At 47.8% G+C, this 221,782-nt stretch overlaps 6 protein-coding genes and 1 long non-coding RNA gene across 17 annotated transcripts; 3 read left to right on the top strand and 4 right to left on the bottom strand.

Moving 5' to 3' along the window:
- The first annotated feature begins 5,768 nt into the window (after positions 1–5,768).
- On the top strand, positions 5,769–12,341 carry OGFOD2 (2-oxoglutarate and iron dependent oxygenase domain containing 2). The gene is made up of 7 exons (XM_067306814.1): positions 5,769–6,025; positions 6,199–6,255; positions 7,633–7,743; positions 8,721–8,820; positions 9,926–10,050; positions 10,558–10,815; positions 11,655–12,341. Exons 1-7 carry the CDS (start codon positions 5,903–5,905, stop codon positions 11,928–11,930), a joined length of 1,050 nt encoding a protein of 349 aa, XP_067162915.1. The 5' UTR covers positions 5,769–5,902; the 3' UTR covers positions 11,931–12,341.
- Positions 12,342–14,134: 1,793 nt separating this feature from the next.
- ARL6IP4 (ADP ribosylation factor like GTPase 6 interacting protein 4) lies at positions 14,135–19,531 on the top strand. 2 transcript variants are annotated; one of them, XM_067306815.1, is made up of 6 exons: positions 14,135–14,259; positions 15,313–15,517; positions 15,763–16,098; positions 16,561–16,678; positions 18,529–18,598; positions 18,781–19,531. In XM_067306815.1, the coding sequence occupies exons 2-6, from the start codon at positions 15,328–15,330 to the stop codon at positions 18,835–18,837; spliced, it is 771 nt and encodes a 256-aa protein (XP_067162916.1). In that variant the 5' UTR covers positions 14,135–14,259; positions 15,313–15,327; the 3' UTR covers positions 18,838–19,531. The 2 variants fall into 2 exon arrangements, with proteins under 2 accessions (XP_067162916.1, XP_067162917.1); XM_067306816.1 differs by lacking the exon at positions 14,135–14,259 and adding an exon at positions 14,464–14,616.
- Positions 19,532–20,409: 878 nt separating this feature from the next.
- PITPNM2 (phosphatidylinositol transfer protein membrane associated 2) lies at positions 20,410–156,873 on the bottom strand. Of its 4 annotated transcripts, XM_013958662.2 has the most exons (28): positions 156,831–156,873; positions 141,911–142,010; positions 88,904–89,076; positions 70,873–71,087; positions 69,054–69,175; positions 67,087–67,320; positions 59,953–60,276; positions 57,157–57,252; positions 53,679–53,783; positions 52,709–52,779; positions 49,364–49,608; positions 48,701–48,890; positions 47,534–47,653; positions 46,810–47,021; positions 41,856–42,031; positions 41,266–41,436; positions 38,471–38,620; positions 34,112–34,276; positions 32,058–32,267; positions 30,359–30,507; positions 28,270–28,386; positions 27,403–27,519; positions 26,871–27,019; positions 25,975–26,124; positions 25,708–25,891; positions 24,228–24,356; positions 23,524–23,957; positions 20,410–20,973 (listed from the first exon to the last, which is right to left on the bottom strand). In XM_013958662.2, exons 3-27 carry the CDS (start codon positions 88,979–88,981, stop codon positions 23,613–23,615), a joined length of 4,224 nt encoding a protein of 1,407 aa, XP_013814116.2. In that variant the 5' UTR covers positions 88,982–89,076; positions 141,911–142,010; positions 156,831–156,873; the 3' UTR covers positions 20,410–20,973; positions 23,524–23,612. The 4 variants fall into 4 exon arrangements, with proteins under 4 accessions (XP_013814116.2, XP_067162911.1, XP_067162912.1 ...); XM_067306810.1 differs by lacking the exon at positions 32,058–32,267; XM_067306812.1 differs by lacking the exons at positions 20,410–20,973; positions 23,524–23,957; positions 25,708–25,891; positions 25,975–26,124 and having other exon boundaries at positions 24,286–24,356.
- On the bottom strand, positions 95,622–96,886 carry LOC136993572 (uncharacterized). Its single transcript, XR_010885955.1, has 3 exons — positions 96,505–96,886; positions 96,018–96,112; positions 95,622–95,927 (listed from the first exon to the last, which is right to left on the bottom strand). It is a non-coding gene; the product is annotated as an uncharacterized lncRNA (long non-coding RNA).
- Positions 156,874–162,266: 5,393 nt separating the features above from the next.
- On the bottom strand, positions 162,267–195,212 carry MPHOSPH9 (M-phase phosphoprotein 9). Of its 5 annotated transcripts, none has more exons than XM_067307104.1 (25): positions 195,156–195,212; positions 192,128–192,260; positions 191,060–191,213; positions 189,609–189,698; positions 187,923–187,997; positions 186,017–186,537; positions 183,996–184,119; positions 181,646–181,736; positions 180,357–180,463; positions 179,811–179,936; positions 178,539–178,975; positions 177,451–177,609; positions 175,720–175,807; positions 174,604–174,819; positions 173,425–173,472; positions 172,811–172,875; positions 170,965–171,066; positions 169,322–169,459; positions 168,406–168,590; positions 167,468–167,632; positions 167,022–167,142; positions 166,049–166,152; positions 164,944–165,143; positions 164,299–164,367; positions 162,267–162,979 (listed from the first exon to the last, which is right to left on the bottom strand). In XM_067307104.1, the coding sequence occupies exons 2-25, from the start codon at positions 192,232–192,234 to the stop codon at positions 162,878–162,880; spliced, it is 3,594 nt and encodes a 1,197-aa protein (XP_067163205.1). In that variant the 5' UTR covers positions 192,235–192,260; positions 195,156–195,212; the 3' UTR covers positions 162,267–162,877. The 5 variants fall into 5 exon arrangements, 4 of the variants coding, with proteins under 4 accessions (XP_067163205.1, XP_067163208.1, XP_067163207.1 ...); XR_010885936.1 differs by having other exon boundaries at positions 162,954–162,979; positions 165,017–165,143; XM_067307107.1 differs by lacking the exon at positions 187,923–187,997 and having other exon boundaries at positions 191,060–191,210.
- A 90-nt stretch (positions 195,213–195,302) lies between these two features.
- MTRFR (mitochondrial translation release factor in rescue) lies at positions 195,303–200,668 on the top strand. Of its 3 annotated transcripts, none has more exons than XM_067307111.1 (4): positions 195,303–195,386; positions 197,668–198,183; positions 199,110–199,352; positions 200,447–200,668. In XM_067307111.1, exons 2-3 carry the CDS (start codon positions 197,908–197,910, stop codon positions 199,320–199,322), a joined length of 489 nt encoding a protein of 162 aa, XP_067163212.1. In that variant the 5' UTR covers positions 195,303–195,386; positions 197,668–197,907; the 3' UTR covers positions 199,323–199,352; positions 200,447–200,668. The 3 variants fall into 3 exon arrangements, with proteins under 3 accessions (XP_067163212.1, XP_067163211.1, XP_067163209.1); XM_067307110.1 differs by lacking the exon at positions 200,447–200,668 and having other exon boundaries at positions 197,668–197,730; positions 197,876–198,183; positions 199,110–199,500; XM_067307108.1 differs by lacking the exons at positions 195,303–195,386; positions 200,447–200,668 and adding an exon at positions 196,040–196,197 and having other exon boundaries at positions 199,110–199,500.
- Positions 200,669–200,756: 88 nt separating this feature from the next.
- Positions 200,757–216,335, bottom strand: CDK2AP1 (cyclin dependent kinase 2 associated protein 1). The gene is made up of 4 exons (XM_013958669.2): positions 215,998–216,335; positions 205,634–205,740; positions 204,391–204,517; positions 200,757–201,565 (listed from the first exon to the last, which is right to left on the bottom strand). The coding sequence occupies exons 1-4, from the start codon at positions 216,203–216,205 to the stop codon at positions 201,498–201,500; spliced, it is 510 nt and encodes a 169-aa protein (XP_013814123.1). The 5' UTR covers positions 216,206–216,335; the 3' UTR covers positions 200,757–201,497.
- Positions 216,336–221,782: the final 5,447 nt, after the last annotated feature.

Genomic DNA, 221,782 nt, shown 5'->3' with positions numbered 1-221,782 from the left:
CTGCTTCACTGGCTTCCGCCTCGCTCTTTCCCAGCCAGGTGTGCACCTCAGGCATTCGCAGTGCGGGGCCTCCCTGCCACCCTCCACTTCCACACAGCGGGTTGTGCCCATCAGCCGCCTTCCACGTCCGACGGCAGGGGAGACACCTGCAAGATGGCCCCACTCTGTCTGGACAGATGGAGCCAAGGGCCGTCTCTATGTGTGTGAGCAGGCATGTGCTTTCACATGATACCTGTATGGTCAAATCCCTCCTGGGTGGCTCTTAGACAGCCTGCTGCAAGGGACATTGTGGGAAGCTCAGAGGCCTGCAGAATGATTTCAAAGCACTGCAAGACTTACAATTTCTTTCACCGCGTTCTGCTGCTCCTGAACTGCGGCTGTGAACGGTGGGAGGATGTCTGCTTTACCGGAGCCAGCCCCCTGCTCTTTAGAGTCCTTGACAAAATCCACCTGCAAGGTAAAGGTACAGATATCTGGGTGTTACTTAGTAACTCTGCCAGGGACAAACCTCCTACACAACTCTCCTTTATCAAGAGGTTACCTCAGATGATAGGCACACGTATCGGTTGAACATGAGGAAGAAGGGGGTGTACTTCGTGACAGAGTTGACTGAGGTGCGGAAGTCGAAGAGCACGGGATCAAGGTGGGCATCCCATTCACTGGGCTTCTCGTTCACCACATTGCAGATGGAGGATTTGAGCACCTCGGCGCTGCGGTCATCCAGGCCCGCGCAGTCTGCAGGGTCTGCAGGGGTGAGGATCTGTGAGATGTTCCAGCGCTCGCATAAATGCCGGCTGACCTGCAAAGGCAGGGGGTTATGCCCACCGAAGAACAAGGTGGGTTCGCACCACAGCGGCAGTCAGCTAACAGCCTCCACAGCACGAGAGCGGCACTGCCCAGGCCCAGGAGACGCTGCTCAGCAGTGAGCTGCACTGGCAGCCTGGCTACCATGGAGAGCAGCAGGTATGGAACAGGTTTGGGAGCCCATCTTCTATGTACTTCTAAGTGCCTTAAAACAACAGGCTCTGGCACTGACACATCAGGGGCAGCTAGAAACACCAGGTCAGAACTGAAACCCTTGTGCCTTCCTACTACAGATCCCTGAATGATGTTAAGTAGGCAGGTAGTCAGTGGGATGTGGTTAAGTCACCTTTAAGTCACATGGTTACAGCGAGGGGACTCTATACTACTTCTAATGAAACACACTGAGCAGAAATCCTCCTGAAGGCCTGAGAATGGAGTGGGAGGAAGGTCTGGGAGTACGCCAAGCTCCCCAGCAATGTCAGAGCCCCACAAAAGGTTTTGCAACAACTATCTCTGTGTTTGAGGCTTTCCACAGCGCTGGGAAACTGGGCTAATCACAGGGTAGGGCAGGAAGCTCACAGACATCATCTCACAGGACCCTTTCTTGCAGAGCAGAGAGGCTGCTCTGGAGGTGTGGCTGGAGGACTTGCACAACAGAACCACAGCTCCCAAATCCCTAACGCAGTGAAAGCGCTGGCAAGTCATCCCCTGCTTGCGACAGGGCTGGGGCAGGGAGAAAGTGGCATCAGCCCCTAGCACCCTGCACACGGCGTGCTGCGGCTCTGCCTTTGGGACTCCCTGCCCAAAAGAAAATGCTCAAGATCTGCGGCTTTTCCCTGGACCCTCCAGCACCTGACTCACCTCCTCACAGAAGTCCCAGCTCTGACTGGTGTAAATGTTCTTGGACGCTCCAAACCTGAACAAAAAGACGAGGACACACAACCAGCTTTCCATCAGTCTCAGGGTAGAGTTCATGCCTCATGGAAAAGGGGATGAAAAAGGGCAGGGGCCCTCCAAGGGAGTTCAGTGCGAAAGCAGCAGGCATGATCTCAGCTCCCCCAGAGCAGAGAGGGGTCTGCTGGCTCCACCTGTTCCAAAATAGCCAAGCCTGTTTGCTTTTGAATGATAAGGCAGCAGGAAACAAGCGGTGTCTTGCTCTGAATGCAAATCTCCACTGACCACATGCATTTTCCACAGTGTTCAGTGGTGACGTGCACCATGTGAGTGCAAAATAAAAACTTTCTGGGAGGGATCAGGGAATGGTTTAAAGCTTCTGCATAGAACTGGGGCATCAACTCTCTTGGCCTTGAAGCTACTCAGAGAACTACTTCTGTGTCTTTCTCCCCACCCCTAAAAACAAGAGGGTAAGAGGTTCTTTCCAGATACTTTGTGAACTGAGAGGCATTGCATAGGCTTGCCTGTAGAAGGGAGAGTTCCTGCTCTTGCAGGGAACCATCTTGTGGACATGGAGTATTTCTGCAACACATGTCCCAAGCTCCCTGTCTCTCTGCAGAGGTACAATGCAACCAGCAACAAAAGAGCCCACCTGTAAAAAATTGTAGCCAGGGCTTTAGCCGCTGATAAGGGATCTTTCTTTTGCAGAGGAACAGCTTCAATCCACTTAGTGAAGTAGTCGGTCACAGTGAGGACATGTGTATTGCTCTGGCTCGTCTCAGGAAAAGGTCCTGCATAAACAATCATCAAGAAAAATCAATACAACGCCATAATAACACCCAAATGAGGAAGGTAATAACCCAGCCCAGCAAAATGATCACTGTGAAAACAACCACAATCCTGCTCTGCAATGTCATTTGGCCAGTACATTTCCGTGACATTTGTCAGCAAAAATACACCCATCACGGTCCCAGTTCTGGGCAGCAACGCACGTCCACAACTCCCCTTATGCGCAGGGAGGAAGCAGAGCCAATCGCGTGGATCAGGTTGCACCTCGGTAGGCTGCTGAGGCCTCCTTGGCACTTCCTCATCATAGACGCAGGCAGCTTTCACTCACAGGCTGCCTGAAGCCTGCCACGCTTCCTGACGGCTGGCGTGGAAGCCTTGAAGAGCCCGTTTGTCAGCTGCAAGCACTCACCGTGAATGTCTAATCCCAGCACTTCCCAGGGTGATTCCACTTTGACAGGCCTCGCTTTCCGCGATACATTCTTGTTGTGCTCTGCATTTTGGCATGTTTCGCACATTTTGATCTGGAAAGGTGTGGGGGGGAATCACATTAAAAGACTTTAAAATATGCTGACAAATTCTGTCAGATTCAGCCTGGACCATTATGAATGGATGAGTGGGGCAGGACACCTGAGCCCCTTCCCTGTGCCCAGTAAGAACAGGGGGAAATGAGAAAAATGAGACAGAACGCAACAGGCTGACACAGCTCACCTTTGACAAAACTCACCAGACAGCTTTCTCTGACACAATAACCAATTTTTTCAGTGTGGCCTACAGCTAAGACACTTCTCATCCTGCTTTTTGCAAACATTTAGGGTATTTTAACACTCAGGCTGGAGCTAATGGGAATTAGTAAGGGAACTCTGGGAAAGGCTAAATTATCTAAAGGAAAAGGAACAAGTCACAGGAGGAGAAATATCAAGAAAGAGATTAAGAGGTTAAAGAGCAGTCATTACTAGACCCTGGAGGCTAAGCTCTGGGGCTGAATTTACTGATTGTCTTAATAACCTTAACACAAAAAGAAGAAGTACAAAGGTAAAGTTTATTGATGACAAAAATTGGGAAGTGTGATCACACAATGCAGGTTAGAACATGACAAAGAACAGTTTTACGAAGTGTAAAGTGACACACGTGTGAGGAACAAACATCACACTGCTGTTACTAGCTAGAAAATCATCAGCCCTGGGATGCTGGAGGGGCGAGGGCTGCTCGGACCATGCAATGTAACCACCCTCCTTCAAACCCCGCTGTGTCACAGAGCCCTGCTGCAGGGGACCTTTGGCAATACAACAGGAGAGGCAGAAGCAGCCAAAGAGAGCTGGTGGAAACACCGAGCTCCTCCTCCCACTACAACAGTCTAGGAAAGTGAGAAGCTCTGGCAGGAATCCAGTGTGTCCAAAGCTAGACCCAACCACGCTCGTCTGAAACAATCCCACGCTCCCATGCTGGCCAAGCCTGCCCTGCGTGAGGAGGCCTACCTGTGCAGGTTTCCTGACGCTCAGGAGAAAGACATCCAATCTATCCAGCTGCCTCAGGCCGTTCCAACAGTTTCACCTGCAGAGTTACTTAGTGCGTGGCTTCAAAGCAACAGGCACTAGAAACGACATCATCCCTGCATTAGGGCTCTTTTAGCTGCTCATTTGGGACTCCTGCCTGAACATCCCGGGAGATACTTCTGACATTGACACTGTCAATGCTCTAAACTTACCCAGTCCACAACATCCTTCACAATCCCCAGCCAGTAGTACCGGCTCTGAATCCTGTGCACGGTCTTCTTCTGGCCCAGGTGGTTCCCGATTTCAGTGAAATGGCTTTCCAGAAAGACTTGCCGCCGCCGTTCAGGATCCACAATCACCTCGCGCTTTTCTTCCTTCTTGGGTCCCACATAGTAGAGGCAGCCACCTGCAGAGGTGAGCGGGTTGTCAACTGAGCCATCGCTCCACAGCGCACCGCCGGGCTCAAGCCACTCTGGAGAAGTTTATCTAAAACAACATGCTCTCACAGGCATTTCAGCTACTCAGTCCCAGGTAAGGGGCCATGTTCACAGTGGGAAAAAACGGTGAGAGACAACGAAGTGGGACTGTTGCCTTGGGAGCTTCTGCAATACTTTTGGAGAAGCAGCTAAATGCGAATTATCCCCAGATAAACCCAAGGACCTCTTTCCTGCACGCAGGGCTGAGCAAAACCCTCTGGTACAACAGGGTCACCCTGGTCTCCAGAGGCCAGTCACGGCCTACCCTGCTGGGCCCTGGTGTTGCTCCAGCTCACGGCGACCAAGGCCACGCGCCAAAGGCACGAACACGGAATGAGGGAGGCAGCTGGTCGCAGCAAAGGTACCTCCCAGGGCCCCCCCTCCGCGGAGAGCTGCGTGTGGCGGGGAGCGGGGGAAGGTCCCCGTGCCCACGGACACCTGCTGTCACCTCAGGGGTGCGGGCGGGCGGCCCTGTCCCCACGCACCTCCGCCCCGCGCCCCCCCGCCCCCGTGCCCGCTCCGCCCACGGGGCCCCCTCCGCCGCCACACGCGGGCCCCCACCGTCGATGACGAATTTCTGGGCATAGCGCTTGAGGTTCTTCCTCTTGATGGAGCAGAAGCTGGGCGGGAAGCAGCCCTCGGCCAGCAGGCGGTAGATGTCCTCGAACTTGCTGCTGGGGCCGCACGACTCGGCCGCCACCACCTCCTCCTCGGCCACTTGCAGCGCCGAGTCCATGGCCAGCATGGGCCGCGCGCCCCCGGGGCCGGGGCCGGGGCCGGGGCTGCACCCGCCGCGCGCGTCCCCGCCCCCTGCCCGCGCGCGCCCAACCGCCACCGGCGCGCGCCCAACGGCCGCTTGACGGCGCGCGCCCAACCGCCGCCCGCCCGCGCGCGCCCGCGCCCACGCCCAGACGCGGCGGGCGGGGGAAGGGGCGGTGCCGCGGCGCCGGCTGACGCGCGGCAGGGGGGCGGGGCCGAGGCGCTCAGGGATCGTCTGCGAATATCCCCGCGCGGCTCTCCCGCGGCGCCGCCGTGCTCGCCCTGTGGTAAGCCCAAGCCCCGGCCACTCCCCGTCCTCTTCGGTGCCGAGTCAGCGCCGCGGGGCCGGCAGCGACCGGAGAGGCCCGGGCTTCCTTTGCCTCGCCGCGCATCGGGGCGTGTGGGCGCTGCGGGGCAGCGATTTTTCTCCTGCCCTGCAGAGAGCGGGCTGCGATCGCTGCACACTCTGGCTTGGCGACGCCTTCGAAGTCACCAAAAATGCATAGAAACGGGAGAAAAGGGACAAGTTTCAAGCCCCCTCGTTTGTTCACCCAGTTAGGAATTTGCCGACGCCCCCTTGCTGGCGTCGGCACGGCCGGAAGCGGCGCGCAGCGCTCCCCGGCGGAGCCGTTTCGCGGCCGGACCGGCGCCGCGCGCGCCCGTGGCCGCTGGCGTCCGGCGGGAAACATGTCCGCGGCCCGCCCGTTCCTGGCCTGCGCCTGCTTCTTCTCGGACAACGTGTTCGTGGGGCGCTACGGGCTGCACGTCCGGTACCGGGACGAGCGGCAGCTCCGCCGCGACCACGGGCGGGTAACGGCGGCGGGGCGGCGCGGGGCGGGGGGAGGCGCGCGGGCCGCCGCCCGGTACCTCAGAGCCGGGCCGGGGCCGCAGAACCCAGGCTGGAAACTTCCTTAAATCCTGTAGTTTATACGGGCGCATTCGTGAGGCGGGAAACGGTTTGTGACAGCGCGTGTTCGTTACAGGCGCTACGGGAGCGCGGCTGCAGGAGCGACGAGGACTTCGGAGCAGTGCTGAGAGAGGTAAAGGCAGTTCTGCCCGTGCGTCCCTGCAAAGCGGGCCGGGCCCTCGGTTTTCATGTGCGTTTTACCTCAGCGAATCGCAGTTTACCAGCTCTGAGGGGGGGGAGAGGATCTGCCGGCTGCCTGGGAGCGGAAAAGTGAGCGGCTCATCCAGGTTTCCTTCTGAGCAGATCCTTCGGTTTATATGGAGCATTTACAGGTCACTGGTGGACTGGACTCGACAGTGTTTGGGGCTGGTAGTTTACTGACTGCTGAAGAGAGCCAAGGTGACTCGCTGAAGCCAGAGGCAGGCACTAGGCCAGGCAGAACTGACACACGCTTCCCTGGTTTGTCTCCCAGTGCCTCCCCCTGCTTCTTCCTCACACAAATTGTGTGTTGGAGAGAGACCACAGACAAAAATTCCATGCTGGCGCCCAAATCCAGGGCTGGATGTTGTCAGGAAGCCATTTGCTGACAACATGCTGAAAGTAAACGCTATAATTCAGCACATCATGATAATGGACTCCCGCACTACTCCCTAATCAGTTTTAGTCACTTGGCTCCCAGCTGTTTTCTGGTTCTTCTCCCATCCCCTCTTTTGTGAGCTGCTTTTAAAGAGTGCCTTGAGATGGCAGCTTTCACCCAGGGATCCTGTGGAGTTCAGGTAGGGTCTGCCAAGGAAGGCAGCACTGCCTCACCTCAGGCATGCAGCAGGAACTCTCCCCAGAGCACTCGGACAGGAGGGGAGGGAGGGGGCTGGGGCTACTCAACTGCCTGGCTTTGCAGGCCTGGGACAGAGATCTGACACAGAACTGGCTCCAATTTCACTTTTTTTTTTTTTTTTTTTTTTGGCTAGGGAATGTTAAAACTAATCTCACAAGAGTTTATTAAATAGGAAGAACTGCATGAATCAGCTGTTATTACAGCTGTTTCCTTTGAAATGACAGATTGGCCTGTCCCCACAACACTTAGTAGTAATCCCTTCATGACAAGTTCTGTCTCCCTTCTAGTAAGTGTCTTCATTTTGGACAATGATTATATTGCCAGAACATAAGTCAGACTCTTAAAGCGTAAGCTGGCAATTCACGGGGTGTCAGAATGCTTGAAAGGGTCAAAACCTCACAGCTCCGCTTGACACATTCATGGAAAGACTTTAGAGTCTTTTTTTTTTAAGATATCCTTGGTGGGAACATGTCTTAAATCCCTCTTAGGCACTTGACTTTTCAGAGCTTTATTATCCTTGTCTTGACTACAGAAAAGCAAAGGCACACAAGCTCTGTCTCCTGGAGGTGCCCTGAACAAAAATAGCTGGCTTAAATCACTGAGCAAGTTTCTGGAATTGTGTTAGATGCAGCCAGGCTTTGCTTGTCTAACAAGATGCCCTGTTGTTTATTCCAGGTTGAGGCAGAAGTGCAGAGAAGAAAACAGTTAATTCATCAGTCAGTGGAACGAAGAGCCATCATTTCACAGTGTTACAAACCAAAGCACCCAGAAGTGTACGTTCTGCAGGTAGACAGTATGTATGGAATCTATTTTGCACCCAAGGAATTGCTAGAAAGTTTGTTTTTGCAATAGGAAGCCCTCTTCTCAGGATCCTTCACAGTTCTGGAGCTGGACTGATTTAAAAGCAAAATGACTGTCACAGCCTAGCATATTCTCCAGGCAAGATTCTGCCTGGTTTACAGCCAGATAAGAGTAATTATTTATTAAAGCTGCCCCAGCACCCGGTACTGGGCTCAGAATAGCACTGGTAATTTAGGCCTAAAGCCTCACCACAGCAAACAGGGTGAGCAGAGTCTCAGGAACAGCCAACAGAAATCAGCATTTAGGGGCTTAACGTAGACAAGTTCCTGGGTATCAGCTGAGGGGCGGCAGCAGGCTGCTTGCCCGTACACACCCCAGACGAATGCAAGCTAGCCCTCTTTGTTGTGGGCTGCTCTGGTTTGAATTTCGTTATGTCTGCAAGACCAAAGACTTCCCAGCCGGGTAGTTACCACAGATCAGCAGTGGCATGCAGACAAGTTCTCACAGACTTCCTGCTCCGTGATGCTCTAGTAGCAAGTTCTGCTGTTGTCTGTCACAGTCTTGTGGGGAAGCATTCACAGCAGAGCCTGCTCGCTCTGTTGTGCCTAGGCCATGGCAAAATGCTAACTCTGTTAGGAATGACTTTGCGCTTACCTGCTATGTGTCCATAATGCGAGTCAGGCTTTTTTCCCATCGTGCCAAGGATAAATCTGGCCAGTTATACTTAGAAACACCTATGAATGTAAGCAAGCAGCAGCTTACCTAAACCACCAAAAAACCCACAAGTAACATTCTGCATTTGCTGTCGTATAAATAACCCAAGTGTGGCCATCAGCCTTGGTCCCTGGACTCTACATAGTTTCCCATGGCTGTCTGAAAGTCTGTTTCCTTGTTGGGCTGTAAAAGCCTGCATGAGCTAATTGTTTTTCTGTGTATTTTTATCATCCTCCTCTTGACGCAAGGATTCATTCCTGGCCCCAGAGTTTCTAGAAATCGTGAGATACTGCACATCACCAGATGCTCATCTCGACGGCCTCCTGCAGTACACTGAGTCCTTCTCAGGTAAAGGAAACAACCCATCAGCAGCAATGAACTCCCAGTGTGACACTGCAACTTCAGTGATGACAGCTATTTTCAAGCCCTGTCTTCAATATCTGAGTTCCAATACACAACCAAAACAAGCAGGATGTTATTTTCTGCCTGATGAGAGTCTCTGGAGAGGCAGTAGCGTGCAGCAGCTACACTCTAGATGAGATCCTGTTTTCTGGTTTTCCAGCCCCGGTCTGCTGATGTCTCACTAGAGACATCTACCTGCAGCAGGGCCGGTTTTTTGGTTGTACCATGAGCTCCCAAGGAAGCCTGTTGAAGGAACCTTATTAGCCTGGGGGCTTGGTTTTCCCCTCCCCAAGTGCTTTACTGTTTCAGACAATTCCCTTTGGTTAGTCAGAGCTGGAGTATTTTCAGTCTAGATTTCAGTCTTTTTAAAAGAGATCTCAGTTTACTGTTTCCCTGGTGGCATCCATGAAGCTCTTTCCCTACAAGAAACACTATAAAAATGTAGAGGGGAAGCTGCTGCAAAGTTGCCCCCTTTTCTCAAGGCAACAAGGGAGTGGGAAGGGACAAGTGTGTATTTTCAGGGCTCCCAGTGGTTATTTGTCCAAGGCATGGTTCCCAGGCATACAGCCTTCTCATGCGGTCTTTATCTAAGCTATATCCTTAATACTGAGCCCTCTCTCCCCCATACAGACCTTTGGGGCCCTCCCAGAAGGCTGGCACCAGGCAAGTGAATCCCCCCATCCCCTAAATGACCTTGACTCCCATTCATCCACGAGGCTGTATTTGCACTGTTGATGCAGTATCCTCCCTCCAGAGCTTGTGGACCTTCTTGAGGCATTTCCTTGGCACCTACAGCAGGCATTTAAATCAGTGCCAGGTCTTCTGACTGAATGGGAAAGCCAGGAAGCAAAGGGCCGGTATGGACAACAGATACATCCCAGAACCTGTCCCAGGAATGGTGCCAGCCCCTTGAGCAGCCCGAGCACAAGGTGAAGCGTGTGGGTGCTGCTTTCTCTCTGATGTCAACACCATCTACACAGACAGTGTGACAGCCAGGTACTTTTTTTCCTGTTGTTCTCCCCACCGAGCGGTATCTTCCTTCTCCTGGCAGATAAGAGGATCTATCGACTCCCGGTGTTCACAGAGGAGTTCTGCCAAGCCTTTGTCGATGAGCTGGAGAACTTTGAGCAGTCAGACATGCCTAAAGGCAGGCCCAACACAATGAATAACTATGGGGTAGGACTCACTGGCTCTTGTTCTTCTTTAGGGGGAGCATTCATGAGCAGACTGTTTACTTCCTTGCTTCACATGCCTTTCCCCTCAAAAATATACATAATCTGAGTACAGCCTACTTTGAGTATAGCCTCCTTCCAAGTGAAAGGGCTGAGGGAACGTGTATTCCTTGTCCAGAGACAAAAGGACAGGACAAAGCAGGGGAAGGGGATGGGAGCTGATGTCTTGGAGCAAAGAGCACCTTTTACTTAAGCAATACCCTTTTAAAATCAAGGACTCTATTTTTAAATGAACACTCAATTTTTGATTGTACTCACTGTCTGTTCACCATCACTTTCCACCTTTACCCTCATTCCTTTGTGTGTAGCTGGAGCCTTTGCTCTTCAGTTTTTTATCTGAGCAAGTAGCAGGGCTGGAGAATAAGACACAGCTCTGCAGCAGCTCTGGTGAAGCAGCAGATGCGACCTAGTTGCTGGTCAGCTGTTCCCATCTCCTCTCTCTTTGGGACAGGTTTTGCTAAATGAGCTTGGGATGGACGAAACTTTCATCACACCGCTGCGTGAAAAATACCTGCAGCCCATAACGGCACTGCTTTATCCTGACTTGGGGGGTGCTTGTCTGGACAGCCACAAAGCGTTTGTGGTCAAGTACTCACTGCATGAAGATCTGGATTTGAGCTCTCACTATGACAATGCAGAAGTCACCTTAAATATTTCGCTGGGAAAAGACTTCACAGAAGGCAACTTGTACTTTGGGGACTTCCGCCAGGTACTGAGCATTTTCCTAATTTGCACCCTGATCCTATTCCCTGCCACCCTCCCCAATTTCAAACCTGTAACTGTGTTTCAGGAAGCTGCGAGTAGCTGTGTAAAAAGGGGCGTTATTAATTAGAACTCTTAGAAAAAAAATTCTAATTGTTCTAATTCTTCAACTGTAGTTTAGATTTCTGGCTAGAGAAGCCTATAAATAGAATGAATAGGGAGTTGCCAGTAAGAAAAGTTAGTCAACTTCTGGCTAATCTAAAACAAACAACAAAAATATTATTCACTCCTGACAGTCAAAACCACTCTGCCCTCTCCCCTCCTTTTTTAAATGCAGAGATTATACATGAGCTTTTTCTGCTACAGAAAAAGTTCTCAATAGTTAAGCTAATTGCAGCCAATTCAAAGAGATGATATAGACCACTATCACAGCAGAAACTGGAGTGAAAGAAACCAACCCATCTTTCCACAGCTAAAATAATGAGCAGGAAGGTGCGGAGAGAGAAACGGAAGGCATTTAAATCTATGGCCCCTATTACCAGGGGAATCCTGGCAAGGGAGGGGTAATAACACTGATACACCAATAAACCAGCTTTTTTGACTGAAACTCTGTGTTTAAATTCCCTCTGGATCCAGTACTGGCTATGTCTTACTTGCAAACAGTTGTACTGAACTGCTGCCAAGTCACCGCAGAGTGACTGCATTTCAGAGCTGCAGCGAGTCTTCTCCATTTCATTTGCTGAGTGCTGTGGGTGAGAAGGTGGCAAGTGAAAGCTGCAACTGCTTGAGCATTGTCCTGCCAATGACCTTCTGGTGTAACGCGGTATCTGCCTCCCTTTGTTCCAGGATCCCACCCCTGTGCCAAAGTACATAGAGATCGAACACGTGGGAACCCAAGGGCTGTTACACCGAGGAGGGCACATCCATGGGGCACTTCCCATTGCCTCCGGGGAACGCTGGAACCTCATTATTTGGATGAGGTCATCTGCCGTCCGCAACCAGCTTTGCCCCATGTGCAACAAGAAACCCGACCTGGTGGAAGCAGAGGGGTTTGGAGATGGGTTCACAGAGACCCTTGAAGATGATATGCCTGAGACTGTGAATCTCTGTTCTTTGTGGTAGCAGATGGCACAGTATGGTTTCTCCAGGCTGAGCTGGCTAAAGTTGCTTTCTGACCTCCCAGACCATGTGAATGGACTCTTTGATGGATGCATCAGTCATGTAACAAGTAGCTGTCACCTGGGGAAACAACACAAAACCAGTCCTGCTGGGGTTAGGGAAGCCAGCTGCTTGGCAGCTGAAGAGCTGGTACTTGAGCTAGCCTGGGCTTGCGCTCGGCCTTGGGCACTGGAGAATGTCTGGAAGATGTAAAAGGCCTTAACACTTTGATTCACTGCAGAGGTTGTGTAAGTATTTTCAGGTACACAAGAGAGACCAAAGCTGCTTGGCCTTTGTGAAGACCTCTGTGCCAACAGCAGCATTGTGGGTCCCTCTGTAAATGGAAAAGAATCATACAATAAAGTCCTACAATTACTGCTCCTCTCCTATTTGCAGGGACTCGTGTCCTCTTCCAGATGAAAGGGAAGAGCCTTTTGTTGCTAGACAGCAATGAGGTTGCTGGAGCTTTACCTAGTCCAGGCTCAGAAACATTTGTCAAGAGTAATGTAGGGAGAGCTGATCCCATAGGGTGGTGGAGAGCATCTCTCGGGGACTCTACCAGCTCTTTTTGAGCAGACATTTCACTTCCAAAGATACTGTGAACCTCAACTGAACAAGCAGAAATCAGCTTTAGAAGAGGCAGCTCCCAGAGCTTTGTCTATGTAACATAGCAAAACTTTCCAGAGGAAAAGAGCATGCAGTCTTAGCCTAAATGGTTAATTCCCTTCCTTTAGGTACATGAACAGGTGGCAATATAAATTAACCATCTCAGCCTGGGCACAGCAGGCAGGCAGGCCTGTGACTCCTTAATTTGGCACTGAGATCCCTTGGTGACTAATGCATTAAGAGGATCGTGTGTTCTCTCTGTCCCACTGCTAGCTAGTTGAGGGCATGAAATCAGAGCTTCAGAGAGAAGACTCATCTACAAAACAAATTAAAGATGCCAGATATCTTTTGATTTGGCTTCTGCATTTGGCTCTGTAGAAAATTAATCGCATAGATTTGATATACACGTACACCACTACATTTCTAGGAGGCTCTTTTCATTCGTTTATTCAACTCCAATAATTACAGTGTATGGACTTAGCATAATCAATGATTTTGAAAGGCTACGTGAGCAGTGCCAGTATAATTACCTCAAAGAGTGCTGATCTTAAGCCTTCCCAGCAGATCTGCTGTAATTTTGGCTGGAGATGCTGTTAGCATACAGTGCTGATTAGCTTTTCACTTGCAAAACTCATTAAAATTGGAAGGGAAGTGTCCATTATATTTGTGCACTGAACCCCACAGTCAGCACCAAAGGGCTTTTTTTTTTTTTTTTTCCTTTCTGCTTTCTCTATCAGGAAAACCAATCATGAAGTCTTAATTTCTTCCAGCAGGAAATGTTAACATTTCCTATTTGCATCTGAATGAGGTCAAGAAAATTAAGTTAGTGAAAGAGAAATACCATCCCAAGCCTTCTTTTGTCTAGCACCTGGATGCAGCAAAGGCCAGCTACAAATGGCTCTGCAGGCCAAGCCCTGGGATGGACCAGTATCTCCGTCTTCTCATTTAAAAGCGGAGCCAGGAGGTCACGGCACTGGCTCGTGTTCCCATCCCTTGCTCACTTACTACATCACTTCATAACTCACGCTTCAGTTTCCCTCTTTGTAAAACTGGGATAACCCTCAACACGCCCTTAGCCAGAGTCGGTCTCAGGCTAAACCCATCAGCGAGGGATGGCGACCGAGACGCGGGCCCAGCCGAGCTTCCCCGCCGCTCTGGAGAAGCCACTCGCGCTTGCACGGGGAAGCGAGAGACAGAGGCCGGGCAGGTTTATCCGGACACTGACGCCTCCTGCCTGCAACGGCGGCAAGGACCCGCCTGAGCAGGACCCGCCTTTCAGAGCGGGGGAGCCGCCTTCCCACTGAGGCCCTTCCCGGGAGTCAGGTGCCCCCGTCCCACCGCGGGCCACGGACACCAGGCCGCCGAGCGAAGCCCCCCCGCCCGCAGGCCGCTCCCAGGCAGGGCCGCGAGGCGCAGGCGGCGCTTCCGCGCGCCAGGGAAACGGCGGAGGCGGCGCGCGACGCCCAGCCGGTGCCTCGGCGCCTCAGTCCCGCCCCGCCCCGCCCGGGCCGCGGGGAGCCCCGGAACCAACGCGCGCGGCCGCTGCTGCCCGCCCGGCGCCGCGCACCGCGGCCGGAAGCGGGGAGGCCAGCGCGGGGCCGGCGGCGGGTCCCCCCGAGCCGGAGCCGGTGCCGGTGCCGGAGCCGGTGCCGGTGCCGGTGCCGGAGCCGGGCGGGGCGGGTCCGCGGTGAGTCCCTTACCTGCGGCGGGGCCGGGGCCCGGCCGCCCCCGCCGGGAGACCGGGCGGGAGCGGGGCCGGCGGCGCGAGGGGGGCGGGGCGGGGCGCGCATGCGCGCTGTGGCGACACCCCGGGGCGGGCCCGGAGGCGGCGGGGGCGGGGCTCTTAAAGGGCCGGCGCACGGCACTTTAGGCTCTTAAAGGGCCAGCGCACTCTAAACCGCGTTCTCAAAGGGCGGCTGCTTGCTGGGCCGGGCTCTTAAAGGGCCAGCACACCGCTCGTGGGCTCTTAAAGGGCCAGTGCATGCTGCCCGGTTCTTAAAGGGCCAGCACACACTGAGCCGGGTTCTTAAGGGGCCAGTGCACGGTGGGCGCTCCCAGCAGCGGGGTGGGGAGGGGGCCAGCGCTGGGCTGCGGGGGGCTCTCACCGCAGTGGGGGAGAGTGTCAGCGGTGGTGGCCGCGGGCTCGGGCCGGGCCGGGAGCGGGGCTGCGGCACCGGGGCACGGGGAGACGCCGCCGGCCTCACCTGGAAGCGGGCTGCTGCCGGGAGCGCGGAGCCCCCGCTCACCCACCGCCAACGCCGCCTCCCCAGAAACCTCTCTGCACCTCCCCGACCGTCATTTATTTATTTATTTATTTATCTATTTATTGTGATCGAAGTTTCCACCTTGGAAGCGAATCAGCCCTCGGGCTCCGCGCAGCGCGTGGCCCTGCGTGGGAGCGTCTAGGTGGCGAACACGCGGGTGATGAAACGCCGTCGCTGGCAGGCGGCCGTGGGCGAGCGCTGCCCCCGCGCCCCTGCGCCCCCGCCACCACCGCCGCCGCCGCGCACCTCTTTTTATTGATTAATTAATTAATTTAATGGGCGCGCGCCTCTCGCCGCCTTCGGCCTGCGGCTTGCTGGCGGCCCGCTGGCCGGCGGTGCCGGTTCAACGCGTAACCTGCTTTCTAAAAGCAAATTGGAGTGTTAAAAGTCCATTTCCCCTTTCGGGCCTGCTCTCAGCATTTCGAGCAAGGGGGGGAGCGGGCGGCTGACGGGAGACGCGTACCCTGTGCCCGCAGGGGGCCCCAGGCGCCATGGCTCACAGCCGGGCCCGGAAGCGATCCCGGAGCAGGAGCCGAAGCAGCTCGCGGAGCAGACGGCAGAGGAAGGAGAAGAAAAGGAGGAGAAGCAGCAGGGACTCGCCGCGGGGCAGCCGCTCTCCTGCGAGGACGCGGAGCTCCGGGTCTCGCCGGCGCGGGTCCGGCTCGGCGTCGGCTCGGGAAGGTAGGGGCCGGCGAGCCCCCCCCGTTCCCCGCGTCGCCCGGGGGCAGATGCCCAGCGAGGGCCCCGGGGGAGGGAGGAGAGAGGATCCCTGCTTTCAGCTGGATTGGTGCCGTCTCAACACTGGGGGCTTCGCCAGGCATTTAGGGGCTTCGTCGCTCAAGCAAGAGGGGCACCGGGCTGGGAGAGCGGGGCGGCATGAAACGTGGAGGGTGGGCAGCATCTCTGCCTCTTCTCGTGTATTGCAGAAAGGAAGAAAGAAGGCAAGGCCAAAAAGAAGAGGAAGGCGAGTACGTCGTCTTCTGGGACAGCATCCTCCTCCTCCAGCTCCTCCTCGTCTTCGACATCCTCCAGCTCCTCTTCTGACGACTCCAGCGACAGCGATGCCAAACCAAAGAAGAGGCGGCACAGCAAAAAGAAGCAAGTGAAACAGAAGGACAAGAAGAGGAAGAAGAAAAGGATAAAAAAGAAACTGAAAAAGAAGTCGAAGGAGAGGGCTAAGGAGGAGAGCGCCAAGGAGGAAGCGGTGCCCGGCCCCTCGCTGGAGCAGTGGCAGAAGGAGGCGCTGGTGGACTCCGGGCCAGGTGATGCCACGTTTCCCTCCCGCTTACGCTAGGGCAGAAAAGCGTCGCCCGCGTCGCCGTTTACGGGATCCACGTGAGGTGCCCGGGGGGTAGCAGGGCTGCCCATGGAGAGGAACCCCCTATTCCCTCCCTCCTACGTACCTTGGCCTCTTCAAGCCGCGCTGAGTAAACATAAGGAGCCACATTCACTGATTAATTTTTAAAGTGTTTCGATCTAGTTTATAAATGTGGGCTGGGAACAAAGAGGCCAAATGAAAGGACGTGGTCGGCAGTAACAAGCTGGCAAAGCTGGTGCCACCTCTGAGGACACGGCGCTGACGTTGCTCTGCCTGGTTTATCGTGGCTCCTCGGGCGCCGCCGGGGTCGGGGCCGTGTCCGTGGCTGTTCGCCGCAGACGCGCCTGCGCCCCTCGGGCGGGCGCTGGCCCCACGAGCTCGGTTCTTACTAACTGACTCATTCCAGTTTTGACAGACGAGCAAAAATCCCGAATCCAGGCCATGAAGCCCATGACGAAGGAAGAATGGGACGCGAGGCAGAGTGTCATCAGGAGAGTCGTGGATCCCGAAACGGGCAGAACCAGGTACGGTCCCCTGGAGCGGAGACCATCGCCTGCTCGGAGGCAGCTTGTCCGTCCCCGTCCGCAGCAGGGCGGGGGGGGGGGGGGGGGGGGGAGCCCAGAGGGTGCAGGTCAGCAGCACCCAGCACCACGCACGGAGCCAGGGCCCCCGCAGCAGCGAGGGCCTGAGCCGGTCCCTCGCGGGTCCCATCCTGTCAGACCTAGCGTAACCTACGGGGAAGTGACACGTTTGGCACCGAATCGCCAAACTGTGCTGGGGCGCCGTGCGGGGAGCTCCGTGCCGGCTGGCCTCTCCCCGGGGGCTTACCGCCCCGAAGAGCTCTGCGCTCCGGATAAAACCAGGCAAACTAGTGACACCAGGAACCAGCTGCGTTTGCCGGTGGCTTGTGGGCAGGCTGGTGGGCAGGGGAGCGTGGCAGAAGGCAGGCTGGCTTTGCAGGGAGATGGGCGATCCGCAGGCACCCGGTGCCCGGCCAGCTCCCCTGGGAGCCGTCACCCTCAGTAGGAGCGCTGGGCCGCCTGCCCTTGGCTCTCGTTGCCGGTCGGGCTGTTGGTGTGAAGGAGAAATGCAGAGCCCCACCAGGCCAGCGTGGCCCAGAAAGTCCAGAGCTGGCATAAAAAGATCTCTGTGGCTTTGCTTGGGAGAGCTGCTGCGGGGTGAGACGGGCTGAGCTTTATAGGCAGGGCGAAGCTGCTGCCCTATGTCCGGCAGTGGCCAGATCCTGCCAGGTGCTGAGGACCTTCGGTGCAGCACCAAGTGCGCATGGTGCACATTAGAGCCGCCGGGCGTCCGGACAGCTGGGGCCTCTGTCGGCAGCCGGGGGCAAAGCGGAGACGCGCCGGACACCTCCTTGCCCTGCTGCGCCACGCGCTTGGCTTTCAGACCCGAAACGCGCCGGTGCCGGCCGCCCGCACCCTCGGCCCCGGGGACCCCCCCGCGTGCGAGTGGGCCGGGGGCAAACGCTTCCCTTGGGGTTACAGACAGTCAAACGGAAGTTCGTTTAGCTGCCAAATAGAAATGACCCAGTTTATTAAAAACTGCATCTTCCCAGCGAGGGGGAAAACATCATGCTGAAGAGAATTGGGTATGACAAGTCCAGCCTTAAAATAGCAGGCAGCCTGCGGGGCCGGGGAGGCGGGCGGCGAAGGTCACTTCACCGGGAGGCACGTCACGCGGGCAATTAAATCCGCGGCCGGCTCGGAGGCGGGAGCCACCTCCGGCACAGCTGGGCATCTGCTGGGGCAAGGTGCTCCCCAGGCCGGCTGCCTTTCAGGCCGAAACCGGCTCCCGTTTCCGAGTAGCTCCGCAGTTTCCTGGGCAGCCAGGAGCAGACCCAAACTTGGTTAAAAAGGTTTTTTTGTTTTTTTGGTAGGGTTTGGTGAGCTGCCCTTGCCAGCAAAGCCCCTGCAGCATGGCGGGAGACCCTTTTACCGGGGGTGTTTGCTCCACAGCCGCACTGGCATTAATCCCAGCAGGAGACTAATGGAAAAGCCTAGGGTGCCAGTTAAGCTTCATTTGGCCAAAAACTGAGACACCTAGTAGAGCTTTCGGGAGCGGGCAGTCAGTGAGCTTGCACGGCGTCACCTCGGCGCGCCAGCCCGGGAGAGCCGCTAGCGCGTCCGCAGCGCCGCAGCCGTGGGCAGCACCTGCGTGCTCACGTGCCCAGCGGTGCCGGAGCGGCTCGGGAGCAAGTTGGCCTGTTGGATTTTTGTTTTCCGGCCCCGTATCGGCACGGTGCCTGAGCTGGGGCGGGAGCAGCAGCCGGGAAAGCGGGGGGAGCAGCACCTCCCGCGGCGGGGAAACGGCGGCCGCCGCTGGCACGAGCCCTCAGGGCCCCGCGTGTCTCTTCCAGGCTTATTAAGGGCGACGGAGAAGTGCTGGAAGAAATCGTCAGCAAGGAGCGACACAAGGAGATCAACAAGGTAGTGGGGCAGGGCGGCTGCGGGGGTAAAGCCGAGGGGCTGCAGCGCCCCGGGGCCTGGTCCTGCCTCCCGGGGGACCCCGCGGCGGCTCTGCCGGAGGAGCCGAGCCGAGCCCCGGCGGGTGCCCGCGGGCCTTCGGCAGCGCCGGCCGCGTGCGAGCGCGTCCCCCTGTCCCTTCGCAGCAGGCCACCCGTGGGGACGGGCTGGCCTTTCAGGTGCGCACGGGGATGCTGCAGTGACGGCGCCAGCCCCGTCCTGCCCGCGGGACGCCGCCGGTTCCCTCCGCGCCGATGAGCTGGACCCACGCAGGCAGCGGCGCGCCGGGACGCCATCCTGCGGGCAGCCTCCATCCGCTCCGTAAGTTATCCACAGGGAGGAGAGACTTCAATGGCTCCCCTCCCTCTTGCTCCGTGCGGGGCCTCGGGAGCCCACCCCGCGGGCAGGATGCGTGCCGGGGACGGGGCAAAACGCGGAGCTGGCCGCCGTGTCTGCCCTCCCGGACCTGCTGACGGCCGCTGCCCGGCTGGATCTGCCCCTGCCCCGGGCTCCCCCGGCTGCTTTTGGGGTTTGTCGGCTGACGGACCCGCGCGCGTTCGCCCCTGCCGTTCGGAGGGGAGCCGCCGTGCCGCTGCGCCCAGGACTGGGGGCCCAAACCGACGCGGCCACCCTGCCTCGCTCCACCTGCCCGCACGCGCCGGCGCCCCTTCCCTGCCGCCTTCTCGGGGGCGCGGGGCCGCGGCAGCTCTGCGGCAAATGGCTGCTGTCTTCTCCCCATTGCAAAATCCTAAGTCTAGAAAATGTTATAAAGGGGGGGAAAAAAAGGAAAAAAGGTGGTGGCTAAAGGACAAGTGTGTCCTGCAGGACTGATCCGCATGGGGGGGGCTCCAGGGTCTGTTCGTTGCTTTAACTCCATTAAAGTGGCTCCTGCTCACGTCTGGGCTTTTGTGACTTCCTGGCGTCTCCCAAAAAAAGCAGACAGCGAGCAGCCTTCCCCCGTCTTTAATGGGTGTCACGCACGACGACGCCGTACACAAAGCACACGCAGGCGCGGGGACGAGGCACTGGCAGCAAGGAGGAGCAGGAGGGCGCACGGAAGGTCCGTCACGCGCGAGCGCGGCGGCTGCACGGCACGGGCTGCGCGCCGGTGCCCAGCGCCCTCCGGCATGCCTGCCGGCGGCTCCCTCCACCCCTCTGGTACCCCTAAAGCAATCTTTTATAAATAAAAGCTAACTAACATCGCTGAATATAAAATTGCCCGTCGAGGCTATCGAGAGGCAGAGGGTGCTGAGGGCAGAGAGGGACCGTAAGGCTTCTCGCGCCACGAGCAGCTGCAGCAAACGGCGGCGATACCTGAAGAAGGAGCTGCTGCAGCAAGCGCGGCGGCCGGCGGCAGGGCGGTAACGACCCTCTCGGCTCGCGCGTCGGACACTGTAAACATTTTCGGTATTTGAATTTTGCCTCATCTGACTGAGTGAGCGAGCAAAACCAGGAAAACAGGATGGGAATGCACGGGGTCCTTTTTCCTTTTTGAAAAGGCTTTAAAGGGACAGGGTCAGGTAAGACGTCTAGCCCAATGCTTCAATATAAAAAGCAGCTTTTTATATTAAAAAATAAATAAATAAATCTGAGCTCCACAGAAGAATTTGATTCCCATGGAAACAACTGGAAAAAAAAAAAAAAAAAAAAAACAGAACCCCCGACAGAGCCAGCGCGGTGCGGTGCGGTGCAGTGTGTGCGGTGCCGCGGGCTGCGCAGAACCAGCGCCGCCGGCAGCAGTCGCCGTGCTGGCTACCCACACAACAGCCACAGGGAGCAGTACAAGAAACTTTTAATAAGTCTTTCAGGTCAAAGCAAACAAGTTATTTGTAACAAAGATAAATTAGGTCTTTAACCTGACAGTGCCCCTTTAGCAAGGATGGAGTGTACATTCATCTTGCCCTCACGGAATTCAACCGAATCCTCTTGCGCACGCTTGGAAAGGCATCGGCTCACATGCATTGCTCTCCCAAACACGTCAGAACAAACAGGTTATAAACACAAGGAGTTAAACTATTGCTATTGTTCCTGGAGTGAGTAGTACGTTGATCTTTGCTTCAGATAGATGAGTGCCAGATGGGGGTGGCTGAAGATAGACTGATGCAGACTGTGATGGACCAAGTAGGTGGAGAAAACTCACGGGCATTTTTCCTGGTGACTACACCCACGTCATCTGGTATTATTGCAGCAATAAAGTCCTGCTCCACAGTTGCTTCTCCGTGTTGAATTCGTACAATGGCAACAGACGGGGGGCAAAGAAGGGACCTGGGGAAGCTTCAAGGAGCTCAACAGAGGATGAAGACGGAGGTGCTATGATTGTCAGGCTGACTGGTTAGTATCTGCTGAAACATGGAGTGATGGAGAGGTGAGAGTAATATTGCACTTCTGCATTCATTGACAGTTACATTAAACTTGGTCCATAAAATAATTGCTTTGTACATAATGCCTGAAACAAAAAAAGCTACATTTTTAAATATTAATAAACCCTGAAGGTTCCAGTCCCTCCAGACATTTTTTCCTCTACATAAATAAATAACTTTCAATTTTATATATCCACTTTTTATGTTGAACATTTACATTCGCCTCTGTTTTACACTATCTACACATAAGAAAATGTGAACATCCATCTCATCAGCACTGGAAAATGTACAGATCATGCCTTGGTTGTGGACTCTTCTTTCAGAGGAAAGTTGAATTTTGCAAAGGCCGTATCCAAATTTGCAGGAATTACTTAGTGACGTGGTTTGGTGACTTCATGGGATGGATTGTGGCTTGGCTTCCTACTCAGATGGCAACTGCTCGATACAGCATTCGACTAGCAGAAAGCTGGGACAATTCACATTGGTTTTGAACCCAGAAAGCTCTGGCTGTACATTCGAAGAGAGCTAAGCTGAGCTGGCAGAAAGGGAAGTCGGTTTTCAGTAACGAAAATCCTCAGGTACGTTCTGTAAGTGAACAATTATCAAAGAAGTGGCTAAGCATCTTGCAGTCGGGCTGCTGGACCTGGGAGACGCACTGCGCGTGCCGCCGGGCCGGGCTCGCCGCCGGGAGCTCAGCGCCGGCCCTGTGCCGCCAGCGCACGGCCCGTGCCCGCTCGCACCCTCGAGCGCTCCGGACGCACCAAACCTGTCTGCGGTGTCCGAGGAGCTTGGATTTGCCCACTGCGGCCCGGAGCCGGGGAGCAGAGCGGTGTTCACAGTGCTGCGTGTCTCAGTGCGGCCGTCCTGCACTTCATATCGAAACGGTTAACAAAATGAAGCAGCCAGTCTAAAAAATCTTTGTTATAAATAAGATCCTCGTAAGTAGAAAGTGATATAAAGACAGGATACCGTGGTGGAGGAAAGCACTAAGCCAGGGACCTCTGTAGGACTATAAAACCTTCATGTGAAGAGGCCGACTGGAGTCTGAACGGGCCCCCAGGCCGCCTGGGTGGACGTCGCCCTGCCCCGTGCCCGGCGTGTGCCAGAGGGGGAGCTGGCCCTTTGCCAGGACCGAGGGGCTCTCTGGCAACCCCCGGCTCCCGCAGGGACATGCTCCCCTTCCCGTGCTGCACCAGCGTCGCCGGCGGGTGCTGGAAAGCAGCGAGCGCCTTCCCGGCCCGCCGCAGCACGCCAACCGCCGCCTCGGGCACAGCCGCTGCGCACCGGGAAAAGTAAGATACGGCCTTTTCTTAAGCTTGCCCGACTTGGCTGGCACCCTTCCTTACCGTCTCCTTACTGCTGGAAAAACTTCTGCACAGAAAATTTATATATATATATATGTGTATATATATGTACTACATATATATTCGCGTGTGTGTATATATATGTATACATATACACACCCTGGCTTGGCAATATTTCATTGTCATGCACTACAAACAGGTAGGTGTAGCTACATGAGATGGTAACAGGTTTCCATTCTAAAAATTATCAGTGCAAAAAACAATGAGGTTTTACAGTTCAGTAACTACTACAGGTCAGAGAAGCGAGTCTAATTCCCATGAAAGCTGCTACTGAACTTGGAGACAACCTGGGAAGAAGAAAACATTTCAGAGGAGGGTGTTGAGAGAGTCAGACCCTGCACTTGGATGAGAACTGTAACGCAATCTAGCTGCTGAGTGCCTTCAGCTGCTTGCAAATATATGGTGGTTACTTTTGGAAATAATATAGAGCAATAATATTTGGAAACTTTAACAGACAGTAAATTAAATGTCTGAGGTTTGTAACAGCTCAAACGAAATCGCTCGTATTCTTCTTATAATAGGTCAATGCATTAAATTCCATCGGCTTCTAAAACGTCTCTTTAAAAAAATAACAGTAATAACAATAACGACCCCACTTTCTTGGGCGTGAATCTGCTGACATTCTGCCCCTACCAACAGCATCGATCTCTCTTTACGCTTTGCCACCGCACATACTCCTCGAGAAAGTGGCTGAACTTGAAGCTCTTTGTACAGGTAAAGCTCTTGGTCGCTCTGCCTGGCCCAGCCCGCGACAGATCCCTCGCTTGGGGCTGCCTGTGCCGGGAACCGCATGCGTATCGAACCCCAAAGCCACCCGCGCCGGCAGAGCACCTCAGTCCGACTCCTGCGACAACCAAGAGCAAGTTCCCCCAGCCTCGTCCCCTGTTCCTGCGGCTCTGAGGACGGCACTCGGTCACGCGTGTCGGAGCGATGGCTAACAAGGTGAGGAGGCACGTATTTACAGTCACTAAACCTGGATAAAAGAAGGAGGCAGGAGAGAGCGTGATCTTGACCTGGAGACTTTTCCCCCCTAATTTCCAGCTGTTCCTTGGGCTCCTGCTGCACACACCCGACGCTCCCGCTGCAAGGCCTGCACGTTCTGCGTGGGAAACATCCCATCTCCTCCTGGAATACCACGATGTTATTAGAGTAGCACCATATTTACCCTTCCAGCCCATAACGCCGGCCTCGTCCCGCTTCCCTTTCGTTTTCTCCTCTGGTTGCTACAGCCGACAGTCGCTGGCTCTGGCCTGGCTATTTCTGCCCCAAGAGGCCAGATTCCAGCCGGGACGCTGCGCTCCGGCCCCAGCACCCCGTGGCGATGCTCATGCTTCTTTGGCTGCGTTCCCTGTCCCTCTCCCTGTCGCTGTCGGACTGGCTCTGGGTGCGCTCGGGGCGGTGGCCGGCGCCGCCGCCGGCGCCCAGCGGCTGGGAGGAGATGGTCCGCAGCAGGTGATTCCTCTTGCGCAGGAACTCGGTCTGGCTGGGCAGCCCGAAGCTGCCTTTCCGCAGCGCCATGCGCGTGGTGTTCTTGGCGGGGCGGGAGCGGTGGTTGTACTCCAGCTGCGCCAGGTGGGCCGCGTACCCCTCCGTGATGAACTGCAAGACACGGGGGGCGAGGGCAGGCGTTAGAGGGACCGCACGCGCTTCCCTGATAGACACTGGCAGCCGAACACTTCAGCTTGTACGTGGTGATGAGCAAGTCATGGAGCTGGTGCATCCTGGTACATGGGACAGTCCCTGTCCTCTTTGCAAACACAAGGTCTGTCGCCAGTACCAAGGTGGCCAGGACAAACTCCCACTGCCCTCCCACGGGAGGCCCGGGGCTTTTCTGACCGTGCAGGAGGGCTCAGAGAAGCTGGTTCCTACCTGACACTGGCTCTGCAGCTTCTTGGTGGGTCGGCCAACGATGTAGATGTGCGTGGGCGGGAGGCTGATGGAGCTGTACACAGAGATGTCCTTAGTCGAGCCATATGCCGCGTGGATCTTCATGTGGAGCTGCGGGGAGAAAGCAACATGTGGTCAGAACATATGGGTGCTCCGCGCAGCTCAGCAGGCGGGGCTTTTTTTTTCTTTTCTTTTTTTTTTTTCCCCTCTCTTTCTTTTTATTATAGCGTTCGCGGGAATCTCAGGTCAATAACTTATGTAAGTTCCCAGCTGGATAACGCACCGCTGAGCAAAGCACTAATTAACAGAGCCAGGGACGTTCACAGGGCAGAACCAGACAAGCAACAGCAACATGAACGCAGCTCTCCGCTGGCTGAACAAGGCCTTTCCGGGAGGTCTGCGGGGTGCAGGGATGGCACATGCTCCACTGCCTCCTTGTCCCTGGGGGAGAGGAGCGTTTTGCAGCCCCCCACGCCGCAGTCGTTAGCGTGGAGCCTTCCCCTTCCCGGCCAAGCTGCAGCCTGCGATACCGCTGCCGAACTCTGCGGGGCAGAGGCAGAGGGGACAGGCAGCAAAACACACGGCCTTCCAGGGACTCGCCGGCCGCCCCTCTGAGCGGGGAGCGAAGGCAGCTCCCGGCCAAACACGTCATTAGCGGAACGAAGCAGGGGCTGGCAGGGCACGTGCTGTCACCGGTACCGCCACGCACCAGCCCGTTTTGGCCCCGAGCTGCAGGCGGGCCAAGAAGATGACAAGGAAATTCTGGCCCTGGTTGCAAACGCGTCCTTCCGGAGCGCAAGGGAGAGCGGCCAGCCCCGCAACCAGGGACAGCGGCCGCCCCCTCTGCGACTTGGGCCAAAACGACAGAGTCCAGGAGCGTCAACGAGGGGCTTCGCTGCCGCTCGGGGCAGGCCACAGTGCTCCGGACATTGGCACTGATTTCACTAGCCAGACAGATAGAAGTTCAACCCCGGGAAGGTCTTAATGTCACTCAGCCAGAGCCTCAGCAAAGCTCCAGATAAAACAAGGCCTCCCTGGGGCTGAAGGCTGGGGAAGGTGCTCTGGGGAGCCTCCCGTCAAGGCTGGGGGGTGCGAGGCCCTTCCCCTCGACAGCCCCATGTCCCCCTATGGCATCTCAGACCTGCTGGGGCAGCCCAAAATCCACCCAGCAGGTGTTAAAAAGTGCCTGCGCGGGGCGGGAGAGGCACTGCTCCCTCCGTTTTATTACGCATTTGGTGTTGGAAGGACCAGTGATGAAATGGGACAGCGCAGAGCGGAGATGACACAATTTAAGAGTGTAGACACTTCTACAGAGCAATAAAAGGATGAAAGTAAAATGAACAGAGATTAATCTTCCACTGCGGGTCGCATCGCTGCCAAGAGACTGGTGCTGACAGGGGCAATCAGACGAGCAGCAATCTGAGCCCACGCTACGATCGTATTTCAGTAGAGCCAGGCTTACGTCTGTGATGAGGGATTTCAGGAAGTTGGCCTTGTGCCGCAGCGGGTCGTGAACGAGCCCGTCGCAGAACGAGACGATCCCGTGGGGGAAGTTGTGCTGTGCTAACCACGCTACCACCCTCTGCTTCTGCATGTCGGGGCGGCCCGTGACGTAGATAATGAGGTAGCCGAGGTCTTGCCAGTGCCTAAAAGAAAAGCCACAACCTCCTGGATTACGGACCTACAGCAACACCGGGGTCAAAACGAACCGACCGCCCCAGCCCCTGACCTTACAACGTCGACCGCTCCGGCGCGGACTTTGGGGTCGCTGCCCATGATGGACACGCTGGCTGCAAAGGAGCCGTCGATGCTGAACACCACGAACTCCGTCCCCTTTGGCAGAACCGTGATGTAGCTGTCTGCGTATGTGTGGTCACCCCTGAAAGGGACACGGGTATTTAAAGGCTTCAAGACATGGAGGCTCTTTTGAAAGGTATTGCAAGCCCAGTGTAGGACCCCAAATCCGGCCTCAGGCCTCTGCTGGTTACACCACCCTCAGCTACAGCAGCGATAGGCGCTGCAGAAACGCCTGCGAGTTAAAGCAGGGCTGGGAATAGTCCTCTGGAGCCCTGGCTTCAGGGCATTTCAGTGATTCAAAAAAATACCCTCAAGAAGAGATTGCTAGGTTTGCCACTGAAAAGACACCCCTCTTCTCCCCCTTCCAGGGCTGAATGGCAGCAATCGGAGCTAGGCTGGAGCCCTGGGCTGTGATTTACCATGAGAACAAAGTTCTGTCCCTCAAGGACAAGTTTACGGTCTTTAAAATATGCCTAGCTGTGCAGTTTTGCAGATGACAGCAAGGCCAGACGTCTGGGGTGCAGAAGGCCTGCCCTGCAGCAGGAAATCAATTACCACGCTGGTGGTGAGGCAGGAGTCAAACGCAGCTTCTCCTCTTACAGCTGTAAATACAGCTTTGTCCCGTTGCTGGCAAATCAGACTCCGAACACACCTGAGGGTCTGAGCTCCCACATAAGGAGGGACCATATTCTGCAAACAGTCACTTTCCCAGTCAAATGCCCCTTTCCTTCACTGGCAACAGCTGTGTGGTTTTGCATCATGCAATCACACGGCCCGTTTCAAGCACTTCGTGTCTTCCTGCAGACCCCGCCACGCAAGCTACCTCACCTGACCACCATCTTGACGGGGTACACGCCAATGCCCAAGCGCCTGCTCTCGGGGATGACGTAAGAAATCCTGCCACTGCTGTTGCTGATCTCGGTGTCAAAGTAAACCCACTCTCCGGATGGCGGCTGGGTCATGATGTGAATGTCCACCTGGGAAGACAGCAAGGCTGAGTCAACAACAGCATCAAAGGTGACACAGCCAACTAGAATAGGTCAAGTGTTGGGACCTTCCACCCAAGTCCCTTTGGCCAGCAGCAGGGCTGGGTCCTACTTCCACCTGCACTTTGCAGATCTAGCTGAGAAGCGCCCCAACATCCCGCTGCTGGGATGAAACCTGGCCTCAGCTCTGAAAACCTTCCTGATCACAGCTGGTCCTGGGAGGAGGCACCACCCGCGTGTGAGCAGGGAAGCCTGGCAAGGACGCAAGGGTGCCAGACCCAGGCAGGCACCAAGGGAGCATCACCTAACACTGTCCCTGTCCCCCAGGACTGTTTTCCCCACACGGTGCATATCCCCCCGTGCAGCCACAGTACCTTTTCCCCCGTGAGCGTGACCATATCTAATGGACCGTACATAAACCTTCCAGTTAAGGTCTGGGGCCCGTCTTCATTAGCGATGGTGTCATTTATCCTGTGGTTGGCTGTGACGTTCTGCACAAGTCAAAGATGGAAAAAAAGAAAAAGGCAAGAACAAATGAGTCGGTCCCACGAGTCCGCAGCGATGGACAGCCTCACAGCGCAACGCCAAACACCACTGGACAAACGGAGCGTGGGTTCCTCTGGGCCATTCCCTCCCTCTGTGTCACCCATGGTCACACAGCTTTAGAAAAGAAAGAAGTTTTGACCTGTAACAGCGGTGAGCATCTGTGCCCCACAGCAATGGGGGATTTGACCATGCATACCCGAAGAGCCAATTTAAACAGCAGTTTGTATGAGTAATTCTGATACTATCGTTGACATATACTTTGGATTTAGGAGGCAACACAAACAGTTGCCAGCAGAAATCTGCTGACATTGTTTTAGCTCTAGCACAGAATTGCCCCTTTCGGGAATCAGAGATACTTCCTGGGAGCGAAGGGCATTTACTCAACGGGGAACTTGTGCTTTTGGACTTTGAAAGAAGCTTGCTCACTTTCCCTGACCAACAGCCAATGCTTTCTGTGTTTCACAGACACTCAACACCAAGAGGAGACCTTGCTGGCACAGATCCTTCAGGTGTCTCTCTCACAGTTATACAAGTGGGATATAAACACTAATATGCACCAGCTGCCTGATACAACCCTCCGCCTCGGCACGACTGTCCCGCCGTCCCACGCCAGCTGCCTTCGCCGCCATCCCTCTCGCAGCCCAAACCCGACAGCCCTCCCTCCTGCCATGGAGGTGGCCCCCGAGCACCCTCACCCGCAGCTTCACGTGCGTCCTCTTGCGGAGCCACTTCTCCCGGGGCTTGGAGGGGGTGAAGACGGACACCTCCTTCCCGTCCAGCTCCAGGACGCTGTTGTTCTCGTGCCTCATCACCTGCAGGACGACAGACCCCTCATCATGTCAGCGACGGGCACGGGACCCCTCCTTCTGCCCGTGCCACCCCAGCCCTTCAAAAAGCTACGGAGGCTCTTACACGTGGGCTATTTTACAAGTGCTTGAGCGTATTCTGTGTGATCCGCGGCAGTCCCACCACCCTGGACCGAAGCGAGCTGAGCCAGGCCAGCTCGGCAGCGCTGAAGCTGCTCCTCTGCCAGCAAAATGGCAGGAGGATCCCGGGAGGCTGCGTTTGCTGGGAGGGATTTCGGGGAAACCCGAGGGCAACAAAACAACACATCTTACTGAAAATGATCTAAATTGAGAAACTATTTTGAGGCCTACTTAGGTTTGCTTTAACAAGATTTGTTCTTTGGAGGCTAAAACTATTCAACAGCTTGCTTTTATGCTTTTGTCCAGAGATGGCTTCCAAAGGAGGTTCAAAGCAAGTCCTTATTAGGGGAAGAAGTGGCACGATGCTCTGGAAGGGCAGCAAAAGGAAAGGAATGAGAAAAATCACGGTCTCAAGGCAGAGAGGAGTAGGGACACGTGCCGGGCGAGGGGGGCTGCCACGCTACAGAGGCGGCCGCCGGCAGCCGTGAGCGGCCAGGAGGCATCTCGAGCCGCAAGCGCCACGCTGTGCTACGCAGCCAGGTTTGTGCCGAATCCCAGATAATCGGTTGTGCTATTCCTTGAGTACAGTGTTTTGCATATTAGCTGCTGTGCCATCCCCAATCCCTCTCAGATGCGCTGCCTGGGTCCCTTTCCCTCATTTCGACCCCCTTAGGTGAAGTTCAATGCAGGCTGTGGTCTCCCAGCAGCAAGCGCAGGGCCACCTCGCCGCCAGGGAAGAAAGGGTCACGCTGGATTATCACCATGGCTCTGCTGCCCCCAGCATGGACATCTCCGTTGTTTACATTCCCAAACAATCTGGAACCAGCGCCAAGAGAAAGTTTGCCAGCAGGGTCATAAATAATTGCGAGCTGCGGTTGAGCAGGCTGGGAGAGAGTGGCGATGGCTCAACAGCGGAGCTAATGCAGCGCAAAGCCAGCGCCGTGCTGAGCGTTGCGGTGCTGAGCACTGCTCGGGCTTTGTCTTCGCCACTGTCATTCAGCCCAGGTGGGCAACGCCGGCCCCAAGGAGAGCTGCTTTCGGGTTCGCTCTTCCACTGCTGGGCTCTACGCACTGTTCCTTGGGGGTTTGCACACTTCGCAACGCGAATGACTCCCCCTCGTCCCCAAGGAACTGGGACAAAAAAAACACATTTATTTAGGAAAAAGAGGTTTCAAACAGCAAATTTAAATCTCAGGCCAAACTGGGTTGATAGAGCCCGACGTGCCGGGCGCCGGCAATGCGCGCTGACCGAGCCCCAGGGGAGCGAGGCGCTGAAGCTCGACGCAGCACGCGGGCCCGAGCTCCTCGAGGAGACCTCGGCATTCCTAAGCAGCACGTGGAAGGCCAAAATGCAGCAAACGCTATCTACCAGCTCACGTCAAATTCATACAAGGCTTCTCCTTCGGTTTTGTTATATTTGGTGCTATTTATATTTTTACACTAAGAAGTTTTCTTCAAGTTTCAGGCTCGAGATCCAAACACACACATAGGGAACAGCTCGCTTCCACGAACCCAGGGTGCCGGGTTTCGCCGGCAGGAGACAGCCCTGGGTTCGCTCCAAGGCTCCTTGCTGAGACCATCTCAAGCCTGTTCTGGTGGCAAAACCCAGAGCCGAGCTAACCGGGCGCGACACGCACACCGGTGAATATTGCGTGGGCACAACTCTGTTAAAAACACAGGTGAGAAGGGAAAAGAAAGGAAAGAAAATGGATCTGCTGCAGCAAAGGGGATTTTCTCATCTCTAAGCGTCAAAAAGAGTTACAGAAGGTGCAGCAGAGGGGAAAAGCAAAGAGCCCAAAGTGATTTTCAGCAGAAACATGGCCCAAGGGATACTGGGGGCGGGAGGGGACGGCTGTACCTGTCTCAGCAGGAAGGAGACGACATCGGTGGATTCCCAGTAGCTCGCATGGAAGAGGTGCGGCAGGGCGACCGTCGGAAAAGCCGTCAGGGCGTCGGGACAGTAAAGAGCGTAGTCGATCCTTTTGGTTCCCCACCATTTGGCAGCAACTGGAAGAAAAAGACTTGTTCAAAGAGGGCTCGCCTGCACGTGCGGTCTCGGTCACGAGCAGCACGCCAAGGCACTGGCTCCTCGCTCCAGGCGCGCTGGGAAGCTGCTCCCCGGCTGGTCTTACTGGGGAGACAGGACAGAGCCGAGCCAGGGCTCAGCGCTGGCTCGGACCCGGCGAGGATCACGCAGCGGCACCAGCACCAGCACCTTTATTTAAGCAGATAGGAAGGCGCTAGAGGGCAGGTATTAACTGGCCAGCACGCGCCCAGACCGCCTCCAGCCCCACGTCCGCCTCCTTTGGCTTTCATCGAGGAATAAAAACTCTTTGGCAGCCAGGTAGTGGCTGCCCTACGCGGGATCTGGATCCTGGGAGCCCGCCAGCGAGGTTCGGAGGCACCCGAGCCACCAGGCAGGGCGCTCCGGGGCGCGCTGCTGGGGCCGGTGCTCCCAGCCGTCCCTGAGATGCCGGCTCGGCCTCGCCTGGAGCGCGGCCTCCGGAGCGGCCGGCAAGAAAAGCATCCGGGGCTCCAGCGCTCTGCAGCCTGGGATTCGGGGAGCAAAGTTAAAGCCAGTAGAGAAAAGCTTCTCCCCCAGGCAGGTGGCAACAGCTCTCACATGCCACACGCACCCTCCGCTCCCACGTGGGACACCGCCAGGCGTCCGCCCCGACCCTGCCCGCGCACACGCTCTCCGGTCCGCGCCTCAGCCCAAAGCCTCCAAGCCCGACGCCGCGGGCTGCGTTCCCAGCTGCGAGGAGCCCTCAACTCCCGCGCGCTCCGGCCTGGAGAAGAGCCACGGAAAGAGGAGAGGAGCCAAGTCAAGAGAGCAGGAGGAGGAGCTGCGGGCGCATGCAGGCTGCAAGCTGGGGCTTTGACGAGGCCTTTCTCGAGCTTGGTATTTTCTGACAATTTTCCCTTTCTACGGGCTTCCAGGAGAGCTGCCCGGTGTAAGGCACAATCCAACGAAACCCTCTTGGGAGGGGAAATCTGGCTGGTGCCAAGCGCAGCCGATGCGCTGGAGACGCAGACCCGCCTGCTCCTTCCGGAGACCCGCGCAAAGCTCCCCCGGCACAACCGTGGCACAGGCTCCCACATCCTAACGGCCCTCGCGTTCCCGGCGAGCCCCGGGCAGGCGGAGGAGGGCACTGCTGCATCAACACGGCTTTTCCGGAGCGCTCAGACCCCTGCGCTCCAAACTGCCGGTTCCTGGTCGTGTCCCAACCTTTCACTTTCCACGCAAGTCCCCAGCTTGGGCACTTTCAGAACGAAGCAGCCAGGATTTTCTCTTCCATGCTCAAAGGACAGTATGAGAGCGGGGGCGGCAGACACGTTGCGCCCACAGCGCTGCCGGGAAGAAATCCCATTCTTGCCCGCTGTTAGCAGTGTTAAGGCTGATCTTTGGAGCAAAGTGACGGAAATACTTGTTAAAAAAGTGCAATGGGAAATTGCAAGTGCCTCAGTGAAAGGAGAAAGCGTGCAGATCTGTTGTGAAGTTTGGTGACCATCGAACGAGAGAGGAGGGTGCAGCGGAGCGCCTCTCTCCAGAATACCTTTCTTGATGTCCAGGTCGGGTATCCGAAGAGCACAGCCCGGATCCCAGCTCGACGGCCCTTTGAGCTTTCTTCCTAAGTGACTCAGAGGGATTTCAGGCTTACGCTGCCTACGTCTCTTGGACGAGGTCTGGGTAGGGGATTTGTGAGGGAGGGCAAGTTGGGCCAGAAGGCTAAACCCTCTGCAATGATTAAGGTGGCATTTGGTTTCTAAAAATAAAAATAAAATACAGAAAACAAAGCAGAAATCACACGTTATTATGGCGCACGTGTGCTGAAGGTAACATCAGTTTCATCCTCCAGAAATCCACAGGGCAAGAAAGACGCGCACTAGGGAGAACTCCGAAGAGGAGACCGCCGCTCCGCAGTGCCCTTCTGGGTTTCCTCCTGCTCTTCCGATGGGATAAATGCTGGCCGCATCCAGCCCTCAGCTCCGTGGCTTTCCGATGCCACTGCCTGAATAAAGCTGAGCCTGACAGCCGCCAAGACAGAGCCGGGGCTTGGAGGATGGGGCAGCACTTGGGACGCAAAGGAAGGGGCCGTGACCACCCTCGCGGCTGGGAGGAAGGAGTTAAGCCGAAGGCACAGCTCGCCCTCATCCGTGGCTGCATCCCACGGCCTCATCCCGCACCCGACGGGGCCTCCGACGGCCGAGCAGCTCCGCAGGGCGCAAGGGCGGCCACCGAGGGCCCGTCTCCTCCTCTCGCATCGGAAACGGGTTTCGACTGCCGTGACGCACGCGCAGGAGCAAGTAACGCAAAGCGAAGTCAAAGCGGTCAGAGGGAGCGCGGGGAAAGCGGTAGCAGCCGAGACGGCTGCGCGCGAGGAAGGGGAGGCCTGAGCGGACCTTCCTCCCCGGCCGGCTGCGCGTAGCAGCTCTCCGCAGGCGTGAAACCAGCCCAAAATGAACGCCTCCTCTCGCAGGAGCCTTCCTCCCACGGCAGAGTAATGCTTAGCAAGCAGCCGGCAAGGTACCTCATCCGGAGAGAGGGGAGGAGGTGCCGGGACCCGCGCGGGGAAGGAAAACCTCCTTGGTCCCAGCACGGGAGGTTTAGTCCTGCTGCACCATCGCCTCAAACGGGACCAGGCGCTACGGCACGCCGCCGCCGACCTGCGCCACGGCCTCCCATCCGCCCAGGGAGCGTGATTAACCTCAGGAATTAATTACGAGCTGAGCGGTTCACGGCCCTGTAACCTCATGTGCTGCAGTATCTCTAAATTTTCACCACCTTCCAGGAGAAAGTTTGGGCTGAAGGTTTTTTGGTTTTTAAATCTGTTTTTCAGCCTCTTTCTGTCCAAGCTGTCTGAGCTCCCCAAGGACAGGCCCTGCTAATCTCGCACCTCGGCTGGAACGAGGAACGTGCTGAGCCGCTAACGAAGGCTGCTGTTCCCCGCCGTATGAGCTGGGGAGGTTACACAGGTCTCGACAAACAACAAAATCCCTTTTACTCGTCGCTCAGCTCTGGCACAGGGGTCAGAACTCGGCCGACTCTCTGAGCTGCTCTGCAGGCTACAGAGAGGCTGAATTTCTAATATAATAACCCAAAGCTCTGTTTTTCCTTTTCAGTATCACGGAAGGGCTTGCTCACCCCCACTTTTTGTGGGTCATCTCAATGTGACCCACATCAAGCCACATACCACATCCTGCATTACTAATCTAGCAGGGCAGATCCCTACTAGTCCCGAGACTCCTACCAAACATCCCTCTGGATTAACCTTAACCATGCACAGCAGCCAAACGGTGCTCAGCATGATCAGTTTGTTTTTTTTTCCCCCAATATTTGATCAATTTACACCCATAAGCACCAGCAGAATCCAACACGCACAGCAGCGTGACGGCCCCCGCCTTATAACCAAAGGCATCCGTTCCTCTGAAGGATACGATAACACCGGCTAGGAGAAAACCGGGCTAAGGCGGAACAGTTCCGACTTCTTGCTCTCCACGGAGAACGTAACCCCAGACAGACAGACGGACAGACAGAAGCTGGGCGGACGTGTCCCAGGGCGGGACGGCGTGGTGCGTGGCGGCAGCGTCGGAGGGGGGAAGCACTTACTGTTGGCTATGTTGGAAGCAGTGTAACTGTCTGCCATTCCTGAGACCTGGCTGGCAATGCTGATCTCACTGGCTCGCCGGAAGCCCCTGAACTGAGGGGCGGACATGGGGGTGGACAGGGACGCGCTTTCCATGAAGACGGCACCATGAGACTGAACAACATCTGCTACAAAGTTGAAACAGGGAAATCAAAATATTAGACCGACAGACAGAGGCTGGGCAAGATGAACTCGAGAGGAGGAAGAGGAGGCAAACAAGGCTTTTAGAGGCAAAAAAAAACCCCTTTCGAAAGTGATTGGAATGAAACACATTTCATTGGAGCTCTGCTTTGAAAAGACAGCAAACACCACGGCAGGCAGAGAGACAAGTGGCTGCAAGAGCGGTCTTTGATTGAGAAAAGCAAAATAATTAGCTCAAAAAACACATCCAAAACCCCAAACAAAAATCAAAGCAGGCTTATTCAAGCAGCAATAGCAGAAGCATGTGTCATACGTACAAATGTGAATATATACAGCTTTATACATTCACATTGAGACAAAATAATCAAAAGAAGGGGAACAACATAACCCTAAAAAGGGGATATGTTTTCTTGAAACATTTAGACTTCTTAAATCAACATCTCCAAGGGGGAAAGTGTTAACGCAAAAATATCAAGAAAACATTTTCATGCCTGGCAGGGACTAAATTTAAACTTGTATTTTATTGCTAATGGATACAACCAACACTCGTTAAACTAAAATAAGGGCTGCTGAAAGAAAGGAGCCTGGTGCTGAGCATGCTCACATGGATCTGCTATGTGTATTAGAGGGAAATGGACCTAAAATGTTCAGGACTGGCAAACCAAGAGGTGCAGGAAGTCAAGATAAGAGCTCTATACCTCAGTTTTCTCCCTGCAGCAGGTGGAAAGAGCATCTACCTGCCCGTGGCTGCTGCAAGGCCGAACTAAATGTTTCCGGCATCTCGCAAGCTCCTGCGCCACCAAGGATTTAATACAAGGACCCCCAGCAGGCAGCACGGTGGGACAGTACCACGCACGAGCAAAGCTAGTTACTGTCATCGCATGTTGCCCATCTCTGCCGTTCCCGGGTGGCAGCACCTGAACTTTTTTCAAGTTTCAGACAGGGCAAAGGTCTGTGCCCACACGGGCAGCAAAGGCCACGGGGAACGCGAGCACCAACGCCCGCCACCTATTCCAGCCAGTTGTCCTTGGATTTGATCCTGGTATGCGGTTGACACAGGGAGTTGTTTTGGCAGCCGGTTTATTTTAACATTGATCTTTTTGCTTGGGGCTCCCGATTCGCTTCCTCTGATCTCTGAGCTCACAGCAGCAGCGTCTGTGCCCACACGACCACGCTGCATCGCGGGGAAAGCGAGCGCACGGAGCAGAAAGCCCGGAGATAAGTGCTGGTAAGGGAGATCGGTTCTCTGCAGGGAAAATAAGGCCACAAGCTGCTCCGCGTAGAAGCTACGGGGGCTGCGAGATCCGAGGCCTAGCAGGAGCCTGACCTGGTGATGAGCTTCACGTACTGCCCACGTTGGGCCTGCAAGGCCATTACCAGCATCACTTTCTCAGCACTTTCCTCCTTTTTCGCCTTGCACGGAGCGGCTGGCTGTCAGGGCTGCTGCCAGTGGCCACAGCCCAGCCGACCTCACCGAGCCAGCACCGCTTTCTTACCGCGGAAAGCACCGGCGTGAGCAAGAGGAGGACGTTCAAGCCGAGGTGGTGCTCCGTCAGCTGCCCCTGCATTCGGTCAGGCGCAGCGAAAGGTCTGGCTTTGTCCGTGCTAGGAAAAATGCTGAGCTCTGTTCAGGGTTAGCTAACCATCTAAGCCCGAACTCCTTCCTCCCCCTTAAAAATAAAACAGCTGTAGCCTGAAATAGGAAGCAGCTGGAAGGCATGCTAAAAAAAGCATTACGGCAATGCTGCACAAGAGAGAAAGCTGGGCCAAACGCGGGGCTGCCTGCACCGATCACGGCCCTGGCTCCGTTAGCAGAGCTTCACTTGGCTCTGCCCGAGTTTAACCTCCCTTCCTGAGAGCACAGAAACTGAGAGGTAAAAAAAAGGGGAAAATAGTGGTGTTTTGGGCTTGCTCTTTTCAGTCAGTCTCCCTTTTCCCGGTGTGACGCTGGATTTTTGGATACGATGGGTTTAAAGCACAAAGTGCAGCAGCCCTTCGAATGCCCTCCTAGCTAGTGTCACCCCAGGAGTAATTAATTTTCACCCACATAAGCCCTAATCCGTCCCGGTGTTGCTCAACCGTTCAGCTTGGTATCGCCCGCGTTGGTGGCAGGAGTCTGCTGTGCCAGCGCTGGGGCGCAGGCTGACAGCAGCGCTCCCACACGCCGGCCCACTCGCGCTGCTTTCGCATTTCCAGACACACTGGCATCTCTCTCTCTTTTCCCTCCTATGCAGCCCCTGTCCTCAAAACAGGCCAGCTTTTAAGAGCAGTAATGGCCAGGAAGAGACAGGGTGGGGAGGGAGGACGGACAGCCTCTCCTGTGCGCTGCTCCCACTGCAGTCGAGCTTCCCAGACCCGCAAAGCTGCAGCAACAGCGGCTTACGGATCAACCCTAGGACCCGATTCCCTTGTGGAAAAAACCTGGCACAGCCATTCCTCCTAAACTCCACGTACGCTTTGCGCCCAACCCCGCGTGCAGCACCATCCTCGCCGTTTAGACGCTGCCACGCCAGCACGGCTTGACCTGAGCACCCGCGAGAGCTGCTGCTCCAGCGTGGCCACATCTCCTGCATTTCGAGGGTACCTTTTTGAGGGCAAACTTATGAGAACAAAGACACTTCAGACAGGGGACACCTGGCTAGCACAGCACCCTGGTCACCCCTTCCCCCAGCACGCACCGCTCAGGGCCATGCGGTGAGCTGAGGCTTTACTGCGCTTCCAGAAAAGGTGGCACAAGGAGCAAAATCGCTCTTTTTTGCCTAGCTACGGCTCGTTAATACCCAGTTCAATGCTGTGCCTTTTCATTTACGGACTCGTTTGTCAGTGTTCTTACTAATTGTTTCCCACTAAGTGAATGGCTCAGGGCCACTCTCCTAATGCGCTGCTGGCACCGAGTTAAGTCCTTGGGGTATCTGAACGGCAGATTCCAATACGCGCTGTTTGCAGGCTGAGCTGCGGCACCAAAGCAGGGAGCACTGAAAGCAGTCAAAAATACGTGCCGTTCAATAAAAAATAATAAAAAGTAAAATAAAATAAAACAGCCAGCCAGGTGCTCAGCACGGGCCAGACCCTGCTTGCACTGGAGTCCCTGGCCAGCACTGAGCACCCTGGAGTTGCTACCCTGAGCTCAAGAGCAACATAGCTTTCAACTGTCCGGAAGTTTTTATGCTTGTGGGAATCTCCCTCAGCACAACGGCTGGACTGGGATTCAGCACTTGCTGCAGTCGAACCCAGCACTGCTTGGCCACGCTGTGCTCTTGAAACACAGGGCAGAGAGCAGAGAAGCTTCTGAAAGCACCGTCCTGGCAGCAGGATGTGGCAGCTGACAGCTCAATGGCATTTCATCAGCGACCTCCAAAGTGATTAGTTAATAGTGCCGGATCCTTTCCCTCCGCTTCCTTACAGAACATCATAGCACAGGCAAGGTGGCAACGGCATACCTAAAAATCAGCTAACATCTTCAAAAGACAGAAGGAGAGACTATCTGGTGTCATCAGCAACGTTGCCATTTTGTATGACCACGTAACACACTGGACTGCTCAGAAACAGCAAGGGTCAGCTTGTCAAAAAAATTAAGAAGCAGCAGAAACAAGCTCTCAATGCAAAATACTGGAAAAGGGCAAGAATGGACAGGTAAGACAGCGAGAAGAAAAAACTAAAAGTCAAAGTCTCATTAAAATTGCAGATGTAGCACCAGCCACAACCAGAATAAGGCCATGCAGCATTTATGACGGAAAATAAAGTAAACCAAATACATCAAACTTCGCTTTGAAGGCAGAAATTGAGAAATTAATTTTTAAAAGCCACCTTAGGGGCTGAAAGCCTCATTCACTGTACTCAGCAGAGCCACCAGAAGCGTCCCAACAGGAAATATTGAAACAGGCAAACTCTGCTCTCCGACACAGGCCACAGGCACTGTTCCAGCAGCACGGCCACCCCAGAAGGGCAAATATAAGCCCGTGGCTCCAGGCTCCCCTTCAGCATAGCGCCGGGAAGGGTCACAGCTTGCGACTGCCGCTTGTTGTCTTTCGTGGCAGCCGCGCAGACCCGGGCAGTCATTTCATGTGGCACAGCCTGAGACACAGCGTGAAGCTTTCAGCTCCAGGAGGCAACAGAGCCATCTCCAAAAAGCACCCCAAGTACCCAACACCACAGACGATACAAAAGTGTAGATTACACACACTCAGCAAAACCAGCACTTTTATTGGAAACATCTTGCCAATTCAGAACGGGAACAGGGATACTTGTTTCCATGAAGCTGTCCTGGTGCTGGAGAGCACCCAAAGGGCTGCTTTCCATGAGCAGGATGGGATTGTTCTGGATTGTCTCAACTAGAAGCAGATGGGAAGAAAACAGAAGGACAAGGAACAACAAACATGTGGCCACAAAGTGTTAACATACAAACAGTACAACCGAGCACTTCGACTACGGATCATGGTCTTCTATGAAAGGACAACCTTCAAATAGAGGAGAAGAAACAAACCTGGGTGACTTTCCAAATAGACCCACACAAGCAAGATTTTAACTGGTAGCAGAGAAAAGCACAAGGATGGCATTTCAACAGCAAAAGAGGAGGAACTCCTCTTAACCAGCTTCTCCAAATGAGCCAGCTCCATAAATACCCAGCAGATCCAGGGAAATCTTTTTACTATGAGGACAGAAGTGTACTCTGAGGGGAGACTTACTTGAATCAGACTCACAGCCTACACACTGCAAAGCCCAGGAGTAAGCAGGGACGTGAATTTGATTTCACTCCGCAAGTTGGCTGTAATGAAACGGGGACTCAACACTTAGTACAGATGGGAAAATGAGAAAAAAAAAGGTCTAAGAGGTCTTCTGAACTATGGACTTGAAAAGCAAGCTATCTGCAAGAGGAAACATGTGGCACAAGCCATGCCACAGAAGGTTTTGTACAGAACTAATTATAATTGAGCACCAAATCCCATACCTTAACTATAGGAGCAGTTAACTTTCCTGGAGTGTCCTGCAGTGCACACTCTAGCGTCAGGACTGGATTTGCAAATCATGGTCTGAACAGTCCCTCTGGGTAACGTGTACATCACAACACTGAAATTTTGATTCTAATGGAAAAGAACAGCCTGCTACTTTATGCTAAGCAAATGAAGAGGCTTTGTCTTACACGAGAAGAGAATTTAAAGCTGCTTTTTTGTCACTTTTATTCATCACGGCAGAGCAGCATCTCCTCTAATAACAAACCTGGAGAGGGTTTTGGAATCACTCTACGCATCTTGTACTTAATTGCTGTTTAAATCCTCTGCATTTTATCGCCAAGTGTCTCTCCAAACTTAGACACAGCCAACGTAACAAAGGTCCAGGGAGGCACGGTAAACTAGTAAGTTCCCCGCTATTGCACAGAATGATAACCAGAATAGAGGTTTCTCAATGTCAATGGGGTTTTTGCCTCAGGCTTCAATGGGAACAGGGGATTTTAAATGGATTTAAGAGGAAGAAAATAAGATATTTAGGATTTTTCTAAGAAGCCACTTACAGCTGATACTTAAAATGCACCCAAAAAGCAAACTGCTGTTCAAGTTGCTATAGATTCCCTGAGCTTTTCTAAGCCTAACTGGACTTGGTACAAATGTAGTTGTGGGTGGATCCATTTTTAAAAAGTGTTGTGGCAAAATCTTTGTGAAATCTGAAGAGTGAGTGGGAAAAGTGCAGAAAGTATTCTATTTGCTTTGTTAAACATGGGTTTTAGTTCATGCCCATTTAACACATCAGACCTCCAGATTCAGCAATCAAAATACAGTATTTAAAGATACAGAAACATCAGGAGACCACTGCTTTGCATTTTCAATCTTAAAGTGATGAACAGCACCAGAATTATTCATCTCTAGATATACATTCCTCTTCATTTAGTCCTGCATGATTCAAATATTAAACAAATGGAAAGTTACCAGAGCTTTGAAAAAACAGCCTTGGTAGCTGGTGCCTTTGATATTCTACTCTGGTTTGCCACCTTGATTTCTTGTGTGCTGTAAACCTAGTTTTACAGCAGTGACTCCTAGCCTTTGACCGGCAACCTCTAACACAGAAAAAATTACGGTGCAATTGTTCTTCCTGCCCCAAAGCCTTGACCCTGCAGGGAACCAAAGCTTCAGGTGAAGCAGAAAGGTCAAATTTAGTTTAATTCTGCACAGTGGCGAGCTTCCCTGAAAGCTCCTTGCAATGAGAGCCTGCGCTGGAACGGCAACAGACCATGAGAGTCTAGGCACAGAAGTGAGGTGAAGATGGTAGGAAATATAATTTATTTTATTAGATCAACTGCCAGAGCATTGATGTCATGGGAGCTGAGGCAGGACATGGTCAGGACACAGTTGTTTCAATGCAACCCAGTAAGACAAAAGGGCATGCACAGAGCCGTTTTAGACTTTGCTACTACTGCAATTGGGCTAGAGCAAGTGAAGAGGCCACTGATGGCAGAGAAATGTTTCCTAGGAAAACAGAGCATCTCCTCGGCAAGCTGGTAAGGGCAAGGCACTGTCAGCAGCCCAGCAAGCTGCAGCAGCCAGTCCTTTGCCTGGTTCCACCAAAAAGCACATGGTGCAACCAAGTAAATCATCTCATGACCTCACTGTTGACTCTGCTCCTTCCAGTCTTCACTGGCCCCCAAAACATCAAGCTCCCAAAACTCAGCCAAGTTGATCATGTTTCGTTACTACAGAATAGTCCCAACCACAAGCGCTGGCTGGGGTGCAAAACAGGGACCTTCGGAGAGAGGTCGCTGCACGGTAACTCTCAGCGGCTGATGGCCTTTGTGTGACAAACGAGGGGCATCTGGGCCACAAGGCACCGGTTTTGTTGGAAGAAAACTACTTGTCTGATAAATCGGGAACAAAGCTAGTGTTACAGGGCCAGTTCCCTCTCTTGTCATTCCCAATTGCTTTGGCAGTTTCACGTAAAGGGCGACTATAACCCTTTCAGCAGCTAATACGGACGCCAAGGGACTTACCCAGAACGGCAGAATTGCCGTCACCCAGCGGGAACCTCTGGTAGCGGGGAACGTTAAAGGGGGGCAACAGGTAGAACTTCCTCTCCAACAGAGGCTCGAGGCGGGAAGCAGACGGGTCTGCGGGGTGGAACAGGTTATAGACTTGCTGACAAGCTGGTCTCAGCTGAAAGACTAAAGAGGTGGGGAGAAAAAAAATTAGAGATTTTCAAGTATCACAGGGTTATGTGGTAAATTTTCAGAAACATTTCTGTGAAATAGACAACTGCAGGGTTAAAAAAAAAAAAAGCACTGAAGATTAATTACCTTCCTCATATTCCAGTTTAGTCAACTGAAACAGTTTTTTTTAATCGGTACAATATTTACTGAGCAGTTTTTTGAATCTTTATTTTTAATGTTTGGAAGTAAATCACAAATAGATCGTCTAATCAGCACTGGCTGCAGCAGCCAGTGCTCTGCTTCCTTATGGTTCAATACCTATTACATATACATACTTGGTTTTACCTGCAGTTACAGTTTGTCTCATCAAATTACTGGACTTGTAGCAGGAGGTGCTTAAACCAGGGAGCACAGCAGTTTACATCAGGACTTACTGTCTAGAGCTGGGATGACAGTTTTTCGCAGCGCAAGAACCAGCCCCAGGGGAGAACCAAAGAGGAAGAAGTCCGTGATCTCAAATTCAAACTTTCCAATATTTCCTCCATCCAACATCGTGGAGCTACTAGATCGCCTGGATCCCGGGTCGTTTCTCAGAACACTAGAATGTAAACTGGGACAAAAGCAGAGCAGAAAGTCAAAACTTTGCTCGGTATGTTTTTTCTTAATTGAAGGCTGGGTAAGAGATTGACAGTGAGGAGAATTTCTAACACTTCAGCGAAGGCACTGTGCCAATCAATCCACCAGGCCTCTGCACTGCAGTTTCACTAGCCAGCAAACTGTCCTTCCACTTCATTGGCATAATTTAGACCACAAAAATTTAAGCTCCAAGTGGGTTCATTTACACACTCCTCCCATCTCCTCAAAGTGTTTTTCTGAGGAATCGAAATGTGGGTTGCTGGTAGTATAACAGCCATTTGCAAGCTAAAAAAATCCCCCCAGCAAACCAAAATTACTACAATACCAGGGGAAAGAAAGCAGATTTGCAGTGATTCATTTCATTACACATATTACTGCTATGCTCTCTGGTTGTTAACATTTGAGTTCCTGTCATCACCTTATTCTCAAATGTTACAGAAAGCTGTGCTTACCCATTTCTTCCTCATGGAAGTAGTTGGACAAATGTTACAGGATTAAAAAAGAAAAGAAAAAAAGAAAATGGGAAGGGAAAGAGAAAAAGAAAGATCAAAATCTGCAAGAGAGTTTCTGATATCCTTGCGCACCAAGTTTACACTGCAGTTTCCATGCATGTATACCGCACAGGAAGGCAATGAACCCGGGGACCACATGGTAAATTGTCTTTATCATGCACCCAGGACGCTCCCACCTCTTTTTTTGCCCACGAGGCCACATGTGCCAAGCTATTACCCTTCTAACTACCTCCCAACCAGCCCAGCATATGCAGGTAGCTGTAATTTAAAAGTAATAATAATACAGAATGTCTCTAGCTTTTTTCCTCCCCTTTCAGGTATCAAATCTCCTGGAAAAATTCAACCTGCGTGCAGTGCAGGTTGGGTGATACACAGGTTTAAAGCACAGATTTAAAGTCAAATCTCCCTCAGACATTGTGGAAGGAGAAAGAGGAGCTCTTGGAGGAGACGGCCGGGAAGGCAGCAGCCCCCGGTCCCGCTGGGAAGCGGAGCTGCTTTGCGGTCTGGATCTGGGGTCGGACGGGGAGATGACCCACGTGTTAACACTGCAGTAACCTGACTCAGAAAGAAGTTGTCTGAGATTCCTCTAGTTACTACCCAGAAGCAATGAGATGCAATATCTCTTGCTCTCCAGATCCTACAGATTTAGGCTGCAGCCTTGCTGGGTTACCTTCGTTACAATTACAACTGGAGAGTTTCAGATAAAGTACCAGTAGTGACTAATGGGGTGTTTTAAAGGACTCTAAAAAGCATCTGAATGGGTTCTGTAAAACGTGAGATACATGGATTTCGCGACAGTTTGGGTGGATGAAAGTTCTTCTGGCCTGGAGTCAGGGATGATGCAAATGCAAGAGTCTCCCCCACCTCTGCAGCCCCAAGACCAAGTCCGAGGCGGTCACCAGCGCTTGCCACAGCTCCCCACGCCATAGCCCTTGCTCAGCGAGGCCGCTCCAAAAGCAGCGTCCTGGCTGCCGGGCGGGCTGCGCCATCCCAGCGCTGCTGCCTGCGCGGATGTAGGGCTATTGCTCTCCGCCACCGGCAGTGCTGGAGCAGTCGTGCTTGCACACGCTCTGCCTCCGGGATGGCTGTTCAGAAAACGAATGGCTGCAAATGCTCACGTAATTGGGAAGAAGATAAATGGGTTTCACTCCGAGTTAATATTCCTGTTTTGGCAAACAACGCATTACCCTAGAGACAGCACCTCTGCTGCTGCCGCTCCCAACGGATGCTAATAAAACCTTCTCACCATGCTGCGCTATCATATATTCTCCCAAGAGGTATACACGTACATGCACGTATTATTCTCTTTGGCTACCCACCACAAAGAAATAACAAGCTTCCTTATGCCAGACATACATACCACAAAGTCAAAACAGCGAAGTCAGAAGTGAGGGGAATGGGAGGCAACAGCAAGTGGCAGCTAAATGAGTATGCTCCCCTCTGCGTGACGGGAACGAGTCTCCCTGAGATCAGCCTGCCCAGACACGCAATGCTGGAGCACATTTAAAAACAAGCCACCTTCAACGAAACTAGAAGGGTTTTAGCTGTCAAGACTGCAACACATGAAGTTTGCTGTGTGCAAGGAATGCAAAGTTATTTAGGAACAAGCTCAGTTTTGCAGAAAGCAGTCAGTGCAACAGCAGTTCGATTCCAATGAACACAAGCTGACAGACCCTCCTGAGAGCAGATGGGTTATGGCAGGATGATCGCATGGATTTTGTACACTCCGGCCTTCTTCCCGTGGCATTCCTCGGCAGGGAGCAGGAGAGAATGAGAACGCTTCTCCTGCTAAGCCATTTGGACAGCTTCTCTCATTTTACTGGGTACTTGATAGTCTTTTTAGCAATCAAAAGAAATGAGAGCCAAGGGGAACTCTGAATCCGTCATGCTCCAAGCAACCTACAGTGCTCTGTTCTCCCTTTAAAAAGCAGCAGATGTACTGTGTGCATTAATTAAACAAGAGCTTATGGATTTCAGAAGCAAATCAACTCATTTACAATAATACAAGTACAGCACAGCCAGAAATAATGTAGTTGTGCAGAAGGACTGAATTTAAAAATAAATGTGTGATTGTAATCTCCAGATGCTGCTCTGGCTTGCTGGGCATTATCCCAGGGAAGCGGGTAGGTCTGATACATGAATAAATATGAGCGTCTTTGGCACAAGCTGCAATAGGCATGGACAGAAAGGCCTCTGTGTGCCAAGCTGCCAGTCTGCTGTGCCCGTTAGCGAAACCTGCCTCCGTTCTGCCAATCTCCTGCGTGAAGTCGTGTCACATCAGGGCTTGGTTTTCAAATGGGAAGATGATGATTGCTTTGGGACACGGAGACCGATGGGGCACGCTGCTGATGACTGCGCAGCCTTAGCAGCGACTGCTGCAAGCAAGAGGTGCAGGGACCGGTCCAGATGCGACATTCTGCTGACCCCCCGGAGGGGACAGCTGAACCCCTGCACCGGAGTCTCCCCTGCGCCGGGAGCGAGGGGGACAGACGCCAGGAGCGCTCCTGCAGCCCGAAGCCTGTCCCTTCCCTGAGAGGATCTTGTTCTCGAGCCATGGGCAAAGACTCACTTCTGACCCAAGGTCTAAAGGTAGATTTAAAAAAAAGATATAAAACCCCCAAAAGAGTAAAGGTAAACCGATCCATTGATGCACTGAACACGGACAGCCCTCGCCTGGCTCCCCGCAAGCGCTTCGTGTTGGGAGCAGGGATGTTCCTCAGGACATGGAGCAGGAGGCACTGAGACAAAGCTCTTTGAAAAGAGGGACCGTGCTGCGAGATCCCCTAGCTATGTCAGGCCATTGCTTATCCTAAGCTACATGTAAAACCGCAGTCAGATGCCGGTTCGCTTCCCTTAGCTCAGTCTGTGCCCCTGAGTCCAAGAACAAGGAGGAGAAAGCACACTCGTGTGACAAGTATTTTCTCCTGTAATACAGGAGGCTGTTTTGATAAGGGATGAACACGAGACTGATTGCGTTTTAGTCACCTGCTGGAAATAGCCGAGCAGCTTATTGTGTTTTTTGTAAATGCAGCTGTCTTTCTGAATATAGCATCTCTGCGCACCAACAACATCTGCTTTGATACTTTCTCTCTCCTGTGAGTCTTTCACAAAAGGGCCCTGATGAGGGAGGGCAGCACGAGTCCCCGCGCTGCGGCAATGACTGCAGGCAGCGAAGGAGGGGGAGAGGTGCACGTAGGTCAGGCCTTCGCTCAGCCCGGGGCAAAAGGAACAGCCTTGGACACAGCTGTAATGCAGATAACGGGGTTTGCCGGGTGGGACATTGCTCCCTAGTACCTGGGAGTTGGGGGGGAAAGGTGTTAAGATGCTGCAATTCTTCTGGGCAAATAGGAGAAAAACGTATGGACTGGCCAGTTCCCCAGGCTGAGGAAAAGGATGCAGTCAGGAAAAGCCTCCGGGCTTACGGAAGTTATCCCTGAACAATCCGCAACGGAAAGACTGCTATGAAAACGTCATCAGTTATGTTAACAGATACGTTTTCTGAAAGTCCATTTGAAGCAGCTTAGCAATGTGACACTGAGAACTTCAATACTGAATAACAAATTTGAAACATGATCTCGATGTGAGGGAGCAGCCCTGGCAGGGGGCAGGATGCAATCCCCGGACCCTGCTTCATACAGGGAACTCGGGTTTCTTTGCCAGAGTCACATAAAACACCACAGATGCAGCAATCCTCATCTGTAGCTGAAGGCTGCTCCCCGAATCAACCAACTAGGGTTGAGGATGCCTCATCCAGAGCGCCCCATTACCCTGGCAGCAGGGTCCTACTCACGTGACACGGAAAAGGGCACCGCGATCCAATCTCACACTTGAACTACGCCAAAATTAAAGGATCAGGGGCACCTTTCTCGATTCTGCTTCTCTGCCTTCACCCACACTGTTTATGTATTTGCTCTATGTCCTCCACCCTGCAAGAGCAGCACAGCAAAAAAGCAGCCACCCGAGTGCCTCGTCTGTCACGCAACAGGATGAAGGGTCCTGTCCTGTCCACTGCAACACACGTGCTGTAGAGCAGCCGGTTTCTCTCACTGCCACTGAGCAAGGCTGCTGTTAATTTTTTTGCATGTACGCAACACACACACCGAAATCTATACCCCTCGAATCTAACTTAAGGCTTTACTCCATCTTGCTTGTCATAGGATGAGAAAGTAACATTTGAGATTCGAAGTTACATCCCTCTTATCCCCAGAATATTGGTGGTTCTGTTCCCTTGAAATCGTACCTTGAAAGAAAGGCCTGATGCTGCTTTATTGTGTCCAGTTCATAGGTTGATGAATCACTCCTTTTGCGTGGCAGCTGCTTCTTTGGATCTTCTCCGTTGCTACGAGGAATATCAATGTTGCTCCTGCTGAGGTGTCTGCTGCCTTCCAGATTAGAGCCACTGGAACAATAGCTATTGTTCACTGTTATTCCAGGAGACAGGAGATCGGTATCCTAGGGTTTGAAATATATGATTTATCCCTCTCACAGCTGAATCAGGAATACAGCCACCTTACGGCCTCCTCCTTCCAACAACTGGTTTTCGCGTTTGCCCCAAGATCCAGCTGAGAGCTATGTAGTACCTCAGACTAGACACTTCCGAATGGTGTGCACACACACCCTTCATGTGATCTGCCAGACTCATCTCACAGATGAGCCACAGAGCATAAAAGACACCTCAACAATTCAAACCCCTTCCCTTACCAACCCTTCCTTGAGGCTGCCCAAGGACGGGCAGTGAATGCCCAAAGATGGGCAGAGATGTCGGGCAGTGAAGCACCCCAGTTCAGAGCAAAGCCCACCCAAGCCCTGAGACACACGTGCACTAAGACACGCGTGCTGGCCTCAATAAGAGAGATGGTCTTTGCTCTTTCATGCAAAGATCCTTACTAAAACCAGGGGCTAGGGAGGTGCTGCGGCTGGCCGACCTATTGCAAGCAGACACCAGCAGCGTCTTTACTCATTACCTGGACGCTCACGACGCTTCCTCGCCGGCTGCTGTTCTGGCTCTCGGACACAGTTTGATTGCTGTAGCATAAGGCATCAAATCCCAGAATGCCTCCGACACAGTCCCCTACCAAGCAAACCTGAAAGAGGCAACAGAAGCAGGGGAGGAGAAAAAACAGCCCCCCTGATTTCAGTTCAGAGATGGCAATCAAAAGAGCACTGGATCATACCTAGGAAAGGTGGGGCACCAGGATGCCTGTTTTTAATCAGCAGAACTGTTGTGTCAGTGAACATGCGCTCATACCCTGCAGACTCTCGCTAGCGAACCCAGCTAACGTGTTCTGGCTGTCCCCACCAGCCAAACGGAGAGAAGTAACAGCAACACAGAGCACTGACTATGGCCCTAACCCAGGTCCCAAAACATAAGCTCGATTCCCTCCTTGCCAACCTTCCATATGACTTAAGGAAATCTTCCCTGCTTCCCACTGCTTCCGTTCCCTATTTCTACAGGGAGAAGATAACGCTGTCCTGCCTCCAAGGGTATTCAGCAGATAGGCACAATAAAGCACTGAGACCCCTGAGTACTAAAAGGCTGTTTAAGGAGTCTGGGACCCTGGGCGCAGTGCTGGCTGGGAACAAACCCCAGATGGGTAAATCACACTGCAGCAGCGCACATGCCCAGCTAGTCCAAGAGCTCAAGTCTTGCTGGGCTAGAGAGTCACTCTGCTCGCAGAGGTGTTGTGTTTTGGGAGCCCAGAAGCTGTGTTGTCTCAAAAAGCAGCCCACTTCTGTGACAACTCCAGTGCTAGCTGCTAGAGGTCCTTCAAAGATGGGAATGTTTAAACAGCCTTGGTTTGCCATGGGAATAGAGATCACATTTAGTAACAGAGGTAGTGCTCCTAATTTGGAAAGGTGTGTCATGCTGAAAATTGATTAGCTTCACAGCTTTGTAGCTCCATTTCCGAACACAAGCTCAGGCTTTGCTTTGACTCCCAAAGGTTCAAGAGAGAGCAGAAGCAATAGTCTCTCTCCCTCTCAGAAAGAAGGGAAGCACGACACTTCCTTATTGCAGCCCAACACTGTCGTGTTTCCATCCCTTCCGAGAGATTAATGAAAGAAGAGCTTCAGAAGGAAATTGCTTCACTTGCTCTTCCTTTCATTGTGGCTAAAAGCGGCCGCCGGCTCACCTGGCCGTTGAATGACGTGCCCTCCTGGGATCGGATGAACTCGCTGTAGGCCTGGTTGGCTCTGACGATCACTGCGGCCACCGCTTCCTGGTACTGCGGGGACGACGTTGCTAGCAGAGGGAGCGCGGCGAGCGGGATGTGGTCCTGGCTGTTGGACAGGCAGCCTTCATCATAGCTGTACGGGCTGAGGCTGCACAGGGCACGAGAGATTGGAAAGACTGAGCCTAATGTGCAGGGTGGCGAAAATCATTCGCAGACAGTACAGTCAAGTATTGTGGATCGTTAAAAAAAGCCTCAAGATAGAAAGGCCATTTATTCCATTGTGAATGGGTGAGAGCTTAATAAATCTTTCCCTCCCATCAAACATAAATCTTCAAGAACAACATACTTACATTGATAGAACAACCCTTAGACAAGAAATTAAAGCCTTAGTATTTATTGGCTTAATTAGAATAAATCAATCACAGAAGTCTTGCTGCATGATTACTGTATTCACTACAACTAAGTATGAAATTGAGATTGAATGCCTCACTAGTTTATTAATAAAAGTGCATTCGCAAAGCATAGTCATAGCTCTCAATACGACATGCAGAACATCTCATGGATGGGAAAAACGGCAACATTTTATACATGCCTCTCTGGGGCAAGGTGGCGGCAACTTACCTGGACACCAGTGAAAAGGCTTCAGAGCAGATGGCTGGGCAAGGGACTAGCTTGATGGCAATGTGTCCAAGAGCAGCTGGGTAATGTACTCTCATCACTGTGTCAAACACTGTGGCGATGGTGTTGACATCCCCTTGTTTAGAGCTCTGATCACCACTTCCCGAGTCCAGGATGTTGCCTCCATGGAGGACCAAGAGGAGGACGTGGATTTTACTTGGCTGCATTAATGGCTGCACTGATTCATCCTAGGTGGGAATGAAACATAGCATAATAGAAATGCTTATTTCGCTAAGAAAAGACATTATACCTGTCCCAAGTGCATTTTGCACAAATTTATCACCCTTTTAACCTGTCAAGCAAAGTATTTCCAGCAGAGGCATAGACACAGTATTAACCATGAAACAAGGCCCTGGCAAGCCTCATCTAGAGGGCTGCGTTCAGGTTGGGCCATCCACATGCAGCAAAGATGACTCCAGTGTGAGCAGGTCCACAGAAGAGCAGGGAGCATGGAGATTTTTGAGAGAGAGACTGAAACAGTTCAGCTTGATCTGCTTAGCAAAGCTGCAGGAGGACAAAACACCAGCTCTCTAGCATGGTGGGATAAGAAAAGAAAGCTAAGGAAGGAAGAGGGACACTTAAGCCGAAGAACAGTGCAGGCACAAGCACAAAAGAACCTAAACTGATCCTGAATAAGTGCAGGCTGAAAATGAGGTTTCTAAGCACAGGAGGTATGACGTTTTGGAATAACCTCTCCAGGCCTGTGGGCAAGAAACCAAACTGCCTTGAAGCTGGCGCTGGCTTAATTTATGGCAGTTGTTGTTAGATTCCCCTGGATGCAACAGCAGAGAACCTGACTCCATCTTCTGGACCCTGCGTCCTACCCACGTGCACGCCCACACGCGCAAGCACACACACGCGCAACTCCAACGGTTGTGACTGCCCTGGAAGAGAGCTAACGAGCAGCTTAAAACTCAGGAAGAGTCTTCCTGCGCAAAAGTTAAGCCTTGATGTAACTGAGTGTCCTAAGCAAAAGGAATGCTGAAAGGCAGAAAAAATTCATACCCAGGTAAAACATGTCAGTGGTAAAGACATTACTTGTGCGTGTTAGGCTGGAAAATGAAGAAATGAAAATTGGGCATTGCTTTCTGTTGGGCTTCTGTGCTCAGCTGCAGCAGCTGACAGTAAACCTGGTATATTTAGCAAAACTAGGGCAGATAGGTCAGCAAGTAGCAAGTTACTGGGAAAAAAGTTGTAGGAGGACATCAGTCACTGCATCTGTTTGACTAAGTGAGAAGTTATAAATAAGTTTAAGGCTTCAGATTTGCTTAAAGAGTTGTAAAAGAGGAACTGAAAGAGAAAAACCTTAAAGTCCCATCACCCAAGAAGCAGCCAACATCTGGCTGGGGGACTGCTGAAAGAACAGGGTAACAGTTTTTATCTTGGCTGCCCGATCCTTTGCTTATTCTGTTAAATAAATTCTTTGCTTTAACAGACATTTGGGGGAAGGGAGGGACTTGTACCTGAACTCCGAGGCAGGTACTGATCTCTTCTGTTCCTGTGGGCTAACGGAGACATTTGAGAGCAGTCGGGCTCCTTCCCAAAGGCAGGCAGTCCCCGGGATGGAGGCACTGCCATAGCCTGCTGGGAGTGTACGTAGGTGGGGGGCAACTGAATTTTCCTTCTGGAAATTCTCATTTTAGCGTCTCGAGTCACCTGCTGTCTTTGGAGCAGCAGTTGAGCCCCGACAAACGGGCTGGCAGGAGGGAAGCATGCCCAGGCGCACGTTAGCCACCTAACAGCTAACGTTATTACCAGAAAATGTCGAAGTGCGTGCTGATACACAGCCCAGCAGAGGTATTAGAATTCACACCCAACTCTCCGTCATAAAGATTTCCCAGACCTCCTGCATAAGAATGGCTTTAATTACTTAGTACTGTGACACCGTATTAGTACCTGCTCTTCAAACCTTCTCTGGTTTGAAGTTTACAGTGCCTGCAAGGAGTTTACAGTGCCTGCAAGGCGGACTTTGCCTGGCAGCACATGGCTGGAGGCAAGGGAGGAGCCCTCTCAGCATCTCCCTACTGCTTTTACTTCCAGGCAAATGTTTTATGTGCTCATTTGGAGAATAACATGAGTCACCACGCTCAGGTCATGGGGCTGTTTATCAGCAGTCATTTGGCGGCTCCTTTCCCTTCCAGTTCACTAACGTCTCCTCCTAAAGGAAGCGGGGGACCAGGCGAGCGACTGCTGAGTAGTCCAGGGTGGAGGTGCTTGTTTAGAGCAATTCCTGTAAGGTTTGGCGTCACCAACAACACCTGTTTCTGGAACTACCTTTCCCTGTTGGAGGCTTTTAACCTGAAAAACCCTGCATAGTTGCTCAGGAGTTTCATCCTACTGTAGCAGCCTTTATCTGTGAACAGCTACAAGGGACAGGCTCTTTCATCTCACCTTCGTCAGTTCTCTTTCTAAAGCGAAGCGAGACGAGGGAGGGAGCCGAGTTTGTAGGGCCTCTGAAGAGGGCGACAAGTTCTCTGCACCACTTCAGGCTCCATGTGAAGCCTCACGGCTCGGCCTTGCAGCTGGCTTACACGTGCCGTGCAGACGGCTCGCAGATGGCTAGAGCGGGTCCCATCGCCGGCCACCCACTGTCCCCACCGCCCTCGAGTTCACTGTCCGCACAGCAAAAGCCAAAGCAGCCTCATCTCATAGCCTGGCGCGTTAAATAACACCAAAGCGAGGCTCATGATCTTTGATACGCCACGACATAACTTAGGCAGTTCAGCAGGCACTTTGCAAGCAGGGAAGTCATCCAGGCAGCAGGGACGGGCGGAGGCCTACGGGCTGGACGACTGCAGCCACCCCGAGACGCCTTGTCTCACCAGGACACCGAACTGCAAAGCCTGTACATTCAAAGCCTGGAGAGCCAGGGCTTTGCGTGCCGGGCGCCCGCTCCGTTCCAGTGCAGGCTGTGCGAAAGCTGGTTTCCGAACAGGGCCCCGAGCAGCTCTGCGAGTGGGCCGCCGCGGAGCCGGGCCCTTTGGGCCACCCCAGCCTGTGCGCTGGCGCTGCAGCAATGCAGCTCTGCAGCCCGCGGCTCCATCCAGGCCGCTCCGCACGGCAGCCGCTATCCCCGCAGGAGCAGGGGTTTCCAGCGGAGCCCCGACAAGGGCTGCAAACTGCACAGCACGGTTTCTACACAGCGTTCGAAAGACAGGTGAAATAACCCCTTCAGTCTAGCCGTGAAACACCTTGCACGCCTCCGAAGGACAGACACGGGTGTTAAACCACCGTGCCCCGTGGCGAGCGCGTCCCGGCAAGCAGGCGCCCCGGCGCCGGAGCGCTTACCTCGATGATGCTGAGCCGCTCCACGCTGGAGGCGACGTGGTACTCTGCCGACGTCTCGTGATACAAGTCGCCTGGAAGCACAGAGGGTTAAAACGTCAGCGGCGCGAGCCGCCGGTGGGCAAAGACCATCTTTCCTGACGGCACTGCTTGTGCCAATGCCTCTCAGCCCCAGATCTCCTTAATTATTTCCATAAAAACACCCTCTGCTCCCCGCTCCCCTCCCACTTCGGAAGCCCGGGCAATGCAGGGTCGCTTCTGCCCAGCAGTGTCTCCTAACCGCAGTAAGACGAGGGCGTTAGCAAGCTCGTCTCTCATTGCAGTGACCCAGTATCCTCGCTTTTTTAAACATGGCAACAATGGGATATTCGGGCCCAGCGGTCAGAAATCCTCAGTTTGTGGGAAAATCAAAGGCGCTGCGCGAGCTCTGCTGCGGGAGCAGAGGTCTGACGCGTTCGTGTGCCTGTGCTGATGCAGATCTACTCTGTTCCCGAAAGCTTAAGTGTCATCTTGTGCCGCGCAGCTACGTGAACATGAATCGCGCTCTGGCCGAGTCGTCGGCTTCCTTTCGTAACCTCACAGAGGCGAGCAGAAAATCAAACCGGGGCAGATAGAGGTGAGAACAAAGGAAGGAGCAAGAGGAAAGAAGAGTCGGGAGAAATTCAAGTAATTCAACACGGAGCTGGAATATTTCATCGTTACAGCGGAGAATCCTGTTTGTCACACAAAGGAGCCCAACCAAAGCGGAAAATAAAGAGAAATCGAGAGCTTCCTCTTCCCAGCTCCCACCGGGCAGCTGCCTTTCTGCAGCGCTGGACAGTTATTTTTATGCTCTGTCTCAGCTTTTCCTTTTGTGAGATGAAGATAACAAGTTTTACCTTTTTCAGAATGCGGCTGTAACAATTACACGGAAAGACTGTAAAGTGCCACATGCAGTTTTTACTTAAAAAAAAAAAAAAAAAAAAAAATTTACCCTGGACATCATCGCATTCAGGGGTTTCAATTTTATCCATCAGATCATTGGAACTCCATTTGGTTATTTCTTTCGGGAACATTTCCTCATTGTCAGACAAGTCCTCTTTAAAAAACAGATTTTTTTTTCTTTTTTAGAGTCACACACATACAAATATGTATACAGACAAGAGCACAGAGCAGAATTAGGAATAAAAGTAAGGCCTCATAATTCTCTGTAATCTTATTATGACTTAAGCCAGCCAAGTGTTTATAAAGCATGATACTGCAGCTTTTGCCATACGGATATCAAAGTGCATTTAAGAAAGTAAATCAACATGTTGTTAACAAACAAAATCCTAGGACGTGGGGGGGGGGGGGGGGAGGAACCACCACGGGTTTTTACGCTACCATTTTGAGTAGCGAGTCCGGCGTTTTTCTCGCCAGGCAGAATTCCTGCCCGCCGCTGCCTTGCTTGCAGCCCTGCTCCGAGATGCTGGAGCACCAGCGGGCGCAGGGGAGGGGGCAGAAGGCAGCGTTTGCCCCCGGCGCCCTCCCAGACGCCTGCAGGCTGCGCCAGGTCTCCGGGGAAGCGGCGATAAGGATCGCTGCCGTTAACAGGACCACCACCTAGAAAAGCACCAGTAACGGAGGAAACGCGAGCCCCCCCCCCCCCCCCGGGCTATCTTTAGCCTGGTTTCCTTCGGGGATGAGCGCGGCTCGCTCGGAGGGCGGCTCTTTTCCTGCCTGCCCCGACGTCGTCTGGACCCGCTGGCTACCATCGGCTGCGTTTCACAGAGAACAAGGGGCCCCGAAACGTTATTAACATATTATTAATGAGAAGATGAACGAAAAGGAACAGGCCACGACAGACTGGAGCTCCCCATCGAACCCGCAGGAAACCAAATCACGGCAATTCAAGCCTTGGAAGAGCGCCTTCCGTTTGGGGGGCTGGGTTTTTCAGGTTTTAATTTGAGGATGCATCTTTTGTGTTAGGGAGGTTAATTGGTTTCTAATCAAGTTATTGCTCTATGCCTAGTATTTCTTTCCTGAAAATGTAGCATTTTGTAAATTTAATAAAGAGTTATAAACATCATAATAACAGCAATTTCAGATGTCTCGGAGATCTAAAAGCTGTAATCTTCAGAGTCATGGACCAGGATTCCCTCTTTCTTGTTGCTGTACAGTTACTAATAAAATAATTAGTTGGAAGAATCCCCGGATCAGTGACAAAAAGATTTTGAAATGTGTTATTCTTCTTAGCAAATCTGAGCAATAGCTCAAAAACCTGTACGTACAGGGGACTGTACAGAGCCAAGCCAAGACTGTTTATTTTTAGGAGTTTCTATTAACAGTTTGACCACAGAAGACAGCAACCTGGAGAGTGCTGTGTCAATACGCTGTTTCATTTTTCAACTACGGAAAAAATGTGAGCAAATTCCCATTTCCCTGCACAAGGGAGCGCAGAACTACGTGTTCAGAGTAAGGCAAAAGCACGCGCGTGCAACATGCCGGCGGAGAATTAAGAGGGAGGTTGCATGCAAAGCTCCTCCAGCAACTTAATCTAAATATTAAACTTATTTCCTTGAGAGGTTTAATTATAGCCTTTATTGCTGCACAAGTGATCACTGAATGGGATATTGCTCCTCTTATTAGTATTTATTACAGGATGGCTATTACTGTATTTGTCACCGTCTTTCCCAGAGCGTGCCAGGGGAGGAGGAGGGGTGCGAAGCCAAAGGCAAGAGATTTTTCGGGGCTCCGGCTACGCCCGCTGCGCTGCGAGGAGCCGCGCGGGTCCGCGGGAAGCACCTGAGCTCTGCCCAGCACCAACGCGCAGCCGGGGCTGCACTGGCCCCAGCACCGGCCCCGTGAGCCTCCCCGGCGCGAGGGGCTGCCGCGGCGCCCGGCCCCCACTCGCAACCCCCGAGCGCCCGCGCCCCGTCTGCGAGCACGGGGCAACGCGGGGCCCTTCCCGAGGGCTGCCCCTGCCGAACAGCTTCAGTTCCCAAGCCCAGATCCCCTCACATGAGGCAGATTTTCCGAACTCGACTGCGTGGATTGCAGAGCACAATCTGTGCATAAACGGAGACACGTTCTGTACTAGCAGAAGCGGAGCTGCCTTTTTTTTTTTAGTATTATTTTATTAGCAAGCTTCTCGGAGCATTGCAACAGAGGTGCAGACACCAACTGTGGCACAAGGCTCATTTTTGTTACCTCTCCTTCTGCGAGGAGCACTTCGGGGATTCCCCAGGGGCCTGGATCCCAATGGGAAATGTCTCTATCGCTATTTTTATTACCGAGCAGTTAAAAAGGCAGGAGAGAGGATGGACAGCCACGAAGCCATTTCAATGACTCATTCCTCTTTTCTTGTACGTATATTGCTACAATAAATCCCTTATGTACAGTTTTTGCAGATGCTACATAAGTTGATAAACAGAGACACTTAAAGCAAGTTGGTCCTTCTCTTTCTGGGCAAGAGACACATTTATCACCTTGACTTGCACACACAGCAAGAGCCACTTACTCTGCTGTCGTGCAAGTCACCACTCCACAGCAGGATGCCACTGGCGTGCTCTCACTCCCTGGGAATTTGGGATGCACGCCTGCATACTTGGCACGAGAACTCTCCCGGAACGCAAAACTACCAGTTTCTTGAGACTGAACTGCAGTTCAGCTGAACATCAGTGAAATTCTGCTTTACAGAACTGGGGCATGCTCTTCTAACAACTTCATTTAACAGAAAGGTCACCAACTTCATCCGTACACGTTGGGCAACTAGGCTAGATTAGCATTACAAGCGGAGAGAAGAGCCCATCTGTCGTCAGCGGAGATGAAGCCTTCCAGGCTTAAACACACATCAAGCACAATATACAAAATGAGTGCAGCCGAACAAAGCATCTTCACACACACATGCACAGAAATAATAGCAGAGCTTTTGCCTAGTATGAACAGTCAAATTACTTTGGGAATTCTGCAATCCATGATGCATTTTGATGAATTTTGGCACCTGAAGTACCTCACTGCATTCACTATCATATTTCTTGCAACAGGAGAATAAGGAGTTAATAAAGGCAAACTTGGGTCTCTTCAGGCCCAGACAGGACAATTCATCATGCCTTTTATCGATCTTTTTAAAAAAACAAAATTTCAGTCATACTGAATCAGAAAGATTCAGACACACCCACAGTTCAGTTAGCCCCGATGAATTTTACCCACGCTCATTTGCACCAAATAAAATACAGCTCCAAACATTAAGATTGTTCAAGATCACTTCAAACAGATTGCACTGAGCCCCAAATGTTGCTGCATTACATCTAATAGCCTGCTGGGTGATGCTGGGAACGCCTGAAGAAGCTGCACTGATGCTGCACATATCTTGGTTAGAAAGGAGCCGATTTCAGACAAAGCAAGAAGTCTTCCCCACCCCGCCCCATGCTTTCCTTTCTCTTTCCCCACCGTTTCAGAAAGCAAACATTGGTGGTTCAGGTTCCACATACCATGTGCATCGAAGAATTCATCGTCTGAGCTGTCATCCGAGTCCCTGGCAATGCTCTGCATCCTCCACTCAGAGATGCTATGGCGTGAGGGACTTGCTGGAAAAAACAGAAAAGCCTTATGCGATACGCTAAATCGACAAGACAGAGAGTTCCCAACATGATCTTTGCTGGAGGAAGAGTCGTGTGTTCGCTATGAAAAATCCACTGCTGCAATATTAAAACACAAAACCCCGATGATGCTGGTGTGATGTCAGTGTACCGCTTTAGAGATCCTGTTTGTTTACTGTTGTTATAACCTGCCAGCAAGATGCTACATTAAAGCAAGCTGTTTGTATCACTCTTATGCTATTTTGAATGGCAGCTATTTATAATTGTTAGTAGGACGTGCAAAGTCAGCTGGGTTTTAAAGTTTGCAATTAGAAAGGAAGCAGGCTGATTGGAAGCTTTCTCCGTGCCTCTCATCAGCACGCAAACCATGCCTCGGCTTCACCAACTTTCGGGCGGGTAACTAAGCAGAGCAGCCTGGACAGAAATAATCTGTTTTCTGGAAGGAAATTGCTTCTACACAAATTGGATTAGAGATCTATTTAAACTTTAAACTTGAATGATTTAAACAACATGCTCCCTCCTGCTTCGCAGGGAGCCGTGAGAGCAGCTGTCCTGCCGGAGCGAGCCCCTGGGTTCCCGCTTGCCTCCTCATCGCAGCCCTCCCCGCTGCCTTTCATTTCCCACTCCGCAGTTCCCTGTGCCGTGCAAGTGCTTTATGGCATTGGTTTTTCCAGATATAACTCAGCAGCGATCCAGCCTCAACTCTTCTCGGCTGAACTTGTCACAGGCAAAGAGCCTGCCGAAGCGAGCGCTGCCCCGCGAGCGGCAAGAGAGACGGCCTCTCCCCTCTTTGGGATCGCTGTCGTGCGTCACAGGCAGGAGCACGCACGAAACGCTCACCGCAGCCACCCGACACAACAAGACCCCGGGGAGCCTGACAAATTCTCATTTAGCATATATAAAGACACCGAAAGGCTCCGGTTACTACGATGGCTGTACAAGCTGCTGCATCCTAGTGCTGTAACAGCGTTAAGCATGCAAGTCAAACGCTTCCAGTTCTAATTTGGTCTTGGCACGCGGAAAGACTACGGTGACCCTGCGCGGAGGCACCTAACTGCAGCTTCGCGTTGGCTCGGCAGCCCCCAGCTGCCCCACCGCCCGCCGCGGGGACGGCGAGCGAGGAGGCTGGCGGAGCCGAGCCGAGCTCCTTCGCGCGGCAGTGACGTCAAGGCACTCGCATAATAGTTGCTAAAAATAGAGCATATAATAGCATATGGGATGGTGACAAGGGTCCTGCTAGCACCAGAGGTCTCGCCCAGATGGCACAGAAAAGACTGAGCTTTTTTGCAGACGCGGCTGCTTTTCGCAACCGGCGGCAGCGGTAAGTCCAGGCAGCCCTCCTTGCCTCCATATGCTAACGCGCTGCCATTTCTTAAAGGCAGCACGAAGAAGGATTAAAATATCTGCGTGACGTACTTCCCAGCACATCACAATTCATTGCTTTCATCAGTTTTTTTTCCCCTCTAAAAGCTGAGGCAATCTGCAGTTTAAAAGAAACTCCGGCTTTGCTACCAGAGAAAACCTCCAGGTAAAATCCTGAAAGGTCGGAAAACCACAGCCTCCGAAGAGCGCCTCAGCGCTGCAAGAGGGGTTCACGGCCGCGAGCGCAACGAAGGACGGGCCCATCACTACAAAATCCCAGTGCAAGCAAGAAAGTCAGTGCTTTTATATTCATATAATGATTTCTAAAGCGACTACTAGGCTCTTCCCTGGGGCTCACGCCACTGAATCATCGCATAGCAAAACCACTGTTCATATCTCGGTCACCCCGGGATGAAATCAGTGATGGAGTGGTAAATAAAAAACTGCGAGTCAAATCGCAATCTTTTGTATGCATGAGAGATGGCTAAGCTTCACTCACCCACATCTCCCTTCCACGGCCGCTGGAGGAAAGGCTGTCCCTGGGGGGGCCCAGAAAAATCAAGATTTTGCCCTCTTGCTGTGAGGGCTATCAGCTGTGCTTGACAAAAAGGTGGAGCTGCTGAGGGTTCAAGCCCTCTTTCTGCAGCTCTCTGAGAATTCAAACCCTTTTGTACAGAACAGCCCAAGGAAATGAAGAGTTTAACACAGCAAAAAAGGTGACCGACTAGGGAGAGGTGAGTGACAAAATTCAGGACTCAAAGCCAAGTCCTCCCAGGGCACCCAAAGGGGCTTTAACAGCCAATCGTACCCTGCAAACTTGCTGAGCAGCATCTAGAAGGGAACGCAAATGCCACCTACGGTCCCACCAAGCCTCGGGCTGCAAGGCGTGGTGCCTGCAGAGCTACAGCGCATCGCCACCAGCGAAGGGCAGCAGCCCCCAGCCACGTCCCTCTTCGGAGCGTGGCGACCTCCCTTCGTCCCCCAGGAGCTGATGGTGGTGCTGAGCTGCACAAGCTGCATTGCAGCACCCGGGCAGCCTAACACCAACTTTTGGGATGAACAGCATGTAGGAACATTTCCGCCCAGCCAAAGAGCATGCATCACTGACAGTCACACCTACGGGACAACTAGAAACATTCCCAAACCTCCAACAGGTTATCTGCAATACCACCAGAGAAGGCCTCTTTTATGAGCGTTAAAAGGGACTCGCTGGGGCGATATGCATTGTCCCAAAGGGGTCAGCCATTAGGAGACATGCTCATACCTCCCAAAAGCACAACCGCCACACAGTTCACAGTAGAGCAAGTCATCAGCGCCCCATCTTACCTCCTCTTTTTGAAGATCGTGAGGACTTGGAAGAGGTGGACCACTGCTTGGTGAGTGACCTCCCAGATGCCGTTTCACTGTTACTAGCAACATCCTCTGTGTCAACAGGCGAAACGGTGTCAGCTTCAACATCCTTCTCGCCAGGAGTGTCCTTGGCTCCATGCTGCTCGGTATCATTTTCACTGCAGAACTGGGCCATCTTCCGAGCCAGCATCAACTGCGCCTCCTTCTCCAGCTGCCGGATATCCTCAATGGTGAGCCCGTACCACTCATCCTGCCAGCACCAGGCCTGCCGATGGGCACGGACCATGACCTTCCGCAAGCCTGCAAAGCCAGAATGCCCCCGTCACCAACGCTACAAGACTTTGCAAAGATATGTGTTCCCATCCCCTAAACCTCAAGACATTGTGGCATTGAGTACAGTGGAGTTAATGACACCATGGTGTAACCTGCAATAAAGGACCTTCACGCAGCAACCACTGGGAGGGCAAATTGGTCGTTTCATGTAATCGCATCCCCTCAATTCTTGCTAACCAACCATGCACCAAAATTAGTATTCTGCAACTGCTTTCAAATGCAGGAGCGACTTCCTAATTTCAAATCCAGGATTTTGTTCTGGGACTGCCTGCTCCACCAAGAAGGAAGGAGCCAGGTGCAGAGCCCAAATGTCCCAACCCCCTTGAAGTTGTGAGAAGTTGTGACATTTGGATCCAGCCTTCAAAGTGAAGTACATTACCAGCAAAACAAACAAGAAAACAAACAAAAAAGACCCTGAAACCCAATCTTCTTTCATCCAGGAGAGTTTCAAGTGGTTCCTTCATGAACACTGCACAGCCACCACAGGGCGGTCACGGGGCAGGAGCACATCCTCACACTGGCAGTGCTAACAAGACTAAAACCTCTCCCGTCCCTGGAAATCTGCACCAGTTTCTATTTATCAGCAAAATGGTCTCACAAATACAAGCTTCTGAGATAATGGGATGGGAAGCAAAGGAAGGGAGGGAAGAAAGACACTTTATTTTACAGACACAGTCCCTTTCTGCTGCTGCACGAGAAAAATGAAGCGGGTAAAGCCAATTTAAAATACAATTTTAAAATGTCACATCCCTGAAAGGAAGAACCATCTGAATATCAACACGTACAATGGTTGTGACCAGGCAACAGAAACTTTCTTCCAAGAGTTAAAAGTGTTGGCTACCATCGTCATAGCACTAAGACTTCAAAACAAGATAATCACTCAGGATTTTCAAACAATATTACTGCTGAAAAGCTCACGGCTGGCCAAGGCTTCAAACAGCTATTTATTACTGATAGGAGCACAGAGCAGTAATGGTGCTTTTAAGAGCTTCTGCAAATATTGACAAGCTAATCCTCAGGAGCCCTTAGGAAAAATCAGTGACTATTGCTCCCCCTGTAATTATGGGGAAACTGAGGCAGGGATGGGTTGAAGGACTTGCCAAAAGCAGCAGTGGGAATTGGTGTCATTGGGATTACAGAGCCACAACTCTCTGCTTCTAAGCTCGGAGCATAAACATCCTGCACCTCAAAGCTGGCAGGCGGGATACTGTATGTATGTATATGTATATTTATTTTTTTCCTTCCAGGCCTGGCCATTTGTCTGCTGCTCTGCACTTCGGTTAGTCCCTAATGCCGCGATACATGCACCGGCCACCACAAAACAGGAAGAAACAAGCACTGAGATCAGCAGCCAACACGATGGATCAGCTCAACCTGAACTTCATTTGCACAGTAAGATTAAATCTATCAATTTTTTATGCATTTCTCTGCCTGACTTTCAAAGAGGAGCTCCACATAACACACGCACGTTTGAGCCAGCAGGCTACGACCTCTGGGGGCAGAACGAGGATCCTCGGCAACTTCATTCCGTTCAGCCTTAGCAGAGATTCAGAGTTATTTCCCCCGCCTGATTACTTTCTGCAGAACCGCAGGAGAATGTTTTAGCCTCTTCACCTCCTGTTATGACTGACATTCAGCAGAGCTTAAAAATGAGGACTGAACTCCCGTCACATCCAGCTCGGAAGCCAAAAAAGCGTTTCCCTTGCCGTAACTCCGTCCCCACCACCACAGCGATCCTTCAAACTCCGTCATGTCCACAATGTCCACTTCTACTTTGCTTGAAAGCAGACTGTGAGCAGACGCAGCGATGGGGACGGAGGCCCCCAGCTTCTTCCGCCACGCCAGCCCCGGGCTGCGGCAGCCTGGAGAGCACCATGGCCTCTGCACCCAGCCCTGGGACACCAACGCACCAGCTCCTCCGCCCCACCAAAATCCTCTCTGCAAGGGCCTAGATGCCACCCATCGCACGTATCTTTGTTTTAAGGAACCAACATCATAAGGAACGAAGAAAACCACTCGCGGAAAACAAGACGGCCTCCAAAGTTCCCCTTTGCCTTCTTGCACTTCTTCCCCCGGCTCACAGAAATTGCCTGTGTCTCTTCGCTCGAGCCAGTGGAGCCCGTCGCTCTGGTCAGCACCGTGCCGAGTGCAGCGGCCGCACCAGAGACCCCAAATCCCCCTTCCTTACAGCCTCGCTCATCTGAAGATAAGATGCCCTTACAGGGCTTTGTGATTGCTGTGCCTCTCTCCTTCCAGCTCAGTTTTGAAGTCAAAAAGACAGAAATCATTTTCCCAGCCTCCGGCCTTCACCTGGGATGCATCAGCTGTGCTGCAGCTCTCGCAAGCATGGGGAGAAAACCTGGAAGAGAACGAGGCTGTCCAGGTGCAAAAGGAGTGAAAAAATAGAAGTTATGGCCTGCAGAAAGAATCACAGAACCACAGAATCGCTGAGGTTGGAAGGGACCTCTGGAGATCATCTAGTCCAACCCCCCTGCTCAAGCAGGGTCACCTAGAGCACATTGCACAGGATTGGAATCTCCACTGCTAGTTATGGAGAAGAGCCCCAGTTGGTGCATACACCACCGAATACCTCCCTACAGTGCAGCAGCCTTGCGGCGGGGGCCGGAGGGCCTGCCCAGGGCCCCCGTGCCGCTACGCAAATCCAAGGTCCAGCCGGGAATGAGCACGGCCTCACCAGTCCAGAGACGGCTTCCTCCAGCGCCAGGCAAGGATTCAAGTCCTAGAACGTTTTTCTCCAAACGTCAGAGAGAAAGCAAGCTTTTTACTTGAAAAGCGAGAAGGAGGGGATGGAGCAGACCTGGGAATCGGAGAGCAGCTGGGAAAATTTCTCTTTTTAACCACTCTGGGCTTTCAAGCAGTGCCTAAGGGCCACCTCCAGCCCTGGGGCATGCTGCTGGGGAATGGGAGCTGGCCGGGAAGGCCGGGCTGCAGATGGCATCGCGCTGGCCACACTGCTCCAGGCCGGAGCCAACGCGACAAGCCTGGCGGAGGCTGCGGGCAACGCAGCGCTCCTCCGTCCCGTCCCGCTGCGGGCTGCACTCCCCTCTGCCTCCGCAGGGCAAACACCACTGGCAACAGGAACAGACCGCCGGGTAGCGGAGGGTCTCCCAGGGAGGTCTTCGTGCTGGGAAGAGAGAACTGACGGCACAGGAGAGTCGGGCAGATTGTGCAGAGTTTGTTTTCCCTCCGCCCAGCTCGTGCCATGAACCTTCTTCTCCGGACTCGGGGAGCAACACCGTGGTCTGAGCAGGCAAATCATGCACTGAAGTCAGCAAAAATAACAGGAACAGGATTTTTATAAGGAGGCAGGTACCAGCTGATTTCAGTAATATTAGTAGTTAAGAAGATTTTATTATTTCTCTAGCAAGCGCACTGCTCTGGTTTAAAAAACAAAAAAACCCACACATGCACATATGCACACGTGCAGACTGAGCTCAGAAGTACTCATCATTTTTGCATTGATTTAATTACAACATTTCCCACTGCGCTCTGCGGAACGATCATCTGCGAAGAGTCTAGCAGGGTGCAAACATTTAAATCACTCGCCTTTCAAGTCACCATCTCAACAGCTCTGCCGCAGAGACGGGTTCAGTCCTCCAAGCGCCAACTTTTGCGAGCGATTTGCCTGCAGACTGTGGTGTTGTACTCGGCGCTCACAAAAGGAAGCGTAAACGAGCACGAGACAAGCCAGGACTGGGCAGACTTTCTAGTTGAATTTGAAAAGCTTTTGTCTGCCGTTCTGGGTTTGTCTTTGGATTTGAAATAAGAATAGTAACTCTGACAGGAACTCAACGCAAAAAAAGAACCAAGCCCCAAACCTCACCCAACTATCCACATAATCTATGGGTAGCCAAAAAGACAGTTTATATACCCAGTGGCAACACGCCAAAGCATTTTATAACACACAATTGCCTGGCAGCAGACAAAGGACGTCTGATTTTCCTTGTGTGACACTATTGCCTCGACAGTCGCAGCAGATCCCACAACCTCGTCAGTACAGTCCTCGTTGTCTGAAGGCATCTAATCATACATAGCCTGCAGGGACGTCTGCTTGCTCCCCTCCTTTCCCTTGCTCAGACCACTCAGGAAGCCAAGCGCGTGGTCGCAGCCACATCGCGCTCGCTGCAGTCTGCCCAGGCTGGGGAAGACAAAGCTGTACGTGCGGGCCCCGAGGGACAGTGCCTACGGGATGAGCTTTCTCATTAAGGTACTTAAGTGAAGCAAAAGCTGGGCAAAAGAGCTTTCTAAAACGATTCCACTTCAACGCTGTGCGACAATTTGGGCATACGTACCCTAAGACGCATTGGCTTAGGCAAAGCTCTGGTTATCGGGACGGCAACACACTTTGCCACAGCATATAATCAATAACCCATGCGCAGTCAACACATTTGTTTAACAACAAAAGTGTCGTAGCCCACGTGCACGATTAGGAAGTGAGTGGGAGCAGAACATTATGCAGTGCCAGTCCAATTAAACTTAAATTCTATGGAAAAGGAGTAAAAAAGCATACAAATATTACAGCCAAGTAGACTAATAGCCCACAATTTCAGTCTGTGTCTCAGGCTGTCAAAGCACTGAGTAACTGTCCAATTAGTCATCAGAAAAAATGGCTGTTATGCTCAGTAAGAGACGGAGAACATTTCAACACCATCCCCCAGAGTTACTCCCTCCGCACTCAGTAGCCCTTCCACATATTACAATCCATCCATCACTTAACTCGCAAGTTTTCTTCTTTCAAGCCAGTCTCCAGTTTTAGTGTGCCCCAGTAAAGGGCTGCTCCCACCTAGGGCAGAGTTTGGATCCTCCTCTTGGATCGTGCCTCGGCTTTCTTGCTGGCTTGAGGACCCTGCACACAGAGCCGATTCCCCAAGAAACAGCTTTGCCGGGGCTGGGCACAGAGGAACAAGGACAGAAACACCCGGGAGGGGTTGGCAGACAAGAACATCTGTGGCACCTGGGCCCACCATCTCATTTTACAATGCACAGACAAAACGGAGAGCAGCCTACAAGCCCGGTCAGCCACATCGTAGCACACTTCTAACTTAAACAGCCTCATACCCAACCGTCTTTCGTGCCTGGGCTCCGATGCTTTTCCACCCACTGGTAGCTTGCCCATGGCTATCCCGTTGCAAGGCAAAGCTACTCATCTTCTGTAGATACCTGCAGTTTTTGCTTCCGCTCTTCAATCACTCAACTTTGTCTCTCCTTAAAGACTTTTCTGATTTTATGCATCTTAACCACATTGAAAGACATCATTTGCCACCATTACAACAGAGTGGAAAGGCTTTTGAAAGGCAGACAATGAACCGGCTCGGCTCTCTGCAAAGCCTCAATCGAGAGGAAAACGGCAGGCAATTTTTATGAAATACAAAAGAAGCATTTCTAAGGGACCACAGCTTAATCTATGCCAAACACCTCTGAACAACTGGAAGAGTCACATGTTTCCTTTTTAATTTAACAGATACAATGGAGTTGTTATTCTGCCCCCATGTTTTGCAGTTTACACTAAATTAACCCATGTCACCGAAACGCCGAGGGAGTTCACTGCAGACAGCCACTTGTAACAGAGTCTGTAACAGGTAAAAAACCTCCATCTGTAGGCAAAGGAAAACCAAAGGAGCTCTAAGAGAGCAACCCGCAACTCTTCCGAGAACAGTTTATGCCTTGCTCCACTGCTCTATCAGTGTTTTCCACATTAGCTCTCAGGAGCACAGTACGACTGAAGAGAGCTATAAAACCATTTACTTACTCTAGCATCATGCACTTCAAAGCAGCTTTGCGTATAGAAAGGGACAGCTGTAGATGTCATGCAGGGGAATTTACTTTGTACAGAAACTAGCCAGCATCTTTCACATGTATGACAAGTTGGCCCCTTCTTCATCGCGTCTGTGTCCAAGGACAGCCATAGATATCTACATTTTTTGAGATGGGAATGATTTAAAGAAACATTCCTTAAGTTTTCCACCTGGCCACAGATCCCGTCTCCTGTGGCAAGGCTCAGGAACCATAGCAGCTGTGTTATAGATTTTCTGCAAAGAACAAATTACTGCCAGTGCTGCTGCCGCTGTTCCGACTTGCACAGTCTCCACGTAGTTACTCCTGGGACACAAACAACAGCCACCTCCTTAGCAGCACTGACCTAAGAGCGACGCATCAGTCAAAGCGGCACGTTTACTCACGACTGAGAACTGCCCCTGACCCACGGCGGGTTAGGAGCACGGTGGGGTGGGGAGCCCCGGACACTGCACCCGGGAGGGCAGAGATGCGTGCCCATGCGAGCACCCACCCACCCGTCCTGCCGCAGGGCAGCAGAGACCGGCGACTCTCCAGAGAGCCCCTTCCTGAACGCCGTACAAGGGGGACTGTAGGTGTAGCTCGTTTCTTTGAGCAGCCCTTGAGGATTCTGTCCAAAGCAAAGAGAAGTGGCAGATTTTGAAAAATAACTGGCTAAATTTTCAACAGACAAATCCTTGTCTAAAAAAAAGAAATGCAAGATCTTGCCTACACAGGACCTGTAACCATTTCAGTGGCTACACATGATCTGGATTCACACATACTGGGATCACAAATGATAAAACAACTTGATTTTTCTGAACTGACCCATAGCTCTGCGCGTGACAGGGCGGTCCGGTCCAAAAATCTCCTTATAGACACGTCTTGTGATATGTTACATCGCACATACCTCATCTGTGTGTTTCAATTCAGAAACAACATTAAGGAGTTGACAGTGAACCTTGCAAGACTACAAATGCTCACCAACATCATGGATAAACCGCTCGATTTTGGACTGCATCCCCCAGTATCTGAACTCGACTTTACAAAGTTTATATGCACACATGATTGGGTATTTCCCAGGGTTGTTCTTGTATTCTTCAATCCAGTCTTCTGAGAGGGGGCCTCTTTTAGTCTTCACTGATTTATACAGCTTTGGATCCTCCTCAGCTTTGTATTCGTGTGGAGGGATAGGATCTTTAACAATATCAATAGGATCTATAAAAAGAGAACAGAAACAGTTAAATTCTTCCTTTACTTGAACAAAGGAAGAAAATACCATTTTTCAGAAGTTGTTTCTATTTTAGTAAGTACCAGAACCATTACAGCTATTTAGTTTCTTTTTACTTACACTTAAACAACTGATATTTAAATTGTTTATATATTGCTCCTGGGCAGTGATCAGCTCTGCCAAGGGAACTTGCACACACAGCTCCAGAAAAAAGATTCTTTGCTCCAAACAGATATTTTTGCCCACAGTGACTGCAGGTCCACAGCACCCAGGCAGATCCACGCGCTCCACCTTTCCAGCTCCACAAAGATCTTTTGTACATCCCATCTTTCAGCTTTTCTACTATCACTCACAGCGCTACAGCTCTGCCTAATCTGAGAGTTAAAACACATTTGCCTTTTTTTTTTTTTTTTTAGTACTGTAATGGAAAAGATGTACTCCAAAGATAAGGTGTTCAGTGGGTAGCATCAAGGGAGGTTACTGGTAACTCATCACACGCTACTGTTGCACTTGACATGTTAAATTTTCTACCCTCTGTAGTATAAATCCAAAATTGTCCTAATTAACAACAACTGGCAACGGAGAAGTGCAAAACGCGATGGGAGCAGAATGAATGAACGCATTTTAAAGACCTGCAACCCCCCACAGACCTCAGCAGAAACATCTAGCATTTGGACTGAAGGACAGTATCTCCCTGCCCAACAGCTGCTTTTTCGATGGAGGCAGCCTGACTCAAGCCTAGTTAAGGGTGAGTTGGTTCAGTATGGAAAGCCTGATCAGACGGATACAGCAATGAGGACAGTCAACTGAAGTTCAAAATAAAGAAGTTTAAGTGAAGTAACGCTCAAGTAAAACTGCATCGGGTGTCCCTTGTTATGCAGCACGCCAACAGAGCTGAAGGAGCTGAAGCAGACGCTAGGTGTCCTTCTCCAGAGCTCCCGGGCACGGCGAGCTCTCGTTTCTGCGCCTACGAGGAGTCAGGCTGAGCTCAAATAATAGTCGAGTCCCAGCAGTTCCATGAGCAAGTGATGTTTTAATTCTGTGCGATGATAATTGCCGGCACTCCCGGCCCCCCAGGGGGGTCTCCTGCAAATGCCACCGGCACGGGCCACGAGGGACAGCAAGACACAGGAGCTGCCGTGACACTGGCCATTTTCTGCCTTTTTACAAGATGTTCCCTTTTGCCTGTCCCCTGTTAAATCCTTAAGTGTATAAGGCTCATTAACCCGATCTCCCGAAGAAGGCTGCAAAGCTGAAGTGTTAACCTGCACGACGGTGATACTAGAAGGGTGGGAAGCAAAAATGAAATACACCCTCGTGTTTCAGTCGTGCAGACAGGAATAATATTTTCATATACACAAAGCAGCTATACAGTTATAAAGCAGCATAAAATAGCAAGTGTTTTCCTCTTCAATATTTATTTCTATTTATTACTCCCAAAAGCATTAGATGTCTTACTCCTCACAGCACCGCATGAAGGAGACAGGAAAACAGCTCCATTTTACAGATGGGGGATTGAAACGATTTCTCTAGAAATGCCGTGTGGTTTACATTGAGCCTAGAAGAGAAGTCAGATTTCCTCACCCTACGTGTTGCACCTCACCCAGCAGCCTGTCCACTAATGTTGGGGGGGAGATATGGGACACACCGCGAAAAAAACCTTACATAGCAAACAAAAAGCAAAATAAAGGAAAACAAGCTAAAGGAAAGGGCTATTCACCGAGAATGGTCTGTCTTTTCTCCGCAGGAGAAAGGCTGAACACGTTGACATGCTCTCCTGGGTCAGTTTTGTAGTATGTCTCAATATCAATAGAGAACTTCTCCACAAAAGGACACGTGTACCTGAAAGAGAGAACAGTGCACCCTGGAGTAAATCCTGCTACGTTCCGCAAGCAGGGAAAACACTTCCTAGGATGTATAAAATCAGTCCCAAATCCAAGCCAGCCTTTACTCGTATTTTACTTCAGAGAGATTGAAAATGCCACCTGTACAGATTACAAAAAAAAAAGAGATTGAGATTTCTTTAATAACTTCTTAAGGCAGGAGTTTGCCTTGGACACGTGGCTTCAGTGGAATGGCTCTGTGTCAGTAAAACACCAAGCACCCAGCAATGAAGGAGCCTGCTCCCCACTGGGTGCTACACGGATCACGGGAGAGCTGGAGCCAACACGCCCCATGCAGTTACTGGAGATCAGGCACCCACGCAAGCCCAGAAACAACTTCTCAGCCAGCAGCAGCAAGCACTGGCAGGAGAAAGCCCGAGGGGAAAAGCAAATAGTCTCAATTTGCAGAGACACTGACAAAAAACCTGCAACTCGGTTTGACATCATCTCCTCCAGGAGACGACTACCAGGACAGACTGCTTTAGGAGGAGCAGTTTTCAGCAAGGAGCTAGCATTTGGGTCTGCTGTATTAACAAGTTACGTTATCCTTACAGACATGACACAGGTACTAACACAGGGATGCTCTGGAAATGCACCTCAGCCAGGAGAAAAGCTGAGCTCTTGCCAAGAATCTGCAGGAGAATAAAATACAGCCTGATTCTGCGCAGGGCCGGATTTCCTGCCTAGCTTACTGGCTCGTGGGCATTTCAAGAGGATCGAAAAAACAGACAGAAAGTGAGCTTTGATCACATGAAAATCAGACAGCTCCGTTATTTACAGTCATGAGCAACTGCTCGCACACAGTCACGCACTTCCCGCCCTTCCCCAAACTAATGTCATTAGCAGAGACCAGCAAAAATAAAACTATGAAACTTTTCTAGATTTCTGATGAAACCAACACATTCATTACAGCCTTTTTGTTATGAAAGATGACAGCAACATCAGCCTTGTAAGCTTGGAATACGGCAAATGTTCTAAACCAAAGTAATGGGCATATAGGAAGATCCCAGACTGTTTATTCCAGGGTATCTGAAGCATTCCCAGATGAAATCAGCTGAAACAAGGAGGTCCCAGAGGGCTCCAGGGAGCCTCTGGCTCTCTTCCCTTCTCATGGTAAAGGCCATAGGGTGTAGGTTTGTTATTTTCCAGCTAAATGCTAGTAAGAAAGTCCCCAGAACAGAAGCACCAGAAAACTTTCCATGTTTTATATTCTTTTAGGATTTTTCTCTCCCCACACTTTTCCACCTAGAACAAATGAATCCTGTTTTACTTGACAGTGTTCAACATGACAACCTTCTCATCACCATGCACATTTAAATCTAGCTTCACTGAGCTAGTAGATACCTGCAACAATAAGTAGATCATACAGCGCAGGATACAAGACTAAATAAAAATCTGTTCAAGATTTCCCACGCTCTGATCAGCAAAACAGCTCACATCTTAGAGCAACCAGCTACAAGTTCTGAAGTACTTACACAGGCAGCTCAGGCAACACTTGCACTCCTGAGATTTAAGCACTGGTAAGAATTTTAGGACTTGACCCCACAATTGCTCTAAAGGATATTACTGAAGATGTAAGAGACGTCACTGTCACACAAAGTGACACCAAATCCTCTGAAGTAGAGAAACACTTCTGGACGTTGTGACAAGCGTTACCTTGTCCTCGTATAAGGATACGCATTCCACGATTCCTCTTCGACTCGCAGCGCTGCCTTGGGCAATATGGACCGAAACCAGCTGGGTATGTGCATACCAATGTGGTACACTTTGTGAGTATACTGCCCGTTGCCTCCCGGGCCGTCCCTGTAGGGCCTGTTCTCCAGGATCTCCACTCCGCTGCCTTCCCCACATGTCTCCTCTCTGCTCTTTTTCTGAAAGGGAAGACATAACACCACAGTTAATCCTTCCAGTACACGGTAAATACCTAGATCTCGAAGCACATGAACACTGGAGATGGTTTCTAGGACTTCTGTTGAGTATAATTTTACACAACCATCAGCGCTGTGCAGAACTGTAGCAGCACCCTGGCACCAAGATTACCAAACCCAGAGATTAGAACTGGGAGAGACTTAGCAGCTCATCTGGCCAACATGGGAACACAGATCTGACTTATTAGAGATCTGCCAAAGTAAAGCTCTGCAGCTGGACACCTCTAGAACTAAGAGACGGTTTAAACGGAGATCTAACAACGCCTCAATTCCCGCTCCCACAACAGGCTACGCATGGCTCTGAACAACCCAACGGCACAAAAAGCTTTCACCACAGCGGCTGGCATGGCGAAGGGGAGTTTATCACACTTGGCACATTCTTGTGGTATAATATCAGCACGAAGAATCATATGCATACTCAGTCCAATGTCGCAGTCCTAAAGATTGTATTCTACAACCTAAAAATCACAGTATTTGGGGGTTCGTTGCTTGCGGTCTGGCAGGGCAGCAACTCTCCAAGAACAGCTTGAAGACTATGCTCTGCTAATTAAGATATTTAGAAGAAATAACCCAAGTTTGCCAGAATGCACACAGCACCCTCTGGCAGCCTTTCTATTTTGGCTTATTTGTAGTATCGTCCCTCATTGAGAAACCTGGCAAAAATTCCTTCCAAAAAAAAAAAAAAAATCCCCCAAAATTCTGTGCTTCTAAGAGCTAGAGGAAAACCAAATATTTGGTCATTTCTAACACGTTTCAGCAGATACAATGATGTATAACATTCACTGCTTCCAAACAATAGATTCATATTGTTAGTATTTTGAGTTTATTATGTGTGTTTGAGAGGACAATAGTTTGGCAATTAAGAAGAAATTGGAAACTACTGCAAGAATCAACTGCAAAAAGTAACGCAGTAACAACTTTTTCTTTTTTGCATACAAACAACGCCAAAGAAAATGTAGTTTAACAGAAAGTGATAAGACGCAAGAGATGGGCTTTTCTTTGGAAGGCAGGATGATAAGCAACACAACTATTTAAAAAGCGGGATATTTACTTCTAAATAACTCTCAAGTGATTTTAAGTTTAAACAGCTGTAACTGACAAATCTAAACAACTGACAAATCTAAATATTCAGTTTTTTCTCCCACTCCACAAATTACAGTACTAGAGTAAAAGAGAAGCACTTTTTCTAAAGTTTATATCAAACATTCAGCTGGCAGTTCATTAAAACACACAGCCTCTTAAAAAAAATTACTGTCTTTCAGTTCTTGTATAAGCACTGGCCAAGTCCTCTACAAATATTTATGACAATAACATTAAATAATCTTGATGACCCAAAAATCTCGTTAATTCAGAGGTCTCAGAAAAGGCAGTAACCCAGCAGGCAGAACGAATGTGTCTCACAGAATAACAGCACGGCATCTGGGCTGAACAGTCGATACAAATTACAGAGATCTAGAGTTTTATTATACGGCAGAAGCACAGGGAAATCATAAGCAAAGGAAATACGGATTCTCTTTGTGCCGAGTTACCACGTGTAGACTCATACATCAGCTGGATTTAAAACTACCGTTCTAGATCGCATGATTACCAGTAACTCCAGATCTAAAAGCCCTTGTTTTGAACCAAACATATTTAGGAATCTTTCAGCTTCAAAAGAAATCCCTAGCACTGAGCGGTCTCAGCATCTTCTAGGACCATGCCAAGCCTGGCCTGCACAGACAGCGTCCACAGATTTACAAACATTTGTATCGCATCAGGAGACCAAAATGCTGAAGATTTAACCTGCTTTTATAGCCATGGTTGACATGAAACTGGAGGAAAAAAAACCTTTAGGCTTTCGTCTTGGTAACAGCATGCAGCTTCTTATACTTCCTTTCACAGCTACAACTGAGCTACGTCCGAACAGCATCTTCTGTCTTGCCTCCCCTGATGGCTCTCCGGGAGGCAGGAGTTTTATCCCCAATTGGATCCATTTGAGAAGCTGAAAGGCCAGCACTCGAAGCAAGCTCACGCAGGCTCTGCTGGTCTCTGTGCTATAACTTCTCCCCGAGCGGAAGATTGGAGCTGGGGCAAACCGGCCGCGCACGCTTGCCAAGTCCCTCCGTCCCCAGAGCGGACCTGTTACGATCCATGCCCTCGTAATGCTGCCTGTCTCTGGGGATGAAGCATCTTGGTCTCTGCATAGGCTTTAATTCATTAACTGATGATTTTCCAACACAGGAAGAAATAGTTTACACTTGAAGTGGTTCAGGAAAAAAAACAAATTTCACTTCTTTTATGCACTACGGGGCCAGACCTGGGCTGAGGAGAACCTCGGTGAGAGATGAGCTAGCTCAGAAGTTGTCTGACCTGCTTTGGGGAGCAGCCGTCCTTTTTGGCCATTCAGAGGCCGCTAACTAAAGCCGCTTGCCCAGAAGGGACGTCCTGCGGAGAAAACCCTCCCTGGTCTGAAGGCCAGCAGCAGCACACCCCAGGCACACAGCAAACACCAACATCCCCCGCTCTTCCTTCCTCATTAAGTCAGCTTTGACAGAAATCTCTCTGCACGAAAGCAGGTTGCCTGGTTCTCATCATAGGGCTAGAAGGCTGCTGAACCTGCAATATCGGCCAATTTTTGCTTTACGCGAATACTTCCATAAGCAGCTTTTCCACACGCCCTGATAACGCTAGCACTGAATTAGCTTTTCAGATAGAGCCGTCTGATTGCCGGAGCTGCGACGGGTGCTACAACATTAGCATCCCAACGCTCGGAGGGGGAAGGAAGAAGGGAAAGACACGAGTTAACTGAAGCTCTTTGGGGAAGTCAGTCCACATCCCAGGGCAGAGTTCTGGTTATTTTATTGACTTCTCTGCAACTGCACCAGACCGCAAAGCCCATCCGGGCGCAGCGCACGCTTCCTCCTTCAGGCTTTCCAGATGACCAGCCCCGGCACACAGCCTCTTTCACCCAGCTGCAAACCTTGAGCAAGTTTGGGCCCTATAGGTTCTTCCTGCTCGTCACTTATTTGCATAAGATACAATAAAGTATAGCAAGACCATTTTCTTAGATTATTGTGAAATAAGAGCTGCACCTTTGCATGACAAAAATCTGAACTGTAGAATTTGTATCTCAAACAAACTTTCCAGCTGTTTTGAGTCAGGCCAATTTGCACTCAAAGCAACACATGGCTTGTTGCTGGGAAGGACAGTACAATCAAAGAAAAACTCCACATGAGAAATGCACGTAAAGCCCCTTCACAGCCCTGAACGCTCTCACACTTACCCACTGGCCTGCAGAGAAGGCTACACAGCCACAGGAAGGTCAGGAAGGACTCAGCAGGTCAGGTTAGAGGGCGAACCGCACAATTACTAACCAGTCATAAAAACAAAAAGTAAATACATTTCTCAGACAAAAAAAATGAAGACCTCAGCAACACACGCTTGACGGACCAGGATGACACTCTGCACGTAAGTGGTGCTGTGAAAGTACACCACTTATGCTAGTGAAGAGCAATTTGCTTTTCAACCATATAGCCTCTTCACGTCTATTGTGACTCAGCTAGAGCATGGAGAGGGCTTGTTACAGGGAAGCGGTCTGTAAACAACAATTAAAAATTAACTGTTGATTAGGAAAACATTTGGCTTGAAAAGTGTCCAGCAAGCCCTCTCCAAAAGATGTCTGATAGCTGGGAGTGGCAGATGTGCAAGCATTTTAGGGTCAGACTTTAAGCTTTCAGCTTCATAGAACCATGCCCCTACAAAAGGGGAACTTTTCTTTAGCACGTTACCTGTGCTATTACGACCCAGAACTAGCTGATAACAATATCTTCTCCATCGACAAATATCTGAGGAATGGTCCTCAACAAAATCAAAGAGTAGCTAACAGCCTTTATATGCAAGTTATCTAAGCTGTAATCACAGTAAACTGTCTTATATTGTATTACAACAGGAAATCCAGTCATCCCTTTAGAACTCCCTCTCCCCCACCGACGACACTCGATGTTCTGCACAGCCCCATCAATAGCTTTCCAGGACAGATGGTGACACAGATCCCTTCTAGCTAAAGTAATAGCATTAAATTACTCATAACAGGGAACCCAGAGAAGCAGATGCACCATGATTAGCAAGAATGCCAGTTACTTAAAGGCTTCTATTAAAATAAATCTCTTGGCACAGTGGCATAGCATGGGACACAACACATGACCTCACCATAACAATCACAGAATGAATAATTCCCTTGAATGTCACTTAAACATGGGGTTAGCCTAACCCCATTTATCATCTGCCCTTCACAACAGGAGACAAACGGCTGTAAACAAAGCCTTCCGCTAACAGACAGGTGGATCAGCTCTCGGGTTTTCCATCCCCTTTCCCAGTGAGAAAGGCACTTTGCTACCAGCACAGACCTCACCTTGTAAAGCCCAAGCTCAGCAAATCATCCTGGCAGAGCTGAGGGGGACCAGGTGATTAAATTAAGCTCTTAGGTTTTTCTAGTGGTGTACAGCTCAGAAAAGGAATTATCACTGCTGGCAACAGAAACCCCCACAATTTGAGGAGGCTCAGTTCAGCTGCAGGAACTGTGCATTTACAGCAGCTTCTTAGAGAACAAGAACACGTAATGCTGGATAAGCAGGACAGCCAGGATATGCCCTATTGCATCTGTGGGAGAAACACAGAAGCCAACTGGCTTTGGAAATTAAACTCACCTTTACACTTTTGGTTTAGCTTTTTTGCCTCTAGACTTCAGTAGTCAGGATGCTCATTGCCAGACCCGACAATTCTGGATCTTTATTTTTAAAGTGATTTCTTTTCACAGCTCTGCCGTTAATTTGGCTGAGTGATGTACACCAGTCACACAAGCCTCAAAGAGCCACTGTGTCGCTCCTTTGGCCCCACACCAGGCCAGCAATCCAGGTAGTGCTCTGCTTGCTTGCTTAAGAGACGGAGCATCAGATAACGGGCAGCAAACTGCACCAACTGGTGGTTTCTTTATTAGAAAAACTTGGATTGCAGCAGCTGCTAGAGCACTGTTCACCTCCTCAGGCTGTAGCTATCCAGCATCTCCATGAGGAGAGGGTTCATGTTCTTCTCTTTCCAAACAACAGGGTGACAGTGTTGAACCCTGCACACATCCCATCTTTCCCATTCTGCTCCGATCAGGGCAAAGGTGGACTTCGGCAAGGAAGACTAGCTGCATTTCCATCCTAGTCTGATGGGACAGTTTCTCAGCATCAGGAACTCCTGTAAATGTAGTCTTTTTGGTGAACTAAAAGAAACACTAATCACACTTCTCCCAGTCACTGAAAGCTCTTCACCAAGCTTCAGTTATTCTGGGTTTACAAAGTGATTTAGATCCAATAAGTTTCTGCAGGCCACACCTGAACCTGTCCAAGCTGTATCTGCACTCGTAGGTTCAACGTTCAATAGGTAACATGCAATAACGGACAGCCGCGCTGAAGTTTGCAACTACAGAAGAAAATGGTTTAAAACTTGTGGTCCACAGACCACTGGGCATCCACCAGTCAACTCCTAAGAGATGCATGAAAGGGGAAGAAGGAGAAAGAAGGCTATTGCCAATCAGGTCTAAATTTGCACAAGGCCAAATGCTTGAACTTATCCTCATCTCTGAACATCTGGCTGAAAACAACCATGCAGTTCCCCGGTTGTTGCACAGCAAGGGCACGTGCCAGGGCATGAGGATGTACAGCCTACAGGGTGCGTCTGTGCCAATCCTTTCCACCTACTCCCTTTAAAGCGCTGCAAGGCATAGCTAGATCTAGAAAGGCACCATCATCCTCCATTAATAGGAGCTGAATTGAGATAGCTTCTGTGGCGTGCCATCAGCTGAGTACGACCCCAACAGAAGGCCTTTTTTGGCAATCAGCAAACATAATATTATTGTATTTTCCAGTCATTTTGCAATATGACTCAGAAGAACACTGAGAAGACTGTTATCCTACGCCAGCACTACCCTCCTCCTTGTATTTCATTCCCAGAGTAAAGCCCACACTGCACATGGACTCCAGTCCAGACACACAGAAGGTCTGCAAAGTCCACAGTGGAGCTGCAAATGGTTCAATGGTTTTGTTTCCATTTAAGTTTTTTGTATGATCATCTATTACTTCGAGCAAAGCAATTGTACTGCTGAGAATGGTAAAAACAGGGTAGGCTGCATGGTGATAACAGACGATGCAGGCATTGTTCTAGCTTTCTAAAATAGATTATAGCTATAGTCTCATCTTGTTTACCACTGATTACGGCTTACAGTTCAACCCCTCAATCTAAATATATTAGAGAGTGATTACAAGGGGCTGACATGCTTTAGTTTCACAGTGAAGTTTCTTGGTGCATCATTGCAACATATTTATGCAGTAACAGTGGCCTACTTCAATGCCACATGAGAGTAATGACTTGAGACTGTTTAAATTACAAAGATTGACAGCACTGTACTTGGTAGACCCATTGTCTGTAAATAATGAGGACAAAAATCATTGTCTGAGAACAATAAGCAGAAGATTTCTTTTTCTCCACTTTGCTCCAGCTCCCATTTGGCAGTGGGATAGTTTGCTAGTCCAGACAAATTCTTGTGGGAGAATCCATTAAAATAACACTTAAGTCTTGGAGTTTTTTAATCCCATTTAGAAGCAGATACGGATATTAAAAATTTACAGCTGGTAGATGGCTTCAATTGACAACCATACCAAAGAGAGGCATCTATGTATCTGCTGAACAAGAACATGACAGCACATTTCCCCAGAGGATCCTGCTAACATACTTGCTCACACTGTTGTGGCAAGGGAGGCTGAGAAAACATATTCTAGGACCAATTATGTCTTTTTTATTGTTTTGGATGCTATGGCTACCACATGGGCCAATTAAGACCCCAGAAACAAACCTGTCCTTTGGGAACCACAGAAAGCCCAAACTGCCTCGTGCTGCCCACCAGACAACAAAATACCTGAAGTTACTTAGGATGGATGATTCTTGCCATTTTTGGATAGCTTCTAAGACCTGGTTTCACTAGTCAGACCTGCTTTCTCTTCTGTTCGGCTTTAGAAAGGAAGTACAAAGACTCCTAAAGTGCAAAGAGCTGAGGAACAAAATTTAGGGATTTAGGGTGAGGGAGGAATAAGTTACTTGGGTTCAGCTTCATCAGTGCATGAGGGGAGAAATACTCCCAACCACCTCTGGGAGGGCACCATGTAGGCTGACGGCCATTTCAATCTTCTAACCAATTTTGCAAAGCATTGCCCTCTCCCATCCCCAGCTGCCTCCCAGCTGGGCTTTGGGCAGCTGCCCACCAGCCGTCACCATCTCCTCCCCGCAGGGTGCCGGGCAAGAGCAGAAGCGGGACATGCTGACAAGCGCCAGTTAGTCCACAGCTGGTGCGAGATTTGTACCTCTCAAACCATCTGGAACACTGCACATGTGTAATGTGAAGCATATCTATTTTACAGCATTCTTCTCCCCCCTTGCCCCCAGGAGAAACTACAGAAAAAATCCCGACCCTCACAGTTTTGTGGGTTTTTTTCCTCCATTATTCTGCAGTTAAGTTGCACAAGCCAAATGTTAAGTTTTGTTAGGAAATTAAATCCTCTCCTCCTGTCCCAACTTCTATGCTTAAAAATTGTCTCTTTTCTCCTCACTGATAGATAGGCATTCAATAATCTTTTACAGAAATGCTGGGAGAGGTTATAAGCAGCGCAGCCTGTCAGCCTCAGCCATGCATCTCGGCTTATTGTGGCTATACTAGCATTTAAGCACCACAAATAAAACAGCACAGCAACAGATGCACAGTTTCAGCCAGAGTTGCTGCAAGCCAGAATTAAACAGCACCTAAAACCAGAAGGCCAATGACAGAGATACTGGAAAATACCTAAAGGTCCCAAAACTAATGGCACGGTTTATTTTTAACACATTTTTCCAGCATAGGATTTTTGTACATAGATAACACGTACAGTGACTGTGTGCGTGCACATGGGTGTATCCTTTCCATCTTCAGCTGTCTCTTGCTGTGGTATGACTCAGCTCTGTGTTTTGTTAACTACTCCTTTTTGATCATTTGAACTGACATCTAATTCATTACGAGCAATCTGCTTTCACCACCACCAACCTTCTGTCTGCTGATACAGATTAGCTGATAGACCAGGCACCATGGCCAGCGTTTACTGCAGGTACTCAAAAATCGGGTCTTTGACTATGAAAACAAAATGTCATTTTACCCTAAAAGTACAGTTGTGTCATGCATCTCAAACCTGGTTTTTCTTCCAAGTGTGTGTGTCATCAAGGACCTGAAACTTCCAATTAAAATTTTATCAATGTAATTAGGCTGATATCTGAGGAGAGAGCTTTAGTGTGAGGAAGGAAAGGAGCGGGGGAGATGGTACCTATTCCACTCCTACAGAAGCCAAGAAGCAGAACTTCTGATCAGATCTAAACTGACATAATTTGATCAGCACCTAATGCGCTCTAAGAGCAAACAGGAAGTTACAGGAATTAAATTAAAAAACACACACCCGTATTGTTATTAATGCATTAGATTGCCAAAGTAGGAAAGCGCACACAACTTCCTGCTGTCAGTCAAAGGGCTTTTGTTCTGAGCACCTCTCAACGCATCAGAGACCCGGCCTCAGCAAGGAAGCACTGCTTTAGAGAGGGGGAAAGAAACCTGAAGACATGGAGCTGCTGGTGGGGCTAGGTTTGAACCCTGATCCTTCAAGCCCCATTTCAGCATCTTACCGGTGAGGCAACCTTCTTCTTCAGGCTTCAGTAGAGTTTTCATCAAAAGACAACAAAACAGCCCATAGACACCTAGCAGCCCCCAAACAAGGAAGGCACCTGAGCTTCCCAATTTTTGTGTCACGGAAGTTGAGCGTAAGCTTAATGGTTATATCAGAAAGACAATCTTAATGTAGGCAGGAGCTAGGAGCCCGGCTCCCCTAAAGGGATGGGTTTGAATCGTACTTTTGAGCCTGTGCTGTGTAAAGCACAGATCAAAAACAATCCACATCAAATGGGACTGACAGTCCTTCAACACCACCACTGCTGGAGGACAGCTAAGCACTTGAGCTTTGTTCTTACTACTCAAATTCAAAGCCTACGATACCTCATCACGCACATTTAAGTTGGCACTACCTAAATGGTAAACCAAGTTTAACTGCAATGGCATTCCCCGTTGTCTCCAGTAAGCCTATTTGTGTCCCATTAGAAGTTGTGGACACCGTAAGACCATGTTTTTGCTCATGCCATGTGCATTAGGGATGCAGGCAACTTTAAGCTGCAACATCTGTTTCCATGGCAACGTGACTGCATCAGCAATCCACTGGGTTTAGTTCAGGCCATCTTCAGACGGGCTTCAGCGCCGCACACAAATCATTATTGCTAATAGCAAAGCAAGTGATGTCACTAGTAACCATGGCGCCCGCAGCCGAGGTTTCTGGGTGCCCTTTGCACTCTAACATGCATCCTTCACGCATGATGCAAAATTATTTTAATCCAATTAGAGCTGCTAAAAAAAGGTAATAACACACCAAGGGCTAGTGTCAATACTTATTTAGCAAAGGAAGGCTAGTTTGAGTGAGGCAGGCGGTGATCGGACTACGAGGCTCCGCAACTGCCCTTAGCCTTCTGCCCCATCGCACCGTACGCTCAGGAACAACCCAAAATGCTGCAGAGGGCAAAGAAATCTGTTGCTCGTGAACGCCTTCATTAACAAAGGCAAAGAGCAGCCGTTTTAAAAACCCTCTCTGCAGGTTTGATGACTGGCGGGGCAACAGGCAGGTCATCCTTCCCCCGGCACTGTCCCTTCCCCGGGCACCGGCGCTGCCCAGAATGAGCTCGGCCAGCAACGGCCATCACCTTATAACCCCCCCCCCCCACCTGCGCCAGGGACCCGAGGGGCTCTTCCCCCAAGTCCACCAAGACACTGCGACTATGGCACAGGAGTTACCGGCCTTTTGCCCCGTGCTTCAATCGCTGCTCTGCTGCATAACGCTTACACTGACGGCAGGTCTGTCCGTCTCGAGGGGCCTCCGGTCCTGCTCCTCCACCCCTCCGCGCTCCCGCCAGCTGTTTGGAGGTGGTGGACGCAGCCCTCGCCTCGCTGCGCCGGGCCACCCGGCGAAAGCACCCGCTGTGCCGACAGCGCCGGCCGCTCCGGCAGCCTCTCGCTCCGGGGGCAGGCGGCATTGCCTCCGAGAAACTACTCGGAAATTCAGCACACACAAAATAGCAACCGTCCGTCCAGCCCCTACAGCCACTTCAGGAGGAGAGTTTAGGCCTCCAAAACCTTGCGTTATTCCCCAAATCCTAGCTCTGGCCTGGCATTTGGCTTCGGTGATTTAAGTTTCTTAATGCCAAGACAGTATCTAAGGACTGGTACATGGAAGCACCACAGGAGTCTGCTGCCGCCCCAGGTTGTATCTGTGTACTGGGGAGCAGGACTGGTGGAGACTGTGGCAGACGTTAACTGGGGAGAAAACGGAGAATGCATGAGCTCAGACATTAATTCTTAGTTAACATGCTAGGAAAAACCACCCACACCCAGGAGAGTTGCTGCTTCAGACACCAGCCTCTTCAGATGCAAATTTTATAGAGGCTGAAAAGCACAAGACCAAAGAACCAGGACAGCACCTGGCTTGGTGGAACGTGTGAAACCGCACACAAGAACCTCCTTTCTCCAGGTTTCCAGCCCCAAATCCTGCAGCACTCCCAGGCAGGAGGAGCAGCACAAAGCTGGCGGCACAGGAGGTGCTGCCCTGCCGCAGGGACGGCTCTCACCCTCGCCACCCCCGCGCGGTGCGGGTTACCTGCCCCTTGTCCGCAGCGCCATCACTCTTAGCTGCTTTGGCTGTTAATGTAAAATGCATTCTAAAAAAATAAGATAAAATAAAAATATTTAAGGCAGGACAGGCTGTCAGCAGCAGACTCCCCTCCCACAAGACAGAGTAGAGAGATGTGCAGCCTCAATTTGTACAAATATCGTATGTGCTGCATTAGAATTAGGCCTAGATATTAATGAAGTTGTTTGTACAATACCAGGTTATTTGGGGGACAATCAATTGCGCGGGACTATAAATAATTTACAGCATCAAGAGGACCATTCCGATGGCCGCTCATTAATCACTTCGCCTCACGAAGACGCCCAGCCACACTCCGGGGGCGCTGCGGCTGCGTGTGCCAGAGGCACAGGAATTAGGAATCACTTTATTATGGAGATACCTCAAACTTGTTTACGCCGCATGCTCCATCTTTCAAAATGTCTGCTACGCTTCCAGCTCAGTATTTCATCCTACTTTAATAAGAGTATTTCCTTCCCTCTCTGCCTTTAAATGGATTTTTCTCATATTAACTATTCCACAGACAATGGCCAGGAGAATTACCGCCCTAACGCACAGGGAGGTAAAGCGAGTCGCCTGGTATTATACTGTGAGTCAGGGATGATATTTCAGCTCAGGGTATTTTGGATCAAGTCTGATCCTGACTACACCCCTTACATTTTAGGAACCAACTGCAACCGTTCATTCACAACAGGCTATACACTAAAATACCGGAGGACTGGCCTATGGAACCCCCCCAGTTCTCCTAATATCTCGAGCCAATTCATTATTTCCCTTCAAGCCTATGAACCCTGAGGACCAAATCCAGGTCAAGTCAAGATTTTGTCCACAGCTACACAGGTCAGACATTTTCATTCATAAGAATTTAAAAAAGAAGGGGGGGGGGGAAGATTTTTTTGACAGGCGCAAGCGCAGCAGGATTGCCAGTGCTGCATCCTGTGTTAAAACCAGTGCAAATCTGAAGTTTAAAAACATATTTGTATTGTAACCTTACCTTAGTTTCATTCAGTTTTGTTTTAATATGAGAGAGAGAGAGAGAGAGAGAGAGAGATCTCAAAACAACATAGCTCATTACTATATAATTAATCCTTTTTTGCCAGGTAAGGATTAAGAGCCAATCCAAGAACTGTTCTAAAATAAGGACTACAAAACTAGAAACAAAAAAAAGTAAATGCAAAAAAAGTGCTTGCTATTTCTGTAAGGTTTTCCAAAATGCTAACCCCTATGGATGTCCCTGTCAAATCCTGCTAACTTGACTGCAAGGCTGGTAACACTGAACGTTACCTCCCTCGCTCCCAAAGCTAAGCGACTGTGAGAATCACAGTCTCCTCTTCCAGAAGGATGCTAGCGCTTGTGACCACAAAGAAAAGGTTATAAAAACCAGAGGAGCAAGAGAGAACCTAGAAGTCACAGGTTTTGAGTGCTGCAGCACAGAAACAGCCTGAAAACCCTCAGACCAGGATTTTGCTCATAGGAGACTTGTGCATCTTCCAGGGTCTCCAGAGCAGTCGGCAGTGTGTCACCTGCTTTGAAAATTAAAGCACACGTGTCTATCTGTCCAGATTGCCAAGGCATTTGCAAATGAAACAAAAATAATCAGCCATCCAGTTCTTCAGGATCTAGAGATGAAGGGTTAGTTTGTTTTCCCCCACTCAATCAATCTTCCACCATCTGCTGAGCCTGCTGGCAAGCACGAAGTGTAGCTAACAGTTTAAGGGACACGACTCTTGCACCGAGATATCAGGACACAGCATCCAGAGTTACCACCACAAAGCACATTTCGGAAGTCTATTCTCAAGTCTCTACCTGAGGGCTACACAAGAGGAAAAAATAGGCTAGAGCAGGGGTCTGAGGGCCAAGAAAGATGACTGAGAAATCGTGCTCCTGGGGCAGGGAGGGAAACAACTGCAGTACTCCGTCAGCAGTCATGCCAGGGGAGCACAGTGCACTACAGGTGCTTGGAAACGCACTCTGATTTTTCAGAAAAGGCAATCAATGGAAAGCCCTGAGAGACTGTAGAAGACAGGCTCATGTTAAAAGATGAGAAGAGCCCTCAGTTTCCAGGATTCTGTCCGCGTTCAGCATACGGTGCTTAGCAGATGACGGGTCATCTTTAGCAGATTGCCACAAATAGAGGCCAGAGTCCTTCCAAGCGTGGACCCTCAAAGCGCTGAATGACAAAGTATTACTGTTATTAGCTTACAAGGATGATGTAGCATCTTAAAATAACCCTCATCCTCAAAAGGCAATCCCTATGTCCAGAAGAATATTTTTAAAGCACTGTCTTCTGAGGAAGGTCACAAGTACTCAGAGAAAACTGCTTGGAGCAAGGGAGGACCAAAGTTATTTACAACAGAGAAAGTAAGCTATGCACACTGATTTAAAAATAAGATTTAAAAACAGGAGGAATTCTCTTGTCTTATTTAAGGGTCGGAAGGGCAACGGTCCCTCTGAATCCCACGGCATACTGGACTGCAGTAATGAGCGGTATTGCGATGATGAATGGACTGACCTCTGTCTAATAACATACTGATCTTTCTGACGAATGCATTCCAGTCTTGGCATACAAGCTTGTATGAGCCAAAGAGACTTAATATTAAAACGCGTGCTGTTTTGGAGAGTAAGGGAGAAGCATATCAGTAAAGGTTAAGTTTGCTAAACGCACAAGAGAAGAAGAAGTGTTATAGGAAAGGAGAGCTGCTGAGATACAAATATGCAAGACACCTGAAGAGGAAGAATTAAGAGACCATTTAATAACTTCTATTTTAAGTATCACAGAGGAAAACCAGAATGGTCCTATCCTTTGTGCCTGACAGGCTTCAAAGGCCTTGCAGAGCCAGAAAAATTGCACACGGTTTTGAGGTGATGAACAAAGTCAGAGAAGACATCCATGACACAGTCCGCAGGTCAGTATTTCTGCACTAGGAAAAAAAATGATGCTTAGAACTGTCCCCTCGGAAAGTGGTTTGTGCCTCAGGAAACTCATTTCAGGTCTCCACTGCCAGTGCTTTCCTCTGGGTGAGAGCCTCTCTTACCCCTGGAAGCAGGACAGGCTTTTAAGTGTGTGTGTGTGTGTGTGTGTGTGTGTGTGTGTGTGTGTGTGTGGTGTGTGAGTGTGAGTGTGTACATGGATTTTAAGGGGGAAAAAAAAGTAGAAAAGTGTCAGCAGCATGCAATACAAATGTCTCTGTTGCTGGCTACTACCATCACCAGTTATTTATAGCGAACAAACTAATCCTTGCTGCAATTGTGCTGAAATGAAGGTGGCTCATTTCAAAGAGCGAATATGAGTGAAGAGGTGAACTGAAATCAAATGAATGTGTGAAACCAATACACAAGTTACCTTACAAAACTATTGCCTAGAAAAGAAATACTGAGAAGGATTTCTCTCTTGAAATATTTTGCCTGATTCCATCTGCCTGATACCAGAACAAAAGAAGATCACAACAGAAAGGAAGATCACCGATTCTGAGTCCAGATATAAAAATTAGTATGCTTTAATTTGGGTAGTGAAAGAGAGAAAAATGCAGCAACGATGCAAAAACCCCTCGTGCATATGGAAGAGCTAAGACCAAACTGCTCTGTGGCTAATGCAGCAAGGACTCCCGATCCAAACACGTTGACAACACTGCGTGAGAGGTTTCCCCATGGAAATACTGATATAGATAGTCTAAAATTTAATAGAGAAAAACAATTCCGTTCAGATCTGCTAGGCTGCAAGCAAGTCAAAGGTACATTAAGCCCTTTGCTGTAATGTAAAATTAACTTATTTATGGGAGAATCTAAGTGCTGCTTAAAGCACTGAAACCACTGTCCCTGTGGATAATATTTCAGAAGCTAGCAGAAAGCAACACTGCAGAGACTTGCTATTCTCCCCTCCCCATTGCCCTCACCACAGGAAAAGTAGCAGTCCATTCACCTTAGTTTTCAGAGCTCTGGACACCAGTGAGGACCCAGCCTAGGGAACTCTAAGCATCAGAAGAATCAGAGCAACACGGGCGCGCATGCAATGATGTATTGCCTGTCTTGCCTGCCTAGTGGCACAGAGAATTAAGAAGAGAGGTGCTGGATCATACACTGCACATTTTTTATTCTCCCATCGAGGAAACATGGTAAATATGAGTGCAGCCTGGCTTGGCTCAGAGGAAGGATCCTTTGCTACTTGGACATGATGTTGCTTAACAAAAATTTCCATCAGATTTGATACAAGTCTTAAACAAGAAGAGGGGCTGTTCTCTCATGGTGAGAGGAGGACCTTCCATTACAAAGACAGAAACCCCAATGGAAATGTGTTTGAAAAAGAGATCACTAATACTATGGCTCCAGTCTGAAAATCCACACTCAAATGCCTTTGTGGCACCACTTCTGCAAAAAATGTCCCTAAAGCAACTGCATAGGGCAGTCACTTCCCTCCCCAAGTGAGAAGGTTCTTTTGGAGAACTTTAGTTTGGAGGACCCGCAAATCTGGGACAACGATTTGTTTGCTCTTGAAGGGCAGCTTTACACCAACTGGCTCGGAGTTGAACAGGAGCTTTATTCATGAGCTTGAAGTTAAACAAGTGCTCAATCAACTTCAGGTACGTGCCTTGGACTCTCTGAACCCCTTGCGGAGCACATGCCACATCTCCTTTTACCCTGCTGGAAAACTGCCTCTTACAGGACTGGGCTGATTAGCATCTCTAGCAATAATCACACCATACTGTACACAACAACTGTCTCTGAAATGGACCTTTTGCTCTCAAGAATAGCTCTCCCCAGGAGCTACTTTGGCTGAAACAGGTAGAACAGAATGATTTAAAGATTTCTAAGAAATGTCTCTACATTGCCATTTTATACAGAGAGCTTGCTTCTCCCATGGCCTCCCTACACATTCAAGAGGAAAAATAATTAAGAGAGACACGAAGCATCTTCCCATTCTTTGAAAAGAACAGAAGTCATGCTCCCGACTGCTTCTGCTCCAGCTTCTGCCTCAGAGACAAAGCCTGTACTTTCAAATCAAACTGAAGAAAAAGGACTTTTGGTAACATGGTCTAGGAAAAACTCCCATTGAAGTCAGCAGGAATCTTCCTGCCAATTTCAGCAGGAGTTGAAGCAGATCCCTATCAAACATAACAAACAGAATATAAACACTGTATTTTATCCTAAGTTGTTTGTTTAAATGCCTTTGAGCAAAGACAAGTATTTTCAAGCTAAAGCACACCTAGTTTTTTCTCCTTGGACTACTCAGACACATATGGGAATAAAGTCCCTGAGCTGGCCATACACTTCCCTAGACTACCTGGACCTTGGGGAAATCCAGCGTTGCCAGTTTACTCCCAGGTAATCAGAGAAGCATCAGAGACCGGACTCGGCTCCCCCTTCCAGCACACCCAGCCTGGAGGAAGCCGTACTCTGCTGCAGATCAGTGCACCAGAAAATTAGGGCAGACATGAAGCAGGGCTGAAGCGACTCGGAGGGGTAGTTTCTCCTCAGTAGTTTGCTGGGCCAGTAAATCTCCCCTTGCATTATACCCTAAGGGCTTGTCTAGTCCTTTATGTTAAGATACAGCTAAAATCACTGCCGAGTGAATAAAATGGAATCCAGTGCTCTGCATTAATTAGATAAAAATAGGTATTTGAACATCTGGAAGTGAACAGCAAACGCAGCCCACAGACCAAGTCCTCCACAGTCAAACGTTACGCCTGGCAGCAGAGCTCACGCAGATGCTCCCCAATTAGCAACCCGTCCCCCGTTAAAGCAGGCGGGCGCTCCCTTCTCAACCGCATCGTTCTCCTGGACGCTCTGCTGCTCACCGACGAGGTCTGCGGAGCTCATACGCTGCCTCCGGCAGCCAGCTCTTTATTTAAAGCAGCTAAGCCAAATTTGGAAGAAAAAGTTGTGACAAAATAATTACAATAATATTCAAAACAGCTACAGCTTCAGGAAAAGCTACACAGAAATGAAGCCTCCTGAGAAAAGTGTTTACTAATTTATGCTAGCGTTTAGGTTAAACACGCAAAGATGATGCATATTTTATATTTGTGCCAGAAAAAGGAATTCCATTGTTATTCCTGGAAAACACACACCATACACTGTTTCAATAGTCAAGTCCAAGCATACAAATCTTTAAAAGGAACACAGCTGGAACGTGGGGAAGGGGGGGGGTGGGTATTGTGGCTTTTTTTTTCCTCCTTAGTTTTATTTATAATTCGTTTCAGACCTTAAACCAAAGGTGACTTTGCTAGCATTGCTTTGCCTCACCAAAGGAAATGGAGTTCTACTACAGACTCAATATTAGACTTGTGTTTTGCTGGATTAGGGTCATTTTAAATTTCCTTTAGAGTGTGGGACAATGAAATAACACTTCAGATTCATTTCCTTTTAAAAAAAGCTTTTGTTTGGATTTCAAACACTGGGAAAAGATGGGCATGGAGAATTTGAGTTACAAAAACCAACATTTTAATTAACGCTTTATTGAAAACAGGGAATTAAAAAAAAAATCCCCTCAGTGCTCAGAAGCCTATTAAAAATGATCTAACTTCTATGCCTAAACTGATCAGCATCTGTTTCATAGCACTACATAAGCAAAGCATTATATCTAAATTTTTCTATTTTTGAATTCAAGTTACGCCTTTGGTTTACCTTCTCAAATTTATACTAGACTGTTTCTTCCCAGCAGAAGAGGAAGAGCATTTGCTTTGCAGCTGGGGCTGGTGTGAGGAGTTATCAGAGCCCAACTGGGAAGCAGTGGCCCTACATCCCGGTTAGGTGCCCACACGCTTGGGCTCAGTGCTTCCCTTCACAGGGATGGCCTGTCCATGAGGTGTTGCTTCCCAGATAAGCTTTCTCAGAAAACCTCAAACTTAAAATACCTGGTTCTTCAGCAATACTTCATTCTTCCACCTGAAGCCCTACGTGAGCCTGCACCCATCCATCCACACGATGGGCTGAAATGTTACTGACCTGTATCATGTACAGCTGGGCAATGCGATACTCTTCCACGCTCATCGGAAGAGGAATACGATATTCCTTTATGAGCATTTTGAACACAAAATCTTTTGTCCGCTCAGAAACACAATCCAAAAGCTTCTAGTAAAGGCTCCTTAAATAATGGTAAGGAAATGCATTGAGGATCCCTGGAAGAGAGCAAGAGAAAGGGAGAGAGAAAAGCAGTTATTTTCCATTCTTCTTGGAGATCATCTTATCAAGAAAACATTAATTTTTTGTAATAACAATAAGCTTAATAGGAGAGAGAAGAATCCCCAGAGTGTTACTGGACACTTGGTATCAAATTGAACAGAATCTTTCAGAAGAGTTGCGATGTGCTTCAGGGGACACCGTCAAAGCTATTACCCTCCTGACCTTTGCCGCCATATCAACCAGGCTTTCGTATGCAACAGCATCTCCGTGGGAGAGATGCGACAAAAGCTCAAAATGAATAAGCAGAGCTTTTGTTGCTCGACAGTAGCGTCCCTCTCCAATGTCAGCAACACGCCAGAGATGCATCCACTCAAAGGTATCAGATTTTATCCTCTCACATTTGTTCAGCTGGGAGAAAAGACAGTAATTAGACTTCCTCAGCTCTCGGTAAGACCACGATGAAGAGCATCAATTGGATTCTAACAATGAGGTCTGCGGAAATGTATTTTTCTTCCCTGCTTTACTCTGAATTACTGTCTTGTTGGGATCTGCTCTCTTTCACCTCCAAAGAAGTCTACAGATAAATTCGTCTTGTCATTGATGTTAATGCCAGACTCATTTTTACACTCCCATTGCATAAAAACACAGCCGAAGATCAAACTGCAACAGAAAATGTCCCATCATAGCCAGCCTCAAGGCAATTTAAGAAAATCGTTACATAACCCCCCCTCCCCCCCAGCATCTACTACACCCAGGCTTAAAACAGTAGCTTTTCAAATATCCTTAAGACTCCCCGTAGGCTGTGAATAAAGTTGTCAAAATAATAAAGAAGGGAAAAATAAGAATGGTGAAGAAGAAAGGACACAAGAAGTGAAGCCGTCTGCTGTCAGGGAAACCAGCCCCAGTACAGCATCGTCATTTGATGGCCGCTCTCCGAGCACGTAAAGCACGAGTCTGGCCCCTTTGCATCCCCCAACCTCTCCTTTCCGCTGTCCCTGCTTATTGGCACTCTTCAGATGCAGCTACTGAAGCCAATACAGACAAAAAGCCCACACTTTGGGGAAAAATAAAAAAAAAAACCAACACATTGCAGAATAAAACCAACCAGCTGGTCTAGTGGATTATGCTGGTGTCTGGGAACCAGGAAACTCCACCACCACCATCAGCAGGCCCCAACGCCACTTCTCATCGGCACGGCACCTCACTAGCTTTCTGCAAGGTTGAGAGAGGTCAGGAAATAAATAAATAAAATCCACGGTCACAAAGTAACCAGGGACAAAACTCAGCCTGATAACCCAGGTCTACTGCCTTCTCATCTGCCTAGCGCTCAAAGCGGCCTGCTTCCCGGGCAGCGCAACACCCCTGCGCGTGCCAGGCTCGCCCCATCCTGCCAAGGCAGAGTGCCTTCCCGTGGGGGCACGGGCCACCCTGCGGCACCCTGGCCTCGCGGTGCTCCCGCTCGCTGCTCATCTCCCTGGCGGGGGCTCTGCTAGCTCGCTGCCCGCACCTCCAACTGGGCTGCAGAGCTGCTCCACCTGGACTGACTCTCCTGGAAGAGCTAGTTGCCCAATGTTGCATCATCTAAACAATTTATTTTCAAATTCATTTTATTGCTGTCAGAGCCACCTGTAGGGGGGAAGAAAAAAAGAAAGAAAAACCAAAAAAAAACCAAAAAACCCCAACAAAAACATAACTTTGACTTGGCCAACCCCAGAGAGAAGTGTTTTGGGACACCTGCCCTTCCCAGCACTGCAAAGGGCACGTACACACACACATGGGATTTCTTCCATCAAACTAATCCTCCAGAACAGGTGGGGATAATCTCATTAGATGGTTTTTAATTAGCACCATGGCAAAGAACAACAACAACAACAAGTGCCATAGGATGGATCCCAAATGCAGGCCGCAGAGCAGGGCTGCGCGGCGCCGGGATCCCACCTCTCGGGGCTGGTGGCAGTGGGAGACTCAGCGGCAGGTCTCGAGCAGTTTGTTATACTTCAGCGATCTTTGAAAATTAGATTTAAAAGCTTCCCCCCTCCCCTTCCCCCTGAAATGATCTAAAGCAGAATCACTCCCACCACGGGGACGTCAGCCACGTCTGCCTTGGCTGCTTGCTAAAAACAGGATATTTCAATCGATTGTGAGAGATGAGTCAAACAAAAATAGAAGCTTAAAGGCAATAAAATGGCAGGAAACCAGTACCAAGATGAAATAAACGTGTTTATAATGAAGTGCCACACAGGTAATAATTCAGACAGCCAAGAGAGTTTATTTTATTACAGACTAAAACACCCCCACCAGCACCAGCACCATTTTGGCCGGAGCAGCCGCTGCCGCAGCGGCTCCCCCCGAAGCGCCGGCTCGAGGCGCACGGCGGCTCGTCTCCCCTCCTGCTTGGCTTTTACAAGGCTTGAGGGTCCTCAGCCAAGCTCCCCTTCAGCTTTCTGCTTCTCTGTGGCCAACGTTTAAACCCAGGGTTTCGGTTCAGCCTGCCAGGCCCCACGTAGCCCCGACGACGTGCCCATGGGCCGGGCTGCGCTCCCCAAAGCCCCCGGCCGCTCCTGCAAACCGGGCACGGAGCGGCCCTGGGAGCACCCCGGGCAAGGGCCAGCAGCACGTTCCAACCTCAGGCGGAGGGGCCAGCCGGACCAGGCACCCGGGATCAGCCGCCAGACCCCGAGGGAGGCAACAACGGGGAGTTCACACAACCCTGTCGGATTTGTTCCCCCCACACACACACTTTTTTTTTCTGTTTTAAAGCTAACCTGATTTTAAAAAGTCATCTTGCTAAGTTTGCAGCCTGGGCTCCTCTGACCGAACACAACGTGCCCCAGCCCTTGTCAGGGCAGCGGAGCCCAGGTTAATGGCAAACCAGGAGAGAGAAGCACGGGCGCTACCTGGATTCGGGGCCTGGGGAACACCGTGTCAACGGGGACAGAGCGCACCGAGTCGCACCTTCAAACACCTTGCTCCAAGGACAGTGACTCCCTCGCAAGTCCCGGGACTTTACAGAGAATCAAAGCGCACCCAGATTGCTTGCTGTATTGCCAAAACAAAACACCCAAGAGAGCAAACACTGCAGATATGATGCCAGCTACAGAGAGAAGAGAAAAGCCCTCCTGGAAGCAAGAGAGCCACAAGGCAGCTTTGGAGAAAGTGTGTCAAGACACCGGTTGGGTCCCTGGCGCTTACCCTCATCCAGCCCATTGCAGGGTCTCTGCTGCTGTAAACAGCCAAGGGTGTTTGAGCAGGGATGCAGAAGGTGCCGGGGTTGCAAGGGGCCAGCGTTTTGACGGCAGGCTGGATTTTGGCTGCCCAGCCTCGGAGCACCAAGCTGGACCTTCTGCAGGTTTGCCAAACCCCGGCAGTTGCTGCAGCACAGCCAGGACTGTGAAAACCCACAGCAGCTCGCACACCTGGACGTGCTTCTCTCTGGCCGTGAGAAGCGGAGAGCAATAGTGACGCAAGACATTTTCAGACTTGCTGCTATTTCTGCTATAGCCAAGTGGCACATTTGTACAGACCGTTATTGAATTTATACGTAGAGCTGTAGTAACTGTGAAAGCCAGGAGCATAATTTTATACCTCAATTATTTCAAAATCAGGTTCTCAAAGCATCGTAATTAGGCTCCAGGGTCAATATCCTGCCGAGATGAGTCAGGTCCACCTCTGAGCTACTGTTTCGGGCTGTCTGAAGGCTAATGCACAGTTTGCTGCATTTTGTTCCGATCTTAACAGTTTCCTTCACAACAACGATAAACTTCTTCAACACGTGCCCTTTTTTAAAGGAGGGAGGCTATCAGGATCCGCGGAGGTGAACAGATGGAGAGACCCAGCAAAATACCACACTCAGCTCATGAACGTGGTGCTTGGGGCAGGCACCTTGGGAGCACCAGGGTCAGCATCCCCGTTAGTAATGAGGTGGCAAAGGACTGACGACAACCGACATAATGTAATTAGGTAATTAATGCATCAAGGGTGTTTGAACTGTGTTACTGGAGTGCCGGAGGCTATACCCTGGCCGGCCTTGACAGGCTGCCCTGAAGGGAACGGGAGTCGACCATTGCAGCAAAAATCCTGGCTCCTCTGCGTGTCAGCTGGGTCCAGGGCGAGAAAACCAATCGCAGCAGTAGAGTCAGGCTATAAAAGCCCCGTTATTGCTCTGCTCCCAGCTGTGCCGTTACAACTCTCCCAGCCATCACCTCAACAACTAGTTTTTGATCAGCTCACATTCTCCGTGCGCAGGCTGCTGAGCACAGATGCTTTTTAGGACTAAAATGAGCTAAACCGCTGAAGCAATGACGCACCCCGTGTCAGGGCCACTATTTCACAAATTCAATAGGGGAGAAATAAAGCCGTAGAAGCAGACGGCAACTGTAATTAGCTTTTTCTAGCCTCATGAAGGAGGTTCATTTTACACTATTAGAAAGTAAAAAGACTTGCCCCAGGAAAGAGAAACCAGTCCCGAGCAGTCACGCAGCGGCCAACAGCGGAGGCAGGCACCAGCCGCGGGACTGCGCTCCCGATGCTCGTCAGCCGCTGCCTCCTCGGGGCTCTGCTGCTTTCTCGAGTTGAGGAAAGTCTCCCCTATGAAAGATCACACTAATGAGCTGAAAATCTATACCCATCGCATGCCTACTGAACAAATTTCCTTGGAATATCTCCACATAGCTGAGAAATGAAAGATAGTTAACAAAAACAACTAGGAAATCCAAGCCAAGCATGTAACAGTAAAAGGACTAGCAAAGGCGTTACCTAGAGACCCTACCTACAGGCTTCCTTTAGGTTCTTTACATCTCCTTTACCCCCCAACAGATGCCTCCTTGGAGAAAGAGGTGTTTAAGAGCTGGCAGCACCGGTCCCAACTGTCCGGAACACTCGGGCCTCGGGGAAGCAATGGCCGGGCTCAACGGCCCAGCCACCGCCCCTGCCCTGCCGAGCTCCTCGGAGGGAGCAGAGTGGCCTCCCAAGGCTGCTCGGGCTGCATACATATTGCACTCTGATTTATTTGTGCCATTGGAAGAGGCAGCATAAACGTAAAATAGATTCCTAGGAGCCAGAGTCAGCACTTTTTCACAGGCAACTTCGATGCTCACATCTTGATTAATGCGGCATCCTCCTTCCTGGCCCAAACGCAGTCTCGCTCTGCCTTATCCACCCATAGCATCACTGCTGCAAAGACTGCTGCCCTGATCTGTCACTCGGATCGTGTCACCCCTCTTCTTGCTACCTCTTTGCCAGCAGCTCCTCCTTTACCACGTCAAACAGCTCTTCACGCTCCCCCTCAGCCCCTTCACAGCCTGCCCCGCTGTGGCTGCCAGCTCTCTTGTCCAACACCAAATGGTCAACCCTGGCTCCAAACAAGCCTGGGCTGCCAGCCGGCATCCCCCTAAAGCTTCAGCTCCCAAAGAAGTTGCCGTTTGTTTTTGTCCACGGCGTCCCGACCTCTCGGGAGAAGTTCTCCACCAGCACACGCCACTCAGCGCGGTATCGGCTGGAGCAACACCATCTCCTCCGATCACATGAACGACTACATGAAGCTCAAGGGAAGAGCACAATTCATGAGGGTTTTCCAAGCAGATGAACACTGAGTGCTTGTATTTGACCATTCCCTTCCCCCCCCGCCCAGAAGTGATTTCTCCTGCACAAGCAGTGGGACATTTTCCAGCCAATGTTCAAATTAAATTTCTATTTAGTAACTTTGTGGCTACAATTACTCACCAAAACACCCAATGTTAGTAAAACTGAAAACTCCCAATTTTAAGCAGCATGTCATTCTATCTTCTCCGTTATTTAGTGCACATGTGAGAAAGAGTTTGAGTGTAGTATCAGTCGTACCTGCTGACTGATAGCTAAGCAGATAAAAACACCACTGATCAGGCCTTGAAAAGTCAAGAGAAAGACTTAAAGCATCTTAAAAATGTACAGTTCGCCCCCTTACTGTTTAAAGGGTACTGTGTCAGTAAGTGGCGTTCTCTGTAATGCTGCATCTTAATCATACTTCGAATCTGCCACGTCTTTTCAAAATTCAAGGTTTTATGCAGATGCTTACACAGCCCAGTTTCAAGACTGGGTTTAGATCAATCTGACTGTGAATCGGAAACTAGTGAGCGTTTGCTCACGTTGCAACACCGCTGCGGGCGGCTCCAGGCGCCCGGGTCTCTCGGCCGAATTTGCCAGCTGAGCTGGGGGAGCTCCCCGGCCGCCCGCCTCTGCCGTGCCGGCTACAGCCCACACCGCCGGCAATGACAGAGGAGGAGAGGGGGGCAAAGAGGAGGAAGAAAACGCAAGCACGCATGGAAAATGCTTTTCCTCCGGTGCAAGCCTCAGGGCAAACTCAGAGATATCGCAAATGCAGACAGCGGCGCAACGGGCTGAGGACTAAACACCGCTTGAGAAGGAAGGCACAGGGAGCGAGCAAGTCGGGTTTACAGTACTTAATCTTTTTTCCATTATTAGATACAATTTGACGTCACTTATAGAATTTAAGAGCTCATTGTAAAGCAGACATTTATTACAACAGAAGGATGGAACCCGTCCAAATGCAATATAGCTACACTGCAGCTATTAAATCTTGTTATAGTTCACTGGGCAGCCAAATGCTGGCTTGAAAAAAATAAAATAAAATAAAATAAAAACCACATGACACACACAACATTTTTTCTTAAGTATTCCAGAATATTGCACTGTTTCTTCATACTTTCCATTCTCATTAACATTTGGGGAGAGGAAAACTTCACTCCCTTTCGTCTGCTTTATAAATGATGCTACAGTGCAAAGCAGAGAGCCCCCTATTTGACACGCTAACTTGGAGGGGAACAGGTGAAGTCCATCAACCGAACTTTGCCTGGAAAATAAATGTTTCAAGTCATGCCATGCCTGGAGGTAATACAATAATGAACTAATAAAGAGAGCCATTAAAAGAGCTAATACGCACAGTGAAATCACAGCCGAGTTCAGAGGGAAAGACGAACCAGGCTCTAATCCTTCTGCTGATGCTGAGGATAAAGCTGGATATTAAAAAGAATCCATCTGAAATTAAAGGTTAAAAGTTTCCAAGTAGTCGCTTTGTTCTGCACAAACCGAGCAGTCGCAAAACCCAGCCGAGAGCCGTGTGGCCTGGCCGCAGAGCCCGGCTGCCCTGCTCAGGCTGAGCAAAAGAAACCTGTGCAGCCCCCCCTTCTAACAGCTTGCTCCTAGCCCAAGTCTCTCAGTGCTACATGCTGAAAACAAGGAGAAATTACATATATATGTGCGTGCATACAACAGTCCCTCTCTCCCCCTTAGTTGCACAGGGAACTACATTCAAACTATCCCACACCCTATATTTTTTCCCTTTTTAAAATCAACGACAAGAGCAGGAAGTCATAAGAGCTCCTACTCCTTAATCCTACCGGTTACTAAGGATGCAAACAGCAGATTACCTTTTCCCCGGCAGGATTTTCCCTCGAGTCAGCCGCCGGAGCCGCCAGGCTGCGGGTGCCAGAGCTCCGCGAGCAGCTGGCGGCTGAGTCAGCCCGCAGGTCCCCAGGCCACAGCTGAGAGCAAAGCCAGCCCAGACCCACCAGCTCACGCTTGCTTTGAAAACAGACGGTCTTCCGGTTCAACGCTGCTTAGGAAACAGGACTATTTCTCTCTTTTTTAAGTTTGGGAATAAAGAGATATGCTCAAAGCTGCAAAAACAAGGAATCTCGCAGCCTCCAGACTGTTTACAGAGGTAGAAGGCTCTTGCCGTCTAACCTAGATTACTCTCGCTACGATTTAAGCTTATTTCTTCTTGTCCTTATCTCAGGAGAGGCAGCGAAAGCTTCGTTAACAACTCTTCTGCAATACCATTTTTTCACATTCGAAGATGTACACAGTCTCTCTCTCTCTCTCCTTGTTTTCTCTTCTGGATTAAACAACCCTAATTCTTTCAATCTCTCTTCAACAGTCATGTTTTCCAGCCCTCTGTTAACCCTTACTGCTCCTTCACCCTTTCTCCCACTGATCCACATCTCTAAGAGCAGTGCTGAGCCACAGCAGGCCAGAAGAGAGAGAAGGATAACTTTACATGAAAAAAGCTTTATATGAAGAGTGCCATATGAAAAACAAGTGCCCCCGTACAACGTTTGCCAACAGGATAAGGCCAGTGTTTGACACTCGGTCAGAAAACCTATTGCAGCCTTTACCGCATCTCCATCACCCCAACCATTCCCCACTTTATAGTTTATTCATGAGTCCTCGCGCTCCTCTCTACCAAATTACAGCCCATTTCAGACTATTTCCTCAAGGTGATTTTGAATTTTTATTCTGTCCTCCGAACACCTGCAGCTCCACTAAACCTGTTTTTGAGGCACAGAATGTGCATGTCCTGCTTTGGCATTCGAGTCAGCCCCGGACAGACTCCGCACGGCTTCCTCGGGAGCTCCCTGTCCAACTGAGACATCAACAGCTACTCCTGAAACCAGTAGCTACAGCCTCGATGGAAATAACATTTTACTACCTCGCTTATGCAAATATCATGTGAAAAAGGGAAAGAACATTCATAGCTGGTTTAAAAAGGCTATTTCATAAAGGGAAACACCGTATGATGGCAGAGTCAGTGTTACAGCACCATAATATTTCACACTGGTTTCATTAGGCTGAGATTTGCCTTGCCTAAAGGCAAAATATGGATAGAGAAAATAAGTCCTACTCCATCAGGGGAAACTTGTAATGGCACCTAAAAATCACGCATAGGAGGCAAAAGACCTAAGACGGAAACGCAGCAGTGACGGTTGATGAATAATGTTGCAACAGAGATTGAAAGTAAGAGGCCATTTTGCACAAGAGTGGTAAATGTTTAATATCTCTATTGCTTCTTTCATCCATAACACGAACAGATTAACAAGGTTTCTGTGGCTGCATAATTTCTTTGCAGTTTTGATCTTGGAAATAATGACACTAAATATTTCATAAGTGCCTTTGAAAGTGATTTTTTTTTTTTTTTTTTTTTTTTTTTTTTTAAAGAAAAGAGTTGCCCGCTGCCCTTAGATTGCAGCAGGATAACGAAGGTGCATGGATAATGGATAATCAATAACCACTTTCAGTTCATTATTCAGCACATTTTGGGGCTGGCGTTCTTTCTTTCCCTCCGCAGCTCTGCATCCCGCGGAGCGTTTCTAAACCAGCAGGTCTCGCCACTTTGGCGAAGCCTTCCCAACGCCAGCCGCGACGTGGAAGGCAGCCCCTGGGCCGCCGGCGCGCTCTGTAGCATCCCGGGATACTTGCTGCTGAGCGGACTGCGTGCCGAGCGGGGGGAGGCCGAAGGGCAGCGCACGGCAGGGTGGTGGAGTTTCTCCTTTGCTCTGCGCAAGGAACAGCCGCATTTCCGCAGCTGCCCCCACGTGCCCCAACGCAGAAGCGCCTACCAACCACTCCTGCAGCTTGCGGGAGATTCCCCCCCCCCCCCCCCGAGCTGGGCAGCTCCTGTTGCTCATCCATCGACTTGCAGACGACTGAACGGGGGCAAAGCTTGTGTTCTCGCAGAGCTGCTCTTTAACCCACCTCAGCAGTCCCCTGGTTCACGGGCCCCAGCCCAGCCTGCTCCTGGCGAGGGGACGGGTGGCTCCCGGCAGCTCGGGGCCCTTCGCTTTGCCCCCGCCAGGCCTGGCCTCCCCCAGGTCCAGTGTCTGCACTGGGAGCACAGCTCCCCCCCCCAAACCTCTAGGCCTTTGGAGGTTTCTCCAGGGCTTGCAGCTGCGTCTCCCAGGAAGAGAAGCCCCGTCGCGCGCTAGTGGCAGCAGCTCGACGGAGCGGCAGCTCGTCCAGCGCGGCAGCCAGCAGCTGCGACCCAACACAGCAACGTTTTTGCCTGCTACGGGACGAGATGCATCTCGGCCACACGAGGGTTAGGAGGGAGCTTCTGGGAGCAGAGGAAAGGCCCCTTGAAGGAGGCCAACATCTGCATCGACCTTCATCTCAGAGAAAGCGCGTTTGCAAAACCACTGCAGCTGGAGCAGTTTTAAAGTGCTAGGAGAGGGCAGCTTGTCTTAAGAACTATGCAAAAAACTGTCAATCCAACCATTAAGGCCCAAGCCCAGCCTAAGCAGCTTTTCTTGCTAACCCCAAGGCTAAAACAGTTATTTTCCATTACGCATCCAGGAGCGCTGAACATCCAGGCACACTTCCCACAGAGCTCGCATAATGACAGAGAACAAATACTGGTGCTAACGCTGCCTCTAACAGTGCGGTGACTCACTCCGGAGCCGCGCTGGCCGGCGGGGCGGCATGCCGGGGCTGTGCCCAGTCCCGCAGCGCTGCCGTCACCCGGCCCACAGCCCCTGCGCAGTGCTAAAGGCCAAGAGCCCACGGTGCCGCCCCGGGAAAACCCTGCGGACCCCCCTCGGCTGGTTGCTCGCAACCTCCGTCTCCCCAGGACGGACGGGATTTTAGCTCCGGGAAGAGAGTGTCCGCTCACCTCGTGCCAGCCCTAATCCCTTGCACCGGTGCCGTAACGCCGAGGGTCAAAGTGCGTTAAAGTGCACGTGCTAATTGTATTTCACACCCTCTGCAGAGACAGGCTGCATGAAATTAGGAAACAGAAGCAGGAAAAAAACAACACACAGGGCATACTACGATCACTTAAAATATAGCCAGAGCTGGAAACTGAATCCAGGACTCGGGAGAGGGAAAGGCACCGGGATGAACCCACCAGCCCACGTTCACCTCCTAAAGCATGAAGAGGGGGAGGCGAAGGTGCGACGCAGACACTATTCCCCCCTCCAGACAATCCAAACCTCATGTTTTTATAGGGTGGAGTTAAACTAGAATCTGCCTGAGACCTCAGCATTGCCAGCACAATCCCCAAACTCCCATAAAATCTCAGTGCATTAGTTTAGCCAGAAGCTTGGAAAAACCGCTATTGATTGGTGCCATTTTTGTGAAAACAACCATGGTTTCATGGTAAAGAAACAGAGGTTTTATAGGCGCAGTGCAGGAGGCAAACTGAGCATGTACTTTGCAGTTAGACACAAACTGGAGAAACAAAAAACATAGGATGCACTGCCACAGGGTATTGGAAGGCAAAGTAAGAGTCAAATTATATCTATACCTTTGATGCAAGCAGACCCTAGAGATGGGATTTAAAAAGCCTCCACAACAAATACCTGCAAAGCATTTATAGCACTCATTAAAAAACAAAAACATGAATGTAATTCGCTTGTACCTCCTTGCTAGTTAGTTCCTTTTTTTTTAAATCGCCTCTTCAATTCCATTTCTGAAGGTACCAACCACTTTCTCGGCCGCCCTGGTATCTCTTCGCTGCCACAGCCATCCATCTTCCCATCTCCCACAACCCAGAGACCTTCACGAAGCTCAAGGCAGAGGACACCTGCAGTCAAGTCAATCATAATAAAACACCCAGGTGCGCAGACAGATTTGGACGCGAGGCGGCTGATTACACTGTCGCGCCCAGGCGGGAAGCCAGCTGCACCGCCGGGTTCAAAAAGGCTCGTACAGAAGTTAAATACACAGACTACAGCGTGTTTCCGCACAATACTTGCGGACCCTTCTCTAGATTAAACTCGGGGCCTGCTCTACAGCCTCGCATTCGGTTCATTTTCTTGCCACGCAATTCAATTATTTGCATCGTTTTGCAAGCAATCAAAGTAGCTGTAAAACAAAATGCGATACAAGCAGAAAAGAGCAGAGCACTCTCTAAAGAGACATTGGCACCGCCGGCCAGGCCGGACACCTTCAGACCGAACCTGCCTCGGGTCACGTCACGGCGGCCGGGCACCCCAGGCCAGCGCCTGGCTGCTGCACTGCCGAGCCGCCAGCAGGCTCTCCTCGAGTACTCCAAAGGGGAAGGACGGGGGAAAGGGAAAACTAGGGATTCACCTTGAGCCAGGGACACGGAGCACCGCCGGAGAAGAAGGCAGGTCCCAAGGGAGGTTCTGGCAAGAAGAGAGGAAATAACGCCGTTCGACCGAGTCGCCCAAGGCCAGGACGCGCGCGCGGAGCAGAGTGGCTGCTCTGAACGTCCAACATCAATAAGACTCGGCTGGTGCCGAGTGCTCCCGCAAGGACCTCGCTGCGCTCGATGCCTGCATAAAGCTTTGCCATGGCCTCCGGAGCTGGGGCAGGTATCATTAGCCCTCATTTGTGGGGAAAACTGAGGTACAGAGAGAAAAGCGATCTGGGCCAACACCCAGAACAGAGCTAACAACGGCGCTGGCTCAGGACCTTCTGCCTCCCTTCTTCAGCTTTGGCCACGAGACCATTTTTTAAACAGAGCGAGTGGGGAAGCTCCGGGAAATCAAGTTGCACTGATAACTGGAATAATTAACACAGCAGTGCCCATATATCACTTACCAATAATGCAGAAATACAGGCAGCTGTGGGCTAAAAACGCAAAAGAAATTTCATTGCCTCTTACCTACTGCCTTTGTATCCAGCAGTGATTTCTGTGGAAAATAAAGTAATTCCTGAAAGTACCACAGTTAATTGTGATACCCCAGCTCTCCCCGCAGGCATGGCCACCAGCTCCAGCAAAGCTCCTGAAAGCTTCAAGAGCTTCTCTTTGAAAATCTCCTACAGAAAAGCACAATCCCTGAGCTCATACCATGATAATATCAGGTGGAATTAAGTTGTGTTCAGAGCACAACGCTGGCGTTATTATCTTGGGAATCAAAGAACGGTCTAACTTCCAGCTGTCAAATCCACAGGACAAAACTCGGGAGCAATTTCTACCTCATGCTTTAGCCTTTTATTCTGATTATTTAGCTCTTGAATTCCTTTCCACAGCATCTCCCCATTCCCATTTGTTTCCAAAATCCAAGCTCTAACTTTATTAAGACTAGAGGAAAAAAAGCCTCGTTGCAGCCTGACCCTGCCGAGGAGGCAAAGCGCAGAGCAGCCGGTGTCAAGTCGGACCAGTCCAGCTTTTGGAGACTCCGCAGGCCTCGAGCATGGCACAACAGCACCGCGCACGTCCGCCCTGCCCGTAGAAGCGGCGAGAGCCCTTCCCCGCCAACGCCGTCCCCCGCGGGGCAGGCGCGCTCGTGGGGCTGCCTTATCCGACTTCCGCAGCTTCCTGTCCTCACCTGCTTTACGACTCTCTCCCGGGTCTCGCCCGTCGTTTTATGCCTTGGGAATGTCTCTGTTCTTGCTATCGCGGCTCCGTGTGTCAGCGCATCAGACAGCGGGAGCGTGGCATGACCTCTGCGAGAGCCACACGCCCTTCATCAAAGGGCGGTGCAGCTGTATTTATATCCGACATAAATCTGCTTTGTAAACAGGGACCTGGTTCAGGATCGGGACTTTCTTAGACTGCAGCATTAAGATTGCACGTGTATGCTGGCCCCAACGGGCAGATGGTCCTAGAGCCACCTGGCCACCAGCGGAGACGCCGCTTACGTGCAGAAGTGATCTGTCTACTGCAGCTCTTCCAGCTCCCTTCCATCATTGCTCACCCTCCTCACCACTGCCAGCTCACGGGATCTGAAAACCTCTAAAAGACACATGGAAGTTCAAAATCACCAGAAGTTGGAAGTTTTGGCACATCCAAAAGCTTTAACAGCACCTCCCAGGTAGAGGAGCCGAAGATCTTGGACATCTCAACTTTGATCACAACATGGCACAAAGAGAGGAGGAAAGACATGAGAGGACAAGTATTCCCAGGGATAAGAGTTATCTACATTTTACAGACAGGTAACACAAGTGTCTGAGGGACGCAAGTTCTCTGTGTATTTTGGACAAAGCTATCCAAACGCTTGCACACAGTCGCATCGGAAATCAGTAGCAGAACTGAAAGCAATACACAAGTTCTTGCTCCAGGCACCAGACCCAGTTTTCTCATTTCTATTTTTCTATTTGCTGCCAATTGAGAACACCATGACAAACAAAGTCAGCCCATTAAACCTGTTCTTAGAAGTCTTAAGCTCTTATATATGAAGTTGGTATTATCAACAGGCTCCATAAATCACAGCTAAAGTACATAAAGGAAGCAATCAAGACATAACTCCAATTAAATCTGAATCAAGTCACTACAGTCACAGAAGTGTTTTCCAAAATGGTAATTAATTTTTAAGAGAATGGATTAAAGGGGTTCTCAATTAATAGAATACTTTTAGGAGACAAACTAGAGAGGATTGTCCACTTTATTAATACAGTAATTTAACAGCTATTCAGCAACTAATAACTCCTCATTAAAAGTCAACCCTCCTCCCTTTTCAGCAGACTAGATACACATTTGTCAAGCACAATACAGCTTCATTAGCCTAAAAGTTCAATTTCTGTTTTCCCTCAGACTTGCTCTTATTTTTGCTATATCAGTAAGCTAAAATCTTGAATTTCAGCAAAGTCAAAACTTCAGAAATCAGTAACGCAAACACTGAGTTGGCCTTTTAAGAGTTCTGGATGGTATTTTGAATATCTCATCCCCAGTAACAGTCAACTGGTGCAAGAGTCAGTGGGAAACCCCCGGGTCTGCCCACACTACACTGCCCAAACGCATCAGGCAAAGGTTCCTCCACAAACTGGGCGTCATCTGGAAGAGCACACCAGTGCTGCCTTTTCCTGACACCCTTTCCACCAAAGGACTACCCCATAGCTCCCCGTAGCCCAAGCTGCCTGGAACTGGAGGTACAGTTGAGAAGCGGACATACAGCGATTTCTACACTCACCATAGGGTTCAGCTCCCACTACAACCTTGCCTTTTCAGATTAAATATGGTCTTCACACATATAACACACTGAGAAGCATTGCTCCGAGTGGTGGTCTTAGACAGCAAAGACACATTCAACCTGTCCCAGTGGTGCACAAGCCTCAGAGCGGGCCCTGCTGCCTGTGAGATAAGTGCCATGTGCCAGAGCTAAAGCAGGACAGCAGTGACAGGTCCATGGGTCGGGCACCACACGGACAGCAGAGCACTGGCAACACCATCCTCAATGCTTTTAAAGAGATGTATACCCAGCTGTGTCATGAAAACCGACAGCAGATACATTAGGAGAGAAAAGCTCCTGTCAGGGCAACCCCCTAAAAATCATGAAAGCAAGAAAGCTTCAGTATATATATTTTTTTCTTGTAGCGAATTCCACCCAGGAGCCCTTGACAAGCTCCCTCTGCAAGGCCCGGTGGGTGCTCCCAGGCACAGCCACGGGGCTCACAGCACAGGAGAGGAGATTTTCCCTCGGCAATGCCGAGCTAGACCCAGCTCTTTGGGGTCACAGCTAGATGTACCCACAAGACACTCTGACTTTCTGCTTTGCAGGGATAACCGCCATCAAGAAGAAGCTACTGGAATTTAAGCACAGGGACAGCAAAGCGTTCCCAGGCCTTCTATGGCTGTGTCACACTGCTGGGCTCAGCATCACCGGGTGCTTTGAGAAACTGTGATTGGTTTGGTTTTGTTTTTTTTTCCCCTCCATATCCCATGTAGAAAAGAAAACACTGTGGTGTCATCAAGCACTTAATGCCCCAGGCCAGCGTTCACTGCAGGGATGCTGCCTCTCTAAGGAGGCTGCGTGCGTGGACCTAACCACTGGGTTCAGCAGCTACAGCAGCAGCCACCAACCCTCCAGTGAGAGGACAACCCCACACGAGCACAAGCCAGCAGCACACCCGAGCATGGTGTCCGCCCTCTCTAATGAGACCCAAGACCTCGACTCTGTAAGGAAACCATGCAGACCATGAAGGAATCCATCTGCATGGACTGTGCTGCAGGATCAGAGCTCTAGGAAGCCTGTTTAAAGGATAACAGAAACTGAAAGAGGTTACAACTAAGGCTAATACCACCCGAAAGCTAAAGCAAACAAAAACATTCCAGGCAGTCGGCCTTATCGGCAAAGACTGTCCAAGTGTGGTTAAGCACACAACAGCCACATGCGCAGGCTTTAATAGAGGGGACACCTTTAGCCCAGATCCTGGTGTTGCAATTTTAAGGAACAAAACCAGACATCAGCAGAAGGGAAAGTTCAGGATATATATGGCATCGGTTTCCAAGAGAATATTTCTCATGTCACTTGAGACCAAGTTTTTAGCCAAGTTGGCAGAAAACAGACATGCTGCAAAGCTGCCCTAAAAATACCAGTCTTGCTAATTACAAGAAAGAAAAGCAAAGCGTAAGCAACGGCAGCACGAACAATGCATGCTTTTAGTGACACCCCATTAATGTTTTTTAAACATACACCATTTCTAAAATAGTCGCAGTTGCTCAGCTGTGCCATAGATGTTTTTAATTTTGCCATGCAATCAAGATGCAAGCCAAGCTCATCCCAGACTGATGACTTATGGCTTCATCTGCGGGATTTACTAATGTTTGTCCTCCTCCAGCTCTCTTCAGCATGGCACTATGAAGTTTTCAAATTCTGGAAGTCAACTGCTTGTAACACCAACATTTCTTACAGGCACATTCATAATCCACCCAGCTGCAAGCAGGGCACCAAGCCAGGGTGGGATGAAAAAGAAATACTAGCGGGAGATTAGGAAAAAAGAGAGAGAAAAAAAAAATTGTCATTGCGCATCAGCCCCAGGGTCCATCTCCTGCGGCTCTGTCTGACCGCAGCTAGTGCCAGATGCTCCAAAGGATGCCCCAGACTCACCCAAACGGGTAGTTACATCCTATCTGCCCATTCAGGGAGCTTCTCCCAAAGCCCAGGCAGCTAAGGGCAGGCTTACGTCTCAACATAATATGTGATAAAAAGCTCTGTACCCTACCAGGAAGAGGAACGCTGGCTGAGGGATAACAAGGCATATGAGAGCTAGAAGGGAAGGGAATTAGAGCATCGTTATCCACATAAGCGCAGGACTGCAGACCCGAGGCCAGACCTTCGCCTCGCACAGACCGGCAGCTCTGCTGGAACCCACGCCGGGCATGAAGTTGGCTGCCGTCCCGACCTCTGCTGGAGGCAATTCCTTGCAAAACCAAAGCAGAGAGGAAAAGGTGGCCAGGAAGGGCAGAGAAGGGTAATTTGAAATTATGCTTTCTGGAAAGCATGAGGTCAACATAAAATAAGCGGTCCTGACCACGTCGCCGGCTGGTTTGCCACAGAAGACAAGCACTCCGTACTACAGCCTGGCTGCACGGCTGCCGTCTGCCATTCACTCGCCTTCCCTTTTTAGTGTAATTATAGAGGCAAAGGCCAGAGGAGAGAAGCCATCAGGAAGAATTCAACTGGCATCAAGGATTACGCAGTCCAAGACCTCATCCTCTTGCCTCTCCCACCAAAATACAAGCTGTTGCCAAGAACCACCTACCCTCCTTTCTCAGTCCAGCTCCATTCAACTTTAGTATTTTTAATAAAGTTGATAACGATCAAAAACCTCCAAAAGCTAGTAAAAAGCTTAACAGCTTAGCCCTGGGCTAGCGGGGGAGGACAGAGGACTGGGTACAGCTGCCCACGAGGGGAGGCCGTGCCAGCGGCGCAGCACGGGGCAGCAGGAGCCGCGCCAGACGCCAGCGCAGACCCACCACCGGTAACCGCAGGGCTCGCACGAGTCAACAGCAGTAAAAAAAAATATATATAGTGTTGCCACTAAAATCAGTCAGGGTGACTCACAACAGCCTCGCTGGGGAGCTTCATTGTTACCCAGTCACTTTTCACCCAGAACATTCAAAAATACTTTGACTGACAACACTGACAGTGGAGCATAAGAGTCATAATTAACTACAGCACGAGAAAATTTCCAAGCTCCAAACTAACCAGAATTGCTACTCCAAAAATGAATGAGAACTAAGTTACGCAGTTGATCCCAACCGGTCACTGAAATCGGGAGAGAAAACCAGAGCTAAGGGGAGTGCCACCGCTTTCTGCAAATTCACCAGCAAGACCCGGGTAGCCCAGCCGGCAGGGAGAGCGGGAGCAAGCCTTGCTCAGAGGGCTGCTTTGGTGATGTTTGCTGCTAAATACAACGTTGCAAGTCCTGCTATTTACAAAATAAATAAATTAACCGTATCCAAACCTAATCACTGCTTTCTCAAACACAGGTTAAGGCATTTTTTTCTAGCAGGGCTGAAAAGGGAAAAGGACGATGGCAAGCTTTGGAAGTGACTTGCCAGCCTACCAACGGCTTACGCTTTGGAAAGTTTTCTGCCTTCCATTTTACACAACTGAAAATAGCTGCTTTAAAACTAAACCCTCTTACAGGGAGCGAAAGCACCACTAAGAAGCTGATGTGAAACCCGCTTCACTGACTTTCGCTCTTGGATGACAGAGAAAGGCAGAAAGCAAGAGCATGCAAAAAGGGACCAGCACATGGGATTTTCTTTAATCCAGTCTGTCGTTCACATTAGGTTCACAGTGCGAGAGGTGACAGCGAAGGGCAAAGCGCCTTGGTGGCAGAGACAAGCTGACAACAGGCAGCTGTGGCCAGCAGCACAGAAGGGCCGATACCCAAAGCCCATCCTAAAATACCTTTTCTGAGCAACCTTTGCTAGCTGGAGTTCGCAAGTCCGCCACCCTCCTCTCCCCCCCTTTTTGGCTCTATTTCACCAATTTCCTTTGAAGCACCTGGTAAGCATCTCTGGACCTCCCTGGACCACCCTGCTGGACCTCTGGCCGCCCGGCCCGGCCGTGTTCAGTTTGTCCCAGAGGCTCTGGGCAAAGGTGAGCACTACCCGACAGACTGGCACAGTCCCGCTCACAGGTTTGGCTCGCAGTAGTAGCAACGGTCAGCGGTTTGCATTAAAAGGGCAGCATAGAAGAGCAAGACTTGTTAAGCTAATAGTCAAATTTAGGACGAGCACTACTGCTTCTCAAAGCACCAAAGTTGGCTACGGTCTTTATTTAGGACCAAAGGCCAGTAGCTTCCCCCTGAACAAAGGACAACATGGAAACTATTCTCCTTGTGGAGTTTATTTTGAGCTGAAAGTATTTTCCAGTTTCAGGCTGACAGACAGGATAACTACATTGTGTTACGGGATAAGGATTGAATTTTCAAGGCCTGACACAGGAACATAGAGAAAGCTAGACTTTCCTCTCCATATTATTTGCTCCCACAACAATTTTTAGATTTCAACACAAGGTCATGTGCTCCATTAGCACAAAAGGACCCAAGTAAACAGGCCACAGCTTCTATCCTATCTACCATCCCAGGCATAACGGAGATGATCAGATTAACCAAGCAGTTATGATTTGACTGTACCTGAAGGAGAAGGAAGGAATTTTCTGCTGCTCCTCTCCCTGGCAATCAGGCCCGAGGTATTCCAGAGAACAGAACAGTACCAGCCTCCCAAACACTTCCCAGCGCTGAACTCCTCTGGGACTCAAGGCCAAATTCCTTCAGCCTCTCTGAAGCCCTGATTTAGACCGTCACATTTACTGCAGAAAATGTCTTGCTAAAATGACATGGTAAAGCGTGCATTAATACCTCTGGTTTTACCCGCTTCTCCTGTGATATGTATTCTTGCAAACAGCTACAGAAACCCTCCTGGGAGAGATTCTTCCACTCTCTTCACCCAGACCAACATGCTCTGATACAGCATAAGGTCAGATCATAAGGGCAGAAAGAAGGATGATTTTCTGTATTCCTCTAGCACCTTCCACCCCAAGAGGCCCAACACCTCATGTTTCAGAAATGCTGCCAGACCAAGGGCAACAGGAGCATCCAGGAAGACGACTAATGAGCGCAAGGAGCAGATTAGAGTTAGTTTCAAGGGTCTCGCCCTGAAGAACACAGTAAGCCACAAAGCACAGTATTTGCACAAAGGGAAATCCCACCCGGGCCTCCTGTTTATGGTTTGAGGTGCCCTAGGACCAATGCTTAATTTAACGCTTAAAGTTGCACTGAAAGTGAAAGGGGTTGATTAACTAAATGCCTATATACTCTTAAAGTCCTTACGCTTAAGTACACTATTACAGTATCTGCTGCCTGCAGTCAGCAGCTCTTTGCAAGCAGCTCTCTAAGGCAGTAGGTCAGACGAGCACGCACAAAGCCGTGGCAGCAGCAAGGGCAGCCCACTTACAGCTCTTCAGCTGTTAAGGTGATTGACAGTACTTCCAGATTAAAAGCCCTGTTCAACACCCAAAACAATCAGCCAGAGGATACCAAGCACTTTTTTTTTGAGAATGGCAAGTTGATGGTTGGCAGGAACGCCAGGTGATATGTTTTTCCCCTGTACGATTTGTTGACATCACCAATCCTACATGCAGCACTAAAATCTCTCTGCTGCCCAGTCTGGCATTTTCAATGTCAAGAAATGCTGCAGAAGAGAGCACTTTGTCTTGAACTAAGGAGAGCTGAATGAAGCGTCAGCAGTTTTTATTTTAAACGCATTTAGCTTTGTGCACAGGGCTAAGAATGCTCTCAGCTCCCTTAGGTGTTTTAGTGCACACCCGTTCTTCTGCAAAAGGTGGCGGAGACAGGCCTTTCATTTGATAGAAGTGTCCTTCCAGGCATGGGACACAGGAGTCCCTCTCCCCAGCAGTCCTGTCCCTGGTACCATTACCAGCGTACCCCACGCACCCGGACTGCTGGCCACGTGCTTCACCCCAAAACCTGCCTGGCAGCGTGAGCTTCTGGTGCATTTTGCCTTTATCTTCTCACCTTGCAGGGATGGAGAGGGCATCTGCTGGGGCTGCGATTTCTGTAACGGGCACTCCTAGTTACTGTGGCTTTAGACACTACAAATGTTAATGTCATTCCCCCTCTCCCTTCCTGAAGGGTGATTCAGGCACAAAATTAGCACAAGCTAAGCAATATAGAGGGTGACTGTGCTGCAGTCGTGAGGGTTACTACACACCACCCAAGCCCGTGACATTTCCATAGAAACCAGAGTGGGAAAGAGAAGAGCCTCAAAAAGCTGACAAGATAAAAAAACCACATGGTGAAATAAGCAATTCTGGAGGGAAAAAGTAGACACGTGCAAGATCCTCTCCAGTTCTCCAGCGGATCAGGCATTCAGAGGCAACAGCGGTGCCAAACTGAGGTCAGCAAAGCTTTACAGGACCCACCCGGCTACGCCACCTCCACCCCGACGCAAACCCTGACCAGCCAGAACACTCAGCGGAAAAGCACAGTGTGGTGGCAGCAGAAAGGACAATTCTGCTCTTTATAAAACATCAGATCAAAGTTCAAGGAGTTCTGGGTTTGGAAGTCTTGGCTATTAAGAGCTATGACATGTTTTCTTCAGCACATCATTAATTTTGTCCAGGTTTCAGTCCCTCGGGCCGTCTGATGGGAATAGCTGTACTTATCCAGCAGGGACATTTCAGAGGACAAACTTGCATTACAAGCAACTTGCTTCCCTGTTACTTCCAGGGGTGTTCTTGCTGTTAATGCATCATTAAATATAAAGGACCTTTCTTAACTTTTTCTTAGGTCAGGCAAAGCCTTCCAGAACATACGTTTTCTTCATTAGCAGGCTCAGTTAAGGAAACAAATACTGGAATGTGCAAGAGAAACAATTGATTCTTTCGGTCAAACACCACCTCTCCAGCAAGGGGGAGAAAACAACCCACAATAAAAGCAACAGCAAACGTTTTCAGTTGCAAGTTAGCAAGCCAGCAGAATGGAGTTCAAATATGTTCCCTTATCCACTCGCCTATTCCAGAGAAGTGACTTTGTGCAACATAAAAAAAAAAAAAAAAAAAAAGGTCAAAAACGCTAAGCCATAGCTTTTAAATAATTCAGGATGCTCTGCTCTTTTTCTGGAAAACTAGGCACATTCCAGCGCTTGGCAAGAAGCAAGCCAGCTCTTGCAGGGGAGATGCGAACCCGCACGCAAGGAGGCTGCTTGCAACAAACTGAATCGTTCCGTGAGACGCCTGATGTGCCTCCAAACCTTCTCCAGATAGAGCAGTAACATCCAGAACTTGCCTGGTGCTAAACTCAACTGACTCCACACTGCAGCACCTTTCTCCAAAAGCCAGAATTCAAATCCAAGCCAAACTCTGCAAGGTTTGCAAGCAAATCTGGCCGTAACGGTTGTTCAAAAGGTTAGTGGTGTTTCGTTCGGGCTCGTTGGCAGCTCAGCCAGCCACACGCATTTAGTGCCGCTGTACACAAACTCCCTCCGCGAACGCCTTCACGCAATTAAAAACCCAACTTGCTTACCGCGACCCACGGCGGAGCAGCCTGCAGTCCCCGAAGCCCAGCTGCTGCGCTCAAGCGGCCCGGCTCGAATTAACCCTGCTCGCCCCCGTGCGCGCCCCCGAGACCGCGCGGCTTCCCCGCCGTTCTGCGGCTCGTGCCAGCCGTCGAAGGGGGAACCGCGCGGGCGAGGGCGCGACGCGAGCATCCTGCTCGCCGGTTACGGGTGGGATGCTACGAGCCGACTGCCCGTGTTTTCTCCTTGGGTAAGCCAGAGCTTCACCACTAACATCTTTCATAGACAGCACATGACTTGCTGCTTAGGAAAACAAAACAAAAACCAAAAAACAGTGCTTTCTGGGTCTTGAAAGATACCTTAATCTGACAGACTTTTTTTTTTTCCTGGAATTAGTTTCTAAATATATACTCTACCCACCACTTCATCAAAAGCAGAGCTAAAGACACTAACAAGTCAATACATTAAATGGTTTATCTTGTTAGAGGTCTTACAGCTACTTAATAATGAGTTCTGGTAACTGCTGCCTGTATATGTTTATTATTGTAAGAGAGCCCTTAAAAAAAGATCTGTGTAATAGCATAACCTTTCCTTTCAGCTGTATACAAATTCCATGTGCCAGTCAATAACATCATTGGCAAGAAACTTTAAAAAAAGAGCAGCAAAAGCTATAAAATACAGTAAATAATTACATTGAGAACAGTTTTACTGCCACCATATTAAAAAAAAAAAATCCTATTAAAAATGCACACATGGAAAACATGAAGACATACACCAAAAAAAAGGAGATCTGGACAGGAGATAGAGCAAATATGTTGTGTTCTCTGACAAGCAGGATAATAAAAGCCGAATGGTAGACTAGAACCTGACCTTTAAGGGTCAGTCACATTTTCCATGCACTGTTAAATATCACTTGCAAAGGCGGGGGGGGGGGAGGAGGGGAAATCAATTCATAAAAGAAAAAAACAAAACAAAAAACTGTCAGTGTTTACATGAAGCAACCAGTGAGAAAGGAGCATTTTGCAATCAGAGCAAATGTCGCATTACTTAACCGCACAACCAGAAAGTTTAGCGCCGCGCTGCCAATGTTCTGGCATTTAAAGGTTCTGCGCTTCGCCCGCGGTCGGAGCGGTGGCGAAGAGGGACGGGCACTGCCACGGCGGCAGGGCGCAGCTCGGGGAGCACCCAGCGAGCACGAGCTTCCTCTTGCCGGTGAGAACGAAGCTACAAGCACGAACCCAACCCGGACCGCGAGCCTGCCGCCTGGCGAACAAGCCGCTTGCCCCTTGGCTTTATTTACCCTCCTGCAGGAAAAGCCACCGAAGGATGCTGGCCTGGGGCGGCCGGCACGCTGCGGAGCCCCCCGCGGCGGGAAAGCCCGCTGCTGCTAAGAGCTGCTTCCTCTTGCGATTCCACCTTAAACCAGCACAAGCCTGAAATTTAGACAAACTTACTACCCCCCTGTGATGATGTGTGCGGGGGAGGGGGGGGGGGAGAAAACAAAACAAAAAGCTCCTTATTCTCAGGCATCTTTCCGCGCCGGCCTCTCCATGCTCACGCACGGCAGAGCTTTCCCTCGCCCGCCGGCTCCGGACCAAGGCTCCTTTCCGCCAGGCGCCCGGGAAGATGAGGGGGAAGGAGCTGAGAGAGGCCTGGGTAGAAGCAGGAATACTCAGGATGCCAGAAACCAAGTTGAACCAGACGATGAGGGGCTTAGGAGCCCACCTGCCCCTCGGCATCGCTAACAAAACGGTTCTGCTCCAGAGCTGCTCTTCAGCGAGCGAACTCAGCACCCGGGCGAGGGAAGAGGTGATTCTCGAGCTCACAAGCAGCAGCTCCCTTTATTTCCCTTTCCTTCGCTGCACCAGGCAAGAGCACCTCCGCTGTGTGTTTCCACATGCGATTCCATCAGAAGCATGCCTAATTTAAATGTAAAATACAAATTAAAGACCGAGGAGCCAGTTGGTGCTCCCCGGGCAGCGCAAGTGCAGCTGCGCTGAGCTGCTCTTTGAAACGCTCGGGTTTAGGGGGATTTTTTCCGAGGATCCTTTTTTTAAACGCTTCGCTTTTGTTCCTTTTTCCCCTTTATACCAGCTACTTTAAAAGAAAACAAAACAAGCCCCTGTGACTAATCCGTAGCTTTGCCAGCTGACAAAACCCACTGCATTACCACACACCACGTTTAAACGAAAAATAAGTTACCGTTTCTCTCTGGGGGAGGGGGAAAGGGGAAGCGGCCCCGGGTGGGGGCCCAAGGACCGAGCGGGGCCGGGGCCGGCGCGAAGCACCTCGGCCGGGCAGAGCGGAGGGAAACCTGCCTCCCCCTCGCCGGAGCCACCACCACGGCTGCCCTGGGGAAGAGGGAGCCGCTGCAGGGCCTCGAGGGACGCGGGGTCGAGCGCCGGCACGGCCGCACCGGAGGGAACGCGGGAGCCGACGGAGCAGAGCGCGCCCGCAGACCCGAGGCTTCCAGACGAGAAATTACCCGTAATTACTGATAACACAATTTTCATGCAGCGCGCGTCAGCGCGAACCAGGTCTGTCCTCGCAACAAGGAGCGACAACAAAAGCCACAAACAGTTACCAAATCAGCTTATTAAGATCTCTGGGATTTTTTTTGAACCTTCATAACCATCAAAAAAAAAAAAAATCGGTCTGAATGCACAGACACGATGATGGTAAGAAGGCCCAGACGTTTTCCACGCACGGCGGCTCGGCCGCGACTTGGCGGGCGGAAGGGCCTCGCTGCGGAAGCCCTGCCGAGGGCCGCCGGCCTCGCGCCACTTCTCCTTTGGGGGAGGCACCGCGGCACGCAAGGAATTTGGGAAGCTGTTACTCCAGGGTCTCAAAAACGCTCTTTTCCAGGAGAGCACGCACATGCTGAATCGCGGAGCTGGCCAGATGGCACCGACCACAGCTCGCAGAAAGCTCTGCGCGGGGCCAAGGCGCTGACCGCCTGCAGCTCTGTCCCCGCGTCCCATCGAGGCACGGCCCAATCGGCAGAAAGCCCAACCAAGATCAGATACTTTCCTTAAGTTAAATGCCGGTGTGGACAATCCTGCCTATCGATCCACACGTGCCAGAGTTCACATCCGAGAGTTTAACCCCAAGGAGGAAAAGCCTGCGGGGCCCCTAGCGCTGGGCTGGCGGGGAAGATGCAGCCACCTCCTCGGCAAGGTGAAGGGGGTCCTGAGGAGGAGAGAGGTGCAGGAGGACGAGGGGGGCTTCGTCCCACGTGCAGAGCCCCCGGGCGGCCTTGCCGGGGCCGGTGGCCACACACACCCGCGAGTCCCGCGGCCGGAGGGGCGGCTGTCCCCAGCACAGAGCAGCAGGACAAGGCTCCCCCGGAGACGTTTTTAGCATTAAGAATGGAAGAGAGCAACTATTCTGTATTGCTGCATCCTCTCGGTTTCCAGAATTTCCAAGTCTGTAACGATGTGGCTCCTGGAAGAGGGCTTTAACCAAATTAGAAGGCATCTCGCGAGCTCTTCCCTCAGCAGCAAGGAGGCCGTGACATTGAAGGACTCCCGACTCCGCAGGATCCAGGCCCTCCGTAATTCAGTTATGGGCCCCTTTTAGCAAAGGCAAGGAGCAGGTATTTTTAAAGCAGTTCGTATAGAAGTTTGCATTTTGTTCTTTTGTGTTTGGGTTCCCCACACCCTTGTTTAACTAGTAAAATGAACAGCTCTTCTTTCTCCTTTACCAATACTAATTTCACCGCCCAGAAAGTCCTTGTACTTGAGCAATACTCATCTCAAATTAAACATGAAGCATGGACTCAGGTTTGTTTCGAGTAGGGCGGACAGGGAATCTAAGAAGCTTCATCCTACACTAACCAGATTTGGCATTGCCCAGACATGCTTGCTTAAGGGATTTTTATGCAGTAGAAGAGATTTTCCACAGTGGCAAATGATTTATACAGTTGTCCAAATTCAAACACCTCTTTGACAGTAGATTCAGCTTGTCCTTGGACTCATTCGTGCTCTGGAACATGTCCTTAAAAGGAGACTTAGTTGTTCTTTTGCATTAAGCAAAGCTGTGTTAAAATGTTTGTTTCCGATAGAGCAGGGAGACAGACATCGGGCGGAAGCAAGCTGTGCCTGAAGACCAGAATTTCTGGCAGATGGGTCAAGAGCAGCAGCTGTGATCACAGAAAACACAAGCATCTTTACATACTTGGGGTTGCCATTTGGAAACCATCAGAGAAGACAGTCTGCAGCAGGAAAAGGGGCCACTTCTGGCAACAGGTGTCAGGACACCCGTCTCCTGAACCTTTCCAGTGGGTGTTGCAGCTGGATGTCTCATTGGACAGGGAAAAGGTCAGCATTATTAAAGCAGCAGTGCCTCGTTCATGACAGTATCAGAAATACCATGCCGAAATATATCTTTACTGCAGCACAATCACTACCTGCATGAGAACAGCACTCACTTGCCTGAGTGGGTTGAGCTGCTGTTATTCACGACCAGGCTTGAATTGCCTTGTAGTCCACTGTAGACCTGTGCTGGACTCCCGGTGCAAGTCAGGAGCATGTTTCCCTTCTCCCAGGGAGTGGGCAGATTTACCTGCACAAGGCACCAGGATGTGAAAGTGGAAAACAAAAGGCTTTGATGAAAACAAAACAAAAAATGATGCAAGTGTTTTGGCTTTCATCCTTGATGGGAAGCAGGTGGCTGGTACAGGGATGGCCAAGACAGAACCCGAAGAGGCAGAGTACCACAAGACTGCCAGGCGAGGGTTTGTGTTTAATATACAAATCACAAATTTTTGCAGAGCTCGTTACATACCACTGTCTGCAGCAAAGTCAAAAGGCAGCTCTGCAGATGCTGTGCAAGTCAGCCAGGCCGGCGCCGCAGAGGCGAGGGCTGCCGCTGGACTTACCGAGCCGTGTGACGGAGAGAGCCGCAAACACCTTATCGCCACTGAGATGCTACAGAGATAACGCACTGGAAACGCAGCTAGGGGCACTTCTACATTTATTCTGCAACAAGACCAGTGCATCAAATCTTTCATGCTAACTGAAGTCCCAGATATCCAGCAGAAAACGACAGCTTCAACATTATCGCCACCTACGTTGAATCGGCCTGACCTCAGCAAGGCAACTTCTAAAACGGCTCCCTCTTTGCCCTTCTTTCAAGATGTTATAAATGGCTTATTCTCCCCTGGTAGGGCCAGGGAGACCCAGGAACTGTTACAAGCAGAACTAAGAATGAGTTTACCAAATCCCTTATGCCAGGGACACTTAAAATGCTGCCCCAAATACACCAGATAGTAACAGTAATTAAATAAGCAAAACCGTTGTACTCCCAGGACCTTTTCATTGAAGGATTGTGGAGTACTCCAAGCAGAATTGTTTGTCATGCAGCGGTGCAAGCGCAGCTTTGCCCTCTTTCCTCCTGGCGAGGACGGGGAGGTAGCAGACTGCTTCCAGAGAAGTACCGTGTAGGTTAACAAGCACTCTTGTTTTCTCCGTTACAGCTGGGATACAGAGCACCATGAAGGGTGATGCAAACATCTGGCTTAGCAATACACATCGGAGGGCCAGAACAAGAGGAGGAAGAGCATTGGGGAGAATTGTGTCGAAGACAGAGCCAGCTCTACAAGCTTTTCAGAGGTGAGAGCACCAAAGATTACTCAGCCTGCTATAAAGGAGAGAGCAGGGCCGCAGGAGGATAACTCAGCAACACCGATTATAAAGGGAAATAAATCATCATTACAGTACAGCTGTCCTTAGTATCATTTTAAAAGATCACCCCTACTGAAAGCACCTCTTCAGCCTGGTAAGACCAACAGGATTCAGGAAAAGCAGATCACTTCCAAATGCCCAGCAGACCTTAATTTTCAGTGGCAAGTTCTGCAACTTCCAGAATTGTATCTTTACCCTAAGCAGGGCCATGAACCAGGAAGGCAACAAGCAGCAAAGCAGTTTGCTTCATCAAGCATTCAATAGGGTCAGCTCTTCCCAGTTTTTATTCCTAAGACCCAGTCCTTCAGCTATCTGCTATTTATGCACACTGTTCATCTGAGCTTGCCTGATACTTGTAAGCATTCACAAGTCTTCAGATAAGGCTTACTCTATTCATAAATAGCAGAGCTCAAACAGAGAAAGATCTCAGCGTTAGTCAGAGTTATTGACAAAAAGGAAATTATATAGCAGGTACAAAGAGAAAGCCTGAGCATGCGTGTTATATAGTCAAATGAAGTTGACATTTCTCAAAAAAACTCTTTTTTTTTTTTGGAAGGCTGCAGTTGCAAAGGTAAGATTCTCACCAAAAATAGTCAAACAGCTATTCTCGTCACAGTGGGAGAGGAAGAGGGCAGGGGCGAGCCTGAACACCACATAATTAATATCCAGCTTACTGGGGAGCAATGAGAAAGTATGGCTAAAAAGAGGGGAAAAGTCAAACTGGAGGAAAGGAAAAAGAAAAGAGCCCATAACAATCCAGAGAGTTTAGACACTTAATGCATTGTCACAAGAGAGAAACTGCCCACAACAAAGTGAGCGCAGACGAGGAGTGACCCATGAAGTGTGTGACGTACGCAGAGGAGCAATGCCTCTTTCATCCTACGCTGCTACGCACTCAGAGAAACATGAAGGGAGTATGATTCATGCTTCCCTGCTACATAACCCTACTTACACTTCTGCCTCCTTTTTGGCTCTGGTTGAAGGCTGGGAAAATGCATGATTTCTGCAAATGAACCCCTTAATAAATTAGAAAAGCTTCTCATTATGGAGAAAAACATCCCCACTGAAATTCATGCCTAGCGAACACAGTAACTATTAAGTACAAAGAAGACTCAAGAAATCTGTATTATTATATCTTAATTCCTTGCCTTATTAGCTCAATTATCAACTAGTATTTTTTTTCTTCCATTAAATATTCTTTTTTAACTGGCATATTGCATTATTGCCCCATTGCTGTTTCAAGGATTTTTCTCCCCACCCCCTCCACAGTCCAAATACTAACTTCTCACTTTAAACCCCAAAACCCGTAAACACTCATGCAGATAGTTTTATTGAACTTCAGACTACAAACGCAGTGCTGTTTTGTGCTAAGTTGAGCTTTAGTAGAGAGAAGGGAGGAAGAAAACAAAAAAAACAAAAGCAAAACAAAAAAAGAGTAAAAACCAAAGCCCTCCAACTCTACAGAGACCCTGTTCCACCAACTATTCAGACCAAAACTAGCTTCTCCTGCCAAGGCTTCGGCATTGCCCTGCTCCCTTCCTTTACACAAAGCAAGCCAGTCCACCTGGAGCGTCGTGCTGCATCTCAGACGCGTCTCTTCCGAAAGCGCGTACTCTCAATTTTCATCCTTTGCTTTACATGGACACAATAACCTCTCTTCAGGCTAAAAACACACGAAAAATAGCTGCAGGTTGAAGAACAGGCAGGAGCAGCAAAATAAAACTCTCATTTCTGACATTATTCTGCTAACGAGTTATCAATTAATTCTTGTTTGTCAGTTCCTATAAAGGCCAAGGTCTTCAAAGGCAGCTGAGGCCAACAGACCCTCGATTCAGAAGGCAGCTGGGCTCGGGCCCAGATGCCCAGAGGCAAAGACGCCCGGCTCCCCTTTAGCCGAAGGGACCGGAGAGGAACTCGGAGGGACAACGTCCTTCCCTCCAGCCTTTTGCACGGCTACGAGCATCATGAACCCCGGGGTGCTTTAATCCAGGCCTGCCTCTGCCCACCGGTTTCGTGCCCCGAGGGGAGCGGCTCTCCCATCGCCCGAACCCCGCGCGTCGCCGCTGTCCCTAGCGGAGGGCTCCCCCGCGCAGCTTGCCGGCGGAGGGGGGAAATGACGCTGCTGCTGCAGCAGCGGCGAGCGGCCCCCGCCACGGGGGGCGAGCCTCGGGCGGACGCCAAGACCACAAGCAGCAGCAGCGCATCAAAAGCGCCACGACGCCCACGCGGAGCGACGGAGGCGAGACGAGGTGCAGCTCGCTCCCAGCTTCGGCAGAAGAGCTGCAAGGCCCTTTGCTTGCGCAGGTTGCCCTTCGTTTCAAATCCCGTCAGCCAGGCTGCACGGGGAAGCGAGGAACACATTTGTTTTTAATGGCAGGGACCACATACTAATTTGCAGTCTCTATACCGAAGTGTCAAAAATGTACTGAACGAGTGCTTTATTCCCTTTATTCTCACCCTCTGGTTGTTCTTCCCTCCGGTGACCCACTGAGTCCTTCCTACACTTTTGCCTTCTCCCCTGCAACGCACTCGGTTCGATCAAAGCTTTGCAGAACAGGAAAGTCTGTTCCCCTGCTGCAGCCAGCCAGATCAGGCTGTTTTTGCTAGAAGAAACAGTGTTTAAATTTAATACTAATCTTCCACAACTTGGAGCTAGGAAAGCTGGAGATCAACAGCACCAAAACAAACCCAGTCGGCAGGGACCAAGAGAGTCAAGTTTCCTATCCCCGAACGCCCCGCCAGCCCCGCAAACTTAGCTCAGCTAAACCAGAGCTGCCCATGCGGGGAACGGGGCTCGCTCAGGGCCAGCACAGCCTCCTCCAAGGGGGATCAGAGGCAAAGTGTCCAAAAGTCCCATTGAAAAAGTAGCAGCCTTTCGATGTTTAAGTGGTTTAACGCTTTTGGAAAACAGGGACTTAGTACCGTGGTGATCCAGCACGCTATTGGAAAATTGTGTTTCTACCGCTTAAAAGCTTGCGGTTCTAGGAAAATGCGAGTTACAGAAGAGGTTTTCAGCAATAAAACCTCACATTGCTCTGAGCAGCTTGAGTTTTCCTAAGCTAATTATCAGAAGCCAGCGCTGGGAAGGCATATTACACACTTGCTTGATGGATTCAATAAAAGATTGTTCATTTGTGCACATTTTGAAAGGGCAACCCTTTCTGCATCTCTCCTCTTCCACTGTTATATTTAAATACATTAATATTTTAATCTTCTAAAAGCACAAGCAATTTATCTCTTCTTTAAAAATAAATAAGGTGGGGAAAGGGAACATTTTCTGAAAGCGGTATCTAGAGAAACATTTTAATGTAGATACGGACATGTTTCAATACCCCTAAAGCACAGAAAAGGTCAGCTCCAAGGTCGCATGGGAGTAGCAATTCTGGATGCCCAAACTGAGATCTGTTAATCTGTTAAAAGCAGCCCAGCTTTCAGAAGACAAAAAAACTCCACAACCATCTATTAAATTCAGAGGAGCAAACAGACTTCCATCACTTCAGAGAAATATTTCCTTCCATGTTTAAAAAAAAAAAAAAAGACAAATAATAATAATAATAATAATAGAGAGAGGAGGAGACAGACGTCTGGGTTATGTTCCAAATGTAATTAGAAGCCTGACAACAGGACAGAATAATGTCAAACAAATTACGAGCAATGTGTTTTCATTCACAGGGTGACAAGTCAACAGGCAGCCAGTTAACTTCAAGACTGATTATGTACCGACTCCTTAAATAAAATAAACACACTCACATACACGTAAAGCAACAGGGAGTCCAAACACACCATCGATTTCCCTTGGGCAGGGCTGAACATCCCAATTACAGCCGAGAAGCCGGCTGGGAAACGACCGACAGTATTTCAGGGTCCTTGAAAGGAACAAAAGAAACGACGACGACGACCACCCCCAACGACGACGCTGCCCTTCCCTTCTGGGTGCCCAGGCCACCATGCCCTGGACCCCAGTCCCGGAGTCGCTGAGCATCCTTCTCGTTCACCAAAACCCGGCACACGTTGCCTACGAGCAAGCAGTCCGGAAAGGCATGAGGGAGCGGCACTGACCTGCGGCCGGGGAAGCAGCGGGATCCTCAGCAAAGGCCTTTGCAGGGAGGCGCCGTCCCCACGCACCGGAGAGCCCCTCTTGTGGGTCCCGCTCCCCGAGACAGCCGGACCCGCGGACGGGGAAGGGCTCTGACATCGAGCCTGGGCAGCCATGGAGGGGCCGACTGGCGTCTCCCCCTCACTCAAGGGCTCTTTTGGCCAGGGTAAGGAGATGCAGCCCCTCAAACCAAATACCCTAGCGCATCTAGGAGAGCAGCCCGCCGGCAGAGAACCGCACCAAAGACTGCTGCCAGAGCCGGCGATACCCAGGGAAACCCTGGTCGGCTCGGGGAAGGAGCACTCGCAGAGGGAACCCTCTCGTTTCCTTGCAGCGGCGAGGACTCCCCGTTCGTTTGAACGACGGTGGCTTCGCAGGGACACCGATGCGGAGCCAGAAGGAGACTGAGCTCTGACGTAAACGGAGGGAAAAGCAAGCGGACGCAGCACGAAGCGTAAGGCAGCAACGGGACACGACGGTGGAGACGCCAGGCCGCAAGGAGAAACGACGCGACGAGACAGCACGACGGATGAAAAAGAAAGGTTACAAAAGCAGAACAGACTAGAAAGTCACTTACGGGATAATAATCCTTGCCTGTGTTTCTAATTATATCTGTAATACTTAAAGCTGAAAGGATTTTAGAAGGCCAATTTACTTTTCGTCCTCTGTGCCATTTTCTGTTGGCATTTGCCCCAAATGCCTGAAGACAAACGGTTGGTTTCAGGATCTGCTACCGCGCGTGAGCGGGGGCGAAACCCTTCCCGGAGGACCCCGCAAGGGCCGGGCTGCCGGCACGTCGCACCCCGCGGCGGCACGCGCAGCCCCGGGTGACACCTGGGGCAATCCGCACCCAAAATGCCTCAAACCTGCGTTTTAGTGCTCAAGAAAGCCCCAACTGTTCATCAGCTGAAGGCTGCTAACACTTTCCCACCACCCCACTCTCAACTTGCAGGTCGTGCACCGATTCTCTGGTCGCCACGTGAAAAGCGCCAACGCACGGGCAGGAAACCCAAGGCCCAAGGGGTGGAAATTGGCCCTGCCGGAAGAGGGACGAGCCGGGGGGCCCCCGCCAGACATGCATCCGCTCTCAAACCTGCCTGCAGCGACGTGGATCCAGCAGCGCCATTGCAATAACGCCACGCAAAAAATTTAGCAAAGCCGAAACCCATGCAACAGCAGCGGATAGCAAATTAGACGTCAGCTTGAAACGCTGCAAAAACAAACGAAGCCGTTTGGGATGGGCTGTGCCGAAGCTTGCCCTGAGCCGGGAAGCGACGCCTCTGCTCCCCGCCAGGCGCGAAAGAGACAGGCTGGAAAAACGACGGCCTGGCAGAGCTCTGCCCGGGCAGACACGGATGTGGACAGCAGGGGAGGCATTTTGTTAGATTTCTCTGGGCTCTTCAGGTGCTTCTTTAGAGCTTCCCGTTAAGTGATTTATGTAACTTCAAGCTTTCAACTGTAAACAATTTATTTTAAATTATATCTCTGAAGCATGAACTGGCCTAACCTCAAAAATTTAAAAACAAACAAACAAACAGGAAATAATATGCATTAGACAACCAAGCAAAGATATCAACTGTAATCGTAAAGCTCCTCGGAGCAGAGCGCTCTGGAGAGGAGAAAATACTCAGCCTGCCTCCTCGCGAGCAGCGAGACACACGGTGCCCTGCGAATTTTAATGCCACATGCCTGACTTTACGAAACCAACGCAAATTTCGGCACACCAAAGCCTGCAACAAGCCTGTCGGGGCAGAGGTCATAACGGGAAGCGTTTGCAGTTGGAAATAAACCAACGAAATGAGAAACGCAGCAGCACTGCCAGCGCACGCCCGGAATTAATGTTACCGTCAGAAGGGAACGGGACCATCTCAGCGCTCACGAGCTGCTGCATGATTCAAAGCCTTGCACATCCGCTGACACCTGAAGCTCGCTGCTAATTAGCATTTTCTGCCCAGGAATAGGGGGAAGGGAAAGACTTGGGGAAAAGAAGAAAAATGACACCAGAGATGTTGTTATAACAGTTCAGAATATTCAAGTCCTGCTTCAGATGCTGCAGGGAGAGATCTCACCCAACAGCTTTGGGGAACAAGGCAGTAATATTTATCGTCATCACCTTCCCCAGCTCAGTATGCTGAAAGCCACACACAGTTTAAAAACAAAACAAAACAAAAAAACCCCACACACCACCACACCACACACCACTGCCTTGGAACAGTTAAGTTTCTTTTATTATTTATAACTGAATCAAACCAGAAACACGGGCTAAAACGACAGCCTTGTCCCACAGCAAAGATAAACGCACTTTTGCAAAAGGGCAAAACCGCTCCAGTACATCAAGTGTAAACTGATATTTCTAAAATTATTTCTCCGACTGAGGAGGTTGAATCTAATACTCCACAGCAATGACACGGCTCAGACTGGGCACCACCCCGCGCAACACGTGAAGGCCACCATCCTTCCAGCTTGACTGTACTCGGAGGTGCGCTATGCCGAGAACGTGCCTCTTTTTGGAGCAGGACTCTCCGCTGGTGGTTTCCTAACCAGAAGCAAAGGCAGCTCGGCTTTCTAGAGGTGACCGAACCGAGGACACGCGGGTCCAACCTGAATCACAAGGTGCAGACGAAGTCGCGTGAGGCAGTTGGCAGCTGATGGGGCCGCCGCCAACCAGGCGCTTCCCAAAGCGGCAGGGAAGCCTCAGCCCTACCACATCGCTTCTCGGTCACTTCAAGCAATCGGCTTTAGGAAGCCAATAACAAATTAGGTTCATGTCTCCTTTCTCGTAACAGTATAACTTGAGCTTAGCCTTCACGTCACTGAAGACACACTCCATTTAACAAAGCATCACGGTGCCAGTCAAGGACTGAGCGAGCAATACCTTCACGTTACGCTACGCCCGTTAGCCTTTGATTTACAAATACATTTTTGTCAGTTTTGTTTTTTAATTTAAGATGTTGGTATCGTGAAGGATAACGGCTTACGCCATTGAAGTAGCATCTACTATAAAAAAATGCACCAGAGAGCCAAAGAACATCCACAAAGCATTGAAAACAGGCAATTAAGTATTAAACAATCTTTCTCTGTATAGGGGTTAAAAATAAAAAGATAATAAAAATCTGAAATCTAAATGCCTTCTCTGCACATGTTTTTGGTAGAATAGTTAGTTCCAAATAATTCAGCTTGTGCTTTACTGTCAAGAGGGAATTGAGCAGACGACGCAGGCTCCTTGCTACGTTGCCAGGAATAGCCGTCACGGAAAGCAGAAACTTCCACAGACGGACAACTCGTTCATCCCACGTGTAGGTTATTAAACAGACCGATATCCCAAAACAATTTTCAGAGGGGAAAAAAAAATTTAAGATCCGTTTTTGTCTGTCCCTAGCCCCAGAGAAAGGCCTGGGGAATAACACTGCCTTTTCTCTCCCATTTTTCAGATGGCTAAATCCAGTTCAGCCGTTTCTTACACTATATGGGTATGGGTAACAGGAAAAATACTTTGTGGATCATAAGGCATTGGTTTCGCTGCCAATGGGAGCAGCACGTGCTTGGTGGAAAGGTTGTATTTTTTATTTATATGTGAATAATAATCTGTGAGGCCAGACTATTTTCAGTGGTGCCCAGCAACAGGACAAGAGGCAACGGGCACAAACTGAAATATAGGAATTTCCATCTGAATATGAGGAAAAACTTCTTTACTGTGAGAGTAACAGAGCACTGGAACAGGTTGCCCAGAGAGGTTGTGGAGTCTCCATCCTTGGAGATATTCAAAAGCCGCCTGGACACAGTCCTGGGCAACGTGCTCTAGGTGACCCTGCTTGAGCAGAGGGGTTGGACTAGATGATCTCCAAAGGCCCCTGCCAACCTCAACCACTCTGTGAATCCGCAGAGCTCACTGCTATCGTATCCAACTACCTGCTGTCACACCCATGCACCACTTAAAAGGAAAAGGAAATAAAAGGGAGAAATTACCCTCTAAAACAGGCATATCTTTTTTTGTGCTGAAGTCGTCAGTGAAGAAATATAAAACACAATTGCAACAAGAGCTCAGATTGCTGCTTTAGACTCTAATGGCTTCATAACAGTAATTAAGGCTTTTTCCCAACTTCATAACTATGCCATAATGCATTTATCAAAAGCACATTACCACAATAGACACATTCACTCTTTCTGCAATATTCTGACAGCTCCCCTTGGACACTATCAGTAAATAAAATCTTATGCGGTCCAATTAAAGAAAGCATAAATCCAAATCATTTCTCTGTGGCTATCTTGTCTGCAATGCACCGCACCATCAAGTTTTTAAATGGAAAATGAACAAATGTTTTGAATACTGTAAGAAATTTCCTCTCCAGAACTACTCCGGGATGCTAAATCTTTCTTAAGAGCCATAGGAAGGAAGGAGAGGAGTGTTATTCAGGAGCTCTGTTTCCATCACAGACGGAGGAGCGGTTTTGACAGCACAGAGACTATCGTCAAGTGCATTTGGACTCACCTCAAGTCTCTGCCTTGACAAATGGGACCGGGAGTCCTTTCACAGCGAAAGCGCACAAGAGAACACAGCACGCAGCACGGAGCCATTTCTCCCCTTCAACAAGCAGCAGGGGAGCGGGATTACAGCTCTCTTCCCTGTGCTCCCATCCAGTTGCCACGTGCACAGCGGAGAAGCTCCGCAGAGACGCGGTCTCCCAACCCGACCCGCGCAGACCCTGCTCCAGGCGTGGGGACACGAGCCGCTGTGGCCCGCACAGCCCCAGGAGGAGCCATGCGCATGCGAGACCCCCACTGCCCAGACGCAAGTGGGTGAGTATTGGCATGAACCGGGCTGAGCGCAGCTAAAACTGAGGTTAGCAACATGGAGCATCCGCAGGATCCTCTGCGCCTGGGAAGCTCTGTACGCTCCAGCCCAAACATGCTTTACCCAGAGGATGGAGGCAGGGGAAAAAAAAAGAGGGAAGACACAAAATACACACAGCCTTCCTCCCCATGTGTCACCAGAAGAGGTTTCGACGGCGTCCATTAGCCAGCCCACAGAAACAACAGCTCAAAAGACTTGAGGGTGGCGCTAGCTGAGAACGCATTACCCTTTCTTTTCAGCACGTGAAAGGTTTTGAACCAAGCGGGTACTTGGTCTCTCAACTGCTACCCTGGGGCAAATTTGAGAGTTTGTTTAAATATAGTATTACTATCAGGTCAGCATTCCAGCCAGAAGTAGCGATCCCCAGGCCACGGAAGGGATGCAAAGCCCTTCGCCCCCCTTACCTGTTATCAGAGCTGTTCACTTCCTTGGCGTGGGAGGTCTCACGCTCGCGATTTCTCACCGCTCCTTGGTGCGCCAAGGGCTGTGGGCAGCAACCTGACCAGGACGCTCGACAGGGCAGCTTTGCCCCTCTGATTTTAGCATCCTATGCAAAAATCACCACTGGATTTCCCTAACAGTATCTGCGAGACAGGCAACGCAGGCAGGCAGCGTGCAAAGGAGCTCTTGGGTTTTTGTCTCCGGGTTTGTAGGGGGCAGTTTGTCTAGAAACCTTCTAGAAAGCCTGGGGGTGAAAGGAGAGTCCTAGAATTGGCTACAGTAAGTGAAAAGCGTAATTCAAACACTGAACTGTACTTCACCACACTGTTCTTTAAACCACCTGGAAGAGCTGCAACAAGCTCCATTTAAAAATAAATAAATAAATTTAATTAAAAAAATAAAATAGGAAATTCATCATCCAGAAACAGACTAGCAAGCTTTCATTCAATGAAGTACTGCTAGAACAAAATTATTTCCTGGTGCTAATGGGCTCATGGGCTCTTAGTTTAAAAACATTAAAAATAAATAAACAAAAACACACTTAGCACTTGGAATTTGTCACAGATTTCCCTCAACAAATCCTTTCTCCATTCAGTGCTTCCCAACAAGAACTAGGCTACCAACTTACCCACCAGTAATTTCTTCCTCATGAGGGAAAAAGTAAAAAGGAAATTCAGAGCCTGAAAATATTTCTTTCGTTTTGGGAGCAAGTTAGGGGCCTCCCTGCTGCCGGCACGCAGCGACAGTCCCCTCTGCCTCCCTTAATTGTCTGCAGAGGGAAAGAGGAAGAAACGCTGAACCTGTAAGGTGCATCCAGAGGCCCAAGGTAAACATTCATTTAGCTTTATTTATACTAAAAAGATTTATTTATTTTAGTTGTATTTATGCTAACAAGAACAGGTCCAAAGGCTCCTGGCAAAGGCATCCCTTTCCAGCAGCTGGGGAGGCTGCCGTCATGCTGTGCCAGGTATTCCCCTACCAAATCACCTGCTCTTGGCACATCCCAAGAAAACAGGATTCCTCTCCAATTTCCGCAAGCTCCCGACGGCTCCTACCTGCCCGGCTGCTCTCTGCCAGCTCCCGACGGGCTGCTTGGCCAATGCCCCGCCACGGAGAGCGTCTCTCCCAGGCAGCCAGCTCGCTTTCTGGCTGGGCTGAGCGGAGAAACACGGGAGCCGGAGGAGCCTCCGCGCCGACCGGTTTGCGGGCGCGAGGCAGAAGAAGCCGCCCCAGCCGGGCAAAGTGCCACTCGGGCTGGGAACAAGGTGCGTTTCCCCGAAGCGGAGCCCAGCCGCAGAGACGCTGGCATGAGCTGTTCCACCAAACACGCAAGCTCATTCCTCATAACAAGTTCGCACAGACTAAAGGAACGAACTCCAATAAAGTTTTATCGCTTCCTGTGCCCAGTCCTCCGGGGATCCCCAGCAAAGCCTCAGCCACCGGTGGCAAACGCCAGGGCTTGGATGCAATATGGACTGAAGGGGGGGAAAAAAATTCCTGCGGACCTGCTGGCCATCAGAAGTGTCAAACAGATATTCAGGATGGATTCAGCCCCGAATCAGAAAAGAAAAACCACTTCATCCACACTTACAAGCTGGTCACACCCTTGAGCTCTCCGGAGAAGTTTTACAGCTCATAAAACCCTCTGGATGCAACGGGGGAGAAGCCACAGTCCGCTCGCGACCTTGGAAGCGGCGACTGCTCCGGGGGACAGGACGTCTCCCCAGCCGGGACGCGGGGGGCACACGCAGGCAGCGCCAGCCCCTCGCAGCACCCGCCGCAAGCAAAGCGTGCGAACCAGAAGGGCTTCTCCCCCGCGCCCACGGGACGGCTTATGCAGCGAAAAGCACACCTTCTATCCAAACGGAGATCTTCCTTCCCGCGCGCACCGCTCAGCTATCCATCACCAACCCCAAAACTACAGGGCGCAGGGGACTACTTTAACAGACGGCACGAACAGGAGACACAAAGACGGGTAGCAAGGCGTAAAGCACAAATGGCTCAGCCGCTTGTGTGTTTTGCAGAAGGTCATTTCACAGGGCCTTTACACTTCACTTATCAAATCATATTTGAATAGGTGCAGTCATCCCCATTCAAGAAACCCTCATGCATCTTTTCCCTTCAAAAAGGGAAATAAACACTTTATTTTTAAAGCATTTTGCATGAGAGGATCTCAAAGCCCTTCACCGACAGCCCCGAAGCAGACAGCTGCTCTTCCGCAAACGGGCTCCCGAGGTGCAGAGCAGAGAGTTTTGCCCATCACAACTCCGGCAGCAGCATCTCGGATCTCCACCTCCTCCCCTGAGACGCACCTGACTGAGCCGGCGACGCACGCTGCTCCCCTTAACGAGTGGGATTTTACAGCCTGAATTTTTCCAGTGCCTTCCTCGCCATCATAAACATCGCAGTGTTTGCTCACAAGTCATTCCATTAAAAACAAATATGCTGCCGCTCCCTGGCAGCGGGATTTGCTGCTGAGAACCTGCCAGTGCACAGCGCTGCCTTGCCAGCCACCTGCACCACCTCCCCCTTCCACTCAAAGCCACAGGCATCTTACAATTACATTATGCCAGCTAAATAAAATTATTTCCCCCTGTTCCAAGACAGAAAACAAGCACGTTATTATAGTCATAGCCACCGTGATTTAATAATTTAAACAAAAGACATGCACAATGATAGGAGCATATTAAGTAGCACAGCACTTCATTACTGCTGGAACCATCATTTATGATCCCCAAAACCAAAGATGGTCCTGAAAATTATATGCGCAAATGCGTCACTTCGAAATTGCAACTTAATCATATAATACACAGCACAGAGCTTTAAAAACCACTGTGATCTTCTTTTGTTTTTTTCCGAGGTGAAAAAAGACTAAAAAAAAAAAAAGCTCTCAGAGATAATAAATCATTTAACGTATCAGTGGAAACATTACTTATGAAACAGGATTTGCAATGCAAAAAGTGAATCGCGAAGCATCACCTCCTCACGCGCTGCCGAAGGCTGCCTCCGCGGCGGGGCAGGAGCCCGTTTCCCCACCACCCCGCTGCAGGAAAGGGCTCGTCCTGCTGCCGGAGTGACGCGAGGAACGGGCCAAAACGCAAGGCACCACCCGAGGTCTCCAAGTGCCTTGAAAGCTCTAGACCATGCTGCACGGAGAAGTTAATCTAGCAAAAACGCTCTGGGCACTTAGCTACAGCCCAGAGAGAGTTCTTCGCCAAGACTGAGGACAATATGTTATTAGCTAAAGTTTAATTATATCCACAAACATACATTTCTAGCTGAGGCATATAACCCTGTCTCTGCAGATTTTTTGTTGTTCTTCTTCTTCTAGTGGTCCCATTAAGAAATTAGTTTTGTGTTTACTTTCATAGCCCAGAATACACATTTATCGGATATTAAATTTGCTCTTGTTTTGTTTCCATAGGAATTTTACTGGTTCCATGTTAATTAAATTATGTCAGGAACAGACAACACTTCACAAAGGACCCTCTAATCAGCGGCTAAAAAGGGATGGCTGTAATACTGTATTTATGTAAAACCAGCAAGATTATTTTCAAAAGACAAAGCACAATCTCAGAGAACGAGCTATTGTCTCCCCACCTATCAAATGCAGAAATTAAGTAGTGAGAACAAATCTTAATTATTATGTTTGCAATGCTTTGGATTAGGTGAGGTACATCCGCAAAAAAGTATCATTCCCTGGAGAAATGAGAAGACTCCAGCTCGTGATACATAGGCCATGTATTTTAAAGAAATTTTGCAGAAAAAACAAAAAACAGAAGTCAGCAGCAAACACCTAGCCAGGCCTCTACAGCCAACAGCTGCTCCATACACCTCCGCAGGGAAACCTTCCCCACCTCAAAGACCCAACACCACTTTGACATACAAAAAAGTTGCATGGAAGGGCTGCCCACTACCCCAAAAAACAACCTAATAAGCCAACGGCCCCAGAGGCAACGCAAGCAGCTATGAATATTTTATCCCTTCCCACACCCTTTCAAGTGCATCAACCGAGACGCAAGTGAAGAGCGCACACTCCGCTCTAATGGAAGGGGCAGAATTCAATTAATGACACTGATCTTTAAAAGTCAGCAGAGACTGTACAAATGGCTCATTCGGGAAGTTTTTCTTCCTGAAAGCTTCCGCGCACTAAAATAAAGCAACCATCGCAAGCATTTATTTATTAATACAGAAAGATTTATTTATGAGAGATCTGCAATCAGCTTAACTTGTGAAAGCGCCGCTTGATGTAGCTTAGCCCTTGGCTAGGGCTTCTCGCCTGCTTTTGCGTCAGGGAGCAGCACCATTAGCGCCGGGGGCAGCTCGGGACAGCCCAGGCGACACCTCGGCACCCGCAGTCGTTCTGCCTCGAGGCTGCCAACGCCAGCGGGCAGCCGGCAGCCACCCTGGCTCCGCTTCTACGCCCAACTCCGATGCGATAGAGGGAAAGAGGGAGATTTTGCAGGCAAGGAAAGCGGGTAGGTGGCACGCTCAGGGCTTGCGACGGCTGTTGGGTAGGAAGCTAGAGAATTGCTGGCTGCCTTCCCTTAAACTAGCATGGCATGGAGACTTATGAGACTGCTAATGGAAGGCAGGTTGCCCAAATCCTACTTTTCTATGAGGGGAAGGCCACTGCTGGGTGGCAACAGCAGAGATGATGCCGCACTGGCGAGGCGGCACGTCTCCACTGGGACGCACCACCGGCGAGAGCTCCAGGCAGCTGCAGGTTTGGCAGCAAATCTGCAGGTGGCATGTCCCTGTCATGCCACGTTGCATTTGTTATAAAGAGTTATGTGCCACAGGATCTGCCCGTGAGGGTCCTGAAAGCAACCACACTACTGGGTCAGCACATGCACTCATGACACAGGCTAGCTTATATTAAAAAGAGAGGGCAGGGAAACAGCACAGGGAGCTATTTCCTGTCATAGAAAGGCAACTATAAGCTTCCCACTTCCTACTGTTGTCTTATCCGAATGGTTTTGTCACATTCTTCCATTAAGATTTCACAAAGCCCAGAGACTCAATAAAAGAGTATTTTTAGGTCTTTAAGGAAGCAGATCCAGGTACTGTTTCAGCTCTCTCTCTTACAAGAGACAACCCCAAAGCAAAGCCTTGCCCAGTTCCCAAGTATCCGGATCCTAGTCCTCTTCAGCCTGGCCTTTATCGCTCACACACACTCATGGGGATAACAAGACGACTAAGTACAGCTGCCTAGAGACAGCAGGTGCTGCACTGAGCATGCCGCAAAGTTAAACACAAGTTTTGCCAGCACAGAACAAGGGCAGATGTAAAAGGCAGGCAGCTTTTCCAGCAGCAGAAACCTGGGATCATACCGCTACATCCTGGCATATTGGGAGAATATGCCTTCGTGCCCGAGCGCGAGCCGTGGGAAACGGCCCTCAGCACAGATACGCAAGCACTGAGCACTGTCCAAGCGCTGGGACGATCCGTGCCCTCCCGAGCAACCGGGAGCTCACAACCCTGCGGAGCCGTCGTGCTCTGCCCCACGTCCTTGCACAGGGACACCTCAGCGCCTTGCTCCGCGTGGCTCCTCACGACAAAATCACCGGCACAAGGCCAACGTTACGCGTCCACGTTCTCAAAACACAGCGAGAGAGAAAACCACAGGTCGCTGCCTCTGACATGGAAGAACAAAACTAATTATTCTAGATGACATTTTGCATGTTAAGCAGGGATGTCCAAAGCTGAGGCACTGATGTTGGTGAGCCCATTACCGCACCTCCCTGACCCCATCGCACTCCACCGCTGCCCCGAGCCCCAGGAAGCGCAGCAGGGCGTTCGCAGCAGCGGGGATGTGCGCCCCACAGGCCGACTTGGGGCAAAGGAGAAGTGACGCGAGAATTTTATTCCACGTGCAGAGGAAATGGCCAAAAGCGAGAGGAAGTAGTATTAAAAAGTCTACCTGAAATTATGGTATCAAACGACCACCTAAGAGACCTTGGGGCCAACACAGTCAGCTGCCAACTTTCAAAGTCACAAGACCTGTCATGTTCCTGCTAAGGCTGGACTCTCCCCTGCAAGAGCCCCCAGCGCAGCCAGGCATGCTCCTGTGCACCTTCCTCCGCGGTCCAGGCTACCGCCCCTCCGCTGAACGTTTCCCCAGCTCCACAAACCGCAGCAACACCCTTGGCCACCATCAGCTTGGTGGGGCGGCAGCGTGGTCCACAGGCGCCAAGGCAGGGGCAGTCCTCGAGACACTCAGGCAGGAGCATCCTCGCCCACGTCCTCTGCTTCCATTTCAAGCTGTAGCTACTTGCCAGCACAGCTGCTCATTAAAGCTTGACGTGACATCTGAAGACTCAGAGGCAAATTAAAAAAACCCTACGTTTCTTAATCTGATTCATGCTTTTTTAATGACTGGAGTTAGTATCATGTGGAAAGCATCTCTTCCAGGATAGTACTTTGACCGCTGCTGTTCGCAAATGTAAGACGACTTACTAATGCTTCGTTAAACTCCTCGCAGAAGCATTTATATCAGCGCCCCTCTATTTTTTTCCAACAATAATCTAATTCATGTGCCTCTTATCTTAGCTATGAAACAGCATGTTAAATCCAAGACCACAGCTCATTTTGATAAAATGGACTGGGCACATCTAGCAAGTTAATCGTGCTGCGACATCTCTGCTATTGGCACAGTTCTTTCCAGGCCCAGTGCGGGCAGGGAGGGGAGCAGTAACTGCCCCGCTTTGAGGGAACAGAGGAGCAGTCAAATTGTCAGAAGGGACTCTGCCTCGGTCGATGCACATGTTAATTAACATTCTGGCAGCCTTTTCCAGAAATAACCTTCAACAGTTACCTAGAAACATAATGCATCGAAATAAACCTCAGGAAGAAGAAACAAAAAAACCCCACCACCACCAAACTTTCACTGGCAGATTGCAGTCTAGCTGTCTAGAGAATTAGCAGACAAACTAGACTTGTTGATCAAGGAAATAGCTCAAATTAATTTCAAGGTTATTTTCTTGGACAGTTCTCTTACAAATACAAACAGTGCTGCCAGAAAGTTTCCCTCGCCTCGTTCTTTGTTCCTCTCCATCAGCTCTTAAGAATATACTGAAACCCTATGGGCCTCTATAAGGACTTAAGAGCAGCCAGTGGAACCTAAGCACTTAGTAAGTGAGGCCTATTGCTCTCGAGCTTGGCAGTTAAACCATCCAGAATAGATTAAAACTTCCAATCAAATAAATTGAAAGCTCTCCTCTAGCACTGAGCCATTCCCCTTTCTCCAGAACTTCTTACCCAAATTTCTTTCTAATTTGAATAAATATTGTATTTGCATCCCCCCCCCCTTTTTTTTTTTAATAAACACAACTGCTGGGCTGATGCAAATATAGTGCAGTCAAAGGATTTTCTTTAGATACTCAGAGCACTCCTGATCTGCATATTGATTTTAACTCACTATTCTTAAACAAGATGGGTAAGAGAAAAATCTGTCAATACATATGCCGGTGCATCTTTCTCTCAACTCAGAGCCCGCAAGCCCGTGCCCGGAGATTAACACCAGCTGGGACTGCAGAACGCGCTGCCTTCCTAAGAGCCGGCGCAGTTTCCATCTGAAGCTTTACAACTGATGTGCAATTAAAAGCGGCCGGCATTCAGCCACAGCAGCCAGAAGACCTGCAGTGCTAGGACCCACCTGAGGTCCTCTCCCGGACAACGGCACGCAGCCCAGGGAGCGCTGGGCGACGTGTGCATCCACACACCGATGCTGCAAAGGACACAGAACAACACTTGGATACAGCACTTAATTTCCCAGCACAGCCATGGAGGACCGCATGAGACACGCTCCCCTGAGCCCACAGAGAAGAAACCGGCATTGCTTTAGAGGGATGTAGATGCTTTGTATACGTGCACGTGTGTTTGCTTCTGCCCGTTAACAATTTTACACCTTCCCAAAAGTCGTATTTTGAGCAAAAGGAAACATGCATCTGACTGGAAGACAAGGATCTCTATACCATACACTCCAGAAACTACCCATTGCTATATCAGGGGCCTGGTACGCCACTAAGACTCATTAAAAGGTAATAATCTGCTTCTGGAAAATTAACCGCTATGGGTCAGTTCAAAAGATATAACTTAAGAATTTTAATAAATTCCCTTACTCAGCCTGAACTTTCCCTTCAACCCTTCTCTCCAGTAACAGAGCATTTATTAGCTGACACAGACTCACACATTCAACCCGTGCTGCTGATCGGTTTGGATGGAGAGAGCCGGTGGCAGCTCCAACGACCTAAAGTTCCAGGGCTGGTTCTGTTAAAATCTATCAGGTTTTGCTTTTGGCCTCAGTGCAAGTTGGATGAAGCCCTAAATAGGTCTACTGACATAACATAGGGGAGCGTGAAGCAGGTGAAGGAAGGCAATATAAGGGAAGAAAATCTCAAAGCACACTAGGCTCCTCTGATAAGGTCCTAGTCTATGCAATAAAAAAAAGTCAGCATCATCCTTATCTGCATTACACCAAACATCTTTTGCTTCCAAAAGCCCTTAAGGCAGAGTTTTCAGTTACCTTTTCCCCCCTTTACCTCCACTGACATTAGAGCTCTTCCTTACAAGGCTGCTGCCAGCTGATACATGGTCTCTCTGGATACCATGAATTAAGTTCTAGCTTTTTCTGACACTTGCACAGTTAGAAGGACATTTATCAGGTTAAGCCCAGATTTCTTTCCCTGTTTTACCAGCAGAGTTTTGGATGACTAATCAAAAGACTGAATATATTTTAAAGATCTAATTCTCCCTTCACTATTTATACTAGTCAATGTCACTTTGACACTCTTCTGGCTTTAGACTGCAGAAAACTTTCCTACTTAAATTCCCATAAAATGAACACGCTCTTATAAGCAGACAAAAGTGCTCTTTCCTCCCTCCCCCAAGTCAGCTTCAGCTGTCACACATTCACACTACAGTTATCTCACCAAAAACACAGTAAGCATTTTCCTTCTTGGGAACTGCGTGTTCTTGCAGTTATATTCAATAGACCAGAAGAGCATGGCATAGTCCAAGAAATCAGATAATTATTCTTCCGAACTGCAGAAGAACCTGCCTTGGCCAGATACAGTTGTCACCACCCAAGAGCCAAGAATTCAGCTCAGTGAGTTACACTGATGCCCTCTGCAATGCAAATCAGCACTGCAAATAGTGATCAAGCAGTCACCCATTACCAATACGGCTTTGGGGCCCCCACTGCTCTTTAAACAGTGTTTCCTCTCACAGCTATAAATAATTTCAAGCAAAACACTCACTTTGTAAATTAGTCTAAAGATTTTTCAGAACTGCCATCCATGAATTGCTACCTCCTATTTTAGTAACTGGAAAATAGTCAACAGCTCTTAAGAACTTTTTGCATTTGTCTGTTTTCAGTTTGCACAGATTCGGAAAGTACATTTTACTTTAGTTTGAACTGATCATTTTAAGTCAAGCTTGATCATCATTTTTGCCATGGGTTGTACTGCCCTCTTTCACCTATACTGCTTGTAACTTCTCTTTCTAGGGCAAGTTATCAAGGGGGAAACTGGGCCAGCAAAAGCAACTGTACCTTAGATCTACCCTGAGATATTGAGCCCGGGACTGCCCCTTAATGCTGGGAAAAAGCAAGCTGCCATTTTCAGACAGCTAGCCCTCATTTGACAGTATTTTGACATAGGCAGTGAACATCAGTTTTGGGAAGCAGTGAGGAGAAAGGAGAACTTAGCTTGTAGGGAACAAGAGAGATACAACCACCTTCCTAAAAATCTGCTCAAGGCATCAGCTTTCCACAGATCATTTATTTAGAAGAAGCATCACATTACCCTTTCTACCATGGTTTCCATCTTTCGGCTCATGAACTTGCAAAGCCCAGTCTCAGGGAAGAGAAAAGGTCTCCGAGGACTCCCAAGCAAGTCAGGACTGCTAAGCACACCCACCCTGAACTGTCTCTCTTTAGGTGGCCTTCTCTCCCTTGATTAGTTGTCCCTTTCCATAGCACTCTTCAGGTATTGTAAAAATGAGTCTGCAAGCACATGTCTTGCTGCCCCCTTCAGAAAGCCCTACCCCTATTTCACAGGAATGGAACCAATGGGAATTTTAATCGAATGTCACAGTGAATTACCTAGCATCTGTTTCTATGCTCAGAACAACCTTCTCTATAGAGCTTTTCCATGAGGGGTTGTTCATTAGGTCTTATTTTTAAAGAATCTGGGCCAAGTCATCCCTGCTGTAGCTTTAATGACGTCAATGAGCTACAGCAGGGGTGAAATTGGGCCATTATTTTTTATGTCCATATGTCATGTGCCCATTAAAGAGGAAAAAAAAAAAAAACCACACACAGAAGATCAGGTTAGAAAAGTTATTGAATCTAAAGACTATCCTGTACAGAGATTAACATCTAGATGGTGGAATGTGTCTCTTCTGTTCCTGCTGTACACTTATAAATATAATGGTTTATGGAAAAAAGAAATACTTCTGCAGTATCAAGGTACAATGCGAGCTCTGTAGTGACAAATTATATTCACATTTTATATCCTGTTTTGATAAAAAAGAACAAGAAAGTCTTTACCAGGAAAAGGCCTCTTCAAAAGTCAAACAAAAATAAGTGACACAGAATTGCCGGTAACTGTTAGTTTCTCCATAGTAAGCCAATATTAATCATACTCTGCATATCACCAGCCTGTAATAAAGCCCAATGGAACTTGTTCTGAGCTCTTGTTTCTTAGTAAAACCAAAACAGAATTAAAGTAAAAACATGAAATAGAAGTTTAAACCCAAGCAGTATTTTCTGCAAATATTCAAAGCCTTGAACACCACCATGGAAAGGAACAGTGGTGAGGAGACCAAGCCTGCCAGATGCAGGAGGCCAGCCTCAAACAACAACAGTAACAGTTGCCTGAACACACCACGATTCTGTGCTGATTTTCAGAAGGCAGAACTATATCATTATCTGGAGCAGGTGTATATTAAATATTATCCACCCATCACGCCCTGGACCATGAGGTACCATCCTGGGCTATAAGCAGAGACTAGATGAGCCAGAAGATGCATCACAGCCAGCAAGACCTAGGGTCAGAATTTCCTCCACTTAACTGACATTTAAACAAATGAGTAACAGTATTCATACAGTCCACTCATTGTGAACATAGGTAAAATTACTCACCAATATGTTTATAGAGTTATGTCAACACACTTTTATAGACAGACAGCAAATTTTTCAGAAGCATCCAGAAACAGCACCAGATCACAGGAGCTAGGTGTTCAGAGCCGTTAGTTTTCAGATAACTTTTCTTTTAAGACTTCAAGAGAAGATATCTTTGCAGATTTTGACCCTGACTCTCCAAGTCTCAGCTTTGGTCAGAGACAGTCTTTGTAAAGGCCTTTTTTTTCTCCATTGTTTTCCCTTAGTATTAATGAGCTGTTTTTCCCACAATAAACCAGAACAGTTTGGGGTTTTGCTTTTTTTAATTTCCCTCCACCCTCTTCCCCCCCCCCCCATTCCAGCACTGGAATCAAAATAACTTGAGATGGAAAACGTGTGACCTCCCAAGCCTTTATTTACAGTATCACAAACCACAAGGGAAGGATCTGTCCAAGTTTTCCAGCTGGAGTGGAAACAGCAGGGAAAGAAGGACTCTCATTTTTGCAGCCGTGATATTTTACACATCAGAGTGGAGAAGGGTGGGGGGAAGGGGATGGGAAGGAGAATTAAAAGCAAGTAATGATCCCATGGAGATATAGGATGAAAAGGTCTCGAACGCATAGATAGGTTCATGTGATTATAACCTACCTCCCCAGAAATAGAGCTTTGTACATGCAAATTTAATTGCACAACCAGTCTGACACATATTAAATGGGGTTGCTTCTTGGGTTTTAAGTTATACAAGATCATTAAATAGACTTCTGCACTTCACTGGTCCAGAATTTTTATTAGTTCTGCAATGATCTCTCTACCACCATCCTCCAAACAACTACAAAGACTTTGTCAAAAACAAGACCCCTCAAAAGAGCAGAATCTTCCTCAGATATTTAAACAGCACAGACAGACAAACACAAATGAAGGAGGTTTTTATCTACAGAAAGTTACTAGCAGCAGGAAACTGTCAGTTAGGTTGTGGTTACAACACCAGTGTCATCAGCTTTTTCCTCCTAGTTAAACACATATGTCCAAACAGGTCCTCGTGCCCTAGTATTTCTACCATAAAAAGAAGGAAAATAACCAAAGAAAAGCCTGCCCATATCTCCACTACAAGTTTCAAGATGTCAGACCATACAGGAGACAATCCTTTAAGAGGGTCTTTCTGTAGCTTTCCAAACATTTATGTCCTAGACTGTCAGATCTAACTCGCTTCAGCTGTAACTATCCCCCACCTGTAAGAGATGCCCATTGCCCCTCTCCGATCTATGAGCAGCAGCTCCTCCTCCTCCCTCCCTGCCAGCGCAGCACCGTCGCCACGCTAACCCACAACCTTTGCAGACCGAGATAGGGGAATGCCACAATTGTGCTGCCAGACAGGGTTCCTCTCCTCGCCAGCACAAAAGCAGCCATCACCCTGCTCTCTGAAGTGTTATCACCTCCATCTAGCTCACGTTAGAGTGTTTTGCAGTGTAGGCTATGAAGGCTCCAACATGAAAACAGACTGCGTGCAATCGGTCTTTTCCGTCAAACTCACCCCTTTAAAGGAGGCTACGGTTCTCATGTTGGGGTCGCACAGTAAGCCCCTTGATACATACAGAGCACAGAAAGAGTTAGATTCAGTCCTGGTTTACTTCTGTGTAAAAAGGCATAGGGGTCTGGGAGGGGAAAGGCATGTGCATTACACAAACCAGAGGGTGGCGGTTGGGAAGGAGGGAAAATGTACCTAAAAGTCACAGCCCAGGCCAAAGGGCAGGTGCTGCAGGCAAGGGAGAGGAAGGTAGAAGAACACGAAAAGGAACCAGTTGTGAAGCAAACCCACGCTTCCTTTAATAGGAGGATACTGTACATTTACTTCAGTGATGGGCATGAATTGCTTGGGGGGGGGAGGGGGGAGCACCACTTCCCCAGAGCCCCAGACCTCCGCCCCAACCCAAACGAAGGCATGCTGTGCCTCCAGCTGCCTTCGCCTCATCTACTTTCTCCTCTCCTGTCTCTTAACCTCCTGCTCAACGCCAGTCTCTGCCTCTTCTTACAGAGGGGGCATTCACCCCCCATCCCTCCCAGGCTCCTGTGATTACAGGGCAGGAGGAAAGGCAAGAAGGTGGTGCAGTGCCCCTGGACAGCCAGGAGCGAGGGCAGAGCTGGACGGAGCAGTGGGCACCTCCTCGCTCTGCAGCGGCATCCTCCGCCTCCTCTGTCACGCTGCTTCCCGGGCGGCATTCGTGCTGAGGTCCCACAGCCATGCTAGGAGCATCGCAGGCACTTACAGAGCGCACACGCGCACACGCACACACACACACACACACACCCCTTTCAGATTCTGCTCTGCCTTCCTGCTTGTGCCAGAAATCCAGGGCACTTTCCTAGATTTTAAAATAATTCCATGTAAAATACTCTCAAGTACGATTTCCAGGGGACGCTCCTCCATCGTTTGGCTCTGTCCAGCAGCCTGGATTCAGAGCCTCAGGGTCTGAGCCACGAAAGGGCTGCGCAGGGATGCTGGCAGAACAGAGGGGAAAACTACCCAGCGTGTACAGCTTTTTCCCTTGCTCTGGGCAGTGCTTTGCAGCCCTTTGTTTTCATGAATGCTGCATTCCCTGACAAGGTTTAAAACCCATTTTTCTCCCTACATACCTTACCTGCCATTCCAGGGACATTACTTGCTCTCTAGTGACGCAAGCTGAATGGTTTCATTTTGCTGCAACTGGAGGCACTTTTCGCTACCTGCCCAGAGACTTAATAATCACTTGGGCACCTTCCTTATAAAGGAACATCAGCCCTGCAGAGTATTAAATCCTTCAGGCAAGTGAAATGAGTAGAGCCATAGCCTCAAGGCAAAGCAAACCTCGAACATGCTAAGGATTGTATTTCTTCTTTGCTCTTGCCACCAATTTGGAGACACACACTTTCCACAGCAGCCTAAGGGGGAGCAAAGGGACACAGTGCTCTAAGGCGAGGGAGACAGAGCTCTTGGGACATCCCTGCTCTCCCCCAGCACAAGAGCACAAATGCACATGGCAATTAGTGCCTCTAAGAGCATTAACTCCTCTGTTAAAGCTGCTGACAGCAGCAGTTATTCCCCAGGAGACCTGTCCCCGGCTCCCTCGCAGGCTGCAGTGGGCAGGGGAGAAGCTGCAGGGCTCTCGGAGGCAATCGGATGTCCCGCAGCGGGACACGCTGCGGCACTGGGAGCAGCCGCCCCAGCTGGCCCCAGGCTCTACCAATCCTGGAGAGAGAGGTTTCAGGAGGGGAATCAACAAGACAAATAGTGATGATTTTACTGGGAGCCACATCCCTGACAGATGTTGTTTAAGGTATTCAAATGACCCGTAATGTTCAAGGATTTCTGGTAAAGATATTGCATGCTAATACAAAGCCAGTGTCAGTCACTCTGGGGTTTCAGTGTAACTGCTGAGACTCTAAGGCATAAATCCAGAGAAACTGAAAACACCTTTTAGTCTTCTATGTGAAGAGTCTCAGATCCCAACTCATTTATCCTTTCTCTGCTCTTCCCAGCAATTCAGTGCTCTTAAACCAAATGGCAGGAATTTGGGGTTTTAGCATCCAGCAGCAGAAATGCAAGGTTGTTATACCACAGTATCACTGCAAAGAGAAACACTTGGTGGCATTAAGGGTTAAAAACATAAAAGAAAAAAAAATGGCGAGGAATGCACTGGAAGAAAACAAGAAGATGCAACTGAGGTCAAAACTGCCCAGTCAGGAACGATCTAAAGGCTGGCTCCACGTCTGTTGAAAAACTGCTCAGCCACTAATTTTGTAAACAGATTTAGCACTATGACACACATTTCTAGAACTCAAAGGATTTTAATGAGAGATGCAAAGATTCACAGGAAACCTTTAAGAGACACTCCAGAGGTTACAGCATAAGGGAACTGCAGGTAACCACATATTCATAAAAAGCATGAAATCTCTTAAAGCCTACCTGTTTAAAAAAAAAAAAAAGTATTCAGTTTCTCCATTTACACTCTTTGCTGGGGAGTTCTGCAGGTCAATCCTCTTAGAAAAGTAAAGTAAATTAAAAGTTTGGGAGGGATGGGGGGGAAGAAAAGATAGAAATTGATAGCAATTTTATAGTAGTACCAGGGGCTGCACCCTGATTATTTCAGTACAAATTAAATGCATACAAGGTCATTAAAATTTTTCAGATGGGAGAGAGACCCACACAACATTTAAATATATACAAAAAGTTTATACTAGCTGCGCTCCCCTGCACAGGAATTTCCTTTTTAATTCATTTGCTCGAAAAGATTTCAAACGAGGATGCTGACTAAGCCAAAACAAAAGGTAGGGAGCATGAATTTTCCTTAGAAAGAGGTTTGCTTCCAACACACGTCTACGCAATCCAAGCCAACGCGTCCTGCGGCTGCCAAACCCCTCTCAAAGGCAACTCATAGCACCGTTCCTCCTGGCTCCATTTTAGAGAGTTTCCCCGATCGTCTCTTCAAGTGGAAACCAAGCTCAGGTTAATCCCCTCTCTCACCAGCAGCCAGCTAGTAGCCATCGGACTCATTACTGTTCTCCCTAGCAACCTTTAATTTTTATATTTATTTATTTTTTGCAATATAGAAGAAAGGACAGGCATCCAGCTGCACTGCCAGGACCTACCTTCTGCAGAAAATCTCTCTAGAGGCGTCTGAGCGCAGGAGGGAGCGAAGACAGCATCGCTGGAAAAGGATGTCACTGTTGGTCCACATGTGTCAACATCCTAGGGGAAGAGAAAGCACAGTCGCTTAACTGCCATGCCCGGGGGAAATCAGCAGCCAGAAGAAAGCGGCGTTATCGCCACGCTGATACCATGCTAATGGCTCCTATGCAAACAACATGCAGCTACAACGTTTTATAATTGCACATCAGAGTTTCTCTGCAGACATCCCTCCGGTATGTCAGAAATTCAATACGTGATGGTAGGCGGCAACGAGCACCTCGGGGATTTAAAGCGCGTTCCAAGCCATGAGTCATCGCCATCTCGAACTCATGGAAATTCAGAAAGGAAAAAAAAAAAAAATTAAGAAAATAAATAAATAAGAGCGGTGCACTGACCGCTCGTGGCGTGCTCTCTCTGCGCCATATCGTCCCAACTTCCCCCCACAGCATTTCCCTTTCAAATACGGTGTTGAGCGATCCCCACGGTGGAAACATCACCACGGACCTCACTCCGCACGACGATAAATAATAATAACGAAAATAAAAGACACAAGCAGCACTCTTCCAAACAGCTCCCCCGCGACGGCGCAGGATCCCACGTCCACGGGACGACGGCTGCTCCCGCACCGCGCTGAGGCGACGCGACGCGATGCGATGGCCTCGCCGAGGGCGACGCCGACACCGGGCCCGGCGGAGGCGCGAGGAGGGGAGGGAGGGAAAAGCCCCCTCCCTCCCGCACGGCGCCAAGACACCGCGGCCCCGTTTCCACCTCAGCCCGTTTCCCCTCGCGTTTCGGCAGCGGCTGCCTGCTTCCCCTCCGGCTGCTCCGGGCAGGGCCGCCAAGGGCCGGGCCGACGCGTCGCCATCGCCGGCGGCTTCGTTACACCCAGCAGCCCACGGCCTCCCTGAGGGACACCTCCAGCTGCCGGCAACCATTTTTAAAGCTGTTTTAAAGCACCTGGCTCGCACATGTGCTCCCCTCCGAGATCTCCCCAAGCCCCTCTGGGTCTTTTCGGTTTCTTGGCCAGGGTTTCTGCCTGCCCTGTCCGTGCCCGATCTCCCCGTCCTGGGGAGGACGGCAAGGAAGGGCCGCGGGCGCTGCTGCCGCCTTCCTCCGACCAGCGACCCACAGGCGGCAAAAACACAACACAAGCGACAAGAAATGCCCGAGCGGGGCAGATTCATCCTGAAGGAAGCCCGAGGACCGTGTCAGTGCCGTTAATCTCCCCGTTCTCAGCGGGAGCAAGCAGCCAGACAGCTTAAAAATATATTTAGTCCTCAAACGCCCATTAGCGTCGCTGGCTGATTCACAGCCGAGGCAGGCGCGCGGAGCCCCAACGCCGCTTCTGCCTTCCCAGCCCGGGCGCCAGCGCCAAAAGCGTTAGGCATCGAGTCACCCAACCCACCGCAGTTCCTTCAGTGCTGAGAAATGGGTAAATCTGGGTTAGAAACCGCGGGACCCGGCGGCGAGATCCCCCCGGATCCAAAGCCCAGCGATTCCCAGCTCTGGCTTGGACACACCCTTCTGCTGCCATCCCAAAGCGCATCCGTGTGCTCGCGCGTGGAGGAAACGATCCTGCCGCACGACGGCGTTAAAACATCTGCTGGATTTTCTCGGGTGCTTCGGAAGCACCAGGCACTACCAGGCAGCCTGCCGCGACTGTCCGGAACAAGCTACAACACGGCTGGCGTTCGCGGGGCGATGGCGCCCGCGTCGGTGAGCTACGTACGATCCCATTTGGGTGGCATCGACGAATGGCATCAGGTGAGTTATGCTGTATTGCTGGGTCGAATATTTGTTTGCTTTCCTTTAACTGAATACAGCTCTTAAATTGCATCTTGAAACCCACAGAGAAAATATTTGGTAGCAGAGATTTGGTAGATACAAAACTGATGTCAAGAATTTATCAGGTCTCTGTGCATGGGGGTAAATAGCAATCCACTAAATTCTTAAAGAATCCTGAAGTCATCAAAAATTCTATCTCAAAGGGGAGGAAAAAAAAAAAAAGAGTGTTTCTTTCCCTACTAGCATACATGATGGCTTGATTTAAAGCCCAAAGGAATTTTCCCCCCCCACCCAAGTCACCTATTCAAATCTGTATGATGGAAGTTTATTTAAATATAAATTTAATCTTGCTTTGCATTTGATTTACGTGCTTTCAGAGTTCAGTTTCATTGGTCATTAACCATTCTAGCAAACTAATCTGCAAATAAACAAGAATTTTCACTCATTATCTTTCTTTAAAAAAAAAAAAAAGTTGTATCTACATAGTTTTATAGCCCAACATACATCTAAACAACATCAAGGCTCAATCTGACTAACGTTATACAGTAATTCATTCCTTATTAACTGCATCAAGATTTGTCATTGTCCACACTAAATCTGTTTTCGCAAGGTGGACAAACGTACGTACACGCTGGATATGCCAGACAACAGGCTCCCTGAAGGAACATCCACCAAAACACACGCTTAAAGATAAGTAAGTTAAACCTGAGCTTGAGTCAGCGCCGTTGCAGCTCGCCGGTTTTGCGAACCGGGACGCGGCTCTGGGAACGAGCAGGACCCGGACGAGCGGCTCCCAAGGTTTCAGGGAAACATTTCAGCGTTCAGCTGACCCGCTGTGGAGGCACCATGGAAAGTCTCACTAGGAAGCTACGCAAAACTAGAAGCGCAAACACAAACCTCCCCAGTTTTCAGGAAAAGCAACTTTATCTTCCTACCTGCTTTATTCTTTTTGTTTCAGGGCTGGGTTTTTTGCTCTTTTGCAGGCTGGGAAAAGATGACAAGCCTTCCTGTTTTCAGCGACAAGGAGTCTGAAACAATTATTCCAGGCAGAAAAATAAGAGTTCTCTATACACTAGCTAACTGTACTGAAACCAAAAGTGATTAAAAGCAAAAGCATTTCTGAACAACAGAAACTAAAAGTATGGCCTCTGGAAAAATGTAAACATCAGCATTTTCTCCACAGTAAACAGCGAAAGTAAGATAATTAATATAGTCTAGGACACTATCACATTGATAAAGCCTCGGCTCACACAATACACAGTTCACGTTGATTCTACGCCCAATTTAGTACAGTACTTTTTCAAACTCATTGCTATTTGTATAGGTCTCACTGATGTTTTTCTTAAATTCAAATTTAAATTGGTAATCTGTTCTGAGACCTAAAAATAAATAAATTAAAAATAGTCAGTGCTAAACCCCTTTTAGATTAATAATACAGAATTCACCCTGCCTCCATTTTAGCTACATCTCTTGATAAGTGGTACTAGCATACACATGCAGTTAAAACCACTCCTGTTTTATATTTGTACTACTGAAACGCAGAGATTGCGGTATTGTTAAATAAGCAGTGCATTTGTCCAAAGCAAACTTTATCAGGAGGAAAAAAAAAAAAAAACAACCACACACCAACATTTAGAAATGCAAGTTAAGGCAAGAGCTCTCAAAAAGGCTTCAAGAACATTTTTATTCTCTGTGCCACTTGCAAAAATTGTCATTACTAACTTTCTCCCTTCCTCCAAGAGCCCTCAGGCAAGTTTCTCTGCCCAGGAAGTCTTTGGGGAGTTGAGACTGCTCAGAACCACTCAAAACCTGAACCCAGGCAAAGATCAGATTCGGCCTGGGAGCACCGCAGCAGTACATCACGGGAGGCAGATGAAAGCGGACCGGAGCTATTAGCAGGCAGATTCACATGCAAATACATTTTGCAAGGCGGATGAGGTGCTGCTCAGCAGGTGGTAAGTGGCTCATTTTTAGCACAATTGTTGAAAACACTACATTACACTAATAGAACTGGCATTTATCTTTCCATGGAGGCAGATTAATTATAAGATGCTGTCTGCTGGCTTCTGAAGGCCTGTCTGCTTAACTGATGTGTTGCACTTCCGCTATCAGTCCTTCCCCTGAAGGGGTACCGTCCCCGTCACCACAAAGACGCTCTGCACTGGTGGGATGGGCAGAGGTGACAACTGCAGACCAGAACATGCCACATCTCGCCCCAGATCAGAGCCCTAAATGCTACAGACTCACGCAAGGCAGCTCCTGCCCCAGAAAACATCCTGGCTCCACGTCCAAGGCAGAGAAAAGGCAGAAGAGCAGGAAGAACAGGAGGGAGGAAAGTCCCTTCACCACGGTCAGGCAGGATGAAGAGGGCTTGTTCCCCTCTCCAGCCCCACCCACAGCAGCTCACAACTGCTCCCAACCTCAGAGGTTACCTTCAGATGTGTAGTTATGCTATAAACCTTAGCCTTCTCACCGGTACAAAGGTTTCTCCTACAGAGACCTCCGAGTCCCCAACGCAGTTCTCTGCCCAGGAAGGGATGTCGTCTTCCCCGAGGGCCCATCAGCCCCCTGCCACTGGGCATCCCCAGCTGCCACCCCAGGGCAGGACACAGGGGGGTCTGTCCCAGCCCATGCCATCGCCAAGCCAGGGCAACGGCAGGAGGAAGCGATGTTCTCATGCTGTTTCTGCAGAGTCAGAGACACTGACAGCACAATCTTGCAGGGATAAATGAACCAGCGAAATTGTTCCTAGCAAACACCACAGTTGTTTTAGCTCAGTCTGCTTTTGTGCAATCTGCATTAATAAATACTAAGCCCTGACAAATGCCAGCTGTGGTAAAACACCGCATGCCCGTGGTCTGCGAGCATCAGTTTCAGATCATGGATATTCACAGGAGTCCTCCACCCTGAAGTGATGGTATTTTCCATTCTCTTAGCAGTCACCCTAAAACAATAAGGAGATAAGTGAGCACCTTAAAAAACAAACATGAAAAATAAATAAATCCAAAATCCTGAAGAACTCTGTAATCAGAGGAACAGGCACCAGTATGTGCCAGGAACCAGAGTGAATTAATCAACGAGCAAGATAAATGCAGCAGTTAACTAGAAAACACAAGCAGCTCAGAAGGGCACCTAGACAGATTTTCCCCTGCCTGATGTCTGCAGCATTTGGACCCTCCACAGAGCCTCTGTGGTTTTATTCCCCAAGGAGCACAGGGTCCTGGCCTTACCGTAACAGCCCGATCCAAGGGGAGGGGAGAGAAAGCGAACAAAAGGCTTCCAGAAAGCTGCCTGGATTGCTGGCAGCTTCATGGGAAAGGATGCAAAACCTACACAAATTTGGAGGAAAACAGAAGCTGCCAGGCAAGTCCCAGGGAGACAAAGAGCAAGTCGAGGAGGGAAGGGGGGGCTCACAGCCCTGAACGCTGGGCCTTTCTCTCAGCCTGCTCACAGCAATGGGTTTAAATAAACCTCAGCAGTGAAGCTGTAGCTGAGTCTGGGGGAACCGCCTATTTCATCTGTTTTACATAACTGGGAATAGGGACAAGGCCCTGGCCACCTGGTCGCCCCCCACCAGGGGACAGGCATTAGGAGGAGGACATCAACCACTGTCTTTCCACATAAACTTGTCACCTCGTTTAAGCAAGGAAGCAGCTCTTCCACCCGAGCTCCAGAATGGAGACCTCTTCAAGGACCATCTCTGGACTTCGCTATACCTAGCAAGAGCTTTTCGTTTGCAAAACTGTCCCCCTCCTTCCCTAGGAGTCACTATTATGGGAAATAGGAGACTGGGGTTTGAAGCATTGCAACCTGCTGTTCTGATCAGGCTGCAGGAGAACACATCAAAAAGATAAATCCACCCTACATGCACCCTGGCAAGGTTTTATGAGCCTCACATTGCTCTCGATAAAGGTGAGACAAGTTCACATTTAACGTCACGCACTGACAAGGGCAACCTGTCGCACACAACCGCGAGGACACCTCACCCCCCACAGCAGAAGACAACCTCCCGTCTCAGCGGTGGGATCCCAGGTACCACGACCAACAGCAGCTGCTCCCCGCTGCCGTGGGAGTTTTGAGGTGGGCAGTTATGGATTCAGACATTAGAGAGCAGCTTTTACAAGCATCTATTTAAAGTCAGATTTCAAGCTACCTTCTGTGAGAGGTATCACCCAGGAGGTTTTTCATGAGGGAAAGCACCAGAGGGGAGGACAAAAAAAAGGGGGGAAGATGCCTCTCCATGGGTTCAGCACTTCTGTTTGCTGAAGAAACTTCATATTTTATGCATGCAAATAGTATTGCCCCTGTGAAGACTTCTAAGAGGATCAGAGAGGATCTCTACAGCCTGCTTTTAGGAGAATTTTTTTTTCCCCAAAATCTATTGTAATTCCACAGTTTGATTTACATTACTTTCCTGTCATTTCTGGTTAGGTGTATTTCAAGCAGATAACGCTACATCAGCTTCCACCTTACTCCTTCCAATATAAATGTGGCAAACAGAAAAATTAGTCAACTATGCAGTATTTCACCTTAAATAAAACAGCTCAAAAGAAAGTAACACACCATTTAATTCAAACTTGACAGCCAGGGAAGAAATACTGTTTGTGGCTCAGTTACATGCTTAAACAGGATTTGAAATCCATTTTTAGACCGCGATGGAAGCCTGTCCTTGTCAACAAGCCCCACAATCCATAATAATGCTCAGCACTGTGCTTTTATCCCCTGTTTTATCAGGGCTCATCTGTTGATCAGTGAGGAGCCCAATGGAATAGCACTTTGGATTTCGGTGTCAACACAGCAGTACCCTGGTAATGACTGAAAATATTTACACATTGCCTCATTGATCGTGGGGTGTTCTTTTCCAACCATCTGGCTACTGGGCACTAACTTTTTTCTTTTCCTTTTTTTTTAAAAGGGTTTTTAATAGTTGTAAAGCAGGTCATTTGAACATCTTTACAGCTAACATCCAGCGTGCCACTTGGATGAGGCTCTCCTGTTATTTGCAATCCAGGACGTAAGGGATAACATTAACCAGTTTCGTCCTATCTCAAGGAAGGAAAATAACAACAATAATAATAATTTTTTTTTTAGCAAGGACAAAACAAGAAGCGGCTCCATGCTTACCAGAAGCACGCGCCAATTCAACTACAAGGCCTCATTTTTAACGTGACTCAAGGATGTCACCATTTTGACAGCAGATGAGTCAAATGAAAATATGTCACTCATTCTGCACTTCTTGACAGCTTTAAGATAAAGAAACCCCGCGAGGGCCGTTTTTGCCACCTCCAGATGGAATACAGTACAATAACAGCAACGCGAAGCCCTGGGCTCCGCAGCGCCTGGCTGTGCTTACGCAGCCTTTAGTGACTGCTCAAGCTATCCCAGCCGGGCGCTCGCGGCGGCTGCAGCCACACCGACGGCAAGGAGAAAGCTTGAACAAGCACCGGGCTGTGCCTCTGGCCTCCCCCAGGCTCGAGCCTCCTCGCCCAGAGGATTGCCTAGCCCACGGCAGCTGTCACCTCCACAGAGCAATTTAATGAAGAAAAATAAAATAAAATAAAATAAAAGAGCGCCCACTCTGCAAAAAGTCAAAGTCAAAGCCTTCAAAAATCAGGGTGCAACACCAGTAAGCGCCATGTGCACAGAGCAATTCAGAAATCATTTCCAACACAAGCAGTTTGTCGTGGTATCAGCCTCTTCCCCTGCCTTACCCATGTATGTTTGCTAGGGTCTATCCAACCCTTAATTGCACCGTGGAGAAACACAAGCTTTGTGCCTTTTCAAGTGGGATAAACCTAGGGATCAGATGCATCTCCCCTCTCCAGGGGATGCCACGGCTTACATTCATAATTTAGGAGCCTGCCCTGTTGACCCTTATTAGAGGGGTTTTAGGCCTTTAGGGAATTTGCTTTACAACTGTCCCTAAAGGCAAACTCTAGCAAGATTTACATTGCAGTTTTAACCACATAAGAAAGTAGTCTTCCTTGCTGAAACATCTGCTAGAAATCCCTCACCTACTACCTAGCTCTACAGCTAGTTACAGTAGAGCATTGTTCAAGCAATACCTCTGTGTTATAGGTTGTAATAAACAGCAACCAAGTTTACACCCGCAATATGAAATCTGAATCGCCTATCAAAGAAAAAAAAAAAATCTTACTGGGGTTTATGTTGTTTACCCACAGCTTCTACAAATAAGACATCATGGCAATGTAAACCTGAGCTTGGACACAAATAATTACATGGCCCAAATTCCTTCCCACTAAACCAACACCCTTGCCCCCCCTCCCCCCAAAAAAAAAAAGAAAAAAAGAAGAAGAAGAAAACCCAGCAAGTTAGCTGAACTGTGCAGGGATCTACAAATCCACTGCAAGAGACCTCTGCAGAGCACTTGGTAGGAACAATAAAAATGCAATTCTCAGAAACAGTTGTAAAACTGACATTGTCTCCCAGATTACTTTCTGGTGACTCCAAACCTGTTCATAACCAGAAGGTGCCTCTCCGAGCTGCTGGTGCTGTAGACTTGATTTAGGAAGAAGGGGAGGTCAAGTTATACTCTGCCTGTAGAGCACCAGGAACAAAAGCAGACTCTCAATACAGTTTAGCTGATGATTTTGGTAACGATGCTTAAGATAAAAACATTCTAATCTCGTTCTTCAGTTCTACTTTGCTAACAAGGACTAACACACAACTTTTGTCAACAAAAAGACATACAGAGTAAGTAAGAGAAGCTTTAACCTACCTACCTTTAATAATACAGATGCTCCATTAGACAATGAAATCTCCTCTTTAGCTGCTTTTCTGCTGGGGCTATCTTACCGAGGAGGAGAGCAGGAGAAGGCTTTCCCCTATATCCTCTCTGCCTAGACAGTCCAGAAGTTTTTACAGCTATGATGCACCAGATCTGGCCCATGTCCTGATAAGGTCCACCAGAGACCAGGCACAGAAGGAAAAGCACCTACAAAATTCAGTGAGCAGTTTTTCTTACAGATTTGCATGAATATTACTGCTGTTAAAAGTCAGTTTATAAGACATTAACTCTAAAGAAGAAAAGTTTTACTATCAAGATTTTTCTTGATGCTGAATTTCCAATGCTACCATTTGTCTGAGCAGACTGTCAAGCAGAGGCAGAGTGCACATCCTCTGTGGGCAAGTCAAACCATCTCTTGCTCTTCTAAACACAATGACAGATTAAAACTGGGAAGCCACAAGCAACACACGCAAGCTGTACTAAAAAGTTTAAGGCTTCAAGTAGGCTTGCCCAAATATGAACTTTCCTCTGACAGCAATAGTGTTAGAGGTGACTTATCAAAAAAAAAAAAAAAAAAAAAAAAAAAACACTATTTATAGGAATTAAATGTAAGCAACAGACAGTATTAAAAATTATTCTGTAGTCCCAAAACAGACAAAGAATACATTGCGTCCATGCTAAATGCATTTTTGAAGATATTCACTGGAAGACATTTACCATCTGTAGAAGTTAAATTTTCAGCAATACTTTACAATCCAGATACAGGTTTAGACAAATAATGGATCCCAAGAGCCTGCACGAACAATGTTTAAAAACAAGGGAGAGAAGGAAAACAAACAAGCTGTCTGGTATTCTCATGTTCATCTGCTGGCTTTGGTGGACCTACACAACAGGCAGGATCAGAGGCCTGAGAGCACCATGCCAGACATGCCCAAAGAGCAGCAGCCTGCCTGGTCGCTTACAAGACTAAGCACGCATGCTAGCACAGCCCAGGAGGCTGGGTTTGGGCAGAAAGTCAGAAGAAAACTGGAGGCAGAAAGCTCTGGTTCTTCTACCGTCTTTTCTACCGACTTGCAACCTGCAACATTTCACATGTCGGCTACTGGTTTACCCTTGCAGAAAACAGACGTGATCCTCCACCTTTGTTTGTGGAGAGAGTTGAACCTCAGCCACGGAGAGTGCTAGAGAAGAGACGAGGATGACGGGGAAAAAGCAAACACGAGGCCTTTCTTCCTCCCCTTCTGTTCTCTTTTACAAGCTATCCCCGAGTTATTTACATATTCGTATCCTGAACTCCCTCTCCACTTTCACAGTTTGCAGCTAACTCTGCGTTCTGCGGGAGATAACGCGCGTTCAGCTCGCGGCATGTTTAGGCTAGAACACCCTCCGAACATAATGCCAGGTCAAGCAGCCCACAGAGGGAAGCGCTTCCAGCTGCAGAGACTGACGAGAGAATAATAAAGAGAAATATGAGGCTCCATCTCTCCACCACCCAAAGGAAAAAAATCAACCTACTCAGTGAAGGAGACAACTAAACAGCTTGGCAACGCCTACAATTGGTTCTCAACCTCAGATCCAGCAAAAAGATGTAAATATTTAGATCTCAATTTCATCTGATATGATAAATATAAAATGTCTATTTCCTTCTTAAAAAAAGAGGGGAAAAAAAGGGAAGAGTTGCATTAAAGTAGGTAAACCACCCACACAGAGAAAAATGATTCCTCAGTGTTTCTACCTCTAGAAGGAGGTTACCTAAATTACAGCATTGATTTTAAAACAAATTACTATCACAAGCGCATTTATAACCATTGTACTGTCTTCTGACGTACATAAAACATATTTACGCCATATGCCTATATATAGGGAGACATTTATAAAAATTGTTTCTTTGTTCATTCCAAGCGTCTAACAACTGATGGCAGCACAGCATCGTTTTTTACTTCTTAAGAGATGTCCACAGCCCTGCAGGGTTCCCCACGATGGCGTAACTCTCCGACTCCAGCTCAAGTCATCTAAAAAAAAGTCCCAGTGTGATTCACTAAGTCCTGAATGAGATTCCTTATGACTAACCAGTACAAGACACACAGCAGAAGCCGAACTATAGTTTACCACGGCTGTACTATAAAAGCCTGAAATCCTTCCATCACCTTTTAAAGCACTTAATGGAATTAAGGCCTTGCTACACATCTAAAGTTAACAGTCATGCAAACATCAAACTTCCTTGGAACCGGAGATAACAAGGCCTTGCCGCTGAGACGCCAAGATACGACAGAGCACTCCGCATGCTGATGTTATGACACATTCCCACCTCCCAAGTCGGTTATCGCGCTGTTAAAGAGAAACGCCTTTGGAGGTCATTGCTCCATGGGTTAAGTCAGCTGATTTGCTTGAACTAGTGTCCCGAAGCTAAGCTATAGTTATGTAAGCACCGGCAATCCAAACAAATCAGTCGACTTCCCTATCCATTACATGGACCGCAGCCACAACATGAATTACAAAGCCTTCAGCTGTTCGTTCTCTGTTATCTTTCCTAAGTTCTCCCGGTGGTGCTGTAATGATCGGAGGCCCCCTTCTAGCCAGGCACAACCTGTCGCTTTACCGGGCTGTCCGGATCTTCCCCTGCCCCACGCCAGACGATATGAACCGATAAAGAGAAAATAAAAATCCAAGTAGAAATGCCACCGTGTGGTCTCCAACAGGAAACCGAGCTGTTTAAATGACCAGAAGGGATTAGCGGTGAACTGCTTTTCCTCACCACTTTGAAGGAGTCTCTCCAAGTTACCTAGGCTCAATTCCTTTCCTGCAGAGGAGAGTTTTAAGCTTCCTGCTTATAATGTCATGGCGCTCACTGAGCACAGCCGTCCAAACGTGGCCAAGCCCAGACTGTGGATCTGGGCAGACTCCACATTACCCAAGGACTCTCAGATTTTTCTCTTTGTGGAAGATCTTGAGGTCCACAAGGACTCAGATCTCTGGATGTTGCAGCTCTTCTGCTCTGCCCAAGCAAGATTTTCTGGAGGCTGTTAGAAGCCAGAAGAAAAAGCCAATTTGGAGTCATCAAGCACCAACCAAGAAAGGAGAAGCTGAAGAAAGAGAAGCTTTTGCTGCAAGTGATTACGAGAAGACCCAACTGCTGCTCAGGTTGCCCATATTCCTGCGCAGGCAGCTATGTTCTGCCCAGCCTATTTCTTAATCAGTGGAAGTATTTGCTTTCCATTCCTGCCCTCTCCGGCATCACCGCTGCAGAGCCGAGCAGCCGGTAGGAGCTGTTGCATAAGGCAGCGGCGGGGGGGGGTCACAGGAGCAATGGCCCTGGCATGTTTCTGAACTCAAGAGCCCTCTGCGAGGTCCAGCAGCTCAGCTGCAGCTTTCCAAACCATTCATCGTCCTGCGCTGTGGCAGACATCACACACAAGTCAATCGCAATTACACACCGTCCCCTGCTACTATCCCCTGCATATGGAAGGGTGAGCTCAGGTGAGGCGGCAAGAAGCACCAAACTTCTCCTCCTGAATGGTCCTGCATCAGGAAGCCAGGACCTCCTCCTTGCAGAGATCTCCTCAGACATTCCCAGGTTCCCCAGAGCAGGTTTTACCCTACACTCATTAGATTTCTTCCTGCTCTTTCATGGTAAGTCCCATAGCTCCCTGTACCACATATGTTCAATAACCATTTGTCTCCACTTCCATAGGCAACCCCCTGTTTCCTCTCCCCCTTGAAGTTTGACCCTGTGTAAAACATACTGAGGAGGGCTGCAAGCTGCTGAGAAAAGCTCTGTCTCCAGACACTGACATCTCTCAGGAGATTCCCCCAGGATCCCCACAGTCATCTTTAAAGAGACATTTTTCCCCCACCTGCGAGACACCTTGCCTACAGGAAATACAGAAGACGACTTCAGGAGCGTTGGGCATTGACCAAGCGCTCTAGTGATTAAAACTCCCCTGGTGGGGCAGGATGCGAGTTAGCCCAATGCTAATTTGTTTTATTATTCTAGTGTTAGTAAGAACATCTAAATATCATTCATTATACTCGTTGCTCGCTTCAAGTTTCATAGGACTCTTGGCTTTGGACACTATAATTAGAAGAGTCAGATTCCCTTTCAGTTCGTGGATGAGTTCACACAGAGATTCTTCTGCCCCAGTACAATGCTGTGGCATTTGGATTTCCTCCAATACCCAGGAAACAAAGTTAAAAATAAAAATGTTTTATTTATTTCCCCCTCCTCTACATTAATTACTTCACTCCCATTTACAGTGGAAGCTACAGAACATTTTTGTTTAAAAGAATGCTTTCAGGCTCAGAATTAAATTTAGACATAGCTTACTAATTTGGGGATACACAGAAATATTAATTGCATCATGCCCTATATGAGCGAGCTTTAAAATTAAACTAGAAGAAATCTTCACAATTTAGAGAAATTAGCTATTAAGAAAAGTGTGTTTTTCTCAGGTTGCTTTTCCACCCTAAGAAAATAAAAAAAGAAAAGGAAGAAATTGTTTGTTCCTTCCCCCCAGCCCAAATCATGCATCTCCCTCATATAAGAGGAAGCCTAAAAGAAAAACATCATGTCAAAGAGAAGTGTTTCTCAGTGGATTGTGCTGGTCCTAGACCGGGTCATTGCTGGGAATACGCAAGAACGGCAGGAGTCAAGCGGCATTCAGGAGCAAGCCCCAGCTTCCTGCGCCGTCTCCTGAAGCTTCCCAGACAGGCTTTACAGTTTACCGGATTTACAGTGGGAGGAAATTAATGCTGTTTCGGACTAATCGGAGGGTCCTTCTTAAAATTAGTTTGCTTGAAGAAAGGGATGCTCTATTTTGCCAGCTCGCAGAAGCGGTAACAGATTCTGAACAAAAAGAGACTACTTATTTAAATTCAACCCCCCCACACTTCCAGTTGCAACTTTTGAGAATTAAAAAAATAAATAAAATAAAATAAATAAAATCAGGACAAGGTCTTTCCAAACTGGTTGCTGTCAAGTAAATGAGAAGTTAGATAAAACTCCCACATGCCAGATGGTAAATCACAATAAAGGCTTTGGCTGTTAGTTGCACAACAAGTGACAAATGCATTGAAATACAGTCAGAAGCAACCCCAAAATAGAAAGGACACTTTAGAAGAAATTATCGTTTGGAGGAAAGATCCTCGCTAAATCCACCATAACCGAAAGCCATACATCAAGGCCTTCTGACTTTCCTCACCACCTCACGCAAGAAGGAGGAACAAGCAAAGCTTTTAGCAGTTACTTTAGGCTAAGGGCTGCTGTCAGCAAGAAGAGTCTCCGAGTGCACTATTTAGACATCAGTCATGTCCCTTTTTGCCAAGTTGCTTAAAAATTATTGTTAAAGGATACCAGGGAATTGTTTACTCAAACCATTGCTGTTTCCTGAACACAGAGGAGGAAAAAAAAAAAAGTTATAAGAAGATAAACAGCTGCTACTGTAGACTGTTTAAATGGTAACAAAAGCATCTAAGGGCCATAAAGGGAATAGTAAGGGAATTAAAAAGCATTTTTATGCATGAAGATGGCTTAACATCCGTACATTCATTAAAGTGGTATCAACCATGCCTTTAATTAAAAAGTTAGTGACAGAAACTTAAATATGATTAATGAAAACTAACAGCCTACCAGAAGTCTGCTCTACCAAAGCCAAGCAGCACAACAAGCCGCACTTCCAGCCCCGCAGACCCGGCCGCTGCTTCGCCCCTCTGCCCCTCTCGGAGACGCTCCCGCGCCCGGCACACGTTGCCAGGACAGCAAAGCGGCGCTCCTGCGAGAACCGGCACGCGAGGGCAAGCCTGCAGCTGCCCCTTCGCGCTTCGCCCTTCTTTATTTTGTGTGTCCCGAGGAGGCTTTTCGGCTATCGAGCGACTCGGGGCCAAGCCCGCGAGCCGGTTACCTGTCAAAATCACCGGCTCTACAGCAAGGCAGGGAGCAGCGCAGGCATGAGGTCTGCCGAAGGACGGGAGCGACCGTCCTACAGACAGCGGCCGCCGATTCAACAGTGGGGAAAAAAAAAACCCATCGCTCAGAAGCCAGCGCTGAACTCGGTAATGCAGTCAGTCTTCTTGTGTTACTCGGGAGCACAACACAGTCACGACAAAAATAAACCACGCGATAAAAATATAGCACAAGTGAGAAGCTCGGGCACGGAAAGGGAGCAAGCACGCAGGAGGAGGAGGAGGAGACCTACAAGCCATAGATATTTCAACACGATGTCAAACCACTTCCTACGTCCTGATGTCCTGAGAGCTGTGAAAGATTTATCTGTTACCGCTGTCCTATTGAACCACTCGCATGTGCAGAGTACATCTTTATAGACCGAGGACAGTTTTTGGCATCGTATTACCCATTTAGCTGCTTCCAGACGCAGAGAGCACAGAGGACAGGAGTTTTCATCTCAGAGCAAGAATTAACAAAGGAAGAGGCTTTTTTTCAAATGCATGACTTAAATAACTTTGCCTCGGTCACGACATTTAACGTGAAACGCAGGGGACGGAGCAGGCTGCGTGCCCAGCGAGCAGGGCAGCACGCTGGACCAGGAGCCCGGGGCTGGTCATCCCCGCTCAGTTAATGATGCTCGAGCCCAGGCTTAAGCGACTCGGCATTTCTGCGTCTTCAGGGGGACGAGAGGGGCTGGGGAGGAGGCGAAGGAAGCGCTATTAACCCTCCCGTGGCTCGACAAGCAGCTAAAACCATTCATCCCGTAGCCTGCTGGCGCGGGGCAGCAGCGCTCACCCGTGCTCCACAGAGCTCGGGAGCTGACCCCTGATTTTATGGGGGCATCAAGGGAGGGGGGCAAGAAGGGATCAGCGGGCCCAAAGCTCCCGAGGGAGCGGGGCATGGCCCAGAGCATCCCTCCCGCTGCCCGTCATCCCGAGGGGAGCAGTGTTCCTCTTCCTTCCTAAAAGCCAAACCTCTTCCTCCTCCCCGCCGGAGGGGAGATGTCATGGCAGGAGCTTGGCGGATCGCCCGAGTCGTTCATCCAGCAGCTCGCCGACCGCAGAGGGGGCTCTCTCAGCCCAAAAGCTCAGCAGGTTTCCTTTTCTCCCCCGCAGTCACAGCTAAGCAAAGGCGTTTCGTCCATCTGGAAACGCGCTCTCGCCATTCAAGGGCTGGCGCGAGCAGAGGCCGATGCAGGTCTCGCCGCGGCTCTCGTGGGAGCCAGCGCCGAGGCACCTTCGCCCTCGGCACACGCGGGGCTGCACCGCCGAGGAGGCTCTTGCCACCGCCGGCTTCCCGCCGCGAGGCCCGGCCACCCCACGGGGACCAAACCCATCGCGACGGCGGCCCAGGAGAGCGGCAGCTCGGGAAGGAGGACGAGCAGGCTGCAGCCAAAGGGAGGCACGTCGCGCGCCCGGGTTCATTCAGGCCTTAAACTTAGCGAGCGCCAGGGCTGCCGGCGCGGCTTCCCGCACAGCGGGCGCGCGACCCACCGCAAACGCTCCAGCCGCCGTTACGAAACGCCGCGTACCGAGCAAGCCCATCTCTCGCTGCCGAACGCAACGCTGATATTCGAGCTGTCGGCTACGCTGGAGGAGAAAGGTGCTTTCCGCAACCCGCCGGCACAGATTAAAAAAAAAACCAAACACATACACACACATGCAAACAAGGGCCACGTTAACACACCGACAGGCAATTTTAAAAGCAAGACTACAAACATCTCCTATTTTTCGTGCAATAATTAGCAGCTGAGGCACAACGCCGCCAGGGCTGCGGCGCCCAGCGCCTCCACGGCGAGACGCGACGGAGACGGACATTTCCCCTGCCCGCCACGGGCTCGTCTCGGGGGGAAACTTTCGCCGCAGAAGCGCCCCCGGCCCGGGGGGGGGGGGAAGCGCCCCAGCTCGGCCGCGGCGGCCGCTCCCCGCCCGCCCCCCCGGGCCGCCCCCGCCGCGGGCAGGTGCCCCCGCCCGCCCGGCCCGGCCCCGCCACGCACCGGCTGCTGCCGCTGCTGCCGCCGCCTCCGAGGCGCTGCCCGCCGACACGCCGCCGCTGCGCGGGCATAATCCGCGGCCGGGCCGGGAAGGGAAGCGGCGGCGGCGGCTCCTCGCCCGCGGCGGGGGCGGGCGGCGGCCGCGGCTCGGCGCAGCGGCGGGGGCAGGCGGGGGCCCGGCGCCGCGCTGCCCGCCCGCGGCCGCCCCGGCAGCTTTATCGCCCGCCCGCGCCGAGCCCAGCGCCGCGGGAGCCGCCGCTTCCTTCCCGCGCCGGCCGGCGCCTCGCGCGCCCCGGCGGCGCCGCCTGCCGGCCCGGCCCGGCCCGGCCCGGCCCAGCCCGCACCGGCCCGCACCGGCCCGCACCGCGCCGCGCCGCCGCCGCCGCCGCGCAGGGAGCGGGGGGGGAACGGGAGGGGAGCGGGGGGGGGGTCCGGCGCCGCCGCCGCCCCGGCCCGGCTCCCCCGCGGCTCCGCAGAGCTGGGAGCGCCGAGCTCGGGGCCGGCACCGGGAACAGCCCCCGCCCGGCTGCTGCCGCCGCTCCCGCGCCCTTCCCTAAAATCCCTGAAGGTTTAATAATCACCTTGCTCGGGAAAGGCAGCAGCGAAAGGGGCTGGACCAAGTTCTAAATATCCGTCAATCCCCCCCTCCCCCCCTTTTTTTTGGCCACCTCCGCACCCCGCACATCCAGAACGCCATCAGCTCCCAGCCCCGGCGCAGAGGCCCCTGCCTCGAGTCACGGCAGCTTCGCGCCCTTGGGCCTCCTCTCGGAGGTCTCCGCACGTCTCCCCGCACCTGCACCTTCTCCAGCCCCAGCCCGGGGGTCCCGCACTTCTCCGCGCCCCCCCCCCCCGAGCCAAGGGGCTGCAGCTCTGCTCGCCAGCAAACGCGCGTTTTGCGGAAACCACCTGCACTGCCGCAGTCGCGCTTAGGCTCCCAGGGCAAGTCAAATGCTACTGGAACCTTCCAGTGGGACAAATAAAGTCTTGCTTGTTTTTTAAGAGACAGGGACGAATAAAGGCTTTATACGCCAACCGGTAAATCTCAGAGCTGAAGGAGCTGTAAGGTTTGTTATTAGAGAGAAACGCGGCCCGCGGGGGTCCCGGGGGGCAGCGCAAGAGCCCGACAAGGGCTGGAGACCTGGGCAAAACCCAGCACAGCGGGGAAGGCGACAGGCACCTACGGGGCTGAGAGCCGGGGAACGTAGCTGCACAAGCAGCTGCTGCTCTAGGAGCTCTTAGTCGTCCCCAAACCCAGAACAAGGTGATTTGCCTGTGTTAAGGGAAATAATTTTAAAAGGGCTTATTGGAGAGGAAGAAAAAAAAACGTAGTAAGACGGTGTCCAAAGTGCACAGCAAGAGCAGTCACGTTTCCCAAGTAAACACTCCTTTCGCGTGGCCCAGTTTCTTGCGGCTTGGTCTGATTTTCAGAAGCGCTGGGCATTCAGGCCTCCCACTGATTTAATCTGGAACTGCAGATTCGCTGCCCCTCCGCAGAATCAGGCCAGCGGCCCCATGCTGCACAGGTCACCCAAGCCAGCCGGTTGTTTTTTCTATTAGAGAAGTTTACTAAAAGCAACGCTCAGTTTTTTCCTCAGTGTTGCAATAGAACAGAAATAGCCTAATAGCCTAAAGAGCTCCAGCAGATGGAGGAGGGATTTTGATTGAAAAATAAGTTCTGACTCACAATTCACTTTTCTGGATGTAATAAAAAAAAAAAAAGTATATGAATAGGAATAGCAGCAAAGAATTTGGTGGAGATAAAGGGAGGTTATAAGGAAAGGCAGTGAAATATCTGAACTGATTTACCTACTTGCTGCTTATGTATGTCAGGAAATTATTTTCGCTTTTGCTGTAGTGCTGATTAAAGAAAACAAGGCTGTTAAGAGATGTGGATGTTAAGACATCTGGAGCCACGTTAGGTTTTCTGATGATGGATTCCTTGGAACAATCCTGCCCGCTGAATGATAGATTTGAAAGTGTTAAATTGTACTTGGCATTAATCCACAATGGTGGGAAAACCTCTTCACCCAAATAGGAGAGCTGCACTTGGGAGCCAAGATTGTTTTTTCCCCTCAACCCATTGTGAATAAAATACTACAAATAAGAATACAAAATGCCATGAAAATTGAATGGGTATTGGTGTAGCCTGGAAGTGTGTTTGAGTAAATTATCATCTCCTTTGTAACCCTAAAACATAGAAATGCCTGGGTGAATGCCTGGAAAGAGTAACTAACATCCCCAACTTCTCCCCAACCCTGCTCCTGGATTGGAAGAAGCCCCAGGGCGGAGGTGGCTGGGGACGGGCAGGACAGGTCTTCACCGAATAGCTTAAAACACAGCGCTCTAATTTTAGAATCCGACCTTCACCAGCTTCCTTTACGACAGCTATTCTGGCCTTTCCCTGCAAAATAATCACATCACTGGTGGCTAAACATCTTGAACAAGGACAGAATTTGAAACTCACAATATGATTAAAACCTACATTATTGCTGATGTAATATCCCAGAACCTATTATTGTTCTTGGGCAGCAGGAAAGAATCGAATTAGATGTTTATTTAATATTAAAATACAAACTAAAAATCAATGTTGGACAGTAATTCAGCAGTGTGCCAACTAGCAAATATACATCATTCACCAAGAAAAACACGTAAGTGCACAAACACAGCTTGGGTTGGTTTTGAAGTGTGCACTCATAACTGCACTGGGAACACTGACAGGGCACTAAAACCCAACTAGCGTACTTTAAAAGAGTAATTTTGGTTAAGAAGTTACAGTCTTGGAGCATCAACTGGAGTCGAGGAGCTTGCTGGGAGAGAGGACGGCTGCCGTCCATCTCGGAAACCCAGGTACTCGCTGTACTAAAACATCACTCCTTCGACGGTGGGAGACACCAAGTAATTCAGAGCAGTATTTCAGTAACATAGCCGGGGGCGACCAAGCTAGCAAAGCACATACCCATTCGCAGCCAGCCAGCCATAATGCAAGTATCGCTCCTAGTTACTAAAAAGGTCAAGGAAAAGCCCTTCTTGCAAATCGGAGTCCTCTGAAATTGCTGAAGCAGAAGCGCAACACATGAGAATCGTGAAGGATCTGGCGAACGATCCGCGATTCCCCAAGGCCCCGGGGAAGCAGCGCTCGGCCGGCTCCCGGCTCCAGGCTGCCCGCGGCGTGCTGTGGGGCTCCGGCAGGTAGCAGCCTCCCGGCGTCACTCGCGGGACTGCTTTTGCCATGCGCCCATCTCCGCTGCGTTCTTGTGAGGGAGAGAACCGGAGAAGTTATCAAAGCAAAACCAAAACATTAAACTGTGCCTTTACCATAGTAAAATGATTCCCCAAGGGGAAACAGGGCAGGGGGAGGATTTATTTTCTGAAGAGTGATTATAAAGATAATTATTTTTTAATTACTCCAAATGGAATTTTAAAAGGCAAACAACAAGCCAAGGCAATGGAGAAAAGGCCAAGAGAACCAGAGGGGCGAAATAAAGAAAGTTTCCATATTTAGGACTTGGGTAAGAAGCCTCGGCTGCAGGGCGGGACAGGTGGAAACAAAAAGCAACGTCCCCCCCGTCCCCTGCTGCAGGTCTTCTGCTTTTCAGTATCGGGCAGCGAGAGAGCAACGTCTTCCCCAAAACGCTGGAGAGTCACTTTCAAGTCAGAGGTGCTGAAGACGTTCCACATGGTTGATAAACTGAGACTATTTATTGAAACCGAGATCCCGAAGGAAAACAAAATATGGAACAGAACAGCATTTTTCGTTAATTAATATATTTTAACTTCAAGAGATTTGCCCTTGAATTCATTTGGCTCTGTTCTAGTCTCACCTTACAGTACAAGGAAAAACCCCCACAATTCTGTAAAAAAGACAACATTTATTTTCTTCAGTCCAATGATACATTTATACAGAAAGTTACTTAAATAGCATCCAGTTTGCAGATACTTATTTAAAGTGTCACAATGAAAAAATCTATGTTACATGGTTTAAATTAAAAGGATTTCGCATATACGGGTAGTTATCTTTAACACAGGTGATTCATGTTGCCTTCTGCATAATAGAAAAGTTCAAAATTTCCTATTAACTATTATTTACAACATACCTTCAATGCTTATAAAATGATGAGGAAAACAAAGTGCAAAAGGATAACATGATCATTTCATTTTCTGAAAACAAGCTGCCTTTTAGTTGCTTATTGTTATTATAAATCTAATATCCCTATTTAAAAATAATTATTTTTTAAAAATATTAAAATACAGGATAAACAGATCCATTCCTCAAGTGTAACAAAAATATGTTTAAAATATAGGTGGCTGTTTGAAGTACAAAATATTGCTGCGTGTAAAGGGTAACATGGTTGTAAAACTACTATTCAGGGTTTATAAAAATACAAAACAATTTGCATTTACTGAGTGCATAATTATACATTAGTGCAAACAAAAGCATATTTAAATTCAAGAGAGAATTCTCAAAGATTTGCAGAGGTACGTAAAACATGAAATCTTTTCAGAGTCATGCGTATTGATCCCAAATCTCTATTAATCCTTTCCAAGCGATCTTCCAGGGCTTCCTAAAGGAAGGAGTTGAAGAGGGGGAAGAAAGAAAAAAAAAGAAAGACTTAATCACATACACTAAAACACAATCACTTCTATTATTCCTACTTTCAACCAGCATCCTTTCTGATATATTATTAGCATTCCATTAGCATCCATAAAATAGAGCCAGTCCTGCAGGTTTCTCATATTATTTTTATGTATGTGTGTGTATTCATGTTTTCTGATCCCCCCTTCCCCCCTTCTCGTGAGTCACTCCTACCCCCCCCCAAAAAAAATCCCAAAACAAAAAAAACCTCAAACCTGTTTCAGATATTTCTTTGTTTCTGTGAGAAATATAAAACTTGTCAAGATAAACTCGGCAAGGTTTGGGATGGGCCGACACTCAGGGAGACACATTTAGGCAACAGCTGACCAGCAGAGTGAATAGCAATATTAATTCACTAGAATGCGCTTTTTCTCTAAAACAGTTGATAAAGCGCCCTGGGATTACAGTTGCAGAAAAGCCGAAGTTGCAGGCTTTTCAGGAAAAAAAGAAAAAAAAACCCTACAACTTTGAGGCATTTGTGCTCATTATAAGAATCTGCAGAGCTTTCCCAAGACGACACTCTCCCGCATTCCACCTACATTACTTATTTTTGCCCTTCTGTTTTCTTCTTTATGCTTTCAAGCAGACAAAATGCCCCAGCGAAACAAGAACTGCCCTTCGCATTCGGTTCTACAGCACAACGTCCTCGATGCAGCTTCAGGGATCTATCTCACAGTCGCTGCATTTTCTTAATGTATTGCCCTTATATATACCCTTATATATACCCTTATACCTCTTACACCTGTTATCGCAAGGGCAGATTATTCCTGTGGTAATTCTGAAAAACTGCTTCCAGGTACAAACAATGAAAATATAGTCCTATGCAAAATATACACTGTGTTTATATATGTGTGTGTGTGTATATATATATACACACACACACACACACACACACACACACATATATATAAGATTTTCTGCTTGTGGGGAAAAAAAGCACAAATGTTGGCAGGGCTAATTATTCTGTTCTTTTCTGAATCACTGTCATATAGATTATCCTTATACCTTTATACATAGTGATTCTGATTTATAATTAATTTGCAGTAACTTCCCCATTATCTTTTAATAAAGTCTGGAGATCATCTTATATATGGATTCAAAATTCAGCCCAATTCAGGAGCACTGCTCAATGGTATGGAAAAACCTCACAGTAATCACACCTTATAGTAAAACTGTCACCTAAACTATATATTCTCAAACAGTAGAAGAGCAACTGAAGAGAACAGTCTTACGCAGAAGTTTTTTCACCTGATTTAATCTTGCTTGCAAGGTCATTCTTCCCCCAGAACAAGGTATTCGACTCAATGCAGCCTCAATCTAATAACAGAAAATACTTCAGCTGTAAATGACAGTTTCAAGAGCCTGTGCAAGCCTCTAACCTTTAATCTCACAGGGGAGAGGCGAGTTATCCCATACACATTACACATACACATCCAGCATTGTTCTCAGACAACAACTTTTGTTACCTTAATACTAAACCATACAAAAGTGATACAAAAATAGACATACAGAAGCCGACCCTCTCAAGGATCGTTCTGAAGAAGACAGCGCTCTTACTTAGCTGCCAGGATAGTTTAGTACTCTAACCTTTCTTGTTTGAAAGGCTGATTTAAAACAGTGTCTGGTAAGAAAGGAAGGAAGGAAGGAAATTCACTCCGACCCTTCCATCCACACTGTGTTTATGTTAAGTGTTTCTCCTTCAGCAAAGCCAGGGACAAGGAAGGACTGGAGCACCAGAAGGAGAGCAGGGAAAGACAGGGGTGCTTCCCCAGGGTGAGCCTGGAAATTATGCACGAACTTCAGCCATGCGTCACGTGCATATACCACTGCATCCCTCACCTCTCATACAAACACTGTATTTAGCCACAACTTTAAAATAAAAATAACGGTTGCCTGTTGCTTTTCCTGAGTGAGCTCATCAAAAAGTCTCTCTGTTTCAGCCAGAGTCTGAATCCTTGCTGCGTACTTGAAGTCTCTCTCACAGGGAGATAGTTTCTGTGCTACGCTCCTCTCATCCCAAGCTGTTGTTTTCGTTGTTCCATTATTGAAGGATTCGGCACAAGAGCTCTGTCTGACACCTGAATGATGCCTTCCTATCAACAAAATAGGGCTCTTTTTATTTATTTTGCAATTCTATACAATTATTGTATAGGACAGAAAAAAGAAACTATCAACAAGAGAAGTGATGTGATCTTGGAAGTATGTAAACGTAAACTGCGGATAGGGAGTAGCAAAGCCTCATTAGCTCGCCTCAGGCAAATTTCATGGAAGAATGCAAAACATTTGTATGGGTCATCTTTTGAGTGATCTTTATAAAACAACATATTTTTGGTTAACAAATAGACTACTATAATGTACTAATTAATAACTACTTTTACTGGTACAAGATTTCTAAATATCCCCATGTAGAGCAGTTGTCATGAAAACACTAGTCTAAATAAATGCATTAATATAAAACAAAAGCAGAATATTGTGACAAAAATTTAAAAGTGAGAAAAGATTTGGTTCAATCAATCATTAAAAAGCTGAAACAACTAGCTTTATTATATTTACTCTTTGTTATTTGTAATGCAATGCTTAGTAATAGAATTCTATTAGTACAGCTGAGCACATACATCTTAATACAGATCCTAGTAAGATATGCATTATAACCGAGTTAAGCATCAGAAAACATATTGCCCTTCTTTCTCAATTGAATTATTTTTGTTGTTCTACTGTGTTTGTGCACACACACATATACATAAAAATAAAATACTGTACAAATGGGACTTCTCTATCTCCGGTATTATAATAGATAAATAGTATAATAGGACAAAGGCTGTACAATATTTAGAGGATTTTTTGAAGTTTATAGCATAAAGTGTCAGCTTTCTATTTGAACAACTGTTATCAATTGGGAAGAAATTATGGTAAAAGAAAATGTTTCTGTTGGGGAATTAAAGTGTTTTATAAACTCCAAAAAGTACAAAGAACATTGTCCCCCACTTTGACAGATTACCTTCCGCATCATCTAGTGAGAGAAACTGGAGCCTTTTCCTTGGATTGCTATGCTGTAAAGTAGATGTAGGAACAGTTTCCAGGTCATCCAGAAGGATATCAAATCTACAGAGAGGCAGGAAGCACACAACAATTACTCGCTAAAAATAATTTATCATCCGAAATAGTATTTTTTAATCTTTTCTTCTTTATGGTTAAATAAGCAACTTGTTTTTAAACAATTTATATCCCACAGAAATTGAGTCTTCTATATACTGTTAGTAGTACCATAACCTGATATCCTCTTATCTGAACACACCGAATTCATGCCGCTTCCTTTCAGAAGGATGCCAAGCCCTCGCTCCCAAACACGCTGCGCTCCCACCTGGTCACCCACAAGAACCTGAAGACCGATGCTGAACACTTCTTCCTCCTCATGCATCTGTGTCCTACACTTTAACTGAGCACAGTCGCTCAAACTCCACCAGCCTCGCCACACAAAGACATCTAATATAAACCATAGTAACTAGTTCAGTTAGTAGAAAGTTAAATATAATTTTTTTACATTTTTCCCATGTTTATAAATAGAAGTGTTTATATACATGTTTAAGTGACGCTCTAGGTAGATACTTCTTTCATCTTTTATTTGTATTTCCTGATAAGCTGCATGTGGATCTGGAAATTCTCCACAGAACAATTCTTCCTTAACTACTACTTTGTCACTGGTCAATATTGTGCCAATGTATGTAATAATAAACCCAACATTTGGTCTTTGTGAATGCTAAATAAGGGAAATTGTTCTAGATATTTTAGATTTTTCTTGCCATATATTTCAGAAAATAAACTTAGCTTTATATATAGACATCTTTGCCTGACTCATATTTTCTAGAACTTTTTTAAATGAACAAGAAACAGCAGTAACAGTATTAAGCCTGTATAAACATACTGCTGTTATAATAATTACCAGAACACAATTGTATTCACAAAATACGTACCTTGTCACTGTGTTTTCATTCTTGCTAAGCAAATGACTAAATCCAGGAGAGAGGTTCTCTTTTGGGGATCGTTTTGGGCTGTATGTCACAGACACTGGGGCCAACATTATCTCTCTTGTTGCTGTGAAAGTCAAAGTACATTTAAGTACCTAAGATTCCTCCCACTCAGGTGATCAAGTGTTTAGGTCTTAAAATGATACTTTTCAAAGCTGTCTGTGTGTTTATTTACATTATATGAAAATTGCATCACAACACAGAAAAATGAAGCTAAACATACAGCTTTCACACCTTCTGTGATTTTAGGCAAGCCTTTTTTCAGATTATCTATTAGAATAATGCAGAATCCTATTTTTACTTTTCTTTCTTCTAGAGCAGCCTTCCATTATTTAAACACTTTTGCCTGCATTTTTTGAGGAACACCGGCCAAACATCACAACAGGACTTACTTGGAGTGTTTGATCTCCTGTTTGAAGGAGGCAGAGAGGAGGACCTCTGGCCGCACGGGGAGCTGTATCGCTTTGGTCTTTGCTGTTCTTTAGCTTTCTCTGGGGACCAATTAGCAACAAAAGAAGTTTCATCAAACCCAACAGTTTGACGTCGACTGGATGTTTCTAATTGAAAAAAATAATAATAGTATCTTTTTTGATACAAAAACTCAAATATGCTCCTGTACTCAGCTTTTACTGCACAGAGACTGCACTTAGCCTACCTCATGCCAACATATTTGTGCTACTTAGCTTAAAATCTCACTTCCTGTTCATTATAGTCATAAAGCAGATAGTCAAACCACCTTATGAAAAAGGATGCTTTGCAGCATGTGTGGGAGAAAAGTGATGTAAAATAAGACCAATTTGATAGACAGTGGAAAGCAGGACAAAAGTATTTTTTGGAAAAGATGGTTGGAGCACCTGCCTGAGCCAAAACCATAAGCGTTCAGGAAAGACGCAAGGTTTTCTGCTTACGAGCCCTCCTAAATCCCCATTATTAGAACAGCTCTGCGCAGTCCCACAGTGTGGATGCTAGCTTTCATAATAAACATTCTGGTATTGCATGATGAGAACAAAACTGAAGCGGAATTACAGCCAGACAGAACTTTGTTAGTTACTCCATTAGTGTTTATAAATACTGAAATATTCTCAGAGAAAGGACTGACTTGCTTGGGGTCTAACAGCAACCTTTGCATTCCTTCCATTTTAAACAAGTCACTTAGCTGTATCATTTTAAATTTGCTTAGGAAAACTCCAGAAGTTTGCACGCTAGAAACTATTTTTATCTTATCATTTGAGTCCCATCAACTTTTATCCTGGGGATAACAAAACCAAAAGACATGCAAATGAAAAGCCACTAAAGACAGGCTTAGGAATATATAAAAAATAAAATTTACTAGCTGATGCGTCTTCTTTTTCTGTCTGTGTACCCCAGTCTTTAAATGCTTTTCCCTCTTCAAGTTCTTTAAAGGCTTTAATTATTGGTGCTTCTGGCATCTCATTTTCCTTCTTCTCTGTTGTGCCTGTTGAAGAGTCTTCTTGTGAAGGGTCCTTTTCAGGAGGAGAATGGTGCCTTAAAGAACTTGAAGAAAAAAAGAAAAAGAAAAAAAAGGATCAAGCTTTTATATTTTAGTTTGGCTATCCAAATGCAGGCTGAACAGACAAAAACCCAGAGAAATTTATTCTGATCTTTATAGTTTGTTGCCAAAACAGGAACTTTACAGTGATTTTTAATTTAACTCAAGAACCTCAGAGGACCGTGTTATAGACCAATACAAGAATCTAAAGTTGAACGGTAATAGTTAAATTTGGTGATTTTACATTTTCTAAGCATGTGATGTAAACTCTGAGAACTAAAAACATCCTGACAGAGGCTCAAAAACTTCCGAGGAAGAAGGAAATCCGAGAAATGACACCCTGAACAACTGAAGCTTCAGACCGGCAAAAAGCTGCAGCCAACCACAATAGTTTAATACAACAGAGCATTTCCATGCCCAAACGCGGAGGAGAAATGGGCACAAACATGCCAGAGAACAGGAAGGCAACGGTGCAAGATGCAGTTCAAGCTTTCTGATATTTCAGGGAAGGTACTGAAGGCTACAGCGCTGCTGCTTGCTTCATATGTTGGTAAAGGAAGAAGTTTGTTTTGTTTTTAAGAGAATTGTATAGTACTTACAAAAAACTGAGAAACTTTAGAACTCTGTTTAAAACTACATGCACAAGAATCTAGAAATATGAATCTAGTCAGTTTTGGACAGAGTGTTTAGCCACATTCCCTTTAATCATCATAGAGGCTGAAGGAAACCAGCTCACCTAGAAGGAATATAGGTTTCTTCTAGTCTGTTATCTTTGGGGCTTTCCTGGATTTCCAAAGGCTGGCCAGTGAAGATCGAGTACTCTGCTCCCGGTATCAGCCACTTCCGCCTGCTGACATCAGGAGTTGCCAGCTTGCTATAGGAATGAAAAACTTCAGAATTATAAAAAGCTTTGATTTTTTTTTAATTATGAAAATCCAGTCATTTATTCAAGTTAAGCAGAAACAATAACAAATATACAACAAAACTGCAAGTTCTATGGAAAAATAACTGCTTTTAAAAACAAGCTTGTAAAGAAAAAAAAATTTCCCCCCCGATGTTGAGGTTTCTGTCTTAATTAGGCAGTATTGTCCAAATGCAAAACGCCACACAAGTCTCCTTGTAAATTAGTGTTGCTTACTTGGACCCAGATTTGCGTACCGTCCATTTCTCAACTGATAACAAAAATTTGGTGTTGACACCTTCACTAGTTCAAAGCATCTGATCCCAGCTTTCCTTTTGACACAATTTATCAGTCTCTTAAACAAATAAACCTCCCAAAAACCACTGTTGACAATTTGAGAGAGCGATAAACACTGGCTAATGAAGGTTGTATAAGTATTAGAAATACAGGTTTTTATTCACAGGAAAGTAGATACTTAAGAAAAAAAGAAAAGTTCTTGCTTATTCAAGATATTTAACCATAACCACTGTCCTGTAAGTTTACCCTGCTGCGCATTCAACTGGAACGAGGCTTCTCTGGGCCTCCAGCATCAGATAGGGACAAACCAGCCTCCAAATCCATGGAGGTTCTTACACCCTCCCTCCCCAGCGAGCAGGATCCACAGTGTTTAGGTCTTCCTTTTTATCCTTTGTTGTTGCGGGATCCTATTCATAGATATTAAAACAGTTCTAACTAGAAAACTGTCCCTGACATTTATTAAAGCATAAATTATTTGGGTCATAATAATCAATAAAATTAGATAAAAAAATACTACTGTTCAACATATGCGAACAGACATTCCCCCAAACACATTACATTAATGTTTCAGTATCAGTTCTGAATTGGAGTTTTTTTATTTTTAAATACTAAAAAACAAAGAAAAACACATCAACGTAATCTCAGACGGAGACAAAAGTTTTTCAGGTCTAAAATATAAAGGTAGCAAAACAGAACACAGGCCAACTTCTGATTAACAGAAATTCACAATCCAAATGAGAGCATGCATTTTAATTCAACTTCTACACTACTCTCAGGATACTTGTACAAACTATATTTAGAAACACAAAAAGTAATAATTAGCCTCTACAATCAGAGACATCAGGGCACAAAGAAAACCTCTAAAGTCTAATTGGACTGTCAGATTTTATTCCCAAGATCTTTGCTGAGCATGGAAATCCCTATACAGCTGAGTAACCAATACATAATAAATGCTCAGGTTGAAAATTGCAGAGATAGAGTTTGTCAGATCACCTATATAGTATTTGATTTCTTTAATAATTTCTTAGTATGTGAAGTATCTGTATCACATCTCTAATCCAGTTTAGCCTATAGTTTCACATTTTCTTTATCCTTTTTTTAGCCAAAACACATAAAAAGGGTTTAAAAAAAAAAAAAACCCACACATAATCTGTTTTCACATTGTTGGAATATTCACTTACTTGGCACAAGAGGTTCCTAAACGACTTTCAGTAATATGACGAAGTTTTAACATATTTTCATGTTCTACCTGCTTAAGCTGAGCTTCAAGTTTTGAAATTGTTCTAATATGAAAGTAACAAGGACACATTATAAGATGGTTTAAAAGACATTAAAGAAACATAAGATTATTCTTGGAGTATTAAAATATGGTTTGCTCATTTTTATTTGGATATCCTGGGTAAAGCAGGAGAAAAACAAGCAAAGAACAAGGGTAACTGTTACAGCTTGATCTATCAATATATAAATATATATTTGAGTTCTTGGTTTAATTCAACTAACCTAGCTAGAAAGACAGACCAGGAGTTACTGCTGTAGATTAAAGCATTCAATGCAGAGGAGTTAGAAAAAAGGCAGGAAAAAAAAATCTGTTTCCTCCTTGAAGTGATACATTTATCCCCCACTCCGATTTTAATGGGTGGCTTATTCTCCTGTGTGTCACTTAGGTGACTCCATCAATCTGCTGCTCAGGCTCTCCATGAGATCTGCCCCTCTCCCATATACTGCAGCACCCATCTCCAGTGAACCAGCCCTTGGCAACGCAACACAATCTTACACGCTTCCTGCTTGGAGGATCCCTTAACAGAAATACAGCTCTCCCGAGCAGGAAATAAAAATCTCCTTTTTCCACTACAGCTCCCCTAGCCTGGAATGGCCCCTACCTAGCAGCATCCACAAACAGGTGGGAACAATAAAAGCAGTAAGAGAAATTCTAGACTGAGCTGCTCTTCACAGTATCTTCATTTCCTCAACAAGGACTGTAGGCAGAGTGTTGGATTTTGGCTTCCTTCTATTCCTTCTTTAAATTCTTTCTATTCTTTTTCTTTAAAAATCAGCTGACCTGAGCATCAAAGAAAAGAACTGTTGCAACATTTGCAGGAGCATCACATTTGTTCTCTTTCCGGTTTTGGCTGAAGACTATGCACAAGTTAATGCTCGGTGGTAATGACATTTGGAATGAATTCTAAGGTGAAACTGGTAGGCACATTTCTAGGGGGGAAAAAAAAAAATCATGAAAAATTATGCATGAAGAAAAAAAAAAATCTCTCTTGGTCTTTCTAACTTTGGATAGCTGGGCTCCAGCTGCTCATATAAACACAGAAAAGAAAATGATGACAGCACATAATCACAAAAGAAACTCAGAGGGAGCTGAATGACATGGGACATCAGCTCCTGATGCCTGCCTTAGAGCCCTCTCAAAACTAATTCCTCACCTCCCACCTCTCTACACTTCTCTGAGCAAATGCACAGTTTAACAGCCTTGACAGGGAGTGGCTGAGAAATCCCAAATGGGAAGACACATTCATAGCCCTAAATCCCTTGATGGTTACACATGTCCTCCCTAGTGCCTACCCAGGAGGCGTAAGAATTTATTCCTGCTCTATGCATCGAACACCTTTGTCCTTTATTCATGCCTAGGAGCCATAATTTTGAACAGCAAACTCCTGGCAGCATCCTCACTCCTGAAAACCAGGAGAGAGAGTGGTTAGCTGAAGATGGGGGCAGCTGAGGAGACAACTGTAGCAGTGAAAGCTTGAGCAGTGGACTGGCTGGACCAGCTGAGCGACAGTCCGGAAGGAAGCAGTTGATTACATCCCACTGGAAGAGGCTGTGAGCAAGGAAGTAAAAAACCACACTTTCTGAGATTCTTACAATGTCTGCAAAGCAACACAAAGCAACATAAAATACTTAAAAGATGTAAATAAAATTGCAAGATCTACTACCATCATGATCTAGGAGTACATGCTACCTATGGCATAGCCTATATTTCATACTGTTAAAATAATGTTCAGACCATTTCGGAATTACCTTTTCAAATCAGAGATCTGGGTGTTTGCATCAAGCAATTTGTTTTCCGTTGCATTTAATGTATCCTACACAGTACACAAGGAAGAAAGCAACAAGTTCAGAAACTACATAAATATATAAAAAAATGCATAACTCCACATCAGTTTTGAAAATAATGCATTAACTATGCCCTCCTATTTGAAAGGAAATTCCATTAAAGTTCGTTGCTTTTGACTTTGCAGTACTTTTGCTGTCCATGACTGGAATATTATTAAACAACAACAACATCACCACCACAAAAAACCCCACTCTTCTGATACACTCTAAACTCCCTCTTTTCCCCTTTCTAGGGCTCTGAAGATACAGTAAGAAGTTATCAGTTAAAGTAAATATGGATCTCTCTGTTTGATCTTTTCTAAATACATAAGTGAATTCAGTTAATTCTATGGCACATATTAGCTCGGAGATATTTGCATGAAACATGTTGGCCTTAAAAAAACAGATGATAAAGAACAGGTTGTTCTATCTCCTCATTTATAGTTGGATAGCTGGATATTCTTACATAAGTTATGCAATAAAGATTTTACTTAAAAAAAAAAAAGTTTACATATAATATTAACTAGTGTATTACCTACCTTTACTCTTTCATGTTCTTTTCCAAGGGAGTCATATTCTCCTAAAAGCTAAAAAAAGGAAACAAAACTAAAAATAAATACAATTGACGTTTTTGTTGATTTTTGTGAGTAAAACTATCTTAATCGCTTGTCTAATGTATGCATAAGCACTGTGAGGATATAGTGTGTATTTGATTTTTCTAGAAAAAAATTTCAACATTATTTCTTAAGCTCTATTTGTTCTAACCAGAAAAAAATATAGGAGAGACAAAGGAGACAACTACTTACACATCATATTTCTAATTTCAAATGATTTATCTCTAAAGGAACTAAAGGAGAAGAAGGAACTGGTGAAATTCCTCACTGACTTTAAAGCTGACTTTGTATTTCAGCCAATATTTCAATACTTTTGAATTTTTAATTGTTAAAAAAAAAAAAGTTAAAGCATCTAATAGTTTTTCCAGCTAATATTTATTTCACCAAGACAAATCCATTTCAATATACTATAAAGCTATTGTTGAGGAATCAGAGGGCACAATTCTTTTGATTCAGCCTGAAATAATACATACAGTTTGTACAGTTATACCAAGTTGTTAACTTGGTTGTTAACTCATTAGTTATGAAAAATAAGTTCAGTCTATTCCCACTAAGCTTAAAAGAGAGGAAAAAACTCCTTGTTCTAAGTTTAGCCCTGAAGACGCTGCCCCTCCAGATACACAAATAGTAAGCTATTAAGATACCACAAAGATGAAGCTGCTGGAGACAGCAGAAACTGAGTAGGCAGAGACACGTCCCTCTGCGGTTGCAAACCACCTCCTAGCCTGCCATCTGGACTTGAAAGCTATAAACAAATTATTTCCTGTAATTCCTCTAAAAGGAAAATGAGCTAACAGCTTAAAGAGTAATAAAATACCTGAAATGAGCTACCACAAGTGTTATCATACGTAGCTGTAACAAGATGCAATGAGTTCTTTACTAGCGACCAATCAAAGTACATACTTGCTGCCTTAAACAAGTTTTAAAATATCTATTAGGTTTGTAGTATCACCTAATGCCTAACTTAAAGTCAAATGTAGGTTTCTGTTCTTAGATGTGCATTAAGTTTTCACAATAGTAAATTGAGTGGTTTATCAAAGCACATTATGAACACAGCAAGTCTTGGATGTAATGGTAGACATCATTGCCCATTTTCTTACTTACATTCTGAAACATTTTATTTTCTTCCTTTAGCCTTGTATCTTTATTATCAGACAATTTGTAAGCTTTTTCAAATGCTTCCTCTAGATCTTTAAGCCTTGATTTTAGTCGACTTATAGTGTTATCCTTCTCTTTATTACTTGTGCGCATTTCTTCAATACGTTCTTGCAAAATTTTGGAAGTACTACTGACTGCATAAAAGCGTTCTCTCCACTCTGTCTGCAGAAGAAAGACAACATTCATTATAATGTTTACCCAGCAGACTTTTGATTTCAGTACAAGGCATAACCTGAAACCCCCCCAAATGGAAAACAGGTGTATATCTGTGCATCAACTAAAAGGAGGAAAGATGGTTTTGTTCATTTCTATAATGCTTAAAGAATTAAAATGAAGACTAAAGACCCACAAGATGATACCCATTTTGTACGGCTTCGTCCAGTTGGCTAACTTGCTTTCCTTCAGCTATAGCGGGAATCTTGACAGCTGGCTAGAACTACCTGGCAGTTCCCAGACAGGTATGGCTAAGTCAGCTGAATCCCATCTCCTAGATCCATATGAGAAGAAAATGTCCTGTTCTTTGACCAATAAACACAGCTATGCAGTCATGAAAGAACTGGTCTGACCTAGCCAGAAAAACTGTAGAAATACACATAGAAAGATAGTATTTTTTTCTCTGTGTGCATGAGATTTGCTATTATCACACAGATGTAATATGAAACCAAAAAGGAAGTAGCAAAGATTTTTTTTCCCTTTCCTTTGCCCACTAGATGTTTTATTATTTGATTTTGTTTTAGAGGGAGACATCAGAAACACATCACAAATATTTTACCATTGAACTTTGTTTGGTCCCTGGTAACCTGGAAAGGTGATCTATGCATATAAGGGTTGTTTATAAGCAAAACTGATGATTCTCATCTGAAACTCAAGTAGGGAGTCCAAGAAACACAGCTAGGAAAGTCACCTGTGTAACATCTTGGCTAATATCACATATTAAGAAGAAAGGTTGAAAATCAAACAGCAGAAAGATCTAGATTAGAATAACAATTAACAGGTGCATTCTCTTACCATTTTAGCTAATAAGCACCTTGAACTAATGTGTCACCAAAAATATATACTTACCACTTGTTTTTCTAGCATATTATTCTTATTTTCAAGGGCTCTCATGCGAGCACTTGCTTCATTCAGAGCTGCATCTAACTGGTCACACCTATTTAAAAGATAAAAATTACAAGTCTCTTGAAATTTTCAAATAAATCTACATTTTTTTCTCTCTCACACACACAAGCAATCCAATTATATTAAAAACAGCCACTGAAAAAACACAGACAAACAGTACCCATGTGTGGAAATGGGCACCATCTTATATCAATAGCACACAACTGAGGAGAACAAGAAGAGCTGCCATGTAGCAAAACTACAACTCAACGCATAACTTACCAGGATGGTTTTTAATTTGGACTCCAAGTCTGACACCTGCTACTCATGAAAAGGAGCATCAAACTTTCTCACGGTTATAAATTATCTTGCTTTTATAATCATGCAACCTTAATTCCCACACCTTGTGCCTATACATGACAACACATCCCATCTTTTTTTTTTTCTAAAGGACCCTGCCTCATTCCAGCGTACATAGTGCGCTTTACTCTTTGTTCATAAGCTGCTATTCAATATATCATGCCTTAACCACAGGCCGTTTTTCAAATGCTCCTCTGATGACAGAATTATTTTCTCGTTAGCTTTCCTATGGCATTCAGCCCGACAATGCCCAAGTGTTTTGGAATCATTACTCGCTCTTTACCTCGGCTCTGCGAGATGATAGTGCCGCATTAGCCGCATTCGTACTTGGGGGAATTGAGCTATCTGCCTCCAGCACCGCCACGAACTCTGGGCGCCCAACCTGCGACATCTGCCCATCGCCTTCCGCCTCTGCCGCAGGCACCGAGCACCTCTGCGAGCGAGGGCTCTGGGGCTCACGGTGGGCAAGCAGCAGAGACGCTCCAGATGGCTCAGAGCATAAGAGCGCCAGAACCAAAAGCAGCTGAGATGCACCAAGGCAGAGCTCCACTTCAGCTAATTGATGATGCTGTGTGATAATTAATGACTGAAATTGTATCGCAAGCTACTTGTAACTGAATAAATGACTGCTCAGAAGTCACTTCTAATAGACAGGCTGCACTAGTGCTAGAAGATGAGTACAAAAGAGTCCCAGTCACCCACACACAGTTCCAATTATTCTGAAGCACATAAATTTAGACAGTTAAAATACCTGACAAAATTTATAATAGGTGTTTTGATTGGCAATAATGATATAAAAATCACACTGAACTTCTATACAATGGCAAACACTCAAGTTATGTTGAGTAGAACAGAGGTGAGGCACACAACCTCCAGCGGTAACATCTGGACAAAGAGCATTGACTGGCAAAAGTATCAAAGAAGTCAGTTTGATAGAGCTCCCAATAAATCCAACACGGTTCCTGTATTACCTGTAGCTTTGACAAGAACAATAAAGAGGGATGATGTTCACCAGCACAACAGGCAAGCACAGTCTTACAACGTAGACGCTTCCATGACAAATTGTTTTGCTCTACCTCAGCCTGCCAGCATTTCTTGAGCAAAACTTCCACTGCTTTCAGCAGTAATCGGGTCAAACAAGGCACAGAGCCTTTGGTCCAAACATCACACTTGAGGATTAGTTTAAAATTATTGTTAGGCATCAACAGATGCAAGAAATCTTCAGAATTTAAGAGCAAAATAAACTTCAAAATATTTTAAACAAACATATGTAGTTTTTAAAATGGGAAAAATATCATGCAACAGAGAGAGAGGACAAACAAGGACAAACAGTACCTGTCAGCAAGATTTTGATTGATTTTCTTCAAGTCTTCAGAGGAAGCAGTTTTATGGCTTTCCTCTAGCTGTTGTTTTAAGCTCTGTATCTCGGCATCATAGTAAGCTCGTAAATCAGCTATGTGTCGAGCATGTTTTTCCCTCAAGTTCTGCCTAATCCTGTTTTTAAAATTAAGAAGAAAAAAAAAAAAAAGTCCAGCTATCCACATGACCATGTACAGCCAGCTGTATTCATTACACATGATGACCTCAGCACAAAAATCTCCTATAGAACTTGGTTGTGGTCCCATTCAAATTAAAGCAAAGAAAGCTGTCATTTAAGGCAGTGGTGTCAGCTCCCCCAGGGTTGCATATAGGTATTTACATTCAGATCACAAAGCTTTACTCTCTCTGCCCACTCTTTTCTCCCCTTGCTATGCACTAGAAAATATGCCTATAAAATTAAAATAGGAAAACTCACTGACTGAGCTATGTTGAAACCACGACCCCTACGTAAGCCACCACACGTGGAATACACGCCACGTCTGCTTGTCCCTGTGCAAATCAGCAGGGCTACAACAGACAGTGGGGAATATTTGCTTTTCCTAAAGTAATTCTCCGCTTCTCTTATCATTTGGCCCTAAGTAGGAAAACGTACATGCACTGTAGTACTCTGAAATTCACTATCAAAATTAACTCCCTCATACACCCTATGAAATAAGCACGTATCTTTATTCTAATGTATAAATGTAAATAACCAAGCATGAATACATAGAAAATTGTTTTGTCTTCTAGTCAAGGCTCTGACCTTCAGGGTCAAGGAGACAGAGCACAAACACCGTCTCATAGATCAAATAGTATGGTCCCAAGAAAGACATTTCATCTCTTTGTAACCCTCATTTGTAAAAACGGAAAATGACTCTTCTGTCTACAAACCATCTATACTTCATGGGGGGGATTGGGGGGGGGGGGGAAGTCCTGCAATGTTCTGAGCTCACAGAACTCCTATATTTTGTTCACTTGACCAGTATTTTTAAGTTTCAGTTCTTTCATGAAAGGACCCACTCTGTTGGTTTTAAAAAATTAAAACAAACGAACATAAATCTTACTTGGATAATATCACAGGATCTTCAAGAGATGTTACTGAAAGACTATATCCTGGTAAACTGTTGTCAGCACAATGAGTAATAGTAGATGGAGTCAGAGTCAATGTTTCTTCCTCCTCAGTGTTGACTAAAATATCATTATTAGCATCAGCATATGCCATTGGAAAAGGACAGCTGGTCTTGTCTTCATTTTGGAATGGGTGATTTTTCCAGGAGTCCAAATGCACAGGTCTACTGCTGGCAGAATATTCTGGAGAACCACCTAGCTGAGATGAATTACTTGTCTGTGAAAAAGAGTCTGTGTCACAGTGACTTGATAATCTGGGCTCTGCCATAGAGTCTGGAGAAAAAGGAGCTGTCTCTTCAGGAATATTAAAAAAATAGTGTCCTGGAGTCTGCGGACCTGGTTTCATATGCAGGGTTGGGTCCAACGTCAAGATCTGGGAAATGAGTTAGAACGCTAAAAAGTTGTGATTTAAACTTTTGATTTTGTAAACGGAGTTATCTGAAGACATTAGTACTCTATATAATACAATGCAGGAATTACACTGGATATTACTACAATTATTTAGTAGTAACAAGCAAGAGCACAACTGAAGGGAACTGCAGCAGCTCAGAGGATGATACGTATTCTCAATGTCTGCAACTCGGGTTTTTGAGTTTCCGTTAAGAATAAAGACCTATCTAACAACTGCGCTGTCTAGAAAACCTTAGAGATTTCAGCCATGTATATAAAAGAACTATGACGTCTGCGGGCAGCTTGAAACAATAACTTTGTACAGTCATCGATCACTTCATGAATAACATACATAAGTAACAATGGCTATTTGACTATCTTATTTTATACAAGAAAAAGCTAACGGATGTATCGTGAAAACGGGTATAATAAAGAAACAGATACCATAAAGAATATTTCCACAGCCTGAGCCTCTTCTGTTTGGGGGTGGAAGGAATTTGTCTTGTGGGAAGAAGTGAGAAAACCCCACTTATCTCTAATTGCAGTCCCACGTGCGGTTCATCAGCTGCAGCCTCAGCCTCAGCAGGTTTGTCCCTGCATCATTCCCAAGGTTGTGCTGCAAAGGTGCTCCTTTTCCCAGGACATCCTTATAGGTTCTTTTCAGCTGGATCGCTTCCCAGCCCCCTGCATCACACGGCTGCACAAAGTGCTCTTCCAGCCAAACACTGGAGGTGGCAGCAGGGGCTGATTAATGCGAAACCAGCCTGTGACCTGTCACATCTTCAAACTGAGATATGAGATAAAGAGATTAATCTTACCTCTGGTGGGTGACTTGACTGGGAAGACGACATAAAATTCCAGTCTGGCAGCTGCTTGTTTTCCTTTTGCCTTTTATGATAAATATCCTTCAATGATGACGGCTTTACTTCATCAGCTGAAGACAACTTGAACAGATAAAATTGCTAAATTATTTTTTCTGTATACAGTCCTCCTTACCCACAGACAGCTAAGCAACTTTTACCTAATAAAACAATTTAGAACAGAAAAAGGCTTTATTCAAAGCACCCAGTTTTAAAAAGGATCTTTGATGAGGCATATATACCTTAAATATACTAGTCTCTTTCCTTCTCTTACACACGCACACACATGCACTTTCTTTTAAATGACAAAAGGCGGCCAATAAATTCCAAGTGAATTTAGCTGGGGTAAAAGACTAATGAAAGAACAGAATACAAGAGAGCAAGCTAACAAAAGAAATTTTTCACAGAAAGTTCACTTCTGAAGGACTGATTCTTTCCATTGTAGAAAAGAGCAAAAATGACAAGCGACTATAAGACAATGTTAAAAACATGTACAAAGTTTACCTGATCTGGTGATACTTTTGTGGAGAAAATATCAGTGAATTCACTTCTGAAGTTCTCAGGCAAAGAGTGATACATCTCCTTTTCATCTAGTTTCCAGTATGAAAGTCCTGATAAGAAGAAACATTGAAAAAATATTACAAGTTTCAAGCTTACAGTTACCAAACAGGAACCCCCAAATCCATTAATAAGATATTATTCTGGCAGCCTCATTCTGCCTCATTAAAGAATGCAGTATTCATTATTGGTATCTATTGCTTACAGGTCTTAAAGTATTTGTTAGCAGAAGTAAAAAAAATCTTGATGCAAAGCGCTAGGAATATAAATTAGTATTACATCACACGGCATCAGTAACCACATCTAAAAATTAGGGAAAATCTACAGATATACTCCTTGGTGTCAAAGGTCAAATCCTCATTTACCACAAACTGTCATATTTCTACTGATTTCAGTGGAGCACTGACCATTCGTATTGCCCAAGGCAAAATCCTAGACAGCCACGTGACATTACAGACTCTTTGGTTTGGTACTCGCCAAGACTCGCTAGCGTGCGAAAGAAAGACGAGCAGGACTTAGATAGATGACACGGGGGAGAGGCAAACAGCCCCAGTCCCACTTCCATTTCTTCCGTGTGCCCCTCTCTCAACCAAGTTGTAATGAAGAAAAAGACATGCATAATCTGCAGAGCTGCATCTCGGTGCTCCTGTTTGTTACTAAAACAGACCCACCGTATTATGATCAAAATATGGAAATTAGTTGTTTGGCTCTTTATTTTTATTTTACTTTTATTTTTAGAAAGATAAAAATAATTTTAAAAAAGACTTGATTATTCTGTTCTGGTCTGTTCACACAACCAGGACAAAAGTATCAAATCATGCCTTTGGCTTACAGGGATTCTGCCTCTATTTCCATGCAGTCCTCTGATTACTGGACCAATGATGCTAATATTTGAGAAGATCAGTTGATCCCCACTGTGATATTAATAGCAGTTATGTTATGAAACAGTTTTAAACACAAAATGCAGCTTTGAAGCGTTCATAAATTTGATGGAAAAGATTGCCGTATGTCTTATATCTGCTAGCAGTGATGCACAGGAGCTAGCATCAATTTGAAATACAAGAGAAAGACCACCAGAATTACGCTATTTAAAGTTTAACAGCTTGCCAGTGCTCAAATCGAGTTTCCTAGAGACCTTCTAACCTCCCCAAAATTACTGGAGGTGCATTATAGTAAAAGTTCTAAAAACAGAATTCAAAAGAAAAGGAAATTTAAGTAGGAGTAATTAAGTATACCTGAAGCTTCAGACACTAAGGAATTCGGACTTTCATTTGGTTGATTGAGGTAAAAAGCATAAGATGGCAAAGCAGCAGCAGCAAGATTTGTCTAAAATAACAAAGGAAAAAATAGATTTAAAAGGCAAATTGCAAGGCAAGACAAAAAAAAAGATCAAGGGTACAATTAAAAAAATTGCATGTAAATATTATTAGCCTTCTTAAAGAGATTAAATTTAATTATACAGCATGATCCAGAGGTATACAATCCATATTCGGGGCAATTGCAGTCAAAAGCAGAACCAAGCTAAGCCACATAATTAGAAAATATCGCTATTTTCTAATTCACATGCCAATTCACTTAAGGAGCATTTTTGAGATGAAGTGTTACAAAAATATACACTTTTCTGGGGACAGTCATCTAAACGTTCTTGCTCCTTAAGAGATACCAGCATATACAGGGATGACTTTAGAATAAAGCGTTACCCTCCTTCCTCATCCTAAGACTGCAATTTCTTATTTTCAGCTGTTACGACTCCACCTACCACGAACCAGGAGATAAACACTGTCAATCATCTCAGCCTTGAGAGATGCTGCATACCCCCATCCTCATCACTCCAAACTTTCTAAGCAACCTCCCCAGCTAATAATAGAGACAACTTCAAAAAGGTTGGGAACAACACGGGGAAAAACATTGCATATTATTTCAGATTTTTATTCAGGTACAGCAGCTTAACAGGCATGCTACTTGGCAAATTCATACAGTCCAATACAGCCGAGGACCAAAAGAAGATGGGAACCATTGAATTAACAAAAGCACGTTAAAAAAAGTTAAAAGCTAAAACTTTTCAAGTTATTGCTTGAAGTATAGTCTCACCTCAAGGCTATTTTTGTCCCCCTTAATTTATGTATTCTCCTTTGCCTAAGGAGGAAAAAAGGAAAATGAAGGGGCATCAACTGAATTCTTACAGAGGAGCAGAAAGAGAGGGATATTTTCAAAATCTGAGTTTCTGGGACTAATCTCCTTAAGCACCCTCCTGTAGCCAAGGGAGAAAAGAGACCATTTGCAGTAGCTAAGTTAGACTCCTGGTCTGGAATATCCCCTTTGAGAAACCTCTTGTTTCCACTGACAATAGAAGGAGACTAGAGAGACCAAATCTCTCAAATCCGCTACTCTTAACCTTTCCGGATCACCCGCAAAGTGACCACAGGGAAGAAAACAGGCCAGGCCTTTAATCTAGTTATTCATAGCTGTTAAATCTCCTATTCTCTTATAGGTGGAGCTGTTAACACAGGTTTTAGGAATTTCTTCCTTAAAAATAACATGAGGAGAGAAGTATATGATAATTAACATAACAAAAATAAATTTAGATTTTCACAGTTACATGTACGATGAGATTGTATGATTAGCCTTTTTATAACCATGCTGCATGCTGTCCTTTAGGGTTGACAATATTGCATATGATTAAACTTCTCTCCTCAGTATAATCAGATTTGTGGACATATGGATGGCATTATTAAATCAATAATATGTTGCAAAAATCAAAACCAAATTCTTGTTGAAAGAAACATTGAGCTAAAGCACAAAGTATGCACCAGTCACAGCAATATGCGTTAACACAAACGGTTCTAAACAGCCAAGTAGGTCTCCCAAACTTCTATTATTGGGGTTACTTGTTTTTCACAGCCAATGCTATAAACAGGACTTGGAGTAGTTTACTTTTGCCAAATCATACACAGGCATAAATGAAATTCTTGCTCTTACATAAACAATACAAAAAAGAAAATAATCATTTGGGGATTTTAGCACTGGAGACTGCCAAGAAAACTAAAAAAGCCCAAAACAAACCAGAACAAAAACACCCCTACCGCTTTAAAAAAAAAAAAAAAAAAAAAAAAAAAAACTGAAAAATACTGTCTGTCTTGCACAAGCGACTAATGCCTCAACTCACAAAGACTTTAGCACCTTCCATTCAACCTTGTGTACCAAAAGAGAGATTACCAGCTGAAATGGAAGACAAATATTTGGAAAACATAAGATCCTTCAAAAAATGATATGGTGCAATAAATTATTGTGAGCTGAAGCTTCAGTTGAGAATGGGACCATTATCTCCGTAAGGAAAGGATTTGCACCAGTGATGCAAGGTAAGGCAAAAACTAGGCAAGGAATAAAACAAACCAAAATAGCTATGTGAGTAAATACAGAATGATCCAAGAAGTAAATTCTGCCCACGTGGAAGTTTAACTTTAAACATACGAATTAGCACAGAACTACTCAAATGCTTAAAGCTAAGCGTGAAAGCATATGCTAAATCAGAACATAAATATCTCTCTGGAAGAATACCAATGGCAAGAATAGAAGACAACTTACATTCTCAAGAGTTAATTTCTTTGCTTGCTCATTTCCTTGCATAGAGTTCACATGTACTTCTTCCGCATTTATTCTTTTTGGTTGGTTTTGTTTCAACTTCTGTGCCCATGATGTTAAAGTTTTACTACACGGTAAGAAGCACAGACATGAACAGTGTGTAAATACATATATACGCATATATATTCCCTTTTACAACAGAAAAATAACCTCTATTGAAATCAATTTAGTCTTCTACGTGAAAGATATGCATTGAAATTGCACTGCCTCTGTGCATTTTTTGAAAAACAATGAGAAATAATGGATATTAAACTGATTTTAGGGCTGGGATTTTCAACACCACCACCACCCTTAAAGTTGCTGATCATCTGCACCCATAATCAAAATAGTTCTCCTACTATAACAAATCATAACAAAGAGCACCATATTTTTAGCCAGACACCTGCTTTTTCAGCAACTCAAGCAGACACTGATCAGAAACACAAAATCAAGTGAGAATGTAAAGTGTTTTTTTACTGTTGTGTTTTCAGTCTGGCCTTAAAGAAGATATTACGAGCTAGGACACACTAAGCTGGCCTTCCAACCCAATCGACTCTTACTCTTTAAGGATAAGAAAGATAAAAACAAGACACAGATAGAAAAAAAAAAACAAACAAATGAACAAACAAACAAACAAAAGCAAATGAGCAGAAAGAAATAGAGACACCCTGAAATTCTTGTTAGAAGTAGAAGAGGAACAATTTCCCACTTCATTGAAAGATGCATTTTTGAAAAAAATACATATTGTCCCCGTTTGGGACAAAAAGTTGACACAATGAAAAATGTTACAACTAAAAATTCAAAAATATATCCCAGTTTGGGTTAAGTGAACCATTCCATTTTGATATGAACCCTCTCTTCCTTCCAACCATGTTCATATTTTGAAATAGAAGGTAATTTCAAAAAAAAAAAGTGCATTTTTAAATAAAAAGGGCAAAATGTCACATGTCAATGATTTCAAAGTTTTCTTAATTTTTTTTTGTTTTGTTTTTTTAAATGAAAAACATACCGGAATTGAGCTTCTCCAGCCCTCAGCTTTCCTGGTAGTAATACATACCCCACCTAGCAAGTTCTCCATGAATTGCAATGACTAAACTCATGGAATGGTACAAGATGAATTGAATACTGGAATAAATCCCAACGGAAAGGAGGAAGAGAACTTGCATACCGACGCGGTCATGGTCTGCCCTGTACTCTGAGGTGACACATTTCCAAATCCATTCCTCTAAAGGAAGCTGGTTCTGTGTTTTATTATGTACTAGTAAAATGCAAGTTCATTGTCACAATCCGCTGTTTTTCCATGAAGAGAAAGTTCTTTTTCTCTGCAAACTACTATCAGGAACTCACAGGCAACATGCTGCCCACGTGACCTCTGATATAGCTCATGGCCATCTGAAGCCACTGCCTTTACAATCCAGTCTGACAGAGAGAGCACAGTATGCTGTTAAATTCTGTGCAGCCACAGAAGGATTTGGTCAATATTACTGCTCACAGACCAGCCGAAGTGGCTGGCCAATCTCAAGTTCTGGTTGTTCCACCAGATTGGATACGGGGCAGGGAAGAGAGGAGAGCATTTTGTGTCTGGCTGTTTTTTGATACAATTTATTACTGTAATGCATGCATATAAGCTAGCAGGAAAGGCTACTTGAACACAATAGCAAAATATCAGTCATTTAAAATTGATAATCAGCACCTAAAATTCTGTCACACAGATAAAACACTGTATGCAAACTGCATCTTAGCTCATATTTACAATAAAAAGCCATTGTGTTTTTCCAATGAACCTACAAGACATGAATACCGCAGATGTAAAGCGTGCATCACGCAGAAGTGTCAAGCTAATCAAATACATTATACTGCTTGGTAGATGTATTTTTTACATTCAAGAAGTTTCATTCAATTCTTACGTGTTTATGGGTACCAACAGATGCTTACTGAATGGGGTCTGTCTATCATATACTTTATATATAAAGTTTACCACTTACCTGTTTATTTTTCCGCATTGAGCTTCATTAACCTTATGTTCAAATTCAGCAGGAAAAACTAAAACATCATTCCTTCCTGATGGACAATTTTCCTCTGTTTTTTTCGGTGAAAGTTCTCTTTTATTTTGAACACTGGCTACGACTGCATCTCTCTGCAATACTGCTGCATCACCCTGTCCTTGTGAAGTTTTCTCCATGTAGTCTGTGCACTCGCTAATGTCAGTAGATTTGTCAGGGTTCAGTTCGGAAGCAGAAAGGGTACCATACCCCCTACTCACTGAAACATCACTTGCAAAACATTCCTGATGCAAAGCAGATGCATTTGGCTGACTTTCTGCTTCATTAGATTTAAGCTGATTGACAATGCACTCATTTCCTTCAAAGATTTCAGAACGCAACCCCATTTGACTTTCTAATGAAGAAAAAGTGTCTGTAAGTTTGGCAGGCAAACTTCTGCTCTTGCCGGCACCCCAATTGCTGGTCTGCAGTTTCACTAACTCCCTTATCTCATTCTGAATCAGCTAAAGAGAGAAAAGAAGAAGAAGAAAAAAAAAAAAAAAGATCATGCCACAAGTCATATTTATATTTTAATCCCTCTTCAATTCGTGTTACTAATAACAGAATTAGAATGCTTATTTCAAATAACTCCTATTAAATTTTTCAATATGTAGACATCTCATGCATAAAGTAAACATATGCATTCTGTGCATAACAGTAAAATGTGCATGGTAACAACTCTTAATTTCAAGCAGTGAATTACTGGTCTCCATAGTCATTTATTAATGTAAAAACATGCATGTGTATTAGCTACATGCCTTCAGAATTATAGCATTTTACCAACCACCTGCTCAAATATAAATTATCTAAGCATGTCATTAAAAGCGGACAAAGATCCTTTGCTAAATTTAGGTCCGAAATAATTAAAACTTGGAGATAAATTTCCTAAGATTAGAAGGATGCTTTAATGGAAGTATAAACTATTACTCTATTACACTAATAGGAATAATGTACCTCTGTAAGATTATTCGCATAAAACTTGGCTTTAAAATATCCGATTTAGATAATAAGTTATTAGGTAGTTCACATGATACAAAGGTTTACGTTTTGATTGTTTTGATATCTGATAGAGCAGAGCAAACCTGTAACTAGATCACCTGAAGAGATTTAACAGGTTATTTCATTTAAGTCCACAATAAGAGGTATTTCGGTATATTAGGTAAACAATATTTTTAAATGGCTTATAGTTGCATACAGGTATACTGAAGCAGCTCCAAGAAACAACTGATGCTTTTGTCAAGGGCTATGAAGAGATTTCATGTTAACGTCCACGTTCTGTGGCCAGGGACCTGGGCTTCTGCAGAGCTGCACTGAGACTACTGAACTCCGCATGTGCGCACAACTTGTGTTACACACTGCAAGACCAAAGTATTTAGCTGTTTTCAAGAGCACATTCAAAACTAATTCCCCCTGGAAAAATCTCAAAGTTCAATAATTTTAAGAGCATGGGACTCTACTAATGTTTTTTCATAGAACTACAATACATTACTCACATATGAATACCAAGTGGAAGGGACAAATTGAACACAAAAAAATCGTTCTTTCTCTGGAAGTATGTAATTAAAAAAAGAAAACAAGGCTTAGTTTCAGAAGAAAATAAATATAACACTACTCAGAATCAAGCCTCCTATGTTTAAATTAAGACTTAAGGATGAAGTTTCTGCCGTAATTTCAAGTTTTTTGGTGTGCTAATGATTTCAATCATGAATGCAATAATCACTTGTGATTTAATTCTATGATTCAATTCTGCCAGGGAAGATAGGGAACACAGAACAAAAGGGAAGAAACAGAACTGAGGAAAACAAACTGATCAGATTCTCTGCTGACATTTAATCTTTGTCATTAATACCTTGTGTGGGAAAGGTGAAAGGTTAGTATTCCAATTAAGCAGCACTTTTATGTCTCCTTGCATAGCCACAAATAACTCCAAGAGAAGGGGAAAAAAAAAAAAAAAAAAAAAAGGAAAATGACACTCAGTATGAAGATTTGTATAAAGTTTTGGGACTATAGGTGGCTTTTTTTGTTTGTTTTTATTATCTTAAATAAAAACTTGACTTGGGAAGGATCCATAGCTGGTGATAGTTCATCATTAGCACAATTTTCTTTTAGTGTATAGTTCACATAAGCTGAGGACTGCAATTCCAGCACTGTGATTCCAACATGAACTCAAGGTCTTTTGATCCTTGATCCAATAAGGATGAAGATTTATTTTCATAAGCACAGCTGGTCTTGAAACACAGCATAGAGCAAATCTTATCTCAGAGTCACGTCAATGCTGAAAGCACATCTTGCTTTTCTATCCCAACTAGTAGGTCATTCATTTTGTCTTTTTAGTATCAAAGTGTGTTGAGTTCCCTGTATTTCAGTGTTTCTGCTAGTTCACTGATACACCAGTTTAAGTTTGGAACAGCTCCATCTATTTTATCTAATGCATTCATACAACTGGAAGTAAGTTACGGCCATTGATTTTATATTTAGTGTGACAACTCATGCAGTTAGTAAATCCCTCTTGATACCACAAACTCAGCTCTTCCAGAGGTAGCCTTTCCTATTAATAAAGACAAAACTGGCAAAGTCAACACAATGGATTAGTCAGGCTATCATTAGCAACAAGTAAATCAAACCGCTACAGTATGAGACAGGAAATACGAGGGTAAGGAGATACTGGTGGGACAAAAATAACAAGACAGGAGGGGAAAAAAGGCAGGGGGCGGGGGGAAGAAACAGGAGATAGGATAAAAGAAAAGGACAGTACCTCTTGTTAATTCAATTCTGGAACTGTTGATTACTACTAGTGTAGAGGGCATCAAGAAAGGGAAGGGAAAAACAGCAACCAAAATGATGAAGATATTAAGTATTACATATTTATAGAATTACCATCTTTCATACACACATATACATTTCTTTTGTTCTGTTTTAATGGATAAATATGGTTCAACAAAAACGTGAATCTTCACATTTGAGTCATTTTTTATTCTTAGAAAGGGAGATTATTCAACTAAATTGTGAAATAGATGTTCAACTACTACAATGAATGTTTTCCTATGCTATATACTATCTATACAAGGGAATTACAAGTTACATAATGTTTTCTGATGGAGAGAAGAATACACTGTCTCGAAATTAGAACTGATACATTCTAGCAGTTAATACAAAACAAGCTGTACTTAAAATCCAATTACTGTGTGGGCATTCTGAACCAAACATTTGTGAAAACAGAACTGAACTGAAATTAAACACTCCAAGAATCATCACTTCTGAAGTGCTTCCTATCAGTTACTTCATTAATTAGCCAAGGCTATCTGAAAGATGCATCCTGCAAGTCAGCAGTCCAATCATGCACTCCCATTAACTAACTGCCCTTTGGAAGAATTATCAGTCCCAGCACACTTACAGAAAAATACAGCAGTGTCAGAGACCATACTGTATTCTTTGGACAGGGGGAAGAAGAGGTAGAAAAAAAAATGGGGGGGGGGGGGGATTTAAAAAAAACCAAAACACTAAGCCTAATCTACCCACATGAACAAATACTTACTTGAATTTGATGGTGGAACTGCTCTTGCTGGGCAACTATTTGTTCTTGACATTGTTTTTCCACCAGTCTGAATAACTGTAGCCACCTCGTCTATTAAACCATAAAATTAAATAATTAAGGCACAATCATATTGCATCTCTTAACTTTTATTCCAGCTACACAATTATTCAATCTTATCTTTAGGTGTTAATGTAATACAAATTTTAATAACTGCACTCTGGTTATCCACCCTACAACACATGCAGAGTCCTATCATGTCACTCAAAGGAAACAAATTGCTATAGACACATTAATTGAAAAAAGATCCTTCTAGATAACAAAATAACACATCTTTACAATTTAAGTTTGGTTTAAAAAAAAAAAAAAAAAAAAAGACATTCTAAAGATGAAGCAACTAAGTTAAAGGAAGGAACAACTGGAAGGAAAATACAGTCAAATATTGGAAAGGTTGATTCCAGTTCAATAAAATATGAGCAATTTTAAAACTGATAATTAAACATCCCTCTGTCCAGTCAGCCATTTCCTTTAATACGGAAGTCCTTCCTTTCAACAGCCTAGCCAAAAGCCAAGACACAAAACTATTTAGTGAAAACAAAAATAGAAGGACAACTATATAGTGTTCTTAATACGTGTTAAACTCCTAAATTTAAAAACTACTTTTACACCAGTGTTTATAGAGCCTGATATTTCAAACAAAAGACACAAAACACGTGCCTAGACACACACATTTATATTCTTTTCTTGGAGCTGTTCACAAGCACCGAAAGAAGCATCTGTCAAGAGATATTTTGTTGGAGCACAGCCAGAAAGCTCAAAAATTTTGCACAAAGCCGCCCATGGTGTGGAAACTTGATATTCTTTGTGGAGACAAAAATAATGACAGAATTTAAAATAAAAAAGGACGAAGACAAAAGTTAAAAAAAACAAGGACTTGAGAGAACTAGCTCAACATACCTAAATAATGAATCTGTGTGTAGTTTTTAATCTGAAAGCAAAATAATCATCTACACCTCTCTACAAATGGAATAAATAAGTGATGCAGCTGAAACAGCTATTTTCAGGAAAGCAACGCTTCTGAGTTCTAGGATCACTTTTCTAAGTTCCAACTCTGTTTTTATATCACTGCTGCAAGACTTCAGTCTGAAGTGTTTTGATTTTAGAGGTTTAAAATCTTTCAATTCAAAATTTCTGTAGATATTTAAAATATCAATAACTTTGAAAAGATATTCATGCCAGTATTGTAATTGTAAAACACACATATATAAAAACCCTAATGTAAGATTGCAATTAAATCCATTTAAGTGATTAGTTCATAATATTGTAAAAGAACTTGTTCCAACAATAAGCATAAATAGCAATACTGCTAACCTGTACCATCATTAGACTTGTCTTCCAAAATGCAAAACTTATTCATGAATAATTTTTATTAAATAAGCCTTAGCATCAAATACCTCACAGTTCTTCACAGTTTCTGAGTCAGCACTTCCAACGTTCTGGATATCTTGCATAAAGGAGGCAAGCACTTCAACAGAACCAGGTATTAATGAGGACCTGGTATTCCCTGAGTAACCAGAAACTCCATTGGGATTGGGTGAGGGACTTCTACTGAAACATGAGGAAAAACATTTCAATTATTTATTGTGCCAGATGTCCAACATAGTAGCCAAAACAATATACTACTAGTATAAAAGAAATACATGCTTAATTTACACTGTGATGCTCATCATGCTGGAAAAACATAACTGATTCATTAATAAGAATATTTTCAAGAAAATGTCACAGAATCCCCAGAGTGCATCACGTAAGTGCAACATGTAAGTGCATCTTACACATATATTACTAAAATACAATAGCTTTCCAAGAAGAGAGCATAAGCAGCACAAATATTATTGCTCACTAACACATGTCAATAAGTACAGCTTCTCATCAAGTCTAAATTCTCCTTCATAGATTCTGAGGTCAGAAGCTTACAGATATAAGCTTCTGTGTAAATGCCTTATGAAGTCTGAGACTACTGCCTCCATCTGAGAGGTTATATGTGTAATAAGTGACGTGTAATTATCATCTTAACAGGTCATTCAAGTAGAACCTCTCCTGAGCTGTAACTTAGGCCATTAGTCCACATTTGCCATTCTTGTTCACTGAGAGTATCTTGGGCACTGAACAGAAAAACAATTCAGTTTTTCTGAGCCACTGTTCTCTACAAATGATTTAACATAGCATATGATCTTTCCAAAGAACAATCTCTTGTAATCTCTCCAAGTTAGTGGTGTTTTTTTTTTTTCTCCATTTCAAGAGATGCAAGGCGATAGAAGTTTAAGGAAGATATGACACTTCTTTCAGTAAGACTTTTATCTCATTGTCACATTAAGCATTAAGTTATACCTGCAACCGTAAAGAAAACTAAAATATACTACAGATAATTTCATCTTAATAATAATGTTATTGTAAAAGCATACTATATATGCAAAACAAAATTAATAAAAATATTTTTTTTAGGAATTTCTTTAGCATATCACCTGTTAGAATTCAAGTTAAAGACAGAGTTGTGGGTATTTCTGGCATCAGTGTCTGCAGAAGCTGAAGGGATTTCTTGTACAGCGTTCACTAAGTCACAGTTTTCCATATCTTATGTCCAAGTATGATGTTATCCTGCAAATATAAAGAAATATCACGCTCCTATTTCAACAAGCCATTTGGTTTTGTTGTTTGAAGAAACCAAACCTGATTAAAGAGACAGTTATTTCAGCCAAACCACTCTGAAAATGCTAGCACTCCAAAAACCTCTTTTTCTTGCCTGTGCTATGCTTGCAGTTATTTAGCCTGCCTTGTACTTGCTGGGACGCCTACACATCAAAAAGAGATTTCTAGCTGCCCATGACAGTTAGTCAGGGCTAAAAGGGGTGTCTGAATCCAAAACATTCCAGGCAGAGCAGTGGTTCTTTAATCTGGGGCTCCACAGACTGTTTTTAAGACTTCCATGAAACACAATTAAGAAAAAAGGGCCCATTGTCAATATATTTAAATCTGCTGAATGGGAATCTGCACCTTGGCTATAAGAAAACAAACAAAAAAATTTTTTCTTTGAGAAATGCTGAATTAGATTGCCGCTGACCAATTCTTCCACTATGGTTATTTGCTTGTGTGATATTTGTCTTACTTTTTTCACAGAATACTTATTATTACTGTATAGCATTAATTCAAAAAGCATTAAAACTGTTCAGGACAGATTCCTTATTAATTAACAATAAAATGTAGTCAAACTGAAATCCCACAGTAGCTAAAAAACAGGAGCTGGTTAATTGCAAACAGCATAAATAAATAAATATATATGAAAGAACTGCCCTAAGGTCTTTAGGCCCTCAAAAACAGCAGTTTACAAGAATTGCTGTAGGAGACTAGAATATGCTTCCAGTTTCCATACTTTCATTAAGGTAAACCACAAAATATAGATTAATCAGTTTTTCTGTAGTGCTTATTGTAGCATCTTCTATGCCCTAGTGAATTTATCCTATGTCCCAATACTGAAGAAAAACCTTATGATCATTTAAAGGATGGAGAACAGAAAGAGACATCAAGTAATGTTATCCCAGTAGTCTGTGAGAAAGCTAATAAATCCCTGCTCCCTTACAGCAGGCCAATACCTTTACTGCATGACCATCGTTCTTTACAGTGCTTACAAGGACATGCCACTGCCTTTTGTAGATTTACGCTTTCATTATTTCTAAGTACATAGCTCTTTGATATATATCTTGTACAGACAGTTTTGGAAGTATAAAAACTGATTTCCACTGGAAGGAAGCTAGTAGACACGGACTGATTTTACTACTGAGGCCAAACAGACTCCAGTAAAACAGAAAAATGTTTTCCAGATAGTCACTCAAGCTATCTCCTTTGATTAGGACTCAAAAAAGCAAGAACTGGAAAGAGTTTAGCACAGATACACATATCCCTTTGACAGACCTTCTTGGGATAAATTGAAAGAAAGTCTTTCTTCCTTTTCTAGTGGTCAGGAGTCTGGAAGACTTTAAGGTTATGAGGCACCTAACCTGGCAGAAGCAGCAAGCGCCTCAGAAGCAGCTGGATGGATATGGTGGGGGTTACATCAGTCACCCCCAGCGCCCCAGGATGAAATCATGGGTGGCCTATCTCAGCAGCAGAGCAGCAGGGTGGGACTTAACCATGACACAGGCTCGTTTCATAACCTCATCAGAAGAAGCCTGTTCGCAGCAAAAAATATATATATTAAGTGAGCTGTAACAGCACTGGGTAACAGCTAAGCTGTCATCTGTTGTTTCCATAGCACAGAACAAGCTTTTATAACTCTGAGTCCTTACATAAAAGAGTTGAATTAAAAAGCCAAGCTATTAGGTATTTGACCTCATATGCACCAGCGCTGCTTTTAAATGTAAAAACCTGGGGCCAGCGAAGACCTGGAGACTGTGGCCCTGGGCAAGATCCCATCACTGTTTCTTTTTACTCCTTGCACATCACCAAGCAGTGACATGGGCACCTCAGATCCCTGCTTCCCCATGACATTGCACAGTGCCAGGTCCCCACACACCAGGCTCCCCAGGGGGCCCTGCCAAGGGACAGGGCTCTAATGGGCTCTAATGTCACAGCCCACTCAGGATTTGCCCCACAGTCTCTGCCCCCTTCCCCCCCCAGGGGCCCCTCTCCCCATAACTGACCCCCTCCACAGCTCTGTCCCCCCCAGGGGCCCCTCTCCCCATAACTGACCCCCTCCACAGCTCTGTCCCCCCCAGGGGCCCCTCTCCCCATAACTGACCCCCTCCACAGCTCTGTCGCCCCCCCCAGGGGCCCCTCTCCCCATAACTGACCTCCTCCACAGCTCTGTCCCCCCCCAGGGGCCCCTCTCCCCATAACTGACCCCCTCCACAGCTCTGTCCCCCCCCCCAGGGGCCCCTCTCCCCATAACTGACCCCCTCCACAGCTCTGTCCCCCCCCCCAGGGGCCCCTCTCCCCATAACTGACCCCCTCCACAGCTCTGTCCCCCCCCAGGGGCCCCTCTCCCCATAACTGACCCCCTCCACAGCTCTGTCCCCCCCCCAGGGGCCCCTCTCCCCATAACTGACCTCCTCCACAGCTCTGTCCCCTGTCAAGGTCCCTCTCTCCATAACTGACTCCCCTCCGGGTCCCTCTCACCACAACTGACCTCCTCTCCCGCCCTGTCTCCCCTCAGGACCCCTCTCCTCAGCTCTGCCCCCTCTCAGGGCCCCTCTCCCCATAACTAACCCCCCCCACCTCTGCCCCCCACAGTGGCTCCTCCCCCACCCGCCCGCTCACCCCCCCACGCTCCGCCCCCACGCTCCCATTGGGCACCTGCCCCTCGCGCTCCGGAGTGTTGACAGCGCCACCGCCCCCGATTGGCCGGCGGGCCCGCCACTTATCAGGGAGGGGGCGGGCTGAAGGGGCGAAGGAGGGCGGCGCGGTGACGGCGGCCCCGGGGCGCTGGGACGCGGCCAAGTACGTCGGCACGGCCGGCGCCCGCCCCGCGGGCTGCCTCGGGGCTCGCCCGGTTCCTACCCGCATTTCCAAGAGCCCACGAGGAGGCGTCCGCGGCGGGACGAGGGCTGCTTCCTGCGGCGACCGTTAGGCGGTAAACAAGCGCGGCCCCCCGCCTCCTTCCCCGCGATTGGCGGCCGCGATTCGAACGTGGTGCGGTAGAGGGCACCCAAGACGGGGCTCCGCTCGGTGATTGGTCGTCTTGGCCGCGCGCGTGGCCGCGCCTTACTCTCTGATTGGTTACGTGGAAAGGTACTCACGTCGTCGCGAGGGGATTGGCTGGTGCGGCTACGCGCCGGACGGCTTCCCAGAGCCTGATTGGTAACGCAGGCGACGCGTGCGTAAGCCCGCCCCTTAAGCAGCGATTGGCTTCTCGGGGACCAATTAGCCTGGCTGTAGCCCAAGCCGCTGGATGGTCGCCACCCCCTCATTAGCTGCGCATGCTTTGAAGCAAGCGTGGGTGGGGCTGCCCGCGCCGTGCAGCGGGCGCATGCGCCGCGCAGGCGCAGGAGGGGCGGTGATGCTCGCGCGGCGCCTGCCCGGAGTCCCCTGAGGTAAGAGGCGGCGGTCCCGGTGCCGGTGCGGGCTGCGCTCAGCCTCCCTCCCCCCCCCCCCGACCGGCCCGGGGGTCGGGCTGCCGCCCCGCCGGGTCGTCACGTCAGCCCGGCGGGACGAGGCGAGGCGAGGCGGGCTGCGCGCCCGGCGCGGGGCGCTGCGGGGGCCTCTGGCCTCGCCCCGCCGCCCGCGGCGCCGTCCCGGCGGGGCGCTGCTGGGTGCTCGGCGGCCGCCGGGCCGCGCTGGGTGAACCCTCTCGTTCCCCGGGCGTGGCACAACCCGGGCTGCTGTCGGGGAGGCCTGTCAGCAAAGCACTTGTTCTAAAACAGTTTAATCATGTATGCAGAGCGCCCTGCGTGTGTTGCACTGTCGTTCCTGACCTGTCATCCCCCCTGCGTCCTTCCCCGTGAGACCGAGCAGTCATCTCTAGCACTGTTTTAAAAATGGGATGTTAGCGTTCTTATCGACACGGGCGGCCCTCGCTTAAAATATGTTAAAAACGTTACAGGTAAAGCTCTTTTAGAGTTAAGACATGGTTGTCTTTAGTTCTGTTCTGCACTAAGCCATGTGCTTCTTGGAGGTCTTTTGTGCTGAAATCTTGAGGAAACCTCCTGTTCTAGGTATCTTCTAGGCCTAGTCATGTTTTACAGCTATAGTATCCAGTAGCAAAAATAGGGTAAAAATTCATGTTCTCCGTAAGCCTATCTATTAAGATGAGACAGTTCAAACACTTGTCAGTCTTGGTTACAAAAAGGGCTACTTTAACAGGCAGTGCCTGGCTAGTATTAAGCCTGCTGTTGAGGAAAGGCTCGCTTTAAAGCTAGTTGTTCTGCTAACTCTTCCTACATGTGTTTTTTTTTTTTCCCCCCTCAGCAAAACGTTGTTGCTATCTTCTATTGCCACCAAGTGGCTGTCCTGACTTAAAATAAAAGCTTTCTTAAAATTACATTGATTTCTTCACTTAGACTTAACTTGTATGGCTATTTATAGCTAAGTGCCACTTGTTCACATGCTGAAGTATTTTCTTCTGAATCAAATAAAATATTTCAACCATAAAAGTATCTATTGTTTTAATTGTTTGCCTAATTTCTTGAAAAGTGCTATTTTACAGCAGTAGGACCTGAAATTGCTTTTTATCCATGAGGTGGTAAAATGCAATGTATGCTTCTCTGCCTAGGTTACTATTAAAAACTTGACCCAAAGAAAAAAAAAATTGTCACCCTATGAAGCAGTAGTTGGAAAACTGGGTGGTCTGCTTTTTCACTGATCATCTTCCTCCCTCAATGTTGCCTCATTGACCAATTAGAAAGTTACGGGAGTGGAGAAGAATGGGCAAACTTGTGGACAGGATCAACACAGAAAAATGCTTCTGATTTGAAATGGAGTTGATTCAATTTGCTATATTGGACCACGCTCTACAGTCACCTTTTTTTTTCTCCACCTTCCATTTGCAGTCTTCCATGACTATAAGCCAGTGTACAGGAGAAGCTGAGAAATGATTAATGTATAGTTACACTACGTAAACTTGCTGGCTTTCTCCAGCAGGTTTCTTTCAGTAGTTTAGAGCACTGTTAGCACTGTTATAAGAAAACCTCTGATAAGGATTCTTGCACCCTCACCTGTCCTCCCTAGATATAGTTAAAACGTGTATAGACAGGTGAATTGTAGGTACCATTTTCAGCAAGGCAGAACCCAGTAGAGTGCAGTGCCAGTAAAGGCACCTAGAGCAAAATTCTGACACATTATTAAAATTAGTAAAATCTCGGCCTTATTTAAAACTATAGATCAACATCTATAATTTCTGTCCTTTTTCACTGTATTTTAAAGGTCAAGTTACAAGAACAACACGAACAATTTTATCCTTTCTTGGAACCATGGAATCCCAAAGTTCAGTTTTACTCTGTGTACAGCTGTTTGCAAAAAGCCTTTTTCCAAATGTTGGTAGGAGTACTGACTTAATTTATTTACTGTTTTCCAGGTCCCTTTCTTGACTATTTTAAGAAATCTGGTTGCAATCAGAACTGAAATTCCATTTGGAATGGTAAATATTTCAAGGCAAATGTTTATGAAACCAGTTCTAATACCCTTGAGAATAATCTGAATATTGAAGTATCGCACAAGGTGTGGCTAAAATAGATCATCTTAAAACAAGGATTCTGATGGTATACTCCATTCCTCTGCTTCAGTTTTCCAGACGAAGCTGTATCCTCACTTCTGTATGAATGCACCAAATTTATTTCATTTTACATTCTTACTGAAAGAAGCAAGTACAGCATCTTGGAGGCCATGGATGTTGAGGAAACAACAATTTTCCCTGACCAGACTGCCCTTATTCCAGGCAGCAGGAAAAAAGAACTCTTCCAATCTCCTTGCACTAAATGAGGCAGAATTAAAAGAACAGTTTGTAAGAGGTGATGGCCCAGGAGGTCAAGCCACTAATAAGACAAGCAACTGTGTTGTGTTGAAGCATATTCCAACTGGGATTGTCATTAAGGTAATTATATTTTATTTCATTAAGTCATAAAGTGCATTATGTCTTCCAAACCATCTTTTATAGTTAAGAATATTCTCAGTGCAAGAGTCAGGGAGGATGAGTTTATTGATATGCATTGTAAAGAACCTCAGAAAGGAATAGGGTTCGTTAATATTACTTTAATAAATTTGGGGCTAAGCTGATCTTGGAATTAGGCTTTGGCAACCACTACTGTTTTGTAGTTTTCTTTGTATCTTCTTATCCTTCCAGTGATAGCTTTTGCATTCCTACTCCCTTGTGAGGTCTTACAATGTCTTCCTTAACAAGGTGATCAGAGTCATTTTGCATATTCTTCTTAAGCATTACTCTTGCCTATGTACCATGTGCTAAAACTTACCTTTGAAAATAATCTTTACTTCCTTATCATGTAAAGGGAAAGACACAGTTAAGTTAAACTCAGAAGCAACTTTCCAAAGTAATATGGAATCAATTGTGTTTGCTGACAGAATTAAAGATTAATGCAAAAGTCAGCCTGCCAAGTTACAGTAACAATTGATTATTAGTCAGCCTCTCCAGAATATGTCGTCTGGCTGCAAAAAAATTGGGGAGTTCTTGGTGGTAGAATTCTCTTGGTTGGGGGGGGGGGGTGTTTATTGTAGTGGCAGGAAAAAGAAGGAGAGAAATGAGCTCTTTGGAAGAACTTGTTTAAAGCAAGTAAATAAAGTTAATATAGTAAGTCATCCCCTAATCTACTGTTTCAGAAATAATAAACTTCAAAAAAATGGGCAGGCAATTCAAATGTAATTTCACCCAAAATTATTTGAAGAGTTTCTAATTAGGATCTGATCTTGCAATCCTTGTTCAGGTACAATACATAGAGTAAAAGGGAAAACAGAAGAATAAACAGGCTAAAGTCACAATAAAAATGTCGTACTGTATTTTTTCAGTGTCATCAAACAAGATCAGTAGAGCAGAACCGAAAGATAGCCAGAGAAATCCTGCAGGAAAAGGTTGACCTCTTCTATAAAGGTGAAGATAGTGATGTTTTTAAAGAGAAGAAAGCAGGAGAGAAGAAGAAGCAAGAGAAGAAAAGAAGAGCAAGGGAAAACCTAGAAAGGAAAAAGCATTTTAAAGAGATGCAACAATCAGATGGCAAATAAACATGTGAAATACTGACTTGTCCTAATTGGGTAAGGGAAAAAGAATATGTCATTATATCTGAATGCAGTTTTCTAACTGACAGATGTTGTAGGACTTCATAAGCACAACTAAAAATATTAAGTAGTGACCTGCTATTACTGTAAAACTGAAGTATTAAAAGCAGTCATGTATTCCTTCTTCTGTCTGCCATCATCTCATTACTCACGTTCAGTAATCAGTTTTTCTGCCAAATTCAAAAGATGATAATCCAATCATTTTGAAAAGGGATGATAAAGTTTCCACTATTGTTAACGGAGACAAAAAGAAAACTCGATCCCTTAGGAGTTCCGATACATAAGAACACCCATAAAAAGTTTCAACTTTCCATCTGTACTTGACCACTGCCTCCACTGACATCAAAATCCTGCATAAACAGTGAACTGATTAAGCTGAGACACAAAAAAAGCTGCTTTGTGATACCACTTGTGATGGTGTAAACAGACATGCTGATACAAGAGTGGCCAATCGCTGGCTGCCCCCTTCAGATCTGTCAGCTGAACTGCCTGCATAAATGTTCTTGTTCCACTCAATTCAGAATGAAGTTTCAACAGCAGCTTTACAGATCTTACCTAGAGCAGTGAAGAACATGGGGGAAGGGGGAGTGTTGCTCCTGCAAGTGATGGTTGATCAGGTATTTTCTTCCAGCTCAAATGTAGAATTAGATCATTACAGATTAAAAAAAAAAAAGCAGAAAAACACATGTTGGAAGCTACATGCCAATGCAACAGTCCTATTCATCCAAGATACGATGTAAATAACTTTTTTCCTCTGAATGTTCTATTATCTTCAAGTATCTGTAGTTCCATATGTATCAGATATTCTAGATTACTTCATTTCCTTAGGATTTAGATTTGATTGTATGTGGTACATTTACAGTCCTTTTACTATATTTATACTGTGCTGCAGTTTGTGCATTTCAGTATCGTCACTCATCTTGAAAGTTTCCTATTTTAAGCAAATACATACAGCCACTTTTCCTTTATTACTGTTAGTTTGGAGCCAGTAGTGAAGCATACTTTTCCATTTTAATACTGTTAAGAAGTCTAATTGCCAAATGGCAACTTTGTCTTTAATTTTTGGACAGAAACGTCACAGGCTGCCACTGAATTCTGACCTTCAACAATGAAGGGAGAGAGCTTTCAGAACCAAAGCCCTAGTGTGTATTTTAAAAACAATGGAGACTACCTAGCAACTGTACCTCCTTCCTGCAGAGATGACTGCATCAGGACTGTGCCATGGATGGAAAGTCTCCAGCACTCTGCAGTCCCATTCTCTAGGCTGTTCTTGAACTTGAGCCTCCTGCGTGAAGGTTAAACCTTTATCTATTGAGAGTTCTCTCGTATACAAAGTGTGAATTTGATTAAAGTGACTGTACATAGTTTTAATACAAACTGTTAATGAAAATAAGCTTTATTACATCAAGTAATAAATACATACAAAGATGCAAATAACAGTTTTAGTAATTTATCCAGAATTTTCTTTTTTGGCAAACTTAAAACTGAAATCTCCAGCCTTAATGTAGAAATTAGCTTTCTGGGACCTTGTTATTATTTAATAGGTTTCCCTATTTTCCATATAACTCATGCACTTTAAATGGACTTCAAAGCACTAACAGTCATGCAAATGTTTATGCAAAACGAACAAAAAAGGAAAAATAAGAGGAGGGGAAGGTTATTTCTAAGCAGGGTCTATGCTGTATGACAAATTGTGACATAGCAGACTACTAGGTACAGCATGCTATTCTGCATTTATTAAAAAAAATCCTTAGAGTTTATGTCAAACTTTGATAGTTTGGGGTTAAGTGAATATAGTCAAAAGAAAAACAGAATGAGACTGTGGCTGGCTAAGAAGAGAACTGAAATATAGCCTGGGAGAGAGAGAGCATTCCTCTGCATGCAATTCAGTTTTCATGTTTTAGAAACATTTTGGGGAGTTTTAATGTCTTTACAAAATGCAAACCATCAGTAAGTTGAAAAATCCTTGTTTTTTCATTCTTAATTATACACTTTTGTAAGGGCAAAAAAAGGTAAAACATTCAAAATAAATGAACTCATCTGAATGTTTCAAGAGTCAAAGGAACAAGTATTACTTTTTCTTCATTAAGAGATGGAAAATCTTGTAACTGAATTAGTGGGCTAGGATCTTGCATTTCGTTCAGTCTCAGCCAAGCATTCCCGAACTAGTCCTCTAGCATGAATAATGCCTGCAAAAGAATTGGACATTTTTTAAATCATCTTATTCAGGTGACTCTTGCAATGACAATCCACAGAAAGGTTTATGTATTTCTATTCTGAGTTACCAAAGCTATCACAGCATGCTTCAGAAAAAGGAGACTTTTTTTTTCTCCCGCCACATCCTTCCCAAACATTAGCCTCTGCTAGAGAAGTTGACTTTTCCAACCTGTCATTATAAATTGAAAAGGGACCAAACCAGGAATCGGAGCATTATAAGCTTTGTAGATCTGCAGTGACAGGTACACCTTAATTAAGGTGCAGTGCAGGCCTCTTTAAAATCAGGAGTTTAACTAGAGAAAAAAAAAATCATCTTGCCTACCTGTCAGTTATTTTGCTACAGTGGGGTGAAAGACGACGAAGTAATTTGGGGAGTCATTTTAGCAAGCTCTAAAAGCCTAAATTAATGCCATGGGGTAATTCTCCTCAGAGAGGATGCATCAAAATCTGAGTCTTCATAATACTGCCTCAACACAGGTTCTGCCTCTTGTAAGAATAAGAGGAAATTTTTAGTGGTGTGTGCACAAAGTTATCTCCTAACCCTGGATCAGCTCCCAGTGTAAATCATCACTACTTTACATGCTGCCATATCTATTCTTATTTGATAGATGTAAGCTGGAATTTTCCACTAAGAGTCCTGTTGCATTGAGTTCCAACAATCTGAACCTTGATTCTTAATCCTGGAATGGAATCTAGATTCATATTCTCAGAGCTGCTAGAAGAACAAGAGCTTGAGTAAGATCTTAAAATATGAGACATTCTGGGCAGATTTTCCCCATGACAAACAAGGCTATATTCTACTGACAGGACCAGATAGAGACTAGGGCGATTTCTCTAATCAATCATGCTCCTTAACAAGGTGGGGAAACCACAGTAAGGCAACAGAGCAATGTTAATCTCCATTTAGAGATAATGGATTCTGTCTCTTGAGGGCTGCTAGCCCAAATCAGAGCAACAGCCTTTACCCCCAAGGAACAGTGACCTGGGACTCCTAGGGTCCAAGGCTTTGCAGAGGGTTAAATCGACACGTAGCAGGTAAAGCCTGCAGCTGTGGGATCCAGGGATGCATACTCGAAGCAGCACATTAGACCTGGATATGGTGGCAGGATGCCCAGTTTATGCAGCAGAGCTACCCTGAATTATGTAGAACACTGGGAATTTGGCCAGTTTTAGAGGTCAGTAGCCTCTGTCCTGAGGAGCAGGTGGAGCTGGGGACAGAGACTTTATTCAGGAAGAACCTCCACACAGCCATGGAGGCTGCAGACATGTGGGTACCCTCATTCAGTCTTTCTCTCACACCTGCATATGCTCTTTCAGCCATAAGGCTCCCAAAATGGATAGAGGGATATGTCTGTGACCAAAAGATGGCAGCAAAAGGTATTTATTTGGGATTTTTTTGCAATACTGGCATGCCAGTCACACTTGCAGCATTGAATCTTAAACCTACATTAGCAAACAAACTAAATACTCACTGCAATACCAAAACAACTTTCTCTCACCTAACTGAGCTGTTCAGCAAAGAGAACATCTGCCTCTCTCCTGGTGTCTCTCAAGTTGTCCCCATTAGCCTATTGCCATTCATGATTAATACTGACTCAGGCAATGCAATAAAGAGAGACTCCAGCAACATTGATTTTAGCTGGGCCAGATTCCACTTACCACTCATCAGCAGACTTTATTGCATCCTTTCCCAGAACAGCTACTAGTCATTTTATTGCATGTCATGGCAGATATATTACTCTCCTATAATGGCTGAGTCTTAAACACAGCTCTGTAGTCTTGGGTAAATGTAAAGGGGATTTGCAAGGTGGTGAAGTTGGTCTGTTACAGTAAGATTCCCATTCAAGGTTGAATGCATGAGCCAAACTCGGCACAAGGACCAAGGAAAGGGAGGAAAAGGTAACTATCATGCTGGCAGAGGACAGAACACCCAGCACAACTGTTGTCGAGGGCCTTTCGGGGTCATTTCAGGAGCTAGAGCGGTGGAATGTCCCACTGCTCCTTCAGAAATATCCCTCGCATGTCTCCTGCGGAGGACAATGTCAAACTGATGTCAGCGGTAGGGCATGTGCGGGTTTCTTTTACACTGCAAGGAAGGGGCAATTACGTGACCCTTTTTAGCTGACTAAGCAAAGCTAAAGAGGCCTCCTCAGCTAGGCCTGGGACACTGTTAGACCCTGATTAGTGGACTCCTAATGATGTCCACTTGACAATAAGTAATGGAGCCTAAGCAGCCAGACACTCCAGATAGAGGAGGAATACGTATGCTTGAAGTCTTAGTCTCTGCACAGCTTTCATTAACTACATCTCTTTTTTTTCAGCCCTTCTCACCACCGGCTCAGTGTGATTTAGCACAACGTAAAATTTCTTTAAGCAAAATACACTTCAGTAGAGACTCTTGGGTCAAGTAGAAGGGTGATGTTTACGAGAGGAAGTAAACAATGCTTGACTGTATATTTTAGAGTCTAGGCAGAAAAGGGAATTGAAGGGGTAAGTCAGTCACCAGGAATCTGACAGAATGTGTCCGATAGACACATTAAGGGATACAAATAAGGTTTGAATTATTAACTGAAACTCTCTTTGTGCACATGAAATACATTCATTCACTGGTTTATCTATCAAACACAGCATGAACAGAATATCCCAAAGATTCAGTTGCTTGTTAATACGCCTAGCTTAATAACCAGCTCAAGAGAGCTGTCTCCTTTCAAAGGAAACAGTTGTCATGAAACAGTATTTAAGCAGTTTATGCAAAAAGAGTATAGGACACTTTTTTAAAAATAATTTTAAACATTACCTCGTTTTAGCCTCTCCATCGCACTTTTACTCCCAGCATATGTGGGTCTAATCTCTTTTCCTAATTCTTCTATGATAGCTAGAAGTTCTGCATATTTGCTCTGTGGTACTTGACTGCTGCTGGTGCCCTGTAGTTGGAAGTAGAATCATCTCAATTAAATACTGCTAAAAACAAAATAATTAAAACAAGCAGCAACCTGAAATTCATGAAATACCAGATACTGCCCTGGAAGACACTTTATTAAAAAATAAAATTTCAATTTTATTACATGAACATGATTTCTTTTTGCATTTGCTCCTACAGTTGGACACAATGTTATGCACCCTTGGAAAATAGGGATCAGCTGGGAGGATGCGGCTGCAGGATTGGGACCTTAAGTGAAACATAAGTTCAATCAGTCCTGCAAAAACAGCAACCTGAGAACTGCTTATTTAACTCTCCTTCTGCTTTTATCAATGTGCAATGGGCACAAACTGAAACACAGGAAGTTCCCTCTGAACATAAGGAAAAACTTTTTTACTGTGAGGGCGACTGAGCATTGGAACAGGTTGCCCAGAGAGGTTGTGGAGTCTCCATCCTTGGAAATACTCAAAAGCCATCCGGACAGGGTCCTGGGCAACCTACTCTAGGTGACCCTGTTTGAGTGGGGGGGTGGACAAGATGATCTCCAAACGTCCCTTCCAAACTCAACGCTTCTGAGATTCTGTAATGTTTAGGTGTGTATTTTGTGGAAGAGTTCACTAGGCGGAGAGATTGGGGAGCAGATACAAGAAAGCTACCCAGAGGACAAGGGAATCCTGTTAAGATGTTAAAAACGTTTCACAGAAAGTTTACCAGCTAGATTCATGAAAGCAGCCCATAGGAATCTCTGTAACACACATTTCATGAGGCTGTAAATTTTAAAGTATAAATTTACCCAAGGAAAACAGTTAAAGATGTAGGGATATTACTTTTTAACAAATAATATGTTATAGCCCTTATTATCAGAACATAACTCAAGACATGGTTCACTATTAGTCAGAAATGGAGGAACTAACAATTAATTAGTAACTAATCTCACTCAGCACTCTGCTTAGTCTAATTTGATCCCAAGACATGTGCGATGAATCAGTCTGCCATTTGGGTTTGATTTCAAAGCTAGGTGGGAGGGAGGAACACCTCAGATTACAGGCCACAATTCATACTACTATGCAAACCTAGGGTCAGTGATCTGATTAAAGAAAAACAACTAGCTGAACTATACCTGCATCCCTTGCGTATAGCCTAGAGATGGGGGTCCATAGTCATTTATAAGCTGTCTGTATTGTGCAGATGTTGCCATACTTGTGGAGGGGGAATGAACACTCCCAGCTGTAAAGAGAAAAGGAAAAAAAATGCAGTTATTATCTAGAGATAGATTAGCTGGTTATACTGGGACACATTCTAGATAACTTTTCTCTTTTCTAAAGCCATGACCTCTCACCTCTTTCTAAGCACACTAATACCATTTCAGAGTCACACTATTTGCGAGGAAGAGAACAGTTAAATTAACACTTCTCTGATGTTCGCTGTACATTTGAAAATAGCACAGCCTGCAACATTATCAGTGCAAATTGTTTGCCTAAAAGTGAAAGAGTGTAACATGACAGGTTGTTCTGCCTAGACAAACTGTAAATATTAAGGAGCCCTATTTTTGCATATATACATTCCACATAGATGAGTCTAATGTACTGTGCTATTTTTACCTTTTCAGTACAAGTTATCTGAAAGCAATTTTGCAACTTAAAGTGTCATCACACAGTCAATGCAAGTTACCCTCAATACTATTTCCAGCTGATGCCAAAACTATTCATAGGGGACAGTCAGATGAGGTACATCAGATCTGCTGCTCATTGTAAAACATCGGAGTTGAAGAGTTGCTACCATTATTCCTCTTTGTGTGATGTCAAACATTTTTAGCCAGTCAGACTGTACTGCACAAGTAAACTAAAGGAAAAATAACATCACTTTTGGTTATGGTTACATGTTCTAATGTTATAAAAGATCATATTCAGATTATATTCAAATCAACAGGGTATCAAGTCAACTAAAAGTTATAGAAACAGACTCTAATGTGATCTATTGAAAAAACTACTCAAAAATCGAGGAATCAGAACACTTTTTTCCCAATTTTTCAACATAGGAAATTGGAATTGAGAAATATCAAAATAATTTTTTGTTTTTTTCTGAGAGGGCCTGATTATGCTGCCCGTTTTACAACAGTGTTGCAAGACCTGCTGGTTACGGATTGTAGACTCAGGACTAAGGGAGCATTACACCACTAGAGTTAGCAGCTCTTTTCTACTCTTGCAGTTGCAGTGCCCCTGCATCCACTGTTGCTGCTGTCTTTGCCTGCAGGCAGCAGACACAGACTGGCTGCTGTCTGAAAAATCTTTCCCCTTACAAACTCCTTTGCTGAAATTCCCAATTGTTTTCCCACATGAGAAACAGATCTTATTTACCAGACTTTGTTTGAATTTAAATTAAACCCATGCTACAAGTCACCGGGACTCAAAACTATGTAAATCATTGTTTTTGTTTTCAAGTTGCAAGTGATTTCATTCAGATTTTCCCTCACGACAAAAAGAGAGAAACAAAAAGCCAGCAGTTACACCATAAAAGCACTGCTAAACACAGCGGGACAGAGACTCCCTGTCCTCCTCAGTTGGGAAATCTTTTTCCACTTTAGGATTAATCACATGATATCATCATGGTGTCATCTTCACTACAAGAAGAGAGTGTGTTTTTAATTTTAACTAGTTCACTAGTGAAAACCTAGTGATGGTAAAATGGGATGATCAGTAGGCCACCTTAAAAAAAGCAAACTTCCTCCTTTGTCTTTAATTAACCTGCTAAATTTTAGGGTGCTACAGTCTGCATTTCCATTACTCAGGTTTCACATGGAGCTAATTATCACATTTTGCTAAAGCACAGTAAAAAAAACAAAACAAAACAAAACAAAAAAAAAACACACACACACAAAAAGCCACACACCCATAGAGCACAGCTCCTGCGCTGTGAAGGAACACCAGAGTTGTCAGCTACATTTTCAATTAGTTCATTACATTATCAGCTCAAAATATGTGAACAATTGCAAGATTTCTGTATGTACAGCTCAGTCAATATTTCAAGTCTAGATGATTGAATTTCAACAGTTATCAAACATGACACAACAGCAAACTGCATCTTCCTCCAAGGATTTCAAAATGCTTTAAAAACATTAATGAGTCCCTTGCACTGCAAGGTAGGAAGGTTTAATTACCTCAATTAAGCAAAGAAAGACTTAAGCAATTTTTCCTCATGTACAATAAAACAAAAGACCCATCCTGTAAAGACTTGTTCCTAAACTGTTACTGCAAGCAGTCCCCCATACATACATACATACAAGACCTGGGAGCTCCAAACTGGTTCAGAATCAAGGCAGGGACTCAGACGACCAGGCGCCGCAATCCTGCTTTACCCACAGAACAAACCTTAGCTGCAGTCCATGAAAAACAGCAAACAAGATCATTCACCACCACTGTATCAGTTGATGATAATACAGTACAGATACTTTATTGATTGTTGCAGATTATGTTGATTTAAACAATGACACATTCTTGGTTTGTATGAAGATAAGGCAAGGAATGTCTAGATAAGAACAAAAACTTCCAGGCATGTGATGTGGCAAGACAAAGCAGCAAATCTAGCGGCTGACCGAGAAAGTTTCACAGATGGGAAAGCCAGCTCCACAAGGCACTGCAGTGGACACTAGTTGGTCTCAGCATGGGAGCTGGATCCCAGCAGTGACTGAATTAACGCTGAATTATAAAAACAAGCAAGAGGAACTTTCAGTAGACAACTATCCAGGAGGGCCTGCTGCTGGAGTTTTAGCACCGCTACTGATTTAAATTAGCGATCAGATCAATAGACTTGTCGCTTCAGCAGCCAGGGGTGCTGCATTGTCTACTTTACCCACAATATATGCAGAGCTGTGATGCAGACACTAGAGGCCATTGCTGAGTACGGAATGCCCTGCCAAATGACAGATCGTGGTAACCATGGTGAGTTTACCCGTTTCTTTGCAGTCTGCATCAAAAATGTAATAAGACATAATGCCATGCGCCGACCACTTTATCAGCAGCAGCAGGCCCAGAGAACAAAGAAAAGCATTTGACTTGGCCATGGTACCAGCCTCCACGCACCCGTGTCAGAAGTTGCGCCAGTCAAACTCAGCTGGAGGGAGAAAAAATGAAAAATCCTTGATTTCACCTCAATTTAAGATGATGCAATCATAAAAATGAAATTAATTGTGGGGATATTAGTATCTCAGAGGGTAATGGACCTTGAGCTTTTTGACCTGTCACTTTGTACATTAATCTCAGGGAGAGTCCATGAGTCTTGGATGACTATTACTCAATTAACCCAAAATTACATCTGCAAGTCTGAGCATCCTGTATATCTCAGATTTAAAAGAAAGGAGAGAGAGAGAGAGAGAGAGAGGAAGGAAAAAAAAAAGAAAAAAAAGAAAGGAACACCAGCTGCTGCTATTATAGTTACTAAGAAAAATTAGGCCAGCAAGTCTCGCAGTCGAGACCCAGTCAGAAAATCAGTTTGATGACTAGGTATTCAGCAGAAAGAAAAAAAAAGGGAGGAGATCTAAACTGAGGCTTGCTTTCTCATGTTAAAATAACAATGGAGACAAGACAGTTAAGAATCGACAGAATTGAAAAAGGAGTGTGTTTGGTACTGAACTTAAGTGAGACTCTGTATTACATCCTAAATTGTCTTAGTGCTTGCTGTTATTTAAAACCTAAATTAATATACACACTTTCCTCCCTCCACTTTCCCAATTAAATGTATACAAAGCTTTTTATTAACACATTTATTCCTGTGCCAACAATATCCTTATTTCTGTATTCAAGCAGAAGACTTTCAAAAGCATTTTCCCCCACAGAAATAGTGATTTTTTTTAAGAATATTATGCTTTATTAATCTTGGGGATCTAGCAATGCAACAAAAAGAAATAAGATTTTTGCATCAAAACCTCCTCCTTCTAGTGGTCTCTCTGAGCCCCAATTAACACCCTGGCAGACAAAGGAACTAAAATCAAGCTTTATATGCCTAAACTCCCATTGACCACAAATCTTCCCATTAATTTCTGATAGGAGCTGAATGGATCTGTACAAACCTCCTCTACCGTCTTGAAGCCTGAGTAGCGATATCAATTTGCTGGTCTGAGTTTTAATTCCTAAATCTGTTGCCGTTGCCTGCTGGAAAAATAACTGGAAAGGGAGCTCACCAGAGCCCTGTGCACCCCACAAGGAAGCAGTGGGAGCAGGAACACTGGGGTATTCTTACCTGATTTGCTTCAAGTGGATGCCATGACATCCACACAGCTCAATTTTCACCCCATTTTACCCTCACAAGCAGCAAAATAAAATCAGTAATAGTTACTCAGCTCACCAAGTTATACATGCAGAACTGACTTAGACGAGTAAAGAAACAACCCCACTGGATATACGATTCTCTACTATCCTGTAGTTTGTAAGATGCTGGAAAACTTGTGTAAATTCCTGCCATTTTACAAACCCTTTGTACACGTGAACATGACCGTACATAAGGCGAGATCCCTGTAGCCAGGATTTTCTCCGAGGCGCATGGCATAGCCCATGGAATCTCACTGCTTCTACCTCTGTTTTACACTCGCTTCAAGCTGAAGTTGTTTGCAACAGGAAGGCTGTTCCCATTTTGATGGGTAGCACTCATTAGCTCTTTATAGAGAGCCCTGTGCTGGAAGTTACTGCCTCTACCACACAGCGTGAAAACATTCCTCATCTGCTTCAGATGACTGCCGTTTGATTCCTGATAGTATCCAGTACGAGACAAGCAGGCTGGAATATTTTAACTGGGAGAATGTAATTTCTTCTGTCCTAAATTGGATAACTTTGCAATGAAACATGAGAGAAACATTCACGTGAGCTGCTCTGCCAGCTACATTATGGGACAAGTATCCTCCAGCAAAGGAGGAGGTAACATCTTAAACCAGCACAGCCATTTCTGCGGCGAGTATTTGAACGCAGCCTGAATCATAGGTGTAGTACTCTGGCTCACTCTGAGACTATTTGATTCCTTAGCCCTCTACACACTTTGGCTTAATTTCAGCTAGAACTCCCTGCTATCCATGGGACACTCCATGCATGTCTGCACAAGCAGATCCACTGCACAGCCAAGCAACATGCTGAACTGTACAAGAGCTGCCAACCCAGAGCTAAAACACTGACAGCCCCAATTCTCCCCAACCTTCCAATAACTTCCAGTTAAAATAATAGACCCAGTTCTCATTTGCACAAAACATTCCTTATAGCACTGGCTGTGAAAGTTATACTTTCACCCAACTTTATTTCCCCCTCAAACAGCCCTTATGGTAGAAACAGACCTTTCTTTGAATAAAACTATTTCCTTTCCAAAAAAAAAAAAACAACCCACACTAGCGCACACACACACAAATACGTTCTCAAGAACTAGGGCATTCTTTATCGTAACAGCCAGAGGCCTTGCTCTTTTGATCTGTAGTATTCTGGACCTTTCCTCTAGTACTGTTGTTCTATTTAAACCTTCCATGTGGATAATGGTCATGTTTTATGTCTCCTCCTCCCCCCTCTTCCACCTTTTTTTTAATCAGAAAAGCAAAGGACAGTTAGTGGATTCCCCACCATTCTTCTTTTCCAGCTTACAACACAGGCTATTTCTACATTAGTAAGTTATTTGGCACAACCGGAATGGATCAGAAGATCAAAGTATTTGGTACATCTATACCACATGTAGTTGGGGTGAGGGGTGTGACTTCAGACTAGATTTAGTCTGGCCCCTGGACTGAGTGTCCCCACCACAGATGCAGTTCAAAGGCGTCCAATCTTTGGTTCAGACTCTTATGTTCCCATTAAAAGACGGAGCATCAGTGTTGTACAACTGGAGCAGAGTTTCTGGTTTAGTTTTATCCAAAAGGAATCAAGTTAACATGAACCAAAACCACTCTGCAATTGAACCAACACATGGTGGGTGGGGAGGACGAAGGGATTTGCTAATCATGAAAACCATACTACAGTGAACAGCCATGGACATGTATGGACACAGCCAAAAATGCCAATTTTCTAAATGGCTAAACAAGTTCATTTGAAAATAATAAATTCTGAAACATGCTTAGAACATTTCTTTTCAAATCATTTTTAACTTGACATGGACTTCAGATGAGCAGGGAACCAGCACTGTATTACATGCCAAATCCAATGACAGTCATAAGACCACCTGTGTGAAGTGTTTAAACAAATCCAAAGAGATCAAAAGAAGAACCCACAAAGTAAAATTTCAGTTTACATTGCAGGGAAAGGGAGGGAAGCATGAGCTGGACTGCCTGGAAGTTATCCACCCTGCTAATATACAAACCCCTTGCTCTCTGCATTGCCTTGAGACAGTATTCTCATCACTACTCCCACTCCAAAAAGCCAACCCCTCAGTAGAGACAACAATATCAAACATGCTATCTCGGTAGAGGGCAACAAGGAAGCCATTTGCTCATGCAAGTCTGCACCGCTGTCTTGGTAACGTAAGGTAAGGAATGGCCTACTGTGCTGGCTATCATCTCTCAGGACTGAGGGAAACTGGTCTCTCCAGTTATGAGCTACAGACCCAGTTAGCAAAATTCTCTCCAGTTCACCTCTCGGCAAGAACTTGCTCTTTTCACCGAGAAAATCCTAGTCTCTGCGAAATGCGGCAGGTGCACTGACAGTCCTACTGGTCCTCAGCCACAGAAGTAGCTGTTGTACAGATCACCACTTGTTAACGTGGTGCCAAGATGCAGCTCCTTCCCTTGTCACGGTCTGCTGAAATTTGTTTCTCCAGATCCTATATACAAAGACTTAAAACTTTATTACAGGAACAGGGTTTTGTCTTAAAAGCTGCCATTTCTGTGGGAATCAGAATAAAACCCAAGCTGTTTCTGCTAGTGTCCATACCTTACAACTGTTATTCGCAGATCCTGTGTGTGCTCTGAACAAAAATAGGAATGCTGGTGAATATCCACAACAGAGCCGGAACGTGCCTAAAAGCTGGGGGAAAGACAAACTCCAGACCAGCTGTGTAGCTGGTGTAAATCTCTCTAGTCCCACTGAAGTCAATGGAGATGCTGTGCTTTACCTCAGCTCTGTGTCTGGCCCTCTTACAGAGGAACAGCATTAAAAAAAAGCAATACAAAACACGAGGCAGACGAGGAGGAAATGGTACTTTGTAGGATTCAGCACAATAAATGAGATAAGGAAAAACAGATCAAAACATAGTTTTTAGAAGGGGGAACACTGGTTTCTCCGGGACATGGCAGGATCTGAGGAGGCTGGGAGGGCACAGGCAGCATCGCCGATCCCCAAGAGAGCTCCTTCTCAGCTCCCATGCAGCGAAGGTGCTTGTGCAGGAGATTTAACAGGGCTCCCTAAGCACAGCCAGGTTAGAACTGAGCACCCCGGAGGCTTCACTCGAGCCCAATTCCCAGAGCGGAGGCCCCTCAGGGAGACTACAGACAATTCGGACAAAACACTGCAAGTCTGGCTGCAGGCACCCTGTGCTGGGTATCCGCACTGAGCTGGGCAAGGGGAAGAGGCACAGGCACCAAATGCTGCTGTGATGACGTGTTCTCCTTCCTTCAGCCTGGTGCAAGGCAGAGGAGTCAGCACCCGGGTGCCTCCAGCATCCTGAGTCACTTGCGGAGTAGCTGCATTCTCCTCACCCACAGTCATCCCCAGATTTGCTGACAGCCCCACGGAGTCTCTTACTTACTTCCTCCCCCCAGGCAGCCCCCCTCTCTCAGGACTTCAGCCCAGGTCCTCTGAGTCCCAAACATGCTCCTGTGCGAGAACAGAGCACTGTCACCCATCAACCACAACTGCTTCATCCCACCAAGCCACTCACCGAGGGCAGTTTAAACATGATTTGGCAGAGTGGCCACTCTCAACCTAAACTTGAAGGGAGTTAGCTCTGCAGCAAGGACACAGCTTGCTTCAGGAGCTGAGCTGCCACTGTCTTTCCAAATTCTCCTGCACCAGAAGCCCTGCAGTGCAGAGAAGCAGCATTATCTCCCAGAGGAAAATCCCTGCGAGATCCACAGCTGGCCAGAGCCCTTCTGTCAGCTGAGACCAAAATACTCAGCATTCACATGGAGAGGCTTCTGCAGGGCTGATCTCAGGCCAAAAGGGACAGATTTCCTGTTTTCCTCTCCTCTGCAGGACGGAGGGGGGGGTGGGGGTGAGGTTCCTTCACCCCAGGTTTGGAAGCAAACCTCGGATTTCTCCTCTTGGCCAGTGGCATTTAATTTAAACACAATAGAGAAGAAACCTCCTTCAACTCAGAATTAAGCTTCAGCGAGGAGGGGGCCATTTGCAGTCATATCACTCTGAATGCAATATGTGCAACTGCAAGGACTGCTTTGTCTAACTCCCTTGGCCTTAGGCCACGGTGCTGGCAATACCACTAGCTAGAGGAAGAGCTGGTGCGTGAGGATAATGGCAGAAGACAGGGAGGGAAGAGAGAGCCCATTTTGGATTCTGAGGAGGACGGTCTTTCATTGAAAAGATCCTGGGGGTTTTGAGGGTGATCTGAACTCAGGAGAGAGGACAAGTTAGACAGTCCCAGCTTGACAGCAAATTGCTGCTAACTTGCCATTAAGGGGAAGAAAAACAAAACGTTTGAAAAAAATAAAAGAAAGAAAAAGAAAAAAAGAAAGGAAGGAAAGATAAAACTGCATGAAAGAATCTAAAACCCCGATCACAGCCGGAGCATTCGAAAGCACAGAGGCACGGCAGCAGGAGGACCGGAGACAGAAGTTCACCCCTCGGCTGCTTTGTGAGCGGCGTTCGCCCGGGATCCTGCAGCTCTCCCTCGCGGCGCGGCCACACTCAGATCCCCCCAGCACCACCTAATCCCCACCCCCCCACACACCACCACAAAACACCACCTTTGTTTCCCCGGCAATTTTACGGCCATTCCAGAGAGCGAGACACAGGTTCTCGGGGGAGAAACGTTTCCCCTGACGGGCTTTCTGTGTTGGATTTTTTTTTTTTTTTTTGGTGACACTTTTGCTTTTTGTCACAAATCCTAGCGCATCCCCTGCTTCCCGGCCCCCCCCCCCGGGAAGCAGCAGTGGGGCCCAGGGTGCTCCCCGCACACGCCGAGTTTCCCCACGCGCGCAGCCCCACCGGGCTCAGCTCCCTGCAGGATCAAAGCTCCCCTGCGCGTCGGAGTCGGAGGCGCAGGCACCTCAGCTCGGTCACCGGCTGGTGCCAGCTCCTTACAGCAAAACGCAATTGCCACTCTCCGGTAGCAAGAATAGGGGTGCATCTCCTTAATCCCCTTCGTCCATCCGTATCCCAGGATTACGACCCCAAACAGCGCTGTAAAATCCCCCAGGCAGATTTCCTTCTCCCTCCTGAACCCAACAGCAAAACTTTCCCTTCTCAAAACATCAGTCGTATTTCTGCCCGCAGATCGTCTGGTGCCAGCCCTGCAGGCTGGAGCTGTGGAAAAGGAAGACGGCAATACGATTTTTTTATTTTTTTTTAAGTCAGAACCAACTTCTCCATTTTGGTTCTGTTTTAATACCAGCCAGAGCGCACCGGTTAGCGAGGTCCCCTCCAAATATCCCACAGCGAAGCAACCGCCGCTGTGGCTTTGTTCGGACTTCTCCGATTTATGCCCACGCACCCCGATACAGAGACCCACTTTCACAGCAAACACCTCACCGCGAGCAAAACCACCCGCTGGCTGTTACCTTCGGAAATGAAATAAATCAAGGAGAAGGAGTGTTAAAAAAAAAAAAAAGGAAAAAAAAGTTAATCCCATCAAGGAAACTTTTTAGAGAGGGAAGCTGGCACTTCTGTACCGATCCAGTGAGGAAGGAAAAATAATAAGAGGGGTTTGGGGAGAAATAAAGAGCAATTCCTGTCCTCCGCTCTCCAAAAAAAGGCTCCGAGGGAGCGGGGCGGTCGCCCCCCCGTCCGGGCTGCCGGCGGCGCGGGGCCGCCTGAGGGGGGGCGCGGGGCGGCGGCGGGGGCGCGAGGCCGGGGCGGGCGGCGGGCGCCCCGGGGCCGGCGGCCGCCGCTGCCCCTGAGGAGAGCGGGGCCGGCGGCGCGCGGGAGGCGCGGCGCGGCGCGAGCGGCACTTGCGGCGTCCCGCCAGCAGCGGTCCTCGCTGAGGCGCCGGCGGAATATTCCTGATCCAGATCAATCAGCCGCCCCGGGGAGCCGAGCATGGAGGAAACCCGGCGGCCGGAGCCCCGGAGCGGCGGCGGCGGCAGCGCGGGGCCGGCGCGGCGGGCGCGGCGCCCCCGCGGAGGGGCGGCGCGGCGAGGCGAGGCGCGGCGCGGCGGCTGCGGGCTGGCGGCGCCGGCGGGCGGGCGGGCGGGCGCTGGTAATGGCGGCGCGGAGCCGGCGCGGAGCCGCTGCCCCGCCATAGCGGGCTGGACAAAAACTCGAGTCCGCGGCTCGCCCCAGGTGCCGGCGCGGCACGGCGGCGCCCCGCCGCGCGCCTCCCAAACTTGCCGCCCAGTTGCCGCCGCGCACTTACCCGGGGTGAGGGGAGTCCCGGGGATGTGGGCGTTCAAGTTGGGCTTGTACGACATTCCCAGCGACATGGCCAGCGGGAGGAGGAGAAACGTCCTGAAATCCAGCGAAGCGTCTCCGTGTCTCCCAGACACTTTGGGTTGTTTACAGCAGTAGCAGCACCGGCAAATATGGCCGTCAGTTATATTGACACCCACAATGCAATATATCATCCATACATCATGAGGAGACGCGGATCCAAAAACTTTGGGGGAGACGAGGCAGCCGGCGGCGGCGCGGCGCCCCGCGCCCCTCGGCGCGGCGGCGGGGGCGCGGCGGCGGCTGCGGCGGCGGCGGCGGGGGGTGCCGCGGCGGCGGGGGGTGCCGCGACCATCCCCTCACAGACAATGGCGCGAGCTCCCCTCAGGGACGGCGCGGCGCGAGGGGCCGCGCGGCCGCCGAGGCGGGAACGGAGGCGGCGGCGCGGGGCGGGCGGCGGGTGTGCGTGCGTGTGTGTGTGTGTGTGTGTGTGTGTGTGTGTGGACGTGGGGGGGGTTAATTCACTTCGCAAAGTTTTGGCTCAACTTCTCGTGGAAATGGGATCGCGCGGCGGCGGCGGGAGGCGCCCCGCGCCGCGGGCAAAGGGCTCTGCGCCCCTGAGGGCGGCCGAGGCGCCCCTTCCCCCTTCTCCCCCACAAATGTTAATGACGCATTTACCGCAGATTTATTCCCCTCACCGCCCATTGGGATGGGAAATACCTGTTGATTCCCCCCCCTCAGATTTTCAGTGGAAATTTTCTGGTGCCGCGAAGGGGAAAAAAAAAAAAAGCCTTTTTTATTTTTTAAACCACTCTTTCGGCTCGCTGGAAGGCTGGAGGTTAATAGTGGACTGCAGCAATGGAGGGACTAAAAAATAAATGTAAATCTAGCTGATGATTGACCCATCTTCTGCCTGCAAACAGCAGTGAAATGTACCCCCTCTCCCCACCCCACCCCCGAAAAAAATAAACTATTTCTAAATTTTATCTGCCTCTCTGAAGTTTATCCTTCTCGCTCCAAGACACTCAGGTGTGCTTATTCCCTAAATTAATCCACGCACACCTGCGTAATTGCCACGTTTCTCTGTGTTCGTGCGGGGACGGTTGCAGAGACAGGGAAAGCGAGTCACGGAGCGCTTTGGTGATTCCCTCGGCGCGATCGAGGCAGGGCGGGAAGAGCGAGCCGCCTTTCGAGGCTCCAGCCCTAACACCTGCGTGCTGCGTAAAAGCAGTGCCTGAAACCCATGTCGGGTACTGGGTGAAGAACGTGAGCGCGTTACAGTTTTGCATGTTATCCACGTTTCCAGCGCCCGGCTCCAGCTCCCATGGCAAAGCCCAGACGGCACAGACCGCCCTTGCAGCGACCGATGGGTGCTCCAGCCTGCCGGCGAGGGGACCCCGGAGCCTCAGGCATGGAGTTATCTGCTCGCTAACGGTATTTTCACGCTGGCGCACGAAGCTTTGACTGCGCAATTCTCACTGGCGTCCCGAAAGATCGCACTGATAAAACCAGCACTCTGCAAATACCGCACTGTGCATCCCGAAAGCTTTGCGGTGGGATGCGTGGCTGCGTGCCGCTGCCCGGCGGGCCGGCGCAGTCCTGCAGGCACGGGGCACACCGCGCTGGGATTTTCCATTGCTCCGCCGTTGTTTACAGTAACACCGAGCCAGTGCGAAATGGGAGTGTTCAGAGCTGGTTGTGTTTTTCACGGCTTTACACCAACTCTACAAAACTGCTTTCAGAGCAGCGCTGCGGAGAACAAGATCCCCAGTGTTTTGCTTCGGTTTTACAATGACGGCTTACAAATATGCGGTGTTCCTTGAGTAGTGTTGTGAGGTGGGAGGCTTAGGGGAACGATCCGGTAAGGCCATCCCTTCCTCACCTCGAGGTGCTGAAAACACTTCCAGCTTTGGAGCAAACCGATTTAGCACACGACAGGGAAGTTTGCAGGGTGAAGTTTGCAGATTATTTATGCTGTAAGCGGGAGCCCGGCAATACACGGATTTTTACGTCTGCTCTGCTGTGCGACAATGCACGACACCAGACCCGGGTGAAACCTTGCTTTTCAGCATCCGAAGCTCTGCGAGCTCCCGCCGACTTGCCTAGCTGCGTCTCCTCGGCTTTGCAGGGGTCGGCTGGGGCGGGAGGCACCCGCGAGCTTTTCCTCTCCGCCGCGCGCTCTGTGCATCCGCTTCAGCCCAACCTCATTCACTGACAGTCGTGGCAGCCCGTGATCACCGAGTGACCCTGTCATCCAGCAGGAAACACGGCAGGGCCATTTCGTCACACATGTGACATTTTCAAGCCATCTGCCCCATTAGAGCTAACATGGAAATAAATGTGTGCGTTTATGGTTTTTCATCAAAGGAAGAAAAGCAGTGAGAGGAGCCTGTCTCTTTTCAGGCATCCGCCAGCACGTTCACGCACTGCCACAAAACCTCTTGTATTTTCCAGGTGCTGCTGCCTCTTCTCCGGGGTGTCGGATCTGCAGCCTTCACCCTTTTCCCCTTGTTTTTCTTTGCATTCGCCGGGTTCCCACTGCTGGTTTGACTTTCTCACCTCTGATGCCCCCAAACGCTTGGAGACCTGCACTTGGAGAGTGCAAACTTGTCTTGTTCCTTATCATCTTGGATTCAATTAACAATGAAAAGAGTGAAAGACAGGACAGCAAGACCCTGGCTTTCCCTGGTATGGCTTTGACATGTGCAAAACGTCGTGTTTGTGCATTAATTTCAGTGTAATTAATTGTTGTCAAGTTTAATAAATTAAGTGACTTGTGGATGTCCTAACCGTCCTCTGCCTATCACAGAGACACGTGCAGCAGCGAGAGGAAAGAGACGGGCGGTTTGTCCCTTTCTCTGGAAGGAGTTTATATTTAAATAAGTTTATATTTAAATATTTATTCCCAAATTTCCAGGAAGGCAGAATCATAAATAAACACAATAAAGGTACCTACCAGTTTCTGAGTATCAATTCAATCCGCAAGTCCCTGAACTGCCCTCTTGTGCTAAAACTGAAGTGATCATCCAAAACGAAGCGAGGCGGCTGTGACCAGCATGGGCAGAAAAACAGGCTCTTAAAGGCTTGAGAGGGGGCAGGTTTGGCCTCTGCAAATGCCGGCACAGACAGCGGATTGTGCATTTTCTCCGCTTTGGCTCCCTTGTCGCTCCCCCCTCGTGTCCTTGCTACAGCTCCTTGAGTTCCTCTCCCTGCTCCCTGCAATCACTCCCTGCTGATGGCACAAGGTTTCTTCCCTCCTGCCGTTCTCCTTCCAGAGGGAAGCTGGCAGCCCTGGTGTCCCGCTACTCCTCCATCTGCTTTCCGGGTGATGTTTGCCGCTTACTGCCCCAGAACACACTGGAAACACCCAGTCCTGAGCAGAAATGCTGGTTCCCCAGCTCTGCCCTGGCACCTTTTCTCTGCACACCTCCAAATACCCTGGGAAGGTCCGGATGGCTCCCCTCCAGCGGGAAGGAGCCCCCGGAGAGCACCCGCAGCCCCTCCGAGACCCCCTGCACGGGGCGGCTGAGCTGGCAACCCTGCAGCAGCCGCCCTGCGCCAGGAGCCCAGGAAACCTCTCCCTGCACCCAGCCCGCTCGAGCGGAATTGCTGCAATTCAGGATATGTCTTCTTTCGGGTGTAACTTCTTTCGGGTGTAACTTGTAGCTGTTCCAGACAGGCTTTTCCCCTTAACTTCTCCCAGACAAACTTTTTCCCAGCCCAGCCCTGCTCCCCAATTTCAGCGGGTTCCTCCCAGGCCAGATGCTGTGTTATTCCCGGGAGCGCCTTTCCCTCCCAGCCTTGTTTTCCTCCTCCTCCTCCTCCGGAGCTCTTTGTGCTCCTGCCAGGGACGGGTCCCGCCGGGCAGGCAGCTGCTTGGCATCACCGCACCGGTGCTGCCCGCGGGCTGCTTCCCGGCTCCTTCCGCCTTGGAGGGGGCCGTGCCGCCTTGGCGACGGCCTTGGCGAGAAGGGGAAGGAAAAACCAGCATCTTCAGAGGTATCTGAGGAGACGGGGAGTGGTTGGGGTAGGAGGCTGAATGCTGCCCTCGGTTTACCTGCGCGGTAGTGTGCCCGTTCCGGCTGGAGGTCTCGGTGGAGGACCGCAGAAGGGGAGCGGGAAGTTTCCAAGCCCTCGGCCACAAAAGCCCAGGCCTGGAATCTCCCTCTGGAGAGTTTTCCTCTTTGCAGTTTGCCAAACGGGCACCAGGCACCAGTGTCAAAACCAGCCAGACCCCAGCGAAAACCAGTGCAGAAAGGAAGCAGCCTCATTCTGCGTGTTAAGAGGTGGCGAATAAAGCCAAGGAGCCCCTCCGAGCGCGCAGGAGCTGGGAGGGTGCCGGCAGGGACAGATCCTCGCCATAGCCCTGGCCTCTCCGGCCTTGCTGAGCCGTCGTTCCCGAGGCACGCGCCCTGCCCAGCCCCATCCCAGCAGTTTCCCGGCAGGACTCTCCCCGCTCGCCCCGGGGGCTGGACTCCCGGCATCCTCCCGCTGCCGCCTCCTTGGTGGCGGTGCCAAGGAGGGTTGCCCAGTCCCAGCGCGGCGCCAGCACCGGCGGGTGCCCGGGGCCAGGGCCGGGGGACCCCACGTGGGGCCGGGGCTGGGGCCGGGGTGGGCGATGCTCTGGGAGGCCGTGGTTCTCGGAGGAGGCTCGGAGCTGTGCTTTCATCCCGGCCCCATTTGGGAAAGCTCCTGAACCTGTTCTGTGGCCCAGGGCGGAGCAGTCGGCAGCCGAGCCCGGTGCCGGCTCGCTGCGGTGCTTCCCGGCCGGCGCTGCCGCCAGCCACCCTCTGCCCTCGCCAGGCTGGGGCCACGCGAGACACGTGGCCACGCGGCACCTGCAGCCTCTGCAGAATCGCACTGTTGGAAGGAGGCGTCGGGGTCGCCCCTCTTGGAGAACCGTCCAGTGCATGCGAAACGCCGCCCGCCTGCCCGGTGACGTCTCCCTGAGTCCGCAGACAGCTTGGAGGGAACGATCCGGAGGGCAGCCGGCGCCTCGTTGCAACACCGGCTTGAAAACCTGATGGGAGCATCCCGAATTGCTTTGTTACTGGTCACTGGAGCAAAGGGAGCGGAGGAGAAGCCAGAAGGAGAGGCTGGAAGCAAAGCCCAGGGCTAGAAAACGGGAATGACTGGGAGGAAAGGAATGTGGAGCTTCCAAACAGCTGGGGGGGAGACAGGAGCAGAACCGAGCGAAGGGGAAGGAAGAAAACGTGGGGGGCGAAATCGCAGCGGCCGCGAGACCGCAGAGCGTGGCCAGCTCCTCCACCAGGGCGCCACGCGGTCCTGGCGGATGCTGCCGGTCCCGGCGCTTACCGCCGCCTCCCCCGAGGCCGCGCAGCCAGGCACAGCGTTTTGCCAGGACAGGTTTCGCGTATCCACCGAGTCGCGGTTCCTGCCGGGGGACGCTGGCAGGAAGGAGAGCCCCGGGGACGTCCCTCGCTGGGCCGGTACCTGCAGGCGCAGCTCAGCGGCGAGACCGTCCGCGCGCCCAGCTCGACGTGGGACGCGGAGCCTCGGCAGAGCGATGCCCACGGGGCTGGGGCTTGGAAATCCCGCGTCGAATAACCAAACAGCACCTAACTCCCACCTGAAGGGCGACGGCAGCAGCCTGCCGCCCTGCAACACTGCCCGGAAACCCTTCTCCTCTCCGTGCATTGCTGGAGCAAACGGAGGGAGGAGGCCTCGGCGTGCCCCAGCTCCCGAGAGCAGCTTGGAGCCGCCGCGGCAGAGCCACGCGGCCACCGCTGGCAGCCGCCGAGCTCCGGGCT

Source organism: Apteryx mantelli, chromosome 17 (assembly GCF_036417845.1).
Source record: "Apteryx mantelli isolate bAptMan1 chromosome 17, bAptMan1.hap1, whole genome shotgun sequence".
Taxonomy (NCBI): domain Eukaryota; kingdom Metazoa; phylum Chordata; class Aves; order Apterygiformes; family Apterygidae; genus Apteryx; species Apteryx mantelli.
This window is presented reverse-complemented; position numbering and strand designations above follow the sequence as displayed.

Bases quoted from the DNA above. Each gene is read 5' to 3' on its own strand.
- OGFOD2 (XM_067306814.1), top strand. From the start codon at position 5,903: ATGTCCGCGGCCCGCCCGTTCCTGGCCTGCGCCTGCTTCTTCTCGGAC. The intron at 6,026-6,198 runs GTAACGGCGGCG...TGTTCGTTACAG, and splicing joins TCCGCCGCGACCACGGGCGG to GCGCTACGGGAGCGCGGCTG. The intron at 6,256-7,632 runs GTAAAGGCAGTT...TGTTTATTCCAG, and splicing joins TCGGAGCAGTGCTGAGAGAG to GTTGAGGCAGAAGTGCAGAG.
- ARL6IP4 (XM_067306815.1), top strand. From the start codon at position 15,328: ATGGCTCACAGCCGGGCCCGGAAGCGATCCCGGAGCAGGAGCCGAAGC. The intron at 15,518-15,762 runs GTAGGGGCCGGC...CGTGTATTGCAG, and splicing joins CTCGGCGTCGGCTCGGGAAG to AAAGGAAGAAAGAAGGCAAG. The intron at 16,099-16,560 runs GTGATGCCACGT...GACTCATTCCAG, and splicing joins GCTGGTGGACTCCGGGCCAG to TTTTGACAGACGAGCAAAAA.
- PITPNM2 (XM_013958662.2), bottom strand. From the start codon at position 88,981: ATGCTCATAAAGGAATATCGTATTCCTCTTCCGATGAGCGTGGAAGAG. The intron at 52,780-53,678 runs GTAAATTTTTTT...CTGTGCTTCCAG, and splicing joins TGAATGCGATGATGTCCAGG to GCGACTTGTATCACGAGACG. The intron at 25,892-25,974 runs GTCAGGGGCTGG...CTTTTCTTTTAG, and splicing joins GGAGCGGTCGACGTTGTAAG to GCACTGGCAAGACCTCGGCT.
- MPHOSPH9 (XM_067307104.1), bottom strand. From the start codon at position 192,234: ATGGAAAACTGTGACTTAGTGAACGCTGTACAAGAAATCCCTTCAGCT. The intron at 180,464-181,645 runs GTATACTTAATT...TCTTCTTATCAG, and splicing joins CTTAGTGTCTGAAGCTTCAG to GACTTTCATACTGGAAACTA. The intron at 164,368-164,943 runs GCAACCGTTATT...TTCTGTTATTAG, and splicing joins TCACTCAGGAAAAGCAACAG to ATTGAGGCTGCATTGAGTCG.
- MTRFR (XM_067307111.1), top strand. From the start codon at position 197,908: ATGAATGCACCAAATTTATTTCATTTTACATTCTTACTGAAAGAAGCA. The intron at 198,184-199,109 runs GTAATTATATTT...GTATTTTTTCAG, and splicing joins CAACTGGGATTGTCATTAAG to TGTCATCAAACAAGATCAGT.
- CDK2AP1 (XM_013958669.2), bottom strand. From the start codon at position 216,205: ATGATATATTGCATTGTGGGTGTCAATATAACTGACGGCCATATTTGC. The intron at 204,518-205,633 runs GTATAGTTCAGC...TTCCAACTACAG, and splicing joins GCTATACGCAAGGGATGCAG to GGCACCAGCAGCAGTCAAGT. The intron at 201,566-204,390 runs GTAATGTTTAAA...ATTCTTTTGCAG, and splicing joins GATGGAGAGGCTAAAACGAG to GCATTATTCATGCTAGAGGA.